Raw genomic sequence first — 288,358 nt, 5'->3', positions numbered from 1 at the left:
GTGCTTTCCTCTCCACGCCTTTAGGGTTATGACCTTGACCATTCAGCCCTGAAGAGACAGGTGAGAGGACAACCCCATCAGAGCACTCTGATACAAAGAGACTTACTGGTCCGGTTATTGCTACATTCTGCAACCGAGGATCTTCCCACTGGGTTCTTTTTATATCTGAAGAGAGGGAGGAAAAAAAGGTGTTCTTCATTCGCATGCACAAAATTTGATATTTCAAAAAACAATATAATGAAAAATCACATGGCACATACTATGATTTATGTAGAAGATTCTTCCATCAGTGTGAGTTCTTTCTTCCCATCCTGGCTATAATGAAGAATAAATTTCAATTATGTTTTCTGTATGGGCAGAAAAACGGCCTTGGTTCTATGGCTGATTTAATTCGCATATGCCATTCTTACCAGAAGATATCAACACCTTTATGACAATATTAAGTATAGTTATTCAGGAACTACTGTATTCCAAAAACCAAAATGTTTGCGATTGCTGAGTTAGACCAGCAGCAGCTCGATAAACTTACAGGTAAAGGCCCCAGGTCACTGGAAGAATCAAGAGACGTCTTTCCTCTCAGGTGAGCTGGAATTTTCAGTCTTGGATCTTCCTTTTTTGGTAGAGTAAATAAAGAAAACAATACACACACACAAACTTTAAAATCAAGAAAGTCAGTCTGTTACTCTGTTTTCTAGTATCAACGGATATTTAAAATACTCTCTGATGAAAAGTCTACTTTTCTTTCACTTGCTTATGCTATGAAATAATAGGTACTCGTCTAAAATCTATCAATCTCAGGCTGCAATATTCAGTTCTCAGATCTTAAGAGCAAGATCAGCACTAACTCACCATCTCTCCCACAGAAAAACCATTCAGAGTATTTTGCCCGCTGTTTAGCGATTGTGTCACCACACAGGGCTCATCTCGAAATAAAAACTGGCAAGAGAGCAGCACACAGAACTGGACCACATATTCTACGCTTTTCGGCACCTACCTGCGAAGGTGCTAATTCATTAATATTTTTGAAAGACAGGAAGATAAGCTCAGAAAGGTTATTATAGGAGAATCAGATTGTTGAAAGAAAGGACAAAATTTAACTTATTTGGGTCAATTTATATATCATTTTATGACTGTATTAAATAATTCATTAAATAATTTTAGTTTTATTTAGGTATGTTGGTCTTTTAAACAAATTAATTCATCAAAAATCTCTTCGTCTGCTGCTGATTTTCAGGAATTTTTCTATTAGCAGTAAACCAACTGCTCAACAACTTTAAGCCTTATCTTAAAAATACTGGTTCTACCGAGCCTCATAAGGTTTTTTGGGTATTAAATGAGATACAGATTCAAAAGTACTTTGGAACTAGAAAGCCTCCTATAAAGGGAAAAGATTATTACTAAGTATTCATAAGCATTCATGGCTAGTGAGTGGAAAACCAGACACAGGAAGTAAATATATCTCCGTGACAATCCATTCCAACATTAAAAATAGGCATAAACATATTGAATAGAAATAATACTGTTTAAGAATTCAACATATCTTTATATATGTATGTATATGTATAACTGAATCATTTTCTTTGCTCTGCACCTGAAACTAACATTGTAAACCAACTACACTTCAATAAAAAAATACTCAATTCTAAAAAGAAAAAATTCAACATATCTTTAAATGAAGACTAGGAACTGTAGGGTATGTTAAAGCGTATGTAAGGATGATCAAGAACTATACATAAGAGACTGTATATAAATATAAATTAGAGAGCGTTCAGGTTACCCAGGTGGTGGTTTTGGTGTTGTGGTCAATGAAGAAGGGCCTCCCATTGGGCGCGTGCCGGACTTCCCAGCCTTTAGGAAGGAAGCCTTGCTCCATTTCAGACAGCTGGGCCACCTGCTGCGCCGCCTCGCTCGGCGGGGCCTGGGGTGGAGGGCCTGCAGAAGAACCCTGGCTTGATGGCAGCTGACTCGTCTCCACTGCAGCCTAGTGCATGGATTCAATCACGATATAGTGTTTAAGAGAGAACACACAAATGGCTGTGGTTAAAAAGGTGACTTAACTTGCAAAATGGAACACGCATTTATAAACAGGCCTAAACACTGGAAGCTCATTTTTCTAATAAGGTGTTTCGCTGAAGCTTATTTTTGAAATAATTGGTAATTTCTCAGCTAATTCTTGAGTGGTAAGATGCTGATTAACTGTCAGTCTGCTGTGGATGCACATGACTGGAGAGGCCGAGTCAGTGGGTCTGTGCCCTGCTTGCAAGGCAAGTCACAGGGCCAGCTGGAGGAGGCTGTCTTTGCTCACCCAGAAGACTCACACAGAGCAGGAACCCCTCATCTATGGAAGTGGGTTCTTATGCCGGGCAGACAAAATGAATGGCAAATACCTACCACAGCAATTGATAATTGAGACGTCATATATTCACACAATGAAACATAAGGCAGTGGTAAAAAGAAACACTGAATCTACATATAGAACAACATAGACAGGGTTTTAAACCAAAGTTGAGCAAAAAAAAAAAAAAAGATTTACAATTATACAATATAACATCTTTGCAAAATATGACACATAAACATAAATAATATTTTGCATCATTTAGTTCTCTATGTTATGTATAGAACAGGCAGGAAGACTACCCCACAAGCTCAAGCTGGTAGTTCTCTCCAGGTACGGGGGACCAAGTGCTTGGCTAAAAGGAATTTAGTTTTATCTGTAAGATTTTATTTTAAAAAAGGAAATGTCTAGAAACAAAAGTGGTGATTCGTTAATGGTGGTACGTTTGGATGTTAAGAAAGTGGGTATCTGCTGTATTATTCTCTGTACTTTTCAGTGTTCAAATATTTCTCAATACGAGAAATGGTGATAAGGTAAAATAAATATTTTCCTAAATGCTCACAAGGAAATATTACAAAGGACACTCACTGTTGCCAAGGACACGGTGTCATCATCGCAAATTTCTTTGAGAGATGCTAATCACCATGATTATCTTTTAGCAAAATAATGATCTTAACCATTCAAATTACAGAATAACCCAGTGGACCAGATTACTGACTTTGTCCTCTTACTCCCAACTGGGCTTGTCTGACCTAATCACAAGCGGTGATTCATGTATGTTAGAGACCTGCAGGAAATGGCAGGCAATTAGCATCCAGCTCGTACTACAAAGGGACGTAACAGCTTCCATAGAAAAATGTGACCGTTGAAATGATGTGAGAAAACAGGTTAACGGATGGACTGCAGGTACCTGTACAGTGGGCTTTGTCCAGGTAGTAGTTCTGCAGTTGTGATCCACATAATACGATCTTCCTCTTTCGTCTTGTTTTTCTTCCCAACCTGGCGGTAACCCAGACGAAGTAGGCAAAAGCTAAAGTAAAGAATAAAAGGAGAATTAAAGAGTAATAGGAAAGACTCCTTTTTAAAAGGACCGCATCCGTTTTTCACTGCTAGCTCTCTTTAAAATGAATCATGTTTTAAATCATATTTTAAAGTGTACAGCATTGCACTTAAAAAAAAAAAACTCAGGAGAACAGACTAATGATGAGAGTGTTAATACTAAAAAACCTGACAGTAATAAGAACCACACGCTAAGTGCTTTGACACAGACCATGTCATTTAAGAGCCACACGAATCTTAATGAGATAATTAAGATGAGTGGCCCGCTGGACTTACGAGGAAACCGAAGCTTACAAAATGGAAGTAATTTCCTTACATACAACACTGCTAGTACGGAGCTGAGACCTGAACCCAGGTAGTCTAACTACAGAAGCTATGGCCCGTAGCTGCCAGGTCAAAAGTTACTCCTTCCTTCTTTCCGTGAGGGCTGGGGAGGGGCTGATCACTGTAGTTTATTACAAATGAACGGAGAGGTCTAGTTACCCAGGTTTACTTAAAATAGTCCAGGTCTGGCCTTCCTTTCATCTTTTGAACCAGATCAGACTCTTCAAGGCTTGGCCTGGTCCCCTAACGTGCCTTCCATATTAAGACGATCACCGCTGGTCTGTTCACTAGACACACTGCTCCCTAGACACACAGTGGGTAGATGTAACTGCGGACACTTATGATGAACTGTCAGTCTACAAAATAATGGAAGTCAGAGTTGCCCAGCTTTACCAATGTCCAGCAGCTGGTGAGCAGCTAAAAGGAATGTAGTAGATTTATCTCCACAATGGATTATCGTGAGCTGCTGTGACATATAACATGGGCAAACCTCAAAAACATCGTACTGAGTGGAAGAGGCCAGACGCTTAAGATGGCATACTATATGATTCCACTTACATGAAATTTTTACAAAAGGCAAAACAGTAGCAACAGAAGCAGATGAGTGGTCGCCTGGGGCCGAGAGGAGGTATTAAGACAACTTTTTTGCGGCGATGGAAGAGTTCTTAAACCTGACTGTGGTGATGTTTGCACAACTGTACAAATTCATTAAAACTCATTTTTTTTGTTCACTTAAAAATGGGTAGATTCTATGTTCTGTAAATCGTATTTCCAGAGAGCTGCTTTAAAAAAAAACTCTAATCAACGCACTGTGAAGAAAAAGGCATGGAAATAGCTTTCCCAGTACACATGATGTAATCCTTCGCTAGATTCTGCGGCTCAGCTGGTGCACTTAAGACTGTTTCTTGGATGAGTGCCTGTAAGTCAATCAGAAATTCACCATTCTCTTGCATGGAGAACAACGACAAAGTACAGTGGGAGATAAAACAGGGGCCTCTGCTTAAGTGAGCTCCAGTCGAATGGAGGAGGCCAGACGGGGCCGTAAGTGAGAGGAAGGCTGCGGAGGGCATCCACGCTCCTGTTTATGGTCAATACAGACTGAGCCAATTGCACAAATGGGTGCCCCCTCCCTCCTTAGCACAGGGTCTGTGTCCCTCTCTTGGTGCAGAATCACCTTTTAAGAAGGATGAGCCACTCCCAGGTCAAGGACTTTTGAGTCTATGGCTTCCTATCCTGGAACTCCCATAAAATTGAAAACAATCTGAACTTTTCAAAATTAATATACAGACTGCCATTCAAAATCACAAACGGTTGGTGGCAAAAAAGTGAGATGGCCATTCCCAGCCGGGAAGTGAAATGGGCACAGACCCAGAACAGGGAGAGAGTTAGGAGACGCGGCAGCCCGTTTGGAAGAAAGAGCCCAGACGGGAATGAAGGCTGCAGAGGGGTCCATGGGAGGCTGAAGAGGCTGGGAGCCTGGGCCTCTTTTGTTGGGTTTAAAGAACAAGAAGTGGGGACCATGTAAGGAAGAGACAAACTCAAAACAATGAGAGTTGAGGCAGGAAGAGGATGGAGGCTGGGAGACCCAAAGGGAGTTGCAGTCCAGGCGTGAAGTTGTTAAGTCTAAGCTCCAGTCAAGACTGTGGCTGGAGATGCTACTGAGGGGGCGGCAGACGGCTCGGTGGCTTGGAGGATGAAGGGAGGGGGTGAAGGGGACTGACGGGCCCCATCCCGGCCACTGAGCCTGCTGACACCTGCTGACACACCTGCTGGAGTGACTGGCCCCTGATGGACCTTCAGGTGTGGGGCAGACACAGCTGCGAGACGCCGTGGGCTGCACACAGAGCAGAGGCCACTGGACACTAGGGTCTCGAACTGGATGCTGCCTGCCGCCCACACAGTGCATCGCCCACCAAGCCCAGACGCCACCCACAGCCACCAGCACGCAGGGACTGGCCTTCTTACTATGGGAGAGACAGCGCTCCTGGTTTGGTCTTTAAAGGGCCCACCAAGCCCGCTTCCCCTCCCCCAACCTCATCCCCCAGAGCCCAGATGCTGTGATGGAGCAGTGCTAGGCAGCCAAATGGTCATATTCAGTGTCCCCCATATCCCCTCCCCAAAAAGCTGCTAGGTTTTATATTTTTATTGAGGATTGAGGGGAGAGGATAAAACTCACCACAGGAAGTGTAGGCTGTTCCTCAAAAGTATAGGCTTGTAAGCTGCCTCTTCTGTTGGAATGATTCTTATTAAAAGTGAAAAAAGGAACAATAATAACGTTAGGTCTTTGGTTCGTCTTCGAACAGCATGTGGGGCGGCGGTGGAGGGGTACGATGGGGCAGAAGAAAGACCACACACTCCGCCTGCGTGGAGACTGCAGGGAGCTGCTCAGACAGGCTCAGCCCCAGGCCAACCTCCGGTGCACACCTCTCCCCCGACACCTAGACTGTCTCCTGGACGCTTTCTCTTCAGCGTCTAACAGAGAGCCCCTTATTGTGTCCAAAACTGGGTTTGGTTTTCTCCACCCACACCCACTCAAACCTGTTCCTCGTTGCAGGGGTAGCATGTGAGGCCAGCAGGTGCCCTCATCAGGTATCAATCACCCCCCTTCTCCCCGTCCTGTCCCTGACAGCCAGGTCAGTCGCCAGATCCTATGCATTCTACTTCTTTACTAGTTCTCAAATACATTTCCCTTGCACTTTTTGGAAAAAAAAAAAGTCAAGTTTTCATCATTTGTCACCTTGGCTGTACTGCAGCAGCATCCTAATAGATTTCCCCACTTTAAGATTTCATTGCTTAACTCTAATCTCCACACTACACGGTGCAGCCAGAGGGCCTTCTACAGGGTAGGCTTGATCATATTCTTTCGCTCAGAGCCCTTCGGTGGCTTGTTGCAGTCACTAGGATAAAATCTACAGCACAGAACACCACGTGAGTGAGCCTCCTGACGGCTCCAGAACTTCCCACCTCACTGGACATCCCAGATTACTTGTTTCCAGGAAATCCCATGTTCTTTCTTTCCTTGTGCTTTTATATGCACGCTGTTGTCACTATCAGAAATATTTTAATTCTGTTATTTAATGACATCAAAATTTATAATATACATATAAATTAAGTCAGAATAGCCACTGCAGTATGGTTTACAATAACAAAAAACTGTAAACAATCTCAAGTCCAACAAAGGAGACTGGAGAGATGGCTTAAGGGTTCCCTGCACAAGGGAACGATATTTGATTATTTTTCTGTTGTTGGTTTTTAAAAAGAGCACATCTTACTCTATATAGAAAACCCTAAAGACTCCACACAAAAAACATTAGAACTAAGAAATGAATTCAGCAAGGTAGCAGGATACATGACTAATATACAGAAGTCTATTGTTTCTTTACACTAAAATGAAGTATCAGAAAGAGAAAGTAAAAAAAAAATCCGGTTTAAAATTGCATCCAAAAGGAATAAACCTAACCAAGGAGGTGAAAGACCTATATGCTGAGAACTATAAAATACTGATAAAGGAAATAGATGATGAAACAAAGAAATGGTAAGATAGCCCATGCTCTTGGATTGGAAGAATAACATTGTTAAAGTCACCATACTACCCCAAGCAATCTACAGATTTAATGTGATCCCTATCAAATTACCCAGGACATTTTTCATAGAACAAATAATCCTCAAAATTCATATGGACCCACAAAAGACCCAGAATTGCCAAAGTAACACTGAAGAAAAAGAACAAAGGCGTAATCCTCCTAGACATCAGACAATACTACAGAGATACAGTAATCAAAACAGCATGGTATTGGCACAAAAACAGACACATGGATCAACGTAACAGAATAGGGAGCCCAGAAATAAATCCACACATTTACAGTCAGTCAATCTTTGACAAAAGCGGCAAGAATATACAGTGGAGAAAAGACAGTCTCTTTGGCAAGTGGTGTTGGGAAACTCAGCCTCCTGTAAATCAATGAAGTTAGAACACTCCCTCACACCATATACAAACATAAACTCAAAATGGCTTAAAGACTTAAATATAAGACATGACACCATAAAACTCCTAAAGAGAACATAGGCAAAGCATTCTCTGACATAAACCATAGCAACACTTCCTTAGTTCAGTCTCCCAAGGCAAAAGAAATAAAAGCAAAAATAAACAAATGGGACCTAATCAAAGGAAACCATCAACAAAATGAAAAGACAACCTACGGACAGGGAGAAAATATTGCAGATGATGTGACCAACAGGGCTTAATTTCCAAAACATACAAATGGCTCATATAAGTCAATAACAAAAAAACAAACAACCCAATCAAAAGATGGGTTGAAGACCTAAACAGACATTTCTCCAAAGAAGACACAGAGATGGCCAATAGGCACATGAAAAGATGCTCAACGTTGCTAATTATCAGAGAAATGCAAATCAAAACTACAATGAGGTATCACTTCACACCAGTCAGAATGGCCATTATCAAAAAGTCTGCAAATAATAATTGCTGGAGAGGGTGTGGAGAAAAGGGAACCTTTCTATACTGTTGGTGGGAATGTAAATTGGTGCAGCCACTGTGGAAAATAGCATTAAGGTTCCTTAAAAAACTAAAAATAGAGCTATCACATGATCCAGCAATCCCACTCCTGGGCATATAACCAGAAAAGATGAAAACTCTAATTAGTAAAGACCCATGCACCCCAGTGTTCACAGTAGCACTATTTACAATAGCCAAGACATGGAAACAGCCTAGGTGTCCATCAACAGATGACTGGATAAAGAAGATGTGCGTGTGTGTGTGTGTGTGTGTGTGTGTGTGTGTGTGTGTGTAATGGAATATTACTCAGCTACAAAAAGAATGAAATATTGCCATTTGCAGTAACATGGGCGGGCCTAGAGATTATCACACTGAATGAAGTAAGTCTGACAGAAAAAGGCAAATATTATATGATATCACTTATATGTAGAATCTAAAAAAATTACAACTGAGCTTATTTACAAACCAGAAATAGACTCAAGGACATAGAAAAAAACTCATGGCTACCAAAGGGGGAAGGCAGGGGGAAGGATAAATTAGGATTATGGGATTAATAGATACACAGTACTATACATAAAATAAACAATAAGGATTTACTATATAGGACAGGAAATTATATTCAATATCTTGTAATAACCAATAATGGAAAGGAATCTGAAAAAGTATATATATATAAAAGAACCCCTGAAGCTTTGCTGTACCCCTGAAAACAGCACAATATTGTAAATCAACTATAGTTTAATTAAAAAAAAAAAAGAGGCAAAAAAAAAGAGAGCACATCTATATTTACTGAAATGGTCCAATGTGTATGATACAGCATGAAAAAAAAGTAAGCTACCAAAAAGATAATCTCAGGTTAAAGAAAGATATATAAATATATGTGTGTGCATGTATGTTTATGAATATATAGAAAATGTTTAAAACAATATAGGCCAAACCATTAATGGGAATTGAGGGAGCATATTTTAGACGTAAGACTGAAGATTTAATTTTAATTTTATATGCCTCAATATTGTTTCAATGTTTTTCTTTTTCTTTTTTGTATCCGTTTCAGTTTTTAACCATGACCATACAAGACTTTAAAAATAACAAATTATTTGTTTGAATTATTACGCACAGGGTATGAAATTCAATACAAAAGATATATGTCTTGCTCACCCTGTTCCTCCCTTCAAAAGCAAGCAATGCTACCAGTTTCCTGTTTTAATTTTCAAGAAATATGATATACATATTTATTCTCTGCCATTTAAATGATTTACATAGATGGCAGCACATCAAACACACTGTTCAGTATCTTGCTGTTCTGCAGTGAGCAGTATCTCTTAGGGGCTGTTCCATACATCATATACATTCAAAGACACTTGATTCTTTTTAATTGCTGCACAGTATTTCATTGTATGAATACCATCTATTACGTCTATAATTAAAAAAAATAACAGGAGGGAAGGGAATCAGATCTTATGTGATTTATCACCAGCAAATCAATGCAGTCTATCTTTTAAGTCTTTTTGACTGACCTTTCCCACTCCCCTGCCAAAAAAAAAATGAAATGAATAGAAGACAGAAGAGACAGGTGGACGAGAGAAGGGGAAGGGGGCAGGCACACTTGCTCCTGGATAATCACACAGGTATTGACACAGAACTGTCTACACTGAAGCTTCTTGAGGAAGGTGCTGAACAGAAGTCAGCAAACTTTTCCTGTTAAGGTTCAGAAAGTAAATATTTTTCTGTGGGCCATACAGTCCCTGTTGTAACTACTTAACTCTGTCAATGTGGCGTGAAACCAGTCACCAGCAATACCTAAACAAATGGGTGGGTTGTATCCTAAAGACTTAACCAGCATGCAACGTGCCTGTAGTCAGCCCTCCACAGTGACTGAGTGAAAAGAGGGGAACTCCAACTGGAAATGACCATAGGACCCTCAGATGCCTCTCCGTCTTCCATCAAAAAGATCTGCCTTGATGATACAGATAGATCAGAGAGCCAGCCACAGAGATCTCATCATGGCAGTGTCTACTGGAGCACTTGCCTCTGGACCCCAGGGACAGCAATTTTTATAGCAGTTGCTGGGGTGAAAAGATCATCTATCTCCCTGTCCAGCCTACATCAGCTCTTATTCACATGTGCGTTTGTGACAAGTGATATAACCGAGAAGCAGAAAAGCAGCCTGAACACCCAGGACCTGGCTTGGCACTTGGCACTTGGCAGCAGGATCCAGACAAAAATCAAGACTACTCTGTAGTCATGCCTGAACACAGCAAAACGTGGGCCCTGCCCAAGCCACAGAATACCAAATACCTCCCTATCCTGGCAAATGTGAGTGACCGCTGTTTTGTTTTCACTAATTATAGCTTTAGCCTTGTTCCAGATAAGATTTGAGATATTCAATGACATATTTCAAATCATTACGCTGTACACCTTAAACTAAGACAATGTGTTATCTCAATTATATCTCGATAAAACTGGAGAAAAAAGACATTTTATGTAAAAGTTAGATATTACATGGAATAGTATATATAATATAACATAATATAACATTCTGACGCGACAACAAAATCTAAGAGCATCTTCCTTACTGAGCTGGCTACTGGCTGGCCAGTGGCTGAATTTCCACAAATAGTGAGTCTGGCATTTAATCCTTCTGCAAGATGAGTCTGGACATCCACGTTACTCGATGGTGGAGATGATGGGAAGGCCTGATTGCCAAACATGTTGGCTTCATCTTCTCTTATAATTTCCCAGTTCTAAAAATGAAGAGAGTAAGCTTAAGTCACACATACCTTCGTCTAATGCTATATGTCTGTCAACAAGAATAAGAAAATTATTTCTACCTCGGAAGACTCCCGATTGTCGACACTTTCTGTTTCCTCAGATATCTGCCGTCTGGTGGTAAAAGCACGCTGTGCTTGCAGCTGCATGTTACCATTCTCAGCATCTGTTAGGTTGTCCCTGCGTTAGAAATGTGAACGCCATCACTATGTCTGAAGAGAGTTCAAATGATAGTCAAAAATCCTGTGTTCATTAACAAAAATACCTATATTCGATCAGAATTTATTGTTTTGGGCCAAAGGCTGGTTCAACATGCACAGATTAAGCCATGGGCACACTGGTACCTTCAGAGTACTTTGCGGAGTTAAAATTTTTGTGAAAATGTGTAATGTGCCTGAGTGATATTTTCATTCATCACTGTGCCTAGGATAATGTCTCACATGTGTGGGCACTCAAAAATATGTGTTGAATGAATGAATACCTGAGTTTCATAAATAATTTCATTATATTATTATTTTGCCATGGTATTCCAAGGGTACAATCTAAAGTAGTGCTGGAAAGTTCATAATAACAGAAGCTTTAAGAGTTACGTATACATCTTCATGAATTAGACAGTAACGTTTTCCAGAATTGATCTTAAGCCCAGAGCAGTGTCTCCCATGCATGAATGCAGAGTGTACGGATGCTGCAACTAAAAACTTAAGAAAAGCTTAAACTTAAATGGTATCTGCTTTTGATCATATACAGTCATGGGCCCATTCTGAAAAAAGATAGTAGGATACTAGTAAAGGCGCGCTGGGGTCTAGGAAAGGTGTGGTAAATCAACCCGAACACCCTTTCCCCAGTCATTCATTAGTTATATTATTTTAGCGAGTTGTATACCATAAAATAAAGAATTTGGTACAAGGATTTAATAACAAAATTTTTGTTAATTTATTTACTACAATATAAGTCCAGGATAGTCAAAGACCAGTTCTTACTGTACTGTTGCACAGTGGTCCTAAGAAAATGCCTCAGACATTTTTTCCCCAAAAGAACTGATTTCAGTTGGCTGAAAACAACATCAGCCACAGTGAAAGAAATGTGATTCTGCTCAAGTCCAGCTTGCCACCATACCGGGGTATGCAACAGGGCAATTTGGCAGAATTTTATAGTGTCTTCAGTTTTGCACCCTGTATGGCATTCTACAGAGATCAATGCTTCTGTGACATGAAGAACTTGGCATCACTGATTTGCTTTGGAAGGATCTGAGGACAGAAAATATGTACGAAAGTGCCTGGACTATAGCAGACACAAAATACCAAAGCCAAAAATTAGAAGATTCATAAACAAATAAGAAACATTTTATGTCTGTGTCAAGAAGTAGAAGACTAAAGAAAGACTTTGTAAGGCTTATCAGGAAGAAGTGGAAGGATATCTGATAATCAATATGAACAATGGGAGGATCTGTCAATGTATATTTACAAATACACAGTGTGATGATAACAAAAGAAAAGTGTCACTGAGGAGACATAAATTAGAATACCTCAAAGGTCATTCTGTCCTTGATCTGTGTACAGTGGAAATTATGTATATATTGACCGGAAAGGCAAATGAGTATTTAACAAAAGAAAGACCTTGTTACTGAGTCTTTTATATTTTATAAATAACCTATATTTTAAAAATAATTTACTGGAGAAATTAACATTCCACTATATTTTAGTAACAAACTACAAAAAGTCTCCAAGATTTTCTAAACCAGTCTGAAGAGAAAAATGTACCTTTTGTGGCTGCATAATAATTAAAAACAAATAATTCACCATCTCTTAAAATAAAGAAGCAGTTAGAAGGTGACTCAAATAATTTTTAACATAATCAAATCATTTTAAAGAAGAAACAGGTAAGATAGCATTTTTTAAGCCCTGGGCCATAAATAAAAATCCTAGTATTCTTACAGTTCTGGGATTCCCATACTATTACAAATCCATTTGAGCCATGGGTCCAAAATGAAAATTAGTGGTCAAACGTATTCCGATTATAAACATGAAAGACATCAGCACATACTGAAAGGTTGGTCTTTTCCACTGTGTTCTTCTAGATTCATGGTTTACATAGTAGGTCCTTCCAAGAATATCCTGTCTCTCTTCCCATCCTGGAGGTAGAGGAGAAGGTTCTTGCTGATGCTGCAAATGGCAAGCAGCATCCGGTTGGTCCAAAACTACCCAGCCAGGCTGAAAAACAGAACAGTAACAATGAACTCGAAGCTTAATTTCTTTAATTTTATAAATTATGCTAGAGGCAACTGTAAAAGAGATTTAGCATATCCAGTTCCAGAAACTATGCAAAGACAGAACTGGCACATCGTCAACTTTTAAGACCATAATATGAAGATTTTATGATAATGAAGATTTTATGATAATGAAGATTTTCAGTTTGCAAAATGATTACATTTAAATTTTACTTGAAACTGTTTTAAATTCTTTCAGGTAAGGTTTTAAAATACATCTAATAGAAGAAAATGGGCAGGGAAAACTTTTAAATAAACAAACAACATTGGAAAGCCCTGAGAAATTGAGAAGCATAGTTTAGACTAATGTAATCTTATGCTATTCTCTACATTATAAACAGGGATCATGTCTTATTAGACATTGTCTCTCCCATAGAGAAAGAACCTTGTTTATGATGGAAATACATAACTCTCTGAAACCTAAAAAAACTCACTGGCTGAAGGTCAAACACGTAGAGGTGTGATAGGGAAGGGCAAATGATTCAGAAATAATTGAGAGATTGAGAAGTCATTATGATTCTCTGGTCTGACTTTTCTCTTTCCCCTCTGGACCATGGAAAGGCATTTTGGTCAATTAATAAACAGCCAAAGAAAGAAAGTTTTGTTTTGTTTATATGCTAGAAAGGCACTGGAAATTTCCTCTGAGACTAGCAAGGGGCAAATACACAAAAAGCCTTAGCTAGGAAAAAGTAAGGAATTATTTGAAAATGGTAGTGAGGGTTAATGACATGCTTTTATACAAGACACATAACAGAAAAGGCAGTCAGTAAAAGTTCTGCTAAATACTGATATAGTTAGAAACCATAAATAAACTAGGGATGAAAACTTAAAAATTCTCCTAAAGGTATACAAAAGAAGACCTGAGTAAATGGAAAGACATGATACGATCTTGAAAGATTTAATCTCACAAAGGTGTCAATTTTCCCCAAGTTAATTTATAAAAGTGCCAAGATTTCAATAAAACTACACTGTGGGTTTTTTTTTAAAAATAGCAAGACAAGGCAATTCTCAGGTTCAAACAGAAATAGAAGCAAGCAAGAAGAGTCAGTACAATTCCAAAAAAAAAAAAAAAAAAAAGAAGAAGAAGAAGAATGAGTGAAGATTAACTTTGTCAGATAAAATATACCATAAACCACAATTACTAAAGCTGTGTAGCACTGGTACATGCAGAGACACACAGCTTAATAGAAGCAGAAAGCTCAGAAAGAGACTCAAATCTATAGGAGTTTAGCATATGATACATTTCAAATTTGTGGGAAAAGAGTTGATTTCAGTTGCTACCTCATACCTTATATCAGAATGTCACAGATTGAGCAATATTTAAAATGCAAAAAGGAAAAAAAAATGTAAAAAGGAAAACCAAACTGTATTAGAAAAAACCTTGGGATATCTAAAAAATATATTCTAAGAGTGGAGAAGTATGACACCAAATCCAGAAAGCATAAAAGAGACTGATTTGATTATAACCCCCTAAATTTGTACATGGCAAAAATTACTAAAACGAAGTTTAAAAATGACAAATTGGGGGTACCAATGGTATTTGGTTCCATAGATATAGCTAAGCAAGAATTTTCTTAGTATATAGTCTTTTTTCCCAGGCACTTGGGATCCAGCACTAGAGGACTGTTGTGTGCCAGCCAGCAGACGGCTTAGAAGATGGAAGAGAATTCTTCCATGCTGGAGGGCTGAATCTAAACATGAAGGGTCAGGGAGAAGAGCTGGGAAGAAAAGAAACATTTTCTGGCAGCAGGGAGAAAAGGACGGGTTTCTGCAGCAAGGCTGGTCTCTTTGGCACGCTCCAATGGGAGGGTTACAGGTGGAGGTGGAACAGAAGACCAGGGGTAGGAGAGAGGAAGACAGACAGAATTATTCAGGGGAAAGGGATCTGGAGGGGAAGTAAAACTGACTGCCTTTCTTCTTACCTTTTCTGTGGGAACTGACATCATGTTAATTTTGTTTCTTGCTTTTTATTGTCCAAACTTCACTCTCTCCCGGTTTCCTCTCCCCCTTTACTTTGTCTCTCCATCTATGTCTCTATCCACCTTCCTTCTCTCTTTTTCCTTTCTTTTAAGTGATCATGGTATAGGCTCTATATACCTAAAAATTAGTCTCATATATACTAAATCAAATTTTATTTCCCTGGTCTCAATTTCAAAAGCATGAGAGTTGAATTTTTACATTTCATTCTCTTGGAAAAAAAAAAAAGATTAATTTAAAAAATGTCATTATTTTTCTGCAGATGAATAAAATTTATTAATAAAAGGGTCCTTACTATTGCTGTAAAAGACTGTAAAAACATTCAGAGCTTGGAATATGGTACCAGAAATAAATTTTTTAGAATTTTCTTAAAGATTTCTTCTCAAAGGTCTACTTATAGAATTTATGTTACCTACGTAAACTTGCAAAGGGAAAAAAACTAGTTTAATTAAGGGCCTATTTTTAAAAAAACCTGTTTCAGTTAAACGAGGAAGTACAATTAAAGATTTGAACATTGTTCAGAAAAAATGAGTTTTCATTTTTTTGTATAGAGTGCTTCCCTATTAAACATGTATCAGTTAATATCATTCACAAAATAATTTTCTAAGCATCAATATGTGTCACTTAATTACAAACCTCAGTGCAACTGCCTACAATTTCAGGGAGTCAAAGAGGGTCAGAAAGAAAGCATTCAGAGCTACAGCAAACATTATATTGTATGGTAATCATGTAAAATACAGACAACTAAACCTGAAGTTACAAGGGGTAAAAATCAAATATTACATAATTACCTATTATAGTCACACTTTATCCCACTAAGGACTACACACTGCCTGAGAGTGAGCCTCTTTCGAAAACTACAATTGTTTTCTTTAAACGGTAGAATTTCATATATTCAGTCACCAACTAGATGTCAAAGACTAGGCTTCTCTGCTCATTAGCTACACAGAAGATAAATAAGCACAGATTCATGTGTCTGAATTCTGAGGGCCTTTCATAAATAAACTCCTACACGCTTACATCTACTGAAATTATAAGCTGCATTTGCAGGGAACTCAAACATCGAGACGTGAGACCACAAAATGCAGCGAAGCAGCTCTACCCACAGAAACTGCCCTGTGAATGAGGTACCTGTGATACGTGTGTGTGGGCATAACTTGGAGCAGGTTACCAAATAATGAAACGCTGTTAAATTTTTTTTTAAGTTACTAAATAGAGAATTTTCTTTCTTTACAGCAGACACCCTTCATTTCAAACAGAAAATTCCATTGTGCAGGATACCCTGTGCACCAAAATCCCAGGGAGAGAAAATTCTACTCAATAAATGTATAAATTTAAAAAAAAAGATTATTACATGATAAATCAGAGAAAAACTAAAAAGAAAAAAGTAATCAAATAAGGGAATTAGACTTAAGCAAGGACACCAAGTTCTTTGATTGCCAAAGTAAGGGCTGACTACAGTCTCTGATTTAAAGAAAAGAAAGTTCTGGGGGAGGGTTTAAGCACGGGGTAGAGTGGGTGCTTAGCATGCATGAGGTCCTGGCTTCAATCCCCAGTACACCTCCATCAGAAAGAAAAAGAAAGAGAAAGAGGGAGAGAGAGAGGGGGAGGGAGGGAGGGAGAGAGGAAAGAAGGAAGAAAAAGAAAGAGAAAGGAAGGAAGGAAGGAAACAAGGAAGGAAGGAAGAAAGAAAGAAAGAAAGAATTCCCCACAAAGTAAAATCTCATTAGTGTATGTAAAAAATTCCTGTTGCAAAAACACTGCTTACTCTCAAGCTTTCTCTCTCAAGACGCATACACGTGTGAGGCAGAGCACAGCCCTTAGAAAAACCCCAGCAGACCTTCAGTCAAAGAGGCATGCCTGCTGAGGAAAGCACACACCCCAAACCTGCCACAGCAGACCGGTACCAATAACGGTGTGCCTTCAGTCAGTGCTGTAGAATACGGTGTTATCTTTTGAAGATAATGTCCCTTCAGTGGGAACCTCAAGGGGCAAATGTTTTCATCGCCTTTTCGGATCATGAATTTTTGTACTGGAGGAAACCCTAGAGGTCACCGGGTACAACCCTCCCCCTCTGCAAATGAAGAACCTGAGGTTCAGAGAAGTTCAGACTAGGATTCCAGGCTCCAAATGCCCATCCAGTTCTATTCCAAATACACGCTATCTGCCTCTTCTTCACTCACTGAATGCAGGTGGGTCTGCCCAAATCCTTGACTTGGACTTCTTCCCATCCTGTCACCCAGGAAGACTGTTAAATTTGATTGGCTCCCAATAAATGTGGCCTTTTATTAGATCACTTGAGTTCTCTCCCCTTCCCCTTAGTCTCCTACTTTCCTGTGAGCCCCAGCCCACCCCAACCATGATGGGAAAAGTCACAGGAATCACATTTCATAAGAGTTTCTAATTAGTAGAGCCTCCTCAAAATTTCCATATATTTAACTTACAAATACTAAACTGTATTCTTACTTTAATGGAGGGGGAGCATGACATGGTTTAGAAAACTGGAAAACTAGAAGTTAATGACTTAATTACAACAAATGCTTTCATTCATAAACACTGTATTCTCTATTCCCTCACCTTTAAGAATGCCGTCAGTAAGGCCAGTCATTCTACAGAAACATCCTTAGAGGAAGGAAATGCTTAACAAATGCTTGGGTAAAATAAACAAACGTCCAGGTAAGTAAATGCTGCCCTCCCCCTTTTATTGGGGTAAAATACACATAACAAAATTTATAATTTTAACTATTTTTAATTGTACAATTCAGTGGCATTAAGTACATTTATAATGTTATGTGAGCATCACCACTGTCTAGTTTCAGAAATTTTTCATCATCTCAAACAGAAACTCTGACCCATTAAACAATAACTACTCATTCCCCCTTTCCCTCAAAACCTGGCAACCACCACACTCCTTTCTGCTTCTATGAATTTGCCTTCTTCAGATCAGGTAAGTAACTTTTATTGCACATCTTAACGTTATTGAATATTTTTTCTTCAGAGAATAGAAAATAAAAAATTAGATATTATTTTATTTTTAGTTTAATCAAACATTTATAAAGTCTCACCTCTAATTCCTCAGCCTGTTCGGTGTTATCTTCTTCGGAGCCACTGGTTTTAGGTAAATAAGTCATTTTCAATCTCAGATAACCTTTAACTCTTGATTTGTTACTGTGGAAAAGAAAATAACAATTCACAACACTTTCACACTAGGAAGAAAAGCACTCATTTAGTAAGAGTTTATCGCACGCTGACTCGCCAGTAGAGGAGATTCAAAGACAAATTCCAGTGTGGAAGATATTTGGGAAAAGGAATAGATGTGGAGAAAAAGGAACATACACAAATAAATAATTGTTATGAGAGAAATAAGGAACTAAGGAAGTCTAAGTGCAAGATCAGAGAGAACTTGAAGGAAAAGTTGGCTTCGGAGTTGGGGCTAGAAGACTAGAGGGGATTTTGATCCGCGGCAGTGAAGGCAAAGGCATGATGAGTGGAGAAAAGAGCGAAAACAATGAAACAGATGGGAAACCTGGGATGTGGTTAAGGAAATGGCAGTAGTTGAATTTGGCTGAACTCAGGACACATTAGGGAGGTGGGAATGGTCCAGCTGATGGGGTCCACGTGAAACAGGAGAACTTTTAGATTTTATTTTGCATAAGACTTCGGGGCTAGGACAAGGCACCCTCAGAGATGTGTTTTAGGGATAATAATCTAGCCATGTTGTATAGGATGAGAGAAAAGTGGAGAGTAAGGCTGGATGGAAAACTGTCTGGAACCTACCGCCTGTCTGTGACAGCTGTTTGAATTTGTCATTCATTAATTGACCTAATATAATTTCATATTATATCTTGTGTCACCTCTTTGAATAATGAGTTGTCTAAGCTCAGGGTTGCTGCTCAGTGTATGTACATGTACATTTTTGAAAAGCCCGTCTTTCTTAAGCTTCTAGCTGGGGACCTAACTGTCTACTGCTCCCACCAATTCTAGCATCCTGTTCACTTACAAAGCCCTTACTTGTCCTAGCTTATAGTTTTTGGGGGGTGATTTTTTTATAGATTTCAGTTATGTAACAAGACATCCTTTGTCTTTCTAGCCCTGAGTCTTTATCTTTTATCCTGTCTTCAAGGACTACTTCACCCACCCCCGATGTCTCCTTTCATCTTTTCAGTTATTCCTCTCTACACAGTTCTCATGGATTTGGAAAGTGCACCTTTCCTGAGTGATCAATAAAATCCCTGATGCTTATTTCTCAGGCCACTCATGTGGCACAGGACTCCATAGTTACGGGGGTGTGAACACTCTAACTTGTTTTAAAGGATGGATACAGAAAACTCACTCAGATAATAGTTTATAGAAGAGTCTCTCTCTATAATGACAGGCCTTATTTTTTCTTTCCAACTCGATAATAAGCCTGTGGGTTTGGACTTAGTGGTGCTCAAAAAAACCTTAAGAATGTAGTGCCTTTTCTATTTGAATAAAGTTCCTTCTGCACTTGCAGCAGTACTCAGTGCAGAGAGAAGATGTAAACTGTTAATAGTTTTTTGAAGATAAAGATATCAGAAGCATTTGACAAATTGAAAAGCAGGTTACTACAGCAACCAAAGAAGAAATACTTGGTTATTCTTGGTATATAGATGTCACAATCAGTTCAAAATTAAAAGAAGAAAAGAGACTATATTGCAAGACTTGTATAGAAATTAAATGTGACTTCTTGTATAAATAGTAAATACTAATGTAGTCAGAGAGCACTGTCCCCTTTATTTTGTTTTAAGAATTTATATTACAAAAAATACTTAAAATTTTCTATTTAAAAATGTTAGTAGTTCTCACATGATGCTTCTTAACTGCATTTTCTAGTTTTAAGAACAAGACAAATACTGTTGTTTCCACGGGTTCTTCCTTTGCTTTACTCTGACCTTTTTGACAGTGAATCCGCACACATCTTAACTAGAATTTACCTGATTATGTGGTACAGAAGATCAAAAGGAGTTTTATTTACAGCTTAAACTTAAAAATTTTGACAAAAATCAAGTAATTCAGTTTAGGAAAATGGAATTATGAATATGCTATTTGGGTTTTAATTTCCAGTCTTTGCTCATGCTATTTTCTGTAAATATTTGTTTTCTGAAAATACCTTTTTTTAATGAAAGTATGCAAAATGTACTTAGGTTTCCCTGAAAATGGTTTTGTGTGTATCGACTTACGTTTCCCTGAAAATGGTTTTGTGTGTATCAAGTTGGATATTTGAATTGATTGAAGTTTGTGATTTTTTTTAAAGCACAGTATGACAAAATTACATACACTGTAAGGTATAAAATAAATATAAAATAATGACAAATTTCATTCTTCTAGTCTGATAAATACTAAGGTAGGGAGACAAGTCTTTCCCAAAGGGGTATGATCACTTTCCTCTATTTCCAGAATTTCTGTACTGTGCATATATTACTTTCTAATTAGAAATAGCAATGAAGCTTTTAAAAACAAATATTTAAGAGTAGCTTATTTACAGAGGCTTAAACTTTGAATTTCCAAAGAGACTACTGTAAGGTATAATGAGATAAAAAAAAACTTAATATCTTATTATTTTATATTTACTGACCTTCTCGGGTGAAGAACAAAATCCTTAAAGGTATATGGTCTCTCCATTCTTGGATTTTCTGTCTAGAATAAAACAGTGGGTTTTCAAGATATATCTATAACACCAAAAATATACACTTTTCAAGAATATTCATGAACTGTGACCTCAGGCATCATTGAAGTTAGAAGTGAGAAAAAAGGAGCTTTAGCTTATTAGACGTCACACCTGGTAACCTGACAGTGCGTTCACTTTTCTGCACTGTAGGAATTGCCACCAGCATCACAACTCGGCATAGAACTAGTTGAGGAGGCGTGTGTGGAGCCAAAAGGAGGGTAAAAGCAAAAATACAGTAGAGAATGGTTAGTGTGTTTGCACCCAAAGGAAGAGGGAATTTGTACAATGCCAGCAGAATGGCATGGTTAGACCATTAGAGACAGTTGCAGGAGAACAGAAAAGAAAACAGCCTGGAAAATAAGACTGGATTAAATATATTATTAAAAGTTTGCAATGTCTGAAGGCTGTAGAGACAATGCAGATCTGAAAAGACTGATATGGTAAAGAAGTATCACTTCTCTTATCAAGTTCAGCCACCCTTTGTTTTTATCATCCTTTACTTCTCTGTTGCATTTTGCATGGTTAACTACCCATCCAGTCTTGAAATTCTTAAATTCTCCCAACAACACTTTACTTGGTTCTTTCCTGGTTTCTCCTGGTCGGTCTTCTCTTTCTCCTCTGACAGACCCACAAAGACTAACAGTCAATGTCTGGCCTTCCGTGCTCTCACCCTCTCATTTGGACAGCCCATCACTCTCAGAGACTCTGTGGTTATAATCTCAATGGTGATAACTCTCAATCCTTCCAGACCTGTTTCTCAACACACTTTATTTTTATATCTGTCAGTTGCTCACTTTAAGCTTTCATTTTTTCCTGCTTTCTGTTGAAATGCAATATGGCCAAAAAGAAACTTAACATATTTCAAAAAAAAAATGGCTTCCCTCCTACCCTCTCTACTTGAGACACCACCCTTATCTCCCAAGTTCAATTTGTATTATCTTTACTTTTTGCTTATTTTTTTCAACTGGAGTTCTGTGTCAAAAACCTGGACCAATGATGTTTTGTTACGTCCTGAATGGTTCCTGAATCTGTTTTCTTCTGTTGCTATATGCTTGGTCCAGATTCAGTTTCATGCCCATATTGTTGTAAACAATCACACTTTCCTTCTGTGAGACTAAGCTCTCCCCATTCTAGTTATTCAATAGAACATCTCCAAACTGATCTTCCTCAAACAATGCTTTCATGACGTCAATCAACTTCAAGGGCTGTTTCTTACTAGGGTTCATGTAAGGGAATCTTGAAAATAAAATTAAAATGGAAAATTGAGAGGAGTTTTTAGAAAATAATACACTCAAGAAATAACAGCAGTACACACTTTACAAATAAAATATTTACATTTACTATATTGAGCTTCTGTAAGTATTTATTAAAATAAAAAGAATAAACATAAAAAGTAAAATCACGAACATCTATACCAACCGGTAATGGATAAAGGGGAACATCCACTTGACCTAGGAAATCATCTCTTGTCTACAAAAGAAAGAAGGAAAAATAATATTAGTAAAATGCTCAATCTTTTTGGAGGATTTTAATGAGCTACTGTCATCATTCACTAAAAATGTAGGCTTTTTTTCTGTTTAATCCTATGAAGTATCAATGAAAAAAAATCAATGGAAAATAAAAGGTAATATTGTACAACTTCTGGTAATGGCAGAATAGAGTATATTAGGTTAATCCTTTTGCACATAATTATATGCTCTGAGAAAAACACAAAACAACTATTTGAAAGTACCATCGAGTGACCAAAAGCAAGCAGAAACTGGAGGGGAGTCAATCCTTGAAAGAAGGAACTGTACTGGGTAGGAGTCCTATTCACGTGGCTTTTCACCTGGCAGTACTCCACGTGGTGGAATGATTGGAACTTAAAGGGAAATCTGAAAGACTACTCATTTGAGTAGCTTGAAGACCTACTTTGAAGTTAACAGCATAACTGGAAAGTAAGAAAGAACTCCCAAAAGAAAGAAGAAACAAGAGTCCCTCCAAATCTATATATAAACTCTACCCAAATTCCTAGCTGATTCCTAAACTGCATATGTGAAAGGCAACAGCTGAAAGGCTGAAAGACTCAGCACAGATTTCAGTTGATGTTCACTTATCAGGAGCTAGCATTTGGAGTTCAGCTAAGTTAACAAAAATCAACATTCTTCAGGGAAAGATAACAAAATCATCATCTTCATCATGTGCCACACACCCTGTCCAGTATACACTGAAAATGACTAAACATGTAAAAAAAAAAAAAAAGAAAAAGAAAAATATGACCCACTACAAGAGAAAAAAAGTAATTAATAGAAACTGACCACAAGATAAGCCAGATCTTGGAATTAGCAGAGAGGGAAATTAAAGCAGCTGTTATTAAGATGTTTTAAGAATATAAAAGGAAAATAAGATCATAATGACTGAATGAATGGGGAATCTCAGCAGTGAAATGGAAGCTATAAAAGGGAATTAAATGTATATTTTGAAATACATATACAACTGAAAAACAGAATATTTGAATTAAAGATCAGTGGATGGGCTTAACATATGATTGAAAATAACAGTGGAAAGTTCTGTGAACAAGAAGATATATCAACAGAATTTATGTAATATGAAAAGTAAAGAGGACTCGTGGAAAAATATAAAGCAGTCTAATATATGCGGAAGGGGAGTCCCAGAAAGATAGGAGACAAGGAGGGAGGAAGGGAGGGAAAAAGATAAAGGAAAGAGAGAGAGAAAATTATTTAAAGAATAAAGTCATCATCTTCCACAGTGTTGACATCTTACGTAACCATAGCACAATGATCAAAACCAGGAAAATTACTTCTAGAGGAAATATTAACTTTTATTTATTCAAACTTCTATTCTTAAGCTTTTTAATCGTAAAAAAAAATCCCCTATACACATAACAGACAGTATTCTGTCAGATATTCTGTCATCCATAATCTTTATCAATTTAAAGTAACTTATGAAAACCTTGACCCTCCAATCTCAGTTCCCAGAGGGAACCAGGGTCAACTGTTCCATAAACTTCTCCCAGATTTTTTCCTGCATGTACCACATACCACAGTTTTTTAAAAATTGAGGTATAATTGACATACAACATTATATTAGTTTCAGGTGTACAACAATATGATTCAGTATTTGTATATACTGCAAAAAAATCACCATAATAAAACTGGTTAACATTGATCATCATACATGTTACAGACTTTTTTCTTGTGATGAGAACTTTAAAGATTTACTCTCTTAGCAACTTTCAAACATGCTATACAGTATTATTAACTAGTCACCATGCTATAATTACATCTCCACAACTTATTTATTTTATAACTATTAAGTTTGTAGCTTCTGACTTCCTTTACCCATTTCTCCCACCACTCATCCCTTGCCTCTGACAACTACCAATCTGTTCTCTGTAAGCCTGTTTTGTTTTGTTAGTTAGTTTGTTTTTAGGTTCCACATATAAGTGAGATCATACATTATTTGTCTTTCTCTGTCTGATTTATTTCACTTAGTATAACGCCCTCAAGGTCCATCCATGTTGTCATAAGTGGCAAGATTTCACTTCTTTTTACAGCTGAATACTATTCCATTGTGTGTGTGTATACACACATACATTCATATATAAATATGCATATACATATATTACTTTTTAAAATACATTCATCTGTTGATGGACACTTGGGTTGTCCCTATAGCCTGGCTATTGTAAATAATGCTGCAACGAATATGAATCTTTTCGAGAGAGTGTTTTTGCTTTCTTTGGCCAAATACCTCAAAGTGGAATTGCTGGATCATATGGTAGTTCTATTTTTAATTTTTTGAGGATCTGCCATACTGTTTTCCATAGTGGCTGTACAAATTTATATTCCTACCAACAGTACACAAGGGTTTCTTCTTTCTCATCACTTGCCAACACTTGTCATTTATTGTTTTTTTGATAACAACCATTCTGACAAGTGTGAGATATCTCACTGTGCTCTTGACTTGCATTTTCCTGACAATTATTGATACTGAACAATTTTTCGTATGTCTGTTGGCCATCTGTACATCATTTTGGAAAAATGTCTATTTATATCCTCTACCCATTTTTTAATCGGATGGTTTGTTTTTCTGCAATTGAGTTGTATGAAAAATCAGGAATAATATTAACTAATCTACAGACCTTACTCAAATTTCACCAACTGTCCTGCTAATTTTGGTCCAGGGTTCAATTTAGGATCATACACTGCCTTTAATAGGTATGTTTCCTTAGTTTCTTTGAATCTGAAAAGTATCTCAATCTCTTTGTCTTTCATAATCTTGACATTTTAAAAGAGTAGTGGCTAGTTATAGGATACCCCTCAATTTGGGTTTGTGTATTGTTTCTTCCTGGCTGAATTTAGGTTATGTATTTTTTGCAAGAATACTATAAAAGTGATATTGGTGCTCTTTTCAATGCACTGTGTCAGCAGGCAATGAACGCTGGAATCTTATACATTATGGACAGCTAAAGACCATTAAATATTTGAGGAAGGTTTTAACGTGAAGAGCTGAGATCTAACCCAAAAAACAAACAGCAAGAAGGGAGTCAGATAAATAAGAATCAAGTCAGAGTGCAGGAGAAATACCTGAGAAAAACTATAATTAATATTGTCAGAGATAAGACATAAACATCTGTCAAATAGAATAGGAGGTTATATTAAAAAAGAAGCAATTAGAGAATAAGAGAGAACTCTTGGAAATTAAAAATATAACTGAAATTAAAAGTTTAAGATAGAGTTAGACAATAGAGTTCAAGAACTATGTCTCAGAAAGTAGAACTAAAGGACAGAAGAAAAGGCTGTAGCATTCCCCAAAATAAGGAAACTACAGGATAAATGTTAAAAGTCAACATCTAGATAGTAGGCATTCCAGAAAGAAAAATGAAAAGGGAGGAAATCATCAAGGAAGCATTTTAAGAAATCTTCCCTAAACTCAAGAAAATGAATTTTGAGAGTGAAAAGCCCCACTAAGTATTAGGCAAAATGCTTGAAGAAAAGACTCAAGCAAGGCAAATCATTGTGACATTTCAGAGCACGAGAGATAAAAAAAATTCTTAGGGCTTTGAGAGAGACAAAAGAGATCATACACAAAACAAGAGAATAATGCCTTCAACATGGTGAGAGAAAAAAAAATTCTACATAGAATTCTACACCCAGCCAAAACATCTTTTTAAATAATGAAGGCAGAATAAAGACATTTTCAGACACTGGTGTTCTCAGAAGGTAATGGAGGATATACTTCATCAAAATGAGGCAGTACAATATGGTCAAGGAAGATGCAGAGAATTCAAGACGGGAGGGAAGAAAAGAGGATCCCCAGAATGATGGGGAAGGGAACTGTGAGAATAATAGTAGTGTGAGACCTACGGAACCACCAGCGCACACTGGAGCAGGAAGATGGACAGTTATAAGAGGGGTGCTTCCAGAGGAACAGGAATAATCATATCCACCTAACAGGGTTTTGTGAGAATTAAATGAGATAATATACACAAAGTACTCTGCATAATACCCAGCATGCAGTAAGCATTCAATGAATGTTAGCTGTTATATTTGAAATGCTAGATTCTGTAATGAAACCCCTGCTTCCTTTCCCAGTCTGTGGACATTTCAAATTGGTACATACAATAAAAGGAGCATGGTTGGGGGCTGAAGCCAGCAAATTACCTTAGTTAAAGGCCATATTCCTTATGAGAACATGAGCTGATAATTCTTCCAATGGACAAGTTAACTTTAATTATACCCTCAAGGCTGTGCTGTGACATGTTTCTTTATTCCTGTGTTTATGGTGAACAGATGTTATAATCCATAAATCTGATCTATCAGAAGCTATAAATAGCAAAGCAAAATACAACAATATACAGTTAAGTCTCAATCAGGATGCCTGAGGGATCAAATATTTTGGTTAACTGAATTATCTAATTAACTTAGGTTTAGGCTTGACCAGAAAAGGAAACAAAACACTTTTGCGGGGAGTTGTCTTAATAGATAGCCTTGCCCTCAGTAGAGTGAATTCAATGAATTCACGATTCTTCAGTGCTTTGAAAACATGGCTGTGGTCAATTATCACTAGAGTAACACAAGTAGAGAACAGGGTGTCTTAACTTGGGCACTACTGACACAGGAACCATTTAATTTTGTTGTCGTCGTGGCTGTCCTGTGCACAGAAGGATGCTCAGCAGCATCCCGGCCCTCTACCCACTAGATGCTCGAAGCACCTCTCCACCAGGTGGGACAACCAAAAATGTCTCCGGGCATTGTCAAATGTCCTCTGGGAGGCAAAACTGACCCTGGTTGAGAACCACTATTAAAAAACATGTAAAACAGAATGTCTCAACCGGTGAGTAAAAGACACCTCACTTTTAAAAATAACAGCTTTACTGAGCTATAATTCACATACTATACAGTTCACCCAATTACAATCAGTTTTTGGACATTTTCATTGCCCCCCAAAGAAAATCCATATCTATCAGCAGTCACTCCCCATTTTCCCCCTTTCTCCTTAGCCCCGGGCAACCACCAATCTAACTTATGTCTCTATGGCTTTACCTTTTCTGGACATCTCACATAAATCAAATTATATAATAAGTGGTCCTTTATGACTGACTTCTTTCACTTACAATAAATGTTTTCAGGGCTCATTCATCTTGTAACAAGTATTAGGACTTTATTCCTTTTTTATCACTGACTATTGTACGGCTATACCATATTTATCCATTTATCAGTTGATTGACATTTGGGTTCCTTTTTTTGGCAATCATAAATAAGGTTGCTATGAACATTTGAGTGCAAGTTTTCGTACTGATACATATTCCCATTTTTCTTGGTTATATACTTAGGAGTAGAATTTCTGGGTAATATGGTAACTCTGTTTAACCTTTTGAGGGACCACCAGACTTTCCAAAATGGTTGCACCATTTTACATTCCCGCCAGGACTGTATGAGGGTTTCAGTTTCTCTATATTCCTGCCAACATTTATTATTAACTATCTTTTTGATATAGCCCTCCTAGTGGGTGTGAAGTGACACCCCATCGTGGTTTTGTTTGCATTTCCCTGATGACCAATGACGCTGAGCATCTTTTCGTGTGTTTATTATGCCCCCTATTTCTTAAAATCTCTCATAAATCCTTTCTAGAGATTCAGTCTCCATGAGAGAGGCAGTGCCTGGTCACTGTAGGGGCAGAAAGAAAACATCTTATCCTAGGTTCCTTGTTCATTGATTACACTATGTGAACAAAAGCACAGAGCAAAAATTTCACATAATGAAACTTCCCTTGTCTCAAGTAATTCTGGTATATAAAAATACATTTTAGAAAGCTCTTGCAATACATCTTCCTTTTTTAAAACAAATGATCTAAAATGAGTTTCTTAACTTTTACATAAAATGAAATGATCCCAAAGAACTATATTTCTAATATTAGAAGAAGGAAAACATTTTCCAAACTAAAAATCACTATGCATGGTCTAAGGCGATGGAGAATACAAAACTGGGAACTATCCTGGAAAGTCTCGGACATATGGTTACCATAAATACAGGACAATTAGGGGTTCTTTTTTCCATTTACAAAGAAAAAATAATTGTTTAAAATTCATTCCTATGAAGGCAAGTCAGTCTGTGATGTTCATTAATGTTGCTCTGGCCAACCAATTGTTCCAAACTCTGAAGATCGAACATTTCTTTGCAAAAGTTATTTCCTATATTTGAACTGCGTACAGCTTACTCATAAAGCAAATTTGCATTTGGTAAATTACAAGTAATTTAAGAATGCCTGCAAATCTGAGAAACAATTTAGAACAGCAGGTGATTTTAAACAGGATTGTCTAGGGCATAGTTTAATCACTAAATAATACTTTCTCTAACATTCTAAAGATAGAAATTTCACTCTCTTAAAACAATTTTTAGAATATTAAAAGAGAAAAGTCCAAATTGCTGTTTTTGCAAAACTTCAATTACAACTATCCATGGCTTTAAATTTAGAAAGACAAACTGTTATTAACCTTGATAAGGCTGCATGATGGCTGAATGTTCTGCTTTAAGAGAATCCAATGTCACAAAAAATTTTAATTTAAAAAACAGGAATGGTCAAATGTCATAGCTTCAAAGAATATTTAAAAAGAGTTTCCACTAAATCTGAGTTACAAATAATTTCCCAGGGTAAATCCACTGTATAGAGCAAAATAGTAAAGGAAGAATCACTTCCTCATAACCAGAGCTCAACAACAGAGCCAAAATTTTTTACTATAATAACCAACTTCTAATTTCAATCATGCTTTTTAATCGGTAAAAGTGAATTTCATACCTGGACATTAAATAGACCAGTTTCAGTTTTCAGACAGCTATCAGCACTTTTCTAATGAAGATGATTTTTGAGGATTTTTGAAGATAATTTTAAAACAACAGTAGACATACACAGGGTACAAAATAAAAAGAAAAAAGGTTTCTAGCTTCCAACTCTCTAATTCTACACTGTCCTTCCAAGAGGCAACAGCTGTTATTTTTGTGTGCTTGTTGGGTTTAAGTGTGAAACCATTCAGAATTTTCTTTGACACACTCTTAACACATCTTTCTTTTTTTCTCTCTTCAACACTATCTCTAGGACCTTGTCCAACATCAGTCCACATAGAGATTCTTTGCCTCTTTAATGGTTATACAGTTTGCTGCTGTATGGAATACTGAAATTTATTTAGTTCCCTATTGACAGACATTTAGGTTGTTTCTAATCTTTTGCCCATTACAGTGAGCAAAGCAATGTCTCAATGTATAAACTTGCATTTATCATTTTGCAAATATACCCAAGATAATTTTTATTTTGCATAACAATAAGGACTACATGAAGCTAAACTGAGCTAATCTAAAACGGAAGCAGCTCTCAATGACTGACTGGATGTTACAGAAGGAAATAATGTCCTGAAAAAGCACCCATAAGTTTTCAAAGATAAGATCAAGATAAAAGATTTATGATCACGAAGTCTGCATGTAAAGGAATATTTTACTCAGTAACTACCATCTTCACACAGCTGCATTCAAATCCTCTATGTGCAAATGTTAGGATTCTTCTGCAGACGTCACTGTCTAAAAAAGTTAACTGGGGCAGGCAGTAAAAAAGAAACAATAAATTCACAGCTATAAAATGTTCAAGGCATTGTTTATCATATTATTTAATTAAGTCAAGAGATCAAGAGGTATTTCAGAGATTATAAACAGGACAAGAGTAGAGTTAAAAGCTCTGAAGCTGAGACACTAAAAGTAAATTATCTAAAAACCTCTTTGTATAAGCTAGAATTTAAACTCTCTTTCTACTCTTTATAAGTTAAGAGGTTAAATGTTTTCTTGATTTGAACACATGAGAAGTCAAATATTTTGACACTGGATATTAGCACATGTGAATCTCCGAGAAAAATAAGCAGAACTTCTATGAATGGACCCATTTATAGTATTTTTTTTAAAAAAAGAAGAAACCATTTATTTCCTGCTTTCAAAATTTTATAAAAACTATTATTTTTAATGAACATTCTTCCTCTCTAAAATCCATATTACATGGATTTATAGCATATCCTAAATATTATAATTAAAAAAGGATTACAAAAATGACTGTAAATTTAGCTTAACTATTTTCTAACATATGCAAATCTTTCTAAGTAAAATTGCTTTTTATGAAATTTTTACACAGCTTCTACATTCTAACCTACATACTGACTCATTCTATACTCTGACTTGCTTATTTTCAACATTTTTCTAGAGGTTCAATATTTATTGATTCAATCTTTTTCAGAACGTTGAGGGGAAAATGGTGTTAGCTAAACAAACAGTATCATCTGATCTAAGCTATAAAATCACAGTGCAATGGAGACTGGATGTCTTTGCTTAAAGCAAACATTCACCGCCCCAAACTCGTGATCTGCTCTGCCAGCCAGCCTGCCTGGTAGATTTAACTGTAAGGCACAAACTGTACTTGTTCTTTGACAATAGCTTCATATTGCTTGAAAACTTGGATACATGCATTCTACAGTCTTTAGCAACTCTCACATTTTAAAAGGGATTTTTACCTAATAGATGGGGGTGGGAAGGGAGTCAGGAAAAACCACTGTCTAAACCAGCTTCAGTCTGAATCATCCTCCTCTGAATTTGTCTTTTTGGAGGTTTCTGCTTTATAATCATTACAGACTTCTGAAAGCTGAAGATTTACCTTGACATGCTCCTCTATCTTGACATGCTTTTAAGTTTAGTTTGTGATTTATTGTGAGGATTTTCAAATATAAACCATTTAAAAACATGCTAGAGTAGAGAAGAAATCTGAGGCAGACAAGGTGTAGAAGGAATCAGGTTGTGTTATATCAAACACAAACTGGATTTTTAAATTATTTTCAAAATTAAAATTTAATTTTTAGAAGCAATTTATATTGTATGCCCCTAAACTACAGGTCTGTAGAAGGAGAGAAGAAAGTTTACCATTTATTACAACTTTCCTGCCCCCTCAAAAAAGGTGAGGTGCTCATCAACTTTTTTCATTGTTTCAAATTTGTATTTCTAAACAACGGAAAATAATAAGAGGACTAAATGTATAAAGTTTTAATTTACTAGGAAATACCCACAGCTAGATAACTGATAAAAGGGATAAGGTTCTTCTTTCACAAGAGAAAAATATATGTTTTTGATTAAAAATAGACATCGAGATTCACTCTTCTGAGCTCCAATATATTATGCTACCTTTTTCTTTCTAGGAATGTTTGCCAAGCTATGAGGGAAAGAAAAAGGCCAACTTTTTAAAAGATGGAAGCTAATCCTCTCTGGAGAATTCTACGTGCAGTCTAAATGAGAAACTAATTCAGTAGATGGCTGCCCACATTGAGGAAGATAGAGTGACTTTAATGCTCAGAAACCAAGGAGCTGTGTACAATCTTAGATATTTAATTTGAAAACAAGTTAAGCATGAGAAGGTGAATTAAGATCGTCACTCTAAGACGGAAAAGCTGAGGCAGTTGAGGAAGTAGCTTAGGTGGCTCTGCTTCCAACCTAACCTAAACGTTTCAGATGCTTCAGCTTGAGTGAGTTCACTCAAGTGGTTCTCAAACTTCAGTGCAGGTGTCAGAAATCACCTGTTGGGCTTTTCAAGGACAGATCACTGTCCCCCTCTCCCTGCCTCAGGTGCTACTCAGGGAGTGGATCCAACAGTCACACCTTGAGAACTACATTCCTATTCAACCTCATTTCTGGAGAAAACCAGGAAGAGTAAACAATAAAAAAGATGAATGAGCAGGGCATCTAAATTTATCTCTTTTTATCCTGCCTACTTCCAAGTGGATTTGGTAATTTTAAGATAGCACACAATGTAAATGGCACTTAGAGATAGCACAGAACAGAATTCCTCTAAAAGAACCAAAAGGAGTCAGGGACTTTGTATTTCCTCCTTGCTTAAAATATAGAAACAAAAACATATTCCTATTTTCAAAATCTTTGAAGACTTGCTATTGCATAAACATCATTTCCCAAGTGTGTTCTGAGGAGTAATGGATCTGCTGGACACTGAAAGAGTTCAAAGGTGGTCACATAATTGGGAAACACTTGGTTAAACAAAGTGCAAAACTTTATTTCCTGTAGGACTTCAGGAGCATTAACGTTACTAGTGTGCCTTGAGACATTCCAAGAAATACAGCATGCGGGATTATGCAAACTTATCAGTCAATGGGATGAGTTTTGTATGAGGCATCCTACAAACAGGTGAGGAACACATTTAAAAAATATTGGTCCAATTTTGACCAAAAATTTTGGTGCGGTTTTCAAAATGTGCACCTCTTGGGGAGTGATGGAAATGTTAGCTATCTTGATTGTGGTGGTGGTTTCATAGGTGTATACATCCATCAAAATTCATCAAATTGTACATCTGAAATTTGTGCAATTTACTGTACAGGAATCAGACAACGAAAAAGGTGTTAAAAAGTAGACTGGTTCAGAGGAAAAACTATAAATTCTTTAGCATGGGATTCTAGGCCCTCCACTTTTGTTTTACCCACCCACTCTGCAGTCTTACCTATTAATGTAAGTCTCCCCAATAGAACTGTATGACTGTGCTGAACACATCCTGTGTTTCACCCTCTCAAACTCCCTTCTGCTTCCTGGAAGATTTCTTTCTCTCTCTGCCTGTGTAAATCCTATCTACTTAGGGAGGCCCAGTTCCATGCCATTTTAATGAAAATGTTCTTGATGACATGAAATCGCTAATTTTCTCCTCTGTAATTCTACTCCACTTTATATCTTTTAACGTCTGTTTTACAGCTCTCTTCTCCAGCCAGGCTGTAAGTTCTGTAACATCAACAAATGTCAGTGACTGGCTTCTATAGCCAGACTCTGTGCTAATTAGTGTGGAGAGGGTTAGTGACGTCCTGGAGTGGGCAGCCCGGCCTGGTTGACAAACATGCGCATGTAATTAAAGGGTGTGTAAAAACTGTAAACGAAAAGTACAGAAATCTAAGAATGTTTATAGGAGAGGGATTAAGGAAAACTTTCATTCTTTGTTTTATCCCAACGTGCCTTGCCTTTATAGGTATTTAACACCTAGAGATGAATAATAATTAATAAATTATTAAATAGTTTTAAAAATTGAAATGAGCCAGACTTACTAGAAAATTATATCATCTTTGTATCAATGAATTCCTCCTTTGTTTAAAAAAAAAACCAAAACAGCTATTGAGGCCTGAGGAAGTACTCCTTGATGTGGAGAGAATTTACCAAGAAGGAAAACAGCAATAGTTCAAACATTATGAAACCAAGTCAGCAACGTGACAGGAAATGCTACAATGCCAAAAAAAGACGGTATCAGATTTCCTGTGCCTTTTCAGGAAATAGACTCAAGTCCTGCTTGCCCATTTCAAGAGGGTACTGACCAGTGTTGAACAGTGTTGGAGCAATAATTGAAAGGGTTAAATAACCTGTTCAACTTCTGGCAATCTGACTGTCTTCTTCAGCCTGGACTTGAACTTAGCTTTCTGCTACCAGTGTGATGACTTGGTAATGTATGTGCTCTAAACTGGTTTATTGATTCCCTGATCATGTTTTTCACTGCTTCGACTGTAGCTTATGTTCCCGGATCACTAACTGGCTTTGCTGCCACAGGGACTGAACTGTGTTCTCTTCCATATGTGAGAAGCTGTCTTCCTCACTAAGAGGTCTTCCCTACACTTGTGCCCAGTCGTCCCCATCTGTTCCTGACCTTTTCTGCCCTCTAGTGACCATAAGCCACTCTCCCACCCTTGGCATGTGGAACCCACCACTTGGAGGCTGCACAGTTAGTAGAGTTTGACAGACAGAATATTAGGCATGAATCTCTGTTACTCAAGTCCCACCAGAGTACAACCCTGATCTCCGACTGACACCACCCTCAAATTTAAGAATTATATCCATGAGAGGTGAAATCCACAACTTAGGGAGACTTAGATTCAGATAAAACTACCCCACTTAGTAGGTTAAATATGATCTAAGAATATTTAAACAATGTTTAAAAGGAAGGTTAAAAATAATCCCTAAGTTTTGCCCTATAGTGAGGGCCTACAGTGCCTTGCACATGGTTTAGATGTCATTATTTCAGCTCACTGTTAAGTTAATTGCTCTGGATTCCAGTTTAATCATCTTTAAAGCTATGTGAATCTGAAGCTTATAAGCCACTGGACTTCATACTAGATAATTTTCTTCAGTGTATTAAACAGCAGCTCGTATAGTGAGTCTGGAGAACACTGCTGACAACTCAGGATTTATCCAAGTTTCCAGTCTCCAGACCCCTTAATGAGGCGATCCACCTGCAAAACTCCCTCGATTCAGGGGCAAGCAGCCTTGAAGCAACAATCATTCCAACCCTCCGGCCCTTAATTTCACACGATTATATCTATGTTATCTGTCTCCCTTGCTTAGACTGGCCTGTCAAAAGTTGGGATGATGCCTTCCAATCTTCTGTATTTCACAACAAAAGACATTTAAAAGGCAAAATCTGCTTGTTGTTGTTTCAACAGCATTTTCCCCAATCATCAACAAACAGTATTCAGCACAAACAATGCACAGTGACTGGCAAATACTTTCAAAGACTTATTGTCAGCAAAATTAGAGCACATTTGGACAAGGCCTGAAGGGACTGGCCAAGGAATAGGTCCAAACAACAAACAAAATTAATTATCAAATAATTCCCAAAGAGGTTTTTCCTCTTCTTTTTTCTTTTTTCCGTAAACCTTGGTACAACACTACTTATATAGTGGTAGGTGGACATGTTTTTTCTAACAATTTTTATTTTTTGAAATGAATAATCCTTTCTAAGTTTTTTTTAAAATTCATAAGTAAAAACTGATTATTCTTATAATTTGATTATCTGATCAAATGTAACATGAGCTGATTTATAAATAGTTGTTAAAGTTTCTCCCAGGGTTGAAAGTACATATAATTTTTACTGAAGAATATAATGTATCAGTGAAAACAGGGGCAAGGGGAAAGGATGTGGGTTACTGTTGTTTAAGAAAATAAGAACTCAATGGAGTCCTTTAAAACCAAATTTTTCTTGCTTAACCAGCAAGGCAGGTACCAGTGGAGAAAAATAAAGCCATAGGGATGTGGTTCACTCCTTCACCCACGTCTACAGAGTGCCGTAGTTTTAGGCACCTTCCTCAATACACTGGAGCTCTGTCAAAGTTACAGGGGTATCAAGGGCTTGCAGCTCGAAACGTAATGTTCTAGAGGAACCTTGTCCAACAGAACTTTCTGTAATAATGGAAATATTCTTTGTCTGTGCTCTCCAATGCAGGAGCCACGAATCACATGTGGCTACTGAGCACTTGAAATGTGTCTCGTGCAGGGGAGGTTCAGAATTTTAAATTTTATTTCATTTAAATTAATTTGAATCTCACTAGCCACATGTGGTTACTATATTGGACAGTGAAATTACAGAAAAATTTTCAGTGAAACGGTACTTTCTGGTTTTATGCATGATTTTTAGTTCTTGCTCTGCGAGTCATACATGTCCCAGAACTGATTCTCCCACCATACTGTATTTGGAATCAGGACTCTTTTTTAAAACATTGAGTTGGCTCATCATATCTAAGGAAAAGTTGTATTATGCTCTTTAAGGATACTCCTGGGAAAGAAGTCACCCTAAGACAAGGAGGAGAAACTGTAGCCCAGTGGGGGGCAGCAGTACCTGAAAATGACAATGCCTGAAAATACAGTAGCAATGATGATAGGACAGGATTTGTTCAAGAGTGCATGGGAGCCATCTCTTGGGAGCATGCCACATATTGAAGAGTACTTCATAGCTGCCTGGGATCTTTTGTGGGCAGAAGAGAAGGGCTGTCATTGAAACTTGGGTTTATAACTGGCATTTTGTTTCCTTTGCTACTTGCAGTCTGATGAAGCTTGAGAAAACTTAGGTTGTATGTATTGAATAAAGAGATGTGACCGGCTCCTATCAGTATAATATATTTCAAAAGTTTTATCACCTGTCTGATAAAATTTACAAATGAAAATCCAGGATGATATCCAAGCTAATTTTAGAAGGTTAAAAAAGGGGTGTGGAGAAAAGGGAACCCTCCTACACTGCTGGTGGGAATGTAATTTGGTGCAGCCACTATGGAAAACAGTATTGAGATGCCTTAAAAAACTAAAAATAGAGTTACCATATGATCCAGCAATCTCAATTTTCTGGTGAAAACTCCAATTGGAAAAGATACATGCACCCCAATGTTCATAGCAGCACTATTTACAACAGCCTTACATAGAAACAACCTAAATGTCCATCAACAGATGACTGGATAAAGAAGTTGTGGTATATTTATACAATGGAATACTACTCAGCCATAAAAAATTAAATAATGCCATTTGCAGCAATATGGGTGAACCTAGAGATTATCATACTAAGTGAAATATGTCATAGGTAAGCCTCCTCCTCAGACAAATATCACATGATATCACTTATATGTAGAATCTAAAATATGATACAAATGAACTTATTTACAAAACAGAAAGACTCACAGACATAGAAAACAAACTTATGGTTACCAAAGGGGAAAGGGTAGGTGAGGGATAAATTAGAAGTTTGGGATTAACAGATACTAACTACTATGTATAAAATAGATAAACAACAAGGTCCTACTGTATAGCATAGGGAACTATATTCAATAGCTTGTAATAATCTATAATGAAAAATAATATGAAAAACAATATATATCTATAACTGAACCACTATGCTGTACACCAAAAACTAACACAAAATTGTAAGTCAACTATACTTCAATAAAATTTTTTTAAAAATCTCAAGAACCAAATATATACTTTTTTTCAGTAAAAGGGAAGAATAGCTATAATACAGACACCAGATGGACAAAACTGAATTGCTTATATAAATCATACAAAATTGAGTTTTTATGAATGTCCCAAAGAGACCAACTAGATAAATGTGGAATTATAATAGCTGAGTTATTTTGCTTTTACCTGATCGATAACTGCCAACCAAATATTTTAGCATAAGGATAAATCCTGGGTACACCAGGATATGTGTCCTTTTGTAAAAGTAACCTTTTGTTGAAAACATTTAAAAAATAGAGATTACAGTTAGGAGATTATTTGATTCCTAAAGATCAAGAATAAAACAAAAACTATATTCTAATGTGACTTTCACAAAATAAAATGTTTATTTTAATGTCTTCCAATACTATAAGCTCATTAAAATGAAAATAATGCTATTAATAAAAACTGTCATATCTTAAAACAATCATTAATAGACAACCTGAATAGGCCTATATCTGTAAAAGAAATTAAATCAGTAATTAATAACCTAACAAAACAGAAAATACCAAGCCCAGATGGATTCACTGGCAAATTCTACCAAACATTTAAGAAAGAAATTATACCAATTCTCTACAAACTCTTTCAGAGGACAGAAATGAGGGAATACTTCCTAACTCACTTTATGAGATGAGCATTACCCTGACACCAAAACTAGATGAAGACATTATATAAGAAAAGAAAACAACTGACCATGTCTCCCATGAACAGAGATGTAAAAATCCTCAACAAACCATCAGCGAACTGAATCCAACAAAGAATTACACGTCATAACGAAGTAGGATTTAGCTCAGGTATGCAAAAGATTTAACATCTGAAAACCAATTAATGTGATCCAACAGGTCAAAGAAGAAAAAATTGTATGATCATAACAATAGGTACAGGGAAAAAATTTAACAAAAGCCAACACCAATTCATGACAAAAATGTTCAGTAAACTAGGAATAGTGGGAACTTTCTTAACTTGATAAGGAACATCCCCCAAAAAACCTACATCTAACTTCAGACTAACTGGTGAGAAACTAGAATCTTTCTCACTAAGATCAGGAACACGTCAAGGATGTCCCTTGTCACCACTCCTTTTCTGTACTGTACTGATGTCCTAGTTAATATAATAAGACAAGAAAAGCAATAAAAAGTATACAGATTGGGAATGAAGAAATAAAACTGTCTTTGTTTGCAGATGACACAATCATCTTTGGAGAAAATCCAAAAGGAATGACCAAAAACTCCTGAAACTAATGAGCAATTATAGCAAGATCACAGGATACAAGGTTAATATAGAAGAGTCAATTGCTTTCCTACATATACCAGCAATGAACAAGTAGAATTTGAAACAAAAAACACAATACCATTTACAACAGCACCCCCCAAAAAATGAAACACTTAAGTATAAATTATCAAAATATGTACAAGACCTACATGAGGAAAACTACAATACTCTGATGAATGAATTCAAAGAACTAAACAGATGGAGAAATATTCTATGTTCATGGATAGGAAGAGTCAAGATATCACTTCTTCCCAATTTGATTTACAGATGCAAGGCAATCCCAATTAAAATCCCAGACAAGTTATTTCGTGGATGTTGAAAACTTATTGTAAAGTTTACTATATGGAGACACAAAAGACCCAGAATAGCCCACAAAATACTGAAGGGCAGGAACAAAGCTGGAGAACTGATGCTACCTCACTGTAAAACTACAATAACCTAAACAGTGTGCTAATGGTGAAAAAAACAAACAAACAAATCAACAGAACAGTATATAGGGCCCAGAAATAGACCCATATAAATACAGCTAACTGATTTTTGACAAAGGAGCAAAGGCAATACAATGGAGAAAAGACAGCTTCTTCAACAAATGATGCTGGAACAACTGAATATTTACATGCACAAAAGTGAATCTACACACAGACTTTACATTCCTCACAAAAATTAACTCAAAATGACTCACAGATGTAAATGTAAAATGCAAAACTATACAACTCCTATAAGATAACCTAGGAGAAAATTTAGATGAATTTGGGTTTGGTGATGACTTTTTAAATACAATACCAAGGGCATGATCCATGAAAGAAATAACTGATGATCTGGACTTCATTAAAATTAAAAATGTCTACTCTGTGAAAGACACCGTCAAGAGCATGAAAAGACAAGCCACAGACTGGGAGAAAATATTTGCAAAAGACGCATGTGATAAAGGACTATTATCCAAAATACATAAAGAATACTGAAAACTCAACAAGAAAACAAATAACACAACTAAAAAATGGACCAAAGCCCTTAACAGACACCTCAGCACAGAATATATACAGATGGCAAATAAACATATTTCATAAGATATTCCATATCATATGTCACCAGGGAAATGCAAATTAAGACAATAGTGAGATACCACTGCACATATATCAGGATGGTGAAAATCCAGGACACTGACAACACTAAATGCTGGTAAAGCTATGGAACAACAGGAACTCTCATTCACTGATGGTGGGATTGAAAAATACTAGCCACTTCAGAAGACAGCTAGGCAGTTTCTTACAAAACTTACTCTTCAGCTTACTCTTAAGTAAACTTACTCTTACCATGTGATCCAGCAGTCACATTCCTTGGTATCTACCCAAAGGAGCTGAAAAATTATATCTGCACAAAAACCTACACAGAGATATTTATAGCAGCTTTATTCACAACTGCCAAAACTTGGAAGCAACCAGGATGTCCTTCAGTAGATAAATGTACAAATAAATACAAATAAATAAGGTACACTCAGACAATGGAATATTATTCAGCACTAAAAAAAGAAAACCAAAAAAATCCAAAAAAACCACACCATTTATCAAGCCATGAAAAGAGATGGAGGAAATTTAAATGCACATGGCTAAGTGAAAGGTGTCAAACTGAAAAGGCTACAGACTGTATGATTTTAACTACAGGACATTCTAGAAAAGGCAAAACTATGGGGACAGCAGGAAGATCACTGGTTGCTAGGCAACAGGGGATGGAGGAATAAAGATACAAAACACAGGAGATTTTTAGGGCAGTGAAACTACTCTGTATGATATGATAGTAGATACATGACATTATAAATTTGTCCAAACGTATAGAATGTATTCTACCAAGAGTGAACCCTAAATTAAACCATGGACTCTGAATGATAATGATATGTCAATGTAGATTTATAAGTTGTAACAAATGTACTACTCTGGTGGGGGATATTGATAATGGAGGAAGTTGCATGGGTTGGAGTAGGGAGTATCCAGGAAATCTCTGTACCTTCTGCTTACTACTTCTGTGAACATAAGACTGCTCTAAAAAATAAAGTCTATTAAAAAACAACACCTTTTGAGAGGTCTGGAATTGTTTAGTCTACAAACTGAAAAGAAAGAATCTACCATCCTATGGCTAGAAGCTGATTTTATCAATAATATAAGATGAGGAAGACTATCGCTATGAATCAATGTTTTCAATGAGGGGCAAAAAAATAATAAGGCCACCTTCTTTAGAACTATCAATGATTGCTTATGGCCCATTCATAGGATTTTTTAGATTCTAATTCTCTTCTGTTAATTTGCTGTATAATCCTTATTTATTTCTGTCCTTCTTTTGAATGTCTAGTCTTGACATAGTTTTGTCCCCAAGAATATACACAGTCAAAATTGACTATAAATAAAAAGAACCATGCTTTACTTCTTAATAGGGCTTTGGAAAAACTGTATTCCTTTGAAAATATGTCATGATCTTCGATTTAGAGCCTCAGGAAGAAGTGCTTCCTCAGATTTCTAGTCTGCATTTTTGCTCTACTTTTTAATGAGTTCTTTTCATGTATTTCCTGTTATTTAACTGTCAACCTGGATTCTTAAACTTATATATGATTCAGTTTGTACATATATAAAACAATTATTATTATGTTATGGAATGTGTCACTTCATAGTTCACAGTGCACCTTCATATACTCTCACAATATTACAAGGCAGATAATAGTAGCTACTTTTTATTGAGCACCAACTATCTGCCAAATAGATATAAAATGTCCAGTCCTCAAATCACCTCTGCCAAGTTTCACACATCATGTTTCACAAACATGAAATTAAAACTCCAAGAAGCTGTAAGAGGAATTAGTGTAGCAAATTCACTATACAGTTATTTTCACTCCAGTGAGAAATGGGAAAGGTTGGTATCCCAGATATATGAACCCAAAATGCAGATTTGTGGTGATTAAGGCTGAGATGAGGTGTAATTAGGTGACCAGTTCTACGTCTTAACTCTAATCTCAGTTTTGGGTTCCAGAATACAACCTCAATTATATTGTTAACAAACGTATTATCAAACACTATCTGCTTAAAGAAACAGAAAAGCCTATGCTAAATAATTAGCATGCTCAGCCCCAAAGTGAAATGAACAACATAAAACAGATGAAGAAATAGACAGACATAAGTTAAAGGAGATGAAACTGTCTTGAGCCATGGCAATACTAAAATGACCTACATGACTTAGAGAGAGATCCAGTCAGAACCATTTAGAACTACTATTAATTTTAAGTGTGACAACTGCATGGTACTTTTGTATATCTAAAAGGTCCTTATCCATTACAGATACACTCTAAAGTATTTATGGGTAAAATTATGTGATGTATGGGATTTACTTTGAAAAAAAAATTCAAAAAAAAAAAGAGGGGAAGAGATGGATGACCTGATTGACAAAATGTTGGTAACTGTTGAAACTGGGAGCTCATTTGGGACACACATGGAGGATTACTGCATTATTCTTTCCACTTTTTGTGTGTTTGAAATTTTCCATAATAAAAAGTTTAAAAATATTTGGAAAAAAAGGTAGTTTGTAATGATTTAGGTAGTTTATACTAGTTATTGAAGAAAAAGAACACAGTGAAACTCATAAAGAGTGTTGCAGGAGGTAGAAACACAAAGCATGTGTTATTTGATCAATAAAATTAATCAGAAGGAAGAAAGTAATTACAAATGTTGAGTCACAAGTCAGGAGAAGAGAAAAAGAAAAGTCTGAAAGATAACCTGGTTCTCTAGAAATGTGCTTCCACAATCCCTGAACTTCACTCTCACTCAACCACGGCAGTAAGAAGGACCTGATCAGGACTTGATCTGTTCTTCAGGAGGTAAGCATCATTCTTCAGACTGCAGTCAGTCCTAGTGGAAATCTGCCTTTAGACAACACTTTTCGTTGTTCTTCCTCATGCTGGCTTACTAGAATAATCTTCCCCAGGCAGCTTCACCCTGTAGATTCCTCCTACTGCAGTGTGGGATGAAAGTCCTCTTGGTTACACGTGCAGAAAAGTGCTTTAGGATCCATACTAGAGCTAAGTTTTGGTCCAAATATGACATTTACTAGATTTACAATACAGAGCAAATCGTTTTAACTTTTGTGAGCTTGCTCTCTTATTTCTAATATGGAGATAATCACTGTCTCAGAGAGTTTTCTGATACGTGGTATATAATACATGCTGACTGATTAAAACTTCTACAGGGATAGGGTTAAGAGTTTAAAAAAAGAATATATCAAGATTTTGTTCAAGTTAAAAAAAAGTCATAGTTGAGGTTTTGAGTTCTAGTGTGACAGTGAACATCCAGTATTATTCTCCATTAGGAGGCCATTCTGTCTCCTCTTCCTTTGTGTCTGTAGCCACATTTTTAGTAGGTCTTTCCTCTTCCTCAGAGTGACAGGCACGCACATTTACATTTAAACATATTGCCACTAATGTAAAAGGTTGGGAGATAACGTTAAGGTAACCACATATTCTATTATAAAGAATGTTTACTTTAGTCTTTCTAGAAGCATCCTCACTTCTCGAATATATATAATGTATTTCAGACAACATATGAAAATCAGGCACCTTCCTTTCTGTAAGTTAATTAAATTACAGTCAGTACCTTAAGAATTTGTTAAGTAAGTATCGCTTTTAAGGCATGGTTTACCTTGAATTAATCCAGTTTCAGAACCTATGAAAGAAATCACCTCCACTCTGAGTTTATCACTAACCACAGCCATAAAACATAACTGGGCAATCATTGCAGGTTTCTTCTCTTGCAGAAACAAGATGACCTCTGAGAAAGAACCTGCAGATACTGACATTTAGAAGTTGCCTGACAATGAAGCCTACCATCTGAAAAGGCCCACACATTTACAGAGCCTTCAGATAACTTCATAGTGACTCATTCTCAAACACGAACAGACAGCCAAGGTTCACCAGAGACCTGGAGGAAAATGTCTAATAACAAAGAGAAACAAACATCAACAGCAGCAGAGTGACCCACAGGGACCAGAGACAACTTTGGACCCATAACAAAGCTGATTTTAAAAGACCTTAAGTAAAATATTCTCAGAGAAATAAGAGACGGCACTTACAGAACAAGAATAATAGGTAATCATCAAAAAAACCCCCCCCTAAAAACCCAAGATAGAGCTTCAGAAATTAAAATAGCCAAAATTTTAAAACTAAAGAGAAGGAAAAACTTGGGGGAAAATCTTCCAGAATATAGAGTAAGGAGGCAAAGAAATAGAAAATGGGAGAGAAAAGTAAATTATAAGATCAACCCAAGAGGTGCAAACTTTGGTTTTGGAATTCTAGGAAGAGAGAACACAGAGAAAAAGGCAGAAAGGAAAACATCAAAGGAAAAAAACCCTGATTTTAAAAACAGGCCCATGTGTTATCTTGATAAAAATTTAAATTAGTTAAAAATTATATAGACAATCACATAGCTCAGAGTCTAGGTGTTCACATGCCTGAAGTAGGAATATTGACATTATTATATATTCTACTATATTGTATATTGTATGGTTCTTTTTTTTTAATGGGTAATTCTCTCTTCTCATCTAAATTATAAGCTCTTTAAAGCCAGGAATAATATTTGCCATTCACAGCAGGCACATATTCTATTTCTGATAATACTTGTTAAACTCATTTGCTTTGAAGATGACTTGAATTTCCATCAAGCTCTGTGACTCTTTAAGAGGGTTCAGTCTTTCAGCCTTGGTACAAAAGGTAAAGGTCATTTTTAGCTAAAACAGTTACATGAAACTCCAGGGACAACTCTAAGAATCCAGCTCACACATTAAGTCCGCAATGAAGTCATTTCACTAAACAATGATAAACTTAAAGCGAGTCAAATGGCCTTTGTTTAAACACCCTTCAAACTTTTGGCCCATTCAATCTCCTTTTTAGAAAACTTGATCTGAGCCTCTACCCAGACACATAGTTCTATGGTACCAGTTAGTGGAATATGTAGGCTATGAATCAGACTCCACTGTGGAAACTAATCCTTGAGTCACGATCATAATATTCCACTGGCATCCACCCCAGGGACAAGGTATTCATTTAAGAGTGCCACTCTTCCATGCAAAGGGTGAAGCATCAAGAAGCTCCCACTCATCATTATAGTCATCCCTTAAGTATCCTAGTTTGGGTATCTGTTTGCACAAGGCTGTCTGGTCAACCTCATCTATCAGGCTCTACTGTCATCTCTACCCCTTTCCAAAGAGTCCCTTGGCTTCAGTCATTAATTTAATAGACACTGAGTGCCTATTTTGAGTGAAGCACTGTTCCAGGTACTGGGGATATAGTAATGAATAAGACAAAAAGTCCCTGATTCAGGGAATTACATTCCAGTAAGCCAGAGCCCAGAAAAGATTACCCATTTGCTTAAGCCTCTCTCTAGAATTTTTCTGTGATCAATTCTAGAAAATTTACATTTGTTGGCCTGCTTGCCTGCCTATCTATCTCCTCATCTTTCAGTTTTTCCTTGCTAGGCTCCCTTTTTCTCATTGCTTACCTGAAATGTTTAGTATCTCCTCAGGTTCCTTAAAGTCAGACTAAGCCACGAGCAGCCACGAAGACCACAAATACCCAGCTAACAATAAGATTTCTTATGCTGCTCCAGTGGAAAAACAGTTCCTAAGATTTTCATATACTGACCTATGTTTGGGAAGGTATACATACTCTTAAGTAGCATTAATAAATTATACATAAAGGATTTTTTTAACTTTCTCCTTAAAGATCAATCAAAAGGACAGCTCCTAAGTAAGCACTGATTATACAGGGTGTTTCAGTTCATCACATAAGCCAGTGTAAGACTCAAACATTCTTAGCAGTACCCTAACTGGCACTGCTAGAGGGAAGTGTTACTGGAAAGATTGCAAATGTTCGTAAAGAGGAAGATAGAAGATATTGCTTGAAAAAGCCAGAATAGTTAAAAAAAAAACCCATTTCAATTGTGTATTTTTCAAATCTCATGCTGAGAAGGGAAAAAGTTAAGTGTAGGCGACAACTAAAAAAAAAAACACCACCACAAACCAGAATTACAGCCATAATGAATTAAAGAGATTTAAGTAGAACTGCATGCCTTATAGACCAATATTTTTAGATTCTTAAATGAAACTAGAATGTAATCCTATAAAATTTAACAGTCAGAATTCTGTGAGAGTCATACTAAAGTTCTTTCCTGAGACAGGCAGACAACCTCGCCCTTGAATGTCTGTTGGTCCAAACAATCTCTTCTGTATTACATGGTCTCAATCAATAACTAGTCTAAATGCACAAGTAGATTTAAAACTCTTTGTAAATACTTTGGCCCTTTTATGGGGGCCAAATTATTTGGCTCTTATGTAAAAGCAGAAGAGGGACTCATTGGATACTTCAACTATGAACTATATTACTGTTCTCATTAAAAAAAAAAAGGTCTTAAAGTTTTGCTTCCCACAGTATGTTTGAGGAATTAGCAGCACTGATGTGACCTGGGAGCATGTTAGAAATACGGAACCGCCTCAGGCTCCACCTTCAGACCTACTGAACCAAAATCTGCATTTTAAAAAGCTCTCTAGGAGATGTACACACACATGAAAAATTGAAAATCAGCAGTCCAAAAGACACCTTAATAAACCATTCTCCAACTGGAATCCTAAAGCATTAGTAGGCAGCTTACTAACAAACATTTGAGAGAAAAGAGAAAGAAAAAAAAAAAAGGAAGTAGTCCTCCATAACATTATTTTAGCTATACCATAAAATGTTACACTCAGCTTTTGTAAGAGGGACAAAAGATAGAAATTCTGTTAAGAATGTGTCTGCACTTAATGAACAATTGCATTCAAAGACACTGTCCATTGTACCACCAATATCCTTGATGTAAGTATCTTTTTGCTTGGTAGTATTTTTTCTATTAAGGTAAACCACAAAATGTTTCACAGTGATATGGTTTTGAGAAGGCATATCTCTCCCCACTCACCTCCACAGATATCCTAGAACCTAACTGGAAACATCATGGTATCTCCTGGTCAAGGTGTTCCTTGTGGTGACCAGCTCATGAATTGGGCTACAAGATACATAAACATGCTAGCTGCTTGCCCTTCCAAGTCCTCGGACCTGCTCAAGTTCCATTTAAGAAGTTTTGTCGGGGGTGGGGAGTGTATAGCTCAGGAGTAGGGCGCATGCTTAGCATGCACGATGTCCTGGGTTCAATCGCCAGTACCTCCATTTAAAAACTAAAATTAGATAAATAAGTAAGCCTAACTACCTCTCACCTCCCCCAAAAGAGTTTTGTTACATCTCAGTCAGTGAAGGTAACACTACTTTCTGACGGCTGCTCCCATGTTGAGAGCCTCCCCCTATATACCTCACTGAACAGGGACAGATCGGCTCACCTCTTGTTTTGAAAGGCTTTCCTGTATCTCTAAATGCTGGTCTTCACCTGACCACAATCTTTCAGTTTCACACACGGCCAGCGAAGAAAACTGAACCACACACTTGAGCAAGACTCAGGTATTTAGTGGATTTGCTGACAAGATCACTGGATCCCCTTCTCGGCAGTCACTCACTCCTGCTAACCACCCTCCTGACCTCAACACGTTGGCTGGCCACACCCAGGGCCTCTGCCAAGCCCCTTGTGCCCACACAGGCTCCTGCTCCTGGCTTGTCCTAGTCTGTCTTGTTTCCTGTCATCATAACGCAGAGGGACGAGGGGTCTAGGACGGGGAGGTCTCACGACAGGCAGCACACGGTGGGTGGGCTCCCTATCCTGGGAGAAGCTGGAGACAAAAAGATAGAGGTGCCTCTTCTCCAAGTCGTTTCAAGGAACAGGCTTTAAACTCTGACCTGTTTTCTACATGGCAGCTGTATTTTTTGTGTTGTCTGATTTTCGGTGGCCAGGGTGGGGGCGGAGAAGAAAGAGTGATGCTGCTCACAAGGACTACACACACAGGCAGCCTCATGTTTACACTAATTTTTTGTTGCCTTCATTTCAGATTGTTCAGTCTCCATTTCAGTCTTCACTGCCCATACTCACTCATTCTAAAATTCTAAGGTGAAAGAACAGAGAGCTACAAATCTTTCCACCGCCCCTAGATAACAGAATACAATATCCCTGTAGACAGACCATTTGATTTATGCAATTAAATCCACCTAATATCCTGTCTTCTATACAGTAGCCATTAAATATATTCCTTGTCTATACTACCTCATGCCTATTTCATGACACTGAGCAAACAATCTATGCCTGCTGTTTGCTTCCTTACCTTATGCTTTCTGCAATACTGTTCTCCTGAGCGTACTCTTACTAACGTCACCAAGGACCTCTTAGCTGCCACGTCCAGTGGATACATACATTCCACAGCATTGTGTGCTGCCGCCCCTTGCTTGTTCCCTTCCCTTGACTTCCAGGCCTCCACGCTCCCCTGGCCTCTCTGCCCTCCTCTCCACCCCCTCCCAGTGGCTCTTTCTTAGTCTGCTCTTTACCTCCTGTTCCATCACTTCTCCAAAGTTGGTGGCCTCCAGAATTCTGATGTATCACTCCTCCCATCTCACTTTTATGCCTTTTTCAGTTCATCCTTACCTAAGTCTCTGACTATACTCCTCATTCCCCAGCTACATTTCCAGCTCTCACTTTTCTCCTGATCCCCAATCCCGGGCCTCTAACTACCCTACCTGACAGCAGTAGCACCAGGGCAGCTTCTCGGTACAAAAACTTAATGATGTACATTATCTTCTTTACCCTCCCAGTCTGGCCCCTTCTGAATTCCTCATTTTAGTTCAGGACATTGCTATTCACCTAATCATCCAAGCTAAGAAAACTTTGATTCATTTATAATCCATGGTGTCATAAAAAAATTGGCATCTAAAAACAAAAAAATGAGCACGTTACATTCTCAAATAAAGACTTCCAGCGCCGAACTGTTGTCTGTTGGCAGGGGTCACATGGCTTTCTTTCAGCATGAGGTGCTGCACTCAAGGGGACGCCAACCACTTCCAGCACGTCACCCCCAGCCCTTCCCACATCCCTGGACTCCCCATGTTGAGTCACACTGAACTATTTACAGTCTGATTTTTTTCACATCTCTAGCCTTTGCATGTGCAGCTGCTTCTGCCTAGAGCAATGATGCTCAATGGGGGTCAAATTTGCCCCTCGGGGACATATGGCAATGTCTGGAGACATTTTCTGATTGTCACAACTGGGGGAGAAGGGTGTTATGGGCATCCAGTGGGTGGAGGCCAGGGATGCTGCTTAACATACTACAGGGCACAGGACAGCCCCCCCAAAAACAAAAATTATCCCGTCCCAAGTGTCAATAGTGCTGAGAGTGAGAATCTCTGCCCAAAAATATCCTCCTTGATTTCTCTGCCTGGTGAACTCCAACTCCTCCTCTGTGAAGTCTTTCTCTGCCAACCAGGTCCTCTCCTCCAGATAAATATTGTATCTTTCTCACTTCCTCAACCACACCTCTGTTTTAGCACATCACACGTTAGACTGATTTTTTTTTCAGTCTGCCAGTGTGCGTCTACGCTGGAATGGGAGTTCCCCAAGTAAAGACTGTACTTTAGTACATTTTATTCCCATAGCCTGAGCCCGTGGGTGGCAAACAGTAGGCACTCAGATGTGTGCTAGATGAATGAATGAAAGACGCAGCTATAGAGAAACAAAGTATTTCTGAAGCAGATAATTCAGCTCCCTGAACCACTCCGAAAAGAACACTTTAGTTCTTCAATTCTGAGACACGTACATATACAAGCACACACTTCTCACTACGTTTCTAAAACTGGTCATTAACATTGCCGCATCACAATTTTAGAGTCAATATTTATAAACTATACTGATTTTTATAGGAAAGATTAGGTGTTCAAAATAAATTTAACCAAATGTCTCTAAATATTCTGCTAAAATTAACAAAATAGGAGCTGAGAAAATAATGGAACCCTAAAAATACTTAAAACATTTATTTTAGGAAGAAAAACCAAACATTATTAAAATGTATAATCTTGAGATAAGTGTTAAAGGCTTTTGAAATAACTGAGACATAGTTTTTTTTAAAGTTCTACTACACTAGGCTGAAGCAATTTACCTAACCAAGATTAAATAACAGGAAATAGGCACAAACTTTCATAATAAAAAGAAAAAAAATGTAAAGCCAAACTTGCTGATAAAAACAAGATTATACATGAAGAATGGAAGACATATACAAGCACGGGCAACATGCTAAGGTATTTTAAATAATAGGGTAATGAAGTCTCTGAGCTTCCTAACAGCACAGGAAATTTAAAAAACAATAGATAGGGAAAAACAAAACAATAATAGAGTAAGCTAACTATTACGCAGACTACAGAACTCTGCAGAGTAATTTTCGTAAATGGATAAAAACTGGTTCCTTACCTCCTCTTAGCTCCTTAATCTATTTCTTGATCAAGCTGACAAGATATTACACACAATGTTAAGATATCAAATATCTACTTTCAGATCAAAAGTCATTATAAAGCCCTTATGAAAGTAATATTGTCTCTCAAAAAGAGTATATAAAAATATATGCAAGTTACTGTTATGTTCTGTGCTGGCAAATAAATGGAATAAACCCTGTCATGTGGATTACAAACTCCCATCCTCATTCTAAGCTGTAAACACAAAACACAGCCTTGTTGCAGATATAGGTAAAAGCTCTCACTAGATTTTAAAAATTAGCCCTTAACGAGCTGTTGATTATAGAGAGCTAGAAACTGGATATGATTCTGCTAGAGACTGGTGTCGAAACACAGAAGAAAATCTGTAGCCCTCTCAGGGCTTTAGAAACCAGGGTCCCTGACCAAAGCAGTGATTTAATTTCACGGCTGCTGGGTACAGATAGCTGACATTACTAAATGCTACTCTAATATCAACTTGTTAAATGTGAATCCAGACTCAGCATATCAGAATACGAACCCAGACTAACTGGAGTCATGGGAAATATTTTGGGAGCTGTTTATTTATAAGTGAGTCACAATATACCACTATAATTAGATTAATATATAATTATTGATAAACACAGGATTATTTCTCAAACCCCATTATTGTTGTCACTGCTATGTTTAAAAAGCAACATTATTATTTTCCTCCTAGAACAAGCCCTTGATTTACCACTAATTGATTAGATCAATTTAGATCGAGTATGTGTTAAATTTAATGGTCACTATATTTTTTACAATACTTGTATAGAGACCTTTTAATAAACATTAGAAGGAGGAACAATTTAAAGCTCTTCAGCAAATGACACACTTCTGAACTATTTTATAATCTAATAATCTATCTGAAAAATATAGGATCTGCAGAAAGCCAGGCATTTGGCTGTTATGAAAAAATACTTAAATTTGCTTACCTAAGTTTTAATGAAACCAATAAAAGTGTATTTTTTAGCCACACAAAAGGCATTTAGCCACACATTATTAAAAAACATGAAAAGTACTATTTTTCAAAAGCATCAACAACAAACTATAATATTACCACAAAATCAACTATTTTAAGGATATTTCTATATTTATTTCTAGATTAATTATTCCTTGAAGGTTAATTATTTCATTAAATGTAAAATAAGTTTACAAGGTACATATGAATTCAATTAGCAAACTATTAATGTATTTCTTCATAGTATCACTTAATTGCTTTCTTTTAGGAAACAAAACAACTATATTAATTATAATTTCCTAAGAGGTGGTTTTTTTAAGAAAGCGTTGTAAGTGGAATTAATAATTCTAAAACATAGATCAGAATTTGAAATGTGATCTTTATTCATCCTCAGTAAAGCAGTTGCTTATAGCAACATCTGGGTATTGGGTAACAATGATTATATTTATCAGATTTTCAGAAGAGAGAAAACAAACTAGCAATTACTTAATATTTTATCTGTCCAGAAGTTTTAAAAAAGATCTTTAATAGTGAAATTAAGTGCTACATAAACACAGATAAACAGAAAAGTTTTTCCCCCCAAACTATTATATTCCCTCATCTAGAATTGGTTTAGTCAGAAACACTTTTTAAATTTCTTGAAATCTGTCTAGATCTTCCAAATTCAGAAATTTTTAGAATCTACTTAAGTTTAAAACACTTAAAATACTTTGGGAAGGTCAAATTACATAAAGAACCGTTTTGGTTAAGATTCACTAGAGTTAAATTACTAATACAATACAGCAAAATTATCAAAATAACAAATTAATAAGGTAACCAGAAAATTATGGAAGATGCCTAGCAGTTGAAACCAAATTCAAAAATATAAAATTTAATATTGTTGAAAGAGGGAATTACATTTTAGAAGGCATTCTTAACTGGGAGCTAAAGAAAAATTGGGTGGAAACAAAATTCCTGTGGTTAAGGGTATATACAAATGCAAATGCCATTTATTTTCCCTCTGCTTTAAACATTCAGCATAATAGTTTTTATCCATGACCTAATACATATATGTATTTTAAAGAAACATTTTCTCTATGTTCACTTACGAAAGATCTTCACATTTTTATGCAGGCTTTTTATTGTTTAATAATTTAAGTAGCTTTCTATATTTTACTATTTTTTTTCACAATGCTTAAAGGAGGGGGAGAATACTAAATGAGCATTTTTGAAGTAGGAATAAAATACAGAGTTAGACATTGAAATACTATGCCACTTGAGGGAAAAATCTACCAAGGTAAAATGTTATAAAATAAATTATTATTTAAAGCTTGTTTTATGCTACAGATATGTTTTGTGGCTTAAATCACTTTAGAAAAAAATTTTAATGCATATTTTCTACACTGGTAAAATAACAAATAGAGTGAAAAACTACGGGGACTTCTCAGCTTTACAAATATAAAGTTCATGACTACAAAATACTTGCAAGCTAAGAACAAGAAAATACATAAAACTACCAAGTTATTATACATTTTATCCAAATATTTCATAAAGCTATTCTAGTATAAATTATCATTTCCTGAGACCAAAGGGAACTTACCTTACAAGAATGCTTTAAAGAATTAGATAGTTTATTTGTGAAATCTCTGTTGCTGTCTCTTGATATATGATCAACTTTACCTTCATTTCCAGATGCAAATTTGATGAGTAATTGAGATGGTCCCCCCTTAGAACAGTTGTGCTTAAGGCTGGATAAACAGGAAACATTTGGATAAATTCCTCCCAATGAAATACTTCTTTGTAAAACAGCATGGTTTTTGTTTATCTGTAAATTTGGTCTTTCCAACTGCCCATTGATATTTATTTGATAATCTACATTTTGGGAAGATGGTAAACAAGATGTCCTATGCATAAGCTTAATATACTCTGAGTCAGAATTAAGTTTAATTTCTGACATCTCTGGTTTACAATCACCATTTGCTGTTTCACAGTCTAATGTAGTTGCTTTTTGTTGGGTGAAATGCACTGAAACACAAGAGTATCCTTCAGATGGCTTTTCACAGACAGTCTGATTTGGACTATTATTTGCAATTACAATTTTCTTTTGTAATGAGCCCTTCCTGTGAAGTGGTCGTATGTCTCTTACTTCTCCGGGAGTACAGACCGTTTTAGATAACCGAAGTCCATTGACAGCTGTTGAAAGAAATCCCTTAGCACCAGTGCCATCTTCACTGTGGGCAATTTCACTAGGAGAAATAATAAACTGGTGGGAGGTTTGATAGGATCCTTTGCTTGGAAGAGTACCTGTAGTTGTTGGAGAAGCTGGTGGGGTATTTGAAGGACTCCTAGGAAAAATGACTAAGGATGAACAACGTTTCAGTGGAATCTTCGAGTTCCTGCTCATTGGCAATTTCATGATCTCTAGTCCATGATCCAAGTCATCCTGGACAAAGGGAACTGTACTTGTACTTCTTGAAAAAATTTCACATGGCGTAGTATTCCTGTTTGGCACACTTCTATTTGAGGTGCTGTCAGAAGATAAATTTCCACCAAAGAAGGTATCATCGGTTGGTGGAAAAGTATAACCACTGCTGTCACTGATGATACTGTTGGTGTATGAACCGCCACTGGTGACACTTGTGCATGACCCATAATCACTACCGTTGCTGCTGTAAGACCCATTCTCACTGGCTGGAAAGTTGCTAAGGCTACCACTGCAAACGGCAGAACTGCTTAATAGGTTACCATCATCCACGGCATTCAGCTCATTATCAACCACAGCACTGCCATCCTTCAAGACACAAGTAAATGAAGCATCGTCTCCATCAGCTAAGACATTGCTAGACTGAAGACATCCACTGTACCTTGTTGGTTGGAGTGAAATCTGCAGACAGCTGCTCTTTTTATGAACATTTTCAGGTGAAGGAACAGATGATCTTTCCTGAGACTTAACGTTTTCCTTTCCTAACGGAGCTAGTGCAGTCTGTCTGGGAGTCAGCTTCATTTGAACCACGTTAGACGCTGAAATCCGCGTTGGTCTGGTGAAGCCCAAGTGAACATGGCTATCCAGATCATCTCCGGAGGTTTCTGACAAAGGGTAAGTATTGCTTCTTCTGGCTGCAAAGTGCAATCGTAAGCTTTGTGCCATTTGTTCTCATTTCCAAACATGTTAAGGGCTGAAAGTCATAACAAAGATCTCTGTCGGTAGACAGGCTAGAAGCAGCTGCACTGCATCGAAAGAAAAAATCATTTGTGGTGCCTGAAAGAGCTCTTAAGTAGTAGTCTTTATCCTAAGTAAAACCTTAGAGACCAGATATAATAGAAAGAAAAAGACGGCCCATTCCTGAGACTGACGTTTCCAAAATGTCTTGAATTGCTTGTAGTCAAAATGCCTTCACTTACAAAGCACTTGATTTCCAGCGACCTTTAAGCTGAGCTCAGCCGCAGCACACTGCCTCAAACACTGCCAACCTTGTTTCAATTATACCTTCTCCAATTTGCATGAATGAGTAACACAAGAACAACAATCTTCTAGCATTTCAAGTCGAAACAGTATTTTTTTCACTCCAGCTCTACTAAATGAACATTTAACTCTGTGAATCACGGTGCGTAGACTTTCTCCAGCAGCGTTTGACCACTAATATTTTTACCCATAGGGATAGAATTACAGGAAGTTGGTAGGAATGAAACTCCATGTAATTGAGTATCAAATCAAGGATTGAATTTCCAAATAGTGGCCATACTAGGAATTCAGTCAACTTCGTAAATGTAGAAAGGAATACAGACTGTTAAATTTTTTCAAATGAGTAAGTTCAAAAAGTTGTATAAATTTGGAAATACCAAAACATCAGGGTAAATTAAAATCTCAGCGTTCAATCAAACAGATAAATATTTCAGCTTCCAAAACACTACGTACTTATAAAAAGTGAAAGCTTAAGGATCGAAATACAAAATTAGCCTAGTAATACTACTGCAAAAATTGAGCATACGACTGAGGAAAAAAAAAAGTTTAAGAGAAGCTGTCACCAAGCATTTTCTCCTGTAATTTTAAGGCCTTCCCAGCCAAGCAGTACAGTCTTTAAATGATGCCATTTATATTTTGACTATTAAAACTCTGCCAAGAAATAGCCTAAGCAAACATTCCATTAAAAATATATGCAGATTAGACAGAAAAACTATACCCCAAGATAGTCTGAGCACACAAGACATTTTATTCCACTGTCTCTGCAATTCATTCACTTAAGAGAGTGTTGTGGTAAGTAAAGAAGTCGAAAAAGGATTTAACACATCAAATAAACATATCTCAATGCCAATTCTGTTCTGAAAAACTCTTAAGAGCTCTTTGCTGGCCCCTACTGGCGCACTGAAACAATTCATTTAGCTGTTTGATATCTATAAAGTACAAACCATGCTGCGTATTTCTTTATGTAAACAGAGTACATACTTGTTTACATTTTTGAGTGCTAGCACTGCCCTAGAGGTGGAATTACTTACTACTGCTGATAAAGCTCCCGCAGGAGAGAACAACAGACTGTTTGTCCTTTTAGAGCTTATGATTTTGTATATATATATATATTTTTCTGCTTTGTATTTATTTAACCTTTACTTTATTTTCAGTTTACTGGGTAATAAAAGTTTAATATTTTAATTTCTCCCCTAAATGTCATAGACCGAGGTTGGTATTCTACTTGAAAGAAACAAATTTATTTTTAAATAATACTCCAGGGTATATTTAAACCCCTTACCTGAATTTTACAGCTGGAACTCCAGTAATAAATATATACTGGCTCATTCATAGGAAAGTAAAAAGTAAAAGAGTTCCGTTGTTTACACCACATGGTTCTACACCCAACTTGTATTTTTCTAAGTAAGTTTTTTTCCTAAGTAAAAGCAAATATGTAAAACATATACTTGCACTTTGTTTCAAAGAGAAAACTCCTTAAGATAGATCTGTTCTCAATCACAATTTTCTAAACAGTGTTTTTAATCAAGTAAGACATGACGAAACAGAAATATGGAATTTATTAAATTTTATTTCTGACTAGAGTGAGATTGTTCTACATTTCAGGATGTATAAAGTTAAAAACCTAGCAATAAAATTATCATGCTATTTTGGTTTTATATAATCTGTCTCCTTTTTGATTTTATAGATTTCAGTATGTATTCCCTATAATCTTCCTTCTTTGCAGAAGGAAGAGTCCTAAACTTTTCACTCTGCCTTCAAATAACTTCAGCTTTCCTTTTTGAATTAAGTTAGGGATCTGATGACTCAGAAAGTGGATCACTTCTACCAAGCTAATCAATGAGATCTAACTGCTCGTGCCTGTGGCCTAAAACTTCCATTTAACAAGCACATCTCCTTTGGCTGTTAATAGAAATAATGAAGCAGATAAATGTTTTCTCTTTGGTAACCTTCACCATAAGCATCAGTTTCATGTCCCCTAACTAGATTTTAAGCTTCCAGAGAGCGAGGACCACATATTTCTTCTGATGCTCCTGAGCTCATGCTGGGCAGAGTAAGCACTTAGTAACACCAGAGAGGAGGCTGGATGGATGGTGGACGGATCCCGCTAGTACTTCTGAAGAAATACCAAAAAGTACTACAGCTGGACAAGAAGGAATGATGCTTGAAAAATCAGCAAAGAGGGCTTCAGTGAAGAAGAAGAAAGCTAAGAGAATCAAATGCACTTCCTAGCACTCTAGTTTGAGTTTAGGTTCTAGTGAGGCTGACTGGTTTGCTCTACTAGCTGTGGTCTGGGACGGCACAGGACTTGTCCCACTATACAGCAGTTATGGGCAGAACCTGGGGAACCTGGGGGGAAATGCATCCCCTGAGCCAAACAGAGGCCAAAAGAGGAGCATCAACCCTAACCTCAAGGGGAGAAGGGCTGCAGAGGGGTGGCAGGCCTCAACTCGGAGGAATCTAGGCAAATCCTATAGGATTTCATATTCTGGAATGAAACAGATAATGTCTTAGGATTAGATTGAAGCTCGGGGCCCCACATCCTGAGATATTTGGTTATTGATTATCTACACAGAAAACAATGGGATTACTTACATGCTATGGGTAGGCTCTGGAAAACCCTCATCATTGACTAGAACTTTAACGGCCAATATCCACTGTGATGGTTAATTGCATGTGTGGACTTGGCTAAGCTATTTTGCCCAGTTATTAGGTCAAACACCCATTGAGATGTTGCTAGAAGCTATTTTTAGACGTGACTAATATTTAAATCAGTGGATTCTTGAGTAAAGCAAAATGCTCTCCATAGTGTGGTGGGCCTCACCCAATCAGTTAAAAGCCCTAAGAGCCACGACAGGTTGCCTGAAGCAGCAACTCGGCCTCAAGACTGTAACACAGAAACCCTGCCCGAGTTTCCAGCTTGCTGCCCTGCCTTGCAGATTTCAGCTGCATTAACCTGAATCTTACCTGAATCTTCAACCTCCAGCATTGCCTCACAGATTTCAGACATGCCGGCTTCCACTATCACATAAACCAGTTCCTTAAAATTCCTTAAAATAAATCAATCTCTCTCTTTCTTTCCCTCCTTCTTTCATTCTGTGTGTGTGCTTGTGTGTGTATCAATGAAAGATGTTCAGAGTGCTTTGATAGCCACTGTCTCATTTCATGTTCACAATACATTTATTGATAGATAGGGCCAATACTGTTATTCCCATTTTTTAAACATGAGAAAATAATTTCAGAAGGATTAAATAACCAGTCTTGGGTTACAAGCTCACACGCCAAATCACCAGAAGGACTACGACAGGTCTTCTGATTTGGTATGGAATCTATAACATTCTCATCAATGCATTGTTTTCTTTTTGCTTTCTTTATATATTATGTTTATAAGTCTAGAAATATCCCACTGTTAGTATCAGAAGCAACTCTTTTTTTCTTTCGACATATCACGATGCTCTGTATAGTGCTTTACACATTGTAAACACTCAAAGCATGTTCATGCACCGATCAGAGTATGACAAATATCAATTTTGGCAAGTGAAGAGATACACTACACCAAGGTTTCCCACAAAAAAGACTTGACAACTACAAGCAGGGTGTAGAGCACCAACATGAGCTGTCCCTCCTTGTGGACAATATGCCAGTAACTCGAATAAAATAGTTCACCAGTGATGTACCCAAAATCAGGGAGAAATTCACTTCAGTGGAAAAATAACACAGTAATACCATGACCCAACAATTCAACCCCAAATACCAATCTCAGAGATACACTCATATATCAGGAAACATAGCAAGAATGTCTATCAATTGGTAATAGCTCAACACTGGACACAACACTAACACCTACTAAGGAGGATAAATACATACATTACAGTATTTTAGCATTTGTAGACGAAGGGAAAACTACGCATCTGTGAAAATGAGTTATTAAGGATCAATGTCACAAACATAACACCAAGCAAAAAAGCATGTCACAGAGGAAAGTATACAAAGCACTGCTATTTTAATAAATTCAGAAATATGAAAAGGAAACTACTGTTTTTAGACGTACATATGTACATGATAAAAATATTTCAACCAGCAAAGAAATGATACACACAAAATTCAGGACAGTGGCTACTACTGGTGGGGGAAGAAAATAAGATTGGGGAGGGGTATGAGGGGTTCTGAAGATTTTGGTAATGTTTGAGTTCTTGAGTCATAAGTGTACAGATATGTGTCTTATTATTTATAACAAAGATTCATGTTATATGTACTTTTTTTGTATGTATATTTCATGACTGAAAAAACACCAACACTAAATTTCATCTGGTCTTATCTAGAAGGAAAACAGATCTGGAGAGACAGGGGAAAAATAGAAACCATTCCCTATTCTATTAAAAAAAAAAAAAGCAAAAATACAAACAGAAAACCAAGTGCTCCGCAACTAACTAAATCTGATAACCGAATCATCAACAGCCATCACTCAGCTTACAAACTGAGACTGCCAGGTAGTGATGGCGTCGCCCTCGGCATCAAAACAGCACCGTTGCTTATTATGATGCTAACGAACAGATTTCATTGCAACATCTTCTGTTACTAGTATAGCTTTCACTTCTTGAGGAGGAAAAAAAAAACGTGTTATGTACTCCAACACTAAAAATAGATACTTAAAAAAAAATCCAGTTTCTTTGTTAGCTACAAAACAAATAAGACTGTTTAATTTCTTTTTTGGTGTTTCTGTTTAATAAATGCTTCTGAAGTGCTTTGAATATGTAAGACTGTTTTTGTACCTTCATACTCAAATCTTACAGGTTTAAAATATAAAGTATGATGCTGAAAAGGAGATTTGAAATAAGGTTCCAAAGAGACAAATTAGGAAAAGGATAGGATTTCAAGATAGTTTAGTGGGGAAAGTGGTGGGGGCGGGGGTGGGGGACGGGAGGGATAAAATAGGAATTTGGGATTAACAGATACATACCACTATACATAAAATAGATAAACATCAAGTATTTATTGTATATAACCTTTAATGGAAAAAATATGAAAACAAATATATGTATGTATGTGCATGACTAGGACATTGTGCTGTACACCAGAGATTGACACATTGTAATTGACTGTACTGCAATTAAAAAAAAAGAATTTATTGTATAGCACAGGGAACTATATTCAGTATCTTGTAAAAACCTAAAATGGAAAAGAATCTGAAAAAAATATATATATATAACTGAATCACTTAGCTGTACACCTAAAACTAACACAATATGTAAATCAATGATACTTGATTTTAAAAAAGGTAGTCTTTAGGAAATCAGGAATCAGAACTATCCTTTCATAAAAATAAAATCAAATTTAACTTTGCTTTTTCTCCCTCTAAGGGCTGACAATCCCTTAGAGGACTTTATGTCATCAGTGTAGAGAGGACAGCTTTCCTCTGTAGATGAGTGGGGATGAGGGGGTAGATGGCATGTTGTAACTGGATACAGGTAACCCCAAGAAATCCACTGGAGTGAGGGGGCGGCGGCTCCCTGAGCCTGGACTACCGACCAGGGTACAAGCATGGACATGAGGAAGGCAAGACAGAGACACAGGCTTTCCTGCCCTCTCCTCTCACAAGCCTTGAGGAAGACTGTGTAATCTGTTGAGAACTGACAATCAGGAGAGGTGCTGGGAGGAGAAGGGTAGAGAGCAGCACCAGGGAAGAGGGGAAAAAACTGTATCTATCCACCATTTCATCCAGAGTTCTCCATAACCAGCCCCAGAGCACCCCTCACCTCACAGGTGCCCAGCCCACTTTTCCTTCCTGCTCTACTGAACTACACACCCTTGCTTCGCAATTCACACTCATACAATGTTAACTTACCAATCGATTTTCATCAAACACTTCAAAAAGAAGTCGGTGCTCCTGCGGGTGGACCTAAGTAAGGAAAACACAACCTTTCTTTAAAAACAAGTGAATATCAGAACTATATTCAATATCTTATAAAATTACCTGTAATGGCGAAGAATCTGAAAAAGTACATATATATATACACACATATACACAACTGAATCACTTTGCTGAATATCACAAACGAATCCATCATTGTAAATCAACTGTACTTTAATAAAAATTAAAAGAAAACAAACAACAAAAAAGAAGTGAACATCAACCCACAGACACTGAGAAATAAATGCATGAAAATGCTCCCATTTCCTAATTCCTGTTATTTACAATGTATTTTACATCACACGAAATACTTAATACAAAAGCGCAGGCCAGTCACGTGTCACCCATTTCCTAATAGTTTTACTATAACAACAAATTGGTTGCTTATTTTTCCATTTTTTCTAAAATAGAATAAAAGAAAGTAAGATAAATTTTCAAGAAATTAAGTATCTGCAAGCACTTAATATATAGATTAGATTTTAACTTATTATCAATTTTATGTACTCACTTTTTATTTATCAGGTTAGAACTACCCAAAGCGGATGTTGATTTTATGGAAACTAGTGTTCTGAATCCTTTCAGTACTGACTTGATAAAACCATTTGTCGTTCTATATAAAGTACACAAGCAGTCATAAAGTATACACTGAGTTTTCACTTACTGTTTATGTCTTACAGCAAGAGTAAAACTTAACATGTTGTTTTTCAAAGCCAATGCTTTAATTTTTGCTGAAATGTTTCAACATCAAGTTAAATATCTACTAAATATCAAACACAAAGGAAGTCTTTAATAATTTTTTATACCAGAAGTTCAGATGATGTATAAAATATTCTCACATTTAAGTTGATACTTTCCCTATGATAAATATACTACATTAAACACTGAGATATCTCAAAACTTTGGTTTACCTGTCAAAAATATTGATAGCCTTCAGATAAACGTCCTCTATGTGTGACAAAGATATTTAGATACTTAACCCAATGTCCACTCTCCCTGATGTCCTTCTGAGGACATAATTTTAATTTTACCTGCAGCAATGGGCCTGGGGTCCACTGTACAACTCTGCGGGGGGTGGGCTTTTTTTAAAATGAAGTATTATATAAGTTCAGTAAAGTATAAAGTTTACTAACATTAAATATACAGCTTGATGATTTTTCATACATGTATACTGTGGTATCATCACCCAGATCAAAATCTGGAACACTCCATTCTATTTTATGTACTGTTTTCTATGTGAACAGTGCCCTCTGGACTTGTTCAACATTGAGACTCTCAATACGACTCCCTAAAGGGGTTCCCTCGCACCTAGGGGCGACCAGAGAGGAAACCTACTGGCAGTCGTCGGATGCGACTACTGGGAGAGCTCTTGAAATGCAGCTGACACAGCTGGGAGGGGTGTCCCTTTTGTCCTCTGCATTTCTTTTTCCTGCGTGGAACTTGGTCAGGACAGCTGGCACCGCTCCAGTCACATGGTGACCAGGGAGCAACCATGAGGATGGAAGCCCCACTCAAGGGCTAGACGCCGTGGGGCTAGCAGAAGAGTGTAAGACAACAATCTGCTCTAAGAAGATGTCGAGGGAGTTTTGGGGAGGAGACGACACTTGAGCTAAGACTTGAAAGGTGGGAAGAATTTGAGTAAGAAGGTATAGAGGGCATTCACAGCAAGACATCACAGGAGCAAAGGCACGGGGGCAGAATGAGCATGAGCTAAGAAGATTAGGCTGGTAAGAACATTTTTGTATTAGAAAATGGTAAAAAAAAAATTCCGTTAGTTAGGGTAGAGCCAGGCTGAGGGCACTGATATCCAGAAAACGAATTAAGACTTGACTGGTAGGGAAGAAAATAAAGCTTTTAAAGGAAAAAAATAATATGACATAGCTCCTATGTCATATTATTTTGTCAGTGATACACAAGATGAACTGGACTAGAGAAAGCGCCTGGAGTCCACAGGGACTGTGGCCCTAGTAACTCAGGCATGAAGCGATGAGAGATACTTAGGAAACAAAAGAAAACACTTTTTAAAGCAGTAAGGAGTATCCTTACAGACATCTGGGAAAGTCTTGCAACCATAAAGCAAAAACAGGACACTATAAAAAAAAAAAAAGACAACTGGAGAACAAAGCAGTGGCATTGCTACTAAAAATGGCAGTTGAATTCAAATAAAAGCAATTTAAGGTAAATTTGCAAAAATCTTCCAAAATGTAGAACAAAAAGCTAAGCTGAAGAAAAATATGAGAGAACATAAAAAGAGGGTTTTCTGAACAGATTCAGTGAAAGAATTAAGCCCTAATGCCCTAAAACAGAGGGTGAGTAAGCTACAGCTTATGGGCCAAATCCAGCCAGGTACCTGCTTACTTAAATAGCACAAAAGAGTATTTTTTTTCCATTTTAAAATGGTTACATTTTAAACAGATATCTAAGTATCCACATCATAGCCTCAATTTTTGCCCCCGGCCTGTGACACCTACAATATTTACTACCTAGACCTTTATAAACATTTTTGCTGACTCCTGTCCTAAGACATTTACTGTATGTTATCTATTGATTTATCTCCTATATATCCAGGACAGCAACTGCATGAGACTGTCCTTGGACTATGTGAGGAAAATGTCACTCTAATCAACTTCTGGGTTCTGCAGTTCACCTGAGGAATTCTGACTGAGAAAGAGAGCAATCAGCCTCAGCAACCCTGCATCTGGCTGGGCTCCTCGAACGATGACATGGAGGGAAGGAAATCATTAAAGAAATTATTCACACAAAAATTTTCATAGCTGATGGGAACCAGCGGCCGTCTACTGGCCATACGTAAATTGGCTGTCTACTTATCTGTCATATGTGGAACTCAGTTTGGGACGTGGATGTGTGAGCTAGTCCACAGAATGGGAATAATGACCAGAATGACAAACAGGAGCAGTTATACCGTGGTTCCTTCTGGGAAGCGGGGAAGCAGGGGAGAACATGGAGCCCCAGAGTCTGCTGCTTTCTATTACAAGTCCCTTTATCTGATCTCATTTTCAAGCTACGTGTGAATTCTTTGATGAGATGATTTTTTTAAATTTATTAAAAATAGGAGTAAAGCTATGGTCACAAAACCCTGAGTTTACAGGGTCATATTTATAGGAAAGATGAAAGCAGAAGAAACAAAAATAAAAATTCTGGCAATAAGCTTTTTGAAAAGTATGTTAAGTCCATAAATGCATAAAAGAGTAGAGAAAACACAACTTGCCAGCAGGGTAACCAAGTTTTCAAAGAAGGACAAAGGTACTGATAAATGTCAATTTATTCTATGGTGTTCGTAAAGAACCTGAAGAAATGTTCCTGGAAAGTCTGCTGGTGCCTGCAGGAAAAAAAACAGTTCAGGCACCCTAAAAATTTAGTTTTACTGAGATATAATGTACATACCATGTAAATGACCCATTGAAAATGTACAATTCAATGGTTTTTAGTGCATTCACAGAATGTGCAACCACCATCACAATTTTAGAACATTTTCATCACCGCAAAAAGTAACCCCAGGCCCTTTAGCAGTCCCTCCTAATCTCACCTCAACTGCCTCAATCTCAGGCAACATCTAATCTATTTTTTGTCTCTATACATTTGCCTATTGCATTTAACATAAGTGGAATCTTACAGTATGTGGCTTTTTGTAACTGGCTTCTTTTACTTTGCATAATGTTTTTGAGGTTCACCCATGTTGTAGCACGTGTCAGTACTTCATGTCTTTTTTAACTTTTTTTTCCTTGGGGGGGGAGGTAGTTAGGTTTATTTATTTTAATTATTGATTTTTTATGGAGGTATGGGGATTGAACCCAGGACCTCGTGCATGCTAAGCACACGCTCTACCACTTGAGCTATGTCCTCCTCACATTTCTTTTTATAACTGAATAATATCCCATTGTATGTATATACCCTCTTCTGTTTATCCATCCATTTGTGGATGGCCATATGGATTGTTTCTACTTTTTGACTATAACGAATAATGATGCTATGAACATTCCTGTACAAGTTTTTGTGTGGACATATGTGTTAAGTAGATTTTAAAATAAAACCTGCATTAAAAAAATAAATGAACCAGATAAGTATTTTCACAAGCATAAAGCATTATATAAATAAAAAATATCTTGGCATTTTATTTACATGTTTTATGTCTTTCTACATTGTTTCTCTACACAGTTAGTTATTTCTAATCAACAAATATAAATTACAGATACACAGCCATGGAAGAAAAACCCAAACAGTAAAAAAGATATACAGTACAGTGAATCATAAATCTCTCACCCTTTTCCCACCCTCAGGGAGAACAGAGTGAACAGTTTCTTAGGTCCTTCCAGAAGTATTTTCTGCAAATACCAGCAAACAAGAGAGCTGTTCTGTTTTTACATAAATAGGTGCATCATATACACAGTGTTCTGTACCTTTGTTAACTTTATTTAATGTTTTGACACTAACATCCTATCAATACACATATGTCTGTCTCTTTTTAAACAGCTGATGAGGATTTTATTACGTAGCTAAACCATAAGTTACTTAGTGTTTTGCTAATGGGGCATCCCATCCTTTCCCCTAGCTAACAGAATTCTGACTTTATTCAAATATTGGATGGTGATGTGTGTCAGGCTTACAGGCAGCTGCTCACCACTCCCGGGATTGACTTCTGACTCATCTAAGCCTCCGGGTAATTCTATTCTTCTTACCAATCACTAGGTTAGAAATACACACACAACACAATTCTGGCCCAAGAGATATGAAAAAAAGTCTCCCGGGAAACTTTTGGAAAAGGGTTCTTCACTTTTTGAAAGAGACATGTAGGAGAAACTCCCCCTTTTCTACCTCATCATGGGAGGCTATGTCATCTGGAACTGCTGCAAGCTTCTTGTGACCGTGGAGAGAAAGCCCAGAGAATCCCCGAGAGGCTGGGTTCAACATGACTGTTCAGCTGCTGCAGTCACCCCCTTTCTGCTATGATGCTTGTGAGGAGAGATAATCAATGTGCCTATTGTTCAAGCCAGCTTTAGTTGTCACTTTAAGTCTTGAAGCTGAAAGCATCCTCAATGATACACTTCAGAATGGCCTTCCCTAAGTACCTCACACCCCACAAATTCTCTTACATCCCCTCAGATTCACTCCTTAGCACCCAGTGTTTTCCCCTTCACAAGGCTCAGCACACTGGCAATTACTTTGAGGGGCCCACAGTAGACAGTAAGCTTCACTGAGGGTAGGGACGATGGCCTCACAGTCACAAGCATTAGCTAACCATTCTACACATTTTTAGGGGTACCATACTTTATCAAGTAACTTAAGCCACAGTTGATGGGTAGGGTGACATCTTTTCCACTGGTGCCATGGTGGCCTAGGGTGAGACCAACAACCCTCTCTTAATTCTTTTTTTTTTAATGGAGGTACCAGGGATTGAACCTAGGACCTCGTGCATGCTAAGCATGTGCTCTACCACTGAGCCATATCACCCTCCCTGCCCTGCCCACTCCAACAAGAAGCATTAGTTAAGTGACTGGGGAATAAGTAGAGAAAAATACCACACCAATTTTTTGTATGTGTAAGGAGGTGGGGAAGTATACATACATGAATAAGAACACTTAGGAAAAAATACCAGAAAATCACACAATCAGTGATGGTTTAATGGAGATTAAATTATGGCTGATTTTTATTTCTCTTTATAAAAGTATCCGTGGTGTACAAGTTATGTTGTTTCTGTAACATAACACTAATACATACGTGAACATATATAAGCATTATGGAAATAAAACATGATGAGTATGAATACTCAAGATACAAAAGGAGCACCATGGGCATACAGGGAATGGAGTGGGCGATCTTTTCCAGATGCTCATACACGATGCTGATTCTCAGAGCATATAACGTGTATTTCACACCTAATGTGTCGAACTTTTCCCCTCCTGTTAACTTGCCTCCCTTGGTCTCATGTGAGCAACCTTGAGCGTAAATTTTACTATCGTGTGCTATTGAGCATGAACTTCAATTTGGAGTCTTCCCTGTTTGTTAATCCACCAATAATAGTTCTCCCCCAAAAACTTTCTTTGAACCTCATGTTTTCTCAACGAGATAAAGGTTCCCTTCAACTCCTGGCCACAATTTCCATTTGGCTGAATGCCCAATACCCAAGTTTTTACTGTAATATCTCAACAGACATTTTTATGTGAATACATTCAATTGAAAACATTTTGTGCTACGTATAAATAATGATAAAAATGACAAAGAAGAAAACAGGAGCCCACATATAATTATGTCCTTTGTATAGCAAGTACTAAATCACCTCGTGTTTCCAGTTCTATATCCAGCTGTGATGAATTAGCATTGATTCACACAAATTTATCTAGCTACCGTTGCAATAAATTTGCAAATTTCTGATTGCAGTCTATGATCCCAGAATAAAGTAATACTGTCTAGAACATTTGGTAATAGTGAAGCTATGGAAAAAGAAACAATGAATAAAAGGCAGTAGCATTCTGAGCCTGGTTTATCATTTACAAATGACCTTCTTTCTCATTTTTGTGGTAACAGCTCCAATTCAAGAGCAGTACTGACTTTCAAATATCCTTTCTAATAGGAAATTAAGATCATAAAAATAATGGGAAGGTTTTTTATTACAATTTTAAATTGAAAATTTTTTACAATTTCAATTGCAATTTTAATTCATCCAACAGATATCCACATTATCTCTTTCTACCCATATTTTGATGTTCCTTTCATTACTGATACTGGCCATTTGAGTTTTCTCTCTCTTATTTGGGTTAGCTGTGGTACATCCATTTTATTAATCTTGTCAAAGAACCACCTTTAGTTTCATTTGTTTTCTCTACTTTTCATTCATTTTCTATTTTACTGATTTCTATACTCCTTCCCTCTACTTTTTTATTTTTTGCTTAAGGTAGAAACAGATAATTGATTTTAAGTACTTTTTCTTTTGTACATAAGCATTTAAAGATGTAAATTTCTCTCCAAGCAATGAATTTACTCACCCCATATTCTGATGTGTTACACTTTCATTACCAGTGAAAATGATTTATAATTTTCCTCATGATTTCCTTTTTGATGCATGGCTTATTTAAAACGTTTAATTTCCAAATATTTGTGGATTTTCCTGATATACTGATATACCCAGATATACACATGTATTTCCCAGATACACATTCCAGAATTCTATTCAAAGTCTACTGTAATCGGAGAACATACTCTGTTGAATCTCAAGTCTTTTAAATGTATTCAGACTTGTTTTATGGCCCAATAGATGGTCTATCTTAGGGAACGTTTCAATGCCAAAAATTGTTCTTTTTTTTAATCGAAGTATAGTCAGTTTACAATGTTGTGTCAATTTCTGGCGTACAGCACAATGTTTCAGTCGTACATGAATGTACATACATTTGTTTTCATATTCTTTTTCACCATGAGCTACTACAAGATATAGTTCCCTATGCTATACAGTATAAACTTGTTTATCTATTTTATGTATACGAGTCAGTATCTGCAAATCTCAGACTCCCAGTTTATCCTTTCCCACTCCCGTCCCTCCAGTAACCATAAGTTTGTTGTCTATCAATGTCAAAAAGAATAGATATTCTTCAGGTACAGGCATACTTTGTTTAACTGTGTTTCAAAGATTTTGCAATTTTTTACAAATTGAAGGTTTGGGGCAAACCTGTGTTGAGCAAGTATTTTAGTGCCATTTTTCCAAAAGCATTTGCTCACTTCATGTCTCTATGTCCCATTTAGCAATTCTCACAATATTTCAAACTTTTTCATTATTATTATATTTGTCCTGGTGATCTGTGATCAGTGATCTCTGATGTTACTATTGCAAGATTATGAGTTGCTGAAGGCTCTGATGATGGCTAGAATTTTTAGCAATATTTTTTATTAAGGTATGCATACTTTTTTTAGACATAAAGCTATTGCACCCTTTGTTAAGTATAGTGTAATATATAGTATAGTATATTCGTATAGTGTAAATATAACTTTTATATTTACTGAGAAACCAAAAACTTCATCTGAGTCACTTTGCTATGGTACACGCGTTATTACAGTGGTCTGAATTTGTAATGTCTCCGAGGTATGCTGTATCAGATACAGTGTTCTATCCATGAAATAGGTTAAGTTGATAGTGCTGTTCAAATCTTTTATGTACTTACTGGCTGTTTTTTTTTTTTTTTGGTCTAGTTGTTTTAGCAATTTCTGAGAGAGAAGTGATATAAAATCTTCAATTATTCTGGATTTATGTATTTCTCCATTTAGTTCTGTCCATTTTTGCTTCATAATCTTGAAGTCCTTTCATCAGGTGTATACACAGGACTGTATGTCTTTCTGATGAATAAGTGCTTCAATAATCATGAAATCTCTCTGGTAATACTCTGCATTCTGAAGTCTGTTTCATCTAATGATATTACAGCCACAGCAGGGTTTTGTTTTGTTTGGCTTAGTGTGTGTATAGCCTACCTTTTCCTGCACTTTTACTTTTCACCTGTCTGTATCTCTATACTCCAAGTGAACAGCCTACAGTTGAATCTTGCTTTTTTTTTTTTTTTGTAATTATTGAGACGGTTTGCTATTATCTTTCCATTTATTTTTGATTTTTTATTCCTCATTTCTTCCCTTTTGTCTTTTAAAGAATTACTAATCAAGTATTTCTTGGTATTCCGTTTTATTCCCTTTATTAGACTTTGACCTACAATTTTTCATTTTGATTTCTTCACGGCAGCTCTAAGGATTACAACAGGCACCTTAAACATCACAATTACAACAGGCAGAGTGGAGCCACTTGGATCACGTTCAGATCTCCTCCCAGAGAATCTGCAGAGTTGACTGGCAGCCCCCGCTGACCACGCACCTCTGAATCTACCCGTTGGGTTCTCTTTGCTTGCTCTCAAAGACTGGGCACAGCAAGGGTTCTAGAGCCTGGCCATTCTTGCCCAACACAAGACTTCTCTAACAGACAACCTTTGCTGGGAAACTCTCCATCCACCTGGATGGGACTTTCTCAGCACCGTGCTGCAGCGTGAGGCTCTTCCTACCCAAACTTTTCACCCCTCTCCTTGCACAGGTCTTAAGGCTGCATCATGATGAGAAGGCTCTCCCCATCTGTGTCCTTCCTGTCTGACCTTCACAGGTGCTTCCCCAATAAACCTCCTGCATATCTCATTCCATCTTGGTGTCTGTTTCTGAGAGGGCCCAAACCAACACAGATGGCACAAGTAGTGGGGCTCAGGACCAGCCCATGCTCACTCATCTGGCAAGGATATCCCCATCCTTAGCAGAATGTGGGACACAGAGAGTCAGTCTCTGACATAAGATGGTGGTCCAGTTCCTACAGATTTCTCCGGTGGTGTCCTGGGGAAATGAATGTCCTGGTGGAGGGGACACCCTAGCCAGTTTGATGTTTAAGGCACTTGAAAGGTAAGGGAAGAACAATGCCTACAAGGACAATGAAGTTGGCTAGTTATCACTGTGCTGTATTAATGACTTGCAGAGAGACACCGAGAAATTAAGGGCAGTTAACAAATGGCTAAGGGTTAAATCTGAGAGACAGAGGGCCTCTTTGGTAGCTTATAAAGAAGCCTGCACCTCCTAAAGTGGAAAAGAGGACAAAACTGACGAGCAGACTCAGAGGTGACAGGGCTGCAGAGCTCAGAGACATTTAAATGCTCAGTCACTGCGGGTCTATTACATTCATGTCAGGGCCCTGGCTGGGAAAACCTGGGACCCTGACATGTGGGACCGGAGGATCTGGATGGATGCTCCTGAAAATTTTGGTCACAGACCTCTGAACCCTCAGAGCTTGCAGAGTCAAGCAGCCCCACCCCTGCATAAGAAGAGCGAGCACATCCCCCGTGCAGGAAGACACTGCAGAGGCTGCTCCCTGTGCTCCCTCCTCAGGAGTTGCCCCCTCTTCTCTCCTGGTTATCAAGATAATAACCAGTGTCAAATCCCATCATAACCCAGCTGGGCCTGATATAGGATGAAAGAGACTGCATCTGGAAGAAGCTTCAAGAATTAAATAGCATGTTCTGGCTGGAGCCAGAGGAATACCCCTGGGACTATGACGCTTGATCAAAGAGGCAGAAACATAAGACTAGATAAGCAAGAATTCATTGACTTGAGGGCACTTTCTCAGGACAAAGGATTGAACATCCGGTCAAGAACCCCATGAGATGAGGCTAACCTGCTGCTAGAGTGGCTCCTAGAAGCCTGAAAAAATAATGAGCCACCTCAAAATGCCTGAGTTGCCCTGGCATACAGCAGGGGGAGGAATAAAAAGGCCGAACGAAGTTGGTAGATGGAATTTAAAAAAAAATATATATATATATATATATTTATATTTATATTTATATTTATATTTATATTTATATTTATATTTATATTTATATTTATATTTATATATTACATGAGGCCAAAATCCCTGCCAGATGCTTACGTTCCATGACTGGGCCAAGAGGACAGCATGAAACACAGTCACCAGGCATGTGTTGGTGACAGGGGCAGCAGCATCACCAAGAAGTGCAGTGCTGGCTCTCTTCCACCTGCCAGGACTGATGGCAGGAGAAGTGGTCACAGAGCTGGGCTCCTTAATAGCCACGGGGATGATCCTACACTTCCCCAGTAATGGAGACCAGGCAGTGGCGTTTCACTGCCAGAATCAAGGAGGCTACAGTTACTGTAATGACCAGCCAGGTCAGACAGGCATGAAGCTGACCTGACCTGACCTGCAGAGTGCAGAGCATGGCACCCCTAGGGGCAAAATGGGCAGGTGGCCAACAAAAGTGCTGCTTAACATCTACAACTGTAAGAAGGAGGAAGGAAGAGGCAGGTGGCTTCGGACAATTGCCCCAATTTAAAAATAACCCCTCGTCTAGTTCCCCAACCGGAGCCACTTTTCAGATCCCAAACCCACTGACTGAAGAAGTAACCTAGTCCTTAGGAGGAAGGACTCTGTCTACATCACTGCAGGAAGTGTATATTGTAATGACTCCTTCCTTCCTCCTCCAAAAGGACTATGGCCATTTACTTGGGCAATTGTATACTGGGGGAAAAGAATAATCAGATATACTGAGGACTGTTGGAAACAGAAAGCCAAAGCATCATCACGGCTTCCATAGTAAAGCAAAGATTTACAGGGATCAGATAACAAATGGAGTCCTGGCTAAAGTTCAGCTTACATTGAGTTCATTAGCTCTGTGGATCCACCCAATAGTCACTTCCCTGGTTTTCAAGTGTGCAGTTGGGGCTGACATACCAGAAGCTGGATCTCCTCACTACCACCACCACAGTGAGTCCATGGCTGGTGGGATAGGTGCTATCATAGTGAGAAGGCAAAGTGCAAGCCTCTGGAACTGTCCTCCCTCTGGTCAAGACAGTAAATCTAAAACAATATCGATTAGATACTCCAGCAAAGCACAAGGAACAAAAGAAAAGAGAAACTGAACATCATTCAAATTAAAAACTTTTGTGCCTTCAAAGGACACCGTCAATAAAGTCAAAAGACAACCCAAAGAATGGGAGAGATTTTTGCAAATTTTGTATCTGACAAGGCACTTGTATCTAGAAATATAAAGAACTATGACAACTCAGTAACAAAAAGACAAGCAACCCAATTATAAAAATGCACAAAGGATTCAATAGTCATTTCTCCAAAGAAGATACACGACTGGCCAATAAGTTCATGAAAAGGTGATCAACATTGTTAGTCATCAGGGAAATGCAGATCAAAACCACAATAAGATACCATTTCACACCCACTAGAAGGGCTATGATAAAAAGTCAGATAATAACAAGAGTTGCCAATGATGTAGCGAAGTGAGAACTCTCACACTCTGTTGGTGGGAATGTAAAATGGTAAAGTCACTTTGAAAAACAGTTTGGCAGTTCCTCGTAGGATCCAGCAATCCCACCTCTAGGTATATAACCCCCCAAAATGAAAATAGAGGTCACACACAAAAACTTGTATGCAAATATTCACAGCACCATTATTCGTAATAGTTAAAAAGTGGAAACAACGCAGATGTCCAACTGATGCATGGATAAAGTATGGTTATGCAAATAATGGAATATTATTTGGCAATAAAAAGAAATTAAGTACTGATACATACATTATAACACAGTTGAACCTTGAAAACATACATTATGCTTAGTGAAAAGAAGCCAAACACAAAGGACCACGTATTATATGACAGCTTCTATGTGAAATGTCCAAAATAGGCAAGTCTCTTTAAGAGACAAAGTAGATTGGTGGTTGCCTGGGAAGTGGGGCAGATATTGGGGGAAAAGGAGGAGTGACAGATGGTGGGTATGGGGTTTCTTTTTGGGGTGATGTAAATGTTCTAAAATTGATTTTGGTGATGGTTGCACAACTCTGTGAATATACTAAAAACCACTGAACTGCACACTTTGGGTTATAATTGTATGCTATATTAACTATATCTTAATAAAGCTATTTAAGAAACAAACAAAAATATTGCAACCTAGTAGGAATGTCAGAGACTAGTACCACCACTAAAGACCTAAAGGACACAAGAATGGTTTCTGTAATATGTTCTTTGAATTCTCCAGTCTGGTCCCTGGAGAAACCAGGTAACAGCCTTAATCACCTGTTGGTTCCTGGAAACAAGGAGTCCAGAGTCCTGGGCAGCAGCTATAGACTATGGTTCAACAAGATCCTTAATATGTAGCCTAGAAAGCTGTGTTCCCTCTGGGGACTTGGACCTTTATTTAGCTCAGCAGAGCCCAGAGTTCCAGCGACAGGAAGCACACAGTCCTGCAGGGGGTCTTTGGAACTGATGGTAAGTGGGGTCTCTCCCACTTCTATTCCTTAGTTCCTGAGCCATGTATTCTGTTGTGAACACAGCCTCATGGTGCTTCAGCTGTGCCTTCACTAGGCCACCAGTGCTCTGTGAGGCTACCCGCTTCTGGATGGTGTGGGAGATGACGTGACCAATGGATACAATGGTCATGGGCTTATTCCTGTACCTCCTCCTCTGTGAACTGGGTCCCCTGGAAGGATGAAAATTCTGCATGGGTTTCTATCCCTACGGAACTCAAATTCTGAAAGCCCCCAGATAATCGTGCTGGCTGAGGTTCTGCAGACAAGAAAGGCAAACCCAGGTCTATAAGTAATTTCAGGACAAATTACTGAAACTTTCAGAATGGAAGGGGCTCAGTTTAGTAAACTAACCACAAAATGGCTATGATCATGAGGGTTAATGGTCTGTAGTTTTATTTCTTCATATAGTTTTTGGTATCAAGAGTAGTGCTGGCCTCATGAATGAACTGGGAAATGTTCCCTCCTCTTCTAGTTTCAGTAAGACATCGTGTAGAATTGAAATTATTTTTTCCTTAAATGCATGGTAGAATTTAACAGTGGAACTATCTGGGTTCAAGGTTTCTTTGTTGGATGGTTTTTAACTTCAAATGCAATTTCTTTAAGAGATATAGAACTTTTCAGGTAACTCTTTAGAACTTTTCATTTCTTATTAAAGTTTTGGTAGTATGTGTCTTTAAAGGAATTGATCCACTTCATCTAAGTTATTGAATTTATGGGCACAGAATTGTTTATGGTATCCATTATTATCCATTTAATGTTTGTTGGTTCTGTAATGATCCTACTTTCCAGTTTCTCAAGAAGGAACCTTAGATTAATGCCTCAAGACCTTTTTTGCCCCTAATATAATTTAATGATAAATATTTTTCTCTAAGCACTGATTTAGCTGCATCCTACCAATTCTGATGTTGTGGTTTTTTTAAATTGAAGTACAGTTACAATGTATCAATTTCTAGTGTACAGCACAATGTCCCAGTCATGCATATACATACATAAACTCATTTTCATACTTTTTATTAAAGGTTATTAAAAGATATTGACTATAGTTTCCTGCGCTATACAGAAGAAATTTGTTTTTCTAATCTATTTTTATATATAGTGGCAAACATTTGCAAATCTCAAACTTCCAAATTTATCCCTTCCCTCCCCCTTTCCCCCAGTAACCATAAGATTGTTTACTATGTCTGGGAGTCTGTTTCTGTTTCGTAGATGAGTTCATTAGTGTCCTCTATGTTGATGTTGTATTTTTATTTCATTCTGTTAGAATATTTTCTAATTCCCCTTGAGAATTCTGATTTGCTGCATAGATTATTTAGAAGTATGCTGTTTAACTTCCAAGTATTTGGGGATTTTTCAGATATTTTTGTGTTACTAATTCCTAGTTTAATTCCATTATAGTCAGAGACCATATTTTGCATGATTTCTATTCTTCTAAAATTGTTGAGGTATGAGTTTTGACACAGTTTATTCAGTAAATATTCCATGTGCAATTTTAAAGCCTATGTGTTCTGCTATTGTTGGGTAGACAGTCCATAAACGTCAATTAGATAAAGCTGATTTGATTACGTTATTCAAGAAATCTATACCTTTACTCAGTTTTTTTGTCTAGTTATTTTAACCAATTACTGAGAGAACAGTATTTAGTTCTCCATGTATAATTCTCTTATTTTTCCTCAGCTTAAAATACCTTTACTACACTGTCATTTTCAAAGGATATTTTTGTTATAGAATTCTGAATTGACTGTCCTTTTTTTTCTTTGCTACCTTAGTCATGCTGTTTCATCACAGTTTCTGATGAGAAACCCATAGTTATTTGAATCACTGTTGTCCTATACATAATGTGTCATCTTCCCTGGCTGCTTTCAAGATCTTTTCTTTATCTTTGGTTTCAGCAATCTGATTATAATGTGTTGAGCATGGTTTTCTTTGCATATACTTTCTTTGGGTTTCACTGAACTTCTTTAATCTGTAAATGCATATATTTCAATAAATTTAGAAGCTTTAGCCTATTATTTCTTCAAGTACTTTTCTCCACCAATGTCTTTTTTCTCTTCTCCTCAGACTTCAAATGACCCAAATATTAGACTCTTTTAACATTGTCTACAGGTCCCTAAGGCACTACTAACTTTTTCCAATCATGTTTTTCTTTTCTTTGGATGAGATAACATCCACTGATTATCTTCAAATTCACTGATATCTCCATTCAGTTATTATCAGGTTAATTTTCAGATACTATATTCTTAAGTTTGAAAATTTTGATTTCATTCTTTTTTTGTAGGTTTTATTTCTCTGCTGAGAATGCTTATCTTCCCATCTTCCCATTCATTTCAAGACTCTTTTATCTTTGTCATGAAGCATGGTTGTAACGTTTATAATAACTCCTTTAATAAAGGAGGGTTTTAAGGGTTTTGCTAATAGTTCCAAAGTCTGTATCATCTTAGGATTGGCATTTGTTGATTGTCTTTTCTTTTGAGAACTGGTCATATTTCCATGATTTGTAGTATGCAAAATCATTCTGGATATATTTTGAAATATATATATATATATATATATATATATATATATATAGGGGGGGAGCTCTGGGTCCTGCTAAAATCCTTAACAGCTTTACAGTTGTTTACAGCACTGGGTTAAGTTCAAGGCCCTCTTGCTGCATCATGAATAAAACTGGAAGTGTTAATTTTTTTAAACACTCGAGACAATTTATAACACCTGAATATGTCTTTAATGTGATAATAATAAAAAGCCATGTTTAATGGAAAAAGGCTAGATGCATTCCCATTAAAACTGGGAACAAGACAAACATCTAACCCTTTTATGACTAAACATTATTTTACATGTGTCAAATAATGATATTCAAAAAAAAAGAAAATAGTAAAGTGTACCAAAAAAACCTCCCACACATTTCTAAGACAAATGCAAAAAAAAAAAGAGTATAATAATAACATAAGTATAAATTAAAAAAAAAAAAACTCAACCACTTTAAAAACTCTCTCCAAGCAATACTTGTTCCACAGAAGCAATCAAAGCCAGAGGTTATCGAATTTGGTGTTCACTCTAAATGTGAGTATAAACCAGAAATTTAGCTTCATTTTTCTTCACATGACTATCCAGTTGACTCAATACTCTTTCCTCAAGAATCCAAAATTCCCAAACTGATTTCAAATGCTGTTTCTATGCCACACTAAGCAGAGTGAGGGAGACCCTTCTCTAAACAAGAGAGACCGGAAGCTCTCTAGTTGGTGCCGTTGTCTGGATCTTCAGTAACAGCTTCTCAAACATTTGCTTCAGCAACTTCTTCCCTTCAATTCACTTTATTAAAACAAAACAAACAAACAAAAATCCTTCCAACGTGGAATACAGAAGAGTGGCTTCTGTTTCCCTGACTGAAATCAAGTGTGGCACCAGAGAAGCCTCCTGAGAGGCTGGTGTTCCAGGAAGGGTCAGCTCTGTCAGATGCTGCTGCAAGCATGAGGAACATGAAATGAGATAAACGTGGCACCATGGAGGTCACTGGGGACCTTAGTGAGAGCAGTTTCATTAAGTGATGCTGATAGGAGACTAGAGTGAGAAGTAGAAATGACAGGGGCAGGCAACCCTTTTAAGAATGTTGGTTATTCAGGTGAAAAGAGAAGCGAGTCAACAGCTAAAGGGAAAAATGAGGTCAAGGACGTCAAAGGATGGAATGTACAAATGGGAGTAATCCAGCAGAGAAGGGGAGATTACTGATGTCTGGCTCTACCAATGCTGGTAGGGTGCTGCCTCTGGCTTCAGTAAGGACTCTGACAGACGGGCACAAGGACACACTGTCAGATTCAGGGCCCTCCTGGGAACCTGAGATAAGTGCTGATTGGAGCTTGCTCTTTTGGGACAGTGAGGTAGGTGGAGGTAGGGGGAAGGCAGCATGTGAATGAAGGGTGCACAAGAAGAAATGTATCCTCTTGTTGGTAGACCCTCATCATCTCTTTTCTCGATCAGTGTGTTTAATAAATGACTGGAGAGACACAAAGAATGCATTACCTTTAAGTAAAACACCAAAAACTGCAAAACTGGAATAAGATCGTCTCTGATCAGAATTAAATTAGAATAAGATAATTCCAGGTTTACATTCATCCTTTACCTCTTCATTACCTTACATATGTTTTTCATTATAAGATAAATGGTACCAGGGCCATGTCATCGTGGGGATACTTATATTTAACTCTTTAAAATTTCTACAAATTCTTACAAGATACCTTGTAGAATATAGGTGAGAAGTTATCATTCTAACCTACTAAGAAAAAAAATCTTAGCTGTTTGAATGAAATAAAACGCATACTTACTCTGAATAATATTTCTTCATTCCATTTTGGATTCAAGGTCTAAAAGACAATAAATATAGTATAACTAAATTTTTAAATATTTTGCTACATAAAAATAAAACATAGTATATTTAAAATTGTTTTGAATAGTGCTGAGTCTAACCTTTTTAATGGTTTTCGTTTGCACACTTGTAAAAATTCCATTCATTGGGTCATACAATGTCACTCTCACATAAGGATCACTGTTAAAATTAAAAAAAGAAGTTAATTGTTGCTTATTCCCAAACTCAGGTTACTCAAACTATAAAAATCACAGAATCTTCCCTGTTAACAATTTCTACAAATTATTTCCTACACTTAAAAGTAAGGGTTCCTTAGGCAGGGGTAAGTAATTATAGTCATTTTTGTACCTTGTTAAAAAGCTAAAATTAAAAAGAAATTTTTGTATAACCCAGTAGAGCAAAGATTTTCTCCTATGTCTTCTTCTAGAAGTTTATTAATTTTAGCTCTTATTAATTTTCTATATTACGTGTGGTAAGGAAAAAGTTTCATTGTGTTCCATCCAGATAACCAGCATGTACTGGAAAGACTACTCTTTCTCTTGAATTACCTTAATGCTGAAAGCAAGTGACCACGTATGTGTGTATATGTGTGTGTGTATTTCTACACTCTTTATTCTATTCCATTGAACAATATAACTGTTCTTATGCCAATGCGACTTTGTCTTGAATACCTATAGCTGTACAGAAATTCTTGAAATTAGGTAGCGTAAGCTCTCCAATTTTGTTTTTCTTTCTCAAAATTGTTTTCACTATTCTATGTCCTTTGACTTTCCGTAACAATATTGGAATCAGCTTATCTATTTCTCAAAAACAGCATGCTGGGATTTTGATTGGGATTGTGCCAAATCTACTCAATCTGGAGAGAAATACAACTCTGACAATAATGAATCTTCCAATCCATGAACATGGCTTATTTAATCCATTGATTCAGATCTCCAATTTCCCCCAGCAATGTTTTGTAATTTTTAGTGTACAGTTCTTAAAAATATTTAGTTAAATGTATTTCTAAGTTTTTTATTTTTACACGACTGTAAACAGAGATTTAAAAAAATCATTTCCCAAGTGTTAATTGGTTGATAGGATGTAAAAATACAACTAATTTTGGTACATTGACTTTGTATCTTGTGGTCTTGTAGTTTCAGCAGCTTCACTGAAGATTCCTTAGGGTTTTCTAAGTATATGATCAGATTGTTTAAAAATAAAAACAGTTTACTACCTTTTCAGTCTGTATTATTTTTATTTCTTTTCCTTGCCATGTTACATGGCTAGGGCATTCAGTACAGTGTTGAACTGAATATGAAAGCAGACAATCTTTCTTATTACTGAGTTTAAGCAGAAAGCATTCAGACTGTCATCATTGGGTATGATGTCAGCTACTGTTTTCCTCAGAGAAAACCTTAATCAGGTCGAGAACTCCCATCTGTCTCTAGTTTGCTAAGAGTTTTTTTCATGAAAATGGGTGCTGAATTTTGTCAAATGCTTTTTCTGCATTTATTGAAATGATCAGCTTTTTCTTTTATTCTATTGATATGGTAAATTACATTGATTAATTTTCAGATGTTAAACCAACCTTGTATTTTATTATTAGTTTGCTGAGAATGTTCATCATAAAAGGGTGTTGAATTTTGTCAAATGCACTTTCTAAACCTACTGAAATGATCATGTACTTTTTCTTCTGTTCTATATTAATATAATGAGTTACAGTGATTGATATTTTTCAAATGTTGAACAAAACTTGCATTCATAGGAAAAATCCCACCTGGTCATATATTGTTGCTATACATTGTTCAATATAGGGTTATTCAAATTTTCTATTTCTTCTATGATTAATTTTGGTAATTTCTGTCCTTGAGAGATTTTGTCTACTTCATCTAAGTTGTGCATGACTCTTTACTGGCAGAAGTCGTGCACCGTGTTCCTTTTTTGTCTTTTTCATTGCTATAGGATCTATAGCCATGTCCCTGATTTTATTCCCACTTGGTAATCTGCACCTTCTCTCTTTTGCTTTTCATCAGTCTAGTTAAAAGTTTAAAATTTTTATTGATTCCTTCAAGGAACAAGTGTTCAGTTTCAACGATTTCTATTGCTGTTCATTTTCTATGTCACTAATTTCTGCCCTTATCATTATTATTGTCTTCCTTCTACTTACTTTGGAATTAATTTGCTCTTCTTTTTCTAATTTCTTAATTTCAGAACTCAAATCATTCATTTAGATCTTACTCTTTTTCTAAGTTAAGAATTTTAAAACTATAAATTTTCCTCTAAATATTATGTTAACTGAATCCCACAAATTTTGATATTGCTAAATTTTAATTTTCATTCAGTTCAAAACATTTTCTAATTTATCTTATGATTTCTTCTTTGACCTATAGATTGTTTATAATTTTATTGTTTTATTCTCAAATATTTGGGGGTTTTCTAGATATCTTAATGTTCCCGGTTTCTAACTTAAATCCATTGTTATCAGAGAACATTTCCATATGACTTCAATCTTTTCAAAATTCCTGGGACTTGTCCTACAGCCCTACACATGGTCTGTATTGGTAAATGTACCAAACACCCTTGAAAAGAATGTAAATTTTGCATTTGTTTGATTTACCATTTTCTGGCCCAGCATAATATAGCAGACAGACTCTAGGTAGCTCCTTTTTTTTTTTTAAGATAGCTCTTTTTATCCCCACCTCCTAATGTTCATGCTTTTTGTGTTCCCCTCCTCTTAATGTGGAAAGGACTATGTATCTTAACCAATACATAACAGCAGAAATGACAAAATGGTCACATTACAAAAGATTGTAACCAACCATGCTAGGAGACACTCTCTCCTTTGACAGCTTTGAAGAAGCAAGCTGCTAGCCTGTGAGCTACCATATGGAGAAGACCATGCGGCGAGGAACTTAGGGTGGCCTCTGGCTGACAGCCATCAAGAAACTGAAGCCCTCAATCTAGCAGCCTGCAAGGAAACGAGTATTACCAACAACCCTGTGAGCTTGGAAGAGTATGCTTTCGCAGATAAGCTTCAGTCGAGACAACAGCCCTAGCCAATACGTGACTGCAGCTTCTAAAGCAGAAGAAGCAGAGGAGCTAGTTAAACGATGACTTCTGACCCACAGAAACTATGAGATAACAAATGTGTGTTCTTTTAAGTGGCTATGTTTGTGGTAATTATGGTTGTGCAGCAATTGATAAATAATATGAATTTACCACGTGCACCTGAAAAGAACGTGTTTTAGTTCATAATACTGTCCAACTTTCTGTTTTCGTTGATTTTTTTCATAGTTGTTTTGTTAACTTCTGGGAGAGAGCTGTTAAGGCCTCCACCTATGATTGTGGAATTTTTTATCTCTCCCTTTAATTCTGTCAGTTTTGCATCATATATTTTAAAGTTCTGTTAGCAGGCACAAATTTGATTTTTTATCTTCCAGATGAATTTATTCTTATATTATTATGAAATACTTCCAAATAATTTTTTGTGTTGGAATCTATTAAAATATCCACGTCTTCATATGCTTACTGTTTGCGTGGCTATTTCTTTGCATTCCTTTTCCTTCAACTTAACTGTGTCTTTGTCTTTTAAGTGCATCATTTACAGACAGCATTTACTTGGGTCTTCTTTTTTATAATAACTTCTATCTCATATTTACCTTAGTCCATTAATGTTTAATGTAATTATTGATATCATTAGATTTGGGTCTTTCAAATTATTATTTGTTTTCTATTCCTCCCTCTCCCCTTTCTCTCTCTTTCTTTTTTGAGCACTCATTCTTCTTTTCCAGGTGTTTTGTTTAATTATTTTATTTTATAAAGAATTTCAGTTTTAAATCTCTATTGGTTTTTAATCTATACTTCTTTACATTATTTTTTAGTGGTTTATCTATGTATTACAATATACACCCTTACTTTTTATTCCACTTACACTTAATATAGTATCACTCTACTAAAAATGGTTCATAACCCACACCCAGCCCTGTCCTTTACACTACAGTGGTTATATGTATTCCATCTACATATAATATAAATCCTACAAGACAATGTTATAAATTGGGATATAAATAGGCTTTTGTTTTTTTTTAAATTATGATGAAAAGAGTAAAAAGCCTTTTGTATGTTCCCAGATAATAACTGTTTCTGATGATCTCATTCCTTTCTGAGGATCTGAGTTTCCATTTGATACATCTGGTATCTTGGCTCTTTAGCTGGGAGAATGACCTTTATCTTTTATTATAGTGCAGGTCTGCCAATGATAAAGTCTCATCATTTTCTTTTATCTAAAAATGTTGTTATTTTGTCATCATCCTGAAGAACACTTTCACTGAATTTAGCAGAGAATTTTAGACCGACAGTTGTTATTCTATTGTTCCATTTTCTTCTGGCCTCTACAGTTTCTGGTGAGAAGTCAGTACTCAGTTGAATTATAGGTCCCTTGTGTATAATTTGTCATTTTCTGAGTTTCTTCTACAAGAATTTTTCTTTATACTTGGCTTTCAACAGCTTGACTATTACGTGCCTCAATATGTTCACCCTGGTGTTTAACCTGCTTGGTGTTTTATGATACTATATACATATTTGGGAGAAAAATGTGGCCATTATGTCTTCAAACAATGTTTTGCCTCATTCTCTCTCCTCTATTTCTAGGATTCTAATTACATGTGTGTTACACTGTGTGATATTATCTTAAGTCCCTGAGGCTCTCACTTAAAAAATTTTTTTAAATCTTTTGTTTCTCTCTCATCTCCTACTAGGGAATAACTTTATTGATTTAAGTTCAATTAACTTTCCTCTTCATCTCCATTCTGCTGTTAATTTCATCCAAGAATTTTAATTTCAAATATTCTATTTTCCAGTTCTAGAATTTTCATTTTTTTATGGTTTCTATTTTCATTCCTGAGATTTTCTATCTTTTGACTTATTATAAGCATATTTTATTTTCTCTATGGAGAATGTGTTTCATTTTTCTGGTTTTTAAGCAGATTATATAGTTTTGGATTATATCTTAGATATAATAAATGTTAAGTTGTACAGACTTTGGATTCTGTACTTTCTCTTTGATGAGTGTTTGTTTTATATTTTATTTTGTCATGCAATTAATTGTCTTATTTAGATAAGAGCCACAGACTCTGTTTCTTGGGCAGCAACCCTGATCTCAGTTCAAATCTTTTGTCTTTAGCTGAGTTGCTTTGAATTTGCTATCACATGTGTGATTCAGAGTCGGCAAGAAATGCCAGACATAGTGTGAGAATCTCCTCTCTGGTTCTTTCCCTTCCAGAATCCCCGACTTTGTCATGCTTTCTTCAGACTAAGTCTTCTGATTTCCCAGGCCATGAATATTATACTTTTTCCATGTTCTGATTCCGTGTGGCCTCAGACTAATGAATTAAACTGGGGACTCAGTCAGTGCAACTTCCCCTCCAAACATGGACTCTTCACTAGACTCCACCTGCTCTGTTCACCCCCTACTGCCTTTCAGTTGCTGCCTTTTGTAATATGTTCAGAGTTTATGGTTGCTATCTGCTCAATGGTTAGTCTGTTAGAATTTTACTTCTTCCCAGAAATAGAACTTAATAGTGTATCTTATAACTACCACTCTAAGTTATACTTTTGTCTAATTTCACAAACTCAGTATTTCAGATATCAAGGAATTTAGTAAACTAACTGGAAACATTATTCTACCTCATATAACAGTTTACTAATAATATTATTCAATTGTTCATCTACCCAAAGTTTAGAAAAAACTAATTAACAAACGCAAAGTTTTAAAATTACAACCGAACTTGCCAAACTTACCTAGCTCCCAAGATATCCTTCTTGGCAAGGCCTATTCCAGCAATAACTTTTACTCTCACAATTCGGGAATTTTCCTAAAATGCAAAAATTTATATTTTATTTTCATGTAACTTATAACTTATTTAAGACTTTAAATATATATACCAAATAAGGTAATCAGGACATTAAAATTAATCGGAAGAATCTTTTTCAGGAGTTAATTTGATTAAAAGTTATAGAAAAGAAAATGAAAACTGTATTATTTTTTGTAATGACTTGATGATCTACAAAAAAAAAAAAAAGCCAAAAAAATCATTACAGTAAGTATGAGTTTATCACTGCTTCCAAAAGAATCTAAAGCCAAATTATTGGAACTGATATGAATTTATCATTGTTGCTCTGTACATGAACAACACAAGATTGAGAGCTCATTTGTAATAATTATTTAGACAAGTAATTATTTTTAAAATCCCACTCACTAAACCATATATTAAATAAAACTATAATGTATTAATATTGTAGCATATGAAACATTAAATTTCTGGGCATAATAATACTATTATGAGGTTTTATATAAGAATATCTTACTTTTAAGGGCTACATACTGAAGTATTTAAGGCTAAAGTATGATAAAGTTGGCAACTTACTCTTAAATGGCTCAGCAAATAAAAAGTTAAACATAAGGGTGTGTGTGTGTGTGTATAGAAAAAAGGGAAATTAGCAAAAAATTACCAATCCGTCGATCTAGCTGAAAGGTAATTAGGTGCTCATTATACTTTTACTTACTGCTCCCTAAATTTAAAAATGTTCAAAATAAAAAGCTGGGTAAAAAATACTATAAAACAGAATACATACTTCAAAAATTAACAAGTAAGCAAAACTGTTAGATACAGAGACACAAAATTAATAAAAAATGCCAAAAAACTTTATAAAGGATAAAATTTGTAAATTACTGAAGAAAATAAAGAAAACATATACAAATGAAGAAATTTACTATGTTCATGGATGGAACTATTTATTATCTACTTTCTCCAAAATAACTTATAAATTCAATACAATTTCAATTCCCCTCACTGAATTATTTCATATATCTTAACAAATGATTCTAAAGTTCATAAGGGAGAGTGAAAATGAGTAAAGAACTAGACAATAATATTTGATCACTATCTTATACTATATATAAAAACAAATTCCAGATGCATTAAATTCTAAAAGTGGAAAAGAAAACTTTCAAAATTTCATAAGCTATTTTAAAATATTTTTGTCACTGGAGTAGGAAAGGATTAAAAAAAAAATACAAACCCTAGTGGAAAAAGCTGTTAGGTTTGACACTAAAATTATGTCTCTTTTGTATGAGAAAAGATGCCATGAGCAAAATGAAAAAACAAAGGGACAAATAGGGTGGAAATATCTAAAATACATACCACTGACAAATTATGATTAAAAGCCAATAAGCGAGATTTAAATAACAAAATACTAGAAATCACAGAGAATGGCCAATAAACACATGAAAAGATCCTCAATTTCACTAATATTAAGACAGAACTCTAAAACACTGTTGGTGGGAGTATAAACTAAAGAATCATTTTGAAGAGATATTTGTCAATATCTACTAAAGTTCTAAATCAATAACCCAGGAATTGCACTTTTAGATATATCCCCTAGATAAACTCTCACTTGCGTACACAAGGCCATAAGTGCAACAGCATTCACAGTAGCATTTATAAGATCAACAAATGTGAAATAAAGATTGCCCAACAGAGAGCAACCTGATTCTGTTCTAAAATTATTCCATCAGCCAGGTGAATAGATAAAGATGTGGTATGTATATACCATGGAATACTACTCAGCCGTTAAAAAGAATGAAATTTTGCCATTTGCTGCAATATGGATGGACCTGGAGGGCACATGCTAAGTGAAATAAGTCAAACAGAGAAAGACAAGTGCTGTATGGTATCACTTATACATAGAACCTAAATAATACAACAAACTAGTGAACATAATAAAAAAGAAGCAGACTTACAAATATAGAGAACAAACCAGTGGTTACCAGGGGAGAGGGGTGGGGGAAATCATAGGAGTAGGGGAGTGGGGGGCATAAACTATTGGGTATAAGATAGGCTCAGTGATGTATTCTACAACATGGGGAATATAGGCAGTATTTTGTAATAACTGTAAATGGAGAGTAACCATTAAAAACTGTATAAAATTTTTAAAAATAATAAAATTATTCCATTAACAAGTAGTAGATCATATTCCTTTCTGAGGAGAGGTCTGGGTAGGGGAAATGTACGTATTATAGGGTATTGACCGCAATCTTCTTCCATTTCTAAATACTTAGAACCTCCCTTGTTTCTGGAGGTTTCAATGAAATATGATAACAGAAGAATTCTATGAGCTCCAAAGCCCAGATGACAAATTCAGATAACACAAAAATTCTTGACTAGTGATGCCAGATAAAATACAACTTTCCACCATCACCAAATATAATTAAATACATTGCTGATCTTGCAAGAAAGAAGGGAAATCCTCAAATATCAAATAAAAATAGATTTGAAAATCAGAGAGGAAAACATAAGCTGAAATTTCAGTTTTCTACAGGGATTGATTCCCCAAAATCTGAAGAGATTTATGAAACTACCAGTTTTTCCTGGAAAGTCACTGAATAATCAGGCCAATTAAAATACTCTATTGGCCGTAACAGCCAAATTCTCCTATATCAGTTGACTGGGAAGAGGCTATACTTTATTAAGTAGGTACTAATTTCCAAAACTGATTCTGAAAATTAGAAATCTTCTCTGTGATGACTTCATAAACAAATACAAACTTTTTCAAGTGGTAAAGCATAATCAAAAGGGAACTATGTTCAGTATCTTCTAGTAACCTATAATGAATACGAATATGAAAACAAATATGTGTATGCATATGTATGACTGAAACATCATGCTGTACACCAGAAACTGACGCACAGTAAACTGACTATACTTCAATTAAAAAAACATACAATAAAAGTTGTTAAACAAAAGTTCCCTCAGCAACTAATGTTATTTGATAATCTTCTCCTTTCTAAGTGCAGACGAGTGTTTATAATTTGTACATGACCTTAGCTGAGGAAAGAAATTACTATACTCTTCTAAAAGAGTTAATCCATAATTGTGACGCTCCTGATTTAAAAACCATCCACACTACTATACTCCATTGAAACTATCCCCTAGAAGTCTCCTGGAGGAAAAGGTAACAGGCATTAATTAAAAACAATTTCAGGGACTAGCTTACTCAAAGGCACAGACATTTAACTTTTAAACCTTATCCTTACATTTTCCACCACAAAAATGAGAATGATTTACTTTAGATGCTGTGGTTACATGATGTAAACTTACATTGATTTAAGAGTCTTTCAGAAAATTAAGTAAGAAATGCCACTTATTTTCATATTTGCATTCATTTAGCTTCATTTTGTAAATTTATGCTAGAAAATCGTCCAAACTGGTCCCTTCAACCACATGCATAAACAGAGATCGTATCTCACATCATCTTTGAAAATGATGGAGAACATTAATACTGCAACTAGAGACATAGCTCTCCAGTAATTTCAGAATCCTGATGCTAAAAGTACTATTAACAGAAATCTGAGGAGTACTCAGTGAGTCAAAAAGAAACAAAAAATTAAACATCTTTTCTTAATCAAAACGGAGACACTATCCTCAAACAGACCAGAGTTCTTCACTAAAGCTGGAACTTTCTCCTTCCACTCCTAAGAGAGCTTTGTTGGTTTTTGAAAGTGAAATGGAAAGGTTGTAAATTGTAGGCCAAGCTGTGTGGCTTTTCTCTATGACAGGGAGAAACACAATGGTAATGTGTTATCTATGCAGGCGGCTTCAGTAATTAAAAGCTGCTTTCCAAGGGCTGAAATTTTCTCTACAATTCATGAAAAGAGCTACTAACTACTCCTTAATCTGTCAACTCCACCCCTTAAAAAACCAGAAATAGGAAAGGCAGAGCTTTAAGTCTTTCTACCTCTCACAGGCCTTGGGAGAATTTCTGTTACTTCCTTCATCCTTCTCCCCTCCTTCCATTGCCCACCCCACTAGTCTACTTTTTTAAAAAGATATATCCTGTGTTTACTTCCCTCTGAGTTTTTATACTTGATCCCCTCTGCCTGGTGTATTCTTCCCCATCCCCTACCCCTTCAGTGTAAAGTCCTACATTGTCTGAGCAGATTCCTTAGAAATCATTAAAAATATAATTATTAATATTATTTATTGACAGAAAGTAATTATAATGTTAATTGGAAAAATCAGGATACAGAATGACATCTATTCTGTGATAATTCTGTAAAACATGCATGCAGATGGATAAAGACTGGAAAGAAATATGGAACAAAGAAAATAGCTACTCAATAATGAGATGATGAAGGTTTTGTTTTACTTCTTAAACTTTTTACAAAGTAAAATTTTTTTCATAAAAAAAGTTCTGTTCTTTCTTCAAAGTCCAAATGCCATGTTTTCTAAAAGTCTTGACTCATGTCAAACCCTTTCTCTTTGCAAGAGACTCAATCATGTAGCATCGACTACATGCTATCTTGAATCTGAGGCAATAAGCTAGATGCTTTTCTCCACTATTAAAATTGTGAGATTTTTGAAGCCCAAGAAACATCTTTTTGTTATCTTTGTACCTTCTATAGGAACCAGCAGAATAGCTGGGACATAACAGGGGCTGATAAATTCTTGATTAACAACCCTTTTCTGAAGTAGCTGCAAGTAGGAATAAGGTACCAAATTAAAAGTGAGGGAAAGTCTGCACAAACAGTGAGCCCTCGGCCCCCTTCCCTACTTAGGTCCAAGAAAACTGGCTGCCTGACCTACACCCACCAAACAAAAGATCAGAAGACTTCTTTCTGAGGATACTGAGGGGGGCAGGGGGGCAAACACTCTATGTGAGAATCCCACAATGAAATGGGAGGTTCAGATCATTCTACTGTGAAATACTCTAGTCAACAGTACTGTCCACTCATAAGGAGGGCATATGTCAGCCAATGAGGGAAAAATTGGGAAAAAGAAGACACGAAATTAAGGAAACAGTGGATCCAACACAGAAAAGCGATCCAGAGAATTCTCACAATGATGGCAAGTGGAATCCTGCAGATAACGGCTATCCAACAGGTGTAGCGTGCAGGCAGTTCATAGGGAATGTAATGTAGCAGAGGCTGTCTCCAACAAGTATGCAGAGAAGGGACTGGATAGCATTCGTATATGGGGGTTGTGTGTGTGTGTGTGCGAGCACGCACATGCACATGCATAGAAACACACTGAGTAGTTTCAAAGCTCTTTCAGTTTGCAATTTAATTTGTGATAGCTATATGGAAAATGAAAGCAAACCATAAATGGTAAGTAATTATAACTACTGTATGATGGTTCAGATGTGAATAATAGTGTAATTACAAAGTGCAATAATATAAATACTAAATACTTAACAAAAAAATTGCTAGGGTGGGAGGAAGGGATGCATTTTTTAAAAAAATTTTTTAAGCAATAAATGCTATATAACTTCAGATAACCATATTTTCCAAATTAATACTGGAACCTAAGGTTTGATGGCAGTTTTCTTCCTCTGGTGTGTAAATTTACCTGAGACGTTTTACAAAAACATAAATGTTAGATCACCTTTACTGAAAACTAAACAAAATCAGAGCCACCCTAGTAAAGGTGGAGTATATATATGATTGCTATGTATTTGCTATGGATGGTCAAAATTCCTCTGGAGTTTCCGGCAGGAATAACCACGATACATTAAAATACCCAGAACTCTTAGATTTAGGAGAGAGTAGTGACTCTCAAAGTCTATTCCCTGAACCAGCAGTATGAGCATCACATGGGAATTTGTTAGAAACTCAAATTTTCAGGCCCTGAACCTACTGCATCAGACACTCTGTGGTGGGGCCAGCTTGAGCCTTGGTAAGAGATGGAAAGTGGTCTTCAGCCGAGAGGTTACTAAATGTCCTCTAAAGCTCTAGCACTTCTGAAAAAAGTCTGATTTAACAAACTCTCCAGGTAATTGTGAAGGATACTAAAATTTAGAACCACAGGAAAAGAGCGTGAGTATAAGGAAGGGAAGTGCTGTAGTTAATTAGCGCAGCTGTGAGAGTATTCCTCATTTTAAAACTGCAATTTTTTTATTCAGTCAGTACAACAAAAATTCCAAAAAAGCAACTCATCGTTACCTTACATTTTAACACTACCTTTAAATATGGCAGCACCATATATATGCTTATTTATACACAAAATATCTCTGAAAGGAAACACATCAAGTTGATATCCTGTATTTGTCGAAAACATAATTTCCACAAAAAAGATCTGTAGATGAATGTTCATAGTAGGTTTCTCTATAACTGCCTAAACTTGGAAACAACTGAAGTGTCCATCAAAAGGAGAAATGGATAAACCTCTGGAAAATTGTGACAATGGAATACGACTCAGCAATAAAAAGAATGAGCTACTGATATAAACAACCACATGACTACTTTGAAAAACATTATATTAAACAAAAGAAGTCAGACACAAAAAAGTACATACTGTATGATTTCACTTATATAAAGTTCCAGAACTGGAAAAATGAATTCATGGCAATAAAAAGTTGCCCAGGAAGACTGAAGGAGGGGAGGTGAGTGGAAGAGGACCCAAGGAAACACTCTGGAGTAATGGAAATAGGCTGTATCTTAATTGGGTTGTTAGCTATAGATTTTGTTGAAAACCACTGTACATCAAATTGTTCATTAAGATCTGTGCAATTCACTAACTGTACTCCTTCCTCCTCCTGTCTGGAAAAAAAGTGAAATAAAGACATTTTCAGACAAAAACAAAAACCAGGAAAGTTTATTACCAGGAAACAGTCACTGAAAGAAATTCTACAGAATGTACTTCAGGCAGAGAAAAAGTCATCCCAGACGGAAAGCCAGAGATGCAGGAAGAAATGAAGATAAAACATGCAAAGAAAATGTTAAATACATGAGGGAAAAAATTTATGAAAAAAATAGTAACAATGTTAATGATGAGGATGATGGTGTGTGTGTAACAATGTTAATGATGAGGATGATGGGGGTGTGTGTGTGTGTGTTTGTGTGTAGGCTCATGTAGGCATTTAGTGAGTTTCCCTTCCACTTGGGATCCAATTCAAAATCCTTAATAAACAGCCTTCAGGCCCCACCTGACCAGATTCTGCTTTCCTTTCCTCTCCAGATTCTTTTCCTGACACCAACCGTCTTTCTCCAACACTGGAGCCTTCTCTGTGTTCTTGTCCATTTCATCTTTTGCACACAGTTCTATTTACCTGGAAGGCTTTTTTGCCCTCCTAGGCAACTTCTATTCATCTTTATGTCCTCAGCCTTTCCTCACACTCTCTACCCTCCTCCATACAAGATTAATTCACTTTCTTCTGTTAAATACTTTCATCTTATACTCCTTTTCCTTCATAACATTTATAACAACATTAGTGTGTGATTATATATTTAATGTCCCTCTCTCCCTCCAGGCTATAAATTCAGTAAAATCTGTTGTCCACCACTATAACCTCATGACTTGACTCAAGTGCCTTACACATAGCAGGTGTTCAACAAATATTTGTTAAGCAAATACAGAATTCAGGCACTTTGGAGGTCCACCTAAAAGTTCTAACAAAAATAGGCAGAAGATATGGAAGAACATAATACCAGTTACAAATGAATTCTGCACATGCTCCATTCATCATCTTCCTGAGAAAAAAAAACCTATTCTGTTCAATTCTTTTATTTGAGCAACTATTTGCAGCAGGACATTGGAAAGACCACACCTTTGGTACTAAAGGGTTCTGGGTTTCAATTCCAGATTCACTACCTTCTGGGAGTAAGTCCTTGAGCAATCTCAGATTTCCTATCCATAAAATGGGGATAACACCAACTGCTTTTGCAAAACTGTTGTGACAATTACAGCCAAAGTATGAGAACACAGAACCTGGAACCCAGCAAATAGCAAGCATTCAGTTAAAGGCAGCTATGATTATATTTCAATTGACTCTTACTCTGAAGGAAGACATTTTCATTAAAGCATCTATATGCACTGACATGACTGTTCACGTTACTTTCTTCTTCACCCCAACATGTCTCACACAGGGAAAGCCAGACATCTGGGTCAGGTCACAAGGCTATAATGTTGGGCTACAGACATTTATTCCACAAAAGCCTTATCAAAACTTTTTTCCATTTTTTTGTGCTGTGTCTTTCTCCTGGCATCTATCTGTCAACCTCCTACCCTCTCCACTTATTTATCCACTTAAAACTCTGACAGGGTTGAGAAGGCAGCCAGACTAAATGGAAGCTTTGAGAAGGAAGAGATCAGTAACATCGAATCAGTAGAACAGTGGGTTTAGCAATTCAAATCAGCAATCTTACATGTCTCCAGGCACTGTAGAATATTCTTAGTACCAGATATAGCCAGGAGATAGGAGCATCAGCTGATTTAAATACCCCACTCTGACAGATGTCACAAAATTATGCCAAATAACCTGTAAGTGACAGGGCCAGAATTTTAACCTAGGCAAATTCCATTTTCTATACCGCTGCTCACCCTGAATGATGTATTATAAAGGTGCCTTAAAGATTCTATTCTTGTGTGATATATGAATTGCTAATAGTTAACCGTTAGAAAAAAAGTACTCCCTTCTCTTCTATTTTCTTCCTGGAGCAGAGGGGTCAATGGCCGGGCTACTTTAGGCAGAGTTTGTGGGGAGGAGGAGTCTCATGGAGGTGCATGGTCAGCGTGCTCACCAGCATGGAGCACTGAGGGAAGGGGGAGGTGCCATACACAGAGGCTTCAGTAGCATGCCCACTGGCCTGGGACTCGGAGGACAGGGAGAGAGTGGTGCATGGAGATGCGACAGCAGTACTCCCACTGGCACCCAAGGATGCAAGGAGCTGAAAGTAGGGAACAGAAGAGGCAAACAGAGGTGAAACCTGCATGACTGGGAAAACAGTCACACCAAAAACATAAGTACATGGATTGAGCAAATAAGTGAATATAATGAGGATAATAAAAGTCAGAATTTTCATTGTTAGAGAAGAAAGAACCCTGATGTATTAGATCTGAATTGGAAACACTGGTATGAATTAATGATTTTCAAATATATGTATACAGATTGATATAGAAATAGCTATAGATTTATGTGTTCACTTATATATGTATATGTGTACAGTACACGAACACTTTTTAACTCTCTTTGCTGAAACTGCTGAAGAGAAGTAACATCCAGTAGCAATGAGCATACCATACACCCTGATCTTGGCTTCTAAAAACCATTTCCTACTAAATGTAAACAGTGTTCCTAGGAGAAACAGCTGATTCCAGACAGTGCTGGCCCAGGCAAAATACAAGAGGAGCATCTTCTGCCAGAAAAGTAATAAAGAATTTCAAAGAATGACGAAGACTTGTCCCAAGAACACAGGAACCTCCTTGAAAGGCTCTGAGGAAAACCTCCACTGGCCAAACTGAGATAATTTGAACCATAAAATAGTCAATGATAGCAATTAATTACAACTTACTGAATGAGGTGGGACTGTACAAGTCTGCTATAACTAAACAAATGGACAAATAAATGGAGGAGAAAGGGAAGGCTCTTCTTACACAAGATGGAAGTAAAAGACAGTAGCACTTGATTCAGGTGGAAGCCATCAGTGGACACTAAAGCTGGTGGATGGAGAGCTGATGAATGAGAGGACACTGGCATAATCTCTGACTATGTCCCCACCAAATATAAAGGGAAAATGGTGACATTACCAAGAAGAAACCTGGCAGACACCAAAATTACCAACCAATCAAGGTTATCGTCCACGGTGATGAGACAAGCCAAAATTCTGTACCCCTAGATGTGACATACTGAGAAGAACACAGCACCATCCCCATGACTCCCACTCAAAAAAGTGTGGCCCTGACATGATCATGAGGAAACAGGAAACAGATCCAGGCTGAGGAACATCTTACAGGTTGTACAGCCTGGACTCCTGAAAACTGCCAAAGATAAGGAAGACTGAGGAGCTGACACGGATGACAAAAGACTGAAAAGACATGACAAGTACATGCGATGTGTGCTCCCTCCTAGATGAGATCTTGGACAGGAAAGGAAAAAGGGAAATTATCAGAACACTTGTCAAAAACTGAATGGGATGTCTGGATTGGATGGTAGTGTTTCAACAATGTTGATTTCCTGGCTTAGAGGGTTGGATGGCTGTTATGTATAAAAGTCTTCTTGTTTTAGGAAAATACACACTAGAGTATTCAGTGGCGATGGGGAATCATGTCTGCAGTTTGCCCTCAAATGGTTCAAAAAAAAGACCAATGAAAATGGCAAAAAGGGTTATGGACCAATTGTGAAATATCAACAGGTGAAGAACCTGCTTCAGAGGCCTTGGTGTTCTTTGTGTTGTACTTCCAATTTTTCTGTTCATTTAAAATGATGAAAAAGCAAATTATTAAAAATGAACTATATTTACCTACTTCTTTGTTCCCATGGAAACCCGCGAAAAATACTTCAGAATGCTGCTGGAATCAGAGAGTTGCAGAAAAGCAGTGATGGCAAAAACAACACGTGAAAGACTGGGTCAGATACAGATGCAGCTGCTGTGCACACTGTGCTTCTCCTTTGAGCGCAGTGAACAGAGGTTTGGGAACTTTGTTCCCAGGCTCGGTATGATGCCAGGGCAGGCAGGGTCTGCTTCCACTCGGTGTTAGTGGGTCTAGAAGCATCAGAATATGCACTTCTCAGTTACCCTGTTGTTTATGCATTGTTGCAGCTGTCACCATCAGAGGCATCCATACTTCTGTATGTGCAAATCGTACTCTCAGACCGGCAGTGGAGACTCAACCCTTTCCTCTTTATTTCCTTCCTTTTTTCCCTTGTCTCAGTCAGGTTTCAGTTGTAGGAAACAGAAATTACTCCGGAAGGTTTAAGAGGAAAGGAGCTCATATAGGGAATTAGGTGCTTCCAAAATCATTAGAGAAGCTGGAGGGTAGGCTGTAGGCTGTGCCTCCAGAGGACCTAGAACACCTCAGAACTGGCCTACCCTGGAAGCTGCCACCTGTGCCCAAGGCAAAAAGGCAGGTAATCAGGACAGAGCCACCACCAGATCTGTTGACTTTAAGAACATACCCAATCTCGACATCAGAAAGCTGTCACCACCACTACTTCTGTAACTTCCTATCCATACTCGTAAGACAAGTTACCAGATACTGAAACACCTGTGCAGAAAAACGCAATGTCTACATGACCAAACTTGCCAACAGGAAAAGAACAAGAAAAAAAAGGAAGTTCCGCCCCATTTCATTTCCACCTTCCCTCAACTAGGCGCACCTAACTGGGAAACCTATTTCATACCCCCTTTCCAGAATTTCAAGTGCAAAAGAATTTGGGAAACAAGGTGTTTCTACCCTGTATCTACCACACTCTTCATCACAGATGAGTGAGAGTTATCCTCTACTGTTGATCCCAATAGGCCGGCAGAGCAAATTTGGTATAAATTATCGTACATCACTGGCTCAGTTTGTTTGTTTTAATGGCAAAATTCTGTACGTAGAGCCAGGATCATCTCTCCTGAAAGACACGTGTATGTGGACAAAGAGCAAAAACTCACTAGTAAGTGACAGAGAGGTATGAGGACCTAAATTTCTGCATACTTCAATACTAGTGTGTTCCCACAGTGTGACTCAGAGGCTATTCAGCACATACTGGTTAAATTACAATTCTCTCACCATCTTCTATCCCACGTCTATTCATTTTCTTCCTTGTTTCAGTTTCAAATTTAAAATAAGAATCATCACTTCTTGCTGTAATAGAAGAGCTATCTCACTTTCAGTCAATAGCAAAAGGCTGCCTCATCTCAGACTAGTCTGTGATAGAAAATGACATAGCTGCAATGTTTTTCTTCTTAAAAAAAGGTAAGGAGAGCGGCTTTTCTAAGCCCTCTTTTACTTCTGTGATGGACCAGAAAACTAATGGCCAGGGATAGTGGTGAGATGGCAATCTCTACCAGGAAACAAGTGATTTTTGTCTTTCCCACGAGACTATGAGCCCCTGACAAAACAGGCGGACGCCGTTTTTCTCTCTCTGTGTCCCTGGTCCCCTAGCATACTGCATGACACAGAACAGACACCAAAAAAACGTCAGTTGATGATGAATAACCCAAATTACAATGGAAGAAGTGGAAGACGACACTTCATCATTCCAGCTCTTATCTTTCTATCTCACTCTCTTCCTCAGCGTGGACAAAGGGAACAGAGGGAGCTGGAAGGAAATTCGAGTCATGAGACTGACACCTGGGACCCCCAGCCCAGAGAGGGCCCCACACTGGGACACTGCCCAGAAGTACAAATCCTTCAGCCAGTTCAGGAAAATCTCAGTTTAAAGGGTGGAGTTTCTGGCCGGTAGCCCCAGTTGCTTACTGACCACCCACTGGCTGCCACGATTCGTTTTATCTCAGCTGGGCAGAAGAGTGATGTGAGAAGCAGAAAACTGAAAATACAGATTTGTACCAAGAGAGGGACAGGTAGTGAATGATACCTCTGGCAAGATGCTGTCTATGATCAATCGGCTCTGCTGGAAAGGAGTGAGATTGGAAATGTGGAACAGCAGAGCCCACCAGGGAAAGAAAGTCCAAGGCCAGCCTCATCTGGTTGGATGCCAGCTTGAGATGATCCGCATTGGACAGCTTACTGCAGCAAGCAGGGAGACCAGACTGGTAAGAAGAAAGCTCTCATAGGTTCAACACCCCATTCTTTTCCTCCGATCGCTTCCACAGAACAATTATGGGAGAGGAGCTAGAATATTATCTTTAGCCATCACTCTGACTCTTGTTTCTGAGGGACTGCCACCACTCTCCACCACCACTTTTCTTCTCTTCTGGTAGCAACCACTAAGAAATTAAATTCTAATTGCATCACATAATCATTCCCAAAATACTCTGAGATAACGTGCCTGCATCAACAAGTTGCCCGCTGTTTATAAGCCAAGAACTCTCAAGAGAAATGTGAGACACTTTGTAAGACATTTGAAGATACCAAGTTACTAAGAGAAGGCACTACTACAACATTGTTAGAAAATTTAAGCAATCAATCTAAATTAGGCTGAAGGATTTGCAGTTAATTGGGTCTAATCTTGATAACAGGTACACGTGACAGCTTAGTCAATCAGCAAGAATGCTTACATTTTCCCCACAAACTGAACGAGTCTCTGTTAGACTCGATAGCCATTTCATCTTCCACCCATTCCCATTTTTGAGACAATCATCAAGAACACAGGGAAGCCACATCTCATTTAAACTGGAACTGCTCTTCCCAAATGGCCCTATTTTTAATAAGCATAAGGCATAATAACCAGAATAAGTTAGTTAGCTGACAAGAGACAGTTTCGCCTTCTCAAATCACAGAAGTTACCTTTGAGTGAAGAGCTGTGAGAAGTTCATAAAGGTGTTTACGCTTTTTTGGCTTAGTTTTGTAAATATGAAGACCAGTGAAACACAGCGTGAACTTTCCACACTTGACACTTGTTGCTAAATTGAAGATTTAAAAAAATCTGATTGCCCACCCCCGTCTCCTGGTAGGGAGTTAAAAAGGATTTCAGATGAAAGAAAAAAACCCAAACAGCTAATGACAATGCACTTGGAAGTCTTCAGGTCAAAGTTCAGAAAGTTAAGCCCAACGGGCCCCGGCCAGAGCAGGCTAATCAGCAGCCGGGATGCCAAGCTCCAGGGAAAGTCGCCCCACCCCACCCCCGGAGCTCACGCACACTTGGCGGGGGGTGGCAGGAAGGGGCCGGCGGGCTGCTGCGCGAGCCCCCGCGCACTCACGCCGCCGGCTGCCTAGCCCCCCGCCTCATCACTTCCTGAGGGGAGCTGACAAGGAAGGCGGCGGCTTCAGCGAGGAGAGGGGTGTGGAGTCCACAGGCTCGCGAAGAAAACGGGGCTCCCTAAAGCAACCGCCCCCTCCCCGCCAGCCCGCGCGCGCCGGGCTGCCCCCGAGGTCCCCACGATCCCTGGCGCGCTCCCGGGGCTCGCGCAGAGGGAGGAAGGCGCTGACAGCCCACCCTCCGGCCGCCGCCGCCTCCTCAGGTCCGACTGATGGGCAGCGCGATGGGAAGCCCGCCCCGCAACCCCGCGGCCCCGCGACCCCCGCACCTCGTCCTCCGGGAGCCCGAACACCTCCACCGCGCAAGTTGCCATTTCCGAATGGTTCCAACAAACCGGACGCGCTCGCCCCCACCCAGAGTGGGAACTGCGGTGAGGAGGAGGAGGAGAGGGCGGAGGCGGGAGGAGTTGGAGGAAGAGGGGGCGGCGCTCCCCGGGCCGCAGCAGCGCCCCCGGCGGCCGGCCGGCGCTAGTGGCGCGAGGAAGCGGGGCGGGGCGGGCGCGGGAAGCGTGCGCGGTAGGAGGGCGTGCGTGGTGGGGCTCGGGTAGGAGGGGCGCTCGCGGCGGGGGCGCGCTTTCCGCCTCCGCGCCGGGAGGATGGTGGCCGACTCTCCCGCCTCGGGGAGCCGGGCAGCCCCAGGCAGCCCCAGGGAACTGCGCCGAGCTGGCAGTGGAGGCCGGGAGCACGGCCGCCCTTCCCCTGGGAAGGCAAGCTGCGCCTCGCCTCAGCAAGTCTCACTGAGATCCGCCCCAGAACTCGGCCTCTGACTAGCCGCCTGCGACCCGGGGCGCTTAATCTTAGCCTCTCCACGGGCTTAAACATCAGACCGCCTTTTCGTCGGTCCAGGCTGCCGATTCCAATAGAAGCTGGACCTTGGGACCGTCGGGTCCAGCCGGAGAGCGGCAGCAAATGGGGAGGCGTGAAGGGAATCTCATCATGCTTGGACTCAGGATCTGAAATTCTCTTCCTGTGATTTGTAAACACGGTGCCAATTAATATTTCCTGTCATATGGTCTGTCCATCTTTAAAGCCTACCCATAACGTCCAGCTGCCAGTCTTAACCCTATAAATCTGCTTAGCTAAGGAAGCCTTGATCTGCAGCACCACTGGAAGGTAGTGAAGAAGGGGGAAATAAAATAAACTGGGACCTCCGGTGCTGTGCAATAATACGCTTATTTTATAGTCATGTCTGATGGGTTCAGATAGTTCCACAATCACAGGAAGTCCCCCACCAAATAAAGCACCCATAAAAGAGAATGGGGAATAACGAGCACTCATTGTCTAAGCCAGGATTAATCTCTTGCTCTTTTCCTACAGTTGCAGAAAGTTGTGTAACTCTAGAGTCTGGAAATCTAATTTAAATTTTCCTTAAGGAATCCAGAATAAACAATTTTAAGTGCTGAAAGGGGAACAAGACTATAGCGCATATTATTGGTTTGTTATATAAGATTTTGTTGTACTTTATGTTTGGCAGGGTGCATTTAATTCATATTATGTATCAGAATTCTATTAATATACTATCCAAATTTTATCATCTGTATTAGGGAGAAAGAGGTGGCAGTTAAGTAAACACGAGTGCAAAATTCCAGAATGCTCAGGAATTGTTGGCTTAATTAAAAATCTCTCATAGATTAATTTCTTTGTTTTATAAACTGTCACATACTTGTGTTTTTTAGTAGGCTAGGAATAAAATAATCTGAAAATATTCAGTATGCCCTTTTATTTGGGAAACAATACTTCTTCCTAATCTCTCTCTGATACACATTTTTATGTTTAACTTTAAGTAGGACATTTGTGTCATTTTAGGGCATTGTTTCAAAGGTATAGAAACAGCTTCCATCCTCCTACTAAAATTTAATGAATGGATGAGAAGTGTACACACAATGTAAAACTGGTAATAAAGTCAACCAGAAATCCCAGTAATTTATGTAGTAAAGCACCAGCTCTTATAGGCAGTAGGCAACAATGAAGATAATTCCAAAGACCGCTAATTTGACTGATGATTTCTTATTCCTTCCCTGTGGATCCAAAATGGTAATGAAGAATTAAGCAGGCAGTTACTGACATATGATGAACTACAGTAATTGTTATTTCTCAGCCAACAGCTAGGAGAGGCCCAGTGCAGCTAGTACCTGGAATTATGAGGACGTTCAAATAGAGAAGGTGGTATCAGCTGGTGGTCTAGTAACCACCACTACCATGGAGAAAGCTGTGTGGAATGAGAAATCCCTCTTTAACTGGACATATTGTTCAACTGGGTGGTATACTCAAGAAGGTTTTTTGCCCACCTAGACTGCTTTCAATTGAGTTCATGTTGATTTGACTTGAATAACTAAATGTATAACCAGGTAAGAGGCATGTATGAAGAATGTGACATTGTGCATAATAACTTGTTCCAAGCCTCACACCCCTGCTAGGGATTGCCCCCAAGTGAAAAGCTGGGCAATTCTAGCAACCTCCAGTGGCATCACCGTGCTCCTCCTTGTTCTTGAACCTATCTTCCCTTCAAATCTCTTTTCACATGAGCCTCCAAACAGGTAACGGAGCAGTAAATGAATGAAAAATCAATAACCTCATCAAGACTTTCTAGTAGTCTATGTATCTAAACCTCTTTATCTCTGCCTGTAATGTTAATTGTAATGCAGAACTTGAAGTTGTTTTTAATTTTTAATTATAAACCCTTGGGATAAAAATTCCGGTGCTGAATAACCAATCTAACAAGGGTAACAATATAAAAGATACTTTAACGTTAATTATTCCTTCTGTAAAGAATTTTTAAAAGTCTAGTGTGAAAGTTCTCCTTTATTCTCTCTCTCATAATATCTGCTGGCTGACTCTCTTCTCTCTAATACAAGATGTTTGAGATCTTTAAGGTTCACTTTTTCTTCCTCTTCTTCCACCCTAAACTCCCTGTACGTCATCCATTGCCATTCCCCCATTGCCATAGTTTCAGCTACAGTCTTTGTAGAGCCTGTCTCAGACCCAGAATTCAGTAGGCCAAGAAATGTTCCTATTTAATATTACTATAAATGTTACTATCTAATTCTGTAATTGAGTTTAGTTCCTACTACAATTTTCCTGTCTGCTTGGTAGTTAAAAAAAAACCCAGTCGTAATCAGTTCACTCTTGTTTTTCGACCGTCCTTCCAGTAAGATTGATGCTAAGCTTTAGCAGGCAGTTGGGTGCAGCATCACCTTGGGGATGGAGGGCAAGGTCCTCCCTGGGCCACGCTGCTGTTAGTAGATGCATCCTCCATCCCTCTGGTCCTAGTTGTGGTCTCTCATTAGAGTGACATTGGGCCGTTAGTAATGTAACCCAAAGTAATAGGATTGAAAGGTAGATGGTATATTGTTCTATTATATAGATGTCTAGAGGTAGGCAGGCCAGGGTAAAGACGGCTACTTTGCTCCACAAAAGAAGTCAAAAATTCAGGTACTTTACAGCTGGCTGCTTTGCCACTTCTAAGTGTGGCCCTTATCCTCAGAGTCCAGAAACACATTTAAGCCTCAATCATCACATCCATGTTGCAGGCAACAAGACAGAAGAACGAATAAAGAAGGGAGATCGGGTCTCACGCTTGACTTTTAAGAAAGGCTTACAGATTCTGCTTAAACTCATGAAACAGATTTGAGTCACTGTATGACTGTATCCAAATACAGGGTGGGCTGGGCAAATACAGAGACTTAGTTTTTCTCCTGGGAAGTCTTGTTGAGGGTCTGTTACTAGGGAGGAATGGATATAGGGGGAAAATTAGCAGTCTCTCCCTAGCACCTTTGCCCTCCAGCATCCGAGGAGAAATCAGCACTCCCATCTATTTCTGGCATTCAGGCCATGGGCTTTTAGGTTCAACCCTGAAAACCCCTTCAGGTCCTCCAGCCTCTTTTATCTGCTCCTGGCCCTTCCACATCTTTCTGTGGCTGCAGAGACTTGGGACCTGTCTCCAGCCTAGCCTTTGCATTGCTTCTAGAGTATTGCTGCTCTTCCATGCTGGAATCAGGTGGGGATCTGGGCACTTCTGTAAAGCTTTCCATGTAAGACTGTACCCAGGACACAGGTCACCTCTACTCTTGGATTCCATGAATCTAACCCAGGGTTCTGTCATTCTCTAACCTGGAAGGAAAAATCCAGGTATGGGAAGGGAGTTCTCAGAACCTCTTCTCAGAGATGGTCACTGTCTAGTACTGTCCAACAAAGCTCCCTGCAATGAAGGAAATCTTTTATATCTATACTGGCAATATGGTAGCCACTGGCTCATCTGGCTGTTCAGCACTTGAAATGTGGCTAGTGCAACTAAGGAACAATTATTTTATTATTTAAATTTAAGTAGTCACTTGTGGTTAGTGTCTATGATATTAAACAATACAGGAACTGTGTCTAACATGTCCAAAATTGTAGAAACATTTTAAATTAAATTTTGAGTACATACAAAAGAATATATAAAAACATGTAAAAGAATAACAATGAAGTGAACACTAATATACACATCACTACTAAAAGAAAAAAAATGTTACCAACAACTTTTTTGTCCCTTTCATGCCTTCCTATTCCCTGTCCTTTCCTCCACTCACCAAAAGATAACTCCTATTCTGAATTCTATGTTTACCATTTTCTTGGTTTTTTTAACTCTTTCACTAAATGTATGTATTACTAAGTAATGCATTATTTTTGCTTCTTTTTATAAATGGGATCATTAAGTGACTTGGATTCTTTTACTCACCATTCTATTTGTGAGATTGATTTATGTTGATGGAGTTGTGGTGGCTGATTTATTTTCACTGCTGTGTAATATTCCATTGGATGACTTTACCACAATTAATCATTCTTCTGTTGTTGGACATTGGGGTGTTTCCAGGGTTTTTTGTTTGTTTGTCTGTTTTATTTTGAATCTATAAAGATCTTTTGTTATATTATTTAGCTGTTTCAAATGTTTACAGCATGATATTTAGATAAATTACAGTGGTGTCTCTGAAATATATTAATGGTTCAAAATTTGTATCCGTCGAGATAAATGAGATCACTAAACTTTTCCCAAAGGTGTATTATATTCAATGACAAAAATATCAATTTGAAATTATGGTTTTTAAAAAATCTGATCCTATCATACTCTTTTTAAAAATGAAATAAATTCTAAAAGTTTTTCCCCACTCAAATCCAAATACAGCATGGTGCTTCTTGTTTTAACTTTCTCTTCCTTGTCATGTTAAGGAGTTTGGACTTTACACTTTAGCAATGAGAGGCAGTGCTTCCCTTTTTTTCTTTCTTTCTGATGATTATTTTCTATTGTTTTGTTTTACTATTATGAATAATGCTGCTATAAACAATCTTGTTTATAAATTTTTTTATGGAACATCTTTTAATGCGAGAAAATAATTAAAGAAATGATGGGGACATGTCAAAAGGACACAGAGACAAGCTTGAAGAGGTTCCCACTGGCCAAACATGGACTAACTTAAGTACCAAAATAAATTACTATAGCAACAGATTATTATAATCCAATGAAAAATCCAGTAGTATGAGTCCACACTAAGGTAAGTTATAATAGATGGGTAAATTCAAAGTTTTGGCAGGTGAGGTGTTTATAGAGTTCAGTGTATCTTTCCACAAAATACATATTAATTACATAGGGGAAAAAAACCAGAAGACACCACTATAATAAAGTGATCAAAATGAACATCAGTAATAGAACAAATAAAAATCTTGCAACCTGATAGAATGCAATGAGAAGAAGAGAGCATGACTTCAGTGCTATTCCTGTCTGCCCTGAATCTAATCATGAGCAAACATCTAACAAATTCAACTTGCAGGACATCATAAAAAATAACCGGCCTGTAATCTTCAGAGGTGTCAAGGGCACAGAAGTCAAAAAAAAATCTGAGAAATTATTCCAGAATTACAGAGATTAAAGAGATTGTACTAAGCAGGGTTCTCCAGAGAAACAGAACCAGTAGGATGTGTGTATGTGTGTGGGTTTGCGTGTGTGTGTATACATACACATATAAATTTATTATAAGGAATTGCTCACGTGATTATGGAAGTTGACATCTGAACTGAGGGCTGGCAGCCTGGAGACCCAAGAGAGCCAATGGTGCATATGAAGTCCAAAGACTGTCTGCTGGAGGATTTCTTTTTACTCAGGGAAGGCTAGTGTTTCTTTTCTATTCAGGCCCTCTGCTGACTGGATGAGGCTCACCCACATTATGGAGAGCAATCTGTTTCACCCAAAGTTTACCAGTTTAAATGTTAATCTCATCCAACACCCTTCAAGTTAACACATAAAATTAACCATCACAGACACATGACAAAATAAGGCAACTCATGATTCTGAACCCTATGGCTCTAAAAGATATTATTTGGATATTTGCTGAAACATTACTATACCTGAGGATTAAACTGTAATGTATGAATATTAATTGCCAGATTTTGTGGTACTGTGGTTATGTAGAGGAGAACGATCTTGTTCATAAGAAGTACATTCTAAGTATTAGGATGTGATGAGGCAGAAAGTTGACTAAGTTCTCTCAAATGATACAAGAAAAAGTTTCTTAAACTATACTTTCAACCTTTCTGTAAATTTGACGTTGTTTCAAATTTTAAAAGACGGAATTGTGCTGGTTAAAAATAAACAAATATCTCCCCTAAAAGGAACCAGGGCTCCTTGGAGAAATGGCTGATTCTAGGATTCAAGATGAGCCTGGAGCATCTTTTAGTGTCAGAACAAAAAGAAGTGCTCAAAAAAAAAAAAAAAATCAATCCCACAATTATGGGGGTATGTCAGAGATCTCCCAATGGCCAAAGCTGGAACAATTTGAGCAAGAAAATAAAGTAGTACTGAATTATAAACAAAGTATAAAATAAATATACATGAGTCTGTATTGAGATTAATAAATGAATTAGTAAATAAGTAGGGGAGAAGAGACAAATCTTTGTGTAAAATTCAAAATAATGTATGCAGATACTCCACCCTCAAGGGGTAGGGAGCATGACTTACCTCTGCTGCAGTGTGGGATGAGCATAGTAACTGTCTCCCAAAGGTTACAGTATGGAAACGGGGAAGAAGGGATAACTTCACAGTGGAGAAACCTGTCAGACACTGCCTCAGCCAGGTGATCAAGGTCAACCTCAATAGTATTAAGCGATGCTGATACTAGGTACCCTTGATAGGATGTGATGGAAATAGTGCTTTACCTCTGTGAGGGCAAAAACTATAACCCCAGTCTAATCACCAGAAAAGCGTCAGACAGATCCCAGTAGACTGTCTACAAAATACCTGGTCAGTGCTCCTCAAAACTGTCAAGGTCCATCAAAAACAAGGAAAGTCACAGAGATGTGATGACTAAATGTAGTAATGAAGTGGGGTGTCCTGAATAGGGTCCTGGAACAGAAAACAGACATTGGGTAAGAACTAAGAAAATCTCAGTAAAGTATGAATTTTAGTTCCTAGTAATTGTAAAGGGGAAATTCAGCTTCTTCCTTTCTATGTAAGGAAAAACCCAGTTCTTCCCTATTGTGTTTCTCCCCTGTGAGTCTCCTTTACCTTTGCAGAGAACATGTCACTACTGACACTTCTGGTCGCCAAGTGTGTGAAAGTTTTTCCCCATACCAACAAGCAATTCCTAGACACCAGCTGGGTGTCCTACAATTCTGCTTAATTCGGATCCTATTTATCCAGAGATAGTCTCAGATTCCACGGGTTAGGTTTCAGTCCTACAAGACTGCCCTCCTCCCCTTATCTCAGATGCCAGTCACAAGCCCAGGTCACCCCCGTGCTTCTGACAGACTGGCTACAGATCAGAGGTTCCAACAACCCCCTCCTCGGGTTTGATTAATTTGCTAGGGCAGCTCACAGAACTCAGGGAAACATGTTGACCCAGTTTATTGACGGATACGAGAAAGGATACAGATGACCAGCCAGATGAAGAGAGGTCTGGAAGGGTCCCAGGTGCAGAAGCTTCCGTCCCCGTGGAGGTGGGGTGCCTCACTCCCCTGGTGTGGATGTGGTCATCAACCTAGAAGCTCCTCAGACTCCATGCTTTGGGGGTTTTATGGAGGCTTCATCACGCAGGCATTCTCTCTCGCTAACTCCATTTTCAGCCCTTCTCCCGGCCGTCATCCAGGAGCCCACGCAGAGCTGCCTCACTAGAACAAAAGACACTCCTCTCACCCAAGAAACGATCACCCAGGGAATGACAAGGGTTTCAGGAGCTCTGGGGCAGGAACAGAGATCAAAGATCAATATTGGAACAAGAGAGGCCCCTAGTGTTCTTCTCACTTAGGAAATTACAAGGGTTTTAGGAGCTCTGTGCTGGAAACTGGGGGCAGAGATATATTTTCTACGATCTCGTAATAATGCATCAGTGTTTGTTTATTAACTATAACAAATGCACCGTACTAATATAAGATGGCAATAATAGGAGAAAAGAGTGTGGGGTATGTAGGAACTCTCTCTACTATCTTCACAAATTTTCTGTAAATCTGAACTGTTCTGAAAAATAAAGTTTAAAAAAATCGTAATGTCTTTCAAAAAGTTTTACAATTTCCTCCACTATGGTCTTACACATATTTTGCTACATTTATTCCAACATACTTTACATTTTCCCCTGCTATTGTAAATGCAGTGTCTTTTTTTTATTATTATTATTATACAGCCTAGCAGTTTATTGCTGGTCTACAAAAATACAACAGAGTTTTGTCCATTTATTTTGGTATTCAACAAACTTCCTGAACTTCATTGTGTCTAAAATAATTATTTTCACTTTCACTCTGACATTTAACATCTTTGAGTGACAATTTTGTTTCTTCCTTTCCAATCCTCTCAACTTGCATTTCTTTTTCTTTTTGTCCCATCTAACAGATAGACATGGTGATAAATAGCCTTATTCCTGGTTTTAAAGAGAATGATATTTGCAGTAGGGTTTCAGGTTTTGTTTTCATTTGGGTTTTTTTTTTTTCTATCCTTTATTTGGTTAAAAAGCTCACTTCTATTCCTAGTTCACTAAGAATATTGGTCAAAAATGGACATTGGATTTTATAAAACAGTGTCTTCTGTATTTTTTAAGATGATCTTTTTTCTTTTACTCTTTTTGTGTGGGAAACTTCTGATTAAGTTACAGTAATTAGTTGTGGCTAATTTTAGGTGTCATGATATAGTCATTCCAGATTGTCACAGTCTTTTCAGGTTTTAACTCAATCAAATAATGATTTGTCCTTTTCTCCTCATTCTCTCACGAGTAGAATCTGAGTCCGAGGAGCTTACCTGTGGTCATGGCAACGGAGGAGGGTGCCTGGTTCCTTCCTGCTGTCCCTCCGCATTGGAATTTATAGCTGTTGTCAGGTCTCCATCGTTCTCTGGTTGTTGTCCCATCTCTAAGGGCTCTTCTGCTCTGCTGGCTCTCTCTCTACCATTTCCCACCCTCTTTTAGGATTGTGGAAACTTCTGCATGTTCTCCCTGACCACTTTGGAGACAGAAATCTTGGGGGCTGGACTCCAGCACACGGATCACGCAGTGCTGTCATTTCTATTACAGGGGTGGCTGCTAGGCTGTGTTAGCAGAGGAGTGCTGTCGGGGGCTGAGCATCTCACAGGGACCCTGACAGGAGGTGGTGCACACATTTCCTCCCAGGGCGCCAGCATTATTAGAGAATTCTATCACTGCCTCCTACTGATCGCTCAGCAGCGAGGATACAGGCAGGGAGTAGGGGCTTCTCTCAGAGACAGTCAATTATATCTTGTTTTCACCTCCAACTCTCTCTTCAGGGGAGGAAGACTGGCTCTCTTATCATCATTCATTCTACCGAAATCTGCTGCTAATGGCATCAACTTTGGCTGTTGGTACTCAAAATCCAAACTTCTGAGACTCAAAAAGCCTTTTTTTCTCAACCTGTTTTTCCTACTAGGAGATTCAAAACTCTTATTTTGAAACTTATAAATTGAACATTGACTCGTCTTTCTCTTTTTATTTCTGTAGTAACTGTCCTCCCCTGAGGGCAGTAAACATTGAAAGCACGGCTCACTGCTGCCCGAGGGCTGGGAAAGAGAAAGGGAAGCAGACTATTCCAGGAATAATAAGTAGCTATCAGCAACAAAATTGCACAATAATATTGTGCACAACTTCCACGCCCTTAGCTCTTTCCTAAGCTTGACACATGTATTTCTCACTAGCTAACTCTGCCTGAGCATCTTTAAAAAAAAACCAAAAAAACCCCTCAAACTTAATAGATCCAAAGCTGAAGTCACCATTGTCCTATATTCTCTGTCCGGAAATGGCATTATTATATATTTAGTCCCAAAGGCTAGAAGCTTCTGAGTGTCCTCAAATTCTACCCAACCCCCCAACTTTTCCCACCCCTACTTTATTATATAATAGAAATTCTTCTCCCTCTAATCTCATCAGAGTATTTCATTTTACTGATATCCCTGACTGAGGTCAGTGCACCACCATTCTCTGCTTATTGGCTCAGACAGGTAGATTACCCTTTGTCCTTCCTGAGCCACATGTATCTTCCAAGACAAAGGTTTGTGTGCAGGTAGTTTATTTGGGGCCATGCTCCCAAGCAGTGGTGTGCTTGGACTCAGCTCCTACTGGCTTCCAAGGACCGACTGTGCACATGTCTATCCAACTGCAGAAATTGGCAAAAACTATAAACCAGGATTCTTTTTTTCCCTGGAGAGCTGGTAATTAAATATCAACCAGCATACCACTGATCCTAGGGAACACGAGTGAGGGCTTGAGAAGAATGAAACAGCGAAGGGGTAAAACCAATGCAATGGTTCTTGAGTTACTGGCTTTGATCTCTATTATTAAGTTGACGTGGGGCTCGCTCTCACTAAGAACCCCTGACGCATAGACTGTATCTCGGAATTATCTTCCCAAGGAAGGCGTGTTTATCCACTGGCTTCTCCTCCCCACCGGCAGGGCTGCCTGGGAGGGCGCTAACTCTCCTGCACGCCCGGGTCTGCCTGCGTGTGGAACGGCCGAGCGCGCTCCTGCCGGCACCCTAAGCAGCCGCGGCAGGGCAGCCCGGGTGCGGAAAGGGGGAGACACGCCAAGCAACTGCACTGAGCGGCTGCCCAGCGACGGCTCCACGCAGCTGGTTGCCGCAGCCAGGGCTGCAGCCGAGGCCGGCTGAGAGGGTGAGGAAGAGAGCGAAAGGGACCCGACACAAGGCTTAGCAGGACAGGCTACGGTGCCCGCGGCACTGACTGGGCTCAGGCTGGTGACTAACGTTCATCATTTCTCTTCTCAGCCACGCGGTTTAGATTTCCCCCACCCTTGGCCGGCACCTCAGCAAGTCTGAGTTGTTGCCTGGTGGTGACTCAGTTTTTTATCCCCAAGGGCTATGAACTGTCAGTTGTGTTAACCTTATCAGGCCACGGTTGCTGTGAGAGACCATTTGCAGTTAGTATTGGACCTGCAAGTACTAAGATATGTCCCAATGAATCCCCTGGGCTCCACACATTTTGGAGGGGGGAGGTAATTAGGTTTATTTACTTACGTAGTTTTTCAATGGAGGTACTGGGGACTGAACCCAGGACCTTGTGCATGCTAAGTATGCACTCTACCACTGAGCTATACAATCTCACCTCCTTCAAAATCTATTCCTGTTTATGCTCTCTTGGTTTCTTTGAGGTATAGTAATGGGAACAATTTTTCCTTCCAGAGCAGGGATTACCATTTCCTTATTTAGGCTGTGCTGTGACCTGACTCAGAAATGCATCCACTATGTATCTGAAGGAGTTGATAGGAATTTGAAGAGGACAAGCATCATTTGAGAGGCACCTGCCCCGTGTAATGTCTTTGCAGGGCCTCCAGGTGAAGGAGGACATTGGACTCCAGCAAGGGCAAGGGAAGTGCTTCTGCCAGTCCAGAGGGCTCAGGGAAGTCTGGGTGGGTGAGTTTCTGAGGGCTGCCATTGCAAATTACCACAAACTGTGTGGCTTAAACAGCATAAAATTACTCTCTCACAATTTTGGGAGACCAGAAGTCCAAAATCTAGGTGTTGGCAGGGTTGCACTCCCGGTAGAAGTTCCAGAGGAGAGTTGGTTCCTTGCCTCTTCCAGCGTCTAGCAGCTGTTGGTGCCCCTGGTTCGTAGCCGCATCTCGCTGCTCCGCCTTCACATTGCCTTCTCCTCTGTGTATCTGTGTTATCTCCCTCTGCTTCTCTCATCAGAACACTTGTGATGGCACTTGGGGCTCACCTGGATAATCTAGAATAATCTCCTTATCTCAAGATCCTTGACTTAATCACATCTCCAAAGATCCCTTTTCCAAATAAGTTAATGTAATCACAAATTCCAAGGATTAGGACTTGATAGGTTTGGGTGGCCATGATTCAGCTTAATATCAACAGTGTTTCAAGATTCTTGGGCTCTTCCAACCAAATGCCCTCTTCTAAGGTTTACAGGATTGGTCCCAGTATATTCTGCATCAGAGCCCTAACTCTGGCATGACCAACCTGTTGAGTCCAGGTATTCAGTCATTCCCACCCTTACCCTTAAAGCTTGGACTTGTTTTCATCACAACCTGCCTTGGAGCTGCAGGAAGATACAGATCTTTTGAATGCTGCCATGGGAGATTTCTGACTTTCACCATGCCATAACCTTGCCCACGCTGTCTTTCTGCCTGCAGTGCCCTTCTGCCTCATCCTTCTTCGGAAAGCAGTCACTCATTTCAGATGTCATCTGCTTCCCAAAGTCTCCCACAATTCCCCCCAAGCCAACTTAGTTGCTCTGTTTTTGGCATAATCATAGACTTAAAAAAAAAAAACCAAAAACTTATTCTTCCTTAAAAAAAAAAAAACCTTACTCAGCTTTCATTCTTTAAAAAAATTATTCATACCTCTTTTACAGTAGCTAACACATTGTCTAATAAATTGTATTACAGTGCTCCCTGAATTAGTGTGGGAATTCCTTGAATATAGGCACCGTGTGTATTATCTTATCACTGGACCTTGGTAAGCCAGTCAACAGCTATGTGCTAAATGAATGAAAGTTGAAATACATTTCCCAGCAATGGAGGAAAATGCATGTGGAACACTCATGTTTTTACCTCATAAAATTGTTATATTTCTGGATTTTATGTTGATTTCTTAATGCGAATGACAATTCTACAATACACAAGCCATATCTATACCATGAATACTCTGTAGCTCAAAACATTTGAGCCAATGTTATTGTTTGCTTTCACTCTCAAAAATAAAATGAACTTACAAAGAACATTTCGTTTTGTTATTAACCGTTTTTGAGTGATAAAATGAGAAAGGGGGGGTTAAGAAAAAATATCACTAGTTACTGCGAACCAGTATTTCTACAGTGACTTTTATGGTTCAGCTTTTATTTAAAATGAGTAGCCTTTAGGATTATAAATGATACTTACCTGAATTATTAAAAAGACAGAAAGATAACATTTTGAATTGCAAAATGTTTTATATTGTTCCCTAGAAGAATAAAAGACATTGTATTTGAGGGTTATTTTCCTAACTATTCTTAAGTATGAATTAGGGAATCTATCCATTAAAGTAAGTTTCAGTTAAAGTTAAGAAATTGCTTCTATTTTATTATAACATACAGAGTAAAAATATTATAAAGGAGAATTTCTATACTATAATTTGAAACAACTCAAATATGTGGCTAAAAATAAAATTACCTCCATATAAGACCAAGAAGACAAGTTAGTGAGTAATTAGAAGCTCAGTATTTTATTCAAAAAGTGAAAATTACCCTATAGGTAATATGGTGTGTGTGTGTACATGTGCAAGCGGGTGTGAAATTTTGTCTTCTTTCTTTATCTGCCACATTCCTAAGGCAAAGAAATCTTTTCTAAATGACACACAGCCTCATATCTAAACCATTGAGAAAACTCCAAGTTTTCTTACCAAATGTAGATTAACATTCCAGTTTTGTTATTAAGAGACGGTGAATGACAAAATGGCTTGAGGGTTTTGCAGGAAACCACTTATAAATTTAGCTAAAGTTCTTATCTACCTTCACAAACTTGTTTAGCTTTCAACTGAAGAGACTCAAGTGCAGATAAATAATTTGTAAGCAATTTATTAAATAAAATTTTGCATTTGAATTCTTTCTCCTTCTCTTGACTCATTTTGGAGGCCCAAAACAAAGTCACGTCTTCTAAGGAGATATTTCTGAGGTTAAAACACTACCTGTCCAGTGTATAGTGAAAGTACAAAAAACAACTTGGCATCTCCTACTCAGAATACACATACAGAATCACAGAATTCTAGAACAAGTGGGCATGTTCCTCCCTGTACATGGTAGATGATGTTGAAGGACAAAAAAAGTATTTAGTGCAGAATAAATACAAAAATAATGTTCTTTTGGTACATTGAGCCTTTTGGATCAGTTTTACATATGGAAATATTTTTACAATGGAAATATTTTTCCTATTAAGTTAAAAATTCATAGGAAACAATGGAATCTAAACAACCAAATTAATATCAATAAGGGAATAGCTTAAATATATTGTGGTACATTGATAGTCTATATTTCCATAAATATAAGGATATAAATTTGATGGGTACATAATACCACAGATTACAAGACAGAATGTGGAAGGAAAAAGAAAACAAGTTGCTGAAAAATATATACTATTTACTATCCACATCAAACCTGTAACAATGGTAATTTGTGGCACAGGGGGAGATTACTGGGATTTGGGGATTTGGTTAAAAGGGACTTTAGCCTTATTGCTAATGTATTAATTTTTTTGAAGAAGAATTTTTAATCTTTTTTATATTATAAAGATTAAGTTAAACCATGATTAAATAATACAATAAATAAAAATATTTTTAACTATACAGTGCTACATTAATGTAAGGTTTAATATAAATATAAACTTATATTTATATTTAATATAAAAATATTGGGTAAGATTTGGGGTAAGGAGGAAAAGCACTTCAAAATTACTCCTGATTCTTATTTGATGATAATGTTGTAAGAAAATGATTTTATAATTACTAAGAATCAGAGGACTTTTCAGAATAGCTTAACATTTCTATTCAAATGAGGACCCAAATTCTGGTTCATGATGGCTCTAGGACACTGTCACTTCATGAGAAAGAAGCAAGAAATGAGTATTTAGATGAAAACTATTGTAAAATATGTATCACTTGCTTTTGTCTGCCCAGCAGGTCTCCCTTTGGAGAACTTCCACGCTATATAATTCTGAAAGAATGCCAATCACAAGCTCTCACACCCTTGACCACAGGGATGAGAATGTGGTCCAAGCCAGGCCACTCTCTTCTGGGAATTTAAGTTTTAAGTGTGGAATCTAATAAAGGATTCAATAAGAAAAAAGACAGACTACTCAGTAAAATACTTAAATACTCCGCAAAGTATTTAACATACTTAAATAGGCGCTTCACAAAGGAGGATATCTAATTGTTCAATGAGCATTTGAAAAGAAGGTGCTCAGCATCATTAGTCACCAAGGAAATGTGGACCATCTCAGAAAATGAGAGCACCCCGGGGTGAAGGGGTGGTTAGTTTTTATGGGCTGGGCAATTTCATATGCTAACAAGTAGGAGGAGTATTCCAACTATTTTGGAGAAGGGGTGGGTCCAGGAATTGGGCCACCACCCACTTTTATGGTCAGCCTTGGAACTGTCACCATGCCTGTCATGGCTCTGGAGGGTGTGTCATTTAGCATGCTAAAGTATTGCAATGAGTACCTAAATACATAATGTAATATTAACAGACACAAAGGACAGTAAGACAATAATAGTAGAAGACTTTCACTCCCCACTTATGTCATTGGACAGATCACCCTGACAAAAAAATCAATAAGGAAACACAGGCCTTAAATGACACATTAGACCAGATGGACTTAACTGATATTTATAGAGCATTCCATCCAAAAGCAGCAGGATACACAATCTTTTCAGGTTCTCATGGAACATTCTCCAGGATAAATCACATGTACCTCTAAGATCAGGTACAAGACAAGGATGTCCAATCTCACTACTTTTATTCAACATTGTTTTGGAAGTCCTATCTACAGCAATCAGAGAAGAAAAAGAAATCAAAGGAATCCAAATTTGAAAAGAAGTAGTAGCTACTGTTTGGAGATGACATGATATTATACCTAGAAAATCCTAAAGATGACACCAGAAAACTGAGCTCATCAGTGAATTCAGTAAAGTTGCAGGACACAGAATTAATACACAGAAACTTATTTACAAAATGGAAATAGACACACAGACATGAAAAACAAACTTATGGTTACCAAAGGGGAAAGAGGGGTGGGGAAGGGATAAATTAGGAGTTTGGGATTAACATGTATTCACTACCATATATAAAATAGATAACCAATAAGGATGTACTGTATAGCACAGGGAACTATACTCAATATCTTGTAATAAGTTACAATGGAAAAGAATCTGAAAAAGAATATATATGTATGTATGTATAGATAGATAGATAGATAGATATAAATAACTGAATCACTTTGCTATCTACCTGAAATTAACACAACATTGTAAATCAACGATACTTCAATTAAAAAAAAATCCAACCAAAGTCCAAATGGTGGAAGATTTGACTGCTAGGAGACCTTAAGCCTCATTATATGCTCATTTTAATACGTTAGCATGCTAAATGACACACCTACCAGCACTATGACAGGAAGCATGGCAGTTCTGAGGCTGCCCATAAAAGGCCAAAAAGTGGGTGGTGGCCTAATTCCTGGAAATCCCTACCCCCTTCCCCAAAGTAGTTAGAATACTCCTCCCACTCATCAGCAAATGAAATTACCCAGCCTTTAAAAACTAACTACCAGCACACCTCAGGGTGATCTTAAAATCAATGAAGTTAGAACACTCCCTTACACCATACACAAAAATAAACTCAAAATAGTTTAAAGACTTAAATAAAGACCAGACATGATAAACCTCCTGGAATAAAACATAGGCAAAACATTCTGTGACATAAATCTTAGCAATGTTCTCCTAGGGCAGTCTACCCAGGCAATAGAAATAAAAGCAAAAATTAACAAATGGGACCTAATTAAACTTATAAGCTTTTGCACAGCAAAGGAAACCACAAGCAAAACAAAATGACAACCTACGGAATGGGAGAAAATATTCGCAAATGATATGACTGACAACGGTTTAATTTCCAGAATATATAAACAACTTAACAAGAAAACAAACACCCAATCCAAAAATGGGCAGAAGACCTAAACAAGCAGTTCTCCAATGAAGACATACAAATAAATGGCTGATAGGCATATGAAAAAATGCTCAATATTGCTAATTATCAGAGAAATGCAAAATCAAAACTACAGTGAGGTATCACCTCACACCAGTCAGAATGGCCATGATTAAAAAGTCCACAAAGGATAAATGCTAGAGAAGGTGTGGAGAAAAGGGAACACTCCTACACTGTTGGTGGGAATGTAGTTTGGTGCAGCCGTTATGGAAAACAGTATGGAGATTCCTCAAAAAGCTAAAAATAGACTTACCATATGATCCAGCAACCCCACTCCTAGGCATACATCAGGAGCGAACTCTAATTTGAAAAGATACATGCACCCCAATGTTCATAACAGCACTATACAACAACCAAGACATGGAAGCCACCTAAATGTTCATCAACAGATGACTGGATAAAGAAGTGGTGGTATATTTACACATACAATACTATGCAGCCATAAAAAAGAATAAAATAATGCCATTTGCAGCAACATAGATGGACCTGGAGATCATCATTCTAAGTGAAGTAAGCCAGAAAGAGAAAGAAAAATACCATATGGTATCATTCATACATGGAATCTAAAAAAGAAAAAAAGAGGGCACTAATGAACTCATCTACAAAACAGAAACAAACTTGCAGACACAATAAACAATATTATGGTTACTGGAGGAAAGGGGGTGAAAAGGTATAAATTAGGGAGTTTGAGATTTGCAATTAGCCACTATATGTAAAAATAGATTAAAAAACAAATTTCTTCTGTATAGCACAGGGAACTATATTCAATATCTTGTAATAACCCTTAATGAAAAAGAATATATGTATATATATACACAACTGGGATATTGTGCTGTACACCAGAAACTGACACACTGTAACTGACTATACTTCAATTAAAAAAAAAAAAGCTACTGCTTTTCCACTAAAAATAGTTTCTGGAATTCTTATTATTTATTTTTCTGTAAATGGTTTCCTATTTTCTATAGAGGTTTCTACCGATATTTTAATTGTACTGCACTAAATCTATGACTAAATTTGGAAGGATATTGTGTTCCTCACCATGTTAATTATTTTTACCCCAGAATGTGACACATTGCTTCTTCTATTCAAATCTACCTTTATTGAAATGCTGTTTTATTAGATCTAGTTGGAATTTTATTAATTTTATTAATGGCTTTGTATCTTAGCATGGCTAACATATGCTGGATTGCTCAAAAAGAATTTTGATGACACATTAAGGGAAAAAAAATCGGACTGATAGAAAGTTGTAAAACATCAAAAAAAATCTGAATAATGATACTAATAATCCTAATTAGCTTCACTAAATCCAAAATTCCCATGTCCTAAAATAATGCTGTTTGTCAGCAGAGTGATTGGCACATGGCATCCTTCTCCCACTTGAACTGACACCGACTCATTTCTAAGCTAAGCTGTTTTGTGGTTCACACCTCCCTAGGGTAGGGTTGCCAGATAAAACACAGATAGTTAAATCTGCATGCCAGACAAACAACTACTACTTCATTTTAGTGTAAGTATTCCCAAGCTTTGAATATTCCTTGTTAGTCTGGAAAACAAATTTTAACTGGAGATTTATATCAATATCTACACTTCTATTTATCTATATAGGTATGTGTGTCTATCTAATATTTTCCTAAATCTGGCAGCCCTACCCCCAACCCTAGGTATTACCAACTAGTTTTATTTTCTGGTCTGAGTGATACACTGTTCACAATTAATGCGCTGGTTAGTGGAGATGAAGCTTTTGAGACCAGTCAAGTAATAAAAGGTACATCTTCAAAGCATTCAGTGGTTTGCAGTCCACACTTTTTCAGGATATAAAAGACCAGGCCAGAAGGCGCGAGTCCCCATGTTCGAAATAATCGTACAATTTTACTGAACTGATCGCTCCTGTTCAGCTATCCTGAGAAGCCTGATCTTTAGTATATCTACCTAAGAATTCATCCCTTCCGTAGCTCCTCCTGGTTCTCTCAGAATCTTCCTTACCTGTGCCTTCCAGGTTTGTTGGGGATCTCCAATACCAGCTCAAGATCACTCATGGAAACTTGTTTCCTGTGTTCCCGCTAGGCTGTCAGTGTGTCTGACTCCCTGATGCAGGCTGCAGCCTGTCTGTGGCTTCCGGCCATCGCTTCCTCCCCTGCACAGCACTCTCCCCTCCTCCCAGACACAGTCCTGTTCTTCTTTTGCCCCACATGGTCTTCACGAGCCCGCTTCTCACGGCAGAATGACTGTGGGAAGGAGACAAGACGCCCCTGATGCTGGGCGCTCGCAGCTGACCTTGGTGTTCTCCTGCTGAACGTAAGGAATTTCATAGAATAAACATCAGACAAGGCCCCTGTGACCAGGATGGATCAAGACAGAAACAAATCCACACTGTAATCATGTCCAACCACTGTCCAAACCACAAAATGACCACCCAAACGTGTCCTGGCTGACAGGAGTGACGGCTGCTTCTTTGCCAGTGATGAGCTTTAGCTTTACTCTAGTCCTCCCTCCTTCTGGGTAAGGTTCAGTAAGATCCACAGTCACAGAATTACCCCTGCTTCCCAACAACCTCCAACCAGAGCAAGCTCTTGCCTCCTTAATCTCTCCCTAAAAGGAACAAGAGCCCGAATCCTTTAGGAAGGCTTTTCAAACACCCGTAGCTACTGAGGCACGTGCCATGGGACGCTTCTCCCCTCTTGTAGGAGTAATAAAGCCAGCTGTTCAACTGCAGGAGTGTTCCAGGTGCTCTTTGACTGGAGGGCACTGACAACTCCCAGCAACCCATGATTCAGCACCGACAGTCTTCAGGGTCACTCCCAGGGTGGAGCAAAAGAGGGAGGCCTTTTGTCAAGCCCTAAGCTGCTCTGTGTTCCCTACAGGTATTCTTTTCTCTGGCTCCTACCTCACAGGTGGGCTCTAGAGGAGAGTACAGGTCTACCCACCTGTCAGCAGTCAACTTTCCATCCCTTCCACCCAGGACCACCTGGCCATTGGGGGAGTAGCTCCACTTGGCTGTTGGTGGGTAGCCCTGCTCTGATGGTTTCACTCTGTTTCAGTGGGACAAATAAATATAGAATAACTAAGCCCCTGGGCCATTAACCATCTAATTGGAACTGTGGCTTTGTAGCTCTGTCCTCAAACTCTAGAACAACAACCTTTGTCTTGGCAGAAACACCCACTTCTCCATCAGTGATCAAAGAGCAAGAAGAATGCTAGGCTAAGCATATAATCGACCCAAAGTTGGTACAGGAATATCTATATTATTAAAGTTCAGGGGAAAAGGGTCCCCATCTAGCATATGAGGCTGAAACGAGCAGCTTTAAACACCTGCTGAAGTCTATAACTTTCACCACACAGATATAATAATCTCAAAAAAAAAAAAAAAAAAAAGGAAAGAAAAAAAGAAATGTCCAGTATCTGCCAGGCTTCCTTGGGGATCAACTCTGACCATCCAAGGAGCCAGGAGGTGAACCCTTCTCTCTCTGGCCTCAAATATACTCCCACCAAAAATTATCCATCCAAACCTAGCAGTGTTGGTTGAACTCCATTGTTTTTAATTACCATGGGCTGCTGTTTTGTGCCTTTCCCATTGTGAACACAAGTCTTCAGTCTCTGTTAGGGGATGTGCTTTGTTTACTCTCCTTAGGACACTGCCGTTTGCTGTCTGGATTTAGTTTCCATCCCATGTTTTGCTGGCCACAGGGTCAGGAGCAGAGTCCAGCCTGCCCTAATCTAGAGAACCTGGTCTCCCCACCATGGCCCAGTGAACCCAACGCCCTTGCCACTGTCCCCACCAACTTCCATCTGGGCAGGACTCACCCAGTAGTCACGTAAAGGGTGGTACTAACCTTTTCCTCTGTTCTCCGTGAGCTTCCCTCGACTTTGTTGTTATGCTCATTCCTTCTCTGTTTAGATTTTCTTCCTATTCGCCACTTCTCTTCCTTAACTTACTAGTGTTTAATCAGAGTTCTCTAGCTTTAGTAGCATTCAGTTTTCACAGCTTTTTGGACAGGACACATCATATTATAGGATTAGTCAAAATTAAATGAGAGGATCTCTAAGGTCTGTTTCAACTCTACAGTTACGTGGTTCCTTGGAACACTGTTTTCCTCATTTCTGCCCACTAAATAAACAATTTAATTAGAATTTTCACTTTAGGGGATATTTTATTGACTCTGTTTAGAGTTAGTTTAGAAGACAGAATGCCAGGTCATAAACAAGTCTCTCAACCTTGGAAATAGAGAAATTCAGATCAAAGCAACAACAAAGTATTGTTTTTAATCAATCAAACTGACAAAGATTAAAAAATAACACTAATTTCCAGGATAGGTAAAACTGACCGTATAGTACTTTGGTACATCTTTCTGGAAAAGAATCTGAAAAAAATGCACTAACATTGTAAATGTCCATATTCCACATTTAGGGATTTAAGAGTTCTTTGTATATTTTCTATTTACATTTTGCTGATAATAGTGATGTCCAGAATCTTTTCATTTATGTGTTGGCTATTTGAATGTCTTTTTTTGGAAACGTGTCTATTTAATTACGCTGCCTGTTTAAAAAAATTGAATCGTTTGGGGTTTTTTTGCTGTTGAGTTGTATGAGTTCTTCGCATATTTTGGATATTAACTCCTGATCAGATAGATGGTTTGCAAATATTTTCTTCCCTTCTGTATGTTGCCTTTTTATTTTACTGATTATTTCTTTTGTTGCACAGAAGAGTTTTAGTTTGATGTAGCCCTGCTGTATTTTTGCTTCTATTGTGTCTGCTTTTGGTGGCATATGCAAAATTCTTTGCCAAAAATCAATGCCAAGGGGCTTTCCTCCTATGTTTTCTTGTAGGAGTTTTATAGTTTCGGGTCTTACATAAATGTTTGTTAATGGAACAGGATAGAGAGCCCAGACATAAACACACACACTGAAGATTAGTTAATCTATGACAAAGGAGGCAAGAATATACAATGGAGAAAAGACAGTCTCTTCAGTAAGTGGTGCTGGAAAAACTGGACAGCTACATGTAAAAGGATGAAATTAGAACAGTCTGTAACACCATATACAAAAATAAACTCAAAATGAATGGAAGACCTAAATCTAGGACAAAATACTGTAAATTCCTGCAAGAAAACATAGGCAGAACACACTTTGACATAAATTGCAGCAATATTTTTTTGGTTCTGTCTCTTAAAGCAAAGGAAACAAAAACAAAAAGAAACAAATGGGATCCAATCAAACTTGAAAGCTTTTGCACAGCAAAATGAAAAGACAACCGTTAAATGGAAGAAGATATCTGCAAATGTTATGACGGATAAGAGGTTAATAGCCAACATATTTAAACAGCTCATACAACTCAACATCAAAAAAATAATAATAACCCAGTCAAAAATGGGTGGAAGAACTGAACAGACATTTTTCAAAAGAGGAAATGCAGGTGGTTAAAAGGCACATGAAAAGATGCTCAGCATTGCTACTATCAGGGAAATGCAAATCAAAACCACAACGAGGTATCACCTCACACCCATCAGAATGACTATCATCAAAAAGAACACAAATAACAAATGTTAGTGAGGATATGGAGAAAAAGGAACCCTTGTACACTGTTGGTGGGAATGTAAATTGGTGCAGCTAACGTAGAAAAACGGAGGTTTCTCAAAGAACTAAAAATAGAACTACCATATGACCCAGCAAGTCTGTTCCTGGGTATATCCAAAAAAACAAAAACACTAATTTGAAAAGATACATGCACCCCAATGTTCATAGCAGCATTATTTACGATTGCCAAGGTATGGAAGCAACTTGAATGTCCTTCAACACGTGACTGGATAAAGAAGATGTAGTGTATATATACATATACAATGAAATACTACTCAGCCACAAAAAAGAATGAAATTTTGACACATGCAACAACATGGATGGACTTGGAGGGCATTTTGCTAACTAAAATACATCAGACAGAAGGACAGATAATGTATGATATCACTTACATGTGGAATCTAAAAAAATAAAACAAACTGAATAAAACAAAATAGAAACAGACTCTCAGATGTAGAGAACAAACTAGTGGTTTCCAGTGGGGAGGGGGAAGGAGGGAGGGGTATAGGGGTAGGGGGAAAAATGTTACTATGGGATTATACAAAGTCATGTGTGTGAAACTTTTGAAAATTATAAAGCACTATAGAATTTAAAGACTCTTTCATTCAACAAAAAATACTACAATTCAATGAAACTGTATATATATGTATATTTAAATACTATTGATTTAAAGTCTTATAATTCTTTTTTTCCTTCCCTTCCTTCCTTTTTTTAGGGGAGGTGCGAAGGGGAACTTACCTCATCAATGAGTTTGCATGAGGCTAGACTGCCAAAGGGCTGATTTCTTCATATTATATAAACCATACTATTTGTGCATTTAAAAAACAATTTAAAATCACAGGTAATTGTTTTCTCTGTTAGTTCTTTCTTTCATATACAATCTTCCAGAATGATAAAAAAAAAATTGAGGCTCTAGTCACAATTAGGTTCAACTGTCAGGAATGACTTAACATCTTCCTTATCCCCAGGAAGGGTGTGAACCAAACAGAGAACAACCATATAAGTCCGGCTGTTGGTTTCCACCATTCTGATCTATGGTGCATCCCAGCTCAGAACAGGAAAACAGCATGGTTTTGCACCAGATTATGGGAAGGAGAATGGGATACATTTTCTGGTTTCTTCTAGAAAGAGTTATTTTGCTTGAAGTTTTGTTTCCAGAACATCAAAACACCAACTCTCAAATATAAAATTCTAAACACCAAAGTCATAAATCATAAGGGATTTCTGAAGCATTCTTCATAACCATCTGGGTCATTCTTTCCCTTTACTAGCATGGATAATTTGGAGTTAATTCAGAGTTAATACCTAGGAAATAAGTACCACATGATTTTCAGGTTAAAGGTGAGAAAAAAGGAGAAAGGGCAGTTCCTGTGCCTTGATGCAACACTCTTCCATCTGCAGAAGCGGCTGTAGCTCACACGCGTGACTCATATGGGAACACTGAAAAGAGCACCACGTGCTGGAAAACAGTGTAGATGACAGGCTGCTTATCTCATTGGGCTGATGCAATCCTGGAATTTCCTGAATTGAAAGACAATTTAGAACCAGAGGCAGAGACCCTGGGCTTTTAGGCCTTTAGTTAATTCTGCCCCTTCCCCCTCCTTTTTAAAGCATTTTTCTGTTTCCGTCCTTTCTAATGTAGGAGGTGACCGTTGCTAACAATTACACTGTGCCAGACGCTAATCTAAATGTTTAATTTTTTAAACCTTCTCAACACTCTTACAAGGTGATCATCCCATTTTACAGACAAGGCAACTGAGATGCAAAAATTCTATGTAACTGTTTTAGGTCACACAGGAGAAAATGTAAGACTCTTCTCTTGGAGACCCATATCTGAGGGTCTTTGCCTTCAGTGCTCAGGTTGTGTCTAAGTCTTCCAGGAAGCCCCACTCTTAGAAAGACCATGCCCACTGAGCTGTGACAAAGAGGACGTTGCCGCCTCAGTAAACTCAGTGCTCTGGTCACCCATTTTTAACAATGAAATTGGAGCTTTTTAAAAACTATATTAGAATTTTATTTTTCTATGATTGTTTCAGATTGCTCTTAGTATTTTGATTGTCTTTAATGTTTTGGTAGAAAAGGGTCACCACCTAAGATCTCCCCGCTGCCCCCCACACCTTTCTAGGATTTAAAGAGTGGGATCGATTTATTTGGGGTTTTAAGATTATTTTCAGATAAAATCAAATGAGCAAGTCCAAATAATCTTTTATAGCTCATTATTTTGTTCTGGATTTAATACCAATATTTACATAAATAAGAGATCAGAATTAAAAAACAGGCAAGGAATATGTTGGCTTGATAATTATCCAATTATCTTCTTGGGTGTCACACAATTCAAAATCCATACATCCTTCACTTCTTATCATCATATAGGAATGGAGAAAACTACAAATGTGTTGTAAACCTGGAGTCCATGCCAATGATGGAGTCTATTCAGCCTTGGATACTTTTGGTATAAGACTTCCACCTGGCAGTCACATCCATCCAAACTACATATGCCCACTGGCAACTCACTAGGAAGGCAAGGAGCACAGAGTAAATATAGATCAATTGCCTACAGACTTACTACCTGGAGCCCAGGTGCCCAGAGCAGTGTCTCTAGCACCTCCTAGCCAGGAATGGAGTTAGATATTCAGAGTTAATACCAGTCTGAGGGTCTTTTACTACTTCCGTTTACTCTCGAGACAGAGTTCAACTCTTGCTCTCATGTGTTCCTGGAGTTACCAGAATGTTTCAAAGGTTAAAGTCAATGTTCTTTGACCTCACCTGTAGTGCAGGGTTTTTGCTCTGTTAGGGCCTCTGCCAAGTGTTACTTCAAGGTTTCTTTCTTATCTGTTGAGACTTACTTCTGTTTAAAAGAGGACAGGTCATACTAAACTAGTGGAAGATAGACAGAACTCTTCTATTAGAATATATATTCTAAGTAAGTGAAAAGTGTGATTTATAATCACACACACGTATATAAACCAGCACAACTGATGCTTTGATTATTGCTGATTTGAAGACAAATTCCTAACTCTCTTCATTCCGTGGTGACATGTAATCAGTACACTTACAATTTTTAACATGGAGGAGTACCAACAGTCGGAGATACTGATGGGAAGTGACCTGATTTGTCCCCATAGAACCCTGGAAATGCTCAGGGATTACAAGTGCTGAGTGCCTCAGAAGGCAGAGGTTGAGGTGTGCGTGAAGAGAGAGAGTGTGTGTGTGTGTAGTGTGAGGAACAACAGCAGGAGGATTGTTTGAAAGTCTGTGTAAGCAAAAGTCACATTCCCAAGTTTCCAACCGCACTCTAGGTACTGAGGCCCCTGCACTTCCCCGAAACTTGCAGCAGAAGGGACGCTTTGGAGAAATCAGACCAGAGGCTCTGGACTTGAGGACACCAGGAATAAAGGAGAGTGAGGATGAGATGACAGATTTAAAACAAGCAAGTGATATTCTGCATACTGAAAGGTGAAACATTCTCCTTCCCTGCTGAGTTTCAGAGTAACAATAACCAGTCTTATAAACACAGGCAGGAGATGGAAAAGATGGACATTCTCCGGAAAAAATGTCTACAGATACTGACCTTTGGCATTACACAAAGAAAAAGGCAGCTGGCCACCTCACTGCTCTAGAGTAAAGACGACTGATCAACGAGGACTGTTCATTCATGCTACTTGAATTATATATGAAAAAAGCAAATATACACACATATGTAAAAAAGCCTGGATACATACATACCTAAGTAGTTACATCTCGGAACAGAACAAGATGGAAAGGGCAGGATCTTGCTGTGTTTTACCACATGCCTTTAATAGTTACATAATATTTAAAAACTATAGACTAATAATACTTTGGTGAAAGTGATATAACATACAGCTTACAGTAAATTATATTATTTCTTATCAGTGAATAATTTAAGGGGTGCACATCTTAATGGAATACCACTCATATACTTGTGCTGGGACTGCTAATGGCACAGAGCTTCGTGGAGATGATTTCACACTATCAATCAAATCCAAAAATGTGCTTACTGCTGAACATGGAAATTCTTCTTTAGGAATTAATCCATGGAACCACTCTCCCCAATACACAAAGATATATGTATATGAATTGCAATGCAGCATTACTTGTCTATTGTAGAGAATTGGTCAAATAAATTAATAATATAAGATTAAAAAAAAAAGAATTTACACCTTAACTTAACTAAACATGTTATAGGTAAAATAACCCTATTCCTTTCCAGGAGGAACTAGATTGCTCTCTTTAAGAATACTCCCCATCTATACTGTTGGTGGGAATGTAAATTGGTACAGCCACTATGGAAAACAGTATGGAGGTTCCTCAAAAAACTAAAAAAAGAGTTACCATATGATCCAGCAATCCCACTTCTGGGCATATATCTGGAAAGATGGAACCCTAATTTGAAAAAATACATGTACCCCAATGTTCATAGCACTATTTACAATAGCCAAAGCATGGAAGGAATCCAAGTGTCCATCAACAGATGACTGGATAAAGAAGATGAGGTATAGATGTACACAATGGAATATTATTCAGCCAAAAGTCAAATGAAATATTGCCATTTTGGCAACATGGATGGACCTAGAGATGATCATACTAAGTGAAATAAGTCAGACAGAGAAAGACAAATATCATATGATATCACTTATATGTGGAATCTAAAAAATAATACAAATGGACTTATTTACAAAACAGAAACAGACTCACAGACATAGAAATAAAAAGGATGGTTACCAAAGGGGAAAGGTGGGGAGAGGGATAAATCAGGACTGTGGGATTAGCAGATACACAGTACTGTATATAAAATAGATAAACAACAAGGATTTACTGCGTAGCACAGGGAACTATATTCAATATCTTATAATAACCTATAATGGAAAAGAACTGAAAAAAGATATGTATATATAACTGAATCACTTTGCTGTACAGCTGAAACTAACACAATATTGTAAATCAACTATACTTCAATTAAAAAAAAAAAAAACTTCCCATACAGGAGATAACTGTTTAATGAAAGACAAAGAGATTTCCCCAATAAGGTATTTCCATGAAGACATCAGAACCCAGACAAGGGAAGCAGAAGACTGTCTTTCAGTGGATACATTACTCTTTCTAAATCAGCCTTGATATCTTTGCCATAAATGGCTATTACCTACCTAGAAATTCAAATGCTTCCTATTTAAGAATGTTGTTGAGCTATAGTTTGAGGCATTCACTTGAAAACTGTGGAATACTGTGCAAAAAAAAAAAAATTAACAAGCCTTTGATAGACACATCATTTCTCATTAATTGCACAGAGTGAAGAGACATTTTAAGAACACATTATCTCTTCATCAGTATTAGGTCATGCCCCACGCAGAAATCAAGACCAGCCTCTGATACTAAATGGAGAAAATCTACAGGGTCAGGAGACATAGGTCAGGGCTTAATTATCCAGTTATTCAGTACAAAAGGTTATATGGATTATTTAAAGGCTCCTTTGAAGAAAAACTGACAGTTCTTTCTAGAATCTTCTTCTTCAGGAGTAACTTAATATTATGACCAAAGCGGAGATCTGAAAAAACTAAACTAAGTCTTAAATTTATTCTATTACCTCATAAATTTACCAAAACAAGTTTTAGTTCAATGATTAATCAATCCATATCTTTCCCTATAAAAATGACCTCCCAGTTTAAGTGGGGATTCTTTCTACTGAGTATCAGACTATGAAGAGATGTTAAATAGGTCAGAAGAAATAACCAAATTTGATAAGGAAATCTCTCAGTGCAGAAACTTTGATAAAGCCTTTAAACCTTGATTACATTTAACATCCATCTTTCCACAGTGCCTTGCAAGCCATGTCAGTGAAGAAGTGGTTCAACAAATATTTTGAAAGCCATGATGGCCTTTTTAAAGAAATACAACGGGTCAAAACAAAACTATAAAATTAGCAATAATTCTAAAGTATAACAAAGTCTCGGCATGTCTGTCAAGTTGTACTGAGATAATGTTTAGAGACATTAACCTTGGACTTTTCTGTCTCCTAAAATTACTCTGTAGTTTTCCACTGGTTGGATAATGGCATCCACTGTTTGATGAGGGCGGACGCTGCTTACAAAGAAACAATTCCAATAGTTTAACTGAAGGACTGCATGAATTTTTAAATTCACACCTGGCAAAATAATCTGAAATCACAGTGTTTTGGATTTGTATGAGCCAAGCCTTTGACAGAGAAATGGTTTCGTTTTAAATTCAAAGAGGGGTTGGTTCCAAATTTTCAACCAGATTGGAGGATCAGACTTTAGGCTTTATAAAAGGTAATCATGGAGCAGTGAGCAACGCACCCTGACTCCTGGGCAGTTCCCTACCCCCAGGGCAGGACAATCAAAAAAGATTTTCTGGGGCCAGGAGAGAGGAATCAGAGAAAGAGGGAGAGAACTACAAAGTTAAATGCTTGAATGCGGCTACAAGAACCCAACCCTTCGTGCTGGAGCAGCCAGACCGGTGGTGGGGGGCCAAGCTGGTGGAGCTTGGGCCAGTAATCAAAGCAGAAGCCCAGCCCCCATTTCCCACATGGAGGGCACCCCTGCAGAGTGCCCCACACCACTACGGGTGGCCTCAGTAGAGTAAAAGTGGCACCATAATGTGTTTGAGTCTCTGGTTCCCCATGACCTGGACCAGATCTCTGAGTTCCTTGGGCCCAGGTTGACAGGCCAGGCATGATAAGTGGAGGGAGACATGGGATTGCTGGCGGAAAAAGAAAGCAAAGGATGTGGGATGCAATATTCAAAGTTTCTTTCCTGTACTCTGAGGGATGCAAAGACCTGAGCCTCCTATGAGAGGATAAAGATATGACGCACCAAGCAAAGTTATAAAGCAACTCGAGTCCTAAGTGTGGAGGCTTAGGGGATATTTGGAAAGACGGCTTGGGAGAAAGAGATAGGATTTTAAAGCTAGGCTTGGAGCAGAACCCAACGCTACTGACACAGAAGCTGAGCAGACCTGGGAGGTGCTGGGAAGCAGAGAGTGACAAGGGCAGGGCTGTACTGATCTGGGCAGAACCTCCGCTCAGGGGGTGCCCACAGCCCTTTCTCAGCCACAAGCCAAGGAGGACCTGGCCCCCAGCAAGGAGAAGAGGGATTTGGGTTGAGGGACCAGCCCACACTGTCTGCTGCTCTTAAGAAAATACAGGCGCTTACCTTGTTGATGTGAAGCGAGGGCCACCATGCACAGCCCTGTCGGGAGTATCACCCGTACAGACGAGGACAGAAGTGATGCCCCTGGGCTGTGTAATGCACATCCTGCACTCCTGTACTTTGGGCCTTGTCTAAAGCCTGTCTGAAGCTTATCTCCCACCAAGGGAGGCTCTGTGTACCTGATAGCTGAAGCTTCCTAAGAGGTGGGGTCAGTGGGAGAATGAAGGAAAGCCACTGATGAAGGAATGTGAGGATTTTACTTAAGACTGAGGCCACCCAGGTAAACCTAGAAGGCTTTTAAAGAAAGATGAAACAGATTGTATACAGAAACCTTCTGGAAGTGAGGACATCTAGACGAGAGTAAATGTCTTGGTGGGGACCATGGCTAACTCCTTAGAAGAAAGGAATCTGGAATTTTGAACACTATTTGCTAATTTTAAACCAAGATTTATTTTCTTTCCAAAAACGATACCTGTTGCCCAATGAGTCTTCAACCATGAGAATGGCCTTCACTGCTTTAGGGAAAGGCTGATTCAGCCAGAACAAAGAAGGCCACTGAAGGGTTGCAAAGCAGTGAGTGCATATGTGTGTTCCTGTAGTCTGTGTGCTTGAAGTCAGAGCAGGCAAAGCTGCCTGAAACCCTGCACGTGCAACAAGTTTAAAGTTTATGGTCATAATGACTAAGACACAAACAAATGTAAGCTTCTTTATTTGTCAATAAAAATAGAGCTCCTCATTTCCACAAATGTTGGGAAAACATTTCATCCTGCCCCTTTAAGGTAGCTCCAGTTTAAAACCTCATCTCTTTGGGAAAAATAACTGAAAGGTAGCAGAATATGCCAGCCCCAAATATGCCTTTTAGGCACAAGGGTTGTTTTGAGCTAAGGTAATTGAGAAGAATCAGGTCTAAGAAAAGTCATGGGGACATAATGCAGAGCAGGGTGACCATAGTTAAGCTCACTGGATGGCATACTTGACAGTAGCTCGGAGAATGGATCTTGAAAGTTCTCAGCACAAGAAAAAAAAATTCTTTAACTATGGATGGTGACGGATGTTAAGTGGACTTCTTGTGATGACCATAGCAATATATACAAATAATGAATCACTGCATTGTACACATGAAACTGATATACTGTTGTTAATTATACCTCAATAAAATTTTTAAAAAATGCTATTTGTCTATGAAACAGTTTTCTTAAAAAAAAAAAAAAAAAAAGAAAAGAAAGAAAAAAGAAAAGCTTCCTGCCTTCCCTCTATTTGCCTAAAAGCAGGACATAAATTTGCGAAGGTGCCCCTCCTCCCCCTCTGCCAGGAGGGACAGAAGCTAATCAGTGGAGACTTCAGACCCTGTCAGTCTGGAGATGACCCCGGAGGAGGCCTCTACACACAGCCTTTACTGCCTGGCCTTTGTCTCTCATTAGTTTCCCATATACTTTTCCGCCCCTGGAGATTCTAGGTCCTTTTTCTTTTTCTTGTCAGTGCTCTAAAATGCATTGCCTCTTTGCTAAGATACTACAGAAACTAAAGTTCTAACCAAACCTATGAATCCAAACTTATGAGTTCCTCATCTCTGGGGTCTCCCATGTGTTACATGTGTGATAAACAGAAGCTCATGAACTTCTGTTTGTTTCCTCCTGTTAATCTGTCATTTGTTATAGGGGCCCCAGCTGCGAACTTAGAACAGTAGAAGGAAAATTATTTTTTCTTCCCTACATAACCAATTTAAGATTCAAATTTCATTAATTCAAAATCAAACTCCACATTCAGGCTTCTCTGGGTCTCCCTACCCTTTGCCCCAGGGCTGTGCTCTGAGTGCAGGTGGCAAGTGCCCTGGGCCCGCACTGTGCTGTGGAGAGGGCTGCCTGGCCCACCTGCAGGCCTGCCGACCTCTGCCCCTGCTAGCCTAAGATGACACCTTGCTCAGCTAAGGGGTCTTATTCTCTGCTGTGTGCACTGGCAGCCAGCACCTGCTGGGACCGCCTGCTGTGTTGTCCTGCCATCACCCACTTGGAAGCCTGTGGTGCTGGCCCTGGCCTCCCTGCTCAGGGGTGTGCACTCCTCAGCTGGAACCCAGTCCTTCCCCAGGGACACCCCCTCATCCTGCACAGAGGCACGTGGCCTCTGGGTCTTGTCCAGGACACACATAACCCCAGAAAACCCACAGAAAACCACAATCACAGGCTGTTTCTCTGCCTAAAACCCCACCCATTGCTACTCTGTGGTAGGTGTCGGCTATTTTTTAAGGTGGTGTCCTTCCAAACTTCCAGACAGAAAATAGTGCATGAGCCCCCCTGCTCTGGGAATCTCAGGCTGATGTTCTTTATCCCCACCTGCTCCCATTCCCGGAGCTTGAAAATCCTGTGTTCCTCGGTCTTTTCTCCAAGCTCCTCCTCCTAAGCAGGGAAGGGTTTTTATTGCCTTTTTGTGTGACAGGAAATTGCCATGACCTCATGTCCTATACCCTATGGTTTATGTTAAAAACTCTAAACTTAACCATCCCTGCTTTGGGCCTAGAGATTTAAAGAGAACGTTTTGGAAGTTGAAAACAAAACAGAACAAAGGCAGGCCTGTTCTATCTCCAGTGGTTGGCCTTTGTAGTTGGTGTGTGCATTAGGAGCCTGCCTGCCGTCTAGTCCTTTCCTGTCCTGCCGCTGCCCATCTCTCTGGTCTGAGGGCCTGGATGCCTGCAGGTCCCCATGGTCCTGGCTCTGGCTGGGTTCAGCCCCTGGGTGACACTAGCAGGAGATGGGGCTGGGGATGGGAAGGGAGAAGTCTGAGTATGTCTCTCTGCCTCTGTGGTATGTCTGGCAGGAGCTGCCTTATTCCACTGCGGACCCTGCAGCGATAGGCTCCTCCCTCTGTCCCTCCAGTCTTGCTGATGCTGCTCATCTCAGGGTGACTTCACCATCCACTCTTTGGCTTCTCATCTCTTCCATCTCCTGTGAGCCAATTACCTAAGTCAATTTTCCTTTACTGTAAGTTCTTATAGGGGTTCCTGTTTTCCTGGTTAGACTCTGACTGCACACCTGGCTTTCAAGACTCTTGCTTTTCACTGTTTACAGTAGCCAAGACATGGAAGCAACGTAAATGTCCATTGACAGATGACTGGATAAAGAAAATGTGGTATGTATATACATACACACAATGGGTTATTACTCAGCCATAAAAAAGAATAAAATAATGCCATTTGTAGCAACATGGATAGACCTGGAGATTTATACTAAGTGAAGTAAGTCAGAAAGAGAAAGACAAATATCAAATGACATCACTTATATGTGGAATCTAAAAAAATGAGACAAGTGAACTTATTTACGAGGCAGAAACAGACCCACAGACATAGAAAACAAACTTATGGTTACCAAAGGGAAAGGGGAGGGGGAGGGTTAAATTAGGAGTTTGGGATTAGCAGCTACAAACTACTATATATAAAATAGATAAACAACAAGGACCTACTGTATAGCACAGGGAACTATCTTTAATACCTTGTCGTAACCTATAATGAAAAAGAATACATATATATGTATAACTGAACCACTATGCTATACACTGGAAACTAACACAACATTGTAAATCAATTATACATCACTAAAATAAAAAGACTTTTGCTTCTGAAATGGGCTTCAAGATTAAATAATGACTCTGCATTCCTGCTGTAAAAATCCTGATCCTTCTTAAGGCAATGGAGACTAAATTAGGGGGTAATGTGATCAAAGAAGTACAGAAATAAAAAGCACATTAATATTTTAAACACATCTCACCACCAAAGCATACACAATCATTGCATTCATTGTATTGCTACTTGAATAGACTTTTTTTTTTTTTTGATGCCCTTACATACTCATGTGGCAAAGTTCTCAGATGTTCCGTTAACCATGTGATCTCTCTGGGATCCTACACTTTGTCTCCGACCTCTTTCTTATGGATAATTATACCCTGTTCAATAGTAAGTCACACAACCCACTCAGCTTCATGAAGGGATGGCATATATGCTCAGGTGTAACAAAATCAGTTTTACACACTAACCAAAACATGGCTGCAGGAAGGAGTTTGAGAACATCAGTGTGTAAAGACTGGTACTGACCAGTCCAACAAAGACACTAAAATCTGCATATCCAAAGGGGAAACAAAGAGATCACACAGATCAAACGTCTATGGGGCCAGACAGGTAATATAAATGGAAAAGCATGTCCTGCACATTACACAAGGGAGCAGGGGCACACGGAAACTAGAGAGGAGGTGTGTTCTTGAACGGGGAGGTGGTCTCTGCCTAGGTCAGGCTGACCGGGTGAGAATGGAGATCCCTTGTTATGAAATTTTACAATATTTGAACAGAAATCAGCAATCTAGATTGCATGTGACAACTTCATGATTTGTAAAGTAGCATCAACTAACTAAAAATTTTTTAAAAATATCATGCAAATCTAATAAAACATATTTCAAGCTAGACAGGACCCAACTCACCAGTTTGCAATCTCTGTCCTAACTGGACATTATACTTGGAGCAATGTACACTATGTGTTCAAATAATCTACCTTAACTCAGTAACTTTTGCGGATATTTTAGTTACATCCACAATGTGGTCGATTCTCTTGAATATTTTCATTCATATGAAACAAAAATTCTTTAATGGTAAGCCAAATTTTTGAAAATAGCCAAAATAATATTAACATGAGTTACCTTTAATAAACAGAAAAAAATGGGGGAAATGAATTTGGGTTTATTTTTTATCTCTCAGTTTCACTACCTGCATACATGTTTCTTTGTGGAACATTCTAGTGGGTGGGAGGGCTGTAGCTCTGGGAGGAAGGGAGCCCCAGCTGGGCCCAAAGGAGGGGATGGGGAGGAGCAGAGCCTGGTTCACTGACTGGTGCCTCAGAGAGACTGGGGGCACCGCTATCACTGACTGAATTCATTATAATCTCTTCATCTCTGCATTTAAGGCGATAGAGTCCTACACTACATCTCAGGTCTTACCTCTTTGTGTTCCAAGATCACGTTTTCAAGCTTTTTTGCCTCTGGGCTTGTTTATCCAACGCTCTCCACCTCAGCCAGTTGAAATGTTACTTGAACTTCAAAACTCAAATGCTACCTCATCCAAAAGTCTTCTGCTAACATTTTGGAGTTTTCTTTCTTTAGAGTGTCCATAGAACTTTTTGTCTGTATTTTGACATTTATATTCTGCTTTGAAACACAGATTCTTGAGTTCTTGTCTTATGCGCATCAGACAACTAGGACATTTAGAGCACCAACTGCATCTTATTTTTGATCATCTGGAGTTGCCTAACGTTCAGCTTGGCACAAATTAGACACTGGAGCGGTCTGTCTTGTGTTGGTGAGAGGATGAGTTCTCCATCTAGTGGTAGAACTGAAAAATTGCAAGCAACTTTTGCCTTCTCTAACAATTATGGTATTAACAGAAGACTGCTTCATAGATACTACACAGTGCTTCAACTTTTGTCTCTACTGAGGAGTCTACTGCTACTTCTTAATCAGACATGGAGCTCCTTTATAGAATTTTTGATCAAAATAGTTCAAGAAATTTCTCTAGATGATAAAAGATGCTATAAACAATCAATAGATTCCTTTAATCGGGTAAGTTTCCTTTATCAGGCTTAGACAAGTGTTACCGCTGCTTTCTGACCCATGACATAAATATCTTGGAATAAATGGAGATATTCTCCAAACTCTTCTAGTTTATCAAACCCATATTTGTATAATTTGTGAACTAAAGGATTCTCTACAAGAGCTGTTTCTCACTTACTCAAGGACAAGTCCAGAAAAGTTAAGGTTAATACTCTGAACTGTAGGTTTATACAGAGCATGATTTCTGGTAGATTAGGACTTACCCAATGATGTAGAGGTCTTACCTGACAGAATTTCGAGTCAGTTGCTGCTTTTATATTCCACTTTCTTCTTTCTCTCTTTCTCCAGGTTTAAAAGGATTTCAGGGGGAGAACAGAATCCCCCCCCCCCCCCCGAAATTGGGTCCATGTGGGGTGATCTCAAGACTTGAGGAGTCTGGTAACTCATAAAACAGTTTGGAGACTATTTTAGTGTTTGGTATCATTCTTCTAAAATTGGCTTTCTAAAAATACAGAAAAAGAGAAGTTAAAGTGGTTTTGACATTAAGGCTAAAGTAAACATGATGATAAAATGCTCTCATAAGATTAATTTTTAAATTTCATGTATTTTATTTTGTGTACAGTCATTCTAGTTCTGTTCCTAAGCATAAATATCTGGTATTTGACTAACATTTTTGTGGTACAATGATAGATTGAAAAACCTTAGCCACAATACTTTGTGGCTCTTCCCATCAATAAGATGAGACGAGAAACTACCCAGTTCTCTGCTGCTTCCCCATCTCTTAAATCTGGGCTGACTGTCTGACCTGCTTTGACCAACAGAATGTGGTGGGAGTGACACTGTACAAGTTCTTAAAGACTCACCACAAGGAGCCTTGCAGCTCCTGTTTTTTCCTTCTGGGAACGCTGCCCTGAGACCACCGTGTAAGGAAACTGGTCTAGCCTACTGAAGATGAGAGGACCAAGGCGTCCCAGCCGGGAGCTAAGTCAGCTGTCAGCCCTGTGAGTAAGGCCGTCGTGCACCTTCCAGCCCAGCTAACCCTCCGCTGAATGCAGCCCTGTGAGTGAGCCCAAAACCTCTACATTTTGATGGGGGAAGCCCAAAGAACTTGAGCTATCTTTAGTCCATCACAGTATTTCTGTTGCATTCGTCTATTGCTTTGTAACTGGCTATCCCAAAACTTAGTGATTTAAAACCACCTCTGTGCATTTACTCACAGTTCTGGAATTTCGGTTTGCTGGACTTAGCAGGACAGTTCTTCGCCTGTGGCTGGGAAGGCTTGGAATTCAAGACAGGTTTTCCCACAAGTCTGGTGTCTCACTGCGATGGCTGGAACATCGAGGGCCTGGCCAGCGTGACAGTGTGATCAGATAAGATGTCTGTATCTGCTCTTTGTCCTGTCGCAGAGCTCCTGAAACTCTTGGGATTTTCTGAGTGATGTGGTGAGAGAAGGGTCTTTTGTTAATCACAGTAAGCCCCCTTCAACCATACCTGAGTTTATGTTAATGCGATGACTGGTGGCCAACGCCCCTGGATAGCTTCAGGAAGGGGGCTGGTCACTGGGGGAACCAATCATGGGACTAGAGGGTTGGAACTTTTAGTCTTACCCCCTAGTCTCCATGGAGGGGAGAGAAGCTGGAGACTGAGCTAATCACCAAAGGCCAATGATTCAATCAGCCATGTCTTCATAATGAAGCCTTCATAAAATGAATAACCTATGGAGTTCAGAGAACTTCTGGGTTGGTGAACACATTCATGTACCAGGAGGGTCCACACCCCAACTTCACAGGACAGAAGCTCCTGTGTTCAGGACTTCTCCAGACCTCAGCTCACATACCTCTTCCTTTGGCTATTCTCTGTATAATATCCTTCATAATATCCTTTCTAATAGGCCAAGAGTGGTAAGTAAAGTGTTTCCCTGAGTTCTGAGCCATTACAGCAAATTATCAAACCTGAGGAGTGGGCGGTAGGAACAACAGATTTGTAGCCAAGTTGGACAGAAGTGTGGGTAACCTGGGGACCCACTGCTTGCGATGGACATCTGAAGGTGGGGGCAGTCTCGTGGGACAGAGAGGGCCAATACTCTGGGTAAATAGTGTGAGAACTGAATTAAATGGTGGGACACCAGTTGGTGTCCATGGAGAACTGGAGAACTGCTTGTTGTGGAAAATCTACACATGTGGTGTCAGAAGTGCTGTGAGTAGAGAAAGTTTTCTTTTAGCCAGGCATCTTCCAGCTCTCCACCTAGGTGGCTGAATCTCTTCCCATGTGGCTTGGGGCCCCAAGAGGACAAAACTGGAAAGTGCACAGTCTTGTAAGACCTGGCACGGTATCACGTCTGTGGCATTCTACTTGTCAAAACAAGCCGCAGAGCCAGCCCAGATTCAGGGGGAGGAGAAATAGACTCCATGCCTCCATGCAGGGACAGAAAAGATTTTGTGGCTATCTTCAATCTACTGCAGTGCATCCTCTGGCCATAAATTATTTGCATTTCTCCCTTGCGCAAAACACATTCATCTCTTCCAGTACCTCCCAAGTCTCATCCAGTGTGGCAGCAGCTCAGTGTTCCGAGTTTCATCCTTTGGATCAGGTCGAGATGTGGATGAGGATGCTTGGGTGTGGCTTTTCTCAATCTGGAAATCTGTGAATCAAAAATTCAAGTTATCTGCCACCATCAACGCCACCTCCCCTACCCCACATGCAGTGGTGAGAGAGGGATAAGATAACAGCATTAGATGCTCCCATTTTGGGGGAGGGGGCATTGAAGGCACAAAGCAGGCACGCACGGGTCCTCAGCAGTTCTGAAGTCCAGCTGCACACGTGTGGCCAGTGTCCCTGGCTCCAGATGCAGGGACTGTTACTTGACTAGGGCTTGTTTATGCTCCCCCCACACCACACCTCGCCAAGTTGCCATCAGTTTACCTTATTCTTTTCTTTCTTGCCATTTCAAATGATCTTGCTTATGAATTTCCTAATGTGTTCACTTCTTTTCTTAATCCACTGTTCTTGGCTGCTGGCTCTGTCCTCTGAGACCTTTTTCCTTTTCAATGAGAAATGGTTCACCTTTGAAGCTGAGTAATTTCTCAGTCTGCTTCTTGCTCATGGGAAGGTGAGGGCGCAGAGGTCTCTACATTTTGAGTTGTCTTTGTTCCTTTAGTCTAAGAGTGTACAATTCCTTTAAAAATGCTGTGGATGTTCTGAACATTAAGTTATAACATACTCTGTTAGACAAAAGTCACACTCTGGTCCACACATCTCTTGGATATGGGCAGGCCCTCTCCACCCTGAGCTGTGAGATCTTAAAATAGGTCTTACAGCCACACCCTTACTTCGGTCTTGACTAAGGTCACATTTTGTTGGCAGCATCCTGAGGCCATTTATTACTTTGAGAACCCTTGGTGGCAGGAGAGTCTGGGATAGAGAAAGAGTTTTATTTTCCAACCCATCAAGCCCAAGGTAGCAAATATTTTCTCTAAATTCTGCCTGAAAATCGAACTGCTCATTCATCTCTCCTTCCCACATTTTATCATAGGCAGCTACAAGAAGCAAATTAGCTCCTTTGGCATTCCACTTGGAAATTTCTTTTGGCCAGGTCCACAAGTTCGTTAAGCACATTTTCTATCTCACATGTTACCGTAGTCATCAGCTTCACCTATTTTTCCCCTACTTTACGACACAGATAAGCATCTTTCCAGCCTTCAGTTTCCTCACTGCCTTTGCCATCCTTCCAGCCTTCCGCCACGGCTCAGTCTCTAAATCATCTGTTTTAGGTTTCTGTTACGGTAGCACCCCACCTCCAGGTACAACCTTCTGCTTCAGTTTTCTATTGCCTTGTAATTAACCACCTCTATAATGACTAAAAACAGTGATTTATTGTTTCTCATGATTTTGTGAGTTCACTGCAGTAATGCGACTACATTCATTTAGGAGCTTGCTGGGGCTGGTATGTCCAAGGTGAGCCCTCGTCCTCCGGAAGCTGCCTCCATACGAACTCCCATCACATGCTAGTCTAGCCTGAGCCACTTTTCAGCATGGTGGCTAGCCTCCAGAGAGAGCGTTCCAAGAGGACAAGCCCCAGTGTGCAAGTACTTATCAAGCCTCCTTCCATCACGCTTGTCCCACTGGCCAGAGCAAGGCACACGATAAAGTCCAGAGTCAACGTGGGAGGGGAGGCCAAGGGAATGAATACTGGACGGGATGGTTTACTGGGGGTCATGGTCTACCGCACTCTCCAACTTCATGTCTTACCAGTTTCTCTTTTTCCCTATGCTGTATTTACACTGTGTTCCTTGCTGTTACTGACATGGAAATCTCTTCCTTGCCTCAATCGTTGCTTTTGATTTTCTTTACCTGGATCACTCTATCACCAGTCTTCAAATGTCTGTTCTTTTATAGTCTTTAGGTATCAGCCAAAATGTCACACCTCCCCTCCCCCTACCCCACCACGTTACTATCACATAACCTGTTCCTTTCTTTCTTGATGTTTGAAATAATCTTGTTTATGAATTTTCTAACTTGTTTGCTATTTTCCTCCCCCTACCAAAATATGGTCCCAGGGGGTCTTGTCTGCTTTGTCTGCAGCTGTATTCCCAGCACTTCACATGGGTCGAGCACAAACTAAGTGCTTAATAAACGTTTCTGAACGTATGATGAACAAACAGATAAATGAATGAAGTAATTAAATCTTAGTGTAAAGGAATTTGTAAGTAAATATGTTTATTTTGTATAGAAGCTGAATCAAAGTTTTAAACCATCATTGACTACTAAAAATCAGGAGTGACCCAGAAAAGTCTTTTTGAGAAAGGTGCTTAACAGTAGTTACAGCTTGCTGAAATATTTATAATAAATGAAATATTTGAGATTTGCTTCAAAATGATCTGGAGAACATGGAGAAATGAGTTGAGGGTACAGATAAAATGAGACTGTGAATTGACACTTATTTAAGTTGGGCTAAGGGTACATGAGGGTTCATTATACTGTTCTCTTAACTCACATATTTATTTGAAATTTCCATTATAAAAAGTTTTAAAATTATATGTAGATTACTAAGGGACTGAAGAGCATTAGAAAGACTGTGGAAAATATTCACAACTATGAACTAATTTATTAATATTCCCACTTTTCCTACATTTTTTAGAAAGAGTTATGATGGGAGGGATTCTAAAGATTATCCAGGAATGTCATTGGCTAGATGATCTGAGGGTTATTTAGATGTTGCATTTAACCTATAATGGACCTTATTTTAAGATATTCCTGGAATTTTGCATGCAGAACAGTTTTCTGGAAAGCAAGTCATTTCCCCATTGATTTCCATTCAGTTTTGAAGACATGCTCTCATACCTCCCGTTGACTTCTCTGTCTGCTAACTATAGCTCAAGGCAGGAGGTGGGAAGTGCCACGCTCATGTAAGCACTGGCATTTTGCCTTGATCTGCGGCTCGAACAGGTATCTGATGCAACAAATTTTTCTGTTCCCTGCCTGGAACAAGAAGTCAGGGAGAGTAGGAGTTTGCCTCAACAGATGCCATCCTCAAGCTGGCAGCTCTTTGCCTGGCTTAGTTATCAGTCTGGGGAGTCGCTCATCTGTTGGCAGAATTCAATTAATAAGGTACTTTTAATTATTATGTATCTTTCATACAAGTCTTAATTTGGGAAAATCTAGAAGAAATATGGCTTCGTCCCTGGTATTAAGGAGCCTGCAGGGTCTTACAGGGCACAGGAACAAGTCTAGCCTTAAAGCATTATCTGATATTTTCCACCCAGAACTAGAAGATTATTATGTGGTTGGGGGCTGCCATACCCTGGCCATTCATTTAAGGAGTCAGGACCATGGGGCCAAAATCATCCAGCACAAAGCTGACTCATGAGTGAGCGATGGAATCAATGATGTAGTTACTGGGGCAGAAGACCAGGTGGCTGGTTTCCAAGCAGAGCATCAGGGTCTCGCACTCCTAGAGACCCCCAGATTTGCTATAACCAGGCAAATCCACTTAGGAAGACCATTCTGCTGGGCATCTCTGCCTCTGGAATAGCAATAAGGAAACACGTGTGAATTCGTTTTAATGGAAGTCTTTTTGCTGGGAGATTTGTCTTCACTCACAATTCACACACACCCTACATTTACTGCTGTCTGATTACAAAGATGGTTGGAGAAAGGCCAAAACACAGAAATGGAGGTGTGTGAAAGGAAGAGACCTGGGGTGAGAGAGGCCTAACAGTTTGGGGTGCCTTCAGCTGCAAGTAACAGTGAGCTCCAAGGGTGGGTTAATTCACCCAGTCTCACCTCCCCACACAGCTTCATGTTCTCAGGGAGACCCTGAATTTGTAGGGGAGAAAGCACTGGGCCAGGGGCCAGGTGGCCTATGTACTGGTCTTGACTCATCAATTATCTCACCTTTCCAGACCCTGTTATCCCACCTCAACAAGGAGGGAGGGGTCCAGCTTCTCTGAGATGTCAGGATCTAAAGGTCCAGGAACGCTGAGTGTGTAGCTCCTACGGGTCATGTGGGTCATGGATCATCGACAAGTGGGAGGAGCTAGTTCCTCACTTTGCAATTATGTTCAAAGCCCCAAATTGACCTTGGTCTTTTGGAATAAGTTAAATGAAGGTACCTGCCACAGTGCTCAATGAATGTGAGTCTCCTGTTTCCTTCCTACAGCTCAAGTCCACCTTCCATATGTAGGACCATCTCACACAGAAAAGAGAGAGAAGCAGTTGTGATTTGCAAATGCAAAACAAGCCTATGTCAAGACTTCCTTTAAAAAATAGCTTATTACATTGAAATATATATATTTGCATAGCATAATTTCACAAAGGCTATAGTAGACTCCAGTCACCAAAATAAAAATTAAAATACAAAAATGTTATATTCTTATTGGAATTCAGTTGGATTTGAGGATGTTACCGTTTATAGACTCACAGTAAAATAGTGGTTTAATTCAAGATTCATTTAATGCAAATATTTGAAGTCCTACCAGAAAGACCATAAGGCTATTGTCAAATCAGTTAAATTTCTGTTATAAGCAGTAAGGGTGACCATCTGCTGTGGTTGGCAAGCAAATTAACATACTTCAAAATGCAAATCCATCTTAGTCTACCCCTCCAGACCTCAAAGCAGGCATCTTGGCTATAGACAATTTAGATCTAACATCTAGTACTCCAACTACAACGATATCCAATGTCTTTAAATAGGCAAGAGATACTATATAATAAACGTCCTATTCATTTGTTATTATGAAGGATGACAATTTCTTAGCTTCATACTTTGTGCCTCATTGAGAAACAATCTGAAAATCACTAGCATCAATTCAATTAAGCAAACAAGGATTGTGCCCTTGCTATAGACAGGTCCCTGGGCTCCATGCTTTGAGGCATACAGTGAAAGGTGCCTTTCAGGAACTTCCAGTTTAGTGGGGGATATAGATACACACATGATCGCCCATACAAGGCAGAATACTATCAGAGAGGCCCGAATTCAGTGCCACAGGGGTCTCCTTATTTTACAGGCATATTTGGCAAAGACTTCCCCTAAGATGGCAGTAGGGGTGGTTTTGAAGGAAAGTACGCCTCAGTTAAAAAAAAAGAAATACAGAGAACAGCCTAAGCAAGACTTAGAGGCACAGGAGCGTGCTCTATTCAGGAGATAGCAAGTGGTCCTGTTTGGCTAGACGCACTCTGTAAGGTGCAGCTCAGAAAGTTGCGTGGGAACCACGGTGGGCATCCACTATGGTTTTTTTTGCCTGGCTTTGATTCTCCTTCTGGAAACAGGACCCTGATGTTCCATTGGGAAACTATGCCTGCCCTCTTTTCAGCTCAGGAGAGTTGAAGGAACTGAATGTGCAGTGCCCTGAATACGCTCCAAGAGAGCTTAGACTCTGAGTTGTATATTTTAAATCTCTTATTTAATAGAATGGAGAATCAGAAAAATCTTTCTAAATGAAAAATATTCAAGCATACATAGAAGTTAAAAAAAACAAAATGATGAATCTTCATAAACCCATTCCATACCCAGATGAAACAATTATAGGCACACCTCATTTTATTGTGCTTCACTTTATTACATTTTGGAGATAATGCAGTTTCTCTTTCTCTCTCTTTCTTTCCCTCCCTCCCTCCAGCCTTCCCTCCCTCCCTCTCTCCTGTCTTTTTTACAAATTGACAGTTTGTGGTAACCCTGAGTTGCCACAAGTCTATCAGCGCCGTTTCCCCAACAGCATTATTTTAGAAGTAAGTTATATACATTGTTGTTTTAGGAAAAAAATGTTATTGCACACTTAATAGACTACAGTATAGTGTAAACATAACTTTTCTATGTACTGGAAAACCGAAAAGTTCACGTGACTTACTTTATTGCCATGTTCACTCTACGGAGGTCTGAAACCAAACCTGCATTATTTCCAACGTACGCCTGTGCCATGATTTTATCATTCTTCCTGTATCCTCCTCTCTGTCTTTTGCCAAAGTATTTCAAAGTAAACCTTGGACATCTTGTATTTTCCCTTCTACATATTTTAGCATGCATCTCTAAAAAGTATGGACATTTTCTTACAAACACCTAGTGAGTCTTTGGAATTGACTACTGCTCAGTCCATAGTAAAAGCTCCCTATCTCAAAAATGTCTCTGTAAGCTGGCTTGTTTAAATCACGTTCTAAACAAGGTCCATACATGGAATGTGGTTTTTATAGCTGTTAAGTCTATTTTAACCTATAGCATCCCTCCTCATTCCATTTTTCTTTCTTTATGCTACTGTCTTGCTGAGGAACTACGTCCGTGGTCCCTTAGAATGCTCCCTGTTTCTGGACGGGTCTGGTTGCTTCGCTGGGGTGTTGTTTAACTTGTCCCTCTGTTTCCTGTATTTCTTATGAATAGAACTTCCCCATGTCTGCTTGTCCCACATTTACTAATAGGAATGCTAAGACTGACCAGTGGGTTCAGGTGGTGACAGCCTGATCCTGACGCTCCAAAATTTCCTGTCCATCTACTACATATTGCTTTCATCCAGTGACGATCTTTGTCTGAATTTTCTATTTCATTAGGGGATGCAAAGTGGTGATTTTCTAATTATACCATTCTTTCCACACTTGTTATTTGGAATTTTTCGCTAAAGAAGAATTTTCCCTGTGTCAAGTAGGGCTAGTTGATATACGAAAGTCAAGTTTCCTTATAATTGTCAATTTTCGACATACTATTAAAAATAACTTTACAAACTGCAAAATATAACAAATGCATAAAGCCACATAAAATAAGTAATACTTTAATAAATTATTGGAAGCAAACACCTTGGCAACCACTACCTAGGTAAGGAAACAGAACTTTGGCAGCCACCCCAGGAGCCATCTGTATGTCCATTTATTCTGATTTTTATGATAATCATTTCCTTGCTTTTTAAAAATATTTTATCACCCAAGTGTTCATCCCTAAACACTATAGTTAGTTTTCATCTATTTTTAAATTTAATATAAACTGTAATATGACGTTTTAAAAAAGTCTCTTTTAATCTACAAGTTCTCCATCGCTTTTTCTTTCTTCCTTTTTTTTTTTTTCCCTTGAAATTTATTTGTTAAAGAAACTCAACTGTTTGATCTGTTAAGTTTTCCAGACTCTGGATTTTACTGATTGTATCCCCATGATGCAGTGTTTCCTGATCTATATACTTCCTGTAAATTGGTAATTGGGAACAGAGACTTGGTTAGATTTCAGTTCCATTTTTGGAGGCAAGACTACTTAACTGTGGGTTGTGTTCTTCTGTTTGGGGGCTCATGATGTCTGTTTATTTCTCTCTTTGTGATGTTAGTAGCCGTCAATGCCCATTGTCGAGATTAATTCATTAGGGATTGTAAAATGATGATATTCCAATTTTATCACTCCCTCATTTATTAGCTAGAATATTTCTGTCTAGATCAGCTCCCCCTCATCTATTATTTGATTACCCAGTGGTACAGCTCACATAAGAAAGGCAGGGTAAATATTTGATTCTTTCCCTCTACCCAACTTTAAAAATAATAACTTAGTGTTGCCTATCATCCTCAAAAGGTGACCAATTAATTTTTTAGGATCATTAAAACTCATGGATTTAAACATTTTAAGATTATCAATCCACTGAAGTTATTTTCCTTATTGAGTTTAAGTTGTTCTATCTTTGGCCAGTGGCAGCCTCTTTAAGTTGGTTCCTGTGTCCTTCGGGCATGACCTCAGTAGTATTTGATAGCTTCCTTGCTATTGTACGGCAAGATATTCCACGAGTTCATATTGATACTTCCAACACAGTCAGGACTGTATTGTTTTTACTTCACATCTTCTATCTTACATCAGTATCCCCTTTCTTGTGAGAATCCACATTCTCAGAGACCAGAGAATGATAGAATTAGATTATCACACAATTACAGTTTGCATAGTCTTACATTTTATCTACAGTCTTAGAAAAATCACCCATTTTACCACCACCAATAATACTGAAGCAGTTTAAAAAAAATGTTTGCATATACTCTCTCCGTTTTCTTTAGTTTTATCCACATTTTCACAGCCTATATCCAAAACAGTCTACTCTTTAACTCTCATGCAGTATGTGTTTTGCAAGTAAATAGGTATTTGACGCTCACCACCAGTCCTTAGGTTGGTATCTCTCTGGTCATCTGGATGTCTGAAGTTTGTTCTCCAGCCGATGCTTTAGGAAATGTGAGATGAAACAATATTAAATGCCTTTGCCCCCACCATGTTTCCAACAGAGGATGCCATCAAACACAGATTTTGTTTTGATTTGTTTTGGGCAAACTGATAGTTGAGGAGGGGTAACTTGGCATGGTTTTAATTTGTATTTCTCTTAGTATGAATCAGGGTAGGCATTTTTTAAATTATGCTTAAGGATCATTTCTTCTTTCTGTGAGTTGTTTGTCACATCTTTTGTCCACTTTTCTATGGGGTTGTTGGCTCTCCTCCTTTCCTCATTTTTAGGAGATTTTTCCTTATTAGGGTCATTACTCCTTTGTATGTGATATGGGTTATAAATATCTCTTCCTACTCTGTTATTTGTTGTTTGACTTTACTTATGGAGATTTAGGTATGTGACTCTACAGTATGTTTAAAACCTTCCAGGATTAACCCTTCACACATTGCTTTTTTTCAGATTTTTTGGGGGGCTATCATTGTTTATATTCTCATTGTAAGTATATATTCAATTTGTCTAGCTCTTGGAAAAAAAGACTGACATTTTTATTGGGATCATGTTAAATTTTTCAATAAACACAGGGAGAACTGATATCTTTATGATTTTGAGTCTTCCCATCTACGAACATGGTTTTCTCATTCCATTTGCTCCGGCCTATCCTGTGTCTTTCAGTAAAATGTGCTTAAAATTTTTTCCTCATTTAACTTTTGCATGTTTCTTTTTAGGTTCATGCCTGAATAGTGTATCTTTTTTGTTGCTAGCGTAAAAAGAGTCTTCTTTTGCATTATATCTTCTAGCTGGTTATTGCTGATGTATATGAAGAATATTGATTTCTGAATATCAAAGGCTTTTGAGTTAAGGATTTCAAAGGGGTCACAGTATAAAAATTATTAGAAGAATGAGAGATAATTAAGTATTTCAAGTGAGCAATGAGTCCATGTACCAGAGTAGGATCAGGAGGAAAAGGAAAGAACAAGGGGATAGGGACCTCGAAGGTACAGGACTTGGAAAGTAATCTGATGCTGAGGAGAGGTTGGAGGAAAGGGCACAAGAGCCCCCAACTGGGTGACTGCAGTGATGGTAATGTTAACAGATAATAAGAAGAGGAGAGGGTTGGGGAGAAGAGAACGAATTTCAATTTTGGGTGTTTAGATTTTAAGACTGGAAGTCAGGGAGAGATTAAGTCTGAAAACTTAGACTTAGAAGCCATCTGGAAGGGCTGTGGGAGGGTTGGAAATGATGAGGGAGAGAAAGTAGAATAAGAAAAGACAATGATTGAATGTGGAAGGATTTCTGTATGTCAGTAGTAGACAGAAGAAGCTGATCCCTGAAATAGACTGGCGAGGAGGGGTCTGAGGTAGGAAGTGAAGAATATAAAGTCATAGAAACCAAAGGAACAGTGACACAAGGTTAACCAATTATGAAGTGATTTTTGAGACAGCCATTTCAGAACTGCTATGAGGGTGAGGTAAAATTGTGAAAGATTAAATAAAGAGGTCTTACTGACTGGGGGTGAATCTGCATAGGACATTTAAACTCTTGTGTCTTTCAAACATCTGAAATCGAAATACAAGGTCCCATGATTTAAATAATCTATGTAGGTATCGGTTAAACAAACATGCTCAGGTGACAGTGACTCGGCTTAAATTTTATTAAGTTATTTCTTATGGCCACATAACCTAATTCAAAGTTCACCCCTTTGCCTGAATATACATTCTTACTTTACCTCCTGACAGATGTGATGCGTGTGTTCGAGGAAAACACAGCATTTTAGTGCTAAAAAGGAAAAGAATTCTTCCCACTCCTAGGTGAATGTTTGTTCTGTTATGTGGGCATGTGTAACAATCATAACAGCTTGTATTTAGGGCTTTATAGAATATTGTCATATCTCACTGAACTTCACAAAAGATTCTGGGAAGTAACAAGGACAGGGGTCATTATTCTTAGTAAAGTGCACAGAGGGGAAAAGGATGACAAAAACACATCGAGATCTCAGAAGTTCCTGACTCAGCCTGTGGGCATACGTTATGAGTCAGAACTGAGTGTAGGAAATGTTTATTCTAGCTGTCTTAAGCAGAAAAATACTTAAGGCAGGCAGTTTGGCACCTATACATAAATGAAAGAACAAGTTTTAGATTGTGCCTCCAGAAATGACTCCCAGGACAACATGGTAGAGTGGACCACTGGGGGACCAAATCCATACCTGGAATCACTCCAGAGATCAGGAAGCCAGACCAGGACTTTGCTGATACTGCTGCTGTTAGCATCACTGCCACCACCGGACTGCTTCTTGATAGTCACAGAACTGTTAAGTTGGTGCGGGAACATAAATCCCAGACACCTCAGGATCTCAAGAATGGACACTGGAACATTGCTGCTGAAACTCTTGCTATGAGCTTGCTTGCAAGAAAATCACACACAAAAAAAAAATGGGTAGGAGGATAGCTTTTGTTTCATTTTCATCCTCCAATCTTGCAAGAATGCATCTAATAGATGGAATGCAATTCATATCCAGAACCCGAGCTGTGAGGAAGTCTAGAAAGTGTAGCTTTTGGCTTCCCAGGATCTGCATACTAGGAAGAGGCCAGAACAGAAACTGAGCAAGCCATTTTACAGTATTTGCCAGAGCAAACCTTTTGTGTTGACATTCAAGATGTTGGCAAAAGTGATGAACAGGCCAGAATCATGTGGCACACCACTAGGAAATGCTCTCCAGATGAGTATCGTTACTAGTATCCAAATAACTTGTCAGGGTTATGGTTATAATTGGCAGAGCTGAGACTTAAACACAGGTCTGACAACAATGACAGAATGCCTTTCAACTTGATCCATTAGTTCTGTATAGTTGTTTAAGAAGCTTAGACTCCACCTGTACTTATTTTTTTTTTTTTTGCAGGGGGAACAGTTATGAAATATCAAATCTGTGCAAATATCAGGGCATTCTAAGGTTCTCTCCCAATTTGCCAATTCCAATGAAGAGGAGATGTAAGTTTGCCTTCCTTCAGGGAAACTCGTGGTGGCTTAGTGATTCCCATGCTCATTGAACATGCCACACTTCTGCTTAAAACCTTCTGGTGGCTATGTTGGTTAGAATCTGGATTCGTGTTGAGTGACAGAAAACTCAAAATTATGACTTAAACCAGAAAGAGGCTTCTGTCTCATGGAAAACACATCCAGAGGCAAGCAGTCAGGACCAGCAGAGCAGCTCCCCTCTGTCATCAGGCCCTCAGGCTCCTTTTATCTTGTTCCTCCCTCATCCTTAGCACGTGGCTTTACCGCCGAACCCAAGGAAGCTACCAGAGTTCTAGTCATCATATTCACATCCCAGCTGGCTGGGAGGAAGGAGGGCAGGAGCACTGCAAAGACACACACAAACCTTTTGATTGTATCTTTTTGGCTGAGTACTTGGTAAGCGGTCCCCCTTAACAAGGGAAGCTGGTAAACGTAGACCTTGGCACAGATGGCTAGGAGAATGTGTATCAGTAGCAAACAGCAGTCTCTGCTACAGTGACATCACGGCATCCTGCAGTCCTGTTCTTTGTGCATCTTCCTCATTGTCCTGTAAAATTTCAAAATGACTGACGCCTTCTCTAGCCTTGGCACAGGGACTGGCATATTTTAGACATTTTATCATTTGTTTAACAACATTTTTTTTTTGTCAAGTTTTTATTTCCTGATGAAATTTTAAAAAGTGGTTTATTTAAATCTAGTTTCTCTCTTGATTTCCCATACACCAGGGCATGTACTTCCAAGAACGAGAGAGGAGGGAAAAGAACTCAAATAATTGAGTTTTTAAAAAATACAGGTAAAAATTCAAAAGCAACAAAAAAATGAAAAGAAGTATAAGAAATATAAAACTCAGAGTCTAAATAGAAACAAAATCCCTATAAAGATCAAACTTAATTCTAAGTATTAAGCCAGAACGAAAACTTCAAAGAAGCCACCAAATCAAATTACTACAGCGGGTAATTTGAACAAGTATCTTAAGTACAGCATAAGAACTAGATCTCGGAACCAAGTTAATTCCGGCTCTACCTGTTACCCTTAGCAGTTTATCTCTGAGCTAAAATTTTCTCACTTGAAAAATGGTATTTTTTCAGAATTGTTAAAATGAGAAAATGAGCATATATGCAAAGTGTTTAATACAGGGTCTAGTGCAAGGAAATATTGTATATATGGTAGCAAGGCTGTTCTCACAATATATTTCATTTATAAAATCATTTTCCCTTCCTTCCAAAAAATTTAGTACTTCTTAGAAATAAAGTCTATCTTGAAAATGGCGGGGTTTTTTGTTTTTCCATTTCTCCCCTTACAAGCATATTATAGCTCCAGGGCTGGTCATATACATAGTTTTAAAAATTTCAGATTATATACTACTGATAAATGATCCCACCTGCAAATTAATTCTAATTATTTAAAAATTCATTTATAGCAATATATACCAAAATAAATCTCTACAGACTGAGCAGAATCAAAGTTTTGGTCTTCTATTATGGTAACAGATACTAAGGGCATTTGCATTTACAATACGCAATAATGCTTGATTTTTCAACTCAGAGAGGGAAGGCAGGATTCCAGTTAACAGTTTAAACTGGTTAACAGGCTACTTCTAAATGTAGCCCTTACTAAGAACCTTCTTTTGCCCAGCTCTTGAATCTTCTAAGTCTGAATTCTCAGCTCTTTCCTTCTAGGTAGCATGTTATCTATACTTCTAATTGGCACTTCTCAAAGAACATGTAATTAGTTCTTCACAAGACTATGAGTCTCTCTCAAAGGTGGGCACAAGATCTTAGGTCCTGGTATCTTTTCTAGGTTATAGAACTCATTTTAGGTGGTTGACCACATGCTCCTGGAAATGGGCCCTTCCCATAGCTATAAAAGGTGAATCAAGAATCTAAACTAGTTGGTTTTAGGGTGGGCCTTTGACCTTGTTTTGTCTAAAGGGACTAAGTGTGGGGGAGGGAGGTGGAAGTGGGTTGGGAGGGAGTGCCTAATGGGAGAGTCTGGGAAAGATTTTTCTTTCTGATAAAACGCTGAGAGCTGCCCTTGCCACCTCATTTGGGGTGTATGAAGATGCAATATTTGGAGCTGTGGTAGACATCTTGTGACCATGAGGCAATAGACACACGAAAGCAAAGCTGAAGAGGGTGGTACAGGAACACAAGAGTCTGATTCTTGATAACACTGAGTCATTGAATGAACCCATGCACCTCCCTATCTCCATAGCATTATGTTAAAATGAGGTATGTCCTTATGGTTAAAGCTAGTGTTAGGTTTTCTCTTACTTACCGCCCAAAGCATCTCAGGTACTACACATTTTTTCCTCTAGAATTTCCTACTGGTTCCATGATCCATATCCAGTGCTTATTCTTGACCATATTAAAAAAAAGTCTCCCCTTGTCACTGAGAATCCCCCTAAATGAACGATTTTAAAGTAACATCCAGATAGCTTGCTACTTCTTTTATTTTATCTTGAGTGACTGCTGATTGTCTTCCTCAGGGTTAGTTTTTCTTCAGGTACTTTGGAATTTTAGTTTGCAGGCTTCTTTACGAGTCTTCCTGCTACAACTGTTTCCACCACCTGTCCACACTCAGGGCTCCAGTCCTGTGGTGATAGTGGGGTTATCACGGATCTAAGCAGATCTGTATACACAAGGGAGCATGCTGCTTGGCTCAGGGCCTGGCCCTGGCTGCTGCTGCATCTTACTCTCCTTTCAAGAGCGAGGAATCTCCATGGCAAACCCTGGCTTCTTATTTTTTAGGAGCTGAAATTTATGGCTGCTCTTTCCTGCTTCCAGACTTACAGCCCAGGTGCTGGCTTACAAGTTCAGTGCACTTATCACTTTGTACTTCTGGTTCACCAAAATGCCTATGTTGCTTTTGGACATAGCTGTGCTTTAAAATTCCCTCCACTTTCCTATTATTTTTTCAATTCAAAGCTTCCAAAATATCCACATCTAGATACTCCATGGGCGAACACTTTAAAGCAAACAATACATGTCAATGAGCAAAAGGAAAACTTTTGTGGGGGGGGGACAACATAAAGGTCTATGCCAAGTACCATTCTCTGGTAGTAAATTCTAAGTGAACAGCAGAGTTCTGATGAACGAAGTATCTGTGCAGCCTTCCAGGTTAGTAGCAGAGAACAGACTAGCAGCACTGTTCCTCCTGGTGCTGATTTTTTTCCTATTGCCTTGAATTTCAGGAGATCAAAGGAAGAACGGCTTCGGGTCTGTATATAAAACGGCATGCGGCCTATATAAAGTAGATCCCATAAATCACCTTAAGATCCAGTCAGTTTAATATAAAATGTTTTTAATTGTTTTCGAAAACATTTAAAAAACAATTTTTGAGCACTTTCAATAAAAAAAGAGAACTGAAATGCTACTGCAATATTCAACTACCGTAGTTTCAGCAGGTACAACAGACAACAAAACACTGGGGAGATCTTGACTTTCTGCACTAAATGAAAACATGAAACAGGGCTTGTTTTTGTCATTTATGGTGTAGTAAAGCACATTATAGTACAGGACTATTATATGAACCTCGGATGCACTGCACAAAAAAACACTTTCCTTCTTTTCAGTTCAAAAGTCAGTGCTTATTGCAATTATATGCAAAATTATTTACTTCATGAAGTCTTATCATGATAAACAGTATGCAAAATGTTTTAAACATCAAAACGATGAAAATAATCTGAGAAAAGAACATATTCAACAACAACTAAGCAGAATTAGTAAACATAAAAAAGTAAATAACTTGTGAATAACTATGCTTGTCTGGTTAACACTGAACCAGGTTCAATACAGCCAAGGGGGAAAAAAAAGTGGTTACAGGAATACCTAGTACTGTACAAGATAAGCCAATAACACTCATGCACATTTTGTGATCATGTATTAACATGGTGAAGCAAACTAAACTTAATTCTTCCTGCTGTAATATTCTCAGGTAAGAGAATAAGAATTAGAAATATCTCATTGAGATCAATGCACATTGCTACATAAGACAATTTTATCTGTCACTTTGATGACATTTTGTCTTTTCATAATGAAACACATTTAAAAAGTTTAATCTGTGGACTGTATTGGTTGCATTTATCCTAAGAGATGTGCCTACCACAGGTTCAACAAATTTAGTGCAATATATGAACCCCAGAAAGTTTGCTGGACGAATTCAACCAAATTTAAAGTGTTTGCTGCAATACTGTACAGGGGGTTAAAAATCCTCCAGTCTATATTTTTATCAAAAAAGATTTCCATTATTTTTATATTAGTAGGAAGCTAATAATGTAAACAAGGGATTAGAATGGCCTCAAAATCTCCTTTTCAGAGTATTTCATATAGAAAGGCTCCCATCATTTGTTAAAAGAAATCACACAGTTTCCTTTGGGTATTGCATACTTTGGTGTGCAGTAGTGCTGTGTCTCAATGTACAGTGAAGAGATAACTAGCATCAAGAAAAAAATATCTAACAGATCATTAAATCAAGATAACAGCAAACACACACAAATGCCAATAACTACGACATATCAATATATAAATCTCTGAGCCAACCCTAGCACCAATTATTTATCAAAATATGTTAATACCCTACCTTGCAAATTTATTGAACAATGAAAACCTTATTAAATTAAACCCTTCATCACATTTGTTAAATATTCATTGATTGTAGTCTTCTGATTGGCTTACTAATTAAGGTAAAGGAAAGCTTAGCTAGGTTCAAGGTAGCATAGCAATGGTTTAATGTTAGCTTTAAAAACTTAATGGCAATTTTTAAGTCTATTTGAAACTGATCTTGAAACTTACTTTTATGAAGCTGTCAACTAGTGAGAAGATTTCTGTCAGGGTGAAATTCATAAATAATTATTCACAAAACAGAATGGGAGCCATAGAGAGAAACATTTTAAAACAAATCCTGAGTGCTTATTTTGCAATTGTGGTTATCACAATAAATAAATTAATAAGCATGTTATAAAATGCTCTTCTTCTTCAAGTACTATTGATATCCCCTTTGTTTTACCAGAGATATAAAGATTTGTGGCTTCAGACCTCAGGTGGCGAAATGTTTTCCGATCCGATTTTTATGTTATCTCCTTCCTGGCCTATTTGTTTTTCGAAGGGACCTCATGATCAAATTGCATTTCTAAATTCAGGAGGAGTGAAGGAGTCAGTCACTAAACTGAGGACTTAAGAATACTACAATTAAAAATCTTCAAAATAAATCTTAGAATTTTAATATGTGCATGCAGACATTGTGATGAAACTAAGAAAATGCTTTTATTTCCTTCTAAATTCTCCTATCTCAACTACCAAATAATAAAACATAAAATATTTCCTAATACATTTGTATTTATTCCACTAAATTACAATGTTTGGAATTATCTGTTGTGTGTGCACGTGTGCATGTCCCTGTGTGTGTTAGCTCCACATTAAAATCAACATTTTAAAATAATACTAATGCAAGGTCACAAATATAAATGGCTACTAGTATTTCCTTTTAAAATGTTTAGTGCAGCTTTTGCTTTCCTTACATTAATGTTTAATTTTCCATTATTTTCTCCTATTTAAGCCCTTCATTCAGGTGCAAATGGTACTGAAGTCCTAGAAAGTCCTACAGAGATTATTTTTTTGTCATCCTACAGTAGCTCTATGCTTCAAGCCTAAATACTTATAATAACCTGAATATTATCCCTGTTTCAAGGAAGACCTTCTTGTCTACAGTTCACTTTAGCTATGATTTCATATCTAAAAGATAATGCCAACAACAAAAAATAGCCTATACCTAAAATCAATGGTTTCCTCTAAAATCTGTGCAGATAAACCAATGAATTAAAATGAACTTACACAAAATAAAGATCTAGACTGCTCTTGTAAAAGCCTGTGAGTCTTCTGTTTACTAGCAAACAATGTGATTAAATGGGGAACGTTATAAAATTTTAAAACCTAATACTTGTTTTTCTACAGCCTACTCTCTTCAGAAACTTGTTAAAAGCTGAGGCGAGTCTAACCGTTTCCTACTGAAGAAGAAACCACTTCTGCAGCAAACTCTTTTAAAATGTCACAATTAATAGTAAGTGTTTCTGCTGCGGGAGGCACTTCCATTAAGACAAATACAATACATATGTCTTTAGATACAGTGTGCTACATATTATAAAACACAATTTAACCCAACATTTCAACAGTAGGATGGTCCTTGCTTTCTATCCATTCAAAACCTGATGAAGTCATAGAGCTCATGGATTCACTGCAAATTTGCTGAAACAATGGGTCGTTCTTTAATTCTTCCAGTGTAGCTTCATCATCTTGTCCCTGCTGACGACCTGGATCAAACAGTAGATTTGGGTCTAAAGTGTTCAAATCACTGATGCCTGAGAGTTCAGAAGACAACCTGATATCGCTAGAGAAATCAGACGCAGGATTAGTGAGATCAGATGCTACCTGACCTACCAGCTGCTGGTTGGCTTGCAAGCTGTCTCCACTCAACAGGTCTTTAACAGTGCTACTGAAATCCAATTGTTGCTCTCCAATTTCTGATTGTGCTTGATTATCTCCAGGAGAAAAACTGATCTGATCGGTGCTATTACTTTTGGTGAGGTAAGATGGTGTCTGGAATTCATAAACAGAAGTGCTGGAATCGATCGTATTCTGTGGGTTGGCACTAGGAAAGACAGGGGAAGTTTCCAAAATCTGCGTGAGATTCATCCGGGCTGTGTAATTGGAGGGCAGGTTGTTCATGCCCAAACCTCTCACTGCATCATCATTGTCAGAATCAAGTTTACTCAACAAAACATTGGTTATTTTTTTACTGTTTGTTTGCTTCTGAAGAGCATTCGGGAAGGCTGTTTGCATCATGACTGTCAATGGAACTGATTGACTTCTTTGAGCTATGTTGTTGGCACATGCATCTGTGTGAACATTTGTGAAAACATGAACTTCTGGGGTTACTGGACTTCCAAAGGGGGTCACATTAGATCGAGGGATATTAGATAGGGGATAGAGGGTGCTTCCACTAAGATTACGTTGGCGATGAACAGCAGGGCTCACACTCCGGCACCTGAAGTTGCTGCTGGCAGATGAATTAGTTCCTTTATTATCAAGAGGGGCGGGGACCGCAAAACCCTCCTGTTTGTTGGTGTTATTTACAGTGGCACCTTGATGCTGCACAGGAGAGACAGGAGTCAAACGACCAAAATGAGTGTCGTGCTGTCTGGATTGAGACTGGTAAGACTGTCCAGGCACAGCAAAAGCGTGAGGTTTCCTGAAACGGTCTTCTACTAGTTCCTGATAGCTTGGGAGAATGCCATGGCCAGAAACTGATGAGTTACCAACCCCACCATACCCATTATTCATCCATTCAAGCTTGGTTTTGTCAGGGTGTGTGGCCATGGGTCTTTGCATCGGTTTCACAGGGCTACTTGAGACAATGCTGGCATCGTGATACGCCATACTGGAGCTTATTGGGGTAAATGCAAATGGATTCCTGCATTCAACAGGGCTGGGAGGGACACTACTGCTGCAGTTAGAATGTGGAGTACCAATGGGTGTGTGCCGGCTACTTCCTAAAGCACTATCCACAGGTGTGGTCTGGGCTAGCCTGGAGCAAGGGCTCTCTCGTGACAGACTCTGAGACCCAGCAATCATTTCAGATGTTGGGGTTGGCGTGGGGGTGGGGGTGGGGGTGGGCGTGGGGGTGGGAGTGGGTGTGTGGATTGGAGTGCCGTTGCTATGGATTGGATGATAGAAGTGGGCACTGGAGGCATGAGACGACATCGGAGCTCCTGGCGTTACTGACTGACTCTGAAGGGTCATTCCCATACAGTTACCGTAAGAATGCGAATTGTTCATCGACATCTGCTGCTCCATGAGCACCAGCTCTTCCACGATACTATCTTGTGTAAGTTCATCATCAAAAGGAAAGTAGCTCTCATTTGTCTGGGAGACAGAAGGCTCAAACTCCTTCAGTTCGGACTGAAGAGGTAACTGATCTGAAGACTGTGCTTGTATTTGATTCAAAGAAGATTCTTGCATCTGGCTGTGCAGCTGCTGGGAATACGTGTCCTGTGGCATTCCTTCTAATTCCCAAACAGATTTCTCTAAGTCGTTGATGTCAGAGTGCTCGGGAATTGTCATAACACCGATATCCTGCTGTTGTTCACAGCCGGCAGATATAAATTCAGAATCCTTAGTGACCTGTTGCCATTCGTTTGGATTAAAGCTGCCATCTGATTTTGAATCACTATCCAAGAGAAAGACACTGCCTTCAAGCTTTACTTTTACGTCTGGAGATGATGATGGCGTCATTTGCTGTTCTGAAGCTGAATCACTGGTAACAAGAGCAGAATTCAAGGGCTGATTTGCTACTATGTGTGAGTTGACATTTGTTGATATCTTGCTAGGAATCTGAGCACCTGCTACTGAACTTTCTGTTTTCCCTGAATGTGGAACCTTTTGGTCCTTCTTAACACTGCCTGGTTTCTGACCTTCGGTGACAACTGCAGAAAGCTGTTCCACTGTTGGTTTCTTTACAGGAGGCACCTGGGACTCTTGCAATGCAGAAGATAGTCGCTTTCTTGGACTTTTAGTGCATAATTTAGGGTCTTTATTTATTGAGTCACCATTAGATGGTGAGCTGGTGCTGGTGAAAGCTAAGTTCTGAGTGGCAACTGAGACAGTGACAGAGCTTTGATTATTGCCTGTTGAAGTGCCTGGCAGAATTTCATTACAGCGATTTTTACATTTGGTCCTCTGGTCACAGACCTTAGTTGCTTTTATTTCACTGACACCTTCATTTGAAGGTTTTTGCACTCCTCCATCTGTATGACTTTTCTGCCCCGTAAGAGCGCTGGGCGTTGTTTTGGGTGCGTCAGCCCCGTCAGAGTTCTCTTGGCACTGCACAGGGTGTTCATCTGATGACGCTTCAGGTTCCATTTTGACCTCCACAGCGGATGTTCCCCCGGTGCTGCTGGTCCTGGATCCAGGAGACTGCAGTGAAACCACAGAACCATTCTTGATCTGAGGAATGGTCTTCGCTTCTTCTGTTGTCCCTGTAGCGCTATTTACCGAGGCAGAATGTTTAAGAGGGGCACTGTTGCTGCTGGGTGTGAGGGATATTGCCGTCATTTTCACCACATTCAGAGAACTCACGTGTGAAGTGGGCACAACAGCCGTTTTGATGGGACTGCTAGTAAAGAGGACAGTGGTTGGAGAGCGGATGGTGAGTGCACTGGTGTTGGCTGGTTTGGGTAAGATCTGAGGGTAGCGGTGCCGGGCAGAACGATCCCCACCAGGACTGGCTGGAACATTCTGAGGAGTCTTTGGTGCCTGTTTCACAGACTGCATGTGCTGAGTGACCACCTGTACATTGAGGGGAAGAACTTTACCATCAGAGGAACTCATTGGACTTGGTGAAGTTACCAATTGCCTGGTTCGCTGGACCTGTTAAAAGGTGGAAAACAAAGCAGGTTTAACAAGTCTAGACTATGATCGGTAACTCATATATTCATTATAATTAAGGCATTCATTACATGTAATGCTAAAAGGAAAAAAAAGACAGTTCCCATGTTAGGTGAGAGTTCTTCTAGAGTAGATTCTATATAACCAGACACATACCTATTACAATAAATGCAGCACAGTGCCATATAGCTACCAAATACAATAATATGTAAGAAGAATATCGAGATTTCAATGAAAAACTTCACATCTGTGTTGAATACTTGCCAAAACAATAATTTTTAAGGTTATAAGAGGAGATAAAATCTTGAAGAAACGTGCAACTCTAAAGGTATCCAACTAGAGTCTGTGCCAAGATGATTCACTCACTCACAGGGGACACTGTCTTATAAATGCATCTACCTTCGACATTAGTGATAAACCACTGTGGATGAGGTCTCAGATAAAACTACTGCCTCGCATGTTTGCTCTACAGTGAATAGTGCAACAAGAGTATGGTTCCTGGGTAGTGGGTTTTAATGACATGATGATGATGATGATGATGATGATAACAACAAGAACAAGAAAAACAACGTAAAATATCTCCTTAATAATATCATAATAAATAGCAACATAAAATATCACCTTGCTTTAGCGTGATGCACTCTCATTAAAATTTTTTTTTTAATTGATGAACTCTGATTTTACAAGCCCTTCATCATCGCCTCACTTGTGTGAAACAGGAGGAGAGAAGACTATAACCTTGACTTGTTGATGAAGAAAGAGACTCAACAGCTAAGGGACTTCCCTGGGGTCCTATGGCCAGCAAGCCAGAGGTAGGTCTATGCTAGTACATTACCAACCCACTTTACAATTTTGCTCCACCTGAATGTTAAAAAGAAAAAAAAATTTAAACCAAAAAAGGCTACAATCGTGTCATCTTTGCTTAGCTAGAGATGAAACAACTCTGACAATGACGCATCTCTTACATAATAAACCTCTTGACTGGTTATGTGTGTACTTACATGTCTTACAATTTCACCTATGTTCGTTTCATAGCTCACTTTGTAATCAACAACGTACATCCTGAATTAAAGATAACCGACTGAACTGAAATCTGTGCGTGGTCACAAAATAAGTTTACAACTGTATCTACATCTGTATTCGTCTCCTTCTCATGTGCCACTCTGCATTAAGGAACTGACTTTCTACCACCCCAGTAAGGCCAACACTAATGATATTACCGGAATGGGACTAGGGACAGCTGCCACAACGATACCAATAGGCTGAGGAGAGAGGATTGCAGGATTTCCATTAGAAAGACTCGTCACTCCATTGGCTGTAGCGCCTTCTGATTTTTTTGCTGAGGATTCTCCTGGCAAAGGGGATTGTAGTTTCTGTTCTTGCTGCTTCTTCTGTATTTTCCGTTGCAATTGCTGTTTAGCATCAATAGGAGATGGCAAAGTCTTCACTTGAGGCTGAAAGGAATTACTTTCAGCTGTAGGTATAAAAGCAGAAGGCTGGGTGATTCCTTTAATTCCTGAAAATAAACAGAAAGGAAAGCTAAACACTCTTTTCTAGAAGGCGGTTACAACTCACTTTCTTTGACTATGTTGCCATCTACTGGACAAAGCAACCAAACCCAGCAAATTTTAATTCACAATTTCTTTATAAAGCACAAATATTATTAGACTTCCAGTTTATAAATGTTTGTCAATATGGTTTTAATTGACATCTTAAAATATGGTTCAACTCAGGTGACAGTTGTAGTTAAGTCAGCTATAATAGATGAAGATTTCTAAGAGGGAAGTAGCTGTGTCATAAATGTGCAGAAGGTAAGATAAAAAAATGCCAAGAGAGCAAGTTTTAACTTTTTATTGGTAGAGACCAGAAAATCTCCCTTCCTCCTCCTCTAATTAAGAAATGCATGCATTTTTATGATTTTAATATTCAGCTCACAAGGGGCACTCAGTAAATATTTGCTGAAATCATCCATATCTTAGGGGAAAAAAAAAATCACCAGGGGAAAACAAGTCTTTAATTCTACTAGCACGTTATGCAAATAGGTATTACAAGTCTAAATGCTACTACACAATTATTCCAGTACGACCCAGGAGAAATTAAGGAGAGTTTCTGAAGACTGAGGTTAAGATATTCTGAGAAAGGGTTACTGAGAGAAATTTTTAAAGCGTTAGTAAGATCAAAACTAAGAAAAAGGAATGATAAAATAAGCAAGGGATAAATTTTGATTTCAGAAAAATTGATTATGTAATGCAATTAATTTTTCAAAAGCTCACTTCACATTTAGCGTGTGGCACTGAGATCATTAGAAAGTCGGCCGAGTTCCGTAAAAGCAGTGGAGAGAGGCAAGGGGAGGACACTGCTGACCTGCTGGCACACCCTGCCCTTCTTTCCCCGGGTTCTGCTTTTCCCCTTCTGTTAACAGCAACAGCTTGGAGTGGGAGACGGGAAGGAGAATGTGACTGTAAACTCCTACCCCCACACTGACTCCTCAACAAGCCCTCATTTTCTGACTTCCCCTTTATCACCTAAGTACGATTTTTTTTTTCTTCTCAAGCCCAACTCAGATTGCACGGCCGCTGTCTGGCCTGCAGCCTCGGCTCTGGCTGCTCCACACCTGCACCCTGAGAGCCTCTGCCAAAGGCTCCAAGCTCTCTGTCTTACCCCTCCTGCCAGGGTTTCTGGACAGAAACGAGTTCCAAGCAGCTGACTTACCGAAGGACATCTGTAATACAACCTGTTCTTAATATGGACACTATATTTATAAAAAACCAAATTCACCTTCAAAGGATGAAGATTATTCACTATCAGAGGTATTTTTTTAAAAAGTGGCAATGGCTGAGAACAAAATTTCAAGAGATTCTAAAATACTGAGTGACGACACAACTGTCAAAGTAACAGCCTCCCAAGCTGTCTACTTTGAAAAAGGGCAAACTCCTGTTTATAGGTGTGATTTTTAGTATTTCTGCTTAAATAACACATCTTTCTTTAAACTTACGCCTTAAAAATCCATTCATTCTACATTTCCTTCAGTTAGACTACGTGAATAATGTGGGAAATAAGGAAGACAGAGATGTTTCTTCACCCCATGAGAACTCCCCAGTCCTCAACTTGTTTTAAGTACTTTTCTAGGTGTCAGCAGGGGTAGAAGAAAGAAAACACAGAAAGGTTTTATCTTTTAAAACCCCATTTTGCTGAAAGATAAGAAGACAGTACGATGTAATGGAGTTAACCTGGGTTTTGGAGACAGACAAATCAGGATTCAAATTCTGGCCCCACTACTTCTCTGACTATGGACAAATTACTTTATTTCCTAAATTTGTTTCCCACTCTGTAAAATGGGACTAAATATTACCTATCTTATAGGACTGCAGAGGGGATAAACGAGGAAACACATATGAGCTATCCAGCTAGACCTAAGGCTGCCCAAGCATGCTCCTGGCTCCTATGTAAGCATAAGTGAACAGATTCGGATCACATAGTTTACACCTAGGTAGGAAAAATTATGTTGAAGCTCTTGTAAAAGGTTATTTTACTGATGTCATTTATGGTCCTGAACTGGCCATAAAATCAGAGAACAGAATAATCTCTCTCACACACATACCACAAATACTTAAAGCTTCTGATAAATATAAGAGAGAAAAATGATTTCTTATTAAAATGTTGAAGTTAAGATAAAAAAGTAAAGTTATTTGATAGTACAATTATAGTTCTGGCTGTGATAAATCTACTATTTCATATTATTACATTTTCCCATAGAAATTATAATTTCCTAGAGTAGTACCATAATTTATTCACTTTTTAGGTTTATGAGGTATGATAGAAATAAGACATTTAAAAAATTTTATCAGAAGAGATACTTCACACAGCTATGAAAGTTAGGAGTGAGTCATTTATTCCAACAGTACTGTTATCCCCAAAAACATCAATTCTAAAGTTCCTATCTGAATAAAAATACTCATTTGAATACACATTAAAAAAACTTGCTATTTTACAGTAATGCTTCATATGGTTTATTTTTTGTGAGACTCAGGTACCTTCTACATTGTTCAAAGGTCATTTGACTTATAGCATTAGTTTTTGGGATAGAAGTCTTAGCAAATAACTTAAAAACTTACATTTTTAATTTGTAATATTTAATTTATTAATTTAGATACATATATACTTAAAAATACATGTATACATATTCTTTAAATTTTAAAACAGTAATGGAAAAATTAATAAACTATCAACTAGGAAATCTTAAAACTTTTGTATTTCAGCAGAGCAACATACAAAGCTACAGCTTTAAGCTTTATAATGAAAGAACTGTTATTTTTGTCTGCTCAACAAACCCATCTGAATTTAGTGTTAAGTGAAGTAAGAGTGAACTCACACAAACACTGCAAAGACAAAGTTCTCTGGCTAAACTCTTCTTTTGCTACCAACTCTAAATATAGTAACACCCTGTCTATTTTCAGCTTGTTAATCATTTTGTACCTGGTGGTGCTGCTGCCATTACAGTTAGAGCTGCCATCGACTTGGTGCCTATATAGTGACTCTTTACAAGGAAGCGGGCTAATTCCAAGACTGTGTCAAATGGCTGGCTTAACACCTTCTGGGCCCACTCACACACAAGACGGCAAGCAGAAGAGATAACTTCCTCGTCAATATTTTGAAGCTGCCCAGAAGGCTCTGCTCCTTCCAACTAAACAAAGGAAAAAGGAAAAGTTAACTTCTAAAAGAAAGTTCAGAGAAATTAAGTTGAAGCACATTCAAGATACATATTCTTAATTAGAAGATACAATCTGAATCCGTCCGGTCAAAGTAGTACGAGGTGACTGGTGTTGGCAGGCATACTAGAGCCTTGCAAATAAGAGGCCTGTGCCTGTGCCCACTGGTGCACAGCCATCAGCAGCACCGTGAATGTAACACTTAAGCACACACTGTGAGACACATACGAAGACTAACAGAGGTTTTGAATTTTTCTAAAAGCCTTTTCTGACATCACAAAAACAAACTATGCCATGAGCCATATTTTCTTTTCTGAAAACATTTATACTATACATGTTACTCTATAATTTAAATTTTCCTCTTGACAATGTATATCATTTACGTATCTACAAATCAATAACTTTAGATCTATCTTTTTTCCCCTTAATTTCACTAGCCATGTTGATATAAGTCACATATGCTAACAATTTCCAGACACTACTGAATTTTTTGGCTCATTTACTTTGTGAAAGGCACAGTTCCTGGTGCCTGGTTCTATTCCAATGAGACTATGCAATATGCATTTCCGTGCTGGTAATAAGGTGCAATTTTACTTATTAAAAAGAAAAGGCAGAAATTCTTACCCCATCTCCAGTTTTGTGAAAATCAAGATTGGGCAGTGTTGGCATATGAACAAAAGCTTTTTTTCTTAGTCCACTGTAGCAATATGTAATAAATGGTTAAGGTCGAAAGTCCTCTAAATTAAACCAGCTGTTTACATAATTAGCACTTGAAAAGTAAGCGTATATGAAATAAGGATAAAATCACCTGAGATAGGGTCTACTTTCTGAGTTTTTCAGTAAGAGAAACCTTAATATTAGAAAACTCAGGACACTTTTACTCTTTAGAAACTGGAACAGTCTGTGTAGGATGTTACCGTCCTAAGTGAAACAAAATGATTCTCATCTGTTATAAATTTTATGAATAACTGTTCCTAATAAGCTGTGCCAGCCACCAGTAACAAACAGGTCAGAAGGAAAGGAATATCCAGATGGAAACCTGGCAGGGAGAAGGGAAACTTTAGCCCAGGGCACTGGGACAAAAACAACTCTTCAGAGTGTCACAAGGGCTTTAACCTTTTCACTTCTCTTTTTCCACTGAAACACACTGGATTATCGCCTGTAACATGCCAAAGACACAACAAGACATTTTCATTTATACTCAGGAAACAAGACTAGGTCATGCAACAAGGGGTTAAAGAACACCTGAAGCCATTTTAGAAAAACAGTCTTTCCCCTCTCCTGGCTCATCTCCTCTACAGCAGAATTTTTATACTTTGAAAAAGGCCAACAGCTAAGCAGAGAGAAAGGATGTATTTCTAACATGATGCAGAGACCCTCAACTTCACAATCTTCTCCCAAGGGTCGAATGAACTTTCATAAATTCTTAATTTTCATTTGCTTACTTCTGTTTGCTCCTAAGTATTTCTCTATCACAAGAGGGACCTTTTCTATGCCCTAGATGTAATTTTAATACAGCCATTAAATGGTTAGATGAAAAATACTTTAAAGAGAATACTAATCTTCCAGTACAAGTTCCACAAGAAATTTTTTTGAATATTGCATATTTTGTCAAGAAGATTCCTATGTTTCTAACATCAAGGAAGGAAAGAAGATAAGCTAACATTTTTCTCCATTTTTACTGATACGATTTACAATTACTGTACTATGGTTTGCCTCAGTAATTCTTATTAAAGAAAAAAAGATCAGACCATCAAGAACACATTGCAGTGACAGAGTAAGGTGAAATCTATCACAATCCTAATAACCACTATTTGTTATTTCCCTTGCAGTTTAATAAGTATCTGGGAAAACAACATTTACAATTATTCTACCAAGTACTTTTGAGTCGTTTGTATTTGTTGGTTTGAATTTATTTCTAAATATAGTGCTAGCTAAACTACAACAGCAGATGTTCTGTAATAAGTGAGAACTTAAAGAGATGACTAAGAACCATTCTCGTAAAGGATATTTAGATTTGCCTCTCGTGCCCAGACGACGTGCCTTCATGTTTGGAAAGACATTTTTCATGATCTTTCCAAAGTCAGCAGCACTTAATGGATGGTAACCAAGATTGTCACAATAGCTCCTGCAAAAGAAGGAGGGACCAATTTAGAGAGCAACAGAACTCAGAGTTACATAAGCACAGTGCTGTTTCAGTCCAATGTGACCCCTATGACAAAGGGAATAAACACAACTTCAAGTCGTTCGCCACAATTTTCACTCGATGCATGATCATCATTCTTTAAAGACTAGCTCAGGTTTAGTTGGCTCGTTTCATCTTCAAGGTATACAGTATCACCGCTTTTAATAGCATTCAAGAAACTTGCTGGAAGAGATACTGGCACAAAGTTTTCCAACGACAACCCAACTGCACACTCTGAAATGAGTATATTCAGACTCAACCAGAAGGCTATACGTTTTCACATATATATCAAACTTACATACTGGAACAATTTCCTGTGTAAACATTATGTCAGACATTAGAGACAAAATTATTACATGGTTTAGAATAGAAAAATGATATGATATATCAAAACTAAGAGACCTTAGGGATCATCTATACCAACACTCAAATTTCACCAATAAGGGAAAAAAATGAAGACACAGAGAAAGGTTCCAAAGGTCCAGTGTTCTCACCCCTACAGCTCCTATTACTGTCAGGAAAAAAGCACTTTGTAAGGCAGTAACTTCAAGTGGGACCAGGGAACCAAGCCAACTCTTAACTACTACTGGAATCAGGTATTCTGTTTTTCACTAGAGCTTCCAGTCATAGGTAAAAGGCCAAGCCCAGTTCAGCAGCAGGAAAAGGCCACATTTTGCTCTAGCTACCAAGGCCTTCCTCGTAACTGCTGGCCTTTGGGAGAACCCCTATCTGAGAAATACCATAGAGGAAGTCAGAGGAATTCCAAAGAAATTCAGTCAAATCCCCCCACCTCACCCCCTATTTCAGCAGCAACCAGAGCAGCTTCTTGATGAAGAGGTCATGCAGTGGAGAGCCAGAGACAGAGCTTTAGGATGAAGAAGGAAAACCCCTGGAATGCTTGGTGGGCAGGGTACAGTGGTAACCTGGACTTGAGTTCTTACAGACTGCCGAATATCTTGGCATATTCTCAAAGTGACCTGAACTCAAGGAGTCAAACTGGTAGAGTCTCAGGAGAAGGCAGGAACGCCTGGGAGCCTTAACACAGAGAACAGGGGTAGGTCTAAAGACAACAGTATTTTTCTTAATTGTGCCCTTCCTATCCCCACACCAAGTACCAGACACTTCTACTGGGGGTGGGGGTGAGGGGAAGGAGAGGAGTTGCCCAGCAAATGCATTCCCAACAATGCTGAAGAGTAGGGAGACGGGAAAGGACTACTCTGTACAGAGAATTCCCTCTTCAGGGAATATGGGATACATCATATTTAAATTGAGACTAAATGTGGTATTTCAAGTGGTTCAAGGGCCAAGGTTTAAAGTATAAAGTAATGGAGTGACTATTTTGGGGGGGCTGACAATTTAAATGAATTGCGTCAAATCAGAAATGTTGTTTCCTCCACCTAGAATGTTACTTTTCTTACCCTTCAAGACCCAGCTTAAATGATGATTTTGAACGGGTCTTCTGACCTCCCTACCCAAAGCAGTGCCCTCCTGCCACACCCTTACCATATTCCCTATCTGTGTACTTATTTCTCTTCTCATGACTTAGAGTTATGTGCCAGTCAATGTGTTTGTTGTTTGTCTCCTCCATTAGTCTGCAAGCTCAGCCAGGGCAGTGACCATATCTATCTGGTCCACCAAGGTATTCTCTGAACTAGAAACAAGACGAAAGAGTCACATTAAGCCCACCTGTCATGTTAAACTTTAATATGACATGTAATTTAAAATGACTTTAATTGTGACTTAATAAGTATGTCATGTTAAAAATGACAAAAAAACCTTAAAGAAACACATAAAACAAAAAGAGCAAAAAAGAAAACACTGCTCACTGGCTCCTATGACAGCACTGGCAGATGGGCCTAAAGAAACTGCAACCAAGTAAAGAGAATCAAAGCAAGGAGTCTAATGAGAGATACAATATCCATTCTAGTCTCCCTCTGTGATTTTGGTTTTGATGCTTTTTCATATTAGTGTACCAAAGTTTTCTCCTTTGGCAGAAGGGGCAGGTGGAAGGGTGGCAAAATTCAGGATCAGGATGATCAACACAAAATTTGCTTGTCACACAGGAGTAATCCTGAGTGTGATTTTAGAATGTGACCATCTAATTTCATCTGGTTTTTAATTCTTATTTATTCCACAAGAAGAGAGGAATTCACCTTTTGGAAAAATGACCTTTTTTTTTTTTTTCACAATGACCTTATTTTTAAAATACTCTTTAGTAGATAAATATAAAAGTACTTTTCAGACATATAACTAACTCAAATTAGACCTCCTGAATCAAACAGCAGGCAATGTTAAGAATAAACCTGCTTATGATTCAAAACTCTGTACTGTGACATCTTATGCATCAAAGAGAAAATAAGGAGAGCCTCAATTTTAAAGTAACACTAACAATACCTGAACAGGTCATCAATTTCCTTAATTCTGTGAAATCTCAGAACTGGAAATGAGTTGTTGTATAATTCAACTTCCTGCTGAGTGTAGAATAATGGGTTACCAAATGTTTACACGTTCCTTGACGGGGAGGGCTCTGCACTGTGAAGGGGCCTATCCAATTTTCAGTGGTTCCAATTTTCCAAGAAAGTGAATTTCATTATTACAACCTCTTCCCCACTGAGAAGTTCTAAGCAGTCAATGACTGTTTAATATAATCATTTATAGGCTGTCTATTCACATTTTTGAAACTATTGCTACATAACAAGCCATAGGTCATTCCAGGTCATGAGGAGACCTTGGTTATTTACATCTTGTTTTCTGACTTCATAACTTTAACTGCAGGTTGATCAAGCAAGATATGGTGTCAATTAACACCTAACTCAGCGTCAGATTATATTTATGCAAGATGCAAAACAGAGGAAGGAACAGAGGATATTTTGTTCACAGGATAACTAACACTCTAATGCCATTCTTAAAATGAGATTTTTTTTTTGGTCTTACTCTTTTTTAAAAGTTTGCTACACAGACTTTGAAATTAAACCTAACATTCAACATGGCCATCAACATGTCACTCAAAGTCGTCAGCAGCAAGTCAATCTTTAACGTTTACTCATACCATTTATAAACAAACTGTACATTACGGTAAGGTAAAGGTAAAATTTTGTTTAAAAGTACAAAAATACAAACAGAATAAAAGACTAGTGGCAAAAGATAGTCATAGGATACATAACAATACATGAACTTTTTGGACTGTTTTGTATGTTACATCATTTAATCCCCCCAACAACCTTGAGGCAGGTTTTTTTTTTTTCCCTCCACAAGGTTTTTACACTCCTTTCAAGACACTTAATTTCAAAACTACTATAAAGAAGCCCCTATTTTCTTGCAGAAGTAAAAATCCTCAACATTATTTATGTGAAAATGTTCACACATATTCCAGTATATATAAAGTATATGTGTTATCCATAGTGTCTAAATGCCAGTTAATGATGGTGACAGTAGCCCTTGGAATACAACTAAGTTGCCTCACTGCAACAACGCATCACGACCTACAAAAAGACTGATGCAAAAGGTTATCCTTACAGTATCATGTAGAAAATAAAGGAAAATAGCATTACATGTCTTTGAAATGTTATAAAGTCCAACTACTTTTATGTATAAGAATATGCTTTCAATTTGTGGTGTAATTCTCAGCTATGGACTCCTACAATTCAAGGCATGCTACTGTCTTAATGTATGAGTTCAAGATCCATTTTTTAAACCCTTTGACCCTCTTCATCCATCTCTCCCACCCTCTACCACCATCTTCTGGTGATCAATAATACATTATCTGTATCTATGAACTTGACATTTTTTAATATAAAATTTTAGTTTCAACATATGAGAGATCACACTATATAAGTCTTCCTGTGTCTGACTTATTTCACTTAGCATAATGCCCTCTAGGTACAAATGCTGCAAATGGAAAGATTTCATTCTCTTTAATGGCTGAATAATATTCCACTACATATATGCACCACAATTTCTTTATCCATTCATCCACTGATGGATACTTGGATAGTTTCCATAGCTTGGCTATTGTAATTTTTGGGACATCTCCATACTGTTCTCCATAGCAGTTGCACCAGTTTACATTCCCTTTCACAGCACAAAGTTTCAATTTTCTCTATATCCTCACCAACACTTGTAATTTGTGTTGTTTTTTTATAATAGGTATTCTGACATGAGTGAAGTGACATATCTTTGTGGTTCTGATTTGCATTTCCCTGATGATTACTGATGTCCAACATCTTTTTATGTACCTGTTGGTCATCTTTATGTTTTCTTTGCAAACTGTCTAATCAGACCTTCCAGCCCATTTTTAAATCAAATTACTTTTTTTTAAATTATTGAGTTATATGAGTCCTTTATACATTTTGGATATTAACTTGTCAGATATATGACTTGCAAATATTTTCTCCCATTTAGTAGCTTGTCCTTTTATTTGGTTGATGATTTGCTTAGCTATACAGAAGCTGTTTAGTTTGATGCAGTCCTACTTGTTTAATTTTGCTTTTAAAAATTTTATTTTTGGTGTCAGATTAAAAAAAATCATCACCAAGACCTATGTCAAAGAGCTTGCTACCTATGTTTTCTTCTATGTGTTTTATTATTTCAGGTCTCATGTTCTAGTCTTTAATCCATTTTGAATTGATTTTTGTGCATGGTGTAAGATAGGGGTCCAGTTTCATTCTTTTGAATGTGGCTGTCCAGTTTTCCCCAACACCATTTACTGAAGAGACTGTCTTTACCCTCACTGTATAATCCTGACTCCTCCGTTGTAAATTAATTGACCATATATGTATGGGTTTATTTCTGGGTTCTCTATTCTGTTCCTTTCAACTAAGTGTGTGTTTTTATGCCAACACCATACTGTTTCAATTACTACAGCTATGAAACAGAGTTTGAAGTCAGAGAGCGTTGATGATTCCAGGTTTGTTCTTTCTCAAGACTGCTTTGACTACTTGAGGTCTTTTGTGGTTTCATACAAATTTTAGGATTCTTTGTTCTATTTCCATGAAAAATGCTACTGGAATTTTCATAGGGACTGATTGAATCTGCAGGCTATTTTGGGTAGTATGGATATTTTAACAATATTAATTCTTCAATTTATGACCACAAAAAGATCTTTCCATTTATTTGTGTCTTCTTCAATTTCTTTCCTTGATGTCTTGTAGTTTCCCAGTATACAGGTCTTAAACCTCTTTGGTTAAATTTATTCTGAGGTATTTTATTCTTTTTGACAGTATTGTAAATGGGACTGTTTTCTTAATTTTGCTTTCTGATAGTTTACTAGTATATAGAAATGCAAAAGATTTTTGTGTACTGATTTTCTATCCTGCAACATTACTGAATCCATTGATTAGTTCTAACAGTTTTTGTTGGGAGTTTTTAGGGTTTTCTATATGTAACATCATGTCACCTGCAAATAGTGATAGTTTTACTTTTTCTTTTCCAATATGGGTGCCTTTTATTTCTTTTTCTTGCCTAATTGCTCTGGCTAGGGCTCCCACTACTAATGTGAATAAAAGTGGCATGAGTAGGCATCCTTGTCTTGTTCCTAATCTTAGAGGGAAAGCTTTCAGATTTTCAGTACTGAGTACGATGCTGGCTCTGGGCTTCTCATATACAGCCTCCAGTACGTTGAGGTACTTTCCCTCCATAGCTGCTTTGCTGAGTTTTTATCATAGATAGATGCTGAGTTTTGTTAAATGCTTTTTCTGCAGCTATTGAGATGATCATATGATTTTTATCTTTCATTTTGTTAAAGTGCTGTATCACAATAACTGATCTGTGAATGCTGAACCAGCCTTCCATCTGTATAAGAAATCTCACTTCACATGGTGTATGATCCTTTTAATGTATTGTTGAATTCAGTTCGCCAGTATTTTTTGAGAAGTTTTGCATCCATATTCATCAAGGATATTGGCCTGTAATTTTCTTTTCTAGTGGCAACCTTGTCTGTTTGGGTTCAGGGTAACGTTGGCCTCATAAACTGAGTTTGGAAGAATTTCCACCGCCTTTCTGTTTTTTGGAAGGGTTTGAGAAGGATAGGTATTAATTCTTCTCTGAATGTCTGGTAGAATTTGCCAGTGAACCTGCCTGGTCCTGGACTTCTGTTTGTTGGGAGGTTTTTCATTACTGATTCCAACTCCTTTCTAGTAATCAGTCTGTTCAGATTTTTCTATTTCTTCGTGATTCAGTTCTTGGTAGGGTATATTAGGAATTTATCCATTTCTTCTAGGTTGTTCAACTTGTTGGCATGTAACTGTAGTCTTTTATGATCCTCTGTGTTTCTGAGCTATCAGTTGTACTATCTTCTCTTCATTTCTGATGTTACTTGAGTCCTCTCTTTTTTTCTTGGTGATATTGCTAATGGTTTTTCAATTTTGTCTTTTCAAAGAATCAGCTCTTATTTCCTTTAATCTTTGATATTTCCTTCCTTCTACTAACTTTGGGCTTTGGTTCTTTTTCTAGTTCCTTGAGGTGTAAAGTAAGGTTGTTTATTTGAGACTTCTCTTGTTTCTTAAAGGAAGGCATTTATCACCATGAACTTTCTTCTCAGAACTTCTTTTACTGTATTCCATAAATTTGGTTATATTCCCATTTTCATTTGTCTCAAAGTATTTTTTGATTTCTCTTTTGATCTCTTCTTTGATTCATTGGTTGTTCAAGCAGCATGTTGCTTAATTTCCACCTATTTGTGAATTTTACAGTTTTCTTCATATAACTGATTTCTAGATTCATACCACTGTGGTTGAAAAAGATACCTGATATGATTTCAATTCTCTTCAATTTACTAAGACTTGTTTTGCGGCCTTACATATGATTTATCCTGGAGAATGTTCATGTGCTCTTGAAAAGAATGTATTCTGTTGTTTTTGAATGGAATGTTTTTAATGTATCTGTTAAGTCCATTTGGTTTAATGTGTCTTTTAAGGTTGATGTTTCCCTACTTATTTTCTCTCTGGATAATCTATCCATTGATATAAGCGGGGCATTCTGGTCTCCTTGATGGAATGTTAGTCCATCTGATGCTGTCCCAGAAGTCCCTTAAACTATTTGGACTTTTTTCCACTTGCTGCTCTGATTGGATGACGTCTCCTGCCTTATCTTCAGGTTCCTGGATCTTTTCTTCTGCTTCATCTAGTCTGTTGTGGAACCCTGCTAGTGTACCTTTCAGTTCAGTAATTGTTCTTCAGCTCTGTGACTTCTGTTTGGTACTTTAACGTATTTTCCATCTCTTTGTTAAAGCTCTGACTGTGTTCATACATCCTTCTTCCCAATTCACTGAGCATGTTTATGACCATTACTTTGAACTCTTTATCAAGTAAATTACTTATCTCAGTTTCACTGTTACTTGGCTAAGGTTTTATCTTGTTCTTTCATTTGGAACATGTTCCTTTGTTTCTTCCTTTTGCTTCACTGTGCTGGTTTCTATGCAGAAAATGAAACCACCACATCTCCCAAGCTTGAAGGAGTGTAGGAGATGAAACTTGTTCAACCCTGTCCTAGGTCTTGGTAGTCCCTTAAACTTCTGTGCTTGTCAAAGCAGTCTATTATATTTTTAATAGTTCTCAGTAGTTAAGTATGTACCAAGACCTGTCAGTGTCCCAAAAGGGAGGATCTCAGTACCTAAAATCAGGCTGACTGGAAGCCAGACCCTCAGGCAGCAGTTTTTAAAAGTATGCAAGTATATACAGTCCTGTGGGACTGCAAGCACAAGCCCTGCTGGCCACCAGAGCCAAGCAATCTGGAGGTGTCCCGTAGGCAGTTGCAAAACTCAGGGCTCCTGACGCGTGTATCCACTCTTTTCTGTCAGATACCAGAAACGGAACAAGGCAGAGGGAAAAAGCCAAGACTGCATCCATTCCTTGGGCATAGCTTTGTAGGTAACTAGACATATGCCAAAACAGGAGGCTGCCCCTTAGGCCAAAGCTTGAGGAAAGCAAAGAGGCCTCCCTCACAGAAAAACTTGGGTGTGCCCCAAGTCTGCTATCAGTGCAGTGCCTTGGGGATGATACTTAGCCAAAAACTGTCTTTCCAATTGCCACATTCCTTTCGAATGATGCAGGAATTCAAGGTCCCCTGGCCACCAGAGCCAGTTGATCTAGGGGTACCTCTTGGGCAGCAGTCACAAAAACCAGAGCACCGGATGTGTGTAATGCTCTTCTTGGGAACACACTGGCACTCAGGAGTGTGGCAGAGGGAGAGAAGGAAGATAGCACCAGCCCTCTGAGGTCTTCCAAAAGGATTATAATCAGTCCCTAAATGCATGCTTAACTAGCAGCCTGCCCCTCAGGCTAGGCTGCAGCCATGACAGTTGGCTAATAGGTCTCCATCACAGGAAAAACAAGTTCTTGGATCTGTGACGTTGCTGTGCCATGTAGGTGGTAGCTGTTTAAGAACTCTTTTGCTGTGGGTTATAATCCTGTGGGACCCATGAGTGTAAGTCCCACTGGCACCAGTCCCATACTATGTACAGATGTCCCCTGCAGCAGCCACAAAAATCAGCGTGCCAGAAAAGGGTATAAGTTCCTTTCTGAGTGACTCTGTTTCTTACAGTTCCATTAGATCAGGAAGATAAGCTCCCCTGGCCTCCAGAGCTAGACAATTAAGAGGTGTCTCCCGGCTGGGAGTTGCAAAAATCAGGACACTAGACACATGTAATAGCTCCCTTCTGGGAGAGACTGGTATTCTGGAGCACAGCAAAGGGAGAGTGCAAAGATGGCACCTGCCAGTCTCTGCCCCTGGAGTGTTCCAGATATCTCCTAGATGTGTCTTAAACTGGATGGCTGCCCCTCAGGCTGATGCTTCAATACAAGCATGTGATTCTCCTTTACTTAAGTCTGGGCAAGACAGGCTGCTTCTGAGCTGGGCTCTGGGGCAAGTGAGTCCAAGTGTGTGGGCCCTTCAAGAGCCATTTGTTAGAAACTTACAGTCTTGTGGGTCTTAGGATGTGAGCCCACTGGTTTTCAAAATTAGATGTCTTGGGGGCCTGTCTCTCAGATACAGGTCTTAAAACTTGGGGTGCCTGATGTGGGGCTTGAACCTTTTGATCCTCATGAGAACCTCCAGGATTCCAGTTCCCTCCTGATTGTGGGTTGCCATGCCATCGGTAAGGTTTACGGTGAGACTGTGCCTGAGCCTCTCCTACCCACTTCCATGTGCTTTTCTTCCTGTTTGCCTGAGGTGTAGTCTTCATTCAGTCAGCCTTTAGGTTTTTTAAAGAGTTCCATATGTAGCTGTAGACTCAGTGCGTCCATGGTAGTTCAAGATCTTCCTGAACCTTGAACTGTTTTCCCCAGGTATTTTTTTATTATACACATTTTATAGATAAGAAATTTGCATAGAGAGGTAAATCTGGAAAGAATTTCATCATCCAGCCTAATCCACTCATCTTACAGATGAGAAACTTTTATTACTAATTAGTGACTGTAAGCAAACTGAATGCCTGGAAAACAATCAAGATTAGATCATTAATTTTTCCTAATATTTATAAAAAGAATTTATTAAAAATTATTAATTTCTATTAAAATCCCTTTTCTTACCAAGACCTACACTTTTATTAATATTCATGTATTATAGATGATAATAAAAGATACAGGATTTTAGGAAGGCCCCAAAGACATGGCAGAATTATAGTCCCTTACAAGTATTAAGCAAATAATACATTTGCTGAGTAATACATAAATGAGGTGAAAGTAATATGGTCAAACATCTAGTCAGCTTAAGCTTTGGAAAATATAACACTTGTTGAAATCCTCCCGTAATCTTTAGGTGCAATTAGATCGAGACTCCAGAGAGAAAACCTCCTGAAAGGGCCTGATCTTGATTATAAACAGATTTGATTCTTCTTATTGTTCCATGTTCTGGGCAGAACAATGACACACAGCTGAGTCCGAGCCATGGCTGAAGTCCACCAGACTCTGGCGTCTGGCAGGAACACTCAGAGAACACCGCAGAAGTACACAATGTAACGTGCACGATAGTTTGGTGTCCCAGAGAACAGCACAGCTGGAAAAGCACTGCATTAAGTCTGTTAGTTAGTTATATACCTTCTAGTCTAGGCCCAGAACAGAAAGTAAGAATTGTTCATAGTACTATAAAGCCAAGCTTAGTCTAAGATCAAATATCACTTTGAAATTCAGGTGATAAATTTTATTTTTATGGTAAGTAACTATGTAATAAACAATATATCTGAAAGATTACTTTGAAGTCAACAAAATGAATTTAAAGAAGAGTTACACTATCATGGATACATAAAAAAATGATTATGTATGACCTTACTAACCAGATCTTTTCTTCCAACTTGCCTTCCCTTTTTTATGGGATTATTACCTAAAGTGACTTTGGGTAATAATCCCACAAAATAGATTAAGTCATGCTGAATCATGATTTATATGTCAAGGGTCTTATTCTGAAGTTTATAAATTACTAATAAAAGAACATAAGCTTCAAGGGTAGTCACCTGATAAATCCTCCCTATTTTAAAAAGAAATGTGTGTCAATTTTTTAATAATAATAAAAAGTAAGTACTTCTGCTTTTATTATTTCTTAAGAAAGGCTTGATTTCTCACTATTGCACATAAGAGGGCCATTTAAAATAACAATTCTTTTGGTTAAGTTGGATTGTTGTTTTTTTTTTTAAATAAAAAAATAACACTCTGTATATAATGCAAACTACATTGGTATGCTTACTTTCATTTTTAAATTGTCTCAGTTTTTCTTTGTTTTAAATTAACTTCACATAAAATGGTCAGATTTTATAGTGTCTGCCTATAGATTAAGAATGAACAAAAACACTGAAGCAATGAGCACTGATTCAATTAATTCCTGATGAACCATTTTTGTTCTGTTTCCACTTAAATTCAATCTTATTCCACTAACAGTTCTTCAACAGTTTCAAACATTTCTGAAATCATTTTAGTAAAAGGATAAATTCAGTTAAAAACGAGGTGGTCTGCATTTAAAACCCCCCAAACAAACTCCAGCATCATCTTGTGTATTTACACCATTTTATACACGAGGAAACTAAGGAATAGAGAAGTGAAGATGATTGGCAAGGGCAGTTCATCAGTGGGCGGCTCTTTATCTCACTGATGAACCAAGCAGAGTTTTATGCAATTGGTATTCAATACGTATTTGTTGACTGGTGGCACTGCAACATTTTCAGAAGGTTCCTTCTAAAGAACATCAGTCAGTCTCCAACTTAATTTGCTGCATAAAGTCTCAAATCAATAAATACATAGAGCTATGATGGATGAAGAATGGCATTCTAGAAACTATGTCAGCATAAAATGATGAGTGTGATATACTTACCTGCCCTTAGTGATTATAAAGGTAAAAATGAACAAAGACGTAGATAGGTTCTTCACAAAAGAGGATAATCCAATTTCCAAAAAAACTGTATTAAAAAGTCACTCAACTTTACTAGTCATCAAGGAAATGCAAATTAAAACCCACATGGGGAAAAAAAAAATCTAATGTCCATACACAGTAGAATGGAAGAAATTACGGTATATATTCATAAAGAGAATACTAAAAAGCAATTAGAATGAACCAAAACTACACAAAGCAAAATGCTTCAATCTTACAAATATAATATTGATTACTGCATAATTTGATTCACATAATTTTCAAAAACAAGCAAAGCTAATCCATGGTGTTAGAAGCCAGGATAGCAGTTTCTCATGGCAAGGGTGGCATGAAGGTGATGGGAAGGGTAGTACCCAGAGGAAGACACTACGGGCCTCTGGGACGATAGTGATGCTCAGTTTCTTGATCGGGAAGCTGGTAAAAAGAGTGTACTCACTATGTGAAAATGTATCCAGTTGTACACTTACGAGTTGTGCACTTTTCTGTGTGTATGTTACACCTCAATGAAAGTTACATAAAATACTGTAAATAAATGCTATGAAAGAGATATAAGTAAGGTGCCATGTGGTCACAGAGCAGGGAGTAATTTGAATTTAGGTTACTAAAGATATAATGGTATATGGAGAAAGTGAATGTAAATTAGGCCTTAGAAAATAAGGAGATTTATTCACACGGGTGCTAGTGTGGGAGGGGGGATGAGGCAGACCTACTTCATGTGGAGCAAAGAGTGTGAACAAAAACTGAGAAGAGCAGGGTGTGTTCTCGAAATCCTAGAAGTTCAAAATAGCTAAGGCACAGGATGAACAGCGGAGAAAAAGGAAGGAGGGAGAAGAAAATTTCATACAAAAGAAGGTTTATATCAGGTAAGGCCAAAATGCTGGACTGTGGAAGAGTCTGGGTAACAATTGCTGCCACACATTGAGGGCTTTCTATGTTCAAGGCACTGATAAACATTCTATATATGTATAGTTTTAAAACGTGATAAAAATAGTATGGTATTCATATATTTCACAAAGGGAAAGAAAGCAAATTGAACACTAAAGATTAAGGATTGCCTACGGCTACAAACCCCACATCATAAATTAGGACTCAACCTTAGATATGGCTAGTACCAAAGTCCAATCTTTCTCTACTGTATAATTCTTTCTCTGAAAAGTAAAAGGTTTTGAACTTCATTCTGTAGCAATAGGAAATATCAAATAAAATTTAGGAGTCTTTTTCATAGTTTATGCTTTTTACAGACTTTTAAAGAAAGTCTTTATAGATGTTTTCATCTTCTATGCTGTAAAATTTTTATTTCTTTATTGAAATGGCTATTCCATTTGCTGTACCATTTCAGTTAACCTCAGTGAAGTGTGGCAATTAGAACTGCACAAACGATTTCTGGTCCTTTAACATTCACGTTCTTCAATTCTACAGTTTTGGTGACATCAATGAAAGCTACATAGTAAAAACCACTAAAATTCACTTCTCCATGAAACAATGGAAAAACTGGCAAAGCTGGTCACTAACAACTTTTGAGAACTGTGGAAATTAACCCAAGGCTTACATCAAACTGGGGAGCATTTATCCAAGAAAAATGGCTGATTTTTCAGTAAGAACAGCTTTAACCTGCACTAGTCTGATACTCTTCCATTCTCCAGTAGTAGCCTTGAAAAGTAACAGCCCATATTCCTAGTTCAGCCTGGTGGTCACCAGAATAAACGTAACACAGCTAGAGCGCTCTCCAGCCTTCATTGCTAAGATTCATTATTTGTCTTGTGTGGTGGATTCTATGTGAGACCCCACCTACTGGCTTTATCTGACCTGTGTTGGAGCCTGCCCACTGCAAAATGCTTTCTCCTTTGTGGGAGTGGAAGGGTGAGGGAAAAAAGTTGTTAAAAAAATTATAGGCAAGTGTCTTAATTTTGTGGCAGCCTGGGACAGTGGCTATCAGTTGGGACAAACAACAGACTAACCAAAAAGCTTAAAAGGTAAAGCTGGGAAATAAGATGTCCACAGAAGCTTTAAAAAGCTCCAGTGTATTTCTGGGAATCTAGAAGACCAATCACATGCAAAGAGCTGTGTGCATTTCAAGACATAAGAAGTTCCTAAGCTCTAAATCTCTTGCTCAACTTGAGGCTCTGCAAAAGTAGGAAGTGAAGGCTAAGGAAGGCTTGTCAACTGCTTGATTGAATGTTTACGGTGTACCCCAATACATACACAGAGCCGTTTGGCAAAGACTGATTTATTGGTTCAAGTTGTTTAAGGAAATCTCTGTTCAATCAATAGCTGACCGTTAAGCAAACTGAGTAGAGACTTCAGTGGCCACACAAAAATATGACAGAATTCATCACTAGCAGATAGGGAGTTATTTAGGCTTATGTGAAAAGACACTAAACAGTAACTTGAATCCACAGAAAAAAATAAAGAACACCACTAAAAGTAACTACCCAGGTAAATATAAAATACAGTCAAAATGTATTTTTTGTTTGTAACTTCTTTATTCTATCTGATCTAAAAGACAACTTTACATAAAGTACCAAATATAAGTCTGTGTTGAATGGGTACACAATGCATAAAGATGAATTGGGGGGGGGGGAGATAACAGAGATACATAGGAGCAAAAGTTTTTGTGCACTTTTGAAATTAAGTTGGTATTAATCCAAACTAGTTTTTAAAATAAGATATTAGCTGTAATCTCCAGGACAACCACAACAGAAAATGACTTAAAAATACATATAGTAAAAGAAAGAACAAGGGAATTACAATGGTTTGCTAGAAAATGTCTATTTACCACAAAACAAGTCAGTAATGGGGGAACTGGGGAACAAACAGACATAACACATATAGAAAACAAATACAAAAATGGCAAATGTAAATCCTATCTTATTAGTAGTTACATTAAATGTAAATGGATTAAACCTCCTGGTGAAAAGGCAGGGACAAGAAGAATGGATTTAGAATAATCTACGATCCAACTATGTCATCTACGTACTACAAATGTATTTTAGATTAAAAAACACACCTAGGTTGAAAGTAAAGAAAGAGATATAGCATGCCAAAGGTAACCAAAAGAAAACTGAAATGTCTATATTAATAGCGAAGAAAAAGACTTTAAAACAAAACTTGTTATAAGAGATAAAGATATGACTTCATGACAAATGGGTCAATTCATCAAGAAGATATAATGATCATAACCTGTCATGCACCTAACAACAGAGCTCAAAATACATAAAATAAAAATGGACAGAACTGAAGAGAGAAATAGATAATTCAACAATAATAGCTGGAGATTTCAATATTCCACTTTCAATAATGGATAAAACTAAGCAGAAGATAAACAAGGAAACGTAAGACAAGCAATAGTATAAACCAACTAGAACTAACAGACATCTATAGAACACTCCACCACCACCAACAGAATATACATTCTTCTCAAGTGCACATGGAATATTCTCCAGGACAGATCATATGTTAGGCTATAAAACAAGTCTCAATATATTTAAAAGGAATGAAATCATAAAAGTATTTTCTCCAACTATAATGGAATGGAATTAGAAATCTAACTGAAGAAATGGAATTAGAAATCAATAACTGAAGGGAAATTCATAAATATGTGGTCATTAGAAATAGGTCAAAGGAGAAATCATAAGAGAAATTAGAAAGTATTTTGAGAAGAATAAAGATAAGAGCACAACATACCAAAACTTATGGGATATAGTACAAGCAGTGCTTAGAGAGAGATTTATAGCTGCATATGACTACATTAAATAAAGAAGAAAGGTCCCAAATGAATAATCTTCCACATTAAGAAACTAGAAAAGTAAGAGGAAACAAAACCCAAAGTAGGCAGAAGAGAGGAATAATAAGGATTGGAGTGAAAATAAATGAAACAGGAAATAGAAAAACAACAGAAAAAATGTAACAGAGCCAGTAGTTGATTTTTTGAAAAGATCAACATAACTGATAAGCCTTGAACTAAACCAACCAAGACAAAAAAAGAGAGAAGGCTGAAATAGCTAAAATCAGGAATGACAGGAATATTACAACAAACCTTATGGAAATAAAAGGGACTGTAGGAGAATACTATGAAAAGCTCTATGCCATCAAACTGGATAGCCTACACAAAACAGACAAATTCCTAGAAAGATACAAACTACCAGAATGGACTCAAAAAGGAGAAGACAATCTGATCTATAAAAAAGAGACTGTATTAGTAATTTTTCAAGTACCCACAAAGAAAGGCCCAGATCTAGATGGCTTCACTGGTGAATTCTACCAAACAAAGATGAATACAAATCCTTCATAAGTTCTTACATAAAAACAGAAGAGGGAAAACTTCCAAACTCATTCTGTGAGGCCAATCTTACCCAATTCCAAAGCTAGACAAAGACATCAAAGAAAGAAAAACCCAGACCAATTATCTCATGATTACAGACATAAAAGTCCTTAACAAAATACTAGCAAACTGAGTCTGTCAGCATTTAAAGACATAATACATCACGACCAAGTGTGACTTATCCCAGAAATACAAAACGTATTCAATGTACAAAAGTTAATCAAAAATGTAACATACCATATTAATTGCATAAGAAAAACAATCTGATATGATTATCTGAACAAATGTAGAAAAAGCATTTGATAAGCTTCAGTATCCAATAATCTGGTAGTAGACTGTACGTCTCTCAACCTGACAAAGGTCATCTATGGAAAACCTACAGTTAACTTCATAGCTAATGATGAAACACTGAAGGCTTCTTCCTTCAAACTGGGCGAAAGACAAAGATGTCTGCATTCACCATTTCTATTCAACACTGCACTGGTAATGCCAGCAGAGCAATTAGGCAAGAAAGTGGAACAAAATCCAGATTAGAAAGAAAGAGGTAAAACCATTTCTATTTTTCAGATAACATATTCTATATAGAAAATCCTAAGGAATGTACTAAAAAAAAAAAAAACCTATCATTAGAGCTAATAAACTAGTTCAGCAAAAGGTTGCAGGATACAAGACCAACACATAAAAATTAGTCTTAATTCTATACAAATCAAAAATGAAATTAAAAATTAATTCCACTTACAACATCATAAAAAAAAAACCCTTAGGAATAAATTTAACAAAAGTGCAAGAAGTATACATGAAATCTACAAGACATGCTTGAAAAAAATCAAAGATCTAAGAAATGGAAATATATCCTATGTTCACGGATTGGAATAAATAATATTGTTAAGATGGCAATACTCCCAAATTGATGTACAGATTCAATGCAACCTTTATGAAAATTCCAACTGCCTTCCTTACAGAAACTGACAAGCTGGAAATTCAAGGGATACAGAAGAATCAAAATAATCTTGAAAAATAATAAATTTGGAAGACTCACATTTCCCAATTTCAAAAATTACTACAAAGCTAAAGTAATCAAGACAGTATGATACCAGCATAAAGAAAGATAGATACATCAATGGAATAGAATTCAGAGTCCAGAAGCAAGCTCATACATGAATGGTCAATTGATTTTCCACAAGGGTACCAAGTCCACTCAATGGGGAGGAAATAATCTTTTCAACAAATGATGCTGGGACAATTGAATACTGGATATCCATGTGCAAAAGAATGACTTTGGATACCTACCTTATACCATATACAAATATAAACTCAAAATGCAAAGATGCAAATGTCTGAGCTACAACTATAAAACACTTTAAAGTAACCATAGTGTAAATCTGCATGACCTTTGATTAGCCAACAGTTTCTTAGATATGATACCCAAAAGCACAAGGAAGCAAAGAAAAAATAGATTGGATTTCATCAAAATTAAGTTTCATTCATCAGAGGACATTATCAAAAAAATGAAGAATGGCCACAGAGTGAGAGAAATATTTGCAAATCATAATATATCTAATAAGGATCTATTATTCTGAATAAATATAGAGTACTTACAACTAAATAATATAGACAAATAACAAATAAAAATGGGAAAAGAATAAATATTTCTCCAAAGGAACAAACAGTCAATAAGCACAGGAAAAGATACTCTCAGGGAAATGCAAACCAAAACCATGAGCTACTATTTCATATGTACTAGAATGGCTATAAAAGAAAGTGTTGGTGAGGATGTGGAGAAATGCAACCCTCCTACATTGTTGACAGGAATATAAATGGTGTACCCACTTTGGAAAATAGTTTGGTAACGCCTCAAAGTTAAACACAGAGTTACCATATGATCCAGAAGTCCCACTTCTAGATATATGTCTAAGAGAAATGAAAACACATGCCATGCAAAAATGTATAGACAAATGCTCACAGCAATCTTATTTATAATACCCCAAAGTGTAACCAACTCAAATGTTCATTAACCGATGAATGGAATTTTCTGAAGTTAGGAAGCAATAATTAAAAATTAGACACTTCAATACATTAATTAAATTTGAATAATTTTTTATATATTTTTCAAATTAGTTTTAATTTCCGACCAACAAAACAGCTATTTGATAAAAGAGCCCATCTAACATGCAATGAAATAAACACAAAGGGTCTTGATTATTATCATTTTGTTACAGTCAGATGGCTAATTTGGTTAACCAGCTTTATAAAAGAGGATCGAGTGTATTAGCACATTAAGTACTTCTTTGCTGCTAGTTTATCAGTCACATAACTAATAAATACCAAGAAAAAAACTAAGGACATTTAAGGTTTTAAAGAAATTTAAAGTATCAGTGATATTCACTATTATCAATATATATTTAGATCTTCCATGCTAAAAAAAAGTCTCCAAGGGTCTCTAGAGAATGCAGAGTATCTGCATGAACAATCAAAAAATTTCGCAGATGGAGTAATAACTCCAATGAACACTACTGACATTTTGGGGGTGGGTTAATTTTTTGTTGTAGGGGCTGTCTTGTGCTTTGCAGGATGTTAAGTAGCACACCTAGCCTTTTATTCTGCCTTAGGCTGTAAGGATATTCATTTAAACTGTTAAAAGTGTTTCCTAGGTACTAGGTTCCTATGGGGATTTAAAATTAATCTGGGAGGTCAGAAAACTTGAGACAGTTACACAATCATATGCTGTGTTACACTTACAGCAATGCCAAAGTAAATGAAGAAAAAATCACATGCTTAAGAAAAAGTTAATGTAGGAATAAATGCTCCCACCCCTCAAGGCACAGAGTAACAAGGGTCAGGAATCATCTCCCCAGGTAGTAACATAACACTTCGGAAAAATTTAAAAGGAGTGGGTGGTAGTTAAGAGATAGCAACAGATGAGGTGGGAATCTCAAGCCCATTTGGGTGGTAAGAAGGAGGGGAAAGGGGAACATAGTAGTTGTGCAGATTTGTTAAAAGTCTGCTACCAGAATAGTCCATTTCTCCCTCCTCTGTGCAAGGTCCAGAACTATTACCAGTAGGCAGTCATGCTCCCTAAGCAGAAGTTTAGAAGAATCCTTCTGAAGAAGAGAGTGATGTCTGGAGAACATATACTCAGAAATCTCTTAAAATAAAGGTTGGTCACCTGAAAGTAAAGCCCAACAGCAGGCAAGCTCGGGCTTGTCTTTAAAAATATGAACAGATAACAAAGAGCACTAGACATGTTGAAGAAAATCTCCAACATGAAGGAAGACAAAAAAAATTAACAATAAAAACTCCGAAGAGAGAGTGATTATGCAGGAAACGAAATAAAGACCAAAAAATGTTTACATCTCCATGTGTTAGGTAACTTCTACCCAAATTACAAAAACACAAGTCCTTAGTAATTTTATGTCATGGAATTTATCGTACTGATCTACATACGTGTGTTCATTCACAGCAGAATTGTTAGTGTTACCAAAAGGCTAGAAACAACCTAGATGTCCATCAACTGAGGTCGAAATACATAATGATTCATGTGATAGAATGAGATGAGCCCATCCACAATTAAGAATGACTATGATTATTTAATTGTAATTATTTAGAGGCATACCTAAGTGATACTGTAGGTTTGGCTCCAGGCTACCACAATAAAGCAAATGCTGCAATAAAGCAAGTCACACAAAATTTTTCATTTCCCAGTGCATATAAAAGTTGTTTATGATATACTGTAGTCTGTTAAGTATACAATAGCACTGTCTAAAAGACAATGTTCATACCTTAATTAAAAATGCTTTATTGCTAATAAATGCTAGCCATTACCTGAGGCTTCAGTGAGTGGCAGTAATAATATCAAAGATCAATGCTCATTGTAACAATTATAATAATGATGAAAAAGTCTCAAATACTGTGAGAATTACCAAACTGTGACACAGAGACATGAAGTGAGCAAATGCTGCTGGATGGTGCCAAGAGACTTGCTTAACACAGGGTCATCACAAACCTTCAATTTGTATAAAACAGTGTCTGTGAAGCCCAAAAGAGTGAAGCACAGTAAAACGAGGAGTGCCAGTGTATTAGAATAGTTAATAATTTATGTTCGGTTTTGCAAAGATCTCAGGATATGTTGATGGGTGAAAAAACGCAAAGTACAAAACCATGTAGATAGTGTGTGAAGAAAGGGAAAAGTATGTAATAGTGCTTACTCGTACACTATTACCAAATACTGCTGGAATGATAGGAAAAAAATAACAGGAGCTTTTGCCTAGGAAGATTAAAAAAACAGATGGCTGAAAGGCAAAGCTGAGATGGAATTTCTTCCTTGTTTACTTTTTATGCTTCATGATTTACAATTATGTGAATATAATCATTCAAAAATTAAAACTGATAAAATTGTAACTTCTACTCCAATAATTCCACTTCTAAGTACCAATGACCCTTGAACAATATGAGACTGAATTCCATGGGTCCACTTACATGCAGATTTTAAAAAGAAAGAAATACTACTGTAGTACTATGCCATCCTGCTTGTCTGAATCTGCAGATGGAGAACCACGGATACGGAGGGCCGAGTGTGAAGTTGTAAGTGGATTTTTGGCTGCACAGGGGTCAGCACCCCAACCTCTGCAATGTTCAAGGGCCAACTGTAGTCTAACTTTCAGTGTTACTTTCATATAAGCACCAAGATACACAATTAAAAGCTGCTGAGTATAGTATTTTTTTCAGTATCAAACAAATTGGGAACTACCTATGTGCCTATGAATAGAGGGCTTAAACACTCCCCCCCCCACACACCCCATGGAACATTTATATTATGAAATACTGTGCAGCTGTAAAAAAAAAAAGTGTGTAATAACTTTACATATATAGATAAAGAAAGCTGCCTAGGATATATTGCTTAGTGATAAAAGTAAGAACAATATGTATAGTTCCATTTTAATTAAAAAAATTTATGACTGACAGAACTCATATGTACAGAAAAAAAGAACAGAAAGATAAACCTGTTAAGAATATTTAAATCTTGGGAGGGTAGTGCAATGAAGGAAGGAATGAAGAACAATTTTAATTTGATGCTATACTTATATAGACTGTTTTAATTTATTATCATGAATATGATTATGTATTATTCACATAATTAAAAACAAATTAATTTAAATATCTGATAAGGGGTTAATATTCAGGATATATAAAGAACTCCCACAACTCAATAACATAAAAACAAACAACCCAATTAATAAGTGGACAAAAGAACGTGAACACATTTCTCCAAAGAATATATACGAAAGGCCAATAAGCATATTTGTGTGTAACATGCTCGATAACACTAATCATTCAGGAAATGCACATCAAAACCCCAATGAGATACCACCTCACACCCACTAAAAATGGCCATTATCCAAAACCCCAGAAAATAATGTGTTGAGAATGATACGGAGAACCCTGTGCACTGCTGGTGCAGTCATTACGAAAAACATTATGATAGTTCCTCATAAAATTAAAATAGAATTACCGTATGATCCAGCAATTCCCCTTTTGAGCATATACCTCAAATAACTGAAAGTAGGGTCTTGAAGAGATACTTGTACATCCATATTCATAAAAGCATTATTCACAACAGCCAAACGACAGAAGAAACCAAAGTACCCATCAGTGGAAGAACGGATAAACAAAATGTGGTGTATACATAAAATGGAATATTCTGACACGTGCTCCAACATGGATGAATCCTGAGGACGTTATGCTGAGTGAAGTACGCTAGTCACAAAAGGAGAGTGCTGTGTGATCACACTTATGTGAGGTACTTGGAATAGTCAAACTCAGAGACACAGAAAAGCAGAATGATGGCTACCACGGGCTGGAGGACGAAGGAGGGAATGGGCAATTACTGTTTAATGGGTAGAGAGCTTCAGTTTTGCAAGAAAAGAATTCTGTGCCTGTATGGTGGTGTGGCAGCACAACAACATGGGTACACTTAGTACTACCCAACTCAACCTAAAATTGGTTATGATTTTACATTTCACATGTGTATTTTACCACAAATAAAAATAATACATGAAATATTATACTATAAGCAAGGCTTAGTGCAAGGTTTTAAAAAAAAATTATCTATTTTTTTAATTTTTCCTCCCTTTCTTAACGCACCTGAGTTCTAAAGTCACTTACTTCTCCCATTAGCCATAGTAGCTCATTTTGGATGGCAACATGTAAAACCAGGCTAAGGACCACAAGTGGTGGAGTCAGGATTTAGAAGGAGCCTGGATCCCTGTTGATACTACACAGCTGGTGAAAGGAAAACTGAATTCTTTCTTCTTGCATCTACTGTTCCCTGGATGTTCTATTATATAAAAATGAACTTGATCCCTAATGGATGAGGCTAAAAAAAAAAAAATCTGCTCTCACTACCTTATGCCGCTATTTCTCATTACTTTTTATTTTTCCAACCCTTTAAAAATCAGTCTCTACTCAAGGTCTTTACTTACCACCTATCTACTTTTTATGGCACTGAAATCAGGCTTCACTCCCTAAGACAATAGGTAAACTGCTCTGTAGATTCCAGCGGCCTATTAATTGACAAATAATGGACTTTTTTCTTATCTTCCTCTTAGACTGCCGGAGACAGGAGACTGGAGTGAATTCCCTTCTCAAAATAATCTCTTTTCTCACATTATGACGCAAAATTGCTTTCTTGTTTCTGTTTTAAATTCCTTCTCATTTTTGGAGGGCTCTTGCTCCCCTTGTTCCTAATTCCTGAATACCAATTCTCTCCTTCGCCTTGCAGTTTCTCACTTTCTGACATGTTGTTTTATTGCTTAAGTTTCCAGTGGCCCTGAATAATCCACATATGGAAGAAGTCTAACTTTTCTGGCCTAGTTTCTGATACCTTCTCTTGAACTCTGATTATAATCCTCCTGCATTAAGTACTGCACCTTCCACCTAGAATGCTCTTCTGACTCCGTAGTCTGCTACGTAAACTTGTTTGTACACAAGTGACCTCTTCTATGATGCCTCCCCTCAAACCACCAAGTTGAGCTAGTAATTTTTTCTTTGCACCCACTTATTTATTGGCTTATTTCTCCTATTTGAGGGCCAGGATTGTGTGTATATAGTGCTTGATGAATTAATGCACTCAAATTAATTTATTTTTAAGTCATTTATTTTAATTTGTTGATTGCAGTAAAGCACTATTAATTTCTGCCACGATCTCTTTGTCCTCAGGAATGGTAATGCTGAAGTTGTAATAGCGTTAGCTAAAAGTAAAGTACTCAGTGCCTACCAATCGCCACAAGTCACGTTAGGGGCAGACAAAAACGTTAAGGTATTAAGAGCGGTGAGGAACTGATAACTGAAAGATTCGACATACAGAATAACTGGTTTCATGGACACGCAGTTTACATGGCTGGAGTTATTGGAAAGGACTGATTTTAAATTAGGAGACTTGGTTTGTAGTCTCACGACTGTAACATGTACAGTTGGTGTGATTTTGGACGAGTCAGTGAGCCGTCTCTACAAATACGTCAAATAAGAGAACTAGTTCCTTTCCCGATATAATATTTACAATTCTAGCTTTATTCTGCCACTGCGCTACCAGTGCTCTTTCTATTAACTACTGTAAAGAGTTGAGGAGGGAAAGAGCAAATGAGGACTCTCTGAAAGTACGAGTGGTCAGAAACATAGAGACGACAGACTATCAACTCTGCCCTTAAGAGTCAAGTCACTGGAAACACAAGTAAAAGAGAAAACTGAGATAAGGACTGCTGTGAGACAGGCCACACCAAGGAAGCAAGAAAAAAACCGAAACTTAACCTGAAAAATAGTAACTTAAAGGCTAGACAATGTATTTAGGGTACCAACTCAGACATTAAAACTATTAATGCAAACTTAAATGATAAGAATCTTAAACTGATTTATATCTTAAGGCATATTTAATATCCATATTTACCTGTCAGATGTGAACAAAAAATTAGTAATGCCAAAATTGATCACTTTTATGTTTTAGTTTACTATTTCCAATCAGTTAAAAATATTTAAAATACAATTAAGGCTTGGCAAATGCTACTCTAAAATTTTTAATTTTAAAATAATAGCAGTTGGAACAAGTTTCTAGAGGTAATAGGGATTAATGCAAAAAGAGCCCAGCCTTGAAGTCAGAAAATCCAGTTTCAGATTTGTCTAGAGCAGTTCACTCTCTGTATCATAAGGACCTCATCCATAAACCAGAAATAATATCTACCCTGCACATATGCTTAAGCCTGACCTAGATTTTAGGTAGGTGAAAAACATTTATATGTCTTTTAAGTTATGAAATGTTCATTATTTTAAAGCTCTTAAAACAAATACGTTACTAGAATCTATTTCTATCTTCAAGGCTGTACTAAGAATTTAACATACATTAATTAATACAACAGAAATTACAAACTTTATTAGAAAACACAAAAGTATCACACATACAAAGCTAATGATTATACACAAACTAAAAAATTAAAACAATCATATTCCTTAAAATATCAAATAGATTTTTTTTTTTAAAAAAGCATATGAAGAGAACATTTGTGTACCAGGAAACACTGCAGCCAAAGTTGTCAAGTTTACAAATCTGAACATTTGTGGCTCTACCCAGAATGAAAGCAAACAAATTTTCAGGAATGCTATAACAGGCTATATATTAGTTAGTAAGAACTCCACTTAAGATTAATGCTCGTGTTTCTCTATCATGCAGCAGGAAAAAGCAGCAGGAGCTGAGCTGTGGTTGCTGCTGCCTCTGTTGCTAAGTGTTTGCATACACCAGAGTTTTGGAACTGGTTCATCCCACCAGCTTCTTCTATCAGTCAGATATTAAAACCACGGACAATTTTAGATTAAAAACTTTAGAAACATAACAGTGAAAACTGCCTAAAACAAAATGACATAAATGGTAAGAATAAAAGGATGGACAAATACATACATATACTAGAAAGATATCCAGAATGGGTTGCAAATACTGATATCAAAGGAGAATTTAAGACAAAATACATTTAATATGACACAGAATCATTTTTTTGTTGACAATAAGCAAATACTATAATAAAGATACATAATCATGAGCGTTTTTGTCTAACATCCCCAAGATCTTTGAAACAAAACCCATGAAGAATACTACGAGGAACTGCGACAAATGTCACCTTTGTAAGAGATTAACACACTACTCATGCTCAACTAATTAAGCAAACAAAAGAGTAAGAATTTTTTACAGAATCGAGGGATTTGAAAATCATAGGAAAGTGGATTTAGTGCTTATCAATATATAGTCAATATACAGTGTGAATAAAGAGAATGTCTAGAAATATTTGTAAAAACTGATAATGTAGCTAAAAGTAAACCTCAACAAATGTAAAAAATCAGAAATTGAGTAAGCCACATTCTTTGACAGAATAATAAAACTAGAAATTGAAAAAGTACAAAACCAAATGGAAAAAAAACCCAACTCCCTCAAGCACATGAAAAGTTAAAAAAAAAACAAAACACTTCTAACTATTTTGAGTCAAAGAAGAAATCAAAGTTATAACCACACACTATTAGAAAATAATCGTAATTGTAACAAATTGTATCCATACCTAAGGAATACGGCCAAAACTATAGTAAAAGGCAAATTTGTGGATATAAATATTCTTATCTTAAATATGAAAAGAATGAAAACGAAATAAGCATTCCATTTAAAAAGGAAAAAAAAAAAAAACCCAAGAAAATCAGGATAACAAAAATAAACACACCTAAAAACGAGACATCAGACAAAAAAATAAAACTGACATATTAATCTTAGTTTTTGAAAAAAGAAAACCAATAAAAATAAACTACAGCTAAGTATAATTTGAAAAAAAGAAGAAAATTCAACTGAACAAAACAAGAAATATGAAAAAGGATGTAACAGATAAAGAAGATATTCAATTTATGAGAGAATAATATATGTATTGCTATACTAATACACTTGAAAAATCTGAATGAATTCCAGGAAAAACCAATTACAAAAACTGACTTATGAAGTAAAAAAACTAACCAAAAAAAAAAAAAAAAAACAAAAAACCCCACAAAAATATTGTCAAAGAATTACCTCCAACAAAGGCTCCAGGCCTAGATGGTTTTATAGTTGAGTTCTTTAAAACTTTCAAGAACAAGTAAGTCCCATGCTATATAAACTGTTCCAGAGCACAGAAAATTAGGGAAAGAGTTCCAATTCACTTACGAAGCTGGCCTAACCCTGATATCAAAACCTGACAAAACTAGCACAAAAAAAGCTAATTACAGACCAAACTCACTTATGAGTATAGATGCAAAGATCCTTAATAATATACTTGAAAACAGAAATCAACAGTATGTTAAAAGATTACACATCTTGACAGCAAGAGGGAATACTAGGAATAAAAGAAGGGTCTACGTTAGGTAGTATCTTTATATAATATATCCCATCAATAGGTCAAAGTAGAAGCACTGAATAATCTTCACAGATGCCCAAAAAGCATTTGATGAATTTCAATATCCATTTCTCATAAAACAGCAAATAAAATCTTGGTCAATTATAAATGATACATCCTTAACATCAAAGAACTGTAAGAGGAAATGACACCTATCATTGCTATTATTTAAAATCAGATTAAAATCAATTAAATGTAATTAAATAAAGAGAATAAGGAAGATACACAGGATAAACTGTAACCAGAGGGGTCAAAAGTAACAATTGGAAAATTAGGATTAAACAAAGTTCAGTAAATATAAAATGTGCAACATAAATACTAGTCTACAGATATCCTACAAACCAAAACCAATAATAAAACAACAGTAAAATATATTTTTCATAATATAACACAATAAACATTTGTAAGGAATAAACTGAAGGAAAATAAGTAGACTTAATTGAAGGAAAAGTACCTAAAACTTTACTAAAGGGCATGAGAAAGATGTTAATTAAGAAGCATACTTCTAGCCCCAAAGTTAATTTTTCTAAAGTAAAATTTCACATTAATGTTTTCTAAATTGAAATTCCTTTGAAGTTTCTCGTTTTAAAAAAGTTAGAAAACTGATTCCAAATTTTATATGGAAAAAATTAATTGGTATGAAAATAAAATCATGGAAAAATTTGAAAAACAAGGATAATGAAGGAAGAAGAATGGTCCTCCCAGCTTTTTAAAGATTTAATAGCTAAAATACTTAAAAGTGGTATGGTACTAGAATAAGAATAAAAAATACAAAGGAAAAAATTAAGTCCAAAAGACTGTAGTAAGGTAAAAGTTACATGATAGATAAGTACTAAGAGAAAAAAAAAATCAGCAAATAAGACTCAGATAATTAATTAACCATTTGGAAAAAACTAAAATTAGCCCCTTACCTTATGGCATTTATCAAAATAAATGTATCATTTAGTCCAGATGGATTAAGGGTTGTATGTGAAAAATGAAGTAAATAATATCTAGGAAAAATACATGTAAGTATTCAGCTGCTAGTGGTATGGGGAAGTTCTTTCTAAGCAAAACAGCAGTGTCACAAGGTGCAAAGAAAGTACACAGACCAGACTACTTACACAAAAATTAAAATTAAATAATAAACTAGTTTTGAAAAAATGTTTACATTTTTCATAGTTAATATCCTTAATATGTAAAGGTTCATAAGACAGCAATCCCAGTTGTAATAATCTAAATTATATAGTCAAAAATGTTCACTGTAGTGTTATTTCTAATTGTTCTCCCATTCAACTTTGTAAACAGTGGGGTCAAATTTGGTTGAACATTAGCATGAACATTATACATGACAAGAAGGCATTACGAAAAATATTTTCTTTTTTACACATTTATGACCAACTGCTAAAACTTTCATGATGAATACATATTACTTTTCTAGTTAGAAAAATAAACACATTAATCATCATTTTCATAAACACATGTGATTATCAGATTTCAAAAGTTTCAACAAATATAAAAGTCCAAAATGGTCTGTAAATCAAACTGTCTTTGCACGCTGAAACTCCCTTAAACCTTTTGATTCTATTAATATCTTAAATTGGCATAAAAATACCGTTAAAAGAAACCACACTGTCTTAGATTATATCTTCATTTTTTTCTCTCAAAGGAATTTTGATTTTATTGGTTATTGAAGTGATTGTCACAAAAATATACCTAACCATGACTGCAATGAATTATACCAGGGTCAATATGCAAAAGGAATAGCTTAAAATAAAGGTATATTTCATATTAATAATATTTTTTTCAATGAATATTTAGAACAGTTACAATTTAAGATTTGTCATTCTACATTAAGTTTTATTCAGGAAACCTCATTAAGGCACTCCAAATTGGAAGATGACTAGTCTAAAAGGCGTTTAGGAAAGGACAAAATTTCTCTAAAAATCTTTACTGGCAGGAAGTGTTATTTATGTCTAATTGAAATCTTTCCTTCTGTAATTTAAACCTCCTGTCATTAAAAAAAAAAACATAGCTATACTCCATTTTGCTTTCTTCAAATAACATATTAAAAAAAATTTAAGCAGCTATTTCCTAATACTTTGATCTACTTCTTGCCTGTCTCTAGTCTTCCTACATTTTTCTCTCAAGTTATTTAAATCCACATAGCAAATTATGGTTTTAGGCAATGTACAGTCAAATGAGACACTAGCTTGGAGCTCCGACATGCAGTAATTCTGTGGAAACACAAACATACTTCCCTCTGAGCACATGGACTGCTACTAACAGACGTTACTGTGCTGTGTCTCTTCCACTCATATTATTTGTATGCACACATACTGATTGAATACAAACACATTTACACATGCGCAGCTTATTTACTCACGCAAGGTGGAAGTTCTAGACAACTTTATTTCTAACTACTCAACCTATCCTACCCACTAAGCTTGATAGCACTCCAACTTAACAAGTTCACCTTCTCACCTATTATGAACTACTACTCATGGAATCTGACTTCTAGCCTTGTATTCAACAACCCTGACAAATTTTGGGATGCTGGAAGAGTCACCTAACTTCCTTGAGGTTGAATATTTCATCTCTACAATGGGGATGGGAGTGCACTAGAAGACTTACGAAGTCTTTTAACACTGAAATGTTATCAAGGTCAGGGATCAGATTCCTTTCTAATTACTCAATATTAAACTAGTGCCTACTATGTGGAAACACTGTGTAGAATACAACAGTAAATAAAGTATATTTTTAGTGAAATGTTTTTTGAACTAAAATATCCAAACTCAGTTGCAGTCCTGTAGTATAGTACTGCACTGATTATACAAAGTGACAATCATTAGCATAATCCTTTCAAATTCCATGAACAGAACTGGTATTTCTTTCCTAGTCACATTATTATCAAAAATTTCCCTTACTGATTACTTCCTGTTTAAACTCTAGTCTAAGTCATTTCTTTTTACCTCAATTGCTCTCTACTGAATTACAAATTAATTGCTCAAAATTGGAGCTCTCATTCCGTGCCCCAGAATGATGTTAAAGGCTGGGTTCTCTTTTGTTTAGGAAAAAATCTTTGATCAGTGAAAAAAATTGTAAGAATTTACAGGGACCTTAGAACATAATTTCATAGAAAAATATTATAGAAAAATACAACTATGCCTTGCCCAAAGCAGGAAACTTTTAGGAACTTAAGGACTGCTTTAATGGTTCAGAGTCACAGTTCCGCAAATGCGGCATGCTGCCTTTAATGGTGATGCAAAGGGTGTGCAGTGGAAGGACATCACTTCAAAAATACATGACTATCCTGGGTTCTCTTATTAACTCACTATGGAAATGTCTTGCATTAATTTGCTTGATTTGCCTTTTGGGAAAGTCACAAGACATCTTTCGAAAACTATTTCCTCAACATGTCCTATCTCAGACAACTTTTAGAATTTTAGACCTAAAAGAAACCTCATACTTCTTCAAGTACCTCATTTTACAGATAATGCAACTGACAAAGAGTGGTTAAAACACATGTTCAGATCACATGAGTTTAAGAGAAGATCTATTCTCTTGATCCTCAATCCAGGGGTCTTTATATCACACATTTGCCTGGTTTTAATAAACTTTTAATAAATTTAAATTTGCTTCTTTGTAGTTTCATAAGGCTATCTTTCTTTAATTAACTTGAATTTAGTGAAAAATTCATGCTTACTATATATATTTTCATATTCTTGATTAGGGCAGAAGCTGTGTCCTATTCATTGTATCCTCAGAACTTATATCAGGGTCTGAGATGGCACGTAGCACGGTATTCAACAGACTGCTGTAGATGGGGAGAATGAACTTTACAGACTTGGATTACATGCACTCTTAGCTTTAATCTTCCTGAAGAGAAAAAATCTAAAGCTCTTCAGTCTAACTTTCTTCCCTTGATCATTTCAGACATTTCTCTTTAGGTTTTCTCCAGCTCCATTATGTTTTTTAAAGTGAGGGAATCAGGATTTTGAATGAGGGGAGAAAGTTTTCTTCCTAGATACCAATAATCTTCCCAGTAAGTGAGTGTAGTTCTTTGCATCATCTTACACTGGTTAACAGCAACACTTATTTGACACCTTTCTTCCAAACTGTATAAGAACAACAAATAGATGCTCCTTGGTTTAATGTTTCAACACCCAGAAAATTTTGGTTTACTTTACTCTGCCAGAACAAATTCCCTCTTCCAAATCAATTATAAAATGTTAAACAAGACTAGATTTAGCATCTATTAACTTTTCTCTATTCAGAAAGGCCCATTACCCTCTATATTTTTGTTTCCTGTGTTTAAATAAATTATCTGTACAATCAAAATTATTTGAGTAGTCTTATAGGTGCAAGTTACTGAGCTCCTTCATCTACGAGTGAGTAATTCACAACATTCCAGAAACTCACTTTTTCCTCAGGTTAGTACAGAGAAGTATCAGAGAAGTTTTGGATTCATGAAAAAGGCCTTTAAGAAGTCTAAATAAAAAACATGTTTTAGGTTTTCCTTAAGCACTGATTTATTTATTGCCTTACTGTCCTGAACTCTATAGGAATCCTCTTATTTAGCAACCCTACTCCATTAGCAACCCTACCCTCAGACATCTCTCCTAACATCCAGAAGAACCCCAGACAAATCCTTTTATTCAGTAATCCTGTCCTTTATTACATATGGTACCAGAGAAGCTGAGAGATGGAAGGAATCTTAGAGATTTCTAAGTTAAACTCCCATAAACCAGCATGATATTCACCAATGGTAAGACAAATCATTGCAGCCAAGTATAGTACTTAAGCTCTTTAAAACATCAGCTATTTGACATAATACTTACTTGTACTCATCATAGACCTCCTGTTTGGGCAGTGAAGTCTCAGGATGTTCCTCTAGGGTATTCCGAATCCAGGAAAAGGCATGCATTTGCTGTGCCCGACTAGATGACATGGCATTCTGATCACTAATCATAAAACAAAAACATGTTTTAGCTGAACTAGACAGCAATTCATTGATAATTTTTGAGCCAGGCCCAAGTGTTTCACTAAAGGATTGTGTGTAAACACACTATACAAGGCCAAACCAAACTCAGGACATAAAGTATATGCCGTTACCGAAATACAAATTGTCCACCAGGGGCTGTGAGCCACTTTCATAGCTAGTGTCCTACTGAAGTTACTGCCCTGTTCTAACCATCCCCATGGTCTCTAAAGTGGCAGAGGTGATGGAGTACTGAAAACAAGATATCTGTTTTGGCCAAAATTACCTCTAAGGGGATATTTGCTCACTTACTTCCTGTTCATTTGCCTAAATTTACCAAATCATCGAAACTTTAAAATGAAAGTCAGAGGGAAAATTGTTTATTTTCTACCTGCTTAGCATTAAGTACCTACCTTGAAATTTCACTGAAGCACTCTATGGCTCCAGAACGGAAGTCACACTGGAGTGATCCTTAAAGGACAAATCTACCTCTACGGTCCCTCCTATAACTGGGCCTCCTTTACAGGCCAACACCTCCACTAAACATCATACATTTTTATTAAATGGCAGTGTCACTTACAAACTAATTCCATGAAAAGGACATCTAAGATAGCATGAGGGAAGCTCCCCTACTGATTCTGACATTCCTGTCAGCTACAAAAGCAGTAATTTATGTAATTCCAAAGAAATTTATGAGCAAGTTTCTTAGACAGAAAACTATTAAAATAGTCACAAAAATTTGGTCTGAGGAAACAAGCAACAAATTTTTCATTCCATTTCTTTTTGTACACAATTTTAAAGTAATAGAATGTTAAGTATAAAATACATGAATGAAATGAATTCTGAGAAATACTTAAAGAGGATAAAGAAATTCTTTTAAGAACAGAATGCAGGAACCAACAACTTCTCTCTCTATTTTCTAAATGAGATTATTAAATATTTTTCTAAACAAAGCACAATAATACGCCTAAGCACTTAAAACATCATACATTAATCACAAATTCATGTTATACAGGCAATTCACTTTTTTATATTCTATGATCTGCTTACCTGACAGCATCTAAAAAAATTCTTGCATTTTACTACTCACATTAGTTATCTGTTTTTTCTTTGGTTTCCTGTTCAATTTTCAAAATCTTCCACACTGCATAAATATATTGATCTGCTTATAAAACGTACTAAGTAAAATCGCATTTTGCAGCATTTACCCAGGTATGTAAATGAATCAGCAAAAACTATGGGTAAACACTTAACCAGTATGATCAAAGACTAAAAAAAGATCTATTGTTTTGCCATTCCGTTTTGTGAAGACGTTAGGAAGAGTGTAAAATAATGACAACCACAACACATACACACAAATACTGTAACTAAGGCAGAGCTAAGAAGAAATATACCTTTTCTCTCCATTGCTGAGACCAGAAGGCAGCTGAAGGTAGAGGTAGAGTTTCTCTAGGTCTGTAAACTTCTCAACTTCTTGCTGGTTAAAAGGATTAAAATGAAAAGATCACTTAAAAAATTTTTGTTTCTCCCTCAACAAAATTTACTATCACCTCCCTAAAAAATACTGACTGTTTAAATTTAAACCAGATGGAATGAATCATTTGCCAAAGAAAACAAAATCTAGGCTTTTTTCTCATCACTAAAATAATACGGTTGCTTGATACATTTATTGCACATAAAAAGTTGGTCAATAAGAGAAAAATGGTACTTTACTATTAACTCTTATATTCTAGGTATAAATAAAATCATAGACCAATGCTCAGACAAAAATTTCTCATTTTAAATCACAATTAAAGAAGGAGGGCTGTACAATATTACAGGAGAAGTACTAGACCTGGAGTCAAGAGACTATTTATTAGTTGGTCTAGGCCTAACCATTTAACTGGTTACGAGGCTTCCACGTGCTGGCAAATCTTCCTTAGAAATTTAAAATGAATGAGGATTTCTAGGATCCTTTTCTAATTCTCAGAAGCCTAGAACATGTGACTGATGATGCTACTGTCACCTGGGGTGGAACTGAAGTTTAAAAAATACAGCCATCCCTCCATATCAGTGGGGGATTGGTACCAGGAACACTCCCCAGATACCCAAATCCACGGATGCACGAGTCCTTTACATAAAACAGTGCTGTACAGTCAATCCTCCTTATCCACAGGTCCCTCCATATCCAAGGAATCACATTCAATCTAGGATTGGTGCCACAAATGTGGAATCCTTGGATACAGAGGGCCAACTGTACCAAAGCACAACCAACAATCCTTTCCACATTATGCAGATGTAATTATTCTCTGACTCGCAACAGTGGCTACTATTTGGAGAACCTACTTGTAAAATCCTCTATCACTACTGTTCTGCAACTATGTCATTTTTGTCTAGAAATGTACCCTTTAAAATAATTTCTGCTATACAGAGGACTGTAGTTATCTTTCCCGGCTGAGTTTGCCACAGGATAGCTTTAAATGTGCCAAAAATCCTACTGCAGTAAAAATATAATAGAATTTTGGTAGCCTAATTCATTACAATTAAATTGCATTGAAACTGAAAATATGGACAGATTATTGGCATTCGTGGTAGCAGAATTTATTCTTACATAAAGCACAGCTTAAACACAGATCTAATTTTTAAAAAAAGCTTAAAATGATATAATTTAGCCTATTCTTATTCTCACCAGAATTCCTCCACAAAATAGTTTAATCTTAGAATTTATCCATAGGATGATTTAATCTATCAGTTACATGCAATCAACACCCAAATCCACATCGTTTTCATTCTACTGTCTATGGAATATTTTCCAATTAGCTCTTGTTCTAAGACCTAATAGATTTACCAGCAATATCCTGTAAACTCTCCCCTCAACAACAACAAAAACACACACACACACAGGCATTTCCTTTCTCAATTGTTACTTAACACCTTATTGTCTCTAGTTTCTCAGTGTTCTGTTTTGGAGTCTGCTTAATTTTGTTGCTCTGAGTGTATTCTACTCTAATCCTTTACTTAGCCCTCTTAACTCCACCATGTTCTTCCAGTCTCTTTATTTTCCCAGCCACCATATTAGTCTAAGTCTTTAACTTTCTTTTAAAAATAAAGGAGAATTCATTTACTTGTTTATTTATTCATATATTTTATTTCCTGCCATGTTCCACAAATGATTTACGGTAACTATGAACTTATACTGTGTATCACAACCTTTACAAAGACTGGAAACAGACAGATGAACAACACAATTGTCCTTGCCCTTAAGGAACTTAACAATGACTCTTAAATTACTAAAGATGTCTAACCACCTGCTTTTCCTGCCTCTTTTTCCCACTTGAATCTACCTAAAATATAGTTCTTAAAATACTTCTTGTTGAATATTATTAACATCACCCACTTAATCCCAACAGTGCTTGTCATATTAAATCTAAAATAGACTGTTACCAAAAAAACCGCATCATTATGAGCAGCTATAATTAATAATACCGTATCGTATATTTGAAAGTAGGTAGGACAGTATATCTTAAAAGTTCTCATCACGAGAAAAAAATTTTTTTAGCTCTTTATGGGATGGATGTTAACTGTTGCGGTGATCATTTTGCAATACAGGCATACCTCGAAGGTATTGCGGGCTCAGTTTCAGAACACTCCAATAAAGCGAATATCATAATAAAATGAGTCACACAAATTTTTCTAGTGCATGTAAAAGTTATCTTTACCCTATACTACAGTCTATCAAGGGTGCAACAGCAACGTCTGAAAAAACAATGTACATATGTTAATAAAAAATACCATATTGCTAAAAAATGCTAACAATCATCTGAAAATGCAGGCTTGCCACAAACCTCTAACTTACAAAAAATGCGACATCTGCAAAGTGCAACAAAGTGCAATAAAATGAGGTGTGCCTGTATATACAAATACTGAATCTTTATGTTGTACACCTGAAACTCCCGAAGTATTATGCCAATAACACTTCACTTATAAAACAAAAAAAACCCACCTCATTTTTGATGACTAAGAATTAAAAAAACTTAATACTGTTGGAGAAACCTTGATTTATATATATTAGACCAAAGAACAGAGAAGAAATCCCAGAAGGGATTCAGAAGATAATCCAACTTAGAATAAAGTGCCAAAAAGACGGATGTCAGAAAAATAGTTTTAAAAAAGATCAAACCCACTGCCTTTCACCCTACCTTTCAAACAATGAAAACTTACTATTGTCAATTACTATTTCATTTGTTACGTGGGACTCAGCACACAGAAGGAAAAATTTGGAGAGTTTACTAAAACTGATACCAAAATTCTATGAAGCCAATGGGAACAAAACGATTCAAGTGTTTAGTGATGGCATTCCAGACCAGCAAGGCACAGTTCACTTTGAGGATTTTTGGTTTTGGATACACTTGTCATTTACAGTTTTTTTTTTTTTTAAAGAAAGAATATATTTGAGCCATATAAACAAATAAAAAGTTATTACATAAGAAAAACTAATGTGACAGTTTATGTAAGTACCTAACATAGAAGCATGCTCTTACATCTAAAACAAAAAATAAAAAGTAACAGGTACTCTCTCTATATATTTGATAAATGTGCATTAAGGAATTCTCTAATATAAAACATTTAAAATGTGGAGAATACTTTTTCAAGATACAGAAGACAACTGTTAAGATAGGCACATGCACAACTCTTATAAAAACGTGCTTATGGAGGATGTAATTCAACTGAGCACTCTTTTCTCAGATGTGCAGAAGCTATGAAATTGTTAATCACTGGATACTGTCTCCCACTTTTGCATTGTTTGAGTTATGACACTGACCGGTATGAATTACGAATTACACAATTAATTAGTTTTTTAAAGTGTTTCTGCCAAGGTTCCATGTAGAATGCATCTATTTAATATGAATACTTAAAACAGCAACACTATTTGTATAAAAGTCATTTCTTAATATTTTTTCCTTTTTTATAAAAGGCACTGTAATCAGAAAACCCTTATTACAACAAACAGTGCTCTGGAAAATCTGAAACTCCAAATCACTGGCTTCTAAAACAATTACCAGTGGTATAGAAGACCTTAACCTTACTTGATTAGCAAGGCAAGAGTATCATGTGGCAAGTATGTTAAACATCAGATTATCTGATATACTTTGTAAAGATTTAAATGTCAAGAATAAAATTTTTCTGTTCCATATTGAGATTCACTGCTTGTCAAAAAGAAATTTGTTTGGCTGAATTTCTGAAATGAAGGACAAAGTTACTCTATTTCTAGAGCATTAGAAAAAAGACCAACTGCATAAATTTTTTTAAAATTATAATTTTAAAATTCAGCCATAAAAAGGAATGAAGTATTAATAAATGCTGCAACATGGAAGAACCTTGAAAACATTATGCTAAGCGAAAGCCAGAGACAAAAAGCCACATTTCAAGTGCTTTCGTTTCTTATGAAATAACCAGAGCAGTCAAATCCAGGGAGAGAGAGAGATTAGTGATTGCCAAGGACCGGGAGGAGGGGAGAAAGAGGATTGACTGCTTAATGGGTTTCCTTTTGAGATGATGAAACTGTTTTAGAACTGGGTAGAGGTGATAGTTACATAACAATGTGACTATACTTAATATCACTAATGGTAAATTTTATGTTGTATGTATTTTACAACAATAAAAATTACAGTTTTTAATAGAGCTTGGTGTATCTGGTAGACATATCTGAATATCTGACCTGACACTTCAAATGACAAACATCAACATCCCTATTCATTAGACTTAAGTGTCTTATTTTCTTGAGTTGAAGAAGTCAAGTTCTCAAAGCAAAGTTACTGAAAATGTTTCCAAGTTTAGGGGGAACCTCAAATATAATCTAGTCTGTTGAATGAATTAAGGTGATAATTTCCCACTACCGTGGTTGCAGATCTTGCCTGAAAACTTACGAGGACTTCTCTCTCACACATTTCAATCTTTGCAAGAAGATAGCCAAAAGGAATCTTTGAACTAAAGTTTGATTTAGATATCAAAGACATTCCAGCAAACCACTTTGGAGAATTTTGGGTAAAAAAACCTCCATTTACTCCCAAATAAACAGACCTGGTGTGTTAATCATCTCATTTATATAAGCATAACATTTACATAGCTGGTTTTTCGGAATCTTTGGCTATGAAAACAACGCAATGTTACTGACTTAATGTTGCAAATGACCTAGACAGTGCTTTACTCTTTCACATCCTGGACAGAAAAGCTCGTAGCAAACAGTAAGATTCAATACTCACTTTGATACAATGTGATGCAGAGAAAAATAAAGATGTAAAACAAAATACACAAGATCAAGTTACTCTGGAGGGTTGAGATGGAGTCTGGTGTTCGAATCCTACCACTCAATGCCCTTTCCCTCTGAAGCTTTGGCTGATAAAGACTATTCACACAAGGGACTAGCACTAGGGAGCTATCTAATTCTTTCTATGAAGTGTAAGTAGAGTGGTGAAGAGAACATGGAACAGAGACAGAGGTCATCAAATATTCCATCTGCTCACCTACATTTCTAAGCCTCCTTTGCTGTTAGCTTAGGGTCATGAACTGAGCACAAGTAGTATATTTTATTTCTCAGCTGACAAAGTTAATAATCAGTGTGTCACCTCCATATCCTCTCCCCCACTCTGTGGAGGCATGTGTTTCACTGGTGAGGCTACAACGTGGCAATGTCTGTCATGTGGGTTCCTGAGTGACTATGTGGAGCAGAGTCCTTTAATGATTTGTGCTCTGCACATAATGTGAATGAAAATAAGCTCTTCTGGTTAGGCCACTGATATTTCAGGCTTCCTTTGTTATGGCAGCATAGCTTAGCCCATCCTGATTAATACAGAAAGTAAGACCTTTCCCTCTAGCACTTCCAAGAGAAATGAAGGTATCTTTTAGACATGCAGGTAAAAACGTGAAGAGAGGAAACGGGCTCCTCTCTAATCACAAAAGGCTCCATTCACTCATTTTTAGAATAGTGTTTAACTTATTTTAAAATTTCAAATTATACAAAGTATCAAAGTAGGTACACATATATCACTATCCATATTTAAAAGATGCTAACTTTTTGCCCTATTTGGTCCAGAATTCTTTGACTTTTAAGTAGATTATACAACAGTGTTATATGGACTAAAACTAGTTTATTCATTTCTCTAATGACAGATAATTAGCTATTATAAAGTTTCATTATTTCATAGGGGGATGCAATGAAAATTCTTATCTGTGACCTTGTGTTGTGTCCTTGTGCAAGGGTTTTTTCCTACGGCATGCACCAACCTAAAAGTAACAGTATTTGCTCATCTAGGATGCACATCTTCAACTTTGTTGGGTATTCCCAAATGGCTCCCCCAAACTGTTATATCGATTTATATTTCCAACAGCAATGCTATAATTTCTCTACATCCTTGTAAAAACTTAAGATATAAGATTTTAACTAACATTTTAAGTATGAAAAAGTATCTTGTTGCTTTATTTTACATTTCTTGACTGATGATGAGACTGAATATCATGCTTTATCATTTGAGTTTACTTTAATATAATGGCCATCAAATTGTATCATGCATCAGAATCACCTGGAGAGCTTGTTGAAGATTACAGAGTTTCTGATTCAGTAGGTCTGAGCAGGGACCTTAAGAATCTGGATTTCTAAAGAGTTCTCAGTGATGCTGATACTGCTAGACAGGGTCACATCTGAAGAACAACTGCTCAAGAACTACACATTTTAAAGTGGGGATATTTATCATATAGTCTGTATACTAATCTTCTATCGCTTACAACTGCTAATACCTTCTCCAAGTTGTAGCTTGTATTTGCATTTTGTTTTTAGACTCTTGAGATGCAGAAAAGCTCTTAGTTTCCTGGCAATCAAATATACCTATTTTTTCATTTATAATCTATGCTTCTTGTGTCTTATTTTGAAATCCTTTCCTATCTCAATGTCATTAAGATGTGCCATATTTTCTTCTTAAAGTTTGGTTTTCCACATTTAGGTCTTTAGTATTTAATTCCACTGAAATTTTTTTCTATAAGCTATGAAATAGAAACCTAATTAAAAATTTTTCATATGGTTAGCTAATTTTCCTACTATAATTTACTGAATAATTCACCAATTCCCTTCTAATTTTCATGCCACATCTATTGTGGGATTTTTGTTTATTAAAGGTTAAAAATAATGCCACTTTGACTTTCAGTATTTAAAAACAACTTTCACTGAGTTGGAATTTAATTGAGAAAAAAATCTGACAACTTATCCTTGAGAGGATCACAAAACAAAATGTATGATTCATTGATCCTTCTTGAATTTGTGAAATAGACTTTTCATGTAAGAATATTACCCAGTAACTGATTAGTACAGTAATAAAGTAGCTTTGATGGAGTTTTTAGAAATGTGAGGCTAAAAGACAAGTCTTCTACTAATAAATTAATAGTTAATAAGATAAAGGACCTATATTATATATTATAGATGAATAAAGCAGCTGCTACTTGAGTCTGATAGGTGGACCTTTCAAATCTAATCTATCTAAAACAGCAGGATATAGTGGTATACGATAGAGAATCAGAAGTCCTGGACCTGAGTTCCAGATTTGCCACCCGTTAGCTCTGTGATATCAGGCAAGATGAGCATTAATTTTCAAGTCTGTAAAACAGTGACAAAATGCCCATAAAAGTTTTGTAAGGATAAAAAGCAATTTATAAAATTTATCTATGAAAGGTATTACTATTACATAAATATTATTCTGAAATATATAATTGCTTAAATCAGGTTCTGGCAAAGGAGTTTATAATTCAAATTCTATCAACAAGTATAGACTATTTTATTTGAAAAAGCAAGGTATCTTAAGAAATTCAGGAAATATTTAGCCTGTTTTTTAACCTCCACTAACTTAAGAAATACACAGTAAGAGCAAGGCTACTAGGTTTTATACGTGAGCATCAGACTTGGCCACAAGTTACTGAAGACAATGTTCATGGACTTTCCTTAGGAAAAGTGCAGAAAATGCAGATACTACTCCCTCCTGAGCCATCAAGATGAAATCGAAGTTAGAAAACATTTCTGACAACAATTGTGATAGTAGAGAGAAAGGAATCAATCTAAGCAGAACAGGTCAGAAACAAAAGCTTTTCCCAGGCTGGACTTGGAAAAATATGCGTAACTTTCCACCTGTCTTCTGTCACTAAAAAACCTCTGAAACAATATTCTACATTTCAAAAACTGACTTAATTTTTAGTGTTTCTGCTTGTCCGCTAAGGACATCTTCCTTTGAACTGTCTAAAACATACCAGATAAAATACAGAGAACCAGGCAGAATTTTCATTGTTTTATTATTAGAACTTGAAAACAACCTTCAAGGAGATGGTAAGGAAATACGTTCCCACTATTTACTGGCATAGGATACAGTTACAAGGTAGTCTGAGTGGAGAGATTTGCTCCTGTTTTTAAGGACCCTCTTGAATCAGGTTTACCCTACAATTTCTCAAATATTATTAAAAAAGGATTTCTTCTGTTTGACATAAATTTCTTTGCAGTGATGTGTTTCTTACTATGAGACTTTCCTCTTCAGTGTTACTCGTCTTCTTTTAAACAAGGTCACAAAACTAGGGAAGGGTTGATGCTTATAAAGACGGCAACAATTAAAGACTTAATTCAGAAGCTTTCACGCAAATCCTTGATGGATCATTATCTTTATTTCCAGAAGAAGCTGAAACTCTTTCGTTAAGATGTATAAACACCTTTCCATGAATTAGTCAGGCTAACAAAGGCAGAGTTCTGATGGAAGATGACCAACCAGGGTAACATGTCCACAATGTCCAACATGTCCATACCTTCAAACCTTACTTTCAAACTGGTATCAGAAAAAGATTCTAAAAGAAGCTGTAATTTATATTTGTACTTAGAGTAGTTAGCTTAAAACCCAGAAACTTAAATTCTCTAGCTTGACTGTTTCTTCAGATAAGTTACCACGTATGGAGGGAAAATACATACAATGACAGGATAATCATATCCGAATTCGTCTGCTCTTGATTTTGTAAACTACAAAACTACAAAAACAAAATGAAAAACAAAATGCGAAAAATCCTAATTTTTTTTTTCCTGTCAGGAGACACTGATTCAAGACCACAGTTACTAAAAGGCCTCTTTCTTCACCAGCACCACTGACAGAAGGATGGAAAGGGGGGAAGTAGACTCTTATTCTACAGCCTTTTTTTAATTTATGGAAACAATCAACATACCTGATATTACATTCTCTCAGGCCCCAGCAGTTGTGAAAGCTGTCCTTCCACAGGATTGAATGAGGAAGACAGAGAAAAAGGTCAAGGTATGAGGACTCTATTTTTTAATGCTTTTTGCTTAGAATTCTTAGTTTGCAGCAATTTTTAGTTTTCTAAATCACCATGAGAACCATGTGGTGATTTTTATAAGTGTGCTCTAAAATGTACTCTTCGATCTTTTTTTAGGACTTAATAAAAAGGAAGCTGAATATCTGAAACCGAAATAATGAATAATATGGCAGCAAATACCACGGCTACATAAATGCCCAAATGACTAAAAAAAAAAAAAAAACAACGGATAAAATGCTGAGACAAGGGCATATTGCTAGGGTTTGAACAGGCAGAGGGTACATAAACCTATAGATCTGAGTCTCTTTAAAATAAAATTCAAATGAGAGCCATCTCTAAGAAGAATACTTTTTTGCCCATAGCTAAATTCTACAAAAAGTGAACATTATGGAGTGATCAGGTAATATTTTGCTGGCTTATTTAGGCTAAGATTATCATCAATGTTTCCGTATGCTGTTTAAAAAAACCCTATGGCTCCACTAGTGATTGGGGATAAGGGTGGGGGCTGTAGCAAGAAGGTAAGGTTAGATCTTTTTTTTTTCTTTTTTTTTTTTTAGCATGGAAAGAAAGGCTAGTCCCTGAAAGTCCAGTTACAATTATGTTTCCAAAAAGTTGAATTTGTCCTAATTGATTCTGCAACATTACAAAGCTACAGTCTCAACAAAGGTGTAGGCCATGAAGACAAAGAGTTAGCTCTTTAATTCCTATCTCTACTCCTAGTAACCTTTCCTTCTTTTTCTCCTTTAGCTTACTTTTCTATAAGTTTGAAATTACTTAAAATGCAAAGAAAGAAAAAACAGAATACTATAAGAATTCATTTGTTTTCTATCAGAACACATTTTTGTGTATTATGTCATTCTCTGAATATAAAGATACTAATGAAAATTGAATTCCTTCAGGTAATGGGTGAGAGATTGACACTGTATTCTTTCCTATTCTTCTCTGTGACAATAAAATGAATCTGAAAGCTAGCTGACAATGGTTAGGGCATTCTTTACAATTATGAAAGAGAAAAGTAACCAGAACTCAAAACTGGGGCCTTAGTAGCAATTTAGTCCACTTGAGTTTCTAAAAGGAGAAAAGCCAAAAAAACTAAACACATTATATTATCCTCCCATACTAAAAGATAAAATAACTCATGTACTAGATGTAAATAAAAAACAATAAAAGGTTCAGAGTCCTCTAAATGAATGGTGTGGCCTTATAGAGATGATTTTTTGTGATACTCAAAAAACAAAACCAGCTGTTTAAATTTAGCCCTTTGTCAGCATGCACTCCCCCACCTCCCCTGCCAGGGCAAGTAAAATCTATACAAAAATGCTCTTTTGAAAGCTACTCATTTCTTCTCTACCAAGTGGCTGAAAGGAAAAATTCAGATTCTGAGCTTGGTTTTCACGAACAGTCACCCTAGTGACACGTCACATGATAAACCGTATTTTCTATTCTAACAATAAGCTTAAAAAAAAAAACACAAAACTTTAATGAGTTTTAATTAGATATTCCAAACAAGATGTTTAGTTTCAATCAAGACTGGGTCAGGAAGTTGACCTTGGCTAACATTTAGTATTCATTACAGCAAGGATTTAAGGTGAGAAAACATGCTTTCTTCCATAAAGGAGGAAAGGGAGAAAAGAAGTCTTTTCAAATTGTATACACCTCATACACACCTCCTTAATAACACGTATCTCTGGAGGGCAGGAGCACAGATGTGCCTCTTGTTAAAAATTATTCCTTGAACAAGTTACTCAAATTTATTTCTGGGAGTGTGTTATCTATCTTAGAAAGCCCCACTCTAATAATATTAGTTTGGTTCTCAGAAGCAGATATCCTACACTCTGTTTCACATACCTTTTAGCTCCCATCCAATCACTTCAGCAGTAGGCACAGTAAAAGAATTGGCTTCTAACTTAAAACATTAGCTATGGGACAGATTTGAAAAGTTTAAAAAATTAAATGCGATTGACTCATTTATTCATTCATTTATCCAGTGCTGAGTGCCAACTATGCTTTAGTCATGCATGACCTCATATTTCAGTACCAGGGAGAGAGAAAAAATTTAAAAGTAAAACATCTGTTACATGATAATGATAAACGCTATAAAGAAAAAGTATTGGTAGGGGGTACAATTTAAACCAGAACGATCAGGGGAGGTTTCAGCTGGAAAGTAAGAGGATAAAATGTTTTGCACCAATAGGAAAGATTCTCAAAAAGGGTTATCATTAATTCTTTGTTCCATTCTACTTTTGCTTTCTCCTGACTGGTTGTTGTAACGGCCAGGCAAGGCAAGAACTGACAGTAAAGAATCCATGTTACTAACAGACAAAAACAGAGGCTGTCTTCTCACTATTTGTCCTCATACACACTATTATGGCTCCTTCAATCCTGTAAAGAATAGCTCTCAGAAACAAACTGTGGTTACCGGGGGAAATGGGGGGTGGGAGGGATGGATTAGGAGTTTGGGATTAACAGATGCACATTACTGTGTGTAGAATAGATAAACAACAGGGAATTAATGTATAGCACAGGGAACTATGTTCAATTTTCTTGTAATGAGCTGTAATGGAAAAGAATCTGAAAAAAAATATGTATGTACGTGAATTGCTTTGTTGTACACATGAAGAAGAAAAAGAATGACTCTCAGAAAAATTTCTCCCCAAAAGAATCTAACACAGATGTCACAAACTCAAATGCCAAGCAGGTAATGCAAATTATTAAAGTGAACTAAAGGTAAGAAAAGTATCTATGTTGAGGAACTAAACATATGGCAGGGACTAAGAAAACTGGAGAATATACATCATGTGGAAATAAGGATTCAGTGTCCTAAGTTTTCAGAGAAGCCAGATACCTCATTTTTCTGGTGAACTCTCCCAATTTTAAAATTTAAAATTTGAAATATGCCAACTAATTTGAAATTTAAAAACTGTTAGTGTGGGACAAATGAAATACCTCTGTGGAACAGATCTAGCCTGTAGGTCTCCAGTTTAGCTCCTCTGGTCTCCAGGGTCGGGGCTGACTCCTTCCATGACCATGAGCACTAGTATACTTGATTAGCTGCACCAGTCCTGCTTGCTACTACCATTCAGTCCACATCTGAGCAACTGAATGTTTTAAAATCCAGGGTCTCTGGAATGTACAGCACTTGGTTTCAGAGCAAGCCATACGAATAAGAAGCCAGAAGCAAAAATGCAATGATACTAGAAAGGCTATACTCAGGAAAAAATTCTCTATTGCAATGTTCCAGATATGACCCTGGTGAGGGTGCAGGTACCACTGAACCTCCAACATTAGATACCCGTAATAAATGAACAGACTTGCTATGGACAGACTACTTGCCCTGCTTTCCCCTTGCCTGTTTCTAACCAACTTATTACTATGTTCAATAGGATCTTTGAGATGCAGTAGTTAGCACCTCTGTTGTGATTCTCTTTTCAGGTCTTAGCTTTTATAGTAGACAACTTTTGTGTGCTGAGAAAGTTGGTTCTTAAGATTTACCTAATAATAGGCTTTGGTGTCCATTACAGGAGGAAAGTTTTTAAAGAACACAGACTGTTAATTTTTGTTCATTTCCCTGTGAAGGACAAATACCAGTCCAGCATGGATGGGAGGCAGAGAGCTGAAGGATTCTTTAATCGGCACTCAGAACCCAAGATATACTGACTATTGATCCAACACAGTTTCACCCATTCAAGTTTCTACTGTACTCCTGTGCAAGAGGACCCTATGGGGAGCTCTCCCCTAGAGGAAACCTGCCTCACTACTGAAGAGTCTGAGTGATGGCGTCTAGCCCCTCCAGAAGGAATAGGCATTCTGGCAACCACACATCACTTTCAACTTCTCTCTCCCAATCGTAATCCTAGAAAGCCCTCCTTTGGTCAACTCTCATGCATAAGCCCTCTCCCGGTAGAGTGGACTTCAGTCAGGAAGCCTTTAGACTCATTTATGGCAAGGAACTCATTAAACATGTTCAATTTTCACCCAGGTGAGTTTACCTGGCCTTCCCGGCACAGAGCATAACATGCTCTGTAAAGCAGATGCTTTATTAGGCTGTGTGAGGTCACCAAAAAAGGCCAATACTTCATTTTTTAAACCTCGAAGTAGCTGGCGATACATAGGAGTCCTCTTAGAACACTGGTCAGTTAGAGAGCCCTAGAAGTAAGGCAGTATGCTCTGCCTAAGAGGTTTAAAGTATGGATTTAGATGGATTTAAAATAAACTGACCCTTGAACATGGGGGCTGAGGAAGCCTACCCTCCCCATTTGAAAATCTGAGTGTAACTTCACAGTTGGCCCTCCATACTGCAGTCACATTTGGGGATTCAGCCAACCACAGATCATGCAGTGCTGTAGCATGGTATTTAGCAAAAGAAATCTGCATATAAGTGGACCCAAGCAGTCCAAAATTGTGTTGTCCAAGGGTGAGTTGTACTCAGCCTCCCTTATTCCACCTTTTAAGCCTTCAACCTCTCCAGTTGAAAGGAAGAAAGTAAACAAAGACTGTCTCCTCTTATCTCTATAATCTTATTAGGATCCTTGCTGTATTGCCTAGTGCATGATAGAAACATTTTTCTCTGGCTTTCAGCTGATTTGCTGACAAGCTGAATGTTACCTCTTTTAATAATGACATTGGCTTTTCCTAATGGGAACCAAAATATATGGTCTTCCCCCCCGCCTTTTTTATCTTTTGTTAGTTTAATAACTTCAAGGCATAACTAATCAATTTAGGGGACCTGAACATTAGAACTGGTGGGAAGATTGCTTCCTGGTGGCAATACACACCTAATACACAGTAAGATAAACAGGAAGTTCTCAATATCCTTATAGTTCCAAATGGTAACATGGGAAATAATTTCTCTTTCTAGTGTAGAAACTTGGCCTATCAATTTTACTGAACACTCCCCAAATAGTGGGCCTTCCTTTGAACACCAGTTTCATGAGAACTTTTATGAGGGAAAAAAGTCTGGAACATAGTGAGTATTTGTTAAGATTCACAATATACAGCAATATTTTAATAACAGCTCTTAAGATACTGCTGAACCCAGAGTTCATGAAACATATTTGACTTTAGGAACTTTTCTGCATAACATATTAACACCCTATGGAAATATTCTTCCAAGGACCGTATTCTGGGAAACAAAAACTATTACTTCCTCTCTTTCTGTGGTGACTCTCACCAAACCCGGCCTTTTCTGCTCCAGACATTCAGGATTATTTCTCTCACATTTTAAGTGTTAAGATTGTTATAGCTTTCATGTAGTCCAATTTAACTGAACTAAATAAGGGGAATAAGTAATACGGAATGAGCAGCTTTCAAACTCTGCTGAGGTCTACCTGATCCTCTTAGGTTGAATATGTCAATAGTAAGATTTTGCCTTGACTGTCAAACTGGTTATGAAAAATATAATTGGATCAGCTCTACAAATCTATAATATTATAGATCTAAAATTGTTACAACTCATGAGAAATTTAGTTTCAGTCACATTGATAATTATTCAAATTAAGTAAAAATCAACTGTTGCATTAAAATATTAAAAAACTTTACTCACAATTATGTTACTAAAAATATTTTCATTTGTCTTTACTGATAAGCAAGGAAAATACTAGGCTCTAAAAATAGGACAGATACAATTTTATGTTCTTCACTTCTAGTGTCTTTCGTAGTCCCATAGTCTTCACAACTGTAATCAATTCAAACAACTAAAATCACTTTAGCTCTTTCGTTTTAGAGAGCATATTATGTTTTTTAAATGGCATTCAAGAAACCTGCCTGCAAAAAAGAGACTGCATTTAGAAATATTGACTACCGAAAAAAGATAATGAGGGTAGCTTTTAATTTTTTCTTTTCAGATTTCTTTTCAAAGTGGATAATTACTTTTAGGAATATTTCTTAACTTATAAGAAGAAGTAGCAGAATTTTTTTGAAATTCATATATAATAACCTCGTATTTAAGACACTTAAAAAGGATATATATATATCACAGTTTTTAAAAGTCTGGCTCTGGAGAAAGACTATCTGTATTAAAAGCCTAATTCTGCGAATTAGTAAGTTTTATGACTTGAGTAAGTTACTTAACCTGTCTGAGCCTGTTTCTTCATTTGTAAAATGAGGATGATAACAGATTAACCTCATAGGCAAATTATGAGGACTGAATGATAAAATATGTAAAGCACTTAAATGGCACATGGTAATAAATACTTAATAAATGCTAATAGTAATAATGACAACAAGTACAAAGAAACTCTGTTTTGAGGGCGTTATAGGCATATTATACATTCTTTTTGATAATTACTATTTGTGGATAATCATTCTGCAAATATTTACTGAGTATCTTCCATGAACTAGACACTGAACTAAGCACTGGGGATACAAAGACCATAAGACACAGTCTATACTACCAAAAGCTTATTTCTGGGGAAGAAAACAAATTAATCTGCTAATTACCATACCATATGGTAAGCACTTAAATATGGGTATAAAGTTTTTTGCAAGGTGCATGAAAGCAGGAGTCCTTAACATGAGAAGGTACAGCAGATAGGCTGGACTCGTATGTATACTGCTAAACACCTTCTTCATTGTCTTCCTCTGGTAGAGAGGCTAGAAAACAAAATATTCTACCCTTGTTTCCCTTGCAGCTAGGGGCACCCCTGGAGGTTGAAGTCCCTGAGGTGGGTTTTGGGACTAGAAGTAGCTGTCCTGAAAATAAAGACAGGGCTTCCCGAGAAGAAAGTCCTTTTGCCGCCCTCCCTTCTTCCTGCCTTAGTATTTGGATAGAAGGCACACAGAAGTGCAGCAGCCTTCAATGATGTGACAGGACAAAAGATGACAAGCAAAAAAGAAAGAGCCTAGGACTCCAGTGACGTTGCTGAGTTACTGCACCGCTCTTGAATGCCTAACTTTGGACTTGTTAGATGACACAAACTCTTATTTCTTTAAGCCACCAATAGTTGCGGTTTTCTGTTATCTGCAGCTGAAAGCATTCCTAGTAGATAAACAAGCTTTCCAAAAAGGTTTCTGAGTCAAGTCCAAAAGGAGCAGGAGTTTTCCAAGTGAAGGAAATCTGAGAAGGGCACAGCTGGCAGAGGAAACAGCATCTCCAAAGGCCTGGAGGGGGAGGCAGCATGGAGTGTTGACACTGGCAGCTGTTCCACAATATGTACCTTCTGGCTTCTTGGACAGCTTCAGCCAGGTGATCCCCAGCTTCTCTATCTTCCACTCTCTATGCTGGAGGGAGTCAGTACTCTCCCCTCAGTGGTTCCATATGGTAAGCATTCATTCTTAAATGGTAAGTTCTGGGATGATGAACGGAAAATGTGATCCCTGCCTAATGTTTAGACTGCCAGAAACATAAATTGATGGCAGTTAAGTCAGTCAGAGCAACGTTATCAATTTATACACACACAACCCCCTCAACTGAAGCCACCACGTGTGCTGACTGTGCCAGGCCCTGTGTTCACACTGCAGGCACACCTGGTTTTACTGAGCTTCCCTTGGTCGTGCTTCACAGACACTGTGTTTCTTACCAACTGAAGGACCACGGCAGCCCTGCACTGAACAAGTCTACTGGCACCATTTTTCCAATACTGTTTGCTCACTTCTTACCTCTGTGTCGCGTTTTGGTAATTCTCATAGTGTTTCAAACTTTATCAACATTATTATATTTGTTATGGTGATCTGTGATCAGTGATTGATATTACTGCTATGACTTGCTGAAGGCTGAGATGATGATTAGCACTTTTTAAATCAACAAAGTATTTTTAAATTAAGGTATGTACATTTTTTAAAAGATATAATGCTACGGCACACTTAATAGACTACAGTAGAGTGTAAAGATAACTTTTACGTGCCCTAGGAAACCAAAACATTTGTGTGACTTGCCTTACTGCGATGTTCACTTTACTGCAGTGGTCTGGAACCAAACCCTCAGTATCTGAGGTGTGCCTGTAATTATCTCACTTACTATTTACAGCAATTTAGTGGGTTAGACACTATTACTATCATTTTTTTAAAAAACATAACTAAAGTAGGTCAAAACTGTCCAAAATCAGACAATAATGGCAATTGTGGTGGGCAAAGATTCAAACTCAGGTCTGTGTCATTCTACAACTTCAGATCTGGGCCATTCCGTTATACTGCCAGTTTCCCATAGTTTCTGACCTATTTGTCCCACTTCACTTGCTCAAATTCTTCCTGAATCCATGCAACAAAGTTTTAGTTCCCCATCTGTGATCTGGGGATGAGAGCTGGTTATCTCCCAGGCTAGTGTGGAAGGAAGAGGACTACTAAGCCAAGTAGAACAGCAGAGAAGAGGACAATGCCGGGAGGGGGGGAGGTCTTTCCCTCTAAAGGAATAAGACAAGCTTCTGTCCTTACAAGCAAACTGTGAAGTAATTCCAACAAATTAATTCAAATATTTTAACAAGTGTATGGTCTCTAAAAGGTCTGAACTGAAGGTGGCAACACTTCTTTATATTTTAAATTGTAATATGTTTAATAATTGATTTATTAGATTATACTCATTCATACATTTAACAAATATTTATTGATCACCCTGGCATGCACCTGGGGATATTCCAGTGAATATGGTCCTACACTCAAGAAGCCAAGAACAAGTAATGCTAATTATGATTATCACAGAGGTGACTACATGATACAAATAAAGGTAAGCATGGTATAGGACGGAAGATGTATCAGACTCAGACCTGAAAAACCACAAACAACTTTCCAAAGGCGGGTGGCATCTACGACAAATCTTAACATAACTAGGTATAGCAGAAAAAAAAAAAAAAAAAAAAAAAAGGTGGAGAGGATAGTCTAGACCAGAGTTCTCAACTTTAACACTATTAAAAAATTTGGGCTGTTAAGTCTGTTACGAGGTGATATCCTGTGTTTGTAGGATGTTTAAACTGCATACTTGTCCTCTACCCACTCAATGCTGGAGAAGTCTGAGTGTGAAAAACAAGTATGTCTCCAAACACCGTCAAGTGTTCCCTGGGGTGCAAAACTGTCTCCAGTTAAGGACCACTGTTCTGGACCTGCACTATTCAAAAAGGTTGCCACTAGCCACTTTGGGCCACTTAACTTAAAACTAATTAAAATTAAATTAAATTAAAAGTTCAGGTTCTCAGTCATACTAGCCACATTTCAAGTGCTTAACAAATAGCTCCATGTGTCTAGGGGCTCCCGTATTGAACAGAGCGTATATAGGACAATTTCTACCACAGTGGAATGTTCTAGTGGACATTGCTGTTCTAGACTGAGAGAGTGTATATTCCCTTCTCTTACTCCACAACCGTAAACTATAGCTTGCGGGTAGTCTGTGGACTGAGTAGAAAAAGATGAGGTCAAACAAGAAAAGTAAAGTGTAAGTACAAAGGGTCTTCAATACCTTAAGAAAGAACAATAGGGAGACAGTGAAAGGTCTTTAGCAAGGGTATAAAATAAACAGATTCACACTTTATAAAGACGATCGTGATGATGCTGTGAAAAATGGAATGAAAGGGGAAAGATGAGAAACGGAAAAATAGTTGCAGTATTTACAAGTACAGTGATCTGGATTAACGCAGTAGCAGTAGGGACCGACAAAAATGGAGCCATTACGAAGGCAGAACTGATGGGACTTGGTGACTGACTAGATGTGAGGAAGGTGAGAAAGAAGATAAAAACAAGAATGACTACCCGGTTTTTAGGTTGGATGAATGAGCACATTCACTAAGACAATATGGTAGAAAGAATAGTGGTCCTCCAAGATGCTCATGTCCTAATCCTCTAATCCCCACAACCTGTGAATCTGTTACCTTACATGGCAAAGGGGACTTTGTATATGTGATTAAATTAAGGACTTTGAGACAGGGAGATTATCCTGGATTGCTAGTAGGCCCAATGTAATCACAAGTGTCCTGATAAGAGGGAAGCTGAGGGAATTCTGACCACAAAAAAGAGACGTGTCAGGGCACTCCAGTGTAAGAAGGACTTGAGTAGCCTTTGCTGGCTTTGAAGACATAGCCACTGAAGGCTAGGAAAGGCAAGGAAACAGATTCTCCCCTAGAGCCTCCAAAAGGAACACAGCCCTCCCGACACCTTCATTTTACCTGTGAGTCCTGTGTCAGACTGCTGAACTACAGAACTACAAGATAATATATTTTTGTGGTTTTAAGCCACTACATTTATGATGCTTTGTTATAGGAGCAATAGGAAACAAAAAGAACTAGGTTCAGAATTTGGAATATGATACAGTAAGACTGGTTCTAGAGAAGCTGAGTTTGAAATGCCTATGAGGCATCTTAGTAAAACTGGTCAGCTGATAACAGTGGCCTATATGGGTCTGGAGCTTAAGCTGGGGATGTATAATTAGGAATCATCAGTGTACTGAGATTAACTGAAACTATCAAAGTAGATGAGATCACCATGGGCAAATGTAGACAGAATGCAGAGGACTTAGGTCAAGGAATAGAGGGCCCTAAAGCAACTGGGAAAGAACAGCATAAGATGTAACAGGAAAATCAGGATAGTGTGGTATCTAAGGCCTTAAAAGAACAAAAATGAACTAAACAAGGAAGAGGGGTGAGTAAGAGAAATGTCAATAGAGTCAACTGAAAAAGGGTTGTCAGGTTAGGGTCTGAGACTGTTCATTATTTTTAGCAACAAGAGGTCATGACATCCTTGATAAACACAGGTTTCAGAGGAGTGGTTTTTAAGAGAAGACTTGTTACTGGGGTTGAAGAATGAATTGAAGGTGAGGCAAGAGACTGAATTCAATCAACACTTTGACTGAACTTTTTTGACTTTCTTCTTCCAAGAGAAAGGAGGAAGACAGAGTGGTAGCTAAAGAAAGGTTGTGGGTTTCAGGAAGGATTTTTTTTTTTAATAGATGGAAAAAATTAAGCACTTAACCATTAATGGGAAAAGGCCAGTAGAAAATGAGAGAACAAAATCACAAGAGGAAGAGAATAAATGTAGTGAATTCTGAGACAGGAGGAGATGGGATTCGGGGCCTAGATGGAGGAGACCAACCTTCAGATAAGCAGAAAGATATTTCTTCTGCTGGGAGAAAGGGAAGGAAGACAACATACAGAAGTGAGAAACTACCAAGTTGAGAATAAGAAGTGGTTTTAATTGTGTGTAATGCCTACACTGCATCTGACCATTTCCTCAGAGAAGGAGGAGCTGAGATCATCTGCTGACAACTGGAGAAAAAGAAGTGAGTTTAGGACAGAAGTGGATCTACACTGCAAAAACGATGAAAGAAAAATTATCTGGAATTCTATACTCAGTGAAAATACCCTTTGTAAATGAAGGGAAGTTAAAGGCTTTTTTAATATAAAGTAACCCTGGGAGAATTAATCAGTAGTAGACCTACACTACAAGAAGATAAGTAGCAAAATGGTGTAATACACTCAATCATACAGGTGATTACAAGACAAAGCTTGTCAGACTGGTTAAGAAAGACACAAACATGATGGTAACAGCAGCAACAACAACAACAAAACACTTTAAAGACTCAGACTGTTTAAAAGTAAAAGGATGAAAAAAGATATGGCACACAAACATTAATTATAAGAAAGATGGAGGGGGAGGAGGTAATATCAGACAAAGCAGACTTGAAAACAACAAATGTTACCAGAGATAAAAACAGAAATATCATAATAATGAAAGAATCAATTCATGAAGAAGAAATAACAATCCTAAATATTTATGTTCCTATTAACAGCTTCAATACATGAAGCAAAAACTGACAGGATCAGAGAGAAAAAACATTCACAATCACAAGTATGAGATTTTAGTATCATTCTCAGTAACTGAAATAACAAGTAAAAGAAAATCACTAAGGATAAATATCTCTTGAAAAACAATAACCAACTGGACCTAATTTATTTATTTATACACACACACACACACACACACACACACACACACACACATATATATATATCTGTAAGTATTTATGTATTTATAAGTGTATATATATACACACACATATTATATATATATACTTATAAAGAGCAGTCCATCCAAAGACAGTAGAATATACACTCTTTTCAAGTACATAAGAAACACTTTTGCCTGGGGCTGCTCTCATGACCTATCCCACATGGATAGTAGTGCTGCCAGAATGATGCTGTCTGTGTTTAAACATAAAAAGGAAAACATAATGACAATGAATCAAATAATAGGGAATCTTAATAAAAATAGAGAAACTAGAACACAGAAAAACATAATCATAAAAAAATAAAGCTTCAGGGACTGGAGGGACAAGAGCAATCATTTCAATATATGTATAATGGTAGCTTCCTAAAGAGAGGGGAATCCAAGGGAGAGGAAAAGTATTTAAAGAAATAATGGCTAAAAACTTCCCAAATCAGATTAATCTACATATGCAAACTCAGCAAACCCAAAGCAGGATAAACACAAAGTGACCCATACTTACATATATAATTGTTAAAATGTTGAAAGCAAGAGTAGGTGGGTGAGCAAACAAAGAAGTGAATGAATTTATGAATCAATCTTGATGGCATCATGTACCAGAAAACAACATGATTAATGACTGTCTTCTCATCAGAAACAATAAAGGCCAGAGGCAGCAGAATAACACATTCAGAAATGAAAAACAGGCAAAAACCTGTTAACCAAGAATTCTGTATCTAGCAAAACTATCTTTCAAAACTGATGGCAAAATAAAGACATTCACAAAAAAATACAGATCAAGAGAATGCATTATGAGCAAATCTGCCTTTATAAGAAATACTGAAGGAAATCCTTTAGGCCAAAAGGAATCATTCTTAATTCCTGTTTCTCCCTCCACATTCAATACATCAGCAAGCAAGGCCCACTGGCTTTATATCCAAAATATGCCTTGAATCCATCTATTTTTTTTCCTCGTCTTCCACTGCCATTATCTGAGAGCCTTGAATTCCCATTTGGACAGTCTAACTGGTTTCCTGCTTCTACTCTTAACCCTCTATAAGCCCATTTTCCAGCAACAGCTAGGGTATTGAAAAGAAAATCTAGATCACACTATTCTCCTACTTAAAACCCTTCAATTGACTTTCCATGCAGTGAATGAAATCCATACTATTTGCCACACCTAAATAAGTCCTATCTGAACTTTCTTCCTATCATCCTCCCCTTCCTCCATTAGTTCCAGCACACTAGGTTCTGTGGAGTCTTCAAATGTCCCAGACTCATTCCTGCTTCAGAATTTTTGTACTTACTGTTTCCTTTGTCTAGTTTGTGTCACAGGTAGATCATCTCATAAAACTGGCTTTCTATTCAGGTCTCCTCTCAAATGTTATTTCCTCAAACAGACTTCCTAATCACCCAATCTAAGGTTACCCTACTCACCATCAGTTGTCTCCTTTTGTCTTTTAAAAATTTTGTAGCAGCATTTATCTTTATCTGAAGTTTTAACGCTTATTTATTTTACCATTCATTTAATGTCTAACTCAGTAAAACTTAAGGATAACGAGGATAGAGATCTTACTACTTGTTTATCAACCACATATAACTTTAAAACTTAAATGCTAAGTATAAACATTTCTGAACTCCTGAAAGATTAAAAAAAGCTTTTTGTTTTTATTTAGTATTTTATAAATGCCATAATTCATAAATTATACCAGTCTTCTGCCTCAATTTTCTCAAAGAGGAAAAACTGAATACTCCAACATTATCTCAGATACTGGAAAAAAAAAAAAAAAAAAAAAGCCAGGTGGTCTTAGACAGGATCTGTATCTGTCTCGTTTACCACTGTATCTGACACCCAGAACAGGGTCTGGCACAGAATAACTTTGCAGTAATTATTGAATGATAAAACAATGAGACTCTTGAGAGTTGGGAGAGAGAGAATGCTTGGGGGGTGGGGGTTGGCAATGTCAACCCTCCATCCCCAGTCACCACCTTCCTAGGTCTTAAGAACACTACTGAATATATTTTAATAGACCTAATTTCTTGAAGACAAGGAAACATGTCCTTTTAATTCTGTACTCCTTATATCCAACACTGGCAGACAGAAGAAGTTCAATCGTCATTTTTTGAAGTAAACACAAAAGCATCAGTTTCTTCATTTGAAAAAGAGAGGTAACAAGATTATCTACTTCAGAGGGTTATTGAGAGAGAGTAAAAAAAAGACAATAAAGAGTAAGCAAAAGGAAAAGGGGAAAACATCCCCACAAAGTCCTCTTTCCTAACTATTAGGTTAGAAATACACAGAAGAACTGATCAAATTACCGCTTCTCCTGTAAGTATTCTTGTTTATTCACCTACCTAGAAGCAAATAATAATGCTATAACCTAATAAGATCACATACTATCTCAGCACCAGACACTATTGACCTTGCCTCCCAACAAGAAAAGTTATTAGCTTACAGGGAGGACCCAAAGCTGAATAAGAAAGTTCTGATGCCACAAGCAGAGAAAGAGGACTACCTGCAGTGACGCTGTGGGGATCTGACAGTGTGGAGTCACCGAGTACTCTATGCTGAGGAAGTATTCCATTAATAAGGATTTCAAGGAAGAAGTAATTTCTATTCCAGTAGTCTCAGTAGCCACATACTCCTTCCCTTATGTTTTGAGAAAAATCTATAGAACTACAAATACTATCTAAACTTAAACTATTTTTGTGGCTTTACCTCCTGAAAGCCAGCAACTCAAAACATGAAAAGTATATTACAACTAACCCATGAAGTATTTTAAAAAGCTTTCATTAAACAAATTCTTAGAGTCTGTAAGTTTAACCTAAATGTAAGCTGTTATTGTGTCTTTAATTCCTGAAGTCTAGCAACCCAAATATGAAAAATATGCTATCACAACAAAACTAACCCATAAAACATCTTAAATTTTTTCTTTAAAAAATTATTTGAGACATTAGAACAGAAAAATATACATCCAAGTTATTAAATGTTTAAGTGAACTTTAGTAAAGGCCAGTAAGTTTCAAAAACATGCAATTACCTCAAATTATGATTTCATCATTGATGAGATACTATAAGAAAGTATTTAGATAGATTATAGCCAGTTCACATCTAGGGCTGTAATTAAACGTCAAATTTTATTCACTAAAATTGAGTTATATTTAAAATAAATATTTACTCAAAAATAATATTTGTTATTTAATCGGAAAAGTCTTATTACAATAGAACTTTAAGATTAGTTCTTACCAAAATGCAGTCCACTTTAGATTGTATAGTTTTGCTAAAAAAAAAAAAAAAAAGAAAGTTAGGTTAATAAGAATGATACATTTATTAAATAATTGAAATATTCTCAAACAGACATGGTAATTAGTCATCTGTACTATGCAAGAAATCAGTAAAACTCCTTATTAAGATTAGGCATCATAACCTAACACTGCATTTTTCACAAGCAAAATAAAAATCTATTTCCCATTCATTGTACTAAATTCAGTCCTGAAGCATGCATGATCAGAATATTTTTTGAGATCACCATTACAGTCACCTTATTGTTATGCTGTATCATTATAACAGATGTTTCAAATAAACAATTAAGTTTTAATGATACATAAAAGTACAGATTCATTATTACATACAGAAATAGAACACAAAGTTTACAATGAGTTATGATTTTTACTGTGTGCTTGTCACTCTGGACAATTTGACTAGCATTTAAAAGCCATAATGTGGTAGTGTTATCTGTATTTCTAGAGACCTGTTACAAAGTAGACTCTCTTTCCTTCCTTTCTTTCTAGTCCTCTCTCATTTACACACCCCTCAACACACACCCAAGAAAGGAATCCCTAGACGTAAAAGTAATAATAAAGATTAGCTAATACGGTAATAAATTGGAGAGGGAGACTACATTTAGAAATAAATAACACAGAAATGCCACTCTGTATCAATTTAACTGAACTACTGAATGTAACTGAATTATTAACATAAAACACAAATAAACCTGGCACAAAACAATTGAACTGTCATTTGGATTTTAACATAAAGTGCAAATGCAATGAAATCATGCAAAGTTCAGACAGTTTATGTACAATCCTTAAAAGATGTTACAAACCAAATTATCTTCCATAAAAGGTTCTAGAGCCAAGTAAATGTAAAGAAAGAAAAAAGTGGTTATTTTCTTTTGTATATAGCTATACAGTTAGTCTGTAGAGTAAATAAAAATGAATATTTAAATCTCAATTCAGTTAATACAATCAATAATCTAAAACTTTATACCTGTACTTAGATTTCAAATTTCATTTTTGAACAAAGAACAAAGTATGACTGGATTAAGTTCAATTGCAAAGTTCAGAATGACTAAAAGGAAAAGTAAATGATACTTCTAGCTAAGAGGAACTGAAATTCCCTTCTCATAATCCCATAGAAGATTTTTAGAGATTTTAAATCTTTTGAGCATTTGTATAGCTTCTCACTCATTAGCAGCTAAAGTGTGATGTTTTTCTCTCTTAATAACTCCCATAGTTTCCCTGAGATAAGAGGGTAATCTATAGATTAAGAATTGCTGCTCAAAAGTAATATATCAGGAATCCAATCATTTCTCATCACCTTGATCTAAGCCATAACCATTTCTTTTCTAAAGTGCTACAGTAACCTTCTCACTGGTCTCCCTGCTTCTATCTTTCCATCCCCACCACCAACCCTGTGGACTATTCTCAACCAAGTGTCTAGAGTGATACAGACTGATACTAGTTCTTTGCTCTTTGTCTTTATCATGGCCAAAAAAACCCTGCATGACTCGCCCTCTGCTATCTTTCTAATCTCATCCCATACTAGTCTACTCTTCATTCATTTGCCACCTGCCACACTGGCCTCCATGCTGCTTCTCAAGGCAGGCGTAAGACCTTGCACTGGCCTCTTCTGTCAGCCTCTAAGATGCTTCTCCCATAATTTATCTGTTCACTTTCTTCACGATGTGGCTCAATTTTACCTTTTACAGACACTTCTTCCCTGATTGACTTCCTCACGTAAAATACTCTCCCCATCACTCTCTATCCCTCTTACCCTGCTTTTTGCTTTCCATTATTGTACTTACCAAGAGTCTATTTTTATTAATTTATTTGTTTACTGTATCTTCCTTGACTATGATTTAACCTCCAGGACAGCAGGGTTTGTCTGTTTTGCTCACTGTTCTACTATTATCTAGCACACGTTAGATGTTCAATAAAATCTGCTCAATGAATGACTGGCAAAACACAAATTCGGTCCTCCATATGAAGAAAACTCTGAAAACCTGGGACCACTTTAGAAAGGGTTTTTAGAGAAATTCATATGAAATTGAAAATGTAATTTTTCTCAAATCATAGATCTAAATATTCCCCTTCTACCAGAAACTCACTGCTCTACGGGCTTTCTAAAGAGGATGACCAAGTCTTTCTATCACAAACAACTTGGTAAATCTCTAAAAAGAATATATAAAAGACAACCTTTTAAAGAATTAACTTACAAAGTAAAATGAGAGCACTTCTAAGCTAGATTTAAACCAATCACCTAATCTAGTCTATTGATTACTTTTACTTCATACGTAACACAAACAGAATATACAGAAGACCTTTACGTCCCCTTTATTCCTCTGTCCAGGCTCACATACCTCCCTACATTCCCAAAGACAACCATCATTAATCTGATGTACAACCTTCCCTGCTGATATTTCAATACTTGTATTAGATACACACAGTATCTACAAGCAGCATATACTATTGTTTGGTGAGGCTTTTAAATGTTTACATCAATGCCATTACATTGTATATATTCTGCAAATGTCTTTTTTTTACTCAACATTGTTTTTGAGATCTTTCCATGTTGATACACTTAGATGAAGTCCATTTATTTTAACTGCTGAAAATTATTCCACTGAATGACTAGATCAAATTTATCCATCCATTCCTCTATTGAAAGCCAATGATGTACTTTGCTGTTTTTTTCTACAAACAATGCTGCAAAAAAATCTTTGTATGATTCCTGGTATACACAAGCAAAAAATTTTCAGTTATAAATATAGAAGTCTATTTTCTGGGATTCATGGATGCATCTTTTCAGTTTTATTATATATCACAGAATTCCTTTTTCAAGCACTTGTATACATTTATACTTCTCTCAGCAGTATATGACAGGCCCTATTTTCCTATTGCCTTGTGCAAAGAAAAAAACCCCAGATATATGTCATATGACATTTATTGATATACGTAATACATATATTAAAAAGTTGCCATTCTAGTGAATAAAAAAATAAATTAATTTGTTAAATCCCAATTACTAGCAGTTGTTGTGTACCTGTTCACCTGTTTTTTGATCATATAGGTTTTCTCCTCCATAAATTGCTAGTTCTTGTCTTCTGCCCATCTTTAAGTGGAGGTGACTTATTAACTCTTATTAATTTCTTATTTCTTATTAAATTGTAGTAGTTCTTTATACATTCTGGATACTAATCCTTTGTTACATACACTTAACTTTGTTAATGACATTTCTTAATGATATCTTTCTAAAGCTTAAATTTTTGATTTAGTCAAATTTATTAATTTTTCCTTTATGATTTGTGTTTGTTATAAGAAATCCGATCTAGCTAATAAAGTTTTAAAGATATTCTGTATTTCATCCTAAAATTTTTGAAGTTAATTTTTTGATCTTTATTCTAATCAGAACTTATTCTTATTTGGCATTTTATATAAATATATACATATGTGTGTGTGTATGTATGTATGTACGTATGTGTGTGTATATATATATTTCCCCTCCCTCATCTGGCAAGCCAACTGTTCCTTATTTTGTTACGCCAACTTTACATAGATGCTTGAATCTCTTTCTACCTTTTCCTCAGTTTTATAATTAATCTACTTGTCTGTACCTGAGCCAACACCAGGTCTGAATTTGGATGACACTCCTTGACTATCTGCAGAACAGCCTTCATAATTCTTCAATCTTTAATTTCCAGGCGAGTTTTTCATTTTTCCAATGTTACAGAATTCCTAAGATTTTTACTGAACTGTACTAATGTTTACAGATTGAACTGGGGGAGTGATAATTTGAATTTATTCTTGTCTGTCCTTAAAATGTCATGTAATTTTCTCTATGTCTGTTGTTAGAGTTCTAGGTAGCTTGTAGATGGTATCATAACCTGTATGTTTTTCTTCTTAATATATTTTCTAATTGGTTTTTGCTAAAGTACATGCTAAATGTGCAGAAAAACTACTGGTTTTCTACACTAATCTTATACGCAGCAGCCTTCCTGTACTCTTACTGGTTCTAATAGTATGTAAATTCTCTTGTAGATAGTAATTTCACTTATAATTAATTAAAATATTTTTCTTCCTTTCCACTCTTTATGTCTCTTCCCCCTGCCCTTCTTATCTAATTACTGTAGGCAAATCTCTAATGTAATGGTGAAGATTAGCTGTGATAGCAGACATCCTTGTTCTGTTTCCAAAATTTACTATGATGTACTGTAATTTTCCATTTAGTGGATGTTTTATAATTTCCTAAAATACTTCTTGAATATTGGATGTTTGATTGACTCAACTTTAAAATAAAATAATGCTTCAATATTGTAACATTCTGCTTCGAATAGTTAAACTTTCCAACACATAACAACTATATACTACGGACAAAATATAAAACAAACATTAATGTAAAACAGAATGACCAAAAGCAGCTAGCAACTGGAGAGAACTCATCCTAAAAGAAGGACCTACACTGGGTAGGATTTGTATTTATAAGGCTGTTGCCTGAGGGCACTTATCTGCCCACACAGGAATAATCACTCAGGACTGACGCAGAAATCTGCCTCTTGTCTGCTGAGGAATCAGAGGACAAAGTCTGGGGCTTCCAGAGCCACTGCAAAATGAAAGATGAATCCCAGAAATGGGGCCACAAAACTCCTGTAAAAAAATATGCCCAAATATTTGGATGACCTTCATTTGGGGAAAACTTCAAGGTTATCAGTAAAAAGCAACAGCTGAAAGGTGTAAGGGTATGAGTTGAGACTTCTGTTGCTATCGAACAGATCATGCTGGCATTAGAATCCAGCCTTGTTAACTGTCTACCTGGACAAAAAACAAAACAAAACAGAACAAAAAAAAAACACTCATCAGAGAACAATAACAGAATCCAAAGTCTACAAGGTATCACCCACAGTACCCATTACATAAGCAAAATTTATCAGAAGGAAAAAGGAAAAAGAGACCAAAAGTCAAGGAAAAAAGCAGCTCATAGAAACCAAATTCCGAATGATCAAAACATCAGAATTAGCAGACAAGGACTTCAAAACAAGTACTGTAAATTTGTTCAAGTATTTAAAGGAAAATATGGTCATAAAAATGTACACATGAAGGGAATCTCAGCTGAGAAACGGAACCAAATGGAAGACCCAAATGGAAACTCTCAAACTAACAAGGACAATATCTGAAGTGAAAAATTCATTGGATTACCTTAACACGTTGATTGCCACGTCACCCAAATCTGGGTGACAAGTGTGTTTCCTCAGAGGCACCCAATCCACAGTGGGCAATCAACATGTTAAAGGAGATTAGATATAGCAGAAACAGGGTCACTAAAATGGTAAATAAATCAATACATCTTACTGATTCTAAAGGAAAAAGAAAAAAGTTTTCAAAATAATAAACAGCTTCAGAGATGCACAGTACAATATCAAGTGATCTACCTAGATACAATTGGAGAAGATAATAAGACAGAAAAATATCTGATAATGGCCAAAATCTCCCCCAATTTTGTGAAAAACACAAACTTACATATCTAAGAAGCTGAAGAAATTTCAGGCAAGAGAATTATAAAGAAAATCACAGAGACACATAATAGTCCAATGAAAACACAAAGAAGAAAAGCAAATCTTAAAGGCAGCCAGGGTAAAGTAACATTACATATAGTAAAACAGTGGTATGAATGATAGCTGACTTCTATATAGTCAACTGATCTACAACAGGAGTATCAAAGCAATTCAAAAGATAAAGGAAAAGGAGGGAGGTTATAGCTCAAGCAGTAGAGCGCATGTTTAGCAGGCATGAGGTCCTGGGTTCAGTCACCAGTACCTCCACTAAAAATAAATGAACCTAATCCCTCCATGTTGCCAAAAAATAAAATAAAAACAATACAGTAGTAAAAGATAAAGGAAAATTCTTTTAACAAAGGTTGATGGAGTATATATACATATATATATACTACTGAACATACCTGACTCTATAGAAAAATTTGAGTTGAATCATAAAATTAGCCACAAAAGTTCAAATTACAAAGTGTGTAGGAGAAATTACAGGAGAACATCATGATCTGAAAATATACAAAGATGTCTTAGGATACAGAAGTAATAACCATTAAAAAATTATACTTCATCAAAATGAAAATCAACTTCTGCTCACCAAAAGACATTAAAAAACAAACTACCAACCAAAAGAAAATATTTGCAAAACATGTATCTGATGAAAGACTCATGCTCAGAATATACAATGAATTCCTCGAATTCAGTAATAAAGACAGATAAGCAAATTAATAAGTGAGAAAGCAACTAGAATATAGTTCACAAAGAAAGGATATACAAATGTCCAATAAGCAAATGAAAAGATGCTCAATATCATTAGTCACCGAGGAAATGCAAATTAAAATCACAATGATATACTAATATATTCACAAGGATGGCTAAAATTAGAAACACTGAAAACAGCAGAAGTTGGCAAAGATTTGGAGCAATCACAACTGTCATTTCTGGTGGAAATATAAAAAGTAAACCCACTTCGGAAAAAGTTAGTAGTTAAATATGAACATATTCTATAACACAGCAATTCTATATCTAGGTATTTACCCTAAAGAAATAAATATGTGTGTCCACAAAACAGACTTGTACAAGAATGTTCACAGAATCTTTAGTCAAAATGGGCCCAAACTGGAAACAATCCTGGTGGCAGTCAATATAAGAATGGATAAACAATGTGGTATATTATGGAATGGAATACTACTCAGCAATAAAAACAGTAACAACAACTTCTGACACATGGAAGAACACAGATGAATCTAACGGACATTACACTGAGCCAAAGACACTACCCAGAAAAGTTTATTCCATTTATATGACATTCTAGAATAGGCAAAATTAATCCGAGGTGAAAGAAAAATTAGCAAAAGTGGCTGTCTTGGGATGGGGGTGGCACAAGGCTGACTGGGAAGGAACATGTATGGACTCTGTAATATACTGCCCCATTTCCTCTTTTTGGGAAAGGCGGACTGTGGGAGTGCTTCCAGCAGAAAGTCCTCAGTTGTCACTCCCCTATGGGGACAGCTATGCTGAAGAAAACTGCACTCCCCAAGGACACATCTCCTTCCAGGGACAGTCCACATCCAGAGGCTGATCAACATGGGGGCAACCAAGGCCTAGCTCTTTGTCCCAAATTGAGAAAACCCTGATAGGTCATTCCAGCTTCAGAACTCTCTGCAATAGCTTAACACTCTGCTTCCTAACAATTCCTTCATAGATAGGAGTCTCAAGAGCATTCCCTAATAAAGTGATTCTTAAAGTATGACTCTTGGACTAGCAACGCCTGGGAATAGTTAGAAATGCACATCTGTAGGTCTCACTCTAGACCTAGTGAATCAGAAAGCAGAAGCCCCATCTATCTGCAAAGACCTTTGTATCAGCTTTTTGTGCCTTACTCTTAAAGATACTCAGACTGGTATACAATTGGGGAAAATCTCTGGTATGGAAGACATCATTCCCCTTAAAAGAGGGGCAGGAAGTCCCCACTTGGAAGAAATAAGACCATGCAAGAAGGAAAAAAAAAATTAATCCTTACAAAGGTAAAAAAAAAAGTGGTGTCTTAGAAATCAAAGCTATTGGGCTAAATTTCTTCTGTTTGTCCTACCAGATCCACTTCCCACCCTTTGCAAAAGGAGGCTGGCCTTTGTGCATTGTATCTATATGGCTTCCTTCCCCTGTGGTTTCCAGTGGACTGATATGAGTTGCTAGAAGGAGTTAAGATAGTAAAAGAGACAGGAGATGTTTAATCCACCTGGCTTTCCTCTCTAATAGGCAATAAGTTAGCGGTTGAGGTACTGTGGTTCTTAGCGTCTAACACCTGTTGACTCAAACTATTAGCATAGAACTTCAATCAAAAATGAAAATTAAATATATAAAATTTAAATGAAAAATCTCAAAGCTATCAAATAAGAAATGAGATTATCTATTGATATATTTGGAATTAACAATTTTTTCACCATTTTCGACTACTTAAGTTTAAGAAAACTTCTTCAGCAGCAGGAAAAATATGCACAAAAATATAGTCATCATTCGATAATGAACCACTGATGCACATTTGAGCCTATACTTTTAAAAAGACAGATAATATTTGACTTTTTAATATTTCATTGTTCAAGTGTTATTAATTTTCATTTTAAATAAAACTATTTTGTTGATTTTACCTGCAAATAACTTATGTTCAAATGATAATGTATATTTAAAATATTTTTGTAAGTTCTTTGACATCTAAATTGTTGATAATAGATTATACTTGATATGCATTAAACTTTTGGTCTCATTGGTTTTTTCCAAAAAATATTACTTCTGTAAACATTTTAATAGTATTTTGGTATTAGACTTAAATAAAATATCAAGGCCATAATTTTGCTGTGCTATCATAACTACTGAATTTATGAAGCATGCTAATCATGAATCTTCTAAATCTTTTCATTCAAGCTTTGTATATCAAGTCAGATCACCAAAATATTCTAAAGTAAAGCTTAATAAATGATCAATGGAGTATGAAAAAGGGGAAAACACACCGGCAAGGAGAGCATATAAAAATTTAAGGGAGAGAGATACAGTTTGAGAAAGCATATTTGTTTTCCCTAAATCAAACTACAGGCGGAAGATGGGGAAAACTTTTTTACCCCTAGGACTACACAAAAGAGACAGTAAATTTAGGAAGTATGTGTTTAGAAAAACAAAAACAAATGAACTTAATCTAAGTGTACTTTACCTCACAGAAATACTTCACAAAAATACCCTGTAATATTTCCCTTTCTTTAGACTTAGATATGATACAATAAATAAATTAACAGTCATGGGCCAAACATACATATTATATAATACATTGTAAGTAACAGAATGCCTGAAAGAACACTTAGAGACTTTGCTTGCTAGAAACATTTCAGAACCTGTTTCCCCAGTTTCAACAAATTGTTTATAAACTGTTTAATGCAGATAATATTATTCTAAAACTCCCACTCATCTCTTCCAACACCAGTTTGGCCTCTATACAAAAGTTCAATGCTATTTCTACATTTGGAGTCCTCAAATCTGAATTCAGAGTGACTCACAATTCCTATATACTTGATTCAAAATTCTCGTGCTACAGAAATAGAGAGCTGTGAATACTAGATACTAGACTTCACCTACAGAAAATCTGAGGTAAAAGTGGAGGTACAGTGTAATGTATTAACAGTAACAAGCTTTTGCATTCTAGTCCTGCCAAGACAAATCAAGCTCCTAGCTTCTTGTAAAAATAATTCTGTTAAAATATATTAAGACTTTAGATCCTTTGTGTGGATTATGACTTAGCTCACAATCCATCATATAAAACATATTTACCTTACACTTGTCCATAATGAGTATTTACTTTTGCTTTGCTCAAATGAGAACAAACAAAATTTCACTTTTTAAAAAACAACCATAGTAACAGTGGCTAATTCTATAAAGGTTAAGGTATAGCCAGAGAAATATAAAAAAGAAAACAGAAACTACCCTGAATCCCACTATCTAGACATTTTGATTCATTTACTTAGTAGCTGTCTTAAATATTACTGGAATCTGTTGGTGAGGATGTGGAGAAATTGTAATCATTATACATTGCTGGTGGGAGTGATATGGTATAACTATTGTGGAAAACTTTGGTATTTCCTCAAACAGTTAAACACAGAATTACCATATATACAATCCAGCAATTCAAATCCCAGGTATATACCCAAAGGAATGAAAACAGGCATTCCAACAAACACCTGTATATAAATATTCATAGAAGCACTATTCACAAAAACCAAAAAGTGAAAAAAACCCAAATGTCCATCAGTAGATGAATGGATAAACAAAACGCATTAGAGTCACACAGTGGAATATTATTTAGCCACAAAAAAGAATGAAGTACTGACACACACTAAACTTGTTGCAGGGCACCATGGACTGTGTCTATATAAGTCGGCAAACTTAATCAATAAAACACGTGTGTGTTTTGATGGCTCCGCTGACCAGCCAATCCCCCATCTCTCTTTCTTCTCAGGACTCCCTAATCCTTAAGACATAGTAATGAAATTAGGCCACTTAATAATCCTACAATGGCCTACAAATGCTCAAATGAAAGAGTCCCATATCCTTCACTTAAAATCAAGAGCTAGAAACAATTAATCTAAGTGAGAAAGAAGCAAGGCCTCTTGTGCCTAACAGTTAGCCAAGTTGTGAATGCAAAGGAAAGTTCTGGAAGGAAATTAAAAATGTTACTCCAGTGAATACATGAATGAAAAGAAAGCAAAACAGCCTTATTGCTGATATGGAGAAAGTTTTATTTGTCTGGAAAGACGATCAAACTAGTCACAACATTCTTTTTAGCCAAAGCCTCATCCAGAGCAAGGCTGGTAAGCTCTTCAATTCTATGAAGGCTGAGAGCGGTGAGGAAGCTGCAGAAGAAAAGTTTAAAGCTAACAGAGGTTGGTTCATGAGGTATAAGGAAAGAAGGCTTCTCCATAACATATAAGTGCAAAGTAACACAGCAAGCACTAATTACAGAAACTGCAGCAAGCTTATCCAGAAGATCTAGCTAAGATCATTAATGAAAGTGGCTACACTAAACAATAGATTTTCAAGAGGAAACAGCCTTATATTGGAAGAAGATGTCATCTAGGATTTTTATAACTAGACAGGAGAGGTCAAACCTGGCTTGAAAGCTTCAAAGGACTAGCTGATTGTCTCATTAGGAGTTAATGCAGCTGGTGACTTTTAAGTTGAAGCCAATGCTCAATTTACCATTATGAAAACCCAATGTCCCTTAAGAATTATGCTAAATCTACTCTGCCTGTGCTCTAAAAATGGGACAACAATGCCTGGGTGGCAGCACATCTATTTACAACAAGGCTTACTGAATATCTCATACCCTCTATTGAGAGCTATCGCTCTAAAAAAAAAAAAATTCCTTTCAAAATATTACTGCTCATTAACAAAGCACTTGGTCACCCAAGAGCTCTGATGGAGATGCACAGGATTCATGTTGTTTTCATGCCTGCTGACACAGTAACCATTTTACAGCCCATGGATCAAGGAGTCATTTTGACTTTCATGTCTTATTCTTTAAGAGATACATTTCATAAGGCTATAGCTGCCACAGAAAGTGATTCCTCTGACGAATCTGGGCAAAGTAAATTGAAAACCTTCTGGGAAAGATTCACCATGCTAGATACCATTCATCATTTGAGTTTGGAAGAAGGTGATTCCAACCCTCATGGAAGACTTCAAGGGGTTCAAGACTTTAGTGGAGGAAGTAACTACAAATGCGGTGGAAACAGCAAGAGAACTAGAATGAGAAGTGGAACCTGAAGATGCGACTGAGCATCTGCAATTCCATGAGAAAACTTGAAGAGATGAGGAGCAGCTTCTTATGGATGAGCAAAGAGTGGTTTTGTGAGATGGAATCTATTTCTGGTGAAGATGTTGTGAAGACTGTTGGAATAACAGCAAAGAGTTTAGAATATTACCTAAACTTAGTTGATAAAGGAGTGGAAGGGTTTGAGAGGACAGACTTCAATTCTGAAAAAAAGTTCTACTATGGGTAAAGTGCTATCAAACAGCATTGCATACTACAGAGAAATCATTCATAAAAGGAAAAGTCAATTGATGTGGCTAACTTCATTGTTTTATTTTAAGAAACTGCCACAGCTACCTCAACCTTTAGCAACCACCACCCTGATCAGTCAGCAGCCATCAACATCAAGGCAAGACCTTCCACCAGTGGAACAATTATGACTCACTGTAAACTTTGGTGATGCTTCACATTTTTTAGCAATAAATTATTTTTTAGTTAAGGTATGTACATTTTTTAAGACATAATGCCATTGCACTTAATGGAGTACACTACATAAATACAACTTTTATATGCAGTAGGGAAGCAAAAATTCATGTGACTCACTTTATTATGATACTCGCTTTATTGCCATGGTCTGGAAAAGAATTTGCAGTATCTCCAAGATATGCCTGCCTTATAAATGCTTGTTAATTATATTATAAAACTCATTTTGTTGGTCTGAACATTAAAACTAATTTCAACCAGAAGAATTAAATCTATCACCACTCTATAACTTTTGTGTATAATTTAATTACTGATCATATTATTAAAATTAACTTTTCAACTTCTTAGTGACATTACTTCATTCACTGAGTTAATATTTTTTCTTATTATTTTTTAAATAGGAAAGTTATAAAGGATAAGAACACTCATGTACCTGCAAGTCAGTGTAAACAAATCTTAATATTTTGCCTTCTTCCTGTTAAGGAAAAAAACTTTACAGATAAAACTGAAGCCCCTATGGGCCCTTCCGCAATCTCATTTCACCATTCCTTTACCATTCCCGTAAGTGTTTATATTTTTACTACCAATGTTGAGTATATTCATAAAACTATATAAAAGTTTTGTTTACTTTATAGACATGCAGTTATGATACATGTAACATTCTACCTTTTTTTCCCCTTTTAATTAATAGATTTTAGAAGTGTATCTGTTTTAATTCACTCTAGTTTATCCATTTTAACTGTTAGTGTTTTGGGTTGAATATATCCCTCTCACCCGAAAATTCATATAGTGAAGTCCTAATCCTCAGTACCTCAGACTATGACCTTATTTGAGGATAGCGTCTTTACAGAGGAAATCAAGTCAAATGAATGAATCAGTATTTGGGAAGATCCAATCCGATATGACTGGTATGCTATAAAAAAAGGGAAATGTGGAAACAGAAATGCACAGAGGGAAGACAGTGTGAAGACACATAGGGGGAAGGCCATGTGCAAGCCAAAGAGAATGACCTAGAACAGATTCTTCCCTCATACCCCTCAGAAGGAATCAATCCTGTGAAAACCTTGATTTTGGACTTGTAGCCTCCAGGACTACGAGGAAATACATTTCTGTTGTTTACACCACCGAGTCAGTGGTACTTGGTTACAACAGCTCTAGCAAACTCATACATACAGTACCCATTGTTTGAACATGCCACTTTTTATGTGTTCTTTCACTGAAGGGCTTTTATGGTATTTCCAGCTCTATTTTTATAACACACAATATTGCAACAAACATTTGGCACACAGATCTTACTATACACATTGCCAAGACTTTTTCTCAGACAGTCACATACACAAACATACACAGACAAACTTTGCAGGGGAATTCTGGTATGTTGCTCTTCAACTTTCTAATTATTTCTAAATTGCCCTTCAAGACACTCCATCAGCTGTGTACAAGAATGATTTCTCTCTCTGTTCTCTCTCCAAAGTGTGGTAATGACAGACTTTTGCCAATCTGATGTGTGTGAAATATTTTTGTTGTTTTAATATGCATTCTCCTATTAGCGAGGCTGAACATCTTTTCGTATTTATCAACCATTAATCTTTCTTCTGTGAACTACCTTCTCATATCCTTTACCCATTTTTTCTATTTGGTTGCTTGCCAATATTATGATTTATATAATTCACTTAGTGGAGTCCTCTTATACTTTAGACAGTAATCCTTTGCCAATTACTTGAATTACGTATATCTTCTTCACATTTGCAGCTTGTTTTTCTTTTTATGGCACTCACTGTTTTACAGACAGCTTTTATTTCAATATAGTCAAATTTATTGATAGTTTTCTTCATGAGAAGTGCTTCTGGTGTCTTGTTTTTAAAAAGGCTTCCTTATCATGAGGCCACAGAGACTTTTTTTTTTAATGTTTCTTTTCACTGTTAGGGGGTTAAATTTCCCTGGATTTTGTGTGTGATATAAGGTTTTTTCATATAGATAACCTTGCAGACAAGGCCCAAGTCTTATTAATCTGTTTCCTAAGTCTAGCACTTTTCCTGGTGCACTTTAGGCAAATATAAATGTGTGATCAGTAAAAGCAGAAATAGAGGGAAGAGAAAGGGAGACAAGGCAGGGATGGGAGTGTGGGGAAAAACTATTCAAATCATGGTCCTTTGTGCAAACTAAATATCAGAACCATGTAACTCACAGGGTATTAAAACAGATTTGGGGGTGTTCTGCAGAAAGATGAACTTTTCAGAACTCTGGAATGCTGAAGGCAAAGATACTGCTCATGTGTAAACTGGGTACTGATTCTACTTTCTCTCTCTCAGATGAGAATATGGCCTTGCTAGTGGTTAACTGGTTCAAAAACCCAGAAAACCATAATGCTCTGTAACTATCACTTGATTATTACGTTAAGTCTCTGCAGAATGTTCATGAAAGCCTAGGTGCAGAGGGCAAAGATACACCAAGAATTTGATGTACTAACTCTAGCTGAGTTTTTTCCTGTAGGAAAGGTAGCTATATGCACCCTAGGGAAGACAGAGACTGGAAAAGCTTTTAAAAGATAAGCTGCATTCACTACTATTCAGAATAGTCATGTGGCTTCTACATTCTTAACTCAATAATCCAGGAACAATCAACAGATTGGTGAACAGTCTCCTCCCAACCAACCCTAACCTGAAAGTCAAATGTGGAGAGAGGCACAAGAGAAAACAAAGGAAAAGAGGACCCAGAATGACTTTCATCTCAGTGGCCCTCAACGGAAAATAGCCCCCTAGAGCAAAGTTATGATATCCAACTCAGTACGCAGAGGAAGTATGTTGCATAAGAGTAAAAGAGAGTATTCTTGCTTTAATACTGAACCATGTCTACATTCTGAACCATATATACATCTATTGACCAATACAGAGGACATAGAGGGGAAGAAAAATATGCTAAATAGCACCATGGGAGTGATACCAGCAAAACCCAGACTGTGGGAAACTCCAGAGGACAAATGTCCAGTTTCTTCAACAAATAAAAACCTACAAGGAAAATTTTAAAAGAAGATCTATAGATTAAGATATCAACCAATAGCAGTGTATGGATGCTGATTCAAACAAACTATAAAAAAAAGACAAAACAAAATGAGATGTGGAAATCTGAACACTGTATGCTTGCTAATAACAAGGAATTACAATTTTTGGTGGGTTAATCATACAGCTATATTTATTTACAGATGAAATCATATGATGTCTGGAATGTCCTTCAAAATAATCAATGGAGGGTACAGACAAGGTTTATATACATGTATATGATTAGCTATGAGATTAGTTGAAGCTGAAAAAGGACCTGAGAGTTCACTGTATTTTCTCTCCTTTCGTATACAATTGAAAAATTTCAAAATAAAGTTTAGAAAGGGGGAGCACTTAGCAGATCTTTTTCAAAAGAAAAGCATATGGTAGGTCCTACAGCTAAGAGAACGGTCCAAGACCCAAAAGCCTTCTCATATTGATTTAAACTCTGAAGTACTTAAATTCTATGAGAAGGCTACATAGAAAACTGAAGAATCACAGATTCAACCACTATAACCAATGTCTACTGTTACTGTTAATCAGTATTTACTAAACAGACATTGAGTGATACTGAAAAGAGTATGTTTACAGTAGAGTCAGCCATCACTATCCGTGGGCCAACCATACTATGTCAATCTATATAAGGGACTTCAGCGGCACAGATTTTGGTATCCATAGTGGGTCCTGGAACCAATCCCCCACAGACACTGAGGGATGACTGTATTAGAAAGTTTAGATGATAATGGCTGATTTTCATTAAAACTTTCTAATCAGTTATTTTCCATTTTTTGCTGTTCTTCCACATACAGGCAGGTATCTTTCATTACCTGATTGCTGATTGTTCCAAATGCTAAATTTATCATTAAATTTGCTCTAAAAGGACTGTAAAAATCAATACTTTGGGGAAGCAGGGTACTAAACAAAATTTGGTATTCTCTTTAGTCTCAATCTATGCATCTGAGGTTGATAATAAAAGTTCAAATAGTCAATAGGATTCAAATGTGCAATCAAATAGTATGAAAGCATTTGCACATACAATACACCTTTTAAAGTTAAAAAGGCCCCTTTAAGGAAATTTATGTAGTAAGAAACACCACAATATGTGTAGCGAGAAAAAAAACATGGTTCTTGAAAGAAGGAACACCAATTCTGCCACTACTAGTGATATGTCTGTTGCTTACATGAACTGTTTTTTCCTTGAAGTATGACACCTCCTCCAAAGCTTTTTGTCAAGATTAAACAAAATGATTTACATAAAAGCCATATTACAATAACAAGCAAGTAACAGCTTGTTAATAAATGTTAAATGAAGCCAAATCTAATCTAACCCCTTTTTATTTATGGTACAGAAGCTAAGGACCAAAAAGGTTAAATGGCTTGTGCAAAGTCACACACTGATTTTCCTTTGGCCCCATTATCCAATAAAAATGCTACTTTTATACCTGATAATAATGCCTCTATTTTACATTGATATTTTACTTAAGAAGAAAAACTCAGCCATGTCTCATCATTTTGGAACTTCCTTCTCCAAAAAGCATTAGGTATTGCCAGTAAGTGAGCTAGATGAAGGTTTTGGCTAGCTCCCAAGCCATACACTCTTTGCTGGGCTTCAATGCCCTCTAGTGCTGATCTGCAGAGGCAGCCTCAGGTTCCAAGGATAGGCAAATTTACCTGGTCTACAGAATAGGTAACAATGCCCATAAAAATAATGAAATGAAACAAGAGACAGGTGCATGCACATGGAGACCCATCTATAAGGATGACTCTGCTTTCTTGGGGAGGTGAGACTTTGAGAGGTTTTACTTTCTTTCCAAACTTAAAAAAACTTCTTACATTTTTAGCTCCATTTGAACTTTTATAATAAACGTAAAACTTTTAAAAACATACTAAAACATGGAGAGAATAGTATCATGTAAATAGGACAGTGGGGAAAATTATTCTTTTTCCCCCACTGCATAGTTTCAGAAAAAGAGTTACATAGCCATGCAGCTTCATATCTTCTTATATTACATTACGAAAAAGCTGGGTCTGAGATAAGACAGATCTTTAAATTGAAATAAACATGGAGATAAAGGTAAATGACTTCATTTTCTTTGGATGGACCTTATGTATCACCAAGAGTTGACATGTGTGTAAGTCTTTACTAACTAAAAGGCTTTAAACCAACTTACAGTATTCATTATTTAATGGATGCTTATCTGTGACTCTAAAGGAAGGAAACCAAAGTGAGGACAACTACAGAGGTCCGAACTTAAAATGAGATTTCCTCTAAGATGGCAGACGCAGGCAATGATGCTTGATGTGCAGATCAGAAACCGTGCTATTGTCTCATATAAACTGCTACAACAATATTTCTTAAAACTGTAGTTGAAAAGACACTTAGGGTATACTGCCTTCTTGAGACATGACTTACTACTACTCTTTTCCAGATTTTATTGGGGCTATAAAGGGTTCAGTATCCTAATATCTGTTCCAAAAAAATGAAGCCACCAAGTTCAATGTCCTATTGTCCTGCATTTAACCTCAAGAATCATAGGACTTTTGTCATAATAAAAGGCAAAAAAACATAAAAAACCAATCTGATAGTTAATACTAAAATTATTTCCCCCAAAGCACTAAAAGAACCAAAAGCAGAGAGCCTGACCTAAAAATGCTGTTCCAAACTATAAAGCAGAAGGTTATCTAAGGCAATCAAAGATTGTCAATGCTCAAATGATATTTTAGAGAGGAAGATACTAAAACTGATATATTAAAGGCAGAATAGTTATCAATGGAAATAGGGAAAATAATTTATTAATGATACAGTTAGTAGAAAGGTCTATAGCTTTTTTATCTTTCTCCCTTTGCTTACAGCATTATTCCATATAGGAAGGTCTGGTAAGAATCTCTTCCTGGGACAGTTCAAAGAGACTTACAAGATGAAGAGTCATTTGATCTCAGGTCAAAAGTTTTCAAAACAAAAACAATTCTTCTCTGGGCCAGAAAGCTTTACAAAAACCTAAATACAAGGTTCAAGTCTTCAAGACCTGTCAGTTCATAGGAAAAGTGTTTGTAGACTCACTGTCCAACAGAAATATAATACAAGCCACATAATTAATCTTAAATTATCTACTAGTCACATTAAGTAGAAAAAAAAGATGAAACTGATTTTAATAAAACATTTTATATTAATACATGAAAAACATTACCACTCCAGGATTTAAACATAAAAATCATTAAAATATTTTAGATCTTTTCTTCATACTACTAAATATTTGAAATCTAGCATGTATTTCATACATAAGACATCTCAATATGATTTAGTCATATTTTAAGCACTCAATAGCAACATGTAGCTAATGGCTAGTGTACTGACAGTGCAGGTCTATGGCACAATATGTTTCATGGGCTACATTTAAAAGAATATAATAAAGTTTGATGGCTGCCTCAGAAATGAGCATTCAGAGACAAAACAGGTCATATGTTACTCTTTAATTGTATTTACTCCTTAAAAAGTATATGAAACAGTCCCATTCCTCAGCATATATCTGGAGGAAACCATAATTCAAAAAGACACCTGCACCGCAAAGTTCACAGCAGCACTATTTACAACAGCCAAGACATGGAAGCAACCTAAATGTCCATCGACAGATGACTGGATAAAGAAGATGTGGTATACATATACACAATGCAGTATTACTCAGCCATAAAAAAGAATGAAATAATGCCACTTGCAACAACATGGACGGACCCAGAGATTATCATATTAAGTGAAATTAAGTCAGGCAGAGAAAGACAAATATGATATCACTTATACGTGGAATCTAAAAAAAATGATACAAATTCTATATACAAACAAAAACAGACTCATGGACATAGAAAACAAACTATGGTTACCAACGGGGAAAGGGTAGGGGAGGGATAAATTAGGAGTTTGGGATAAACAGATGTACATTACTGTAGATACAAAATTGATAAACCACAAGGACCTACTGTATAGCACAGGGAAATACATTCAATTTCTTGTAATAACATACAATGGAAAAAGAATCTGAAAAGAATATATATGTATTTATGTATACGTAAAAATAAAGTCCTCTCCTTCAAACTAATTGAAAAGCTAAATAAGTGTGGAACATTAAGTAAAATAATAATTTATTATGAAACCTAAGAAAAATCTGTCAATCTTTTAGGTAGACTGCCTTCATAATACATGCAGAATAATTTCTTTTCTAGACCTTACTAGGGCAGGGAAGTGATCAGTATCCCAATATCTGTCCCTACCAAAAAAGTCACTAAGCTAATATCCTGTTTCCTTCACTTAAAACCAAGAATCACAGACACAGATGATAAACCATTTATGTGTGTAGTCAATAAGGGATTATAACATAATACAAGGGGAAGATACTTGTCAAGTTAAAAAGAGTATGACAAGGTTAGGAGCCAGCCATCTGGAATATCTGACCATCTGGAAGAGAGAACTGCCAGGTTAGTAAACATAAGTGACATACTACTGGTATTTAGAGATGCATTTTGTTAAGGACTGTTCCTCCCAACATAAATAGGTAGCCCATGGGAAAAACAATTGATATTCAAATACATTTAGGAATTACTGAGTTAAATAAAATTAAACATTATTCTAGGTTCCTTCATCTCTGTAATACAGGACTGTTCATGGACCTTAACATGCTATCATGCACTGTTTCCATTTAGGGTGAGTTAGAAGGAGGGCTACAGTATATAGCATTTCCCAAATAATTAAACAAAGAAATTTTATTGTCACGGATCATCTTCAGAAACTAGTATCACACATTGTAAAATAACGATCTAGAAGCACAGGTAAGAAAGACAACTTCCACAACCCCTGGGAGAATCAGTGCTAGAGTAAGGGCTTTAAGAAAAGAATATACTGTATTGTTGGGCTAAGCTTTGAGGGTCTTCTTCCTAACAATATTCTAACATAAACTCTAAGGACTATATTATCAGGAACATCTTTTTGATTTGCTCAAGGATAAAAGCCAATAATCAATCTTTAGAGCTATAATAACCACCCTCTTCCTATATCCAAGTCATAATGGCTATGAAATATAAGATTAATTTAATCAAAACCCTACCGCCTCCCCCAAACCTTATTTTGGCCTTTATGCTCCTGCAAAACAAAAAAGAAACTTTATGAAATCAAATGGGAGTGAGGGTCAAAGATTCATGATTATAAGCTGCTGCAGCTGAAATTTGGCAGGTTTAAGAACTTTGTGAACTTTACGGCACAAAGATAAACAAGTAATCAGAATTAATATACACAGAAACATTTGAAATAGCTACATTATCTAGAATGAAAAGGGATCTAAAATACCTATAAGGGTGCCAATTAAGACAATAAGAGCAAAAATAGAGTTACTTCCCCAAAGGAAGGAGATTTTCCTATGGTTTATGGAGGTTATCACTGGTAAAACAGACACTCCCCAAAATATTCTGTGATCTCTCCACATCCTGAATCTGGGTTAAATGCTTCTCTTTACAAGATCAAAGGAGAGAAAATAGAAAATGAAGGTAAGACTTCACAAAGTATTCAGGACAGACAGTTATAACCGTCAGAAGCAGAAGACACTTAATTTTTGCCAGTCGGGTAGGTGTAAAAACATTATCTTGATTTGTCTTTCCCTAAACACTAACAAGTCTGAGCATGTTCTAGTGATCTTGTTTTGTTTTGTTTTTTAAACCATGTTTCCTTTTTATAAAATGCCTGGTAATTTTTTTTTGCCCAGATTTCTATTTGCTTCTTTCTCTGTCTTAGTAATCTGTATGACTTCTTTATATATTTCAACTACTACTCTTTATGTTACATTGCAACTATCTTCTCTCAGTTTGTGATTTATCCTTTCACTTTCATTACATACACACGAGATCAATAAAACTTTAGAATTAAATATAACAGAAATGCTAGAGATTTCTACCAAACATTTTAAGAACACAGTCTTTTCCAGAAAATAGAATAGGAAGGAAAACTTCGCAATTCATTTTATGAAGCTGATATTACCACTGCACTGGCAGAGTGATAGACACATAAGTCAATGGAACAGAACTGAACAGCTAAAATCAGACCCATTCACATGCTCATCTGACTTTTGACAAAGGTGAAAAAGCAATCCAATGGAGGAAAGACAGATTTTCCACAAATGGTGCTGGAGCAATTCCACAGGCTGAAAAATGAGATACCATTTAACAGCCATTAGGATAGCTACTACTAAGAAATAAAACAAGTGTTAGCAAGGATACAGAGAAACTGGAATCCTTGAGCCATTAATACTGTAGTCATAATTATAATTAGTCCTGGCATTTGGTGTTGCAAGTTCCTAACTTTGTCCTTTTTAAGGAGCATCCTGACTATTCTAGGCGATGTTCTCTTCCACAAAAAGCTTAAAATCAGATTCTGTTTTATTGAAAAACACTATTTTGATTAAAACTGCATTGAACTTGTACAATTATTTGGTAACAAATGAAAAAAGTCTTTATAGTAGTATTTATTTCAATGAACATAGTATGTTTCTCCATTTACTTAGATCTAAATTAATTACATCTTTCAATAGGGTTTTAAAAATCTATTAAAGACTTGCACATCTCTAGTTAGACTAATTTACAAGAATCTATTTGTTTTTGTTATCAAATATTTTTAAATTTTATATTTGTGTATAAATTTTTATGTAAAATACAAATGACTTGCTAGACTTTTAATTTCAATAATTTTTACGTAAATTACATTTTCTATACAAGTTAATCTATAGTAAGTTTATTTCTTCTTTATAATTATTCCTTTTACTCATTTTCTTTTTCTGAATGCACAATGTTGCTAAGAGTAGTAATAAGCATCCTCATCTTGTTTCTCATTTTAAGAGTGTTTTCAATCTTTTTCACTAATAAGTTTTTTGTAGTTTCTTTGTAGATACATTTTACCAAGTTAAGGAAGTTCTCTTCTATTCCTGGCTTGTTAAGAGTTTTATCATAAACAGATATTGAATGTTACTAAATTATTTTCCTACATCAACTCAGATAATCAAATAATTTATCTTCCTTCATCTATTAAAGTGGTCAATTATATAGGAACAGATTTTCTAATGGGCTTTTACTCTGTAATTAAACTCAAGGTTGCTAAGATATATTACCTTTTTAAATACATTTTTGGCTTCAATTTTCTAATTTTTGTTTTGGACATTCTGTTCCTATGTTTGCATGGGACAGTAAAATTAAAGGCCATTCTTAATATGCTATCTGATTTGGGTGCCAAGATTATACTAGTCTCACAAGATGAACAGGAGTGTATGTTAGGGACTGCTGTATAATACATTACTTTAAAAATTAGTGGTTTAAACCAACAAACATTTCCTTTCTAACAGTTTCTGCATGTCAAGAACTTGAGAGTGGCTTAGCTGGGTGGGTTCTGTCTAAGTGTTTCTCATGAGGTTTCAGTCAGGATGTTAGCAGGAGCTGCAGTGTCCACTTTCAAGACTGGCCCAATCACATGTTGGGAGGCCTCAACTCCTCACACAGGCTTCTCCACAGCCCTGAGTGTCCTCACGGTAAGTTAATGGGTTATGCCAAGAATGAGTGAGGAAGAAGCTGCAGTGCCTTTATGAACTATTCTCTGAGGTCCCACGCTGTCACTTCTGCTTTTTGCTGTTAGAATTGCATCAATAGGTCCAGCCCTCACTCAAAGGGAGGGAATTAGGCTCCGCCTTTTGAAGGAAAGAGTATCAAAAGATTTTAACATATTTTACAATGACCACAGAGTATTCCCTCTTTTTCTAGTTTCCAAATTTGTGTTAGATTAAAATTACCGGTTCCTTGAATATTTGGTAGATTTCATTTATAAAACTATTGGGACTTGCTATTTTCTTTGTAGGCAGTTTTTAAAGAAGTGATTCAACTTCCTTAATGGTTAAAGGGCAATCAGCTTTTCTATTATTTTATAATAGAAATATATTTTATAATTTGAAGTTTTTAAATAATTTATTCACTGCAATTTTTAAAATTAACTGACATAAGGTTGCTTACAATTTCCCTTATTTTGATCTCTGCTGCATCCATAGTTATGTCTCATTTTTCATTTCTAATATTATTTCTATCTACTTTTTTCTTAATTCATCATTTCTGAATCTTGAACATTTAAAAGGATTTTGCAAGGAAACCAACTCAGATGTTGGATCCTATCATATCTTAGTTTTCTATTTAACTGATTTCTACTCTTACCTTCATTACTTCCTTCAATTTTCTTCTGGTTAATTCTGTAGTTCATTCTTCATCTTAAATTGAAAGCTTAACTCATTAATTTTCAATTCTTCTTTTTTCCTAGTACAAGCCAGGAAAGCTACCAACTTCTTTATTAAGTACCAGTTAGCTACATCTAATAGCTCTGATAGAGAATCTTTTATTATCTAGTTCTCAACAGTTTCTAATATTCACCATGATTTCTTCTTTGAAGGTATTTTTTAAACTGCTAAATATAAGGTGTTCTCAAACTTATAAAAAGAGTTAAAGTGAAGAAAAAAGTACAATGAATAACTATGTATGTTAGATTCAATAATAATATGACAAATTTATTTTCTCTTTCTACATATACACATATTTAATATATATATTTATATAAATAACACACATTTTGCTGTACCACTTAAAAGAAGTTAGAGACATTAAGACACTTGAACCCTAAATAATTTGGCATGTATCTCCTAAGAATAAGGACAATCTCCTAAATACCCACAATTCCACTATGTTACATAAGAAAATTAACAATAATTCCACAATACAGCATGTAGCCCACATCCACGCTTTCCCTAATTATCTCAACAGTGTCTTATAGAGCTTTTATCCCACAATGAGATCAAATCCAGGTTCATGCATTGTAAGTTACTCTATTCCTTTTTCCCCTACAATATTTACTTTTTGAAGAGTCCAAGACAGTTGACTTGAGAATGTCACATACTCTGGATTTCTGTGATTGCTTCCTCTTGATGGCACAAGTGAATGCAAGGAGTATTCCACAAAACATTTTAAATTATGAGTTAATGTCTGTACAACCTGAGCACCAGTCAGGATGTCTGAGAATACACTGAATGAACAACACAGTGTGTAATAATTTGATTATAGCTTTAATTTGACCCAAATTTGGCAATACACATAATTGGGTTTTGGTGGCAAAGTATTCAGGTGTGAATACTAAATAGCCCATATAAATGATAATTACCAGTATTTTTTTTACTCAACCAGCGTGTCAGTTTTTCTTTCATCTTTATTATTTCTCCAGTAATGAAATAGTAGCAATGTCTATTACACATAAGCAACAGCATAGAGTTTAACCTTCAGATTCAATTATTCATATATTAAAAAGGGATCCAATGTTCCTTGTTCCTACCTTTCTACTTTGTACAGTCATGACTGTGACAATCTTTCTGTACACCCTCCCTGAAGAGTAGACTTTAAGGAAGTCCTTCAATAATTCAATGACTACAGACTATTCCACATTATTAGTCCCCTAGGTCTTGAATTCAAAACAGAAGAAACAGTGTCCCTAGGCTGTGAATAGTCCACTTGGAAAACCACAGCTGGCGCAATGCACAGCCAGGCTGATGACCTGGGAAACTGAAGAAAACACAGTGAGCCTGGTTTATGGAACTATAGCATCTGGGCCTCTAGAGGTGAGGAGGGACAGTAAAGTACAGTTATGCTCTATTTGGAAAAAAAGCAGAGACCAAACTTTAACAGCATGTGCAGTAAGCAACAAGGAAGCTCTCTTCACCTCGGTCCAAAACAGATCAAAAAATTACTAAAACAAAATAAAACAGAAACTCTCCCATATAATAATGCTATCATGTATAGAGTGCCAATACACAGTAATCTATATACATTGCTTATAAAATGAGGCACAAAGAAATACAAATTGAAAAGAAGAACCATAATTCAGATGTAGATCTTTCCCACAACAAACCTATATTCTCACTATTTACTGATACTGGATGGCAAAAAGACCTAACTGCAAAATTATTAGAGAGTTAATGTACATTAAAATAGTGAATAAACAAAATGTAGATGAGTGAAGGAATTCAGTTCAGATGAAAAAAATTAGTGAGTATGATGACACTGGGAGAAAAAGAGGCTGACAACATAATACCCTTCTGAAGTTTATTATAAAAACCTAAAATGTGATAATCCCTCTGTTGTTAACTGGCAAGACTACAATATTTACTTTTATTTCTTCTTTAGTTTAATCATTTCCTGTATCATGTATACTGACGCTCCATTATATGGCACAAATATGTATTTTAGGTTTTTATGTCTTTTTAATGAATTGCCTTTTATCATCCTGAAATGTCCCATCACTGGTAATGCTCTTAGTCTTGAAGACTATTTTGTCTAATATTAATAGAGCCACTCCAGCTTCCTCATTAGTGTTTACATAATATGTCTTTTTCTAACGTTTCACATTTAGTCTGTATCTTTAAAGTCCATCTCCTGTGGACAGTATATAGTTGGGTCTTGCATTTTATCAAGTCTGAAAATCTCTGCCTTGTAACATACAGTGTTTAGTCCATTTATACTTAAGGTAAATAGTAATATGGCTGTCTTTGCTTCATTTAGTATTTCTTAGTATTCTATTTTATCATCTCAATTGGCTTTTCTGGCATACCACTTTGTTCAGTGATTGCTTTAGGGATTTGCAACACTATATCCTTAATCTATCAGTCTACCTTCAACTAATATTATATTATTGCATCATCTTGTAACTATGTAACTCTATCTTCCTATTATCCCTCTGCTATTGCCCCAGGTTTTTTACTTGTATGTTTTATAAACCCACAATTAACACTTCTTTAAAGAGGTAATTTTTGACAGAATTTTATAGATAATAAGAAACCAGAAAAATGTTATTTATATTTACCCAAATAAAGACAATTCTGGCCCTCTTCATCCTCCCATTTAGAGTTGAGTTTCTCACAGGTATGTTTCCTTTAGCATAAAGGACTTACTTTAGTATTATTTGTAATAAATTATGATGGTGATGAAAATGTCTTTATTTTGCCTACAATGCAGAAAGATATTTTTGCTGGATTTATAATTCCAGCTACAACTATAAAACTCTTATAAGTAAACATAGTAAAGCTGCAATTTTTTTTTCTTTCAGTACTTTAAAGAGTATATTCTATTGTCTTTTAATTTCCATTATTTCTGATGAGAAATCAGTGTTCATTTCTATTACTGCTCGTCTATGTATAATGTAATGTGTTGTTCCCCTTCTCTACTTTTAAGGTGTTCTCTTTATGTTTGGTTTTCAGCAATTTGACTTGATGTATTAGTTTGGCTTCCTTTGTTTTTATTGTGCTTGGAGTTTGTTGACCTCCAAAGGTCTGTGACTTTTCATCAAATCTGGAAATCTTTCAACTGCCATATCTTCAAATATTTTCTGCTCCAATATGTCTTCTCTTTCTGGAACTCCACTTACATACATGTTCTACCACTCAATATTGGCCCATGGGTCATTGAGGTTTGCTCATTTTTTTTTCCTCTCCTTTTTCTCTCTGTGGTTCAGTTCACTGAAGTTTTCCTCTGCAGTTTCCAATTTGCCATTACACATATTCAGTAAATTTTTCATTTCATATAATGAATTTTTCTGTTCTAGATTTTTCATTTGATAATTATTTACATTTCAATGTAAGACATTCTTTATCTATGCACATGGATCATGTCCATCTTTTTCTTTAAATGTTCCTTGAACGTATTTACCAGAGCAGTATTATCTGCCTGCTAACTTCACATCTTTGTCATCTCTGGGTCTATTTCTGTTTTTTTCCTCTAAAGATGAGTTACATTTTCCTGCTTCTTCATATGTCTAGTAATTTTTACTGTAACTGGACATTGTGGGTACTAAGTTGTTGGGTGTTCAGAGTTCCTTCAAAGTATGTTTTTTTCTGGCAGGAAGTTAATGTACTGGCAGCTCAACCTGATTCTGTTGAAGCTTAGTTTTAAGCTTTGTTAGAATGGGTCTAGAATAGCACTTAGTCTATGAGTAAAGTAGCCTGGGTTCTAAAACATAAGACTTTCTAGGGTCTCAACTAATGCCCAAGGTGTTCAGCAAGGTCCTTCCAATCTGACTGGTTGAAATTCTGTCTCTTAGCACTGTGTGATCTTCAGAACCTCCTGTTGAGATTATAGGTCCCAGTAGTTGTTCTCTGAAGAGAACTGCCCTGCACATGTGGAGTTTACTATTCAGCCAAAGAGCCTGAAAACCCCCGTGGAAATTTCTGAAGCTCCTTCTCTAAGTAGCTACTTCCTTTCCAGTACCCCAAGTTCTAGATGTTTCAGTAGCCATGTACTCCAATCATCACTGCTTCCTCCATCTCGTTAAATCTGTGGTCTCTGTCTGGGCTCTACTTCCCTGAGGTGCAGTGTGGAAAGCCAGAGTGAGTTTATCTCTTGGGCTTTCCTTTTCTTAAGGATCACAGCCCTTACCAAAAAACAAACAATCCAATTAAGAATTGCACAGAGGGCCTCAATAAACATTTCCCCAAAGATGACATACAGGTAGCTAACAGACACATGAAAAGATGTACAACATCACTTTTCTTCAAGGAAATGCAAATCAAAACCACAATGAGTTATTACCTGACACCTGTCAGAATGGCTATTATCAAAAAGACAAATAACAAGTGTTGTCAAAGATGTGGAGAAAAGGGAACCCTTGTGCATTATTGGTAGAGTGTAAATAGGTGCAGCCACTGTGGAAAACAGTATGGTGGTTCCCCCCAAAATAAAATATAGAACTACTATATGATCCAGAAATTCCACTCGTGGTCCTTATGCAAAGAAAACAAAAACACTAACTCAAAAATATATATGCACCCTTATATTCATTGCAGCATTATTTACAATAGCCAAGTTATAGAAGAAATCTGTGTCCACTGACAGATAAATGGATTAAAGAAAATGGGGAGATACACACACACACACACACACACACACACACACACACACACACACAGGAATACTACTCAGTCATAAAAAAGAATGAAGTATTGCTTTGAGGACATTATGCTACGTGAAATAAGTCAAGCATAAAAGGACATATACCATATGATCTCTCTTCTTTGTGTAATCTAAAAAATACCAAAAACTAAGCTCATAGATACAAAGAACAAATTGGTGGTTGTCAGAGGTGGTGGTGGTGGGGAGGCAAGTAAAAGGAGTCAAAAGGAAAAAAACAAAACAAAACAAATGCCAGGGATAGTTTGAATGATTTACCACTGTACTGTCAGAACAAAACTATGCTTTTCATAGTTTGTGAGCAATTAATATTTGCTGAATGAATGAATTAGTCAATTCTTGGTTTAAAAAACAACAAAACCTCCCTTCTATTATATACTTTATGTTAAATAGAGGGAGTAGGAATTGAATGCTGCAAAAATAACCTATAAAACCTATGTGTTTCAAAAATAAGATTTGTAATAACAAACAAAAAGGATCACAGCCCTATGCTTAGCCCTATAATGCTAAGAAAAGCCCCAGTTACTTCATACTATTTTATCCAGTTTTATTGTTGATTATAGAGAGAGGGTAAGTTCAATATCCGTTACTCCATTATGGCATGACCTGGAAGTTAAGATGTATTAGAATTAATTTTAAGTACTTTTAAAAATTATCTTAATTTATATTCATTAAGAAAATTGGGAAAGAGAAATGAAAACAAAACTTTTAAAAACCAAGACATTCCACAAAAAACCTCTGCTAACTTCTGATGTACTTTCTTCTGCTTATATTCATATATTGGTATATACGTATATAAAATCTTTTTAAATATTAGGGTGAAATTAGTTCTATATTTTGCTTTTCCCATTTAACATTGCATGGTGGGCATTTTCCCAAGTCATTATATGTTAACTGGCAACACGGTCTTTCTTGGCTATACAATAAAATCTTGATGGTAGTTTTAAAATAATAATAAGCATTCTCTTTTTGCTGGATATTTAGGTCCCACCATTATAAATAAATGCTGTGTCTAAGGATACCCACATGGTTCACTCTATAATTCAGGACTTTACTCAAACGTTAACTTGGTGAGGGTTCCCTCACCAACCTACTTAAAACTACAATCCTCTCCCTGACATACATACCCTCTTTTTTCCTGTTTTACTTTTCTTCAGAGAATTTACCATCCTATCATATCACATAGTATACATATATATATTTTAAATTATATATTATGTCTCCCTCCACTAGAATGTAAGCTTTATGAAAGCTGACTTTTTTTTTTTTTTACTATTTGTTTACTGCTATAACCTAGAGTTTTAAAAGAATACCCGTCTAACACAGGTACTTATTAATATTTGTTGAATGAATCATTACATGACTACTAAAGAAGGATACACTATATAACATGATTTAAACTAGACCAAAACAAAAATTATTTATAGGAAAAAAAGAATCAAAGAAACAAGTCTGTCAGTTTTCTGTAATTAATACTCTGTTTTTAAGATATTAAAAAAAAACTTTTTTTAAAAAAGACAGTACATTAAGATTACATATTAAACAAGAATAAATGTATTTAAGTAAAAATGGACTGCAACATCTTTCTGACTAGTGATTCAAACTGACAAATTCTTACTTCTATCAACTTAAGACCATAAATATTTGCTAACATAGCACTGTGGGAGATACAAAGATGAATAAGATATGGTTGCTGCCCAACAGGGGCTCAACATCTACTGGAAAATAAAGACATACATAGTAAAAAAAATACAGTACATGCAAACTGTGATAAGTACTATACTGGAAGTACAAGGTAAAATGGGGGGAAAGGAACACTGAAAAGAATACAGTGAACTGTGGTACCTTAATTATGGTCTTGAAAACTGTCTTTGAATATGTAAAGGGAAAAGGGTGGCATTATTGCTGAAGGGTAAAACCAAAGCCAAGGCAAAGAAATGAAAGGCTATATGACAGATCTTTAAGAGAACAGCAAGAACTCCAAAACACCTATCAGGGAAGGGGTGCAAGGTAAGGACATCTTCCAGGGCTAGGCACATATAACCTAACGTGTGATTGAGCAGGACCTAATACAAACAAGATGTGGTGGGCCATGTCATCAAGTGAAACAAATTGAAGGTATTCACATTAAAATTTCTGTAAAATGTTATAAAAAGCCCTATGCTAGTCCCTGGTAGAGACACTGTGTAAGAGAAAGGAAGACAGAGTAGATAAGCCAGAAACAAATTATGAAGTCTTTGGACTTGATTTGGAAAGCAATCTTAGAAGAAACATTTTTTAAAGTAAAGTAAGTAAGTATTTCAAAAAGGCCCAAAAATACATAAAAAGAGGGAAAGTATAGCTCAAGTAGTAAAATGCATGCTTTCAGCATGCATGAGGTCCTGGGTTCAATCCCCAGTACCACCTCTAAATAAACCTAATTACCTCCCCACCTGCCAAAATAAAAATAATACAATAATAAATAAATAATTAAATATTAAAAAAAAAACCAACTAAAAAAACACATTAAAAAAATTAACTATTTTGAAAATCACCCCTACCACCACTCCCAACATTATTGAAAGGCAATATTTTGGTGTGTTTTTCTCTCACTTTCTTTTCTAAGATTAGGTTGTATGTGGGTGTGTGTGTGTGTGTGTGTGGGCATGTGTGTATATGTTTGGTTATATGTGTGAAATTGTGTAACTATATTGCTTTTTTTTATCCCACTAACAGTCTGTCAAGAGAATGTACTCATTTATTCTCCTTAAACACTTTTAATAGGAGCACAACCATTTGAATTTCATTCTGTTCTGATTTGTTTTTTAATTTGGACCAAGAGGTAAAAAAAACATTATGTTTTTCTGTTTTTCATTTTAAGTAGTAAAATCTTTTTTTTGTTTTTTTTTTTGGTTTGTTCTGAGATGTCTTCTACTATTTCTAATAGAAAAAAATCCTTCACCACATTAGAAGTTCATTTCAATCTTGTTCTAGTCTTTATTTTATTTAAAAAAATTTTTTAAATGGAGGTACTGGGGATTGAACCCAGGACCTAGTGCATGCTATATACGTACTCTACTACTGAGTTATACCCACACCCTAGTCTTTCATTTTAATCGTGTTTTTTTTTTCATTTAACTATTTATTTGTCTGCAATTGTGTTGAGCCTCTAAATTTAACCCAATTGCACTAATATCATTTCTTAAATAATCTTCCTACTGATTTGTGGTGTCTCTTCTATCATTTATTTGTATTATTATTAAAATACAACTTGATTATGATGCTAAATTTACAAAGAGAATATGAATAATGGTAACAAACAAAATTTCATTATTAAATATTATTGAATGTAACAGTTTTATATTTGAAACTCAAGGGATGAATTGCAATCTAAAATAGCCAAACTACACAGGCCCTAAATATAAAGTTTTGTTTTGTTTTTTTAATCTGCCACAATCACTCCAGAGCCCATTCATCACTTCAAGTTATCACAAAGATTAAACACATGTAACATCAGCTATATAATCAAATAGGAAACATACTGCAGCACTGACATCCCAGAACAATTTTCTATAAAACTGGGTTTCTCTGGGTAGGCTTCAGTTTTAGTCTCTCACAGTTCACTGTCTTCACCCAGGACAACAGTTGTCTGAGCAACCTCTAAATTCTTCATACCGCACTGCCAATGCTGGAATACACATTTCAACTTACTTTAAATATGATTTTAAACAACTGTGGAGAACTTATTCTATTATTTAAAGAAAGCAAGACATAAATTGCATGTCTATCCAAATAGGCTGAAACGCTAGAGAATTCACAACATTTCACATCTCACTTCAAGAGTTAGGTATCCCAAAATGTCCTTTTAGCTTAATTCCTGTCTTCAACAGGGAAGAAGTTGGTAGCATTATACCTGGAGAGTAAAGCAAGTAACCATCAGCCTAACACAGCCCTTCCTTCTGTTATACCTGCCTGATGACTCACACCTTCTCTACAGTTTATTACACTGTAATGATTTTGCGTAATCTTTTCCATAGCAAAGGTTCACCACACTTTTCTTTAGAAAAATCTGATCAGACTTCCAAAGAACCTGATAAAGAAATATAAAGCTGTCAACTTCTCAGAGTCCAAATTTAAGAAGACAGTTTTACTATATTATACAGGTAAGTGTTTTTTTTTTTTTTTTAATCATGGGGAGAGAAAGGTGATAAAAGAAAAAAGTAAAAGAGGGGAGAAAAGGTAAGAATAAGAGAGGACAAAACAATAGAACGAAAAGGGGACGGAGGAAAAAATTGAGGGAGACTATCTAGGAGGTTCTGAATTATCTGTCATAAACACCTTGTACTATATTAACATGAGTTCTGTGAGGAAATAAATACCTCTCCACAATTTACTGGAAATTAACTCATGTCCTGTTTTATACTAGATGATCCACATTTACAAAATACAAGTTTAAAGAAGTAAATGTAACAGGCCAATGCAAATATTTTGGGACCACAGAGACTCTGTCTAAAGTAATCACTAGAAGGAGAGGTGAGGTACTGGTGATCATTAAAACTAAGAGTAAGCACAAGGGTAGACATCCAACATTAATTATCCTGACGGAAGTCACCTAGAGAAGAACAGAGAGCAAGGAACAGCTTTGGGAAGAGTGACAAATAGATGCTACATGCCAACTTCAGAGGTAGAGTGAAGGGAAAAAGGCAGAAAGTGATGAAAGGCACTGAGAAAGCAAATGCAGACTGTGCTAGAAGCAGAGATGGAACAAGAAAATGATGTAGAGAGAAGAGAGAAAACAGTAAATACTTAAACACTGTGTTAAAACTGCTCTTCCACACAACAAAAGTGTAACCCTGATGTAAATTATCCACCAGTATTCAACTCCATTCAAGTCTCAAAGATTTCCTTACCATTATGGTATATGTGATGAACAGAATGAAAAGCTATAAATAGTTGTGCATATCCTGTATGAAACCTTCCAGAGAGAAAGAGCATAAAAACAAAACTGCAGCCCCAAAGAAAAGTGGCACCCAACACTGGGATGGGAGTGAGTGTGGTAAACCACCAGCCGAAGAACAAGAGAGAGCTTTCTTTCTGTTTGGAGGTTCTTCAGATCCGTTTTACATAGGAGACACTTTTTGGAATTCTCTGTTTAAAAAACAAAAACAAAAACAAAAAACACAACTCTAAAAATCCCCTGGGAACAAGAAAATAGTGAATAAAAACTTTATCACACTCCAAGGGAAAAGAAAGACATGAGAAAGACTTTTTAAAGAATTTAGATAGACATAAAAACATGTGTTTAATTAATCTTGAATTCTCTGGAAATACCTTTCAAGAAAGATATCACATCACCCCAAAATCAAGCTTTAGGGATCAGAGCTAAATGCACAGGTTATCAACGTGCAGACCTTCCCACATACTCTGTTTTCTGTAAGTCAGGCTGTACTCATATGACAAGCCAACATTTCCAGAGGCTAAAAATAAAGAAGTGGGGCAGTGATACCACCGTCATTTTTTTCTCCTCCCCTACATTCCCAATGAGAAATTACAAAGAAATTAAATTTCTATTAAGAGCACTGAATATTTCTTCACAATTAAACATTATACTATAATATATATATATAACATACATATAGCGGTAAAATCTACCACTGAGGGAAAAAGGAAAATGTAGGTGAGTTTCAGAAAAATGTTTCATACTTCAAGCTAAAAAACCAATCTGAGAGCATAAGAACCAATTTGAGTTCTGATAGAATGATTTATTCTTGGTAATGCTGTCTATATTAACACTAAATTAAACACTCAAAAAGGTTATCACTAAACAGAAATTTACAGTAAGCTATACTTTTATACTGTTGAAAAAGGTTTACCAAGAAAACAAGATTTTTAATGGTAAAAGTACTAAAGTCTGCTATTGTTATTTATAACTTTTACTACACTTAGTAACTAAAACTTGAAACATGACATGCAGGTTAGACAGTGGAAGGTGAGAGGAGGAATAATAGGAAAACCACACCAGACCCCCAGCTGAAGTCTAAGGGAAGTTCAAGGCATAGTTACCCAGTTAGCTCCTGTAACCATGAATGCATTCACTCTGCACTAGGGAGGTATCTTTGAGAAATACAATCCCTGTCTTTATGGTGCTAGTATTCTAAGAGAGGAGACTCTGATATTACACAATTAGCTTACTACAACTGTAACGCATGGGAACAAGAATTAGAAATTAGAAGAAGAGTGATATAAGGACCTAACATACCTTAGAGATTCAGGAAAGACTGTTTCCTTTTAGGAGTTAACTGAGTTGAGCTCTGAAGGATAAGTAGAAACTTACCAAGGAGGGGACTGGGGTTGGAAAAGCACGGACCAGGCAAAAGGACTGCAGATGAAGGCAGGCAGGAATAAGGCCAATTAGAGATCCTAGAACGGCTTACTAACTAGTCTATTAAAACCATTATCTAAATGCAATTACTTTAACAAGAGTTTAAGATTTCAAAAATAGTAATTCACAGAACTCTCACCGCAAAATAAAGCCAGGAGTATAGTAAGGCTACCGGATTGTTATAATGATAATCATTTGTACCATTCTTTAAAATACTACCTCTATTGTTAATACATAGTTTCAGTCTAGTGGTTAAAATAATTGAATATATGTAAAATGTTTTATACTCTAATTCTCACTTTTTACTAATTTAGTTAGGTCATTTATTTTAAACTGCTGATAGTTCATCACACTCCAATAGACAGATTATGAACATTTAGTCTCTTTATGGAGACTCTTTAGATGGAAAATCTTTCAATGTTAGTAGTAGCACCTATGACATTGTACTTAATATGCAAGTATATCACACTAATCAAAGAGCCTAATATGTTTCATAATTTTTTTTTTTTTTACTATTATCACAACTCCAAAGAAAATGGTAACTGTTTATGACCACGAAAACACTTACTTAAAGTTTTTGGAAAATACAGAAAAGTGTGTAAGGAAAATTAAGCCACTCATGGTTAACTGCAACACCCTGAGGCCACCATCTATGAACAATTAGAAGTATTTACTTCATCTTTTACTCACACATGCATGCACCTAATCCAGTACAGCCTTGTCTCCCTGTTTCTGCCTTTGCCCCTCCAGTCTCTTCTCAACACAGCAGTCAAGTGAGTCTTTTAAAACACCAATAGAGTCACTCTTCTGCTCAAAGCCTTCCAATAGCTCCCATCTCAGAAGAAAAGTCTAAATCGTCGTGCTTACTAGACCTGCAAGGCCCTATACAGATCTGCCCCTCCTTTACCTCTGACCTCACTTGCTATATTCGGATGCACTCCCACCAGCTGGCCTCCTTAGGGCGGCCTTCTCACGACCTTTGCATTTGCTGTTCCCTCTGCCTGGAAAACACCTTCAAATATCATCGCAGTTCCTTCTACCACAGTACAGTGATTCAGTATCAGAATCAGAAGCAATCACACAGTCTTACAAACAGATTATGGGTTAAAGTGAAAAAGTTATTTGAATTTTATTGTGGCTAAAGAGTAACAGCTAACATTTATTGAGTACTTACCATGTGTCAGAGTCTATACTCAGTGTTTTATACACATTATCTCCTTTAATCTTCACTACAACCTTACAAGGTAAGCACTATTACTATTTTCATTTTACTGATAAAGGAAACAAATTCAAAAGGCTAATTTCAGAAATTAAGGCAACTAATTTCAGAGTGCCTTGAAATAACTTGTATCACTTCAGTGGAGTGTCTTTTTGTGATTCTGATTATTTTCACTTTAAAACTGTTAAATATATAAGATTTTTTAAAATAAAAGTTACTCTATTTTATAAGTCTTTATGCTTGGCAAGGAAATTAATTTTCTAACCATCTTAAAGAGAAAATTAATTTAGGATACTACAATTACCTCACTGGTTCAGAAACATGTTACAGAAAAAAAAGTCACATCTGACATATTGTGCTCTATAATTATAAATACATAAAGCTGAAACATCTAAAAATGTGTGCTGTAGGAAGACTCACTCAAGTACTCAACCAGTTATGGAGAAGCCCAAGGCAATACTTAGAATTTTTTTTTTTTTTTTAAGCAGTGAACATCTAAATAGAAGCAAACTTTTCAGCATATCTAAAGTAATGAAGGACTGGCACATAAAGACAAGGAAAGGTTGCAGAGAAAAAGAATAGAGCCAAATGCAACTTCATCTTTGAGTTTCTAGAAACCCAAGTCCTATTGTTAAGTCTCATCAGCATGTAAAGCAAACACACTACCTCAAATGCTCCTCCTGCCTTTGAATTCCCCAAATTATAATTAAACAAATCACCTTTCCACTGCTAGTCAATGCAGTCAATATAATTCACTTTTCAACTGCTTAAAAAATGTTAAAAAAATTAAAACATTTAAAATTATCATGGTGGTGATTGCACAACTTTGTAAATATACTAAAAACCACTGAATTGTACACTTAAAACAGGTGAATTTAATGGTATGCAAATTATCTGATTAAAGCTGTCTAAAAAAATCAATCTACCTAAGAAATGCTCAATAATTACTTGTAAAATTAATTCTAAATGGAAAAAATTAAAGTTTATCCATAAAACTGGGCACAAAATACGGCTATTCTCCCTTAAGCTTTTTACTCCCTTAAGTTGCTCACCATTTGCTTGCAACTTTTATAGTAAAGGTTCTCAAATTCCATGTTACAACACATTCCTGATATATGTTACAAGCAATTGGTTACTAAATGATAAAGTATGTGAATGATAGACAACATATAGTTGGGGCTTATTTTTTTAATCTACTCTGACTGCCTCTGTCTTCTAATTGGTATATTTGGAACATTCATATTTAAAGTGATTATTGACACATTTAGATTAATACGTACCATATCTTTAATTGTTTAGTATTTCTTGCCCTTTCTTTTTTTGGTTTGGTCTTTTCCATTTTCTGCCCTCTTTGGTTTTATTTGAGCATTTCATATGACATTATAACATTACTGTCATTCATTTCACTTACCCATAGCTATAATCAACACATAACAGTATTTTGAACAAACCACTATCTGTTAAATCAATTAAAGAAAAATAAAAGATTTATTTGATCTTCATTTACTCCTTCCCATTCTTCCTATCTTTGTGTAGACCTGAGTTTCTGACCTACATCATTTGCCTTCTCTTTGAAGAACTTTTTTTAACATTTCTTAAAACGCAAGTCTACTGATAACAAATTCTCTCAATATTTGTTGGTCTGAGAAAGTCTTTATTTTTTCCTTCACTTTTGAAGGATAATTTCCCTGGATACAGAATTCTAGGTTGGTAGTTTCCTTCTTTCAGTGCTAAATATTTCACTCTAGTCTCTCTTTGCTTGCTTGATTTCTGAAGAGAAGTCTAATGTAATACTTGCTTTGTTCCTCTGTAGGTAAGGTGATTATTCCCCTCTGGCTCCTTTCAAGATTTCTCTTTGTCTTTAATTTTCTGCAGTTTGAACATAAACTGCTTAGGTGTAGGCTTTTTTGGTTATTTGTCTTGCTTGGTAGTCTGTGAGCTTCCTGCATCTGTGGTTTGGTGTCTGTCATTCATTGGGGAAAACTCTGCCATTATACATCAAATCTTTTTCCTATTCCTCTCTCTTTCTTCTTCTGGTATTCCAGTCATGCATGTTATACTTTTTACAAGTGTACCACAAGTGCCTGGATATTCTGCTCTATTTTTTTTACTCTTTTTTCCTCTTTTTATTTTAGTTTTGGAAGTTTCTATAGACATATCTTCATACTCAGTAATTCTTTTGTCAGTCATGTCCAGTCTCCTGACGGGCCCATCAATGGCATTCTTTGTTCCTGTTACAGTATTTTTTATTTCTAGCATTTCCTTTTGGTTCTTTCTTAAGAGTTTTCATCTCTCTGCTTACATTCCATACCCATGTTCTTGCATGTTGTCCATTAGAGCCCTTGGCATATTAATCATAGTAATTTTAAAGTCAGTCTGATAATTCTAAAATCTGTGTCGTATCTGAGTCTGGTTCTGATGCTTGGTTTACCTCTTCAGACTATGCTTTTTACCTTTTAGCATGCCTTGTAATTTTTTGTTGAAAGACAGACATAATATTGGATAAACAGGACTGGAGATACACAGACTTTTAGTGTGTGGTTTTATGTTCATCTGGCTAGGAGTGAGGATGTGTTAGTTGTTTGCCACTGCTGTGGTGTGTGAGGCTAAAATTTTCTGTAATGTCCTAGTTTTTGTCTCCCATGTTAACTTTGAGAGTACCTATAAACTCCTTAAATAAGGCCCGAGGCTTACGGTTGTTTCAGCTGTAACTCCATCATTATACAGGAGCCCTACTCATGTGGTAGTAAAGTTGCAGGGAGCAGGGTCATTCTACTGTCCTGTGATTAGGCCCCAGTCTTTCAGTAAGCCTGAGTCAGGTATTCCCCTTCTCCCACATCGAAGACTAGAAGGGGCTGAAGTTGGGTATTTTCTTTCCCTCGGGTCAATTAGGCTTTGGTAAAACTTGAGTGGTTACGCTCTGGTAAAATAGTTTCCTTTGAGGCAGGCCTTCCTTGTTAAAGAGAACAGAGCGCTCTGGGTGTATTTCAAAATGGTTACTTATCTCCTTTTACTCTTGTGAAAAGAGGAAAAACCTCACCAACTCCTGGGTTATACATCCCATACTTTCTTGCACGTGTAGTCACTGGTATTTTGTGTGTGTGTGTGTATGTGTGTGTGTCTTTCAACTGTTGACCAGGGCTCAGTGCAATGATGACTATGCATTATCTGCTTAATTTTTATTCATTTAACTTCTGTACAACTGCTGAAACTAAAGATTTCAACTCAGTGGAAATCTTTTACAACACAGTGTAAATGATGCCACAGCAGAATTGGATTCAGATACCATAAAAATTAAAATAAAGGAGTTACTACCTGGGGCACTCAAGGATCGATAATACTAAACCTTTGCCACAGAGATGACTTGGGCTTAATATTTATTAGAAGACATCTCCTCTAAGCCAGTGGTTCACCAACCCTAGTACCTATCAGGATCACGTGAAGGGATGCTAAAACAAAGACTGTGGGGGAACCCCCTGGGTTTCTGTTACAGTAAATCTGAGGTGGAGCCCCCACATTTACATTTCTAACGAGTTCCCAGGGAATGCTAATATGATCACTGCTCTAACAAACCAAGTAGTGTCATCCAAATACAATTTTAAAGCTTAGAGGGTCTTTTAAAATATAAACTAGTTGTTGTATCTCTGAAAGAGTATCTATCACACATAAAAACAAACAAACAAACAAACAAGGTTCTACATCAGATAAACAGGTCCAGCAGACTAGCCTGTTTATGAATCTGAAACACTTCAGGCCTTTGAACTGTTTCCCTGTTTTAGTTATTCTCTCCTCACTTCCAGATAAATACACCTCCCTTGGTTATTTGTCATCTTCAGCCAAGACTCAACAAGTTACCTTAGCCTTGGGTCTTGGGTCCTAAAACAAGGAGGTCAAATCTTCCACCAGGACCAAACTTTAAAACAGCTGTCTCCAGCTCAGTGTTAAGGGAGTTTTCAATTCCAAGCTTATCTCTTGGGAACTAAGGTGGGACACAGCTCATCAGTCCACAAAACCCTACTAAGTGCAGCTGGCCCTTGGACAACGCAGGGGTTGGGGTGCCGACTCCTGTGCAGTCAAAAGTCCTCATCTAACTTCACTGTCACCCTCGGTATCTGAGGCCCTGCATCTGTGGATTCAACCAACTATGGCGGGCGTAGTACCACAGCATGTATTTACTGAAAAAAACTCCACATATAGTGGACCTATCCAGTTCAAACCCATATTATTCAAGGGTCTACTACTACTGTATACTCAGATATGAAAGGTTACTGTACTATGTAGTAGTCATCTGCTCAATATTTTTAAAATGAGGGACACAATGGCTCTCACTCGGGATATACATCACTTTTTAACCTAGATATACAGAAGATATTTGAGTAGAACTAAAACTCTAAATACATGATTATCTCAGTTTCATCAATACAATTTCTCAAAAAAATAAAATCAACTGCTGTTAAGTCCTCTAGTCTGTAAAATGCAGCATGAGTTTAATAACTTGTCTGGGGAGAAAATTACTGCATTAAATATATCAAACACAGAAACATTAATATGTAGGAGGATAAAAAGTACCTCTAAGAGTGTAGCAAACAAAAATAGGATTCAGTAGTGCCAACTGCTGGATAAGAAATAAAAAGATGCAAAAGGTGTTGCCCCTAGCTTCAGAGAACTTGTTGTTAAAGCAACATAGGAAAAAAAAATTAAGAGTGATTAAGTGCTTAACTGTACAGATCTCGCAGACTTGCCACCAGTTTGTGCATTCAGTGTGGGTTCCTTTTACTTTTTGATACTGTGTTGTATGAAACCCTTTTTGCCTCTGGAAAAAATACGAGGTCATGAAAAAGCCAATGTGGACTAGGGTGGCTAAAGAATGTTTCCTAGTACAATGACTTGAACTACGACTTCAAAACAGTTACAACACGCAGAACTACAACTTCAAAACAGTTACAACATGATTAAGTAGGATTTGGAGACAGGGGAGTAGAGACGCCACAAAAGATGGGAAGCAGGAATGAAAGCAGAATCACAAAATAAAAGGCAAGTAGTGAAGTGCCTGCTGCACTGAAGTGGAGCTGAATGCTGATGAGCAGCAAGAAATAGGGTTGGACGGATTACAGGGGGCTAGATTACACAGGCCTTTGAAACCCGACAGACATCTTTAGACATGATATGGTGGGCAAGATGAAATTACTGTAGATTTTTAGACAGGAACTACATAAAAAAAGGATGCTTTAGAAAACTTATTTTGGCAGCAATATACAGCATAGTTCAGCAGGGGGAAAAGTCAAGAGGCAGAGAGCCGCTATTTTGCTGCTATAATAATCCAGGAGTGAGATGGTAAAGCACTGAGCTATGGTCTTGGCACTGGAAATAAGAACACAGGGAGAAACTTAAGTGACAAGACAAACTTGGCAACACATTAAAATATTGGGCATGAGATGAGAGAGACAAATCAAATATGAAACCCACATTGCTAGCCTGACAGAATGAAGAACAGTGGTATCTACTACCAAAAACCTAGAACAACTGGAGAAGCAAGCAAATGGAGGTGGCAAGGCATCATGGCATAGAAGAAGGGTTAGTGTGAAAACGCCAAGGTGACAGTGGTTGCAACCTGTATACTAGCGAATGAATGAGTAGATGTTGTTAGGGCTGTCTCATCAACCTATCTACTTCTTGACTTTAGCAAGGAAGTAAAAAGGGAAAAAGAATGGATGGCTGAGAAGTAAGTGTTTGGATATGCACAATTAGAGAGCATCCAGAGGAAGGAAGCAGAAAAGATAAAACATTAATCAGAGGTAAGTTCCCTGAAAACAGGGATCCTGCCTCCTTGCTCATGGAATCCCCAGTGCCTGGCAGGGCAGCTGGTACCAAGGCGGACCTCAAAAAGGAATGAATGATAACTTCCAGGGTGTGAAGGAATCATAAGAAGAAGAAAAGTTAGAGATATAATGAAAGATAAAGACTGAAAAAAGGCCAGAGTTGCAAAAGCAGGAAGTCAGACTGCAAGAGCTAAAAAGGACAAGACAGAGAAAAGACCTGATGGAAAGACAGAAGCTAAAGGGAAGAGCAGCAGGGTAGACACGGGCATTATTTTACTTGTTTGGATACTTTTCCGAAGTAAAAATAGTGCTTGCTCATTTTTTAAAAATTGGAGAATACAACAAAGCAGAAGGGAAAATGATGTCTAAGTGCACAGTTAACACTTTTAGAATGTGTATTCACTCTTACTCCACCAAAAATATGAGTGGGCTTACACGTAACAGGATAGTAACTGAGGGACTGGAGGGAGGGAAAGGGATAAGGAAAACAGTGCAGGCTGGGGTAAGATTAGCTAGCAATGATTGTTCTATTTCTTAAACCTTTCCTTAGTGCTCAGAAAAATAGAACTTTTCTGCTATAATTGTTTCTATTGTTGAGAGGAAAGATTTTTGCATATTGGTTCACAGCTTGTTATTCTTCCTTCATTCACTCACCTAATAGCTTTTTTTCTTATGACTATGAATGAACACTTTAGGTCTCTGAGAGATCAACTGTTTGTTTTACTGCAAAACCTCCCAGGTTCTTTGCTGCTGCTTTAAGGAACTCCTAAGCATGTACCAAGTCACAGGAAAAGCAGTCTGTGGAAAAGAACAGTTTGCTGACAGAAATGAAGTATATGTTAAAACAAATTCCCGAAATATGCAGACACAGGTGAAGCGGAAAACAAACTGCCTCCAGTAATAGAAAAGTACATGTTAGAGGTGCCAAGAAGGAGAAGCCAAGATAAGGGCTGAAGGAGGTACATGAGGGACCCCATATTAAACATTGTGATCCTCTTCATTCACAGAGTCAACTCTGGGTATCTAGTCCCCTTTCAAGATTGCCATTGGAACAGTTCTGGTCCTCTGCCTCAGTTCCACCCATCCTCATCCTTTTCTTTTTCATTATCACTTTCATTCTTGCTTCTACCTTTGTACATTAAAATTTAGATGAAAGGATTGTGACTGGTGATAACCCCACTCCTCGGTCAAGCAAATTTTGTCCTAAGCTCTAGTTATTCTCATTACTGGCAAGGCATACTGTCATCAACGACTCTGAACCTAATTCTTGTTCTTGGGAATAAAGATCTCCCAGTAAACAAATTGTTCAATGTATCTGGACCAATAGTTCATCCCCTGATTTTTTTGTTAAGACCACAATCCTGAATTTGCCAGTAAAAATGTGTCCTCACTGAATCCCTCTCTCATCTAATTCTGTATTCGTTTATACCATCAATTATACCATCACTGCATTTAACAAAATTTACTTCTGTTAAATTCAGTTGATGAGGCATACAACTACACACCAAGGGGGAATATTTTGAAGGCAGAGCTAGAGCCTTATTACTTTTTAATCTTCCTATGCCTGTATGTAGTAGACATTAAAATAAATGTGTACTGAATTCAGTTTTTCTTGACCACTTCATTCCGTGAATACAGGATTAGTTGTTGACCTTCTCACTTCTTTGAAACTTGTGTGCACAGAATTTGCCCAAACAATGCTCGATAATTTCTCCTATTTCAGAAAAAGGGATCATGCATTTAATAACTTGACAGTTAAATTTTGATCACAGGTTGCTTATATACAAATGCAATTAACAGAACTAATGAATGCAATCAAATTAGGGAAGTAATTCACTTACATTTATTGAAGCATCTTGTTGGAATACATTTCTCAACCTTCCAGAAGCAAGATATCACTGAAGTGACACTCTTATCCAGTTACATTTAAAAAATTTCATATACACTGCAAAAACAATGCCAAGTTCTTGGCTACCCCATATACAAATAATATTTTACTGTCATACTGTAAAGTATTTATTATGCAGTGATTGCTTTGTTTCAAGTATATTCAGTCTGTGAATTCCTATAAACTTTACATATTGGAAAATGAAAATGTTTTGTTTAAATTTAGTAAAAATTCACTAACATGGATTCATCTCAGGTAAGGCCAGTGTAAATTACTGAAAAAAATTAATTTATACAACTCAGATCATTCTTCCCTGGAAATTGGAAGAAATTTCAAGAAAGCAGTGGCATATGAGTTGGACCTTAAAGTTAGACACCCATATTAGCAGGAAAAAAGAGAAGGGTTTTCAAGGTAACAGGCAAAAAGACCAGCACAGGCATAAGCAGAGAAACAAGATAATGAAAGCAAAGAAAAAGGGTTATGGATAATACAAATTTAAGTAGCCACTTAATACAGTAATCCCCTGTTCCCAGCTTGTAGCTACTTAGCAGCACAAGGTGATCAAAGTAGGAAAGCTGCAGAAAAATAAAAAGAACACAAGTAAAGAAAGCAAACCCAAGTGTTCTCCATGCTTGGTTTGTGTCCTAAAGTTAGGTACCATAGATGGCAACATCAAGGCTCGAGGGAGTTGCCCTCCAAGATAACCAATAGTTCTTATGTTTAACATATAACAGTATTCAAATTCCAAAAATGACAGATTTCAGAAAGAAAAGGGGAGGTCGTTACAGGGTACATGTATCATCATTTCTACTCCCGTGCCCTTGGTAAGCATCGCTCATCCATCAGACTTGTAGCATGCAAGTTCACACCAATTTGTGAATCCTGCATTGGAATGAGTGTAAAAGTATCCCTTACTATCCAAACGCAGACTATGAACAGGTTCAGGTAATTTTTTTTTTTTTATTTTAAGATAAGACTACTTGGAGGAGATGGTATTTCACACTATATGGACTCTTGCTTCCTACAATTCCAAAACATAACTGATTGGAATCTGTCACTCTGTCCTCTCACTCTTCAAATTCAGAAGCCAAATAGAATTCAAATAGCAAGGATTATCTGTATGTTTTCAGTGTGTTTTCAGATGTGAGGAATATACAACCTCACCTCCCACACAGCTTTTTGTAATATATACAGGAGCTACTGTAATAGATGCCTGATAGAGGCATTGTGCTTAATTAACCAAACCTCATTGTCTTCTATTACCTCTTATGAATAGGAGGGATATAGTCCATGAAAGAGAAAAAAGTAAATGTCTCAAGAAAGAAAATTTAAAGCACTTTTTAAAGTTTTTGTTCATGTAACCTAAGGTTAACCACTATGTTAATCTCACAGTCAGCAATTAAGTGCATTAAGGCCTCAGAGCTGATTGTTCCTTATTATCCTGCCCAGGGCAGGAAGATTCTTCCTCTTTTGGTCTATGCTGCTCACCTGAACTTTCAGAACCCTCAAGGAAGCAGAAGAGAAAGCAACCTAAAATAGCAAATGTAGAGAAATTTGTGGAAAAGGAGGCTCTGGACAGAGTGGTTTAGGTTGGTCAGAGGTATGGAGTAACCATCTTACTGTCCAGTTCTTTATGGTACTTATAAACAACACTGTCACAACTACGAATTAAAACGTCTATCCTCGATGAAGAGGAAAAGTTGTGAAGTTCAACTCAACATTAAGTTACTCTGAGAAGAATACACACCTTTCTTAATTACATAATCAAATTTACAATATAACATTCACTACTGCCTTAAAATATTACATTATTACTGTAGGAAAAAAGTTCCTATGTTAGGTGCTTAGAAGTATTGAGTACCTCTTTATAAATGAAACAGAACAATCACACAAATAGTCCCCTAGTGCAATCTCTCAGCTAGCAACTAGTAAACTCCCCAACAAGAGGGATTACTGCATAGTCTTACATATTTTTGCATAATCAACACCTCTAAGAATACTTTAAATGCAATACATGCTCAATAAATGTTTGAAGACTGAATCTCACACAACAGGACTCTTGCACAAGGTAAGAATAAGTGAATAACACCTTCAGGTATTCTTCTTGGCTAATACCCAAGGAAACACCGATAAAGCCCAATAATCTGTCCATTGAAAACATTCTGCTGATTGCTGGTTAATTCTGTTAGTCTTTCACCATATTTATGGTATGCTTTATTATTTGCTGTCAATATTAATTTAGTAACAGTGCCACAGAAATTTACATTAAAGGAACTTGCAAGGTCATCTAATACAAACCTTTCTTTTTACAGACAAGGAAACTAAGGTTTACTTCTCCCACAATTTACGCTTTTGCACTTGTCACCTCATTCTCTGGTCCTCTAACTGAATAAAAGAGATTTTATTGCACATTTTTGCTTAGGTTAGTATTACAAATAAATGGGCATTCCTCAAATGCCAGTCTCTAGGATTGTACTTTGTGTATAGTAGGTACTCAGGTGAGTACTTACACACTGTTTTTGCTTAAACTGTTCAAATCTGAGTATATGACAATGCTCATTTTAATTATTTTCATTTGTACAATTTTGGTGTGCAACATTATTCTTCTGTTATAAAAAGTGATTTCACGTAAGTTTTTATTTAAAGCATACCTTTCATAATAAATAAGACACTTCTGTCTTTCCTACCTCTGTGAAGCTCATTTCCTCCAATAATACCAAAAACTAATAGTGAGACAGAAACCAAATCAGTTCTGCACATTACATCATTCAAAACACTTCCCAATGGGGAGAGCAAATTGGTCAATTATTTACACACACACAAAGTCATTACCTAAGTTAAATAAGGCCATAAAGTCTAGGGGCTTGAAACTGCTTAACTTGCCTTTCTGATCAACAGGGAAGACAATTTCATCAGTTTCAGATCAAGGAGGAGAGCAAGGAATTGCCTTCTTTCTGGAATCAGAAACACTTAATGCTGGGATGTGTCATCTCAGTTGGCCTCAGTACAGACAAGCAAAAAAGATCCCAAGTCTTTAATACACCTGGTATGGAAGATGAATAAGCTGAACTCAGGGCAGGTAGCATGTCACTAACTAATTAAAATATTCAAAAGCCAGTTGACGTACTAATCAGTGTCTAATTTTAAAGCAAAAGGAACATCCTGGGCTTATGGTTAAAGTTAACTCTAAAGTTATGAGCTTTATAGTAAATGTTTCCCATTGCAGTTAAAGGAACAATAACTATCTATCATTCAGAGCTAATAAATTGCCTGGCCCAGAACCAAGGACAAAACTGAACTACTGAGTTCTGTGATAGGGGACAGAAATCAGGACAAATATGGTGTTAACTAAGAAAAACTTATGGATCACCATACTTTGCTCCACTGCAACTAAGAAATAAAAAAGTTTCTAAAAATTGCTCAACTTGGGTTTAAATTAGAATTTAGGAAATATCCAAAATGGTCCAAATACATAATCCTACTTTGATTATAAGTCTAAGTCTCAAATGTACCAGATTCAGAAGCCTGTATGACTTACAGGACTAAACAAAGACAAGGAACTCTGGCCCCATCACTGCTTCCAGGATTTAATAAATGAATCAGAGGAATCCTATAGCTTCCCTGTCATTCAATTCATCTCTTTCCATAAAGCATGTAGAATAATGACACATCATATAGGACTGTTTTAAGAAATGGTTTATAAGGTCTTACTTGCAAATAAAGAGTTATAAAAATAAAACTAACAATTGGTAATGACTAATTCTTTTAAAAATCTCTGTATTTGTTTGTTGAGTAAACACAGTATTAGAACATTTTCTACAATGAAACATCAGGGGATTTTTTTCAATTTCTAAGTAAAAGTTTGTTGTCTGTGACAGTCTAATTTCAAATATGTTAATCACTCTCAACCATGTAGGTATGATTATTCTTAAATATAACTAATCAAAAAAAGGCAGAAGAGATTTCAAATGCAGTTTCTTCCACAATAATTTTATTCTCTCTGGGTTTCAAGTAAAACTGCCTTAAAAAGGAAAAGAAAAGCACTTTGCATATTTTTTTTTTTTTGGTCTAAACTAAGTAGATATTCTTTTTTTAAAACTATGAAGACACTGGGAGATAGGAAGAGGGGAAAAAACCTGCTTTGGTATTCTTTTTTTAGGTAACCAAAGAGTGGTGCAATGTAGCTTCAAGAAGTTCGCAGTAAGGTAAGTATGTGGCTTTGTTTTAGGTTGCCAGTATGAGTCTTTATTTAGAAAAAAGACACTAATTACTAGTTTTCTTCTTCTAATGAAAAGTGTAAATTGGAATTCTATTATTTTTATTATTTACAAAATACAAATACCATTTTTGCAGCATATTCAGTATTAAAACACACCTCTGCAAATAAATCTCCTTTCAAGTGAGCAGTATAAGTCACCTGGAATTGTCTACAGAGTGAGAATGAGGAAAATCAAGAAGGGTGCAGACTTGGTTCATTGGACTTAAGCTGAAGATATTTATAAAGGTATTACACAAATATTACACCACTATCAAGTTGTCAAGTTAGTAACTTTATTTTCTAGAACTCTTTTAAAAATACATTATATTTCCAATTCTTACAAAAGATGGCTTCTGATGTCATTAAATACCATGATTTCTACTCTGAATACTTCATATTTTTTCCCAAAGACTCAGTTAAGGCTTGAAATGACCATGGTCATATTTTTACCAAACAGCATTTTGGTTTAATAAACAGAATAAATTATGAACTGAGATAATAAATAACTCATTGTCCAGCTAAAGGCCTACATCACATACTATATTTATATTTGTAAGATAGGAAGACAAGTACAGACTTGTTTGTGATCTGCAAGTCCAATTATTTAGGAACTGTGGTCAACCTAAATGAAAAGCCCATTTGATAATTATTAAATGCCACATTTCCATTTAGTGTAATTTTTAATTCTCATTAGTAATGATACCAAAGGTTGACATAGTAATACAAAATTGATAATCTTCCAAAATATTAGCAAATGATAAAATAATTGATAAAAAGACAGTGTTGCTTCAAAAAATGTGAAATGGATACCTAAAAACTGCAATCTTATCCATTAGAAGTGATTGTAATTATACAGATAGATAGATAGATACACATATACACACACACATACATACTATTTCTTAGGAGGAGATGGTAGTGAAGGAGTTTTCCCTTTCTAATATCTTTATTTTACATAGTCACTTGATGAATAATATAAATCCAGTCCACAGGGGATATGAGACTATGTATTAAAAATATTTACTAACATTGTTTATGATCTATCAACATTGTTTATCCTTAATTTTTAAATATAAAGAATAATTTTTGCAAATAGGATTTCTAAAGCTGAAAACTGAATGCTAGTAAGTATGACATTACAATTTCAAAATGAAGACCTAGATTGTACATTTGGGGACTAAGGGGTTTGTTGCTCATTATTTTTTCAGAGCAAGTATCAAAAACTGAAGTACACTGTACTTCAGAAGTTTTCCTCACATTAAAATCAGTAAAGTTGAAATGGATGTGTAAATACAAATTATGAAAGAATTAAATCACATGACCTACCAAAATGAGCACTCCACTATCATTATTACTCAATCACTTCAGTCAGTTGCCTATACAACTTACTCTTATTTTCAAAATATAAAGTGAAGGTTCCTTACCTTTATTGCTTTTATAATAAATTAAAGTATACACTACTAATGAAACTTTTAATTAAATCTGCCTTTCTTAAAAAAGATTTTAGTCCTTCAATTTGTATTTCCCTTACCTGAATATAAAAATCAAGGTGCTTAATTCAATTTAATGATGATTTCAGAGATACTGCTGAGAAGGGTGGCGGGCAGGTAGGGAAAATAAACCTAGTTTCTGGAAACCTTGATGGTAAGCAGGAGATAAAGCATCTCTTTCTTTAAATTACAGCTTTAAAAAAAAGGGTGAGAGCATCCATTGAAGAATAAAGTCTTCCGCTCTCCCTCTCCTTCTCCCTCTCTCTTTCACACACACACACACACACACACACACACACACACACACACACACACACACACACACGAGAATTCTATTTATCTGACCTATTCTAATTGTCAAACATGACGAATGTCAACCCTAAAAAATTCTCCTTTAAAATATTTAAACTTCATTTAAAAATTAAAACTGAAAGCGAGATACTCAGCTGCCAACTACTGTGTAGTATGAAACTATTAAAGCCTTCAATGACCTACTTCATATAAGCATCATGACAATATGGACATATGCCAAGAAAATAATGAAAATTACTATATAGGAAACCTTAGTTTTGTATTTAAAAGTTATCACTATCTTAAAATGTGTAAATATTATGCTGCAATGCCAGTTGTTTTATGATTCATTTATTTTTAGATTGCAATATTAAAAATTAAGAAGTTTTGATATTTCAGTAATCATATTCAATGACAGACATGCAAGATTTCATTTTTAAAAATCAAAGCTTCTTTTTTTACACCACATTTAATTCTATTTTTAAACTTCTATTTAAAGGCAGTCTCTTAGACCAAATTCCAAATATTGCTTTCCATTTTTAAAATAGCACTACAGTTTTCCAAAAATGTCAGTTAATGAAGAATCCTACAAAAATAATGCAAGTTCATGTTCAAAGAATATTTGCAATGGCACTAACAGGAGACAGACTTAACTCAGTGTATTTAATTATTAAAAGACTATCACTAGTCTCTCAGAGTTTAATCTAATAATGAAATATTGGAAATTCTCATACTAGAAAGTACAGGAAAAGGAAAGGGTATTTCATCCATGGTTTCTAAAAAAAGACATAGAAAAAAATGGCAAGCCACTTATTTTAAATTAAAGACATCTTTTCAAATCAGAAAATCACTTTACAGTGTAAACTACCACCTTAAAATAAAATATCAAATACTAAAGAAACCCTTTCTTCATAATCAATGCAAAGAATAAAATCCCTAGAAGAGAAATTTAATCTCAGAATAAAGAAGGCAAAAACACCCAGAAACAGCAGCTAAACCAACTGAAAGGAAGACACATTAGGTTTTGTGCTGCATGTTAATATTCTTACGCACAGTGTCTGGTGAAAATTCACAATACACTTCTTCCTCCCTGTATGACTGCAAAAAGGAGTAAACACATTTTACATTCCTCAGTCCTAAATTCATGCTATCATAATGCAATAGGACTTAATTTCGACCCATATTTCTCTTATACATAAGTGAAAGACACAAATAACTTATTTATCTGCACTCACAATTGAGGAGGGGGTAAAAGCATTTTTTGACTCCCGAGCCCAGGGGCTGATGCAAAGTCCCCACACCTCCAGAGATCCTAAAAATATGCACCGACTCTGGATACCCACATTCAATGAATGCAGCAGCCTCCTCCTTCGCTCCCCTCCCGCCGCCCCCCACCCCCTTTGCAGCAGAAATGTGCCTGGGCTTTTTTACCCAAGCGATGGAGGATCCTCTTACCAGATGGAGTTCTTGATCCTGTGTTGCAGCGCGCTGGCCTCTGTCCCTGGCAGCCCAGGCACAAGGGCTGGCAGAGCCACCCCCGAGTTGGGGGCGCTGGGGGGAAGCTGCTGATGGGCATCAGGCTGCTGTGGTGGCGGCTGTTGTTGTTCCTCTGCCATCGCTGCTGGAGGGGTGGGAGGGAGGGAGGGAAGATGGGGGCGCGGGGAAGGGTGAGGGAAGAGACGGGGAGGGGAGGACGAAGGGGGAGAGGAGGAGGGGGAGGGGAAGAGGAGGAGGAGGAGGAAGGAAGCTGGAAAAGCTAGGCCTTTACCCCAGGGCTCGAGTGAGTCGCTTTCGCCTGCCGCCTGGGGGACATCACCGGGGAGACCAAGCAGGCTCCTCACGGCCGGGGCGCTTCACCGCGGGAGAGGCATGGCGGCGCCCCTCAGCCCCCCGCCGCCGCCTCCTGTCAGCGGCTGAGGCTTGGGGGGTGAGGAGGGGGCGTCTGAAGACGAGGTGGGGGGGCGAGGCTCCCCCAAATCCAAGGAGAACGGTTGCTCAGGGACTTCGCGGCCCGCCTTCCTTTCTTGCTCCCGGGGCTTTCTACTCCGGAGCCCCGCGCTGCTGCAGCCCCAGGCTCGGCTCCACGCCACTCCCCACGCCGCCGCCGCCGCTCGCTCCCGGCCCCGCCGCCGCCGCCGCCGCCGCCGCCGCCGCCGCCGCCGCGGCCGCCGCTGCCCTGCCAGCCCCGGAGGCAGCCCAGTGCGCGCAGCCGCACTGCGGCCCGGCGCAGACGGCAAAACACCTACCGCTTGGCCGCGGGGGGGGCGTGGACCAGTGTGTGCGGGATACGAGCGCGGGCGCGGGCGCGGGCGCGGGGAGCCGGGAGGGGGGCGCACGGGTGCGGAGGGCGGGCGCGGGCCAGCGGGGTCGGGAACGCGCGCCGCCGGGGCCGCGGAGGGGACTGGCCGGGCTGGTGGAGGAGAGCAGGAAAACGAGGGGGAGGTGCTGGCGAGAGAAAGAGAACTTGCGTGAGGAGAAGGAGGAGGAGAAACCAAATTTAATATTTGGCGTGGAAATGTGTTGGGTTTTTTTTTTTTTGTCTTTTTGCATCCTCCAAGCAAGTAAAGTGAAATCAGTCAACATTATCACCCCTTCCCTCGACAAGCGAGGATTACTTTCTCCCTGGGTAAACGAAGAGAATTGAAGCAGGTAAGAGGATAAGCTGACTTTTCAGAAGCCCCCAAAGAAGAACACCCGTTGGAATTAACCACCCTTTAGGTAATTCGGTCTTGAACGGAAGTCGCAAGTCAGGAGCTGGGTTGAGTGCTCCTCGGTCGGGCATTCAAAGCCCTCCAAATCTGGCCCCACTTTAGCTATCCAATCATAGCTGCCTCCATCCCCCTGCAAGAACTCCCAGCTCCAATCAGTGAAGTCTCCATGCCATTCTCCACGCGCAGCAGACTCATTCTTCCTTCGTGCCTTTGCTCATGCTGTTCCTCTCACCTCCCTCCCCACCCCACCCCCTTTCCAGGAATGCCCTCCCACCTCCTCTATACCGCTCTCCAGCCAACCCAGGCTCTCAAGTCGCGGCTTGTCAGGGTCCCTGGCAGCCAAGGCCCCTGCCTGCCTCGGAAAGAAACGCGTGTAGTTCTCGTAACATGGAGGCTCAGGCTCCAGCCACGAGCTCCTTCCTTGGAAGCCATGTGAACCCCTGGACGCGCTCTCTGCTTCCCACCTCCCACCCCGCCTCATCCTTGAGAGACAGCTTTGCCAACTAAGAGTAAGACTTCCTGCCAGAAACATGCAAGTCCCCTTTAAGAGCAGAAGAATTGGCTTTTCTAGGTGGGGCTGATCAGGGAGGCCTAAACTGCCTGGGTGTAGAAGACAACAGCCAAGGCCTTTGGCACCAGATGGAACAGCTGCTCAGCTCACGCTGACCTTTATCTGGGCCTGTGGGTGTAATGAGCTCTTCAGCTTTAACTTTTCTGACCGTTTCTATCAGGTTTCTACCTGTCAGATTCTCTGGCCACTTTCCTGCAGTGCTTGGACTTTGGGCAGTGAGTCTCTGCCACCTTTTAGACTCCTCGTGGGTGGGGAATCTGATTGGCTTGTGCTTCTTGGCCTTTGGAGTTCTCAGTTCCCTGCCTTGGCCTGGAACCTTTTTGCTTTTGCACCACTGTGCCCTCAGTCCTGACTCATGAACTCCATTCCCAGATTCACCCTGAATTCTTGCACATGGTGGGAGTAGGGGGACTAGGAGGGAGGAGGGACACCTGTGTGCAAAACAGCTCCTCCATGAGGATTCTAAGCCCCTTGGAGTCCTTTGCACCCTAAAACCCATAGCACTAATTTTGTCACACAAACGAGCCCCCTTTTCCATAACCTAAGGTTACTACTAGCTTAGTCACTTTTGGAAAATATAGGTTGTTTATTAATTCATTTTGTATATATACCCTTATGTCCTATGTAGACAGTTTTTTTTTTTTGATAGATGTGGTGTTCACTAGACAGAATCTTTGAAGAATTAAAATAGCTAATGTTTGCTGAGCACGTTCACTGTGCAAGACCTAGCACTTTCCATACTTTATAGTTATTCCTCCCCAAACCGTATAATGTAGGTACTATTCTCCCCTAGTTTACAGATGGAGCAGAAGCTTAGAGGGGTTAACATCTTAACGTTACCCAGTGAGGTAAATGAGGAAGCCAGGATTTGAATCCTGAGATCTAATGCCAGAACCTACAAGCCATGCTGAAAGTGAGGTTCTACTGAAAAACCTTCAATGTATATATAAGCTCTATATCCTTGGGGAAGATGGAGGAAGTAAAAAGGCATTGCGGAAAGTTGCCAAATCCCCCAGGTTCTAATTTTTTTACCTTGCTAAGAGAGAATGATGGCTCCACGTTGCCACACCCTGGGAGGGGGAGACCCTAGGGAGTGGGAGATTCATCCAAGAAGGGTAATGTATCTGAGACTTGCCAAAGGCCTTAAGAAAAGGAAACTGAGAGCCAAGACGTTTCTTTAAAAATTCGCTACTGGTGTCACACAAGCTGGCTTCCCAAGTGCAACTTCTGGGTTTTTTATAGGTTCCATGAAAGAGTGATGCCATCCCAGCAGCCACTAGAGGGCACAGCAGAGCTGCAACCCCGAGCTGCCCTCTGGCGGCGGTGCTGACGAGAGGGTATTCTTGAGCCTGTGGGGTCTTGATTCAGGGGCGGACAGGAGGTGGGAGGGGACATCTGGGACTCTTTTAGGTTCAACCAGCAGTAGGAGGGGTGGCAGACTGAAGAGGTCTATTTGCCAGAATGGACATCCTTGCAGGGAGGTTTTAAAGGGTCAGCCCTCACTGCTCACTTAACATCTGGGAGTAGAATGTGTTTTGTTACTGTCTTCACAGAGGACCGTGAATAGAGTTAGGCCTCTGGGAACCTAAAAGAAGTCTGATGACGTTACCCGAGTTCTTGGATGAGGACTCAAACCTAGACACCTTGCAGTGTAGCAGTGTAGCCATGGTGCTTCTGAAATTGTCTGTATCCCCTCTGGTTATGAAACCCTGTACAAAGTTCCCTCTGGGACCCGGAATCAACGTCGCTCATTTATTCGGGCCTTGACTCAGTGAGGAGTAATGGAAAACATTACAGTAGGCATGAATTTTCAAGAGAACACACTAGATTTTGAGCTTATAGATTTCCCAGAGTGTAAGTCTACTCACCCTTTGAAAGTAAACTCCTGTGGAAAATTTTGAGAAACACTGATGTTGTGTGAAAGAAAGCCTCCAGTCTGGGAGTCAAAAAACCTAAGGATTCAAGCCCTCTGTTTCCAGATCTATAAAAATGAAAATCATGATCTACCTCACAGGGTGGTTGTGAGAAACAACATGTAAGGTGATATCTAAACCAGGGAAGTGCTATACATAGAGAAAGACAGTCTGCAAGGTGGATTGTGAGCACCTTGAAGCTAGTGGTTATGTTTTATTTATCCTGGTAGTCCTGGGACACAATTCCTTACTCCTAGGTGTTTGGTAAATATTTGTTGAATTCAAAAGTTACTTAACTTTCTTAGTCCGGTACATCATACCATCTTGCTCTCTTATGTCTGTAAACCTTGTCTCTTTTGTGAAATTAAACTTTTTATACTGTCTGGACTGTAGCACATACATTTATAATACATTTATTATATTTGATACATAAAAGAATCAGGCACAGAAAACATAAATAGATTAAATATGTGGGTAGATTGATAGATAAGCCCTGGTCCCAACTTGAAGTGTTTTACAGTCTGGGGAGTAGAGAGATACCTCTTAATATATGTTACACAAGGTTTTGAGTATAATGGAGGGAGGGATTGGTCCTGCTCAGGAAAAAGAGCTATGTGGAGAAGGCCTCTTGGCTAGCGTTTGAGTGGGGGTCTCCTTGGGTGAATAGAAGTTCAAGAGGCAAAGGACTGAGGGAAGATGGTTTCAGGTCAAGGAGCAGCATGAATACTGGTGTGAGGCCAGGCAGGAAGGGGCACCTGGGCTGAGCCCGTGATGCAGAGCCCAGCGCAAAGGAGTGTGCAGGGGAGGGAAGCATAGGGCCGCTTTACAAAGTGTTACTCTGTGTTCTAAGTTACAGTTGTTCTGACAAAAGAAAGATGAGGCCTGAAATAAGCTTCATCAGAAGTAAACCTTGGTTAAGTGCTTAAATGTAAGTTTAATTTCCACAAATTATGGTGGTTTACAGATATGGAAAAGATAAGTTTCTACACTCTTCTTTTTTCCTCCATTAAAAATGAAAATGAAGCATTCCCTCATCCTCTTTTCCTTTGATCATTACTTTCTCGGTCTTCTTCCATTGCAAACTTTTCCCTCTAGTTGCTGCGAGTAGGATAAGTGATCATCTGCCCATTATTGTTGAAGGGAATAGGGAAGGAAGGCTCCCCCCCCCCCCAAATTATTTCTCCGTGTCACAAAGTGATGGTTCATTTCTCTGGGCTAAGCTGTTGTCTTTCAAAATGCATGTAGTCCTAGGGAAGCTAATATATTAAGTTCCAATGCCGTCATGTGATTGAGTTTTCAGTTTTTTACTAGCATTAGAGGGAGAAAGGCGAGGGCAGTGGGAAGAAGACAATGAAGAGGAAGACAGATTGCAAAAGAGGGAGTTTGGAAGGTTCAAAAACCAAGTGCATATTTGCAAATTTAGATACATTTTCTCCATGCCATACTTAACTAATGTTAGTATGATGTGAAAATGTGAATTCTCCTGTTAGAGCACAAATACTCCATTATGTCATTAAAACAATGGTTTGTTAAGGCAAAGAAAGTAACCTGACTTTCCAAATACTGGGCAAGGCAGCAGGGGGTTAACAACACTGTCACTACCTGGCTATGTGACCCTATCTACACAAGCCATTCTGTCGGGTCCCTGTACGTATCTCTAAGGATTAGTAGGATAAAGTTCTCATAATGTACTTGGCCCTTCAAGTGAAAGGCATTATGAAAATGAACGCCAGGTACTGCTTTGATTTCACTTAGAAATTTTCCCCTGTGGTTACAATACACATGTGTATGTTGTGACCCATGTTCTCTTTATACTAAAGAAGGGTAAAGTTAATATCATCTGTCTGAATTTTAAAGGAAATGTTTACTTTTACTTGGGGTCAGAAAGGTCCCAAGTAGAAATTTGATATCTTGGAAATTCCGGCCAGCAGCTGCTGTGAACAGAAGCTGGTAAAGTAAAAGCATATTTACCTAACCCTAAAAGTGACAATGAAAAGATACCAGAGCCAATCCTACAATGAGGAGGTCAGCACTGGTGCAGTCTGAACTTGTGGAGTCTAATCAGTAATCCACAAAGTCTATTATCCCTCAGTTCATTTCAAGATGCATTTAAATACCTTTTATATACAAATTATTATGCTGAGACCTCAGAAAGATTTAAAAATAAATGGTAAATACAGTATTGTTCAAATCTTTAAGAATTTCAAAATCTACTTGGAACACTAGACATATCAGCCAACGTGTATTTTTAAATGTGAAGTTAAAATACATGGGACAAACAAACAAAAAATAAACGTGTGACAGGATAATTTATTGAGCTATGAATTTGGTTTATGTTCTCCTTATATTCTTCACCACCCCACCCCACCCAACCCCTGTTCCAAACAGGCTTCAAGAGAGTTTTGTGTTTTTAGGCAGAAATAAGTTGATGGGAATTCTCTCTTAGACAACTCCAGGGGGCACTGTTCACATTGTAATTGAAGCCTGAGAATGCACTGTCCTTGTTATCCCTGGAGTTGTGCTCAACAGTTTACCTTCCAGGTATCGTGCTCTTAGAGGAGATTTTGCTAAGGGTTAAAGAGGTAGGGGCACCTGGGGAGTGAAGGAAAGGAGGAAAGAGAGAAGGAAGGAGGGATTGTGGGTAGGTGGAATTACTGCGAAAGAAAACTAAAAAAGAATCAAAGGTCAGAGTGTCAGTACTGGGGACAACAGCCTTGTTTTGCTGAAGCCCCCCAAGAGATAGCCAAACCTTAGATGGATGCATGATGACCCTACGAAGGATGGATCCCCCTGCCACTGCCACCATTTGTCCCTCAGCAGAGCTGTTGCTGGGCTTCTAGGGACCACGTCTCCCTGAACAATGAAGAAGTCAAAGTTCACCTTCCCCCAGATTCTAGGCTCAACATCCATCTTCCATCTTCCAGACTCTACTGCTTTCCTAGGGAGGAAGGCAGGGAAGGCCAGTGGTAACTGGGATTGGGTTTCCTTCTGCTTCAGCAGAATTAAGGGTAGGATCACTTAAGTCAGAGGTGAATTGAATTTGATTTAAACAAAATAAGGAAATGTGACATTGATTGCACAGCCCAATTTGTCCTTACAAATTGATACCTAGCTAGTGGTGGATACTGTATACAAAACAGTGTTAAGTGAGAGGGAAGATGGAGAATCACAGTGAATGGCACAGCAAATAACTGCTGAGGGAGTTAAGAGAAGGAAAAGTGTGGAAGGAGCTCCAATGAAGGGAGGTGGCTTCACGAAGGACTTCGGACATAACTAGAGTGTAAGGAGAGGGAAGGAGTTTAGGAAAGTGGGAGAAAGAGTGGAGACAAGGCAGAAGGGACAGGCAGTGTGAACAGAAGCAGGAAAATGAGTGTGACTCTGAAGAGAAACAGGAGACTGGCCTAATGGGGGTGAAGAGCTGATGATAAAGGTTGCATAGGGTACAGATTCCAAGTCTGTGCTTCTGTGCTCGCTGTGCAAGGCAGGGATCCATCAGGAAACAACTAGTAGAATATATTATAAATTTCTTGTAATATTATTATGATCATATATTTGTCATAATATTTATTGTAATTATAATATATATTTTAAAGAAATTGGCTTACGTAATTGGAGGGGCCAACAAGCCCAGTTTGTAAGGCAGACCAACAGGCCAGCAGGCCAGCAATTCTTGGGCATCAGCAGAAGCTGCAGGCCACAGGTGGAATTTCTTCCGCCTTAGGAAAAACCTTAGTTTTGTACTTGAGGCCTTTCACTTGATTAGGTGGAACACCCTTGGAATATCAAGGATAATCTCCTTTACTTAAAGTCAGCTGACTGTAGATGTTAACGACATCTAACAAAATTCCTTCACAGCAGCACCTAGGTTAGTGTTTAATTAAATAAGTGGTACATTAGCCTAGCCAAGCTGACACATAAAACTAACAATCACATTAACTCTTTATGTCATCCCTGGGGTATTTGAGAAGAGGAAGAAGTCTTCAGACTTCCTTCTTACGGACCTCAGGAAAGATCATTACCTATGAAGTAGGCCAACTTGTCTCATTCCTGGGATATGTTTATCTTCTGTGCTCTTTTTGTACACGAATGTACTTATTCCCAGGGACTTTCTAGTTTTCTTTATCCTTTTCCCTCACTGCCATTACCTGAAATTATGCCAAGTGAGTACTATGGTTTGCTGTTAGTATGATTTTTTTAATCTTTTATCTTTTGTTTTTCCTATTTATAATACCTCTCATTGTATCTGTTAGCATCATTCTCCTGAGTTGGTCAAGCCCTCAGGTTGCTGCTAGCTTTTAAAGGGCTCTATTTTTTTATTGTTTATATATATCTTTATTGAAGTACAGTCAGTTTACAATGTTGTGTCGATTTCTGGTGTACAGCATAATGCTTCAGTCTTACATGAACACACGTATATTCATTTTCATATTCTTTATCATTAAAGGTCATTACAAGATACTGAATATAGTTCCCTGTGCTATACAGTATAAACTTGTTATTTATTTTTATATATATTAGTTATTATCTGCAAATCTCGAACTCCAAATTTATCCCTCTCCACCCCCTTCCCCCCGCTGGCAATCACAAGTTTGTTTTCTATGTCTATGAGTCTGTTTTTGTTTTGTAAATAAGTTCATTTGTCTTTTTTTTAGAGTCCACATATGAGAGATATCATATGGTATTTTTCTTACTCTTTATTGCTTACTTCACTTAGAATGATGATGTCTAGATTGATCCATGTTGCTACAAATGGCATTATTTTATTTTTTATGGCTGAGTAGTATTCCTTTCTATAAATATGCCACAACTTCTTTATCCAGTCATGTGTTGATGGACATTTAAGTTGCTTCCATGTCTTGGCTATTGTATATAGTGCTGCTGTGAACATTGGGGTGCATGTATCTTTTTGAATTAGAGCTTACTCTGGATATATGACCTGAAGTGGGATTGCTGGATCATATGGTAAGTTTATTTTTAGTTTTTTGAGGAATCTCCATGCTATTTTCCATAATGGCTGCACCAAACTGCATTCCCACGAGCAGTGTAGGAGGGTTCCTTTTTCTCCACACTCTCTCCAGCATTTATTGTTCATGGACTTTAGAACGATAACCATTCTAACTGGTGTGAGATGATATCTCATTGTAGTTTTGATTTGCATTTCTCTGCTAATTAGCAATATTGAGCATTTTTTCATGTGCCTATTGGCCATTTGTATGTCTTCACTGGAGAATTGTTTGTTTAGGCCTTCTGCCCATTTTTAGATTGAGTTGTTTGTTTTTTTGTTATTAAATTGTATGAGCTGTTTATATATTCTGGAAATTAAACCTTTGTCAGTCGCATCATTGGCAAATATTTTCTCCCATTCGGTAGGCTGTCTTTTTGTTTTGCTTATGGTTTCCCTTGCTGTGCAAAAGCTTATAAGTTTAATTAGGTCCCATCTGTTAATTTTTGCTTTTATTTCTATTGCCTGAGTAGACTGTCCTAAGAGAACATTGCTAAGATTTATGTCAGAGAATGTTTTGCCTATGTTTTCTTCTGGGAGGTTTATCTCGTCTTATATTTAAGTCTTTAAGCCATGTTGAGTTTATTTTTGTATACGGTGTGAAGGAGTGTTCTAACTTCATTGACTTACATGCTGTTGTCCAGTTTTCCCAACACCACTTGCTGAAGAGATTGTCTTTTCTCCATTGTATATTCTTGCCTCCTTTGTTGAAGATTAATTGACCATGGGTCTGTGGGTTTGTTTCTGGGCTCTCTATTCTGTTTTGCTGTTCCATATGTTTTTATGCCAATACCACACTGTTTTGATTACTGTAGCTCTGTAGTATTATCTAAAGCCTGGATTATTCCTCCAGCTTCATTATTTTTCTTCAGTATTGCTTTGGCAATTCTGGATCTTTTGTGATTCCATATAAATTTTAGGATTGTTTGTTCTAATTCTGTGAAAAATGTCATGCATAATTTGACAGGGATTGCATTAGGCAGTAGATTGCCTTGGGAAGTATGGCCAGTTTACAATATTGATTCTTCCAATCCAAGAGCATGGGATATCTTTCCATTTATTTAAGTCATCTCAATTTCCTTAGTCAATATTTTGTAGTTTTCCCTGTATAAGTCTTTCACCTCCTTGGTCAGATTTATTCCTAAGTATTTTATTGTTTTGAATGTGATTTCAAAAGGGATTGTTTCTTTACTTTCTTTTCCTGCTATTTCATTGTTAGTGTAAAGAAATGCAACTGATTTCTGTGTTAATCTAGTACCCTGCTACCTTGCTTAATTCTTTTTTCAGCTCTAGTAGTTTTTGTGTTGAGCTTTTAAGGTTTTCTATATATAGTATCATGTCATCCACATATAATGACAATTTTACCTCTTCTCTTCCAATATGGATCCCTTTTATTTCTTTTTCTTGCCTGATTGCTCTGGCTAGGATTTCCAAGATTATGTGGAATAGAAGTGGTGAGAGTGGGCATCCTTGTCTTGTTCCAGATTTTAGCGGAAGGCTTTCAGCTTTTCACTGTTGGGTATTATGCTGGCTGTGGGTTTGTCATAAATAGCTTTTATTACATTGAGGTATGTTCCCTCTATATCCACCTTGGTAAGAGTTTTTATCATAAACTGGTGATGAATTTTATCAAATGCTTTTTTTGCATCTGTTGAGATGATCATGTGATTTTTGTCCTTTCTCTTGTTGATGTGGTGTATCACGTTGATTAATCTGCGTATGTTGAAATCTTTGTGGCCCTGGGATGAATCCAACTTGATCATGGTGTATGAACTTTTTTATGTCCTGTTGGATTCTGTTTGCTAATATTTTGTTGAGAATTTTTGCACCTATGTTTGTCAATGATATTGGCCTGTAATTTTCTCTTTGGTGTGTCTTTGTTTGGCTTTGGTATCAGGGTGATGGTGGCTTCATAGAATAACTTTGGGAGTATTCCCTCCTTTTCAGTCTTTTGGAAGAGTTTGAAAATGATCAGTGTGTGTTCTTTTTGTATGTTTGGTAGAATTCCCCAGTGAAGCCATCTGGTCCTGGACTTTTGTTTGCAGGGAGGTTTTTTATTGCTAATTCTATTTCATTTCTAATGATTGGTTTGTTCAAGTGGTCTGTTTCTTCTTGATTCAGTCTTGGTGGCCTGTAAGTTTCCAGAAACTTGTCAATTTTTTATAGGGGTTGTCCAATTTGTTTCCATATATTTGTTCTTAGTATTCTCTTATGGGGTTTTTTTTGTATCTCTGTGGTATTGGTTGTAATTTTGGTTTAATGTATTCTTGCCCATCAGGTGATATAAATCCACGCTGCATATCCATGGGAGGATAAACTGCATAGTCACAAATTCTTAGAGAAGGTTTTAATCCCCTCTATTTTTCTTCTTCTCACTCCTCCTCTCCCTCCCATCTTTCTTGTCCCTTCCCCTCCCCCTTCCTCCTCCTTCTCTTCCTCTTTCTTCTTTTTCCAGCACCAAAATAGTGTTCTTTGTAGAGACTTCCCTGGAAGTTGGAATTAGAGAACATTTACTTGTTTTATCCCTATCTTGAGAGTATAGCCTTTTACAGCCTCAGTTTAGTTTGTGTAAATCTTCTACTAGACTCCACACCTCCCACTAAGAATTTGACATCTGTCCCCAGCACCCTTCAAGTATGCCAAACCAAATTCAAGTTTTCCAGGAATGACAAAGCCCTCAGGCCAAAAGTGGCTTTGGTGTTGTTTACTTGTCTCCCTGGATTTCAGCTTTCCCTTTCATTTTGGCCTGGTAGTTCCTTATGATCTGGTCAGTTCTTTAATGCTCTTAATTAAAACATATATATTATATTCAGCATTTTTTGGTGTTTTCAGTAAGAGCATTAGTTCAGATACTTACCTGACATGACACAAAATTATATTCCTCAACAAATTCTTTATTATGAACACATTAGTTTTGCAATTTAAGAAAGTTATGGGCGAAGCCTTAGGTTATTTGAAGAGCAAGTAAGTCACAAGATAATACATGATCATTACGAAAAGAAGAAATACAGTGATAATTATTTCCTGTAAATTCTGAAGAAGATGAAATCACCAGTTTGAAATAGTTTGACAAGTTTAATGGCAGAAGGTGATTTAAAGTGCAAGGTAGACCGGTAGATTTGATGTAATGGGATAAAAGATATTTCATTAACTTTCATGGCTTCATCTTTATTTAGCTCATGATCAAATCTGTGTGACTGGAAGCTATGTTGAGATATGAATCTATGGGGTTTTCATCTCAGTATTTCCCTTCTCCACACCTCTCATTCAAGCATGTAGCCCTGTGATCATTGCCTCCAAGGAGGTATGCAGCAGGAGGGAAAGCAGAAATAGGCCACAAGTCTCCTTGGCTTTTTCATTCCAAAACTGTAAGCCCTTAGGGCAACTTAAAGAGGAAGTTAATAAGAAGTGGGGATAAAATTCCCAGGTGTAAATGGCATGTCTCAGAAGAAACATGAAAGAACAAAGATCTACCTCAACAAACAGATATTGTCTTGGAGGGTAGGAATGAGAAGATCTGTGAGGTCCAGAGCTTAGACACTGGGGCACTGGTTCCAGCTAATACAATCAGGGAGACAGCAGGAAGAAAGCATCAGAGAGAAATGGCTCTTGGAGCATCTAGACAGATGGAATGTGGGCAGTCTGAGATAGATTCCCAGGCACTAAACTGGCACAGAAGCATCAGAGATCTTCAAGAATTGGAGGGACGATGGAGATAGGACAGTGGACTCCTAGTGGGAACTGTGTAAGTTCCCCTCTGTGCCCTGGCACCGTGTAAGAATCTGAGATTATGATACAATCCAGGATGAAGGATGCCCTTCAGAATGGCTGAGATCACCTTTCCTGTCAGCCCAGTGGAATGGAGTCAGAAAGTAAGTCAGGACCAGAAAGTAAGTTGAAATGTAAAAAAAGAAACTGAGTTGTGTATCGTATCCAAGCTGGTGACTGACATCCAAATTACTACATCTTCATGTCTAGTTATGACTTTTTCCCTCAAGTTCCAGCCAAGAGCTTACTGGAAATTTCTCATTGGGTATTCCATTATCACCTCAAATTTGGCATATTTATTACCATACCAATAATATTCCCACTGAGGCAGAGCCAGCCACAACAATTACCTCGAGACTCTTCTTCCTGTAATCAGGAGAGAAACCCAGGGACGGGGAAAAGCAATATGGGCAGAGTGTCCCTTATTTTTACTTAATATCAGAATGTTTTCTAATTTAGCCCAGGTCAAGGAGGGTGTTATGTTCTTTTAACATAAGGCCGAAGTTTGCAATAAATAAAATCGAAGTTATACCAATAAGAGAAATAGAAATCTTTTGTGTGGACAGATGTGTTAAAGAAAATTAAACTTCAAAGTTGTTGGTTGTTTGATTATGATTACTGGGGAGAATCCCAGCCACGGATAGAGTGGAAACTTTCTACACCTGTTCTTTTCCCAACTTTTCATGGGACAAAACTGTTAAGAGCAGTGAAGGATCTGAGATTGAACCCTACTTGCATGTTGAAAGTTAGCCTGAAAGTTTCTGGGAAGCTGTGTCAGAGATAAAGGATGTTTTACTCATGGCAAGCAGATAGCATGAGCTTCCTATTTCCTTTGGTTCTGCTTCCCCTTAAGTCCCATAAGGGTGATGCAAAGTAGATTTTGTGCATGTAGTAGGTGTGTATCAGGTCCCAAGAAGGGGTTAGGAGTTGAGTTCTATAAGGACAGGTGGCAGACTCCAAAGAAATGGAGAGGCAAACACTGCAGAATGTACAGATGGAAATAGAGTGGTTTAAAGATAGGGAAATTTTCATAGTGGGGCGGACGGCTGGGATGGGGAGCTTCTAACTACTACCTAAAGATCTAGAGGGTGAAGCCTCATGTGGAAAAAGAGTAAATTTCAAAGACCAGGACCCAATGCCCCATTTTCTACTCCCACCAACCACTTAGCACTCATCTCAGTAAAATATCTGTACTCTTCCATTTGATTGGGAGAAGGTAGGTGCTGCAGGTTGGGTCCTCCAGGATGCAAACTCTGAGTTAGAGTGAAAAATGTTTATTACAGAATACCCTTGGGATTAATACCTGAAGGGGAAAGAAAAGAAGCAGGTAGAGAGAAAAACCAAACTGTAATGCAGGACTGACGACACTTTGGCCAATGCCAGGCAGAGCGCCAGAGCTAATTGTCAGAGCTGTCTTATTTGGGGTGGAAATGGTGGGGCCTTGTATCTTAGTAGCGATCAGTCATTGAATGCGTGCCATCGGGAAGGGTTGTGACCTGGGGTGAGAGACCTTACTGCAGCTAAGGAAATTCTGGAAGGGGCTAAGAGCTGGGTCCACAAAAGCCAGTGACTGAGCAGCAAAGTCCTTCTCTAAACGGGGGTCTTAGTGTCACATTTTTGTGTCCCTCTCTATATACCCTCTGCATGGCCCAAATCTACTTCTTAAAATATGACTGGAAAGAGGCTCCTCTAGGATTCTGACAGGCTTCTCCTGCTGGGGAAAACTAAGAAGGGGAATGTTAGCAAGATGAACTACAGCCCCCATCATTGCAGCTTGTCTCAGTCCAGATGCCTGTCATCCTCAGGTGGCACCTCTGCTGTTTTTGAACATGACTCCCATGTGAGAAAGGGGCACTATTCTTTAGGATGCTGCCTTAAAGTGATATCCAGTAGTCTCTGAAATATTTGGGCAGTTCCCTTTCCCCAGTGCATATATATCTGTAAATGGCCATAGGGCCCATTAGGGAAAAGGCTTTACCGTGTACATTTGGTCTGCTGTTACAGGGAGCTGCACCCTCTGGGTCCAAAACACTGGTTCAATTTTGAAAACTGGGCAAAAGGTCATGAGGTTTTGTTGGGAGAACTGTCCTCGGCCTCCTAATTAAGTCATCCTTGATTTCTTCTGATGGTACAAGTTGAATAGTACATTTGGTTTTGTCCATCTGTTTTGTACTAACCATCCCCATAACTCTGTGGGTCAGTTCCTCTTGGATGCCAGTCTGAACTTGCCATTCACCGTAATAATTGCATCAACCTAGCTTCTGATCATTAGACACTACCACCTGGCCTCTATCATTGTGGGGCCTTACCATCCCTATTTCCGTGAGTAAGCCTGGCACTCTAATTGTCTCTCCTATCAAGAGCCCAGGCATGCAAAACAGAACCAACACTGAAGTTTTCAAGTGATGCCTGTCTTCCTCTCACCAGCACATCCCTTTATGGTCTTGGTAACTTGTGTATCCTTCAGGTCTTCGCATTGAACATAACCATTTGGGGGAATTTGTTTTTTGTTTGGTACAGTGTATCTACCCTTGTGCCTTTCAATCCTTTTTTCCATCTGCTGCAGGGATTCTGGTGTTTTGACCTCTTTTATACTGGACCGTCATTTTTTCCATGCTTCTATGTGCTATCCATTTAGTGAGTTCACGCTCTCTCTGGGGACCCTTGCTGTATTGTTAAACTCCATACTTTAGGATTTAATAAATAACCCCTTTTACAATCTTTTGTTCTAATCCTCTTAGTCAAGCACTCCAGGATATGGTCCCATGTATACTTCCCCAGCTCTTTCCAGCACATGCTGGCTCGCTCCTGTGTTTCCTTTCTGTCCTTATTAGTCCCAACATGTCCCCAGCTGGGACTTGCTGAGGTCCCCAGCTGGGGTTTGCTGTGATCCCCACCAGAATCCTCCCCCAACTACCTACCTTAAAGATCCTTAGAGGAGCACATATTGTCTTGCAGGAGAGAGAAATCTGCATTTTCTTAAAGCAAGAGAGGCTTGGTAGCTCTGAATAGGGAGGGTTGGGCTCTTTCTGCAGGCTGATGGCTTTCAGGAAATCTGAGAATATTTTCAAGGGTATCAACTGAAACTTCCCCACTCCAAGTGTTAAGGTCCATTTCTTCCTCAGATAGTTTTTTGACCTGTCCTATTTGAAAGTTGAACTTTTTTGGAAAGTACCTACTTTAATAATTAAGTTCTGGGCCTGGTCCCAGGTTTTCTCTGCCCTCCTGCTGCAGGAAATGAGAGCCACTTTATATGCTGCTAAGGGGCCCCTGGTTTTCCACTTGACTCTCAATTGTGTTTTAATTGCTCTCAGCCTTTTATCTTTTGCTAGAGCATCAATGCAGTTTAGCATTAGCTATGGAATTCCATTGTCCTAGTAGTTACTGTTGTATCCATATTTCTCAGATGTCTAATACAGCAAACCAGCTAGGGTATTTCTTTCTCCTGGTCTGCCTTCCCAGCTCACCACTAGTGGAAATTTGGACCATTGCACAGCTCCCTGCTGCCAGAGGCTGTCTTTGCTTCATTTACTCTCAGTGATGGCATCCTCATTACCAAGCAGGTAGTGAATGAACTAACTCTAAACCCCCATCTCACTTGTTTTTCTTAGACCACTCCTGGCACTGGTTATTGCAGGTTAGACTTTCTGGGAAGCACACTGAGTTGGAGTTCAAGATGCAGAATGGTCATTAGGAAGTGCCACTGTGATCAGTACCTGTGGAAGGGAGGGAAGAGGAGGAGGGTTAGGCAGAGGGAGACATTGAGCTGTCTTGATAGTCTTGACAGAACCCATGGAGGAGTTCTGGAGCTAAAGTAGTCATCAGACGTTCCCTGTATTGGGCCCAAATGGCAGGGCCTTTGTACCCCCTTGTTAACAAGTCATGGCTGTGAGCAGCCCTGGAAAGGGCATGACCTTGGGCCAGGCACTGTCTGTAGCTGAGGCAGATCCCGTAAGTGCTGACAGCTAAAGGCTGCCTGCTGACAGCACCTCTAGCAGCTGGAGTTACAGACTCTTTCCATGAAGGGGGATCTAGATGGTGTGGCCTTGATAGTGGGTGAGGCAGTAAGTGAAGCATTTAGGTGGGAGCCTCCTCCTCCATGATATTGGTAGGCGTCAGCACCACCTTCATGGTGTGTTATTGGGTATCGGATTAACCACCCACATAAAACAAGCCAGCTAAAGAAAACCTAGTGTTGACCCCCATGACCTCCTCTCTTGCCCCCTAATTAATTTTTTTTCAATTAATGGTGCCATCAGTATCACAAGCAACCATACTTCAGATGACAGTATCAGGACTCATCCTTTTCCCCTAACATTTCCAATCAGTTAGCAAGCCTTTTTTTTTTTTTTAATTTTTTTGGTAGTAAAATATACATAACATAAAATTGACTTTTAACCATTTAAAAATATACAACTTAGTAGAATTAAGTATCACAATGATGTGCAACTGTTACCACCAGTTACAGAACATTTTCATCATCCTGAAAAGAAACCTTGAACCTGTTAAATAGTCACTCCCCATCACCCTCTTACTCCAGTCCCTGGAAGCCACTAGTTTGCTGTTGGTCTCTACGGATTTGCTTAGTCTGGATATTTCAAATACATATAATCATGTGATCCTGGTCCTTTTTGTGTGTGGCTTATTTTACTTAGCATAATGTCTTCAAGGTTCATCCATGATACATGTTTGTACCAGTACTTCATCCCTTTTACTTGCCAAATAATATTCCACTGTATAAGTAGACCACATTTTGTTTATCCATTCATTATTTGAACATCTGAGTTGGTTCCACTTTTTGGTTATTATGAATAATGCTACTATGAACATGTTTGTACAAGTTTTTGTTTGAACACCTGTTTCCAATTCTCTTGAATATATACGTGGGGGTAGAATTGCTGGGTCAGGTGGTAATTCTATGTTTAACCTTTTTAGGAACAGCCAAACAAGCCCTGTGTTTTCAAATGGGTTTCCCATCCATCCGTTCTTTCTGTTTTTGTTAACATCAGTAAGAGGTGGTATTCCCTCATACTTGAATAACTTCAAAATTTCTTTACTGTCATTAATCCTCCTTCTAATAGTTCTGCTTCATGCCATCACAAATCTTCCCAAAACGAAGCTTTAATGACATCGATTCACTTCCTAAACACCATCTAGCACTTCCTTTTAACTCCTGGGTAATATCCTAATTCTTAGGTTGGCATGTAAATTCTCCACATTTCCATTCCAGATTTAACTCTCACGCTTCATTCTCTAATCTTCCAGATAAACTAGTTCATTTGTCTTCTAAACACATTGAGTGTTTCCAGTTCTTCTTGTTTTCTTGAACTACATCCTCTTTCCACCTCAGGCAGAGATGGGCCATGACCCATCCTTGACTTACAAAGCCATTGCTATTCCCAGTTTGTCCCACCTCTGAACTTCCAGAGCATTTAAATCAGTTTGGGGTTTGATAGTGTTTGATTAGAGAATGTTACAGAACTTCTGGAACAAAGAATTTATTCTCCAGAAAATATTACACAATTTTAAACAGGACAAGATTTGGAGGGAGGGGAATGATTTTATGTGAAAAGGAGAAAGAAAACCACCAAATCAAATTAATGATAGTGGTTAAAATGACTTAAGTTTGGACTTTTTTGTGGACTGTTATGAAAAGAAAGAGATTTCTGAAGATACATGCCAGCGCTAAGGAAAAATTCTTCTCTTATTTGGTAGGTGATGTAACAATGGGATATATAACCCTGGACTTAAATCTGACTAGCAAAGACTGAGGATAATGTGAGATTGGAATCTCTGAAGAGAGAGACCATGTCCTCTCCAGTTCCGCTGGCTTTGCAGCTGAAAATGGGATTGTCAATGTCAAACATTTCTTTTGCTTTAAGTACAGAAAATTGA

At 37.4% G+C, this 288,358-nt stretch overlaps 2 protein-coding genes across 4 annotated transcripts in view; both read right to left on the bottom strand.

Moving 5' to 3' along the window:
- NEDD4 (NEDD4 E3 ubiquitin protein ligase) overlaps positions 1 to 97,577 on the bottom strand; it is a 114,480-nt gene extending 16,903 nt beyond the window's left edge. The window contains exons 1-17 of one of the 2 annotated variants that reach the window (XM_031453000.2): positions 97,424 to 97,577; positions 83,254 to 83,327; positions 77,574 to 77,652; positions 77,432 to 77,470; positions 60,200 to 60,253; positions 22,355 to 22,405; positions 20,843 to 20,904; positions 18,312 to 18,414; positions 13,047 to 13,213; positions 11,066 to 11,183; positions 10,811 to 10,978; positions 5,895 to 5,960; positions 3,246 to 3,365; positions 1,778 to 1,981; positions 530 to 610; positions 261 to 315; positions 107 to 165 (exon numbers count right to left, since the gene is read on the bottom strand). In XM_031453000.2, the coding sequence (XP_031308860.1) occupies positions 107 to 165; positions 261 to 315; positions 530 to 610; positions 1,778 to 1,981; positions 3,246 to 3,365; positions 5,895 to 5,960; positions 10,811 to 10,978; positions 11,066 to 11,183; positions 13,047 to 13,213; positions 18,312 to 18,414; positions 20,843 to 20,904; positions 22,355 to 22,405; positions 60,200 to 60,253; positions 77,432 to 77,470; positions 77,574 to 77,652; positions 83,254 to 83,327; positions 97,424 to 97,468 (1,545 nt within the window). In that variant the 5' untranslated portion in view covers positions 97,469 to 97,577. Of the gene's footprint in view, positions 1 to 106; positions 166 to 260; positions 316 to 529; positions 611 to 1,777; positions 1,982 to 3,245; positions 3,366 to 5,894; positions 5,961 to 10,810; positions 10,979 to 11,065; positions 11,184 to 13,046; positions 13,214 to 18,311; positions 18,415 to 20,842; positions 20,905 to 22,354; positions 22,406 to 52,491; positions 54,375 to 60,199; positions 60,254 to 77,431; positions 77,471 to 77,573; positions 77,653 to 83,253; positions 83,328 to 97,423 lie in introns of those variants that run through there. The other variant, XM_010979581.3, reaches the window with a different exon arrangement.
- Positions 97,578 to 149,674: 52,097 nt separating this feature from the next.
- Positions 149,675 to 270,603, bottom strand: RFX7 (regulatory factor X7). Of its 2 annotated transcripts, none has more exons than XM_064485574.1 (10): positions 270,267 to 270,603; positions 269,954 to 270,119; positions 219,275 to 219,308; positions 195,199 to 195,281; positions 193,665 to 193,787; positions 162,553 to 162,669; positions 161,166 to 161,250; positions 160,309 to 160,516; positions 157,053 to 157,348; positions 149,675 to 155,814 (listed from the first exon to the last, which is right to left on the bottom strand). In XM_064485574.1, exons 2-10 carry the CDS (start codon positions 270,112 to 270,114, stop codon positions 152,542 to 152,544), a joined length of 4,380 nt encoding a protein of 1,459 aa, XP_064341644.1. In that variant the 5' UTR covers positions 270,115 to 270,119; positions 270,267 to 270,603; the 3' UTR covers positions 149,675 to 152,541. The 2 variants fall into 2 exon arrangements, with proteins under 2 accessions (XP_064341644.1, XP_031308855.2); XM_031452995.2 differs by having other exon boundaries at positions 269,954 to 270,116.
- Positions 270,604 to 288,358: the final 17,755 nt, after the last annotated feature.

Source organism: Camelus dromedarius, chromosome 5, assembly GCF_036321535.1.
Source record: "Camelus dromedarius isolate mCamDro1 chromosome 5, mCamDro1.pat, whole genome shotgun sequence".
NCBI lineage: Eukaryota > Metazoa > Chordata > Mammalia > Artiodactyla > Camelidae > Camelus > Camelus dromedarius.
This window is presented reverse-complemented; position numbering and strand designations above follow the sequence as displayed.

Excerpts from the sequence above, each read along its gene's own strand:
- RFX7 (XM_064485574.1), bottom strand. The coding sequence starts at position 270,114 with ATGGCAGAGGAACAACAACAGCCGCCACCACAGCAGCCTGATGCCCAT. Across the intron at positions 193,788-195,198 it reads CTCAGCAATGGAGAGAAAAG|TGATCAGAATGCCATGTCAT; the intron begins GTATATTTCTTC and ends TTTTATGATTAG. Across the intron at positions 161,251-162,552 it reads GGCACGAGAGGCAAATCTAA|ATATTGCTACAGTGGACTAA; the intron begins ATATCCTTTACG and ends ACCATTTATTAC.